The sequence below is a fragment of the Schistosoma haematobium genome, chromosome 1 (assembly GCF_000699445.3).
Source record: "Schistosoma haematobium chromosome 1, whole genome shotgun sequence".
NCBI classification, from domain to species: Eukaryota; Metazoa; Platyhelminthes; class Trematoda; order Strigeidida; family Schistosomatidae; genus Schistosoma; species Schistosoma haematobium.
The window spans coordinates 15,234,061-15,493,209 of NC_067196.1; the positions used below are offsets into that span (position 1 = coordinate 15,234,061).

At 34.9% G+C, this 259,149-nt stretch overlaps 7 protein-coding genes across 11 annotated transcripts; 3 read left to right on the plus strand and 4 right to left on the minus strand.

Annotated features, from left to right (window-relative positions):
* Positions 1-8,631: 8,631 nt before the first annotated feature.
* ABCA3_7 (ATP-binding cassette sub- A member 3) lies at positions 8,632-19,785 on the minus strand (the record flags this gene model as incomplete). The annotated part of the gene is made up of 3 exons (XM_051211238.1): positions 19,164-19,785; positions 14,135-19,129; positions 8,632-13,895 (listed from the first exon to the last, which is right to left on the minus strand). A coding segment is annotated over exon 3 (666 nt), but the record flags the coding sequence as incomplete, so codon positions are not given.
* A 26,269-nt stretch (positions 19,786-46,054) lies between these two features.
* TNK1 (tyrosine kinase, non-receptor) lies at positions 46,055-81,876 on the plus strand. Of its 4 annotated transcripts, XM_051211254.1 has the most exons (18): positions 46,069-46,229; positions 48,691-48,767; positions 48,800-48,887; positions 50,845-51,055; positions 52,034-52,321; positions 54,836-54,985; positions 56,425-56,828; positions 59,221-59,494; positions 61,041-61,236; positions 62,694-62,799; positions 65,422-65,861; positions 67,749-68,158; positions 69,525-70,083; positions 72,946-73,031; positions 73,575-73,597; positions 76,611-76,641; positions 78,409-78,482; positions 80,649-81,876. In XM_051211254.1, the coding sequence occupies exons 2-15, from the start codon at positions 48,737-48,739 to the stop codon at positions 73,581-73,583; spliced, it is 3,252 nt and encodes a 1,083-aa protein (XP_051073248.1). In that variant the 5' UTR covers positions 46,069-46,229; positions 48,691-48,736; the 3' UTR covers positions 73,584-73,597; positions 76,611-76,641; positions 78,409-78,482; positions 80,649-81,876. The 4 variants fall into 4 exon arrangements, with proteins under 4 accessions (XP_051073247.1, XP_051073248.1, XP_051073249.1 ...); XM_051211255.1 differs by lacking the exon at positions 73,575-73,597 and having other exon boundaries at positions 48,427-48,767; XM_051211257.1 differs by lacking the exon at positions 73,575-73,597 and having other exon boundaries at positions 46,055-46,229; positions 48,691-48,887.
* A 14,603-nt stretch (positions 81,877-96,479) lies between these two features.
* Positions 96,480-99,938, plus strand: TMED10 (Transmembrane emp24 domain-containing protein 10; the record flags this gene model as incomplete). The annotated part of the gene is made up of 4 exons (XM_035732694.2): positions 96,480-96,780; positions 96,817-96,887; positions 96,920-97,046; positions 99,546-99,938. The coding sequence occupies 4 exons, from the start codon at positions 96,480-96,482 to the stop codon at positions 99,665-99,667; spliced, it is 621 nt and encodes a 206-aa protein (XP_035585998.1). The 3' UTR covers positions 99,668-99,938.
* A 1,228-nt stretch (positions 99,939-101,166) lies between these two features.
* Positions 101,167-126,854, minus strand: MS3_00003471 (uncharacterized protein). The gene is made up of 12 exons (XM_051211280.1): positions 126,709-126,854; positions 118,960-119,075; positions 117,333-117,623; positions 117,110-117,300; positions 115,531-115,931; positions 113,486-113,752; positions 111,625-111,889; positions 109,310-109,458; positions 106,789-107,032; positions 105,001-105,363; positions 103,302-103,893; positions 101,167-101,627 (listed from the first exon to the last, which is right to left on the minus strand). Exons 5-12 carry the CDS (start codon positions 115,923-115,925, stop codon positions 101,329-101,331), a joined length of 2,574 nt encoding a protein of 857 aa, XP_051073251.1. The 5' UTR covers positions 115,926-115,931; positions 117,110-117,300; positions 117,333-117,623; positions 118,960-119,075; positions 126,709-126,854; the 3' UTR covers positions 101,167-101,328.
* Positions 126,855-134,202: 7,348 nt separating this feature from the next.
* MS3_00003481 (uncharacterized protein) lies at positions 134,203-176,426 on the plus strand (the record flags this gene model as incomplete). 2 transcript variants are annotated; one of them, XM_012939461.3, is made up of 9 exons in its annotated part: positions 134,256-134,375; positions 134,411-134,705; positions 134,740-135,052; positions 135,086-135,193; positions 135,234-135,260; positions 135,441-155,136; positions 155,719-155,988; positions 159,644-159,765; positions 172,703-176,426. In XM_012939461.3, the coding sequence occupies 5 exons, from the start codon at positions 134,256-134,258 to the stop codon at positions 135,253-135,255; spliced, it is 858 nt and encodes a 285-aa protein (XP_012794915.2). In that variant the 3' UTR covers positions 135,256-135,260; positions 135,441-155,136; positions 155,719-155,988; positions 159,644-159,765; positions 172,703-176,426. The 2 variants fall into 2 exon arrangements, with proteins under 2 accessions (XP_051073252.1, XP_012794915.2); XM_051211296.1 differs by lacking the exons at positions 155,719-155,988; positions 159,644-159,765; positions 172,703-176,426 and having other exon boundaries at positions 134,203-134,375; positions 134,411-135,052; positions 135,240-136,682.
* An 11,853-nt stretch (positions 176,427-188,279) lies between these two features.
* On the minus strand, positions 188,280-194,119 carry LHX9 (LIM/homeobox protein Lhx9; the record flags this gene model as incomplete). The annotated part of the gene is made up of 3 exons (XM_012939459.3): positions 192,645-194,119; positions 190,475-190,665; positions 188,280-189,083 (listed from the first exon to the last, which is right to left on the minus strand). Exons 1-3 carry the CDS (start codon positions 193,906-193,908, stop codon positions 188,280-188,282), a joined length of 2,259 nt encoding a protein of 752 aa, XP_012794913.2. The 5' UTR covers positions 193,909-194,119.
* Positions 194,120-197,376: 3,257 nt separating this feature from the next.
* On the minus strand, positions 197,377-244,701 carry MS3_00010064 (uncharacterized protein; the record flags this gene model as incomplete). Its single annotated transcript, XM_051218397.1, has 6 exons — positions 197,377-197,428; positions 201,627-201,640; positions 208,700-208,805; positions 213,736-214,428; positions 223,478-223,510; positions 244,631-244,701. 6 exons carry the CDS (start codon positions 244,699-244,701, stop codon positions 197,377-197,379), a joined length of 969 nt encoding a protein of 322 aa, XP_051073253.1.
* Between the last annotated feature and the right edge of the window lie 14,448 nt (positions 244,702-259,149).

The window sequence follows — 259,149 nt, forward strand, 5'->3', positions numbered from 1 at the left end:
GATGATGACACACTGAATTCACAAAACGGTGCATCAAGTGATTTGGAAGGGAATGTGTGTATTACGTTTTCTTCTTTAGTAGGAATACACCCAGAGGACTGTGAACATAACGATTGATCAGGATGATGTTCATGGCCTGAGACTAACTCTGAATATGATTGATTTTGTTTCGCAGGAACACCCAAACTTTGATTATGTGAATAAACATTAGTAGATTCTGAATGTGAAGGTGTATGTTTGGAAGTTCTCATGAAACTAGTATCCGGAACAGTAGATGAACGCACTCCAACAAACCAGTTGGTCGAATTATCTGAGCAAATGAATGAAGTTAAAAATTTGACAAGGATAATTCCAAGTGTTTGCTTACAGTATAACTCAATAACTGTACTAAACTTATGTATGAGCAGAAATGCTCGTAAGTGTTAAGAACTAACATAATAAAACTTTGAGTTATTCATTTATTTATTTGAACAGTTAAATACTGGTACAAGAGAGCGCCAATATATATGCGCCACACAAAACAATGAAAATTCGAGAGGAATACAAAGAAAGAAAAAAAATGCTAAGGAGCGTAAAAAAAAGAGAGAACAATAACGAAGAGATTGGTGTAAGGTAATGTGCTAGTAATCAGGGAACGGAAAGGTACACCTAGAAGAAATCTTTCAGGTAAAGGAGACAACCACTTTTTATGAAGAAAGTAAAAGAAGGTTACAGCAGGATCGCCACTGGCTTCTATTCTGAGCCATATCTGATAACGTCTCTAGCCACTGTGTTGCACCATCTCTCAGACCCCAACCAGGGAGTCGTGAAGAACCAACACAAGCCAGTCCTTTGCAGCTTTCTTTCATGCCACGACACCATGTCATGCACTGACCACCTCTCCGCTTCTTCCAACCAGTCCCAGAGTCGGCAAATAATGCACGACGTGGAATTCTCTGGGACGACATTCGGACAACATGTCCAAGCCACCAAAGTCGGTGTCTCAAGATGGTAACACCAATTGAATTATCATCTCTGTGCCCGAACACACGATGCCGAACCTCTGCATTACTGACATGGTGTTGCCACTGAATGTCAGCAATCCTTCGGAGACAGCGATGATCGAACACAGAGAGTCGTCTAACGTCCTCAACTCGGAGAGGCCAGGTTTCACAAGCATAGAGCAAAACTGCTCTCACCGACGCGTTGTAGATCCGACCTTTTACAGCCAGACTAACATCACGAAGGCGCCAAAGATGGCCCAGATTGGCATAAGCCGCTCTGGCTTTCACTATTCGTGCATTGATCTCATCACTCACACCCCCACCAGCACTTATGCAGCTACCCAGATACACGAACATCTCAACTACGTCTATCTGCTCACCATCCAGGGTGAGTACAGGATTAGAATCCTGCCAGTCTTGTAGAAGTACTTCGCACCCTGCCTAACCCCGCTGCTTGAATGGAACAATGGAGAGAGGTGGTTGTATGCCCTCACTCTGCCTGAGGTGTTTTTATATAGGGCTTTTAGGATGTTAATAAACTTCTCAGGCACACCCTTATTCAATAGACAATCCCAGAGAACAGTCCTGTCCAACGAATCGAAGGCAGCCCTGATGTCAAGAAACACTATGATTGTTGGCCTTTGATAAGTATGGCGGTGTTCTAACATTTGGCGGAGGGTGAAGATATGATCAATAAATCCTCAACCAGAACGAAACCCAGCCTGCTCCTCGCGAGTCAATCTTTCTCGGGTTTTGAACAACCTACGAAGTATGACGGAAGCCAATAGCTTGGACGCAATCGGAAGTAGACTTATCCCCCGATAGTTGTTGCAGGAACGACGTGAACCCTTTTTAAAGATAGGGACAACTATCGACTCATTCCATGACGTTGGTACACTCTCTAGTTCCCAAACCTTTGTAAACAACGTCGTCAATTCCTTAGTCAGAAAGTCACCACCATCTTTAAAAAGAGCCGGAGGTAAGTCATCTGGGCCAGGTGATTTGTAACGTTTCAAGAGTTGGAGTTCCTTGCGGACTTCCTCCTCGTTTGGTGGATCAGTCGTCACCGGCCATGGAGGGCAGGACAGTCTGACCGATGTTGCCGGAGCAGCAGGCCAGTTGAACTGCCCTTCGAAAAATTCTGCCCACCGTCCAAGACGTCGATGGATGTTAGTGATTGGCATCCCATCATCCTCGCAGATTGTTTCACTCACACCAGACTTCTTGCTGCCAGTGGCTCGGATGAGCTGGAAGAGCTTCCGGTAGTTACCAGATGCAGCTGCTGCTTCCAGCTTATTAGCACGCTTCGACCACCAGGCTTCTTGGTCCTTGAGCAAGCTTTGCCCAATTTCCTTACGTAACATCCTTCGTTTGTGGTCAAACTCACGGTCACCCGGAGTAGACCGACGGGCTTCAATGAGTTGTAAGGAACCTGAAAAACCCAGTGCTTATAAGCGGGACGTTTCGCAAACCCACAACTGACTGTTCCCGCCATTTTCATGGCGTTATGCAATTGCAACCAATGCTCATCCATACTTTTCGGTGGAGTGGTAGCTAGCCTAGAGGCTAGCTCGGTTCGATACTTATTTGCAACAGAAGTTGCAACCAGCTTGCTAATATCAATCCGTTGATGGCGGTCACTTCGTTGTCCACTGAAAAGTAAGGTAAGATTGGCGCAGACCAAGGCATGGTCAGAGTCCAGATAGGTACTCCAAAAGGAGCGGCAGTCTTTTACACAACCACGCCAGCGGTAGCTGATCGCGATGTGATCAATCTGAGTCCAGGCTTGGGATGCAGAGGGAGGACGCCAGGTGGCACATCGGCGATGACTGTGCCGAAGGTTAGTGCTAGCCAGAAACAGGTTGTGGTCTGTGCACAGTTGCAGTAGACGGTCCCCGTTATCTGACCTGCGACCAACGAGTCCCCATCGGCCACCTAAACGACTCTCTTCTGTGCCTAGACGCCCGACCTGAGCATTCAAGTCTCCGGCTAGTACTACAATATCTGTCGAACGCACTTTCTGGAGAAGAACAGATAACTGGTGGTAAAACTCATCCTTGATTGCATCCGGGCTGCAATCTGTCGGGGCATAGGCGGAGATGACGAAAAGACATCGTTTCTCACGCCGATTTCTTCTCACTTTGATGAAACTTTCTGATCTAACAGCACATAACCGACTGTTAATGGGGATCCGATCGATTAGTGCTGCCTCAGCTCTAGCGCTTAGTGCGACACCAACGCCAGCAAGACCAGACGAAGATGCCACAGGGTCCCTGGATAAGCGCACGTAAAACAAGCTTTTTGAAGTGATGGATAGAGAGCGAATTTGTAGTACTTCACCAGAGTCTTGAATACGGGTCTCGGATAGACAGCAGACATCGATAGTAAGACTTTCCAAAGACATAGCCAGCCCTATCTGTTGTCCAACCTGCATAAGCGTACGAACGTTGAAGGCAGCCAGTTTGAATGGTGCACGTAGTTTCAGAAAAACTGCTTCAGTACTCATATTCAGTGGTAACATACAATTTTCAACCGGACAGTGACTCGAGAACGTTCAGATACAGTCGAATTTCCGCCAAAGACAAGCCGCTGTATAAGTATAAAAGAGGGTGAATAATGTGGTTAATAATAATAATAATAATAATAATAATAATAATAATAATAATAATAATAATAATAATAATAATAATAATAATAATAATAATAATAATAATAATAATAATAATAATAATAATAATAATAATAATAATAATAATAATAATAATAATAATAATAATAATAATAATAATAATAATAATAATAATAATAATAATAATAATAATAATAATAATAATAATAATAATAATAATAATAATAATAATAATAATAATAATAATAATAATAATAATAATAATAATAATAATAATAATAATAATAATAATAATAATAATAATAATAATAATAATAATAATAATAATAATAATAATAATAATAATAATAATAATAATAATAATAATAATAATAATAATAATAATAATAATAATAATAATAATAATAATAATAATAATAATAATAATAATAATAATAATAATAATAATAATAATAATAATAATAATAATAATAATAATAATAATAATAATAATAATAATAATAATAATAATAATAATAATAATAATAATAATAATAATAATAATAATAATAATAATAATAATAATAATAATAATAATAATAATAATAATAATAATAATAATAATAATAATAATAATAATAATAATAATAATAATAATAATAATAATAATAATAATAATAATAATAATAATAATAATAATAATAATAATAATAATAATAATAATAATAATAATAATAATAATAATAATAATAATAATAATAATAATAATAATAATAATAATAATAATAATAATAATAATAATAATAATAATAATAATAATAATAATAATAATAATAATAATAATAATAATAATAATAATAATAATAATAATAATAATAATAATCATTTGATTGTTAGTTGAAGCAAGTAAAGTAGTTTCCATAATTATAGGCAGTTCATCATATTTGTGTGTGGGCTGTGATACTATACTGCCCGGGTGCCCAGACCGAAGCAGGTGGTTATCTTAGGGGGCCACACCCCGAGCCTTTGACCTAAAGGCAGTGAAGCATCGTAAGGAGATGCAGTCCCATGGTAGCCGGTGACCAACGATTGGTTCATACGCCATTTGTTCCCGCAGGATACTGGAACCCATGTGCACCAAACTTTGAGTACTATTGAAATGAACCAGTAGGGAATTAAACTGTCATCTAGACTACCCAAATTCCTGTTGATTCCTTTCTACAGAAGAATTTTCCGAAGTAAACCGTGTTGATCAAACCAAGAAGAGTAAGAGTAACGAATTGAGCAAAACAATGTAAATTCATTTCATCTAATCAGATTAGCATAAGCAGTTTACAACTTACAATATCCGAATATTAAATATTCAAACAATTCAAGCAGAATGTGTGTATGGTTTATTCGTGACTAAATAAAGATAGAACAATTGATGAAATACATTTAGGGAAGTCCTAATAGGTCATTTCCTTTTGAATTATGGTGCTGATATTGTTTAAAGTGAATGAGTTTCACGGCAAAATACCTCCGAAATTCTCCTCATAAGCTACAAATCTTCAACTTTTTTGGCTTATAAAATAATTTGGATAAAATGAGTCTGGATTGTCCGTTATTGTCCATCGAACTATTTGATCAAATCATGTTACATTTGTTTAATAAGCAACACAAAACATACGAGGTATCAATAGCGCTTATGATAATATAATGGAAACCACAGAGTGATTATGAATTGACTTAATTGAATAATTATATGATTTTGAGCACAACATAAAAATGATTTAGACATGCCTGACTCAATCATAACTAACTGACATAGGTTCCATAAAAAAAATACTATTTATAAACATCCAATTACTATATACATAACTAAAATATATAACCATTTGCTAATCAAGTTGATTGGATGAAAATCGATTAACCTAATAAAACGATAACTCATTAGACAATCACAGTTTGGCTGCCCTGATTACATATTACATCAAAGATGATGTCCATTGGGAAAAACTTGTATTTATTTCATTTATTTATTTGAACACATAAATATTGGTACAAGGGGGCACCGAATACATATGCGCCAAACAAGTCATTTGATTTGTCTGTTGGCTGTGATACTTCCCGGGAAAAAATGAAAGATGGTGTAATCGAAAACAAAAAAGTATAGTGATTAGTTATTGACGTGGTACATCCATAATTACTGCTTCCTTTTGAATACATGAACTCAATTTTAACTTCAGTACATTAAAGACTGAAACCCGAATTTGTATTGTAAATGAAGATATATTAACTTCTATTTATGAATAGTTTCCTTTTTTCCAACTGACCAATAATTTAAATTCACTGAAGTGTATTATGCATTCTACCATAACTGAACATACAAATACTACGAGTCTTAAACACCTGATACGAATCTGACAAAATGTAATGAAATTGTCATTTCATTAAAAGAGCAGAATTCGTTTAGAATCAAAGTTAACTCACAGTTAAAGTTGAAAAGATTATTATCAAATAGAGGAACCGTATTCCTGAATAAAAATATATGATACATTGTCTTAATTTCACAAGCTATGTATTTCGAGGAACTCAAGTACAAGCATAGTGAGGACGTACCAATCATGTACACGAGTGTTCCTATAAAAGAATAAGCCTTAGACATATAATTCTCGCGGTTGGTAGAATTTACTGTTTCAGAAATGAATGCAGAAAAATATTTTCATACTAATATACATCAAAGGATATGTTGTCTAAACCTATGAAGGAATACTTCATCAAAAAGTTATACAAAATTCACAAATAAAGAAGTTAAAAATAAGAATACGGAGAAAATTGTGATTATCATCTTATCTGTAGATGTCAAAACGTGGAAATTATTCAATACGAAAGAAATCTTACAGAATTGTGCGATAGTGATTTTTGAAAGTCGATATTTAAAGAATACAAGATTTACCTTCTGGTAAAATTACACTTGGTCTACTTTCTGCAGTTGGTGACGGTAAATGCGTAGCAAGAAGAGGTGCTATATAACTAGCTGGTTGAGAACCTGCAGGTGATATCAGGGGAAATGGTCCTGACCCAGCCATATTCAGAAATCCATGATGTGTAAGAGTTGAGAATGTTTGGTTGATCTCAGACGCCACATCTTCAGTTTTACAACCCAAACGCAATGATCCCAATAATTCATTCAATGTCGGTGGTTGTTGTCTAATCGGTGCAACTTTTACATCCATTTCCGAACTAACAACAGGAAAAGGTTGAGATAAACACAAAGAAGGAGAAATGCCAGGGTAAAGTGTAGCAAGGTGAGGACTTCCTGGGTCTATTTGAGGAACACCAACAAGATTCCCACCATTACCACCCATTATTGATGGTGAAGTACTATACGGAATCGTGAATGATGGCTGAGATATACCAGTCATGTATGGACTAGATGGTGCGAATATATCTGGATGAGATGGATATGATTCACTGGGGTGTCTAGAAGCCATTGCAGTTAAAAGTGATTGATTCGTTGGATAAATAGCTGAAAAATATAAAAATAATCATGGGTACGATTACGGATGAAAACAATTAGTTATAGCATTTTTGAATTATTAGAAAGAACTGTGTAAGATTTCTATTCATGGTTAAGAGTACAGTATCAGACAAAGTTTATTATTTTATTTATTTGGACACATGAATATTGGTACAAGAGAGCGCCAATATATATGCGCCACACAAAACAATGAAAATTCGAGAGGAATACAAAGAAAGAAAAAAAATGCTAAGGAGCGTAAAAAAAAGAGAGAACAATAACGAAGAGATTGGTGTAAGGTAATGTGCTAGTAATCAGGGAACGGAAAGGTACACCTAGAAGAAATCTTTCAGGTAAAGGAGACAACCACTTTTTATGAAGAAAGTAAAAGAAGGTTACAGCAGGATCGCCACTGGCTTCTATTCTGAGCCATATCTGATAACGTCTCTAGCCACTGTGTTGCACCATCTCTCAGACCCCAACCAGGGAGTCGTGAAGAACCAACACAAGCCAGTCCTTTGCAGCTTTCTTTCATGCCACGACACCATGTCATGCACTGACCACCTCTCCGCTTCTTCCAACCAGTCCCAGAGTCGGCAAATAATGCACGACGTGGAATTCTCTGGGACGACATTCGGACAACATGTCCAAGCCACCAAAGTCGGTGTCTCAAGATGGTAACACCAATTGAATTATCATCTCTGTGCCCGAACACACGATGCCGAACCTCTGCATTACTGACATGGTGTTGCCACTGAATGTCAGCAATCCTTCGGAGACAGCGATGATCGAACACAGAGAGTCGTCTAACGTCCTCAACTCGGAGAGGCCAGGTTTCACAAGCATAGAGCAAAACTGCTCTCACCGACGCGTTGTAGATCCGACCTTTTACAGCCAGACTAACATCACGAAGGCGCCAAAGATGGCCCAGATTGGCATAAGCCGCTCTGGCTTTCACTATTCGTGCATTGATCTCATCACTCACACCCCCACCAGCACTTATGCAGCTACCCAGATACACGAACATCTCAACTACGTCTATCTGCTCACCATCCAGGGTGAGTACAGGATTAGAATCCTGCCAGTCTTGTAGAAGTACTTCGCACCCTGCCTAACCCCGCTGCTTGAATGGAACAATGGAGAGAGGTGGTTGTATGCCCTCACTCTGCCTGAGGTGTTTTTATATAGGGCTTTTAGGATGTTAATAAACTTCTCAGGCACACCCTTATTCAATAGACAATCCCAGAGAACAGTCCTGTCCAACGAATCGAAGGCAGCCCTGATGTCAAGAAACACTATGATTGTTGGCCTTTGATAAGTATGGCGGTGTTCTAACATTTGGCGGAGGGTGAAGATATGATCAATAAATCCTCAACCAGAACGAAACCCAGCCTGCTCCTCGCGAGTCAATCTTTCTCGGGTTTTGAACAACCTACGAAGTATGACGGAAGCCAATAGCTTGGACGCAATCGGAAGTAGACTTATCCCCGATAGTTGTTGCAGGAACGACGTGAACCCTTTTTAAAGATAGGGACAACTATCGACTCATTCCATGACGTTGGTACACTCTCTAGTTCCCAAACCTTTGTAAACAACGTCGTCAATTCCTTAGTCAGAAAGTCACCACCATCTTTAAAAAGAGCCGGAGGTAAGTCATCTGGGCCAGGTGATTTGTAACGTTTCAAGAGTTGGAGTTCCTTGCGGACTTCCTCCTCGTTTGGTGGATCAGTCGTCACCGGCCATGGAGGGCAGGACAGTCTGACCGATGTTGCCGGAGCAGCAGGCCAGTTGAACTGCCCTTCGAAAAATTCTGCCCACCGTCCAAGACGTCGATGGATGTTAGTGATTGGCATCCCATCATCCTCGCAGATTGTTTCACTCACACCAGACTTCTTGCTGCCAGTGGCTCGGATGAGCTGGAAGAGCTTCCGGTAGTTACCAGATGCAGCTGCTGCTTCCAGCTTATTAGCACGCTTCGACCACCAGGCTTCTTGGTCCTTGAGCAAGCTTTGCCCAATTTCCTTACGTAACATCCTTCGTTTGTGGTCAAACTCACGGTCACCCGGAGTAGACCGACGGGCTTCAATGAGTTGTAAGGAACCTGAAAAAACCCAGTGCTTATAAGCGGGACGTTTCGCAAACCCACAACTGACTGTTCCCGCCATTTTCATGGCGTTATGCAATTGCAACCAATGCTCATCCATACTTTTCGGTGGAGTGGTAGCTAGCCTAGAGGCTAGCTCGGTTCGATACTTATTTGCAACAGAAGTTGCAACCAGCTTGCTAATATCAATCCGTTGATGGCGGTCACTTCGTTGTCCACTGAAAAGTAAGGTAAGATTGGCGCAGACCAAGGCATGGTCAGAGTCCAGATAGGTACTCCAAAAGGAGCGGCAGTCTTTTACACAACCACGCCAGCGGTAGCTGATCGCGATGTGATCAATCTGAGTCCAGGCTTGGGATGCAGAGGGAGGACGCCAGGTGGCACATCGGCGATGACTGTGCCGAAGGTTAGTGCTAGCCAGAAACAGGTTGTGGTCTGTGCACAGTTGCAGTAGACTCTATGTCTCGATGAACTCTATGTCTATGGTAACCATAAACGATGAACTCTATCAGACAAAGAGGGAAAATCCGTTGGGGTCAGAGTATTGAACTACGCTCTATGAAATTAAAAGAGCACTTTCAGTGAATCGTAGGACATTTGAGTCTGCAATATGAAGGTTAGGTGTGAGGTCACTAGGAAAAGATGGCGTATCGGCTGCTTAGGCTGAGAATTTTCAATGGCTGAGGTGGTTAGGGAATGCGTTACATATATCTGTCTACCACCCACCATGACGCGCAACGTACAAAGGAAACTAGGGGGGGTCTAACCAAAAGGTGGTATCAATTCATGAAGTCATTGGCTGCTGAACTAAGCCACGCTGGTAGTTACAGAATACATCGTTAACGTTCAAGCGATAGTTGGAGACAGAGTAACATCACCCAGAACAAAGCACAGCTTCCTAGTCGCATTCACTCGCTACTAGTCCGCTAGAGTCTTAGTATGTCATCACATCTTATTTTCGAACCACGTTTAGTTTATCTAGTTATCAATCATACTATAACTCTTTCAGTTTTATATTATTGTAGTGTTTTGATATGGGAGCTTTTACACATTTATGTCAGGCTCAACACCCATTATGGTTAACTGAATAACTTAGGTAAAATATTAATTTTTTAAGGTTTATTGTTATATTCTAAAACGGGTCGAAGATTAGACGCGCTTGCACACTTATTTCATTGAAATACCAGACCCGATAACACAAACCTTGACAGTTACCGGAAACTGGAATGTATCGATCCAGTATTTACATCATTAAGCCACAAGTATGCAAATCCAAGGATACCTGTCTTTAACAGTTTAGAAGCTTATTTTTTAGTAAATTTGAAAATACTTTACACATAGAGAGTAGCCTATATTTTAGTGTCACTTTATACTTGATCATTGAGTTGCATTAGGGATTATCATTAGGTTAATTCTGCTTATGATTAACAGGGACAATCAATTTCCCATACTAATAAAAATCTAACAGAGTCCTAGGAAAGTATGCACGTCTTACAAAGCCGACACGTTTTCGTCGCCATGTAATGATTGCTTACGGGTACTAATTCTTGGGGAAGTTTTGTGGTTAAAGCTCTCTGTTATCAACCACAATGTGGCTGGTAAGAACTACCCAGTCTACTTCGGTTTGGAAAGCCAGACAGTATTTCGTGATTGAGAAACCAAGAGCTTAATATACAAATCTACCATGTGTTTGTTGCTAGCATCACCTTAAACTACCCGGTTTGAAATTATGGTGTCCATGTTTTAGACTGGACTGACTAAACACAAGACTAAGAAACAAATGCGTTTCAAATAAAGCTGTGTATCAAAATTGCAGTTTAACGATCGCCACGTAGATCGAAGAGTACTAAGTTTATTATTATTTGAGTCTAAAACAATGGATGTCACTAAGCTGAGATCATTACATCATGAGAATTTTCTGAAGGCCCGACAGACATTTAATTAATAAAGGTCCATATGGATTACCACATTGCATTTCGAAAAGATACTTGTGAACAAAATAATTTATTTTCAGGAGAAAAACTTAGCATTTAAGTTTTTTTAACGTGAAGGACCAAAATATGTAAGATGTACATGATTAGTAAATGTTACATGTCTGATCTCAAGTGTTTAGTGAGACTACCTAGTTCCCATTCCATATAACTAGGGACAATTGCACTCAATCATGAAATGTTCACAGTACTACTAAATATTCATAAAAAAGAAGTACTCAAAAATGAAGAATATTTGAGAGAACAATTGTTTTCAATAACTTCATCAGGCTCTACAGTTATAAGTCCATAATTATAACATTTTACAAAGGACAAAAAATAAGGCATGTATTAATGAATTTGACAATGATATGTGTTAAAAATGGTGAATGTTTGCATTTGTTACGATATATATACTTCAAAGTTGTATTATTTGCAAATTAGAAAGGTCATTCAATACTTTTTCATTACCTCTATCTTTATCTTCACATCCATCATTCCCAATTCGTTTATCATAATTAACTTGATAACACTCCCCTTATTACAAATCATATTCACACAACACAATTATTATTATCTCAATTGACAAGATTAAATTCTCCTACTATGCATTTTATTCACACATTTTTTTTGCATTTTCATTTTTGCTATAATACTATCCTACTTATTGTGACTGGACACTTTACTGTAAATCATTATGACCTTTCTAATTTACAAATAATACAACTTTGAAGTATATATATCGTAACAAATGCAAACATTCACCATTTTTAACACATATCATTGTCAAATTCATTAATACATGCCTTATTTTTTGGCCTTTGTAAAATATTACAATTATAGACTTAACTGTAGAGCCTGATGAAGTTAGTGAAAACAATTGTTCGCTCAACTATTCTTCATTTTTGAATATATTGTATGGGGATTTTTAAACAAAGTACGTCAGAAAATTTATCATTAAATCCAAACCGTTGATAGGAAAACCAGGTTTTCTTGTGGATGCGTGGCTCCCAGAAATTAGTACTGTTCTGCAATTGAGCAATCGTCTAATAATTTGCTTCTTAAGGAAATTTTCCTAAACAGATACAAGGATATTCATAAACACAAAAGGCCTGGAGCATCGTTTAGTAGCACAAGTACTTATAAGTCTAAATCTGCCATGTTACCAAAAACCAAACACTGAATTTCCTTCTTAATCCGCGAAACTATGTGTTAAGATCTACTGTTGTTTTGCTTTAAATATACATAATTACGATACTAATTACCATTCTGTTAGACACATTGCATGAATAAATTATTTGTCATAGTATATTGAATCTAAAAACTTCGATAATAATGGTGTACTTATCCAACCAATACCTGTACAACATATAGGTCTTAATTGAGAAACGAAATATTATGGTGATATTGAAAACTTTTGATAATAGTTGAGATACAACATAAGAAGGAGCATACCCTAACGTTAGCGAAAAATAAATGGAATACTCCAAATTGTAAATGGAGTATTAAATGTCGGTGATCAGATAATAATGATAATATCTATATGTGAAGACCCTCTGGATGACCCGCGTGAAATATGATTGTAAATCCGGAGAGTAAAATCTACGAAAAAAAATATGTGCTAGAGATTTGAAATGAATATCGAGATAAATTACGCAGCAGTAAAATTTTCGAATTGTATAACATGTTTTAAAATAGACGTATCATATGGACTCTTTAGTCATATAAATACTAACAACGGCAGCAAATTCATCCCGATCATTACCAAATGTATGGTAAGCTCTTGTCTTGATAGAATTGCATTCCCGGTGACCTCCAGTTTTAGACAACTAACACTAATACAGAATGCTTCATAAAAGCGATTCGTGCATACAGGAATGGAGTTTTCACAAACTTAGTTACTGACAGTGAAACATAATTCTTATCAAAAGAAAAGTGGTTATAGGGCCCCAACCGATAAACTCTAATGACTGTTTCCTGTTAAATGACAAACTGATCAAAGTAGTTTAAAGAAACCAACCGAAATTTAAGGGTCCCGGATAAGCTGCATCAAAACATGTGGGTGTCTGGATTTGAGAATCACCAATGGGCCAAATACTCTCTTGCAATAAAGTGCTTCCGTGTCCGCCACTCCCTCCGCCGGTATTAGAACCGCCTCCACTTGCACCCCCTCCACTACCTAATAGAGGAACATTACCAGTAGGTGTAGCTGGACAGAATCCTTGCCCATAGTCTGGCAAAGCTGGCGGTAGTACAGTGGCATCTTCAGGTGGTACGTACCCAATATTTGTAGATAGTCCATGAGTAAACAAGGTGGGCATATTAGTTGGAGCCATATCCACAGATGGCAGAGTTGGGTAGTAACCGGTGGTATTTAAATTTGCCGCCAGAGCCGCGGCTTGGACCTGGAGTAACGCAGCATGGAAAAGAGACGATCCAAAAGGATTAGCAACGGCTGAAAAACCAACACCACTTGGTACGTTATCATCCCATCCTTCGATGTTACCACAAGAAGCACCACGACCAGGAGGTAAGCGTAAGTGTGAACCTTGGCTTGTATCGAATCGAACAGATGGCATAATTGCAAAAGGAGATCCAGTTGGATAAGCGCTCGCTACAGGACCACGTACATGTGAGTAAGAAATGGCAGGGTAGATGGCTGATTGGGGGTCCTCGGCTATTTTGGCTAAAACTAAATCTACAGCTGCACGACACTGCTCTGGTTCACCTACAATGAAATAAAATGAACAGCAACTGAAGTATGTTTGATAAAAAAGAAATGGAAATAATTTTGAACGAAGTAAATTTACTGAGGGAAAACAACTGAAATGTAGCGTACAAATGAAGTGTAGTATAAAAATTACACTGAGTAAACATAATTTTAAATCATACAACGTAGATTAAATTAAAAACCAAGATGAAAGAAGTATATGATATGAATATCTGAAACAAACAACCGCTCCTCACCTGCAATAGTTATACAGCGCTCCAATAAATTGATTTCAACAGACTTCTGTGAAATCTGTATAAAGGCCCCCGTTCTATCCTTTATCTCTCGGACATAACTACCCAATTTCCCAATTACAAGACCCGCAGTGCAGTTTGGAACCAAGATCTTAACCTTCAACCGAAAATAATTGAAAAGGGGTTAAAATTTAATTTCACAGGGGATATATATATGATGGTGTATGGATGAAAATGTGCTAATGTGAAGAAGACACATGTAAAACTAGCGAATAAATGAAGTAGTTTTGTAAATTAATCAGATGAACATGCAGCTAATCTGCGAAGTATTGATTTAGGTACACAGCCGTGAGACACTTTTTTCACGCGTTAATGATGCAAAACAATGAGACTGAAGGATGGAAAACATGAAATAACACTAAACTTAAATTCAGGAGGAAAATTAGTGTCTCTCTGTAAACTTTTTATTACAAATTACTGCAATAAAACATCTTTTAATCAAAAATTATGTGTCCACCGACATGCCACAGACTGAAAGTCAATAAATTAATGGACTACTACAGTAATCTGCCCATTATAAGCCATTTTGAAAGCTACTAGCATGCAATCCGGTGATTGAAGATAATCCACAAGAAATCCTGAGCCTAAGTTTCGTGTTGTCTGGTACTCTTCAGCGAGGTTTACCTGTAATATTGAGCGGAGTGGTGGTCCCTGGGAGGTTCGACCCCGTGTCACCCAAATTCACAGTCAGATACTGCCACTGAGCTATATAGGATACGATTGATCTCTTGTAGGACTCAGAAGTATTTAAAACTCGTTAATCACCAAGTACAGACTAATGTCATGTATGTTAAGCACTTCGTAGTGCTGATCAGATTCTATCAATCAAGTTGTGGTTGGAGGTAGTTGACGGGAAACTGTAGCTACTCGCGTGTCAACGGGCATTACGCTTCGAGGTGATGGTCAAACATACGTTACTTGTGTCTCAACCACCTTAGTCAATATACGCTTGCACCATTATTAACTGAACCCCCATTTTAAACTAGAAATTAATGCGGATCCTAAAGCAACACCTTGAGTCTACAGTTAGAGAAATGCATCTCAATTTTTTGCTGCTACTCAAAGCATTTATAAGGTTGTATTTAGACAGTCACCATCAAACAAAACTGTGTCATCTTCACACCATAAGCCAACAGACGAAAAGTTTGTCATTTCTGAAAACACAACTAAGAAAAATCAGGAAAGTGGGTAGGCCTGAGGATAATCGAATATGACTTAGAAAACACGTGGTTGCATTAGAGGATAGTCGAAGTCCAAGATCGACAGTCTCCTAACGACTGTCAATAAATATCATTGAAAGATACATGGTTTCTGTGCTTATCATTGTCCGTGGTCACCAGGTCAAACAATATTTCAGTTTATGCTTAAAATCGGTTTTGACTTTGTGAGTGGCTTATGTCGCATCATTTCCTTACTATTCAAACCTTACAGTCAGCAATACGAATTAGTCCTCCAAAAACTTAACTCGAGGCTTTTGATTTAACCACAATGTAATCAAACTGTTTGACATGTTAGGGCAAATTAAGAACAATCGTTTGAACCAAACTAACTCGACTCCTTGGCCATCGCGCCAAGGCATCCGCCACGATCGGGGAATACTACAAGTGAAAATAGAACTGTGGAAAGTATATAAGGATTTCTAAGGCACTTTCAGGTCCAATCTGAAATAACACTATGCAAATAAAATTGATATATTAGCTTCACGATACACAATTTGGAAGTCAATACTGTTTGATAGTGATACTTCCAAACAGTAACAGTAACACACTGAAGACTATGAAAAGGCAACAGTGAGTGGTAAGACTAGGATAAAGCTAAACACATTCAAAAATAAGAAGAAATGAACTTGCCTGTTTATGTCGACCCCATGGTAAACGACTGCCTGAGAGTTCTAAGCTATGAGACCAAGTAGACCCCTTCTGCAAGTGTGGCATATTGCTACTCGAGTCACCCTGAGTAGTAGAACTGATAGCAACATTTTCAGAACGCGAAGTTGAAATAGTATTAGTGGTGACACATGATGCAGCAGTACCAGAACATTCTGGTTTTTCCAGAACACGATCCATAATGTAATTGTGCATGCGGGTTACACCCTCTAAGGTCCCTTGAATCAGACAAACTCTTTCTTCAGTCCCTAAAAGTTGGATGTTAAAATATATTCTACCGCAAGCACAAATAATACTACTCAATTCAACATAAATTAAAACAAATGTTCATCTCTTTATAGTCAATCATCTAGACCAAATACGTTCCATATCATGGATTGCCTGACTAGCTAGTCGTAAAAAGTGAGCTATTTCAGCCACTTAAGTCAGTAAGCCAAACCGTTAGTCGCTTATATGTGTCCATCTGAGACTCTAAAACAAAGATACTGTAAGAATTTTTTGCTAGAGATCACTGAAACAGTATGTGTCGTTTCATCGTCTACAGCACTTACTTTTCGACAATTTGCGCTTAGCATTTCCCAAGAACTATTAAGTATACTCGTCATCAGATTTTGACTTAAAGTTTAAAAACACGATTTTTGTTAGAAAAAAATATGGATTTAAAACGTTTGCTCTAGAGGAGTTTCTAGACTTAATAATTTCGATTGTTGGTGGAAAATAGCAACACTATAATCAAGATTTCACAACCAATTAAAACTTACTTAGCACTGCATTGCTTAAGTATTTCAGTAACTATGGAAATCCGAAGCACTGGGTTTGTAATGGATGTATAAACATAAAAAGAGACTAGAATAACTCGATAGATGTTTTACTTGAAACAATTTTATCAGCCTTGGAGTTGCTATAAAACTGACAATCTTATGGTTTGTAAACTCAAACATATAGAGACATATTCATTTACAAATGCGACCTTAATCATTACACTCATACTAATAGAGTTAAGCAGAATAAGTCGACTAGAATGGTATCATGGGCTTTCCGAGATTTAACTTATTTGAGGGACGTTTCATCTAAATAATTATTACATTAAAAAACTATGGTCTAGCGAAACATATGAGTCAGACCATAAGCTGAGGGGGGGGGGCAGAATGCCATCACTAGCATTTAAAAACCCGTTTAGTAAAGGATGCGACAAGTTGAGTAAATAAAATATCTTTACGGATTATCCTTTAGTGATACATATATTACATTTAAGTAGCGAAATACTAGATCTATTCAGAAAATTATCCATACCAAGCATCTTTCTATCAACATGATTGCTTATTACAATTTCCACCGGTCTAATAAGTTATTTTAAAGTCTATCGGTAACAGTACGCTCGGAAGTTCATAAATCCACCATAATGTATAGAACTTGACGGCATGTTAGATGTTTTCTGATACTTCGTGCAATTTTTAAAAACACTACTGAATCCATCTTAAAAATATAGTACCAGTGCATTTTCGATTGAACTGACTCGGAATTAGGAAGGATTAAACTTACTTGTTTACGAAAATTGAGGAAGAATTACCCTAACTTGACGCTTACTTTAGGGAAAGTAGAAGTTGATCGACAAAAGACTCTTAGGTACCACTGTTTATCGTTTTGCACCTACTTTACAAAAATATGGCTTACCATATCCACCCCTTTCGACTAAACAATTTCCTCTTCATGCCCCCGAATTCATCTAAAGAACAGGACTTGTCTGAAAAGAGTACATTTTGAAGTATCAGCTTGGTGATTTCCCTACAAACAAGGAGAAACACTTCTCTTCAATAACCAGAGATGGTGCTTCATGTGTTACACATTCTACTTTTCCTTTGGTCATTACAATGTGGCAACCGAAGATGCATATTTGTGCCAGATTAGGGAGTAACCCGAATATTCCAATAGTGTCTAAGACAAGTAGAATGTGAGTAATGAAACTAGTATACCGAAAAACTCGAGGAAATATTACTCAAGTTTAATTAAGATGACTTTTAACCAATGATTGCGTTTTCCGAATCCGTCTACAAATGAACATGGGACACTCCACAAAGTACTAAGGAACCCCAGCCTGAAGCTTTGCTTACTTAAAATTTGTGGTTTATTTAGAAAATGAAAACAAACATTATTGAATTCAAGTGAAGTTTCTGTGTCTGTATTTTACTTTATCTGACTAAATAGGAAACAGAGGATCATTATGTACAACCAATACATGGAGCAAAACTAGAAGTAGTTTTATTGGTCATAATAATGTTTACAATAGCCAAAACCTAGACGGTAAGCACACACCAAACAGATTGTGACTCTGCACAAAATAATATTTCAAAAGGAAATATACTTTAATCGGTCAGAATAATGTGAAAACGTAAAGGATCCATATGGCCAAGATGGCTTGAAACATCTATATAGGCTCAAAATGCCCGAGAGATTTGCATATGCAGAGCCCATAATGATCCGGAAACTGTACAATTTGCCTCCTACAACTACGTTTACGCACCATTAATGAGCTGTATATAGCCCAGGAATTTATAAAACCCACTTTACTACTATGTCCACATATATCTGTACTAATTTATCAGTGATGAGATGTGGAACAGCCTGTGGACATGAAGCATACATAATACCATAAGACAGGAACTAAACTAATAAGGAATTATTGTCACACAGTGGTCGAATGACAACCCAATCTCCCTATTTCGGGGAAGCCACCATAGGAACTTTTGAGGAGATTATGGGGAAAGGGCACAAAAGCCCAGAAATTTGCCCAGATCTGGGGAAATTCTTCAACATTCCCCCAAAATAGGGAGGTTGGGAAAGTTCATCTGAAAAACCATCACAAACACAAAGACACCTGTCAAACTATACCAGTTAAAAAGTTGGAGGGACTCACCGGGATACAAATCATTTACTTTCGATAATTTAATCCTTGCGCCAGTTTCTTTCTGTATCTTTGCAATGGACTCTCCTCCTTTGCCAATAATAGCTCCGACTGCTACCGATGGCACCAAGACTTTTAAGTGGATGATTTCTATTGTATTCAAAGTACTAAAAAAATCCACTACCTTGTCTCCGCCTATTGCATTGTGGAAGTGATTTCACATCCTTATCTGACTTTTCAGGTACTTCTCCCATACTTGTTTTCAGGTGTATACGACGATAGTCAAAAACAAATACCCCAGAAGCAGAGGAAATTTGGTGAAATCATGTAGAATCGGTTGCCAAACATGGGCTAATTGCACTAGAATAATAACAAACAATACAGCTGATAAGTTACAGGTAGAGCCCCAGTCGATGGAGCACCCATTCGCAGTTGATGCATTAAAACACTCAACACTATACTGTACGAAGAATTATTTCTATTTTGTAGCCCTGAAAATATTGTTATTTTACACCACTTATCAAAACAAAATTGTTTAGTCAGAGTTTTCGACGTATACAAAGCGGAAATATGTCCTTTTCAGGGTCGGTTGGTGTAATGGTTCCCGTTGAACTAGAAGGTACTTTGAGTGTTAAATGAGTGTGAGCGAAGAGAACTGAAGTAGAGAAGAACAAGAGAAAAAGCGAGCCGATGACAAAGTATGTATTTAGAGCTCACCCAAACATAAAAATGAAAGCGATCGATAACAATTAAAAACAGGATGCGACCAACTTAATTTTACAATTTCAGCTGAGGCTACCAGCTTCATACTTAAAATTTGTCGTGGAAGTTCTGTGAAACGAAAGGCGTTACTGTGTTGTTTGTATGAACCAATTATCTCTTTGTGCTTGTTGACTGCTTGATTTCAATTCCAAATACAATTACGTCTGTTCGTGTTCATCTAATACTTCTTGGTTAAATCTCAGTATTTCTGGGGTCCCTAGATTGTACAGTAATTGTTTGGGCCAACTGAGACCGTTCCACTAAGTTAGGGAAATACAGTAAACTATCTTAATGTGACTGCATCATACTTAGTAATCCAGGTCATCCTAATGATGAATCCACAGAGAGACAATTTTCTAAATATTGGTTCGAAACACTTTTCTGGACTGTAGTGTTATTTTCCTGGTGTCAGTACATTTAGTTTGCTGATTATCTCTTAAATAATATACTTTGCTTCTAAATTCACCCCTAGTTCTCGATCACACTTCCTTCAACCAGGTCACAACTATTGAAGTGAAAAATCCCATGAAATAAATTACTTTCAAGGTATTCAACACTGATGATGACCATTTTAGTTTCACTACAGACACCCTCGAGACTTTATCAAACATCACCACCGTAAGGCTTTCAACCTTCCGTGGAATATATATAGTCTAACTGATCATTATAGGAGTCACACGTCACTATACGTATGCCGTTTATCCAAGTATAGTTTTTAAACGAAATTTTATCTTTTCGTTGACTTTGGAAACATTGTGATGAAAGAACCAAATTGCAGTATCCGAATATTCTTCACAAACAACTTTGTTGACATTCAGAAGAACATCTGACCATATGTGACTTGGCCGACAAGAAACATTTTTACTGCTGAAGTACAAACAATGGCATATTTAGTTGATACAAGTTCGGCGAAAGTGTCATGGAGCATATGTGATTCTTAAGGCTACAATATAATGTACAACATATGCTAAGCTTCTCGGCAAACTTCATGAACCTAGATGGCCAGATAAATACCTTTGAAAAAATGACAAAGGCCTATCTAAAGAGGAGCAGTATGAGCATCATTTAGATACCAACCACATCACGAACCACACTTGATGATTAACAGTAATGATTGCCTGAGATTTCGTCGGGTTTCTGCATTTCAGCTTCCAGTCAACCCATGAACTATGTTTATACGATTTAATGTCTATAGTTTGTTTCTAGTCGACGACTTACAGTCTTCCATATTCACACCCATTTTTGACTTGCCCATGTATAATTGTTATTTTTATTTCATGGAGTCATGCGCTTCGGTATATCTGTATACAATCATATATGTTTGAAATACAAATATAGTAGGAACTGGATTCTGACTTTTAGACTGGGGGCTGGCAATATGGAGGAGCTTGCGAATGGTCGAAAGATAGGAACTCGGCTGCTGGCTCAGGGTCAATAGTACTGGTCAAGCGTGTGATTGTCTAAGACACAAACACTAAACTATACATTAAGTAATAGACCAAATCAGTAGTAGGATTCTGATCGGTGATTGGGCAAGTATTAATGGTCAGTATGGAACAGGACATAACAAGTTAGGATAAAATTTACCGAAAACTGGTTATTTTACAATGTAACTACCAAGGATTTACTTTGTTGCTTGTTAAAAGTTGACTTGTAAAGGTGTTTGACTGAAATTATTCCCTTAACCACACAGGTGTTCTGTGAACTTCAACCGTAGGCTAAAAGTGAAGTCGGTAATGTTCGTACTCTTGAAATAAAAGTTCGAACGAAGATTTTTATAGCACCTCATGGTTTGATTTAATGAAATTTGGTGGTGGCCGCTTGAGCGACAGTGACGTGAACAAATTGTGTACTATATATTGGGTTCGGATGAATCAAACGTCGGGTAAGTAAGGCCAAGTTCAAGAGGTCCTCTTTAATCACTTTGCAGATGCTAGCCTTTTCCCCTGTTAAGTTGGTTCCGCATATGCTGGTGAAAACGATTCTCCCGGAAATCAAAGTGCGGTAGCATACAAGAATTAATTACATTTCGCTGGAGATCAGTCTTTGGTAACAATCAAACATACGACAGCAGTTTTCTACACTGAGATTTTCCGCCAAGTTAAGAGACGACATCCAGATCCTATTATGAGTTTCTCCAGCCAACGGAAGACTCATTGTGAATCGATAATCAGGAGTAAAACTGTTAGTTATGTACGGTTGTGTCCAATACCCATTTACCCTCTGGATATTAGTCTTTAGGATTATGGTTTAGTTCGATATTAGTACATTAATCTTCAACACTTGAATAGTAGACCTAATTACAACATTGTCGATTTGTCTCGATGTAACTTACAAATCTACAAGATCTTACGTGGAAGTCAAACCGCTGTTTAAACTGACTCGTCATATCGTGACAATCACCAAAATGGCGTCTAGCACTTCTACAGGACATGTTTGGACTAGGGATAGAATAATATACTCAACATAAAAAGGAATAAGTTGAACAGTGACCATGCCTGAATGGCCGACCAGGGCCATTTCGATTGCAGTTTTGCAAGCGTTGTTTGTGTTTTAAATTATTCGAATGTGTTTACGTGTGCTGTTTATACAGTTACTTATCGAACTTGATTAGAACATTCGTTTCCCATTATGTTGTGTTTAGTTCACTTATAACTTTTAAGCTTTTGTTAAAAGAATTAGTTTGTTTATCACTTAAAAGCGGCGCTGTTATTATTATTGGGTGTTATGCTACCATTTCTAGTAACATTAGTTAAAAGACTTGACTTTGCTAATATTGGCATGATTATTTTTCTGGTTTATTCCCACCTTATATGTATTAAAAAGGAAGTTTAGCAAACATAGAAAACACGTATGTAGTTATTTGCTCTCAGTGAGTCGGGGTGTTTGTTTCACCCAACTACATAAGACTCATTAATTTTAGTAAATATTGTGTTCTGATTTCCAGAATTCAAACTACAACAAAATATAACAACCTGGAGATATATTGCAGGACATAATTTCCATTACATACATCGGTGAGTATATGTCACTACATGGAGCAACAGTTTACTACTTATCAGTCACAGTTATGGTCTCAATTTGACATGTTGGTTTGATATCGTGAAAGCAAGTGGCTAAATGAACGGATTTATGTATGCTATGAGTGAATAATATCACTTGGTAGCTCCCTTGTCAAACGACTCAAGTCAGGTAGTCTCGCTGCTAGTTTAATTTAGACGACGTTGAATGGGACTTAATAACAGTTCGGTTGTTATATTGTTGCAAATAGAATGTTGTTGCTAGCTGGATATTTAGCAAAGCCCATTTCAGTCGCATACGTCATGGTATCTTTCTGTGATTCGCGCGACGAAATCAGGTGCTCCGGGTTAAAACCTTACACGATATCAAAGACCACGATGTTTGATGAAAAATTCCTAGTTGAGTTGCAGTCTTTGTTGATTATCGCCCGTCGACATACTTCACAAACTTTCGTCTAAACACCGAAGCCCTTAACCTTTTGTTTTCTTTTTAATCTGGATTGTTGTCAACTATTATCCTCCTCTTAAGTTTCACTCTTTTTTATTTGCATCCCATTCCAATAGTTTAGTCACAAAAAGTAAATGTCGTTCCAGTTTGTTAGACTGTTTTCAGTTTATTTAGTTATGTATCAGGAATAATAAACCTATTCCCCAAAGGACTTCTGTAAAGTGCTGGAAATGCGAAAAGCAAGAGGGTTACATAGTGGTGACCACACCAGAATGACAGAACCACACCAGACCGATCAACTTACGCGCATCCACTAATTCCGACCTACATTACTTGGTAAATCTTCAAAGTAAATATTCTCAGTTACCGCATATTTGGCTTCAAGGATTGTATGATCGAGAAATAATACTGTAGTGAACAAAAGCACGAGTGTGGACAACTGAATGTATTTGAACACTAAATTATAGAAAATCTCACTAAAACCTGACAAACATACAGGTAATCTTTTGTTTGCAAAATATCACTCAGTTGTCTCAAACTTAACTGTTCTTTTTGCAAATATCAGTCCATTGTCTCGAATTTCATTGTTCAGGCATTTAATCATAACTGTTTTTCGATCCCGTTCTTCCCCTCTCAATCTTCCGCGGAATCACATTTCGTATCTGACCATAGTTATATACTACTTATGAACGGCTACTGGGGCTACTGCCAGTCCCAGGCCCGGATAAAGGAGGAAAGTTAGGCGTGGGGTTAGCGACCCCATCCCGTAAAAAACTAAGTCACTAAAAACGCTAACCAGAAAAAATTATTCAAACCTTTTAAACTCTGCCCGGGAGTCAGAAGGTCTTCATTTAGAAGAGCTATGACGCCTCATGATCAAAGCCGAATTCCTTCGGAAGTTACGAAGCTGATGCCCCTTCTGACAACCAGAGCGACCATTTATTTAGGTACATGGAATATTCGTACAATGTGGGACACCGGGAGAGTCTTCCAAATTGCTGCACGAATGAGGAGATACAACCTAGAGGTACTTGGGATCAGTGAAACACACTGAACGCAAGTTGGACAACAACCACTAACTTCAGGAGAACTTCTGTTATACTCCGGCCGTGAAGAAAAAAATGCTCCACATACACAGGGAGTTGCATTGATGCTGTCCAAACAAGCACAAAAGGCACTTATAGGATGGGAATCTCATGGACCAAGGATCATCAAAGCCTCGTTCAAAACAAAGAAAGAGGGCATTTCAATGAACATTATCCAATGCTATGCGCCTACCAACGACTACAATGAAGACGCTAAAGATCAATTCTACAATAGGCTGCTCATCGAGAAGTGCCCAACAAAGGACCTGACCATTCTGATGGGAGATTTCAATGCCAAAGTTGGAACGGACAACACTGGATATGAAGACATCATGGGACGACGCGGACTGAGAGAAAGGAACGAAGATGGTGAGAGATTTGCAAACCTATGTGCCTTCAATAAACTGGTCATAGTCAGCACTATATTCCCACATAAGCGCATTCACAAAATCACATGGACTTCACTGGATCACCATACAAAACCAAATCGACCATATCTGCATCAACAAAAAGTTCAAGAGGACGATGGAGGACGTGAGAACCAAGAGAGGAGCTGATATAGCATCAGATCATCACTTGCTGGTCGTCAAGATGAAATTGAAACTCAAGAAGTACTGGACAATGGGGCGTACAATATTACAAAAGTTTAATGCGGCCTTTCTTCAGGATACTGACAAACTCAATAAATTCAAGATAGCCCTCAGCAATAAGTTCCAGGCCTTTCATAATCTATTCAGTGGAGAGGGAAATACTGTGGAGAACAACTGGAAAGGGATCAGGGAGGCAGTCACCTCAATATGTCATGAGGTTCTGGGCCACAAGAAGCACTATCGTAAGGAATGCATCACTGTTGATACACTGGATAAGATTCTAGAACGGAGGAACATGGAAGCAGCAATCAATACCAGCCGAACAAGAGCAGAAAAAGCTAAGGCACAAGCTGAATACACAGAAGTAAACTAGCAAGTGAAGAGGAGCATCAGAACGGACAAACGTAAATATGTGGAAGATTTAGCAATAACGGCCGAAAAGGCTGCAAGTGAAGGAAACATGAAACAACTGTATGACACGACAAAGAAACTGTCTGGAAATCACCGTAAATCAGAACGACCAATGAAAAGCAACGAAGGCAAGGTAATCACCAACATTGAAGAACAACGAAACAGGTGGATAGAATACTTCAAAGAACTCTTAAGTCAACCAGCCCCACTGAACCCACCCAACATCGAAGTAACATCCACAGACCTCCCAATCGATGTTGTCCCACCAACAATTTAAGAAATCAGTATGGCCATCAGATAAATCAAGAGTGGCAAAGCAGCAGGACCAGACGACATTCCACTTAAAGCAGACGTAGCAGTAACTGCAAGGATACTCCACATCCTGTTCAAAACGATTTGGAAAGAAGGACTTATGGTCAAAATACCGAAGGAAGGCGATCTCAGCAAGTGTGATAACTACAGGGGCATCACTCTTCTCTCAATACCGGGAAAAGTCTTCAACAGGTTATTGTTAAACAGAATGAAGGACTGCGTAGACGCCCAACTTCGTGACCAACAGGCAGGATTCCGTAAGGATAGATCGTGTACAGACCAAATCGCAACTCTACGGATCATTGTGAAACAATCAATTGAATGGAATTCATCGCTCTACATCAACTTCATTGACTACGAAAAGGCATTTGATAGCGTGGACAGAACAACACTATGGAAACTTCTTCGACACTACGGCGTGCCTCAGAAGATAGTCAATATCATACAGAACTCATATGATGGATTACACTGCAAAATCGTGCATGGAGGACAGTTGACAAACTCGTTTGAGGTAAAGACCGGTGTCAGGCAAGGTTGCTTACTCTCACCCTTTCTCTTTCTCCTGGTGATCGACTGGATCATGAAGACGTCAACATCTGAAGGGAAACACGGGATACAATGGACATCTAGGATGCAGTTGGACGATCTGGACTTCGCAGATGATCTGGCCCTCATATCCAAAACGCAACAACAAATGCAGGTGAAGACGAACAGTGTGGCAGCAGCTTCAGCAGCAGTAGGTCTCAATATACACAAAGGGAAAAGCAGGATTCTCCGATACAACACAGCATGCACCAATCCAATCACAATTGACGGAGATTTGGAAGATGTAAAAACCTTTACATATCTGGGCAGCATCATTGATGAACAGGGTAGATCTGATGCAGATGTGAAGGCGCGGATCGGAAAAGCAAGAGCAGCATATTTACAACTGAGGAACATCTGGAACTCAAAGCAACTGTCAACCAACACCAAGGTCAGGATTTTCAATACAAACGTTAAGACAGTTCTACTGTATGGGGCAGAAACCTGGAGAACTACGAAGTCCATCATCCAGAAAATACAGGTGTTTGTTAACAGTTGTCTACGCAAAATACTTCAGATCCGTTGGCCGGACACTATTAGCAACAACCTACTGTGGGAGAGAACAAACCAGATCCCAGCGGAGGAAGCGCTGGAAGTGGATAGGACACACATTGAGGAAAGCACCCAACTACGTCACAAGACAAGCCCTCACATGGAATCCTGAAGGCCGAAAGAGAAGAGGAAGACCAAAGAACACATTATGCCGAGAAATGGAGATAGACATGAGAAAAATGAACAAGAATTGTATGAAACTAGGAAAGAAGACCCAGGACAGGATGTGTTGGAGAATGCTGGTCGGCGGCCTATGCTCCATCGGGAGTAATAGGCGTAACTAAGTAAGCATACAATTGAAAACATGAGTCTGAGTGTTGAGCGTAGGACGACAATCAATATCACAGATTGGTTGATTACTTGCGCACTTCCGAAGAAATGAAGTTTGCTAAAATTGAAGGTCGGTGCGTACCACTAGACTTACCAGTGGTTAACGTTTTGAATGCAAATTGTTCACCTATAGCGAGGTAGGTACCTATTGGATACATGCTCATAAAGTAGTTCATCAAGAACAGACGTTTTTTAAAAACCGCTTCCGTGTATATCAATGGAAGTTAGTGAACTGTAAGTTGTATTTAATGTAATCGTTGCACAGTTTCGACGGAAAAATGATGATGAAAGCAATCGGCGATCTAACTACAAACATTGATACTTTGATCGCTTACATTAAAAGCTCATCCATGGGTGTAATGGACAGGCGTACCGACCAAGCAGACAATTCAACCATTGCTTTCCTATCAAGAACACATGAGGAGTTACGTTCTTCTGAAGTTGCTTTAGATGAGTTAAAGTTTCGTGATCAGTTCATAAGTTGTAACAGGTGTTACAACAAATTTTAAGTGGCCAGATTGTACGAGCTCATATGTGACGACCCTCGTAAATCAGCAAAAGCCTGTCTAAGTAGCCCGTTGTCACCGGTACTGGCGAACACGTACACTTCACACGGAACGAGAAGTAAACTTGGTATTAGTAAGTACAAATTTTACCGAACGATTCAAAGTAAGTCCACACTACAGTATTAATATATTTGTAGGTGTTATGTGTTCCAGATTCCGAATTGCAACCTTTTCGTGTCTTATAGGTAACCCTCGTGCTATTGATAGAAGAAACCAGACAAGTAGTGAATAGGTCTTTATTTCGATCTTAGCGCAGTCACAGTGGAGCGTGGGATTATCTGTTCAGACAAACAAAGGCTCTCAACATTCAATATAAGATAATAGGGAATATAACGCTTATACAAAACAAGGAAGTGAATGAATACTTGAACAATACTGTTTTGGCATACGCTTGGTTGTATGAGGTCAACTCTTAACCAACCAACCTAAGCTGTTACATTAGCTTCCCCCTAGAATCGACTTCCGTAGGAACGTCGGTTCGATTAACCTAACTATCGAAAACACCTTAGTTCTATTTCTCATCCCAAGGGAAAATTATCAACTCGCTCACTGTTTGACTTACAATCAGTGACGACTGACGCTGTCAACGATAGTCCATGGATGTCTCTTCTTTACTAGCTTGTCATCTTATTTTGTAGCACGTGATTTCTTCTACAACTATCGCCGACGGTTTGCTGCGTGCTTTCAAGAGAAAGTGTGAGAATGTGGAATAAGAATATCTGAGGAAGTGCCGCGAGCGGGCTACCCAACACCATGTTGTTGAGGTACGATTTTTCCGTGCTCAGACCGGCTATCAGGTGTTTACTCACCTGCCTCTTGAGTCGCCCTCAAGTAAAAGGTAAAGAAGAATCTACTTCAAAGGTAATGGTGAAAATCAAGCAAACCTGAAGAACTGCTCCACTGCCTGCATAAAATAATAAGATACAAAATGGAAATACATAAATGTAATTGATAATTGTTCGGTTCCATGTAAGTGCTTGACCTCCAGAACGGATTGGTATTCTGGAAGGAAATAGATATAGTGTAGATATCTTGTGCACGAAAAACCATGAAAACAAAAAAAATATACTCTTTTGTAATGCATATATGTAAAAGGGTGAACTTGCTAGAAGTTGGACTCTTTAACAAAATCGATCAAACGCATGACCTTGAGCCTGTGATGACCGCCCTTAACAACTAGGTGCGTAACCAAGGGTGCAACAGAGTATTGCACAAAACGGAAAAGAATACACGGTTAAGAAGCAAAAAAAAATTGTGTAGAGTATGCGGATCAAGTACAGTTGTGTCAAATACCCTTTTCTGGTTTGATTTAGGTATGCATGATATATTGAAGCAATATTTCGTCAGTTCATCCAAGTAACGAATTGGTTTGCACTTCAGAAGTGTGTAAGTCCTATTACTCATTAGTATTATGAGTGATTAATTGGTGTAAGGAAATATTGAAGTCACTTCCTCCGTGGTCTGATGTGGCTTAACGGCTAAGCACGCGGTCTAGCATTCAGGAGGGCAGAGGTTCGAGTGCGTGTGGGGCCTGCGTTTTTGTTCACCAGACCCACCTTCAATACGATGTTTGTTGCCCGTAAGTCGCGCACATATGAGAGAAAAATGACAAGAGGACAGATTGATATATCAAGGTGCCATATTGGAAAAGTATAAGTTCTTTGTTTACATGAATATTATTACTATAGAAAAAAAAAATACAAGTTTAGTAAATTTCCATTTTACGTTATATTTAAACCAAAGAATATATATATATGTATATATATATATCAGTTATTGACATAAAATGTCTTTTTTATAACGCTAATGTTAAGTTCCAGGACTTTGTATGGGCCACTAATAATAATTGGTTTAACGTTAGCATAGTCGTGATATTCATATTGTCAGTTCAATGTTATGATTACTAAACAGTTCCCTTATAAGTTGTTTAAAATTAGGTATGTGGAATCAATGCGGCTGACATAGTAATCTTACAGTAACGCACTGTACTATATCTTCACGGTTATTGATTCTTAAGTGTCAGAAATTTAAAAAAATCTGAATATTGCCAATAAAGATGGGTTATATGATCACACTAAAAAGCATGCTGCAGGGAAACTGGTTAAGTCATTACGTAAGTTTCCTAAACATGAAAAAAAATGATGAGAACTATAATAAGCACTTGACCATGGTTTAATCCAAAATGTTGTCTAGAAAACTACTTATTAATAGTAGTATTAATCGTATCAAGCTACTAAACATATCCTCCACCGAAAACTTTTAGAAGTAGTTCATATGGTATATATTGTATAGCCAGTCTACGTGAAAAATGTATATAAATATATAAGAAGTACAGCCAACATAGTTAATTAACCAGAAAAAGAAATTATAAAACTCGCCTGGGTTGCTTTTAGAATTCGTTGTATTTGTCAGTGTTAGTTGTATGAGTTTGATTAAAATCCTCAGCCATCGTTTCGGAATACCTAGCTTATGTGTCCAGTATTTTAAAAAAAATGTTTAACATAACACTTATATATCAAAGGTAAAAGGTCTGGGGATTTGTCGGTGAGGCGGAATGAGGAAAAAAAAATATTTTTAAGTAGATGCAGAGTGTGATTAGCTGCGTGGTTAGATTTTATCCTGCAGCCGAAACTGTCAACATCCTTGACTGACTAATTGGATGTGCCCAGCGAACCGTTTTAGTCATTTGTAAAGATTTATCATCTTTACATTTCGATTCCGTAATGGATTTGTCAGTTAAACGATCTAACAACACGTATGGTGGTTCATGATCTAGATAAGCCGGCATTAGCCTATCAATACTTACTGTGTCGGTGTTTCCATGATTTTCTATCACGAAATATTTAGATTTTCTTGAGATGACTTTGAAAGGACCTTCAAATGGGGGACTGAGTGGTGCTTTTATTTTGTCACATCTTATCCAGACGTGCGTGCAATTGCTTAGGTCTTTAGGTATATATACGGCGCGCGATTGTTCACGAGTATTAATCGGCTTAATTTTAGACATGTGGTCCCGTAGTTGATCTACATAATTTTCTAAATTAAGTTTTTGACTGTTAGTATTAGGGTTAATAAATTCACCGGGTAGTCTCAGAGTTGTTCCGAAAACCAGTTCCGCAGCTGAACACTGTGCGTCAGTTTTGACAGATGTTCGTATTCCCAACATAACTAACGTTAGGAATTCTGTCCACTGATTGGGGTTTGAGTGAGATATAAGGGCGGTTTTTAGCTGACGGTGAAAACGTTCTACCATCCCATTAGCCTGAGGATGATATGCCGTGCAGCGTATCCTATTGGAGCCTAGAAGTTTAGCCAAGTTATTAAATAGTTCGGATTCAAATTGCGCTCCTCTATCCGTCGTTATTGTTATGGGTGTACCAAAAATGGTTACCCAGTTCTGCATGAAAACTTTGGCTACTGTTTCCGCTGTGATGTCCGCTATCGGGATGGCTATAGGGAATCTGGTGAATCGATCTATGCATGTAAAAAGATAATTGAAACCGTTTGAACGTGGTAAATGGCCTACCAAGTCGATATGCACATGGGCAAAACGTGCATCTGGTTGCGAGAAAACACCTATGGGTGAATTTGTGTGACGATTAATCTTTGATTGTTGACATGCTGAACACTCTCTAACACATTTGTGTACATCCTTCTGTAAATTCGGCCATATGTATCTGGCATTGATTAGTTTTGTTGAAGCTTTTGCGCCAGGATGAGACAAAGAATGAAAGTTATTATATATCAGCTTTCGCATATTTTTGGGAACGAAAGGTCGCGGCATTGCCTTGGTCGTGTCACAATAAATTAGAATACCATCAATAGGTGATGGTAACTGTTTTAGGTTGAGACTTGAATTGTTTGTTTTGTGTAGGTTTTGTAGTTCTAGATCCTGCTCTTGTTCATGTCTCGACGTCTCGAAGTTTACTATAGACTGCTTAGAACGTTCATTTCTAGTCTAAATAAAGCATCCCCCACCTGATTGTCCTGACCTTTGACATGTCGGATATCGCTTGTGAATTGTGATACGTAGTCAAAGTGTTGTATTTCTCGAAGTGAGTATTTATCGGCTCTCGCTTTTAATGCATTCGTTAGTGGTTTGTGATCCGTAAAGACTATAAATTCCCTGCCTTCTAACATGTGTCGAATGTTTTTAATGGTCAGGTATATTGCATGAAGTTCTCGCCCGAAGGTAGAATACCTTGTTTCGGCTGGAGTGAGTCTTTTCGAGAAGAAAGCAATTGGTTTCCAGGCGTTTTTAACCGGTTGGTTAAGGGTACCGCCTGCCGCTTTATCTGAAGCATCCACCATCAAAGCGAGTGGGGAAAGGGAATTCGGATATATCAACGTAGTTGCTTGAGCCATTTCATCTTTAAGCTGTTTAATAGCTTCGACGGCGTCAGAAGACAGTTTGAATTCTTTTGGTTTTCCTTTAAGTGAATCTGTCAAAGGTTGCATTAATTGTGCACAACCTGGTATGAATCTGCGATAAAAGTTAATTAGACCTAGAAAACTTCTCAGTTGTGTTAGAGAACTAGGTATGGGGTATTGTTTGATGGTATCCACTTCTTTTTTGATAGGTTTAATCCCTTCTGGGCTTATTGTGTGACCGAGAAATTCTAAAGTTTGAACACCGAAAACACACTTACTTTGATGTATGTTTATTCGATGTTCATCCAGTCTTTTCAACACTGCTTGTACATGCTGTTCGTGTGATTGCAAATCGGGGCTGGCAATTAACAAGTCGTCTATATACCCCTGCGCAAATGGCATATCTCGAAGTAGGTTATCTATGAATCTTTGAAATGTCTGTGCCGCATTTCTCAGGCCGAATGGCATGCGTACAAACTCGAATAAGCCAAAGGGTGTTGTAATAGCTGTCGTGGGAATATCTTCATCAGCCACCGGGATATTGTGATATGCCCTGACTAAGTCAATTTTAGTGAATATGTTCATACCCTGTAAACCGTTTGTGAAATCTTGGATATGAGGTATTGGGTACCTATCTGGTACGGTTTGACGGTTTAGGGCTCTGTAATCCCCGCACGGTCGCCAGTCACCTTCATTCTTCTTTGGGACCATATGCAAAGGGGATGCCCGTTGACTATCAGAGGGATGGATAATACCCAATTGTAGCATATAATCAAACTCGGCCCTAGCGATTTTGAGCTTATCTGGTGCTAGTCTCCTGGGTTTTGCAAAAACCGGTGCACCTTCGGTTTTGATAGTTTGACTTACTTTTAGTTTGTCTTTAGAAGGCTGTGGGTTTGGTTTAGTTAAGTTTGGAAATTCTGCGAGTATATCTTGGAATTTCGCTGTTGTTACTGGGGGAGTTTGAATCAAGTTAAGAGAGCTGATGTGACTTTCTTTGCCTTTTGTGTAGTACGAAATTTCTTTTAGTGTTAATCGCCGTTTCTTGGCGTCAACTAGAAATTCGTATCTCTCTAGAAAGTCCATCTCCAGTATTGCCAGATCTAAGTTGGCTACCGTGAAAACCCAAGGGGATTGCCTCCTGAACCCCAAATCTAGTGTTAAAGTTTTCTGCCCAAATGTCGCGATTTTAGTTTTATTTGCAGCTTGAAGTGTAATTGATGATGTTTCTCGACTAATCTCAGTTTTATTTTGAGGGATGATGCTAAGAGCAGCGCCAGTATCCACCAAGAAATTCAAGCCAGAGTTTCTGTCTCTAACATAAAACAAGCGACTGTTTAGGCGCCCCTCCTCAGTCGTCGCGACCTGGGGAGGGGTTACTCGTTTCCCGCTGCCTTAGGATTATGCTTAGGCCAGGCGCATGGTTGCATGCACTTGGTTGAGTTGACACCAAACTTCCAGTGGTACCAACAAAACTGCCCAGATTGTCTAGACATTTGTGACCTGTTTTGTGACTTGGCTCGTGGTCGTTGTGGTGACCTGCTCCTGTTTCTATGACCCATTTGCATTCTGGTGACAGCCTCAGTGAGACTCTTAACACTCGCAATGAGTCCTTCTATTACGGGGTCTTTTGCTGATTCTACTTTTTGTGTGTGATTTATTGTGCCTGATCCAGTTGGAGGACCTCTTTCCATTATTCTGTCGGCTATACGCGCTAAATGAGATAATGAGGTTTCAGGATCTTGTGCATCCAAACAGTGTTGGACGTAGCATGGGAGAACTTGTATCCATCCTTGTTTTAGGACTGCTTCACCCACTGTGTTATCACCCACTAAGACTTGGAGGTGACGTAAAAACTGTGACGGCGACCGATCACCTAGTGTTTCACCTTGAAAAAGTCTTTGGATTCTTTGACTATCTGATAATGATAAACGGTTCATTATCTCTCGTCTTAAGATGGTGTATGGTTGTGGTGATGGTGGATCTAAAATCAAGTCACGGACTTCTTTGGCGACTGAAGGAGGAAGGATAGAACACAAATCTCTATAGCGAATCCCTTCAGATTTGATATTGTGTCTCGTGAAATAATGCTCTAGTTGAGCAAACCACAACTCAGGATCACTACGATCAAATTCTGGAAGTCGGGATTTCGTAGTCATAACAGTGTCTATCTCCACTGGTGACAAATCATCCAGATTATGGGTTTCTATTGAGTCTGACATGAGGTATGTGACAAATATAGCAATAAAGTTAGCACGAAAAAATGGTTTCTATAACACGAATAACTTAAGGTAATTAAAAAAAAAAACTATTTATATATCCAACTTAGTTTACGGATAATCAGGTCTACTTTTACGATTGAGTACAAAAAGTATAATATTAATAACAAAAATGAGGTTAAATTTGTGTTCAAAAGGGCTCACCAATTTCGTGTCTTATAGGTAACCCTCGTGCTATTGATAGAAGAAACCAGACAAGTAGTGAATAGGTCTTTATTTCGATCTTAGCGCAGTCACAGTGGAGCGTGGGATTATCTGTTCAGACAAACAAAGGCTCTCAACATTCAATATAAGATAATAGGGAATATAACGCTTATACAAAACAAGGAAGTGAATGAATACTTGAACAATACTGTTTTGGCATACGCTTGGTTGTATGAGGTCAACTCTTAACCAACCAACCTAAGCTGTTACAACCTGTCCTGAAAAAGTAGTACACGCCTTGGGTGTTGCAAACCAGACCTTCTTGCATGACACAAGAGATAAAGTAAATGAGCGTGTATGGCGATCCAAAGAAAGGGTGAGCTAAAAGCACTTTACATGTTTGATTGAATACATATTGCAGTTTCAATATAACTTTGTGATAAATATTTAAAGTGAAACAATTTTTTCCTGTCAGTAAAGAAATTAATTCTCGTCCATCTTATTTTCAGCTGGCTCGCAAGTTTTAAAAAACGTAAGTGTAAGTTTTTTGTTCGCATAATTAACAACATTGTTATACCGTTGGTATGTCATCGATGTTTTACATATCATGGTATTTGCTTACAAACTAAGGAATATTTTTTATATTTGTAGAAAATTGGTAATGATAGTTCATCATCTCCGTAATGTGCTTACACTACAAGGCAATGAATAAAAGATGCATTATTCAGTGATTTGTAATTTTGTAAACCGTAATAAACATTCCAATGTGTCACAAATCAGTCTTTTAATTACAGCGATAGTTTGATTAACGTTAAGTTTCTTTGGCACTGCGCTCACTGCGTAATTGACTAAAAATAGTGAAATATCGCAGCAAAAACTGTAGGTATTTATTCTCGCCTGGCTTTTCCGTGATATCTGTAGAAATTTGTTGAGAAGTATTGCGTTAAAACGAGTTTGCAAAAGCTATAATAAGATTACGGTGAAATTTTGGGAAAAAAAAACACATAATGGGTCAAATTTTCTTCAAAATCGGGAGATTGGGTCTATGTGACTCCTGGCTGGAGATTATTTGCACTATCTGTTTTCGCTGATGAGTTCTCTAAATTTGCTGTTACTAACTTCAGTGGTTTACTTTCAGTTGTATATGGCTATATCAATTCATGTGACTGTCACTTACTTTACCCATCAGATCACCATCCACTCATTTGGATGCCCACCAGTGCTCATCAATGATATGAGAATACATGTGATTCGCTAGTTCTTCATTGTCTTGTTCTGATCATTGAATAACTCGTGTTCTACCTAAGGTATATGGCATGCTTGGAAAAAGCACACACACACCAGACAAAGAAAGTCAAGTACAGGAATTACACAGAAGAAAATACCCAAAACCTGGAAAATGTTTCGTACGACTAACTATGAATTCTTTACAGATGGTTCATTGGAAAACACCATTCACGTTATAATTTATCATCTCAAATTCTGCCTTGATATTTGTTGTCCCACTGAAACCACTTTTGTAAGTTTGGGTCAGCTTACACAACAATTAAAACGATTACGATGGAATAAAAGGAAGAATGTGCACGGAGAAAAATTGCATCAAAGTTCGAAAGTCAAGTGGTCTGATAAAAACCTCGAGTTTAGACGTCTAAACTCAGTGTTTACTCAGAAAATCATATATTCCAAACACTCTCCAAAGATAGGGAAACTACTTAAAGAACTTTTAGGCACGAGACACATCAGGAGCTATAACTGGTTGAGTGTTTGTGACTCATGAAGGTGTGCCACAAGAAGCTGTTTTTTTCCTTTCTACTTTCCTGTTTCTTTTCTCATGATTTTCCATCTTCCACAGAAAACACTTTTAATGAATATGCCGACGATTTCACTGTGTGTATGCCGATTTCTACCTCTTCATGTTGTAGATCACCAACGTAGATGATCTGTGTCGAAATGACTGGACGTCTAATCGAGTTAGAACTGAATAGTGTGACAAACTAGCTAACGTCGAAGTCACACATCGTGGTCAGCGCTTTACATAAACTACCCCATCGACGCATCAAGGTACCATAGATGCTTTGAAGACTGAACAACACAGAGGACGGTAATACAAAAATATATTAGTTAAGGTAGATACCAGCGAAAGTAAGAGCACTGCCGCATGAGCCAGTCCATGGCATACGATTAACTAATGCGCGTTGGTTGTACTTGACCTTGGCAGGGAGCGATGATCTGTTCGACATTTAGTGATCCAACTGCCGGATGATTTGGCTAGGGCTCAGTGACATATCACTGGCCGCTGGTCAATAATGGATATCCCGAAACATGATTCTGATTTAAAAAGTGTACAGCTTTAGATCTTTTAAAACAAAACTTTCCATATAAACTCAGGTAGTTTATCTGTTTAACCAATGTATTTATGTATGCAGTTATCGACTTTTCCATACATTTCTTCGTTTGTGCAAGAAACATTTTGAAATACCATGTTTTGAAACTTCTATATTTCAGCAAAAATATTATGTTCAATAAAGGGCTGCTATTAAACGCAACTCAATTTCGTAAATCTGGCCTTCAGCTTAACAACCAGTCAGAATGAGGCGGGAATTATTATATCCGGCTTTCTTCGTTCTGTGCTTTTTCAGCTAGTTCTTTTGTGTAGCTACAGAATTTAATGTTTCAGTGTGCTAAAATGCAGAAGTTAATGTAATACTCTGAATGTTGGAGCAAATTTTTCCTCATTTCGCTTTATTTTCTGAGTTTTGGCTGCTACTACTGAAGTCAATATATTTCTTCAGCCAAGCTGGCTAGTCTTATCGGTTTTGTTTTGACTTGTTTTCTAGATATCCAAAGCCGAAGCTCGTTTCTTAGCTAAAATAATTGTTGCTACCGCCTGTGACTAACTGTCCGCATGTTCGTTCCTAACTGTCCTGTATGATGTTATCGGCGAAATGAAAGGAAACAATCTCCGGTTTTCAATTTTCTTCAGTACTATGGACAACATTATCACACCAACGAGTCAAACTAATACAGAGTGCCCAGCAGTAGGGGACATCAGTATTGCTTTCGAAAGAACTCAGACTTCCGATAACCATAGATGAATTCACAGATGCTATCAATCTATTGCAGAGGGTTTGTTATGAAAAATATGTCATATAGCAGTAATGGAGGGGTTGTACTCATTACGTAGTGTGTTAAAGCAAGCTTAACATTGAAAAGCCGGAAATCTGCTATCAGTGTGTAGTGTATGTTTGCTGTTTTGGCCATAAAAGGAAGTCGAAAGGTCATGATCAGGGAGCAAAAACGTAATTAACTATTATTAAGCTCACTTTTTTATAGATCGTATTTCACCACTCGTAAATTTGTGTTTTTTACGGTATGATGTCAACCGTTACCTAATATGTTCACCCTTACGATGAAAAGTACCTGCGAATTCTCACCTTCATATACGAATTATTTTTGGACAGCTGTCTTCCAGTTTGAGTGCTTCGTACGCCCTGGGAGACTAGATTCCTACACTACTCGTAGTTCCAGTATAACTTTCTCACGCAGTAAGTTCAAAGTAGACACTAGTCTTTCTAAATAAGCCTGTTAAGCTAATATCCGTATTCTCTATTTCAGTTAATCGATGAAGACATGTACCACGTGCATCTGCTGTATACTGCCATTTCACTCTAATTCTAACCGTTATATCTTAGTTCTGAAAAATAAAATTGCTATATGCAGCAAATACAGACTTATTTGTTTTCATGGAGATAGGGGGGTTCGTGGGATTTTTAGCAGGACTGTAGTAATATTCTCACTAAAGAGCCAAGCGAGTGCGTAGACCGATGTAAGGTACCATACAGAGTGGCTTTGAGTTACTAGTGTTCCATTAGTGTGGGTAGGGGCATTGCTTGCCTATCATATGGCATTTGAGTGGAGAGTTTGAGATTAGTCGCAGGTACGGTTAGGATGTATAACGCGTGTCCATCAGCTGCCGTGACAACTCATGGTGGTTAGAATAAGTTATGAGAGGACCCGAGTCTGTAGGTTTCCCGAGAAAATGACGAAGATATGTACTAAATCACTTAAATTTACTACATATGAACTAGGTGCTGCGAGGCTCGTGTATCGCAAGTTTCTTGCAACGATTAAGTAAATAAAACAAAGTAGCATTAGATTTAAAAATTTATTCAGGAACTTTAAGAATCGAATATCAAACAAAGATTTAAACGAAGTTCCCGTTTAAAAGTTGCATTGGTAATGTTAAGCTTCAGTCTTTGTTGTTTTTTCCAAACGAAAGGGTAAAAGAAGTAACTCAAAAAGTACTGGAAGTTGTTGTGAGACTAAAATGGACGTCCAGCATCCTTTTTATAATCTGCTGTTAGTTGGGTCTCCCGTAAACAGTTTCATAGGGCCATAGTTCTAAGGGCGAAACAGTTCTTAGGATCCGTGAAGACTCAGTCCTGTTGCATTCTAAACGAGAAAATGGTAATGAATTTAGTCAGAAATGTGGAATAGATAAATAACCAAATTACAAGTTTTTTAGCAAAGAATTTATGCAGTTGTGATTTACCTTAAGTTCATAAATATTAGATCAGGTCAGCTATTATTACTTGTGCAAAGCATCACATGGGTTTAGTACCGTATCGCAATGCTTTTATTATTCTGCTCCCATTTAAGTATTCCCATGCATCTGAGTCTAGTTTAACAGGAAGACATACAAGCAGAGTTAGTGTCTGACAAACTAAGAGTCCCAGTTGTCAAAAAGATTCTTAACATTTATCCACGGCCAGCTACATTTAATTGAGACACAGAACACTCATCTTCTAAGACTGTATACTCCTCTTCTGCGGGCGAATACAAGCTCAGACGCTTAGCTATCCTGCAAACCACAACTCAGGATCACTACGATCAAATTCTGGAAGTCGGGATTTCGTAGTCATAACAGTGTCTATCTCCACTGGTGACAAATCATCCAGATTATGGGTTTCTATTGAGTCTGACATGAGGTATGTGACAAATATAGCAATAAAGTTAGCACGAAAAAATGGTTTCTATAACACGAATAACTTAAGGTAATTAAAAAAAAAAAACTATTTATATATCCAACTTAGTTTACGGATAATCAGGTCTACTTTTACGATTGAGTACAAAAAATATAATATTAATAACAAAAATGAGGTTAAATTTGTGTTCAAAAGGGCTCACCAATTTCGTGTCTTATAGGTAACCCTCGTGCTATTGATAGAAGAAACCAGACAAGTAGTGAATAGGTCTTTATTTCGATCTTAGCGCAGTCACAGTGGAGCGTGGGATTATCTGTTCAGACAAACAAAGGCTCTCAACATTCAATATAAGATAATAGGGAATATAACGCTTATACAAAACAAGGAAGTGAATGAATACTTGAACAATACTGTTTTGGCATACGCTTGGTTGTATGAGGTCAACTCTTAACCAACCAACCTAAGCTGTTACAACCTGTCCTGAAAAAGTAGTACACGCCTTGGGTGTTGCAAACCAGACCTTCTTGCATGACACAAGAGATAAAGTAAATGAGCGTGTATGGCGATCCAAAGAAAGGGTGAGCTAAAAGCACTTTACATGTTTGATTGAATACATATTGCAGTTTCAATATAACTTTGTGATAAATATTTAAAGTGAAACAATTTTTTCCTGTCAGTAAAGAAATTAATTCTCGTCCATCTTATTTTCAGCTGGCTCGCAAGTTTTAAAAAACGTAAGTGTAAGTTTTTTGTTCGCATAATTAACAACATTGTTATACCGTTGGTATGTCATCGATGTTTTACATATCATGGTATTTGCTTACAAACTAAGGAATATTTTTTATATTTGTAGAAAATTGGTAATGATAGTTCATCATCTCCGTAATGTGCTTACACTACAAGGCAATGAATAAAAGATGCATTATTCAGTGATTTGTAATTTTGTAAACCGTAATAAACATTCCAATGTGTCACAAATCAGTCTTTTAATTACAGCGATAGTTTGATTAACGTTAAGTTTCTTTGGCACTGCGCTCACTGCGTAATTGACTAAAAATAGTGAAATATCGCAGCAAAAACTGTAGGTATTTATTCTCGCCTGGCTTTTCCGTGATATCTGTAGAAATTTGTTGAGAAGTATTGCGTTAAAATGAGTTTGCAAAAGCTATAATAAGATTACGGTGAAATTTTGGGAAAAAAAAACACATAATGGGTCAAATTTTCTTCAAAATCGGGAGATTGGGTCTATGTGACTCCTGGCTGGAGATTATTTGCACTATCTGTTTTCGCTGATGAGTTCTCTAAATTTGCTGTTACTAACTTCAGTGGTTTACTTTCAGTTGTATATGGCTATATCAATTCATGTGACTGTCACTTACTTTACCCATCAGATCACCATCCACTCATTTGGATGCCCACCAGTGCTCATCAATGATATGAGAATACATGTGATTCGCTAGTTCTTCATTGTCTTGTTCTGATCATTGAATAACTCGTGTTCTACCTAAGGTATATGGCATGCTTGGAAAAAGCACACACACACCAGACAAAGAAAGTCAAGTACAGGAATTACACAGAAGAAAATACCCAAAACCTGGAAAATGTTTCGTACGACTAACTATGAATTCTTTACAGATGGTTCATTGGAAAACACCATTCACGTTATAATTTATCATCTCAAATTCTGCCTTGATATTTGTTGTCCCACTGAAACCACTTTTGTAAGTTTGGGTCAGCTTACACAACAATTAAAACGATTACGATGGAATAAAAGGAAGAATGTGCACGGAGAAAAATTGCATCAAAGTTCGAAAGTCAAGTGGTCTGATAAAAACCTCGAGTTTAGACGTCTAAACTCAGTGTTTACTCAGAAAATCATATATTCCAAACACTCTCCAAAGATAGGGAAACTACTTAAAGAACTTTTAGGCACGAGACACATCAGGAGCTATAACTGGTTGAGTGTTTGTGACTCATGAAGGTGTGCCACAAGAAGCTGTTTTTTTCCTTTCTACTTTCCTGTTTCTTTTCTCATGATTTTCCATCTTCCACAGAAAACACTTTTAATGAATATGCCGACGATTTCACTGTGTGTATGCCGATTTCTACCTCTTCATGTTGTAGATCACCAACGTAGATGATCTGTGTCGAAATGACTGGACGTCTAATCGAGTTAGAACTGAATAGTGTGACAAACTAGCTAACGTCGAAGTCACACATCGTGGTCAGCGCTTTACATAAACTACCCCATCGACGCATCAAGGTACCATAGATGCCTTGAAGACTGAACAACACAGAGGACGGTAATACAAAAATATATTAGTTAAGGTAGATACCAGCGAAAGTAAGAGCACTGCCGCATGAGCCAGTCCATGGCATACGATTAACTAATGCGCGTTGGTTGTACTTGACCTTGGCAGGGAGCGATGATCTGTTCGACATTTAGTGATCCAACTGCCGGATGATTTGGCTAGGGCTCAGTGACATATCACTGGCCGCTGGTCAATAATGGATATCCCGAAACATGATTCTGATTTAAAAAAGTGTACAGCTTTAGATCTTTTAAAACAAAACTTTCCATATAAACTCAGGTAGTTTATCTGTTTAACCAATGTATTTATGTATGCAGTTATCGACTTTTCCATACATTTCTTCGTTTGTGCAAGAAACATTTTGAAATACCATGTTTTGAAACTTCTATATTTCAGCAAAAATATTATGTTCAATAAAGGGCTGCTATTAAACGCAACTCAATTTCGTAAATCTGGCCTTCAGCTTAACAACCAGTCAGAATGAGGCGGGAATTATTATATCCGGCTTTCTTCGTTCTGTGCTTTTTCAGCTAGTTCTTTTGTGTAGCTACAGAATTTAATGTTTCAGTGTGCTAAAATGCAGAAGTTAATGTAATACTCTGAATGTTGGAGCAAATTTTTCCTCATTTCGCTTTATTTTCTGAGTTTTGGCTGCTACTACTGAAGTCAATATATTTCTTCAGCCAAGCTGGCTAGTCTTATCGGTTTTGTTTTGACTTGTTTTCTAGATATCCAAAGCCGAAGCTCGTTTCTTAGCTAAAATAATTGTTGCTACCGCCTGTGACTAACTGTCCGCATGTTCGTTCCTAACTGTCCTGTATGATGTTATCGGCGAAATGAAAGGAAACAATCTCCGGTTTTCAATTTTCTTCAGTACTATGGACAACATTATCACACCAACGAGTCAAACTAATACAGAGTGCCCAGCAGTAGGGGACATCAGTATTGCTTTCGAAAGAACTCAGACTTCCGATAACCATAGATGAATTCACAGATGCTATCAATCTATTGCAGAGGGTTTGTTATGAAAAATATGTCATATAGCAGTAATGGAGGGGTTGTACTCATTACGTAGTGTGTTAAAGCAAGCTTAACATTGAAAAGCCGGAAATCTGCTATCAGTGTGTAGTGTATGTTTGCTGTTTTGGCCATAAAAGGAAGTCGAAAGGTCATGATCAGGGAGCAAAAACGTAATTAACTATTATTAAGCTCACTTTTTTATAGATCGTATTTCACCACTCGTAAATTTGTGTTTTTTACGGTATGATGTCAACCGTTACCTAATATGTTCACCCTTACGATGAAAAGTACCTGCGAATTCTCACCTTCATATACGAATTATTTTTGGACAGCTGTCTTCCAGTTTGAGTGCTTCGTACGCCCTGGGAGACTAGATTCCTACACTACTCGTAGTTCCAGTATAACTTTCTCACGCAGTAAGTTCAAAGTAGACACTAGTCTTTCTAAATAAGCCTGTTAAGCTAATATCCGTATTCTCTATTTCAGTTAATCGATGAAGACATGTACCACGTGCATCTGCTGTATACTGCCATTTCACTCTAATTCTAACCGTTATATCTTAGTTCTGAAAAATAAAATTGCTATATGCAGCAAATACAGACTTATTTGTTTTCATGGAGATAGGGGGTTCGTGGGATTTTTAGCAGGACTGTAGTAATATTCTCACTAAAGAGCCAAGCGAGTGCGTAGACCGATGTAAGGTACCATACAGAGTGGCTTTGAGTTACTAGTGTTCCATTAGTGTGGGTAGGGGCATTGCTTGCCTATCATATGGCATTTGAGTGGAGAGTTTGAGATTAGTCGCAGGTACGGTTAGGATGTATAACGCGTGTCCATCAGCTGCCGTGACAACTCATGGTGGTTAGAATAAGTTATGAGAGGACCCGAGTCTGTAGGTTTCCCGAGAAAATGACGAAGATATGTACTAAATCACTTAAATTTACTACATATGAACTAGGTGCTGCGAGGCTCGTGTATCGCAAGTTTCTTGCAACGATTAAGTAAATAAAACAAAGTAGCATTAGATTTAAAAATTTATTCAGGAACTTTCATTAAGAATCGAATATCAAACAAAGATTTAAACGAAGTTCCCGTTTAAAAGTTGCATTGGTAATGTTAAGCTTCAGTCTTTGTTGTTTTTTCCAAACGAAAGGGTAAAAGAAGTAACTCAAAAGTACTGGAAGTTGTTGTGAGACTAAAATGGACGTCCAGCATCCTTTTTATAATCTGCTGTTAGTTGGGTCTCCCGTAAACAGTTTCATAGGGCCATAGTTCTAAGGGCGAAACAGTTCTTAGGATCCGTGAAGACTCAGTCCTGTTGCATTCTAAACGAGAAAATGGTAATGAATTTAGTCAGAAATGTGGAATAGATAAATAACCAAATTACAAGTTTTTTAGCAAAGAATTTATGCAGTTGTGATTTACCTTAAGTTCATAAATATTAGATCAGGTCAGCTATTATTACTTGTGCAAAGCATCACATGGGTTTAGTACCGTATCGCAATGCTTTTATTATTCTGCTCCCATTTAAGTATTCCCATGCATCTGAGTCTAGTTTAACAGGAAGACATACAAGCAGAGTTAGTGTCTGACAAACTAAGAGTCCCAGTTGTCAAAAAGATTCTTAACATTTATCCACGGCCAGCTACATTTAATTGAGACACAGAACACTCATCTTCTAAGACTGTATACTCCTCTTCTGCGGGCGAATACAAGCTCAGACGCTTAGCTATCCTGCTACCGATGTTATTGCTGGGGAAATTGTTTAATGACAGTGGTCTTGAAATATGGTCAGTGATAGATGTACAGACTAGAAATAAACACCAAACATACTTAAAGCTATCTTATAATGTATGACAGCAACAGTACCAAAGGCATTTTTTCCCTATTTTTATTCAGACTGATTTCAATCAGTATACTCACTAGGAACAGGCAGCTCTATTTGCTAAACTGATCTGTTTCGTTACAGGCTTCAAGCACCATACTTAAGTGTACCGTAATTCTTCCGACTAGACTGAACTATACGACAACCAAGAATACTAAACTAAGCAAGTGTCATAATTATTGTTTCATTTGCACAGACATGTTGCTCAAAGTAGTTAAATGGATATAATTAAGCCGATAAAACCAAAACACGAAATATAGGCCAGTCGAACTTACCTAACAGAAGACAAAGGATATATATATATTGCTTTCAGGCTGAAGACATCAGTCAGTTGTTCATAAAAGGATAGTATACAGTACAACAAACCTTTCTCCAGTAACATCATGCACTGACGGTCTATCTGGAAACAATAAACTATGTGATTAAACTATGACCTGGGATATCATCCCAGCGTGCAATGAACGTACGGTGTAACGCAGTCAGACGTGGCGAATAAAAATCAAAAACAGAGCAAAATTAACAACATAATCTGGTTATTTAATTAAGAACCTTATGAAACGACAAAATCTGTGGTTACTTGAACGCACAGATGACCGTTATTACACTTGGCGATACATTAAGTTTACATGGTTGCGTTGCGGATAAATTCGCCCGAATAATAATAATAATATTACTTTCTGTTTGTCTTTTACACTCTCTTTGAAAGATTAGTTTGCAAACTTTCCCCTCAAAATTAGTCATGACAATCATTGTAATTTGATATACAATATATAAATAACATTGAACTTTTTTATTCTTTAAATTTAGGTTTCTTGGTTATTTATTTGATGGTTGTTAATCTACCAAATATTCGTGTTTCAAATGATCCAAATCTAAAAATTTGGATATTACAATGAATTCAGCATAAAGTTATATATATAAAACAGTCACATCATGCACAGTCTTTATACTAGACTGATAATAATAACCCAGTTAAATAAGTAGGTTCAATAATAGCTATTGTGATCCTACGTTCTACAGATACATATCACGGTAATTCGAAATGTGATTCCGTTCCGATGTTTGACAGATCCTCTTCACCTATTAGTGTAGAACTAACATGATTAGCATTCATATCGAATGCTTACAAATCTTTTTAATTAGTGGCATTATATGTCTCCTCACTAGCCTAGCACTAGTATGGATTTTTTACAGAAAGACTTACATTATGATGAGGTTTGGAATGGTTGAATGATGTCAGTAGAACATAAATTACCCTTACTATGGAAGATGCACTAGTTGCTCTCCAAGATTTATTTTGCTGTTTAGAATGCTTTGTCCTCTCAGATTCCTACATAAGCGAATTATTCATATTATGTTCTCGTAACTGAGGCGAAACTTCTAAAAATATATTCAGTTCACAAAGTTTGTGGTTTGCTTTTGAATTGCGTCAGGCGGTATTCTTGAAGTGGTTTGTTACTAAGGTTGGAACTGTTGATAGCAATCATATATGCACAGTCCTGGTTACTTCTTTGGTAGATCATTTTTTTGCCCTCACTGAAAAATATTGCCATAGTGTCAAAACCAGCTCCTAATATATAAACACCTCAAAAGGTATGCCGAAGAGTACATATTTTTTCTTTATGGACTGTATGTTGCCTGTGAAATATGCATATCCAAACAACCATGCCTTTAAGCCTAAATAAAAACTTCATAGCCGACACCTAAGATAAATCAGTTGGAGTTTGAGCAACCCGGTGAGAGTAAGTGTAGCGTTGTAGGTGTTGAATCAGATTGTGTATTTCAGGACAGGCTTTTTAGCAATTTTCTCAGACAAGTGTAACCAGAAACACCGCAACTAACGTCTTCTTTGGATCACACTTACTTAGCTCATACAAAGACTTTCTATATGGGGATTTTCGACATTCTCACTACAACTCCTCACTAGCTGCGGCACAAGTGAAATAAAAAAGTAACTCTTATTGAAAGTGTGTCGAAGGGATTCATGAACTTTGGAAAACCTCCTTATCCGAACTCGGTTGATTGAGTCAGCGCTTGTGACTGTGTCATAAAATTTGGGAACATATAATAGTGTTAATCAGACTACACATTATTCTCATTTTTTCTGTTTCGTTGAGATTCTTTGAAGATAATGCCTTCCTTTCGGGGATTTATTTCCTATCAGACTTAATTTTCAACTAGGAGGGTATAAGTGTTATAGTACTGTTTGCTAAAGACTCGAATAACATCTCTGGTTTTCCGACGCACCAATCTTTAGCATTCATTTAAATACTAAATACTCCTTCAGAACATATCGACGCCATCATCTAGACATGCTAAGTGAAGCAATTTGCCTCATGAACCACGTCACTTATTGTGGGAGTTCAGTCAGCCTCGATGGGTTCCTGGCTAACAATATCCCAGTACGGATTCAGTAGTCCGGTTGACTTAAAACCAACGTGCATTACTTACCACCAAAGTATGCTACACACCGGTCGAGTTTGTATTGTCCTGTCTGTGAAATAGCCCATAAATTTAAAAGACATAGGTAGGCTACAGGGTTTTAGTCGAGTATTTATGTGAAGGATTATTCACGCATCGTAGAGGTTACACGTATGATACTAGACAGACACGGGAAACCGGCTGGTAATATCAATAAACCTCATTAAACGATGTGGATATGTTTTATGCCCCTATCATTTAGTCTGACACATAATGTTTGCTGGAGTAAAAATATTTTGGAAGAAAACTGAGGGGCAAAACCAAACGAGCTATATGCCCATAAATTTATTGGCTTTTGAAGCAAGTCGTTCACCTAGATTTAGACTATCTGATTAGGGTCCGTATGGTTCTCTTGACTAATGGTTGGAGACGGGTGACATAATTCAGAATCCGTTATAGTGGTGTAGTTATTTCCATTTATATCCCTTAAATCATGTTTCAAAATTATCTTATGCATTTTAACTTGTGAATTAATTCATTGTTGAGTCACATCCTAGTTTCTTAGTCTTCTTTTACTACCACTGATCCTATGACTTTGGTATTGAATTCGGTAATTCTATTTTGCCGTGCTGTGATGTGCTGACTTGAGTTGATACATATATGTGCCAGGTTCCATGTTGATGATGACCCATTAACCTAAATTTTAATATAGTATACGATTTCATTAAAAACTTCTAAACCAATGTTTCATTAGTAGTAATTGTAGTTTAGATGAATTCAGTATGTGTACTGAACATGCCGAAGAAGTTTAAACATATGCCGTGGAAATACCTTATTCTTAACATACTTTGCTATCGATCGGTTCTCCGGATCAATAATACAAATGACGATGCATAATTAGTCGGTTTAGCTTTTCGTTAAAACCCACCTCCGAAGATATACCACCAACCGAATAATTTTTTATGCGGTCTGTTAGCAGATTATATATTTAATTAGATTGGACTCTAGAAACTCATGTAAAAACCATAAATATACTAACGTTTTTGTTATTGTGCTTCTTACAACTATCTACCCTTGTTATTGGGAATATAATTTCGTTCCTGATCAACCGTGTTCTGATCTGGAGACATTTCGAGTGAATTAGTGTCCAAGAATACTAAGCAATAGCAATACCTGAGTCATAATATGAGAAATTATAACAAGGTCCTGAATTTTAATAATGTTTTCAAACTAGTTTCCAGTCGAACTACTAATAATTGAGTGCTTGTTGATACACCACTTGGACTGATAGTTGTTTATGTGACATATTAATGCTCCTAAACTTACGCCAAATTGGTAATATTTGACTACTGGCTTTCATTTGTTTCAGAAAAGCAGATTTTCGAAAATGATTAGAGAGATTTCGTTAGCCAATATTGGACTCAACATCAGTTTAGTTTTTAACATCTTACAAAGTTATTCGCATTATTAACTTGTTGCTCTGAGAAGTAATATCAATAGTTATTCCCAACGTAAAGTTCTGTTGGTGAAAATAAATTAAAAACCAGTGCTAGAAACACACTTCGATTTTCATCTGTATCTGTTTTTCATTTTTCTATCCTGTGTTTGAATTTTTCCAAACATCAACGAACAGTGTTTTAAATCACGTTCAAACAACTCATTTTACCAGCTTCTTGGTAATGACTGAGAGGGTTTACTATCCCTGGGCAGGTATGCACTTTTTTCTCCTATAACTTCTTAAGATCGATGTGAGAAGTTGTCTGTATTTCTTGAACGTGCTCACCTTCGGAACTTCCTCAATGCCATTAAGAAGAAATTAAAAATAAATGAGTGAGTCCCACTACATCAGTTTTGTAAATATCATTTTTAATTTGACATCATCACATTGTTGAATTTCCTTTCGAACACATTTTCAGTTATGTAAATGATTTAGAGTTCGTAGTAACTACCATCTTTTTCAGTCATAGTTTAGATTTCATTACTTATTACTGAATTACCGTTTAAACTTCACTTGTCATTTTGTTTGATGATTCGTATTGTTTCGTTCCACTCCATCGTTCAGACAGCCTTATCTGAATTTCACAGCAGGTATGTAGTCCGAAGTTGTGAAGCACTCCACCAAGGGTCCTCTGTTTTAATGTGCAAACCATAGCTCTCACTATAGAAATCATAACTGTTGCTGGGGTTAATTATTCGATACCACCGGAAAGCACCTTCAAGAATGTTGAATAGATTTCTGGAGAAACATTAGCCCAACACAAATAACTTCTAGACCTTTAAGTTCTACCAACTTGATCTAATTAATGAAAATAGGATTATTCTTATTGGGCTCGGTAAGCTATATATACTAAATCCAAAGTCGAAAAGACTTGTAAAAAATCATTTTTCACAATCGTAGTAAAGTACGCTTATGTAGAGTTCGAGTCTGCGAACAAACAAAACAGTTTATTCGTCTGGTTGAGTTCATTCAGATTTCTACCCCTCTTAAGCTGTCTCAGCTGTACCCCTCTGACGGCTTTTGAAATGTAGAAATAGTTGTTAAAAGCTTACTGTCCAAGCAACTAATTCAAAGCTCCACCACCAAAACATTATGATGACTATTAAGATGACAATTACATAATAATATGATGATCAGCATCCAACATTATGACTGCAGTAGCTAAATGCAAAATACCCCTGGATTATTATAATGTCGGTGTATTATTAGTTTTGGTATTAAGCTGGGGCTTTGTGTAAATGAAAGTTCTTTTTTTGGTTGCATCCCTCCCCCAAATAGGGCAGTTGAAGTGTATCATATATCTCGACCGTCTTCCTTAAGGCACAGTACGACTTAAGACATACGTAATGCTTCTAAAAGTTTCAGCACAGTTCACTACTAATTGTTCACTTGCAACTCATTTACAAAATACAAGTTTATGTATTAGGGGTTGAACCAGATTGTTTGTGATGGCTAGTGGTACAACTTAACTACCCAAATCAAAGTAGCTAAACTGGGGTTCAAGCTTGTAACATACAGGTTGGAAGCTAGTTTCTTTAATAAACGGACACCACTTCACATAAACTCTCTGCTATTTCATATTTATTCATTTTTTCTAGGTTACTTTGTTATGATTTTTATTTTTAAAATCACTATTTCTCTTATCTTGTTGCTAACACTTCTTAAGTGGAGTATTGTAACTTGTACAGTTATTTACCAATTTGTTCATCATGCTTGTGTATCTGTGTTATGAATACTAGCAAAAGATCGCAAACTGAAAATTCGCACTTCCTTTAATATATATCGTTGGCAAATACAAAGCCATGTAAAGTAAAAATGTGCAATTCACATATCTTGTTCAAATTTAGTTTAGCGTAGATTAGGTTTACACCTAAGCATCCTGTAAAATTAAAAATGACAAGGATTCCCGTCATATATTTTGTATAGTTATCTATCTTCTGTAAGCTGACTAAGTCATTATTCTCTTTCTATGTAGTTAATTCCTTTTGAGATTTTCTTCGCTATGCTTTTTATAAAAGAGAACAAACGATATGTCTATGTAAATAACCCAGAAGTGATCGTTAGGAGTTTGGTGATATAAGTTTGTTTTTATAAAAGAGAACAAACGATATGTCTATGTAAATAACCCAGAAGTGATCGTTAGGAGTTTGGTGATATAAGTTTGTTTATGTTTCCTGGTAAAAAGTTGTGCAATTGTTTAATTTAGAAAGTGGTATATGAAGCCTAATTTTAGTATATTGTAGAGACTTACTGTTGACTATTACAGGCTTTTCCTTTCAAACCCCTTAGCCCTGACGATTTTGACCGGGTTAAACCTACTGACTTAGCTTGTCTTGGAATGACAGAAAACGAAATCAATCGACTTGTTAATCAGCTAATAGAGGATGGGTTTTCAGTAAAGAATTTGCTATCGGATGGATATACAGACTATTCCTATTCATGGCCAGATCCGAAACCACATTCTGCTGCTGATTTTCACCGATCGAAACTGCTACGTAAAGTGAGTAGCTGTTCATCAGAACTCTTTGAATTTTAGGTTGTATTGCTTGTTATGATTTCCACTAGATAGCTTGCCATAAACGTGTGATGCCACTTGTGTTTAATTTTCTGTCAAATAGTCTGATTTTCACTGTTGTTGAAAAATTATGTTCTACTTTAGGTTATTTAAGGTAAATAGAAAGGTAGCCCACTAACTTGTCAATAAATCAGAAATGAACTGACGACTATGAGAGCTCCATTAGTTTTACAACGAATACTAAGTATCTAATTTAAGTTCTTAAAGTTTAGTTTTTATTTCACGAAAGGTTTAAAAACACAGAATATGGATTGTAACTTGTTTTTACTGTTTATTCACTTTAAAAATCTTCAGATACAGTAAATAGTACTTCAAAAATATCTAAACAACTGTGATATTATTTTTCAGGATTGATCTTAGATTCGTTGAATGGAGTCTTCGTTGTTGTAAATTGTGTTTGTGAAATGTGATGAAATGTTCAATACTGAACACAATAAGAGGAGAAAGTAATCTGTAAGACTCTAAGTTAGAGCCTGTAAGAAGTTGTACGTATGTTTAATTAGGTGATAAACGTTTTGAAATTGACCTTTGGTCAATAAAATTACAGGTCAGAATATGCTGCTCACTGAATGGTTGGAAAATTCCTAGGTTGTCCCTAATGCACCGATTGAAAATCCAATCACTGCGGTCGTTCAGGAAGTCGGTTGCAACTTTTGAGTCACTGAGTGATGCTGGTTAAATTTTTTAAGGTGGAGTAATTCCTCCCTACATTCTGGTTACGATTTGCTGACGAATGATAGCCAGAGTAAAACTTATATTCAACGGTCCCTCCGATATCTTCTAAACACCTATTTTCCAATACATACTTTGAATTTGTAGACATCAAATTCTACTATTGAATGAATAGAGGTAACCATGTAAGCTGGGTTCTCTAAATACCATATGGTTTCGTTTTTGTTCTAGCTGTTTGGAGGAAAACAGTCCCATACTAGTGCTCCAGTATCACCAGCTCATAGACTGGAACATCAGTGTAAAGAAGAGTTCCCGATACAACCTTCTTATTGGAGCCAGCATCAAGTATCTGGCCGTTCCACCAGTTTTTCTCAAAATAGTCGTCAGAATGTTGTTACTAACTCCGCTGCATTCACATGTCTTATTCCTGAGAAGGATATCAAACTCCATTCAAGAATTGGAGTTGGTTCGTTTGGCATAGTACGGCGTGGTGACTGGACTGTGCCGACGGGCGAAACTGTAAGTTTTTCACCATTTAGTTTTGCAATAGTTTGTAACCTCATGGTGACGTGTCAGTACATACAATGGGAATTCATGATTATCCAGTTCAAACCCTAAAATACGTAATCCCAGTATAGAAGTTCAAATAATCCGAGTGTTTCACCCACTCATTCATTCGTTTAAGTGTGTTGTCTTTTCTGGGACGTGTGCTGCCAATCAGGACTTCCACGCAACTTTCCCTGGGCTCTCCATTTGTTGCCAGGTGTTTTTCATGGTCTTGACGTCTATGTTCAGTTCTCGACGTCATGTGTTCTTTGGTCTACCATTTTTCCTTTTGTCTTGAGGATTCCAAATTCGGTCTTGCCTTGTGATGCGGTCCATTGGGGCCCGTAAAGTGTCCTATTCACCCTTAGTGTCTTTCTTATTTCGCCCTCAGTTGATAGCTGATTTTTGCTCTATCAGGGTAGGTTATTGTTTATGGTCTCTGGTCAATGGATCTGGAGTATCTTGGAGAGACAACTGTTTATAAATACCCCTACATTCTTAATGGCTTTGGTAGTTCTCTAAGTTTTTGCTTGATACAATAAAACGGTTTGAATGTTGGTGTTGAAAATTCTGACTTTTGTCTTGGCTGGTAGTTCTCTTAAATTTTGGGAATGGTATCCCTGCTTTGCCAACTCATCCCTTTACATCTGACTCAAATCATCTATATCTGACAACAATACTCCCCATATACATAAAAGCTTTCACCTCTTCCAGAGTTTCTCCATCAAGTTTGGTTTATTCGGTGTTCACTGTTGTACTTCAGGATCTTGCGTTTTCCTCGGTGAATGTTAACGCCTCTTTCTGAAGAGGCCGCTGCTACACTGGTAGCTTTCATATGCTTTTGTTACTGTGTATGGGATAGAGCAGCTGTCATCTGAAAAGTCCAAATCATCCATCTATGCTTCTCTTGACATATGGATATCTTCATAATCCAGTCAACAACCAGTTGTGTCATACATTTGTAGTCCTCATACTTACTATGATCTCATTTACTCGGTATTTTGAAGAGATACACTTCTTTCCAATCTGTTGGTATTTGTTTTACCTCTCAGCTATTCCTTCAGAGGACGTCGGACATCTATTCAGTTTTCTCTATTTGACTGGTATGGTGTCTAGTCATGATGGTTTGCCATTGTTAGTTTATTTGATGGGCCTTGGTAATCTCTGTTGTTGGTGTTGTATCGTCTATAGGAAGCTCTGTGTGTGCTCCATAAATGTCCGATGTGTTCAGTAGTGGTGGTCTATTGAAGAGCTCTTCAAAGTACTCTACCCGCCTGTTATTACTACCTTGAGACCACAGTGATTGGTTTACCTTCCTTCTTCCCGAGTGGTCGATATGTTATGCCCTGTCTCTCTGAAAGCTTCCTGGTTGTGTCATACTGTTCTCTCACATTTACTTTTCTTTTAGCTTTTCCGTATTTTCCGAGTCTTTTACATATTTCCACTTGTCACCTCCGATGTTATTCTTCACTCGTTTGTTTACTTCTGTATATTCTACCTGTGTCTTGGCTTTCTGTACCTTTGTTCAGCTGTTATTAACTACTGTCTTCTGGTGTTTCATTTCTTGAATATTATCTAGCCTGTTTACAGAGATCCATTTTTTGTGTTGGTGCCTCTTGGGGGCTCAGTACTTCGTGGCATGTTGAAGTTATTTCTTTAATCTCTTTCAATTTGCCTTCTATAATTTCGTCTTCTTGTAGTAGATCTTGCAAGGCTTTGAACTTGTTTCTGAGATATGTACTGAACTCAGTGAGCTTGTCAGCAAGTCGAATAAAGGTTGTATTAAACTTTCACGGTGCTGCCTATCCAGTTGTTCAGTGCTTCTCTAGCTTTAGTTTTAGTCTTACCATCACCAGATGATGGTCTGAATATGTATCAGCTCATCTCTGTTTTTACGCTATGAAGATGTGACCAATTTGGTTCTCCATAGTGTGAAGCGCATATGGCCTGGCGAAAGGGTTTTTGGGGAAGAACAGATCTCCCTATGACAATGTCGAAAGCACGTAGGTTTACCATTCCCTCACCATGGTCGTTTCTTTACCACAGTCTAGGTCTCTCCATGATACGTTCATACTTGCTGTTGTCCATCCCGACCTTGGCGTTAAGATCATCCATCAAGATGAGGTATCGTCCTCCTAGCTTCCAAAGAATCTCGGCTTGCACTATAAGGGACATGATAACTCTTATATATGAAGATCCTTTAACTCCCAGACCAGAATTTAAATGTTTCTTTCGGGCTAAAGTTGTTTTAGTCAGATTTTATTTACGAGGTTTATTTTCTAACCCCATGTCCAATCCTTCACCTTTGCCCGGGCTCGAGACAAGCAGCAACCCTAGAAGGGTTCCAAGTATATTTTTGTGTCATGTAGCTATCCAGATTATCAATATTTTCGATAGGTAAGGTGATTTTTTCTTCAACTTTTCTTAAAAAGCTAATGATTGTGTCTTCAGCTTAATTGTTTTTAATAAAAACCTTTGTTCCTACAGATTCCTGTGGCTGTGAAATTATTAAAACCAGAAGCAATGAAAAGCGATTTATTCACAGGATTCTTGTATGAAATTCGTGCGATGCAATGTCTTTCACATCCTAGTTTAATCCGTCTTTATGGAATTGTACTATCTAATCCAATTATGATGGTAATTTATTCTACGGTATTATATTTTAGAAAATTTTCTCTTTTGTTTTCCCGAATCCATTAAGTTTCGAACCTTGCACAGAGATGTAACTCTAAGCCAAATATACAAATTTGGGATCGGCAAATTATTTATTTTCTGATTGTGAACTTATCTTATAACACAGTGGTTAGGCTTACTTAACGTGGATACAAAACTGGTCGGAATGTAAAGTTATTTGTTACTCATTATAAAAGAGATCTGTATTTTGATATAAAAAGGCTATCAAACTGAACACAGTCTTTACATAAGAGTTCATTACAATTTGATGTCGTTAGGAGAAGTATTTAAATGAAAATAAACCTAGAAGATAAGAGATCTAATAATATTATCAATGACATTCGAGTTAGATTAATTTTACATGCCTTCTACTCCAAGATATAGAATATATATGTAAAGGAGTTATCATACAATAAACAAAGAGATGGAATGGAGGGAAGGAATGGAAGAATGAAAAAGTTTTTTTTATTCCTTAAAAGTGTATTGGCTTTTGATTGGCTTCGTTCATCGAATAGGATCTTATGCTTTAATTAATGAATTCTCAACTGTTAAAAAATGAAAGAAAAGAACCTCCATTAATAGATGATATGAAGTCATACTTATAAGCCAAATGACTGTTACTCGCAAAACAGAATCAAGACGCAAATTGAACTGATATTTTCAGGTTAAGAGAGCTACCAAATGGTGTGGTGTGTGCTACTTATATTGATATAAGTAGTATATGTCGCGAGTTAAAACGTGATATCTGGCTGCAGAAGATGAGGTGAAGATCAAGAAAGGAAGAGCGAGAGCACAATGGAATTTGTAAGAAAACGCATGTTTAATCGAATGGGAGACAATGGATTAGTGTTTGCAACGGAAACAGTCCAGTTTGATATGATGCATTGATATTTTGCAAATTGACGATTGACTTTATGGTATTCAGATTTTATTGAGATAGTCTGTAATTTTGTGCTAAATACATTCGACTGTCCCCACCCGTGTTCTTGTTCACTACAATGGGACAAAATTTCCTTTCCGTTAAACAACATGCTTATATATAAAACATTAACATAAGAATAAGAATAAATGTTATAAGCGATTAGAGGAAATAAATTTTTTTAGGTCACTCACACTTCAGTCAACTATGACTTTGGTCATCATATCGCATCATAGCTATTATGATTCATGTATCACTTATTTTGATCATTATATAGCTAAGAATTACAATCTATGTGGCCGTATTAAGAAAATGTTTTGAGAGCAGTTAGTTTATGCATTGTTCTTAACATCTCATACATATTGAATGTCATCTATACCACCATTTTTGTTTATATATATATATATATATATATATATATATATATATATATATATATATATATATATATAATGAAATTTCATTCGTGATACTTTTATTTCAGGTAACTGAATTAGCACCATTAGGCAGTTTATTATTACATTTAAGAGCTCAATCTATATGTGCCAATAATAATAATAATTCTTATAATAAAACAAATGAAGTAAGAGCACATTTCCCATCTGTACCTCGTGCTCTTCAAATTGATTCATTATGGGATATGGCTATTCAAATTGTTCATGGTATGGCTTATTTAACATCTCAAGGACTAGTTCATCGCGATTTAGCAGCTAGAAATATTTTACTTTCATCAATTTCAAAAAATGAATATCCTCAAATTAAAATAGCTGATTTTGGTTTAGTTCGATCGTTAGAATCATGTACAGTAAATAAGAAAATATTAAATGAAAATGAATCAAATGAACCAATTTATACTGGATGTTCAGAACAGAAAATTCCATTTGCCTGGTAAGTAATTAACTCATAATCGTGATCACTATTATAATGTGCTATCCAAATATATTAAGTTCTTCCCGACTATACATTAAAAATCACATCATTAACAAGGAAAATTTTATTCAATAAGATTAAGTGGATAGACAGATAGGCAGACACCATACAATTAAACATAGCTCTAAGCACTTTTTGAAGTATAATTCAATAACAAACCAAAGCCGAGACCAATAATAGTAAATGAAGGTCAAAGTAATATTTATTTGTATATCGAATCCCAAGCTAATATTTGTCTAAACTTCATCTTGTTAGGACTGAAATCACATGTTTATAATTCATTTTTGTTCCCTAATGCCCTGGTAAGGCTGACAGTAGGGAGAGCCAGCTCTCCCTTTGGAAATGCTCTTACACGGCCACGTGCATACCAACCACTGCCAGGGAAGTCCTACTCACTGCCTTCTCGCTGCATTATTGTTGTTTACGAAATTGAGATGACGAAAAGCGAACATCCGGCACTTTAACCGGGTTGATGGTCACGGAGGATCCACCTAGAGGAGTTGGAAAACCCCGATTCCAAACCAATGGTGTACATGGGCCCCACTATCCTGAGGGAACAAATGGCGTGTGAACCGATCATTGGTGATCGGCTACCATGGGACTGCATCTCCTGACGTTGATCCACTGCCTTGTGGATCAGACCTTTAAGTCGAAGGCTGTTGGTGTGGTCTCCTAAAAAAACCACCTACTTCGTTTTTGGCACCCGGACAGTATCCCAGCCCTCACACAAATTGAATGATTTATGTGGCACATATCTATTTGGTGCCTCCTTTTACCAATGTTTATGTGTTTAAATGAGTAAATAAAATAAATAATTCTCTTCACATTGTTAACTACCTATTTTTAAGCAAGAAATCGTTTTCGTCATACTTTTTAATTTAGACTCTGTGATGGAAACAGACATCATACGATGTGTTATGTGGTTGGAGCTAATCAGTAGGAAATGCTATAAGACGTAGTTTTCGCGTTAGTTGTCACTCGTCAACAAGGCATACCTACAATATTGAAAGAATTAATGTTCACAATTAAATCCAAACCCACGTAGCCCAACTTCACAGTCTGAAACGTTACCACTGAATTGCCTGTGCAACGAAAGAGATATTTACAACATAAATATATAAATATTATATCTTATGGTTGGCAATGCATTTGTTGTAACTTACTGTGATTCACAAACATTTATGGAAAACCTAGTAAAATAGATAATGCTAATAAAAACAGTAGCTAAGTGAATCGACTGATATTATTAAAAATTATTTTATGCTAATCTCAAACTTTTTGACCACTTTGATCACAAGTAATCTGTCTTAGAATGCACTAGAAATAAACGTAAGTAGGAGGACAATAGCATGATTTGATTTATAACAGTGATAACTGTAGGATAGAAGTTATTTGTGTTAGCATACTGTAACTACGACATTCTCAATGATCCAGCTGACTTTATAAATTTTTTTAATAATCTCCCAACACTAAACAGAGTGTTAGCTGTCTTCCGATTTAACCTAATCTATCCAAAGGCTAATATAGTCTATGTTCATTGATAGAAACCAACTGTTTCAATTAAAACACACTGAAACTGTAGTTATATTAAGCAATCTCAAGGCTACGTTTGGCGTCTTGGTACTTCGTACTCAATTGTTATCATATTTAAAGTTTCAGAATTTAGGATTATATAAACATTTATTAGATCACATCGAACTAAATGATGATTTTAGTACGATAGATTCCTGACTACTGCATGCCTAGCTTGGTCGCAAATAGGCAGAAGTTGATTCGTCCATTTTTCAATTAACCAGAGTCAGAGGATGAGTCGAGATGTAAGAAGATCCCCATGTAAATTTCAGTCCTTATACTACTTTTTTTGTTCCGGTTTACTAAAATATATATTGCTACCTCTTAATTTTTGTTCTCACTTGAGATGAGTCAAGTGACGTGTCCAAACAACATTAAATTGGAGAATGTAACAACTGTGATTATCACAACAAGAGCTATGAGTTGTAATCGATCTGCGTGAAGTAGCTGATAAACTGTAGGGTCCTCTGTTATTATTATTATTATTTATTATTATTATTATTGGTAGTAGCCTTCTTGTTATTGTTGCGCTTTTTAAATGTTTAGGAAGTCAGTAATTTCCCTTGACGAGAACACGAAAAACACCTTATTAGTAACTATGCACTTCAGATCAATGTGATTTCTGTCTTACAGCGTTTCTATTGTACATCTGAATGACGTGCACATTTTATCCTAAGAGGAACTACGGCAAAAAGCTCTTATCGCCCTTAATTCACTGCAAGGTATTTAAATTTTACATAGCTATAAGTAGATTTTTTGTGTTTTGTTGTATCTCTAGGTCCGCTCCAGAATCTTTGCATAAACGAACCTTTTCTGAAGCAAGTGATGTTTGGAGTCTAGGTGTTACATTCTGGGAAATGTGGACCGGTGGTGCAGATCCTTGGTCGGGTCTTACTCCTGTGCGTTTGTTAGAGCTCTTAGATTCTGGTCGTAGGTTGGCATGGCCCCGATTTACCTGTCCACGTCGTTTATACCAGATAATGTTAGCTTGTTGGAGAGCTGAACCGTATCGTCGACCGACCTTTTCCTACCTCGCCGAAAGATTAGATCAGGTAAAATTTATCCTGCAATGTACTGCAAAACTTATGAGTCTTTATTGATTGCTGTTTCAATTGGCAATATATACTGTGGTAAAAAAAATACAACAAATAATCTACATTTTTGATGCTACTCATAACTTTGAAAGGTCTTTAATGCCCCCATATCTACTTATCGTGTAACAATATTGAAACCTCAACTTCTAACTTGTTAACTATTATCTCCATGATCTGGAAATCGGTTACCAATCAGTTCTCCATTCAACAATAGTTCAACAAAGCATTAAAGCTAAACCTACAATCTAATTATCATTATTCAAGTTGACAGTAGTTGCAGGTTTGTAGTAGGATTGTATGGTGATCCACAAATTAACTGAAGTACAATGTTTATATGTTTGTATCTTTAATTTATCACTTGGAATAGCATACAGCAGTTACTACTCCGTTAGTTAGTTAGTTAGTTGGTTAGTTGATACGACCACTCTACTATTACTGGTTAGCCTCAACAATGTAATGGTCAATTCAATTCAGAATGGTTTCTACCAAAGTAATATACCTTGTTTAGTAACAGTGCCAAAATAACAGTTCTTATAAATCGGTCTAAATTTTTAATCAGGATTCAAAATGCTCCATTTTCATTGAAATCATGGACTAATCCAAGTTATACCGCCATTGAAAACCTGGGAGCTTTGTATAGCCGTTTCGCCCTAGTATGGGACTTCTCAACTGTACACATCTACGGTCCCTCATGCAGGAATCTGACCTATGATCTCCTGTCTCTAGTGAGGAACCATTACCAGTGAAGTTAATCCGTATCGGGTGTGAGGCACTTACCAAACGAAGACGATGGAAGATGGTCGTGTAATCTCGTTGGTTAGTTGAGATTAGACATTAACACTGTTGGATGCCGGCTCAGTGGTCTAGATATTTAGCGAGACCGAATTTCCTGTGTTCGATTCCCACGTATAAGATCATGGGTGCGAGCTGTCGAGGAGTCCCATACTATATCAAAACGGCTGTCTAAGTTTTCAGTGATGGTCTAGCATTGATCGGTTCATGATTTTAATGAAATTCAATAATCTCTACAAGCTCATACTGAGAATATTTTATTTTATCGTAACAATTATTTTATGTGTTAGCCGATTCGTTCCCCCAAACGTCAGTAAAATCATTACCGTTTTATAAACAACTGTTTAATGGTGTATTGATTGAGAGAAACTGAGAGCTTTCAGTCTTCACACATTTTAATTTAGTAGTGTGCTTTTTGTCAATAATTGTTCACACTAAGCATTTATATATTACGATGAAATAAACTTCCGTATAATTGACCTTGTATTTCAATCTATTCTGAGTACTGCTTGTAATCTGCTAATGTTCAGTTTGTGAGTTTCCTCTTACCTTGCATTGTTCGAATCCAGGAAAATTAAAAATATAAGAATACTCACTTCGCTATTTCGAATTCTTTCATTATGAAATGTAAGTAAGATTCGTTGTTTGGATATGATTTTGTGTTTTTTAACCATTTGTTTGTAATTCTTTATATTTGTGACAAAAATGATAGATTCGTCCAACTATCGTCATGGCAACTCAAAATCTTGATGAAGCTGATCGTTTAGGCTTAGAAGCAGGTGATATTGTTATTATTATTGACGGAAAACCCCGTGAATTTTGGTGGCGTGGTCAAAATAGACGGACTGGTGAAATAGGCTCATTTCCACATGGTATTGTTCAACTTTGTCAAAACACTACACAGACATGTAAGTTATGCTTGTCTATGTCCACATAGAACATTCACTTGAATAATCAATATGCTGGATGCATTTTATTCTGCTTTTCTTAATATTTCTTTAACTGATGTCTGGAATTTTGATTCTTTATACAAATCATATTCGTTTATGCTATTATAAGGTAAACTTAACAGGAGAATATAGCTGATACTGTCAGAAATGAATATCTTTTAACTGTATATTTTAATGATTAGTTTTGTTCGTTTAGTATTTAAACTGTAAAATGAAATTCATTGTTTATACGAAGATTTGTCAATATTTAAACGAATCGTTTAATAGAAACTGTATTAAAATTCTATTTGAAATAATCTCAGTAATTAACATTTAAATAATTCCAACGTTTCATCAGGCAAACTTGTCTGGACTTCTTCTGTGTAATAATCAAAATGATCGAAGAATGTTCCAGACAAGTTTGCTAGATGAAACATTGGAACTATTTAAATTTTAGTCACTGAGATTATTTTAAATAAAATTTTCACAAAAGTAAATATTACCGTGAAAATATCATCAAGCTAAATGCTTGATATAGTTTGTCAGAATTGATAAACATTCATATTATCAAGAACTTTCAATAAGACTACAAATTGCTTTATTTTTGTTTTCACCTAAAGTTTACAGTGTTACTTTTCACTGTGTACATTAGTTCATCTTCTACTGTTAAGTATCTTAAATAGGAAAGTGAAAGAAAATTTTCACGTTGAACACATTACATATAACATTCTTTATACTAGCTATGACAATTCTGTAGAAGAATATATATCATTTTATGGCTGTTTTTTTTGTTTCACGATAACGTCATCGCGGGCATCAGAATATAACTAATTTAAAGCTAATGAACAATGTTTATTTTCATGATAATCATTCTGAACTAGTATTATACCCCAGTGCCCTATTCAATTAAGTTATACACTTCTTATGGTACACCAAACCAACTACACGAATGAAGATATTTTAATAATCACTAGTTTGATTGCCAATTCGAATAGTAATGTACAGAAATAACAAATATGTCTTTAGACTTAAACAAGTTTATGTAAACTGAGACCTTCTATGAATGCAACGCTAACTTCCTCTAATAGTATGCCTCGCTTACAATCTCTAACCTGTTGTTTGATTTTGAAATGGTTTATGAGCACAAACACATGATGTGTATACTCACCTATATCGTGTCAACTGGAGAAATTTAAGTTTGAATCTTGCTGCACAAAACCATATCCAAATGTATTCTACATACATTTTACATGTACTTGCTACATAAGATAAACATTAAATAAGTTCGACAGGTATTTTTTTTGTCACGCAAGTTAATCAACTAGGTAGTCCTAATGGTGGGACACATTACAATATTTCGCGCTAAATTTAACTTTAAATAAAGATGATTTTCTCGCCTAACTGAATTCATTTTTTGTTCTTTTCTCTCAATGTAGTTGATGATATAAATCAATCGTCGCGTCGTGATTCTTTGTCACATAATGAACATATTAATAAAAATCAAACAGAATCGAGTTTATTACAGTACAACATATCGCATACGTAAGTATACTAAGCTGAATTAATTATCTAAGGATTAATAATGCCAAAGATTGTCTGTTAGTCTCAAATATTTTTTTTCAATTGCATTTTTAAAAATCCATCATCCCTACACTTTAAATTCTCATTACCATGTCAAATCTCAACATATTTTGTTCTTTGTTCTCGTTACTAAAATTCTCAACTAGTTCAATTTGGATAAAAAAGTATTGAGTTGACTTTAACCACATTTCATCACGATAAAAGTCACTTTTAGCGCTGATTTCATTCATATTACTTCCTCACACTGATAGGATTTTTGTATCTGTTCCAGTAAGTGTGTTTATGATAGGTTCAGTTCCTGGAATGATTGACAAATATCCAAACTAATACAGTAATTTGCACCTAAATTGAAATAATAGAATGGAGTCAAAGTGAATTGCTAATACTTCATTATGAAGTATATCAACTAGCTATTTCATAATTGAGTAATAAATTATATGAACATAATAAAAACAGCATACATTTCATTTAAACTATATTGGTCGTTGAATTGAAATAAAGAGAATTCAGGGAAGAAAATTCTCTTTTCGACGAAATCATTTACTTTGATCATGTATTAAGAAGACGATTATCAGAACTATGTGATATATTGCCGTAATACATTTCGAACAACCTGATCACACATATAGTTTTTAAAAACATTTATATATGAAAAGAAAAGGTCAACTAGGCAAATAGTGAGTAAGAAGAAACAAAGATGATAAAGAAAATAATATGAAAAAACGATGTGAATCCTCATCACACTGGACAATAAGCTAATATTACCAATTGAATACTCGAGTCAATCTAAACTAAACCACCATTAAAAACCTGGAAGCACTGGAATACTGTTTCGTCCTAATATAGGACAACTAAGCAGTGCACATCCACAATCCCGCACGCGGGACTCGAGTTCAGAACCTTCAGTCCCACGCACGAATATTTAACTTCTAGACCACTGAGTCGGGATCCAATGGTGCTAATTTCTAATTTCAATATTATCAGGTTAGGTTTAAAGAGAGAACAAACTGTTTTTGAATACATAAAATAGCGTTGAATTTCCATATAGCTATGGCTTCCATCAACCTTAGTATACGCACTCCAACACTTCTGTATAACATTACAAAAGTCATGTTAAGATCAATCAATATTTACCATAAATATGTATCAAATAGTTATAAATATATAAACCGTTGTGACTTTATGTCAGGCTTTTTATCACGTGATTTATCTACCAATCAAAATACGACTTATACAATCTTAGCACTGTGCCAAACCAATGACGTTCGACCGGTATGGGCAGTCTAGCGTCCTTTTTGGCCCTATGTCCGCCTAACCCGTCCACCTGAGTCCAGAACACCAATCCCAGCTTCCAATATGCGGATCGAATCATTTATTTCAAACATACTGGGTTTATATATCAACCAAACAGGCCGCAACGCACCGTAAAATAGGAAATAACATTTGTACACAATAAAGCCAAAAAGTGACTGTGAACGTGAGAGGCAGTAGTCAATAAACTGAACATAGCTTAAGAACAGTAAATCGTATGGTAATAAATTACAGGTCAAAATGAAGCTTATAACAATAGGAATATAAATATACATGATCTAATTATTGAATAGTTATACCATAAGTATGTATAGATTATATTAGTCAATTAATATGTTTCAGAAGTTACTCGTGATTTAATCTTCGCTCGGATATAACACAAACATACGACTTACGTAAATGATTTCCTCGAGAAGAAAATTTTCTTCACTGAATTCTCCTTTTTTTCATTCATTTACACAGTGGTTTATATTGTAATTATATATATAAATTCTTTGTAATAATGTATTTTGTAATGTAATTTATTAGAATACTTATGGTTTTTGTAATTAATTTTTAAATTATTATTTGTTGATTACTGTGATCGAAATTTTAAAGAATCTATAATTTAATTGAATGTCGTTATAACTTGTGGCCTGTGCTCCCTGCTAATGTATAACTCAACGATGCCTCCAATTAGAGAGCAGTGACTTATCGATCGGACCAGTGACGCGTATAACCCGTACAAACAGTCTAGAATACTTATCGGTCCTGCTTCCTGCCTAGCCCAGCTAGTGAAGTCCATAACACCAATCTCAACCTTTGAGATATGAATCATTTATTTCAAACATACGGGGTTTATATACCAGTCAAACAGACCACATCGTACTATAAAATAGGAAACAATATTTGTACAAGATTTGGCCAAATGTGGCTGTGAATGTGGGAGGTAGTGATTAATAGACAGGGCATTATTCAAGAATGGTAAATCGTCTAATAATAGTTCATAAGTCAAGGCTCATAGTAAGAGGAACATGAATATGAGTAGTTTATTTATTTAACAATTATTCGATAAAAATATACGCATAGTACTGGTCCATAACTGGATTCCAAAAGTTGATCAAATTTTGACTGTAATAGAGTTTTTTTTCTTTTTAAGTAGTGTAGATTACTTTCGGAAAAAATAAGTATTATTTTTATGATCATTTTCTTTCAAGTTTGTATTGTTATTTAATAATCTCTCTTTGTATGAGTTTACGTGTCTAAAATGTTTCATTCTTCTAATTCGTCTAGTTATTGTGACCGGTCTCCTACTCCTATTGATGAAAAATGTAATGAAATAAAAACTAAAAACTTATTCAATTGTTCAAATCACAATCTCTTACCATTTGATGATAATTCACTATTGATTGGAACTTCTACATTTAATGATGTAGAAAATGAATCAATATGCCGTACTATGGATTCGTATTCTTCGTCTTATGGATGTCTGTTCACTAACTTATCACTTTCAGATGCACCAGATTTGGATAAATATGACGATGATAATAATAATAATAATAATAATGAAGGAGAGGAAGATGAGCGAAGAATTCTTGATAAGACACCTAATTCAACTGTAGGATTAAATGCTTATAATGTGGAATTACGAAAATGTCCCAAATCTGAGTTAATAAACAGTCATAGAAAGTCAGTTGCCAACTATGTTGCAAATGGCTACAATGACCATGAAGGTAAATTTCACTAATGTTTTGAATATTTTTGTCGTCAGTGTAAGTTAATTCTGTTTAATATCATTTCATTTTTCTTAGCTTTATGTTTCGAATTATCTTCATATTTCATTTACTTTCATTCATAAACGTAATGTCCTGACGTTCTGTAAGTGATATATCTGGTTGACACTGATCTTCTAACAGCTTCTTAGTCATCCAAATAAGTTCTTCACTTGAGTTCTGAATAGAAAACAAACTGTTGTTAACTTAAAGGCTTCTAAAATTATAATAAAATTAATAATTATATCGGTAATTATGCAATCAGGATGTGGAAAAGTCTATTCTTCTAGAATTCCAGGGATTTTATATTGGACACTGATTGACGTATGTATTTTTAGCCATTTCCCAGTTTCAGAAGAGTCGTGAGAAATTCTCAAGGGATCTCAGTAATTAGAACTCATAGTCAGTATTTGCATATAAGCTACATTTTTGAAATCTGTCAGTAATCCACTGACGATAAAAAATAAATTTTTAATGATAATTGAAAGGATATTATCAAAGTTGTATGCTTAATTTGTCTACTTCTAGAATTTTAGCATCCGTAAAAGTTTGTTCATAATAAAATAATTGTAATGGGTTAAAAGCACTCAATCTTTTTAGATATCAATCATTTTGAGAAACTAGATAACAGTATCATACATTTAACATATTATTTTAACCAGTTAATACCTAAACCCAACTAGGAAAAAGATACACAAGTTTTGAATTATTTTAAGATTTGCAATGGAAGATAGTCGCGCAATGTCGTTGATTAGTTGAGATTAGACAACAACACCGTTGAATTCCGGCTTAGTAGTCTGTAGTTTAAGCGTTCGCACACGAGACCTTAGGTCTTGTATTCGAGTCTTGACTGCAGGATTGTGAATGTACACTGCTGAGGAGTCCCATACTAGAATGAAACGGTGTAGACTACCTGGTTGGGGACCGCGAGATGATAGCAACCGGTGGTTAGAGACCCTGAATGACATGGCTCAAAATCGTTTGCAATAGCGCAGGTGCATACACTCTTTGTGTTCTCCCAAATTTTGATATCCTTATTCCTCCTTGTCTCTTTTTTTCTCTTCCCAAATTTATTTCACTGTATTATACTCTTTAAATAACATCTCCAAACACTAATTTTCCTGATTACTGCTTATACTCTTATTACCTCTACTACTACGGGATTTGAATCGACCACTATATCTGTGTGCTAATATGGTGTGGCAACTCGAACTGATGTACGTACGTACGAAGTTCTACGTTGTTACTGACTGACTGACTGTATAATGCTTCCAGGTTTTCAATGATGGTCTAACATTGATCGGTCAATGATCTCAATAAATGAAAATAGTATTTATTAGACAATCGGCAGATAAGTAACAAAGATGGAACTTTTATAACTATACTACTTTGAGCTATTATTATTTTAATTGTCTATGTATAAAATATTTTGTTTTATGGTGTTTTCAGATTGCTCTTATCGTAATTTTTGATTTAAATCATCAAATATTCATAGATCTTTCCGCGTTCACAAATTATGATTCATTAATCATACACCTATTACTCAGTTTTACACTGTAAATGATCTATTTATGAACAGTTTGTGTTTCTCTACTAACGGTATATCTTGTAACTAATTCATACCACCATATATCTTTTCGAGTTCTAATAATTGGGCATTGGAGCATAGGAGAATCGGCATGTACCAATAAGTGTTAGGATAACAGGTCTTTTGTGTTATTGTCTATGTGTAGGGCATTATTATTATCATTAGTTCAGTGATCCCGTTTACTGTGGGGGTATATAGTAGTTGAATTCACGACCGTATTCCTTCTGGTCATTATGTTATTCTCTTTTCATTTTCTGTAGTTTGTATTTATAATCCCATAACAATGTTGCCACCACCTCCTGGACCGGAAGAAAACGAGACTGTCATCTTTGCAGATGACGTTAACAACAAAAAGTCTTCTGATGCTTCTGTACAATCTACAAAATTTAAAGATAATGTTAAACATTTGTCTGATAAAGATAATAATCCTAATAAATCTGACATTAGTACAATGAGTAATAGTCATCAAGTTGAAAAACACAATATATCATCAATTTCTGAAAGTATAACTCCTTCGAAAAAACATTCATTTTCGCTTGACAATTTATTAGATGAAGTTTCTTCTATCAGTGCCAAAGATTTTGATTGCCAACCATCAGCACCACCTTTAATTGATCTTTACAGTCCTGTACCAGATCCGTCAGCATTTATCCCCAGATATCGTATTACGGTAAGTTTTCTTGTTCTTTTTCAATTGTTATTGACAAAGTAATCATTTGGAAGTCTGTTCCTTAGTTTATTTTGATTATCTCTAGTCTAACCTTGGTTAATTGGTCGGTGTTGTTAGATAGAAATAAATAGAAAAGCGGACTGAAAATTCTCATCGTAATTCAAACTATTTTGTTTTCAGTTGATTAGTTGTGTCACTGTTTGTAACACAGTTGTTAATCACATTTCAATGTCAATTCAGTTTCCGACTGTTAAATATGAAAAATATCTTTTGAACCAGGGATATGAAATCGATGTTTGATCCTCTCATGTGATGAATGGATTTTCAATTGTTAGAATCTCAATTGGTAGATGATGTACAGTGATGGTTGGTCACATGACGGAACAATTGACTTAAACCACTAATGAAGCGGATTTCAAAAGGAAATACAGCTGCCCAGTAGGATAGACTTCATCCATTTGATAATGTAAAGTGCTTACATTTGACTTATTTATCCACATCAACGCCGTCTTCTGATTGTTCCATCGAAATTTATAAAGGGGACTAATCGCTATAACTTCATTACAGAGAAATATACATGTTTGGATGTCATAAGCGATTAAATGTAACCAATTTTGTAGGTCACTCTCACTTTAGTTAATTAATACCTTACTTACACATCATATTAGAGTCATAATACTATCAGTATTGATTTTATTTCAATTAATACACTGTATGGGATTATTTATTAAGTATCCAGAATTACTAAAACAACCCTCAACCAAAATGCATAATAAGGTTTTAACTTATTACATCTTGGTCAATTGAATAATAATTCCCTCTGCTGTTACTCACAAATCTTTATGTGTTTACTTCGTTGTATTCGTTAATTTGAAACTGTGAAGTATTGAAACAGTTCTTCATTATTTTTAGTGATATTTAAATTTCTGTATGGTCGGTATTCGACTGCTATAGATTTTATCCTATATCATAGATATTAAAATCTGAAACTCATAAATTACAAACTGTAAGTTGAAAAAAAATCTGTAGCTCTATTACATTCCATCTCACCGAGGCCTTTAAGTGGTTCTCATTACTTTCTTTGTAACAATGATGATAAAACCAGTTTATAACGTTGGTATTAATTATACAAATTTGATGGAAACGCGATCTTAGTTTTCTTTGTTTCTATTTATTGAAATATATGTTGCATTTGTACATCAATCTCTATAGACATATAGGTTAACAGGTAATCAGTCTCCAGTTTGAAAGTAACTAAAAAAACATTGCCGATACTTTAACATGTGTAATATTGTGTTAATTTTTCGTACTTCCATTTTACTTGCACTTAACTCTGTTAATTACCTATTTTTGTTTTATTGTTTAGGTTCCTACCGCCCCAATTTACATTCCATCGATCATTAAGCCTACTCCTTATTCTTCTGTATTTATACCTAGAACTGTATCCCCGTCTACAATCAATTATTCATCAAATCCATTTTTACAAATGAATTATAATGTTTCTTCACAGCTCAATTATAACACTCAAAATCGATATTGTTATGATCCTTTTCATCCTCAAGTTAACATGCAAAGATCATACTGTACATCTTTTCCTTTTCCTTCTTCTTTGAATTTCAGTGTTAATCAATCAGCAAAACAAACAAATTCAGTTAATTTTTCTGATAATCCTTTTGATTTTAATAAGTTAAATATTAAACAACATTCCCAGTGCGTCGATAAGATTGATACCACTGTTAATAATCTAAACCATAAAACCGAATTAGACGTTTTAGATATGGTGTTCGATAACAACAATAATAATAATTATGATAATAATATTATCTCACATCAAACACCAACTGTTAGTAGTCCAGTATTTTCAACTAAACAAAATGTTGATCATTGCACTACTAGATTAGAAAATGAATTACTTGTTAGATCATGTGAGTTTATTCGTATTTTCTGTTATTTCGTGAGCATTTTATCATCATGCGAAAGAGTACCATTTTCTTTTGGATTTCCGTAAAATCACGTAATATACTTCTAAGCTTAAACAATTAGCTAAGCTTCGAGTTTACTTATTCGTTACATTTGTATGCGATTAACGGAAATCACTTTTATTGTCGGAAATTGTTCTTTTTCCATTTGATCAGTTTCTTTCTGTATATTTAAAAATACTCCAGGTATACTCAGATTTTATCGATAGTACACTATATATATAATTTTAATCGTTAGTATTTATTGTCTGTTCTGATAATATCAAGTTTTTGCTTATTTACTTACACCTGTTACCCCTCATGGAGGAGCATAGGACGCCCACCAGCATTCCCCATCGAACTCTCTCGCGGAGAATCCTTTCCAGTTGCTATTCATCCTTCTTATATTTGCCTTCAATTCTCGACGCAGTGTGTTCTTTGGTCTTCCTCTTTTCTGTTTCCCATCAGGATTCCAAGTTAGTGCTTACCTCGTGATACAGTTAGGTGATTTCCTCAATGTTTATCCTATCCACCTGAAGCAAATTTTCCTAATTTCCTCTTCATTTTCAAGCTGGTTTGTTCTTTCCCACAGTAGGTTGTTGCCGATGGTGTCCGATCAACAGACATTGAGTATCCTTCGTAGACAATTGTTTATAAATACTTTTGCTTTTTTATTATGGTTGTGGTAGTTCTTCACGTGTCAGCTCCGTACAATAGAACTGTTTCGACGTTCATATTGAAGTTTTTGATTTTGGTGTTGGTTGACAGTTGTTTTGCATTTCATATGTTCTTCAACTGTAGGAATGCGGCCTTTACTTTGCCTATCCATGCTCTTACGTCTTCATCAGATTCTCCTTGTTCATCGATGATGCTTTCCAGGTACGTGAAAGTTTCCATCTGTTTCAGAGTTTCTTCATCAAGTGTGATGGAGTTAGTTTTCTACTCGTTGTATTTGCGAATCTTGGTTGATTCCTACTGATTCCGAGGCTTCTGCTATAGTAGGTCTTTGCTCGGCTTAATTTTATTTATAGTAATGTTGGCAGAATTGAATGTGCAATAGGTGTGCGAAAATACAATGATGACTAAAGAATCCTTCTTTGAATTGTCTAATAATTGATAAAAGACTTATAAATACTGATAAAAAATATATGTAAATTAACATTTTAAGTAACTCCGCCTGGAGTCTCTCCGAAAGGCTACTGTCGGTCCCAAGCCCGAATAAAGGAGGAGGGTTCGGCATGAGGTTAGCGACTCCATCCTGTAGAAAACTAACTCGCTAAAAAAACGCTAACCAGAAAAATGCTGGTCAGCGGCCTATGCTTCATTAGGAGTAACAGGCGTAAAAAAACATTTTAAGTAGTAACTGTGGTATATTTTTCTTTTCTACTCATATTAATTTTGATCTGGCAAATAGAATTTAAAAACACGTGGATTATTTTATTTAATTATATTAAATTAAATATACCCATTTGGTCATAAAAAATATTTTATTCGGTAAAGGAATATTTTTCAATGAATTCATTTTCAATGCTGTACAATTGTATATATAGATTTCATTAGTTCCTTTATGAAATTCGACTGAATAATTTTAAATAAACAATTAACTATTAAAGGAGAAAATTCATAAACCATAAGGAATATATTATCACTGAAGACAATGGTGTACGGTGGCGCAACTTCGTGGATTGGTTGAAGTTAGACATTAACACCGTTGGATGCCGGCTCAGTGGTCTAGTGGTTAAGTGCTCGCGCGCGAAGCCAGTAGGTCCTGGGTTCGAACCCCGCTGGGTGCGGGGTCGTGGATGGGCACTGCTGAGGAGTCCCATACTAGGACGAAACGGCCGTCTAGTGCTTCCAGGTTTTCCATGGTGGTCTAGCTCCGATTGACTCATGGTTTCAACCTGTGAAATTTCTAAAACTCTCCACAAAACCCATTCTGAGAATAACAGTGATTATCGTTAAGTTGAGATGAAAATATATAGTTCATCATCTAAATAACATCCAAAATGTCCCGGTAAGGCCGACGGTGGGAGAGCCAGCTCTCCCTTTCGAAATACTCTCACATAGCCACGTGCATACTGCTCACTGCCTTCTCGCGGTGGGGGGGTGTTGTTTATGAAACTGAGAGGACGAAAAGCGAATGTCCGGCACTTTAACCGGGTTGATGGTCACGGAGGGTTCACCTAGGGGAGTTGGAGAACCCCAATTCCAAACCAATGGTGCAGATGGGCCCCACTATCCTGAGGGAACAAATGGCGTATGAACCAATCACTGGTGATCGGCTACCATGGGACTGCATCTCCTGACGTTGATCCACTGCTTTGTGGATCAGACCCTTAAGTCGAAGGCTGTTGGTGTGGTCTCCTAACCAAACCATCTTCTTCGTTTTGGGTACCTGGGCAGTATCAGGTCATAGTATTCCAAAGAAGCTGATTGATAATAATAACCATCTGTTACGTATATACTTTGACAAATCTTCCTATCCAACTGGAGGCATATAGATGGAGGCATGTTTTACTGACTTGACAACCTCCGAGATCAGCTCAACGATCGACATATAATGCATTATATTACAAACTACTATCGTTGCAGAAACTCAAAAGAGAGTTTCAGTCTTGTGAATTATTGGGTTTGCAAGTAAATTCTGTATGCAATAATCGATCTTTTCTGTTTGTTCATTTTTCAACTATTATGGAATAATCGTTAATATCCAATTTTTGTATTCGTAATTAGACTAATTAAATATTATAAAAAATGTGTTTCATATGCAAATATAACCACTTTACTTTATTTCCATCTTTAGTTATTGTTATTTTTGTGTCTTCTTAGGTCTTCTTACTAACTCATCAGAAGCTCTGAATTCAAATCCTAGCTTTTTTAATTCGACAAATGATAAATTCACTAATTCTGTTACGGTAAGCTTAATATATTGTAAGATAATATTGTTGATCACTGTTGTAAGAAAATATCACAATTTGACAAGTATATGTATATTTAAACTTTACATTATGGTTGTGAGTAAATGATTTAACTTTTTAGGATTATCCATTCTATGACGAGTGCTAGCTAGTTTTGATTAGACCAAAGTTAGGAGCGTCCCAACGAGTAGGAGTTATCTGTTTATGAACTAATCAACTTTTGAACTGAGTCATGTCGGCAAGTTCAGATTACCTGAATTGTGGTCCGCGTGATTATCATAATCAATAGTTAGAAGAGATGTTGCGTAACCATTTGGTAATTTATATTTCTAACTTTGATCGACTAGTCATATTGAATAAACATCATTCATTCCTATTAGTGTGATAAATATCAGTTCGTAATGTAAACTATAAATATCTTTATTGCTGGGCTATCATTTTGCTACTATTTTATTTACATCGCTTTATTTACTTATATTTCATTGTGCTGTACCTATATATACTTGTATTTATTTTGCTTAAATAACATTTCAAAATCAGATTCGTTAAATATCTGTAGTCGTGTAAGTTATTTACTGTTTATTAACATACATATACAAGTGTATAATTAATGATTATTTTATCATATTTTCTTTGCTTTTAACCGGTGCTCTTTTTTCTTTGCTTGCCAACCTTCATAAGTATTTCTCATCAATAATATTTTCAAATATTTATAAGAAAAATAATAATCACTTAATTCTGTATTATTAAGCAGCTAACTATCCAATGATTTTTAACTAATAATGATTATTGTAGTTGCTTAGTTAACTTTACTATTTCAGTTTGTATAAATACTGTTTAATAATTGTATTGTCTTTGATTTTTATCTTGTATCAATTTTTATGAAATTATTCACTTAGCTTTTTTGTATCATCAGTTCTTGTTTTTTTTTAAATGTCAGGATGAAGATTAAAGGGATGATAACTTCCAGGACTAATTTATGGACTATCAATATTTATATATAATTATTCAGAAACTAGATTACCACATATTCATATCCCTTTTATCATACGTTTTCGCTATATGATTTACTATTCTTAATCTGCTGCCAGTTTATTATTCACAGTCTTCTGCACTCGCAGCCACTTTGTTGGCTTGATCATATGTAGTTGTTATTTTCCATCTTATAGTATGATATGTCTGTAAACTACGTATGTATGAAATATAATATTTGTAAAGTGAAGACTGATTACTGTGTTCTGGATTCAATGACAAGGGCAGGACGAGAAGCCACTGAATAGAGCATTGATAAGAACCTAGCGTCGACAGATTTCAACTGTTTTTCCCACATGATATTAGACAGCGGTCATAAGTTAACAGTTTTCATTTTTATTCAAAATACATCTGTTTAAAAAGTTTTTTTTTTCAATTGTATTGCTGTTGTAATTTTCAAGTGAAATTTGTATATTCGTATCATACTCAGCTTTATTCATCTCATAAAAACACAGTCGAATGTTAATCTCATAATGTGAATATCATGACACAACTGAATATCAATGTCTTAACATTTTATTAAAAATTACTTGTTATACTTAAGTAAGGTTTGAACAGTTAAATCAAGTGTTAACCCTTAATTATTTTATGTTACTTAGTATATTAAATTCAAATATAAACTATTAAATATTATGGCATAATATTTATTTCGATGTTATTACTATATTATTATTATGCAAAACTAAAATACGATCATTTATATCATTATAAATGTTTCCAAAGTCTTTATTCCATACAGGACTCCTTTAAAATATAATTCGATGACTATTTAGACTACTAGATAGTTCAGAAAACACTTCAATTACTTTTCATGTGTACTGACAGTCTGGTTACCTATTTTCTAGCTATTCAGACCATATATATATATATATATATATATATATATATATATATATATATATATATATATATATAAAACATAATTTGCCAAACTGGTTCTTGTTCTCATTGCTAGTATGGTGTTTTTTTTACTTTATATCATCAATATCTATTTAGTGTCACTTGCTTTCAGTTTTCAAACGAAAACTATCACATTGAACTGCCTGTATTGTTTGTCATCTTTTTTTAATTTCATAACAATGAGTTGAATTTTAGACTGGGTGAGTATTGTTGGGACTTTCGAATCTACATTGCACTTTTATTCTTGCCTTTTTTCTATTCGTTACGGTTTTTGATCCAGATCATTATTTCGTTCCCTAAGTATGATTTTTTTTTGGTTTCTACTAATATATAAAAAACTTGTGTTTGTATAACATTGATTTGATTGGAAAATTTTACTTTTTCGCCACTTTATTGTTTGTGTACATGTGTGTTTAATAATTGTCTGATATGTTGTACTTAAATGCCTGAACACTGGCTTCCTAGAAGCGTTCTAGTCCACAAAAGTCTCCTACTTTTAAAACTCAATGGAATAACAGGCGGAAAACATAAAACAAACCTTACTTCATAGGTCTCAATATGTACAGAAAAACTGCAGTATTTATAATATCCTGGGTGACCTTGATATTTTAGGCAAAGTTGCTAAAATTCTTGATATATTCAATAATTTTCCGATCAGGATCAAGAAAAACATTACCACTCATTCCCTTGATTCCTTATGTGAACTTCTAAAATGTCCTTATTGGCCGAATTATTTTCTGGATTTTCCCTGACTTTTTAGTGCTATTCAACCAGAAATGTACGTATTTTTTAACCACTTTATTGGTTGAATTCTTGATAGATGGGGCGCTAATTAATTCATGTAACAAGACATTATGACGTGTCGTTTAAGTCACAACTCTTTATGGAAATCGACTTAGTGTGTTTCTTCATAGTTCACAAATTAAAATGCTATCAAAACTAATATGTACTCGTGTTGTTAATTATTTACTTATGTATCAAAGTAATTAGTAACTAAACAATAAATTATATAAGTGAATCAATATGTGAACCATTGAATATCTAAATGAAATAAAGGATTTGGAAAATGAGGCAAATTTATGTTCACTACTGTTCACTATTTGATGGGCCATAGGACATAACACACTATGCATTGGAAATAATTAGTTACATCTAGCCCCGACATTACCGATTTCAGTCATTCGTTTACGATTCAGTGATTTTTTCTACTATTTTCTAGTTTTGTTTAAAATTAATGTCACGTACGGTTTTTCCATGGTAAAAGTTAAGCTTTTTTAGCTGTAATTCATAGCATATATTAGTACAGTGGAGTAAAATAAACATAGACAGGCAAAAATTGTAATGTAAGCGTGAATAACGGTGAATTATGATCTAATTATGAAACGAAGATTATAATCTTTCCAAACTGATTATAATTGCTGCTACTGAATGCATCCTTCTTATTAGTATTGTGTGTTACTACTGGGATTGTGAATTATTACAGAGATAACTATTCATTAAAAACAAACTGTGAGTTATAATATGCAGACAAATTATTTTCTCCATTTATCAAATCAATTTCAGATTGTACTCATTTTCAGAATGTTGTTTATTGTGAGATAATCATCTAATTTGATTTGTTTTTCTTGTTTTATTTCTGTCTAGGTTTCTCTCTCAGAAAATAATATTACTTCAGGTAGTCTGTTTTTCTAAGAAATAAAAATTAAGTCATACATATAATTATATTTTACATAATCTGTTTACGTACTTATCAATATAAACTTTTGAAATGTATACATCATACCTATACATACTAATTGCATGTTGGTTCCATTTTTGTTAATTTTGATTAACTAGATATTTATTAGAAGAGGGTTTTATGGAGATTTTAGTAGTTTAGTGGTTGGATTCATGAAGCAATTAAAGCATACACGATCCCGCCCGCGGGATTCGAACTAGAGATCTTCGGTTTCGCGCGCGAACGCTTAGCCTTTAGATCACTAAGCAGTCATCCAACATTGTTAATGTCTTACTTCAACCAATCCACGAAATTGTACCATCGTCTTCAGTGAGTTACTATCTCACAACGGACCCGGTTGATCCCCACTGGTCATAGCTTCTCACTAGAACTCCAGCAAATGCCTCTTGATGCCAATCACTAGTGAGATGATTATTATCAGAAGGGTTTGTAAAGATTTTGGTAATTTAATACTTGTTTTTAATATTAATTAATAAGTGGAATGACTTCAAATTTATACACATAGTTCTCTTTATTATTTTAAAGAGAGCAAGAACAAAGGTTGATGCAGAATAATATGAATTCATTTTATTTCGTTAGGTTCTCATCAGCTGCTTACAACCTAAATTATTTGAAATTCAAATTATTACAGATATTGACATCTTTATACATAAGAGTGTGATTAAGGATCAATACATGTGTATGATGATGTAGCAAGCAAAGATTCAGATAGAGTTAATGAGCTCATAAAATGTTTGATTCGAATAAATAAATAAAGTTAGAGAGGGGAAATAGTGAGATTTACACTGATTGCTAACAGAATATACCTGAAGAAAAGATAACTTATCAGAAAAACCTATACGTCTCAACTTTTACAGTTTTTTCTTTCACAACATATGGACTATCAACTTACAGATTTTATGGTGACTTAAATTTAATGATCATCATCGAAAAATATGATATCAATCTTATGAATTATGTTTAATCTAAATTCAACCAGATTTTTCTCTCAACTCAGTTAATCTTTTTACGGTTTACAAATATAATAGTTTTTTTAATATTTTAAATATACAATAATATTCGGATCTATGAGACTATGATTTATTGACAACGTTTGAGCGACTCTAAAGTGACCCTGAGAATGTCCACCTACCAGCTAAGACTAAATGACGGTTAGGATTTAAGATTTTCATCACGAATTGAGATCAGCTAAAATTCCAAAACGCTACCTAGCTAAATAGATGAATGAACTTCGCACCAAAATCCAACCACGTAGTCGTAAAGACAGTTCTGTACAGCTTTCTTTCGTACCGCGACACCATGTCCTACACTGACCACCTCTCTGCTTTTTCTAACCAGTACCAGCGTCGGCAAATAATGCACGATGTAGAATTCTCTGGAACGATATTCGTAGAACATGTCCAAGCCACTGAAGTCGATGTTTCAAGATAGTGACACTAATTGAATTATCGTCGCTGTGCCTGAACACACGGTGACAAACCTCTGCATTACTAAAATGATGTTGCCACTGGATGTCAGCAATCCTTCGGAGACCACGATGTTATAGTCACTTGATACGACAATATTATAGAGATGATAGTTTATTTCTCAGTTATATCATAAATTTTATGTTCTATAAGGAAATCTGAGTAGTTTAGTCTACATTGTACTTTCCTTTATCAAGTATAACTTAGTCATTTGTTTCCTTATACGATTTTTTTAAAGGTGTAAATCCTCAGCATCAAGTGAATGAAAAACTAAATGACGTTTTTGAGTCTTCAGATAATTTTAATGATGAAGTAAGTTTTTTTAGAAACTATTTATTTTGAGAAATTCATTTAGATATAATTCATCAATTTTAAAATTTCTTACTCTTACTGGCTGTAATATTTACCCTTCAATTCGTTTCATCTTATTAAAACAGTCCGTCAGTTTTTCTTTTTTTTATGTGTGTATGTATATGCAATGATTAATATACTTAGGATAAACAACTTACGTCACCTATGGCGAAGGCGAGATATCCTTCTATCAATTAAACGACGAGTTTACTGCTCAGCAGTTTGTTCTGTTTTACTTTACGGCTGCGAAACGTGGCCATTAAGAGTAGAAGATATTCGCTAGCTACTAGTATTTGACCACAGATGTCTTCGAAATATTACTCGCATCTTCTGGGATCACCGGACAAGTAATAGTGAGGTTAAAAGTAGGGTATTAGGGAATGATGGCAAATCAGTTGATGAGATTGTGAATCTTCATTGACCGAGATGGTTGGGCCATGTGTTTCTCGTGCCTGAACACCGATAACCACAACGCGCAATTCTGACTACTGTAGGGGATGGTTGGAAGAAAGTTAGAGGTGGCTGAATCAAAACGTGTCATCAGTGCTTGAAGTCATCGACTTCTGGTGTGAGCCATGTTGGTAGATGCAAAGTACTTGGGTGTGGTTCGCGTGACTCGTAACCAATGGTTGTAGACTGTGGGTGATATGGCTCAGAATCGATAGTGTAGGTGTATACACTCTCTGTCTTCCTTTAAACTATGAGATTAAAATTGTTTTATATCTTTCTTTCTACAAACGGACTCTTTCTTCCTGTACTATATCCTTATATGCAATCTTTGTCTATATATATATATATATATATATATATATATATATATATATATATATATATATATATATATATATATAAACTACTTTTATGAATCCCGTGTTCATCTTTTTTGTGCTAATGCGGTATGATAACTTGGACCGATGCATATATGTGCCTGGTTCTACGTTTTAGCCGACTTAGAATGAACAAAACATCATCTACTATCATCAAATTATTCTTTGTAATAAGAATTACTTTAGTAAATCATTAATGACTTCTTAAAGTTATATATTCAATATTACTTAGTCTGTTTGTTTCTATATACATATATCAATGTTTTATGAATTATTTGTTGTTTGTATATGCAAACATGAAATTACCTTGTTTTTGATAAATTAATTTTTCTATTCTATTCATGAACTATTCTCAAAACTTTTTCTCAATGTATCATCAATGATAAAAAGTTCAGAAGAAGGTTTTTTTTTATTTTAGTCAACCATTTAAAAGGAATGGTTTTTAATGATTTTGTCTAAGGTATTTGTTTATTTACTTGGCTTTCCATATGTTATTAAGGTTTTTTGCTGCATAAGAATTTTTTCACAGTGTTCATGTCTTGTTTAGTGTTTTTTTTTTAAAAAAAACGAATCCAAACTAACATTAATTAACTTCAAACCTTGATAACATTTACATTCCTCATGATAATTACTTAATTGTAGTTTGATACTGTGGTGCGTGCTACTTATATTGATGTAAGTAGTATATTATGCGAGTCAGGAATGTAATGTCTGGCAGCAGATGATGGAAGATCAAGAAAGCAAAAGCGGGAATAGAATGCAATTTGTATGAAAATGTAAGAACAATGAAGTCTGAGGCATTTTGAGACAATCAGTGGACATTTTGCAAATTAACGATTTAATATATAGTTCTCAGATTTTATTGAGATGCTCTGTAATTTTGTGTCGAACACATTTGATTGTCCGCACCAGTGTTCTTGTTCACTACGATACAACACTTGTGTTCTTCTTTATGTTTCTTAATAGCTCAGATTATCTATTTATTTATTTGAACACAAACGTTGGTGCTAGGAGGCAACAAATATACGTGTTCCACACTTCGTCATTCAATTTCTATGATGGCTAGAATATTCGGATAGGTGTCAAGCCTTGTTTTTTCTTTCATTTTCGGAAATTATGAGATTTTTCATGAAGTTCTGTCACTTTTAGTCCTTCAAAAACTAATTATTTGAACTGAGTTATATGAACTGTTGATATACGTAGAACACTTTTAGGCCTAATAAACTAACATGTATACATATATCATTCTTATTAGTTATTGCGAATTCGTTCACATTCGGTGTTACTCTTTACATTTCAGATTTCACTTGTTCGTTCTCATGTTCCTGGATGCACTTTATCTGAAGCTCATTGGGCGTTATTACATGTAATGAATCCATTTTCTCCACTTATATCTCAATTAGTTGTACCTCCAATTCCATGCACTGCACCTATAGAAACTTGGCGGACCAAACTAGATAGAACTAGTGCTTGGCGTGTACAATTAGCCATTCGCCTTTTATCTGTTTGTCGTCTTTATCAATTAGGTCTAATCAATTGGGATTCATGTTGTCAAATTATTAGTGCATTCAATTGGAAATTGGAACCTTCAGCTGATTGGATTCTTGATCATATGACCCCTAATTGTTTTATTTAATTCATTGCTAGAGTTGTTATTGTTATTATTATTTTTAATTATTGACCTTTGCAAAAACAGTTGTCTTGTTGATTTTTAATTTGAAATTCTCTTTATCAGTTGCATAATTCTTAGATTTCATTCATCTTTATTTGTTAAAGTGTATCTTACTCATTTGTACTTTAATACGTGTTAATCTTTTTGTTGGAAATTATTGACATTGGTCGTGGAATCCATCTCATCGTTTCTTATGATTTTGTTGCTTTATAGCATGAACTACTTAATTGTCTAGCGAATAGTATATAATTGTTTTGTCAATATTTCTTATTCATAGTTGGAATGTGTGAAATGATTGTACGGCATATCGTTTAATCCTATTAAGATCATTTTAATTTAATTAATTTTCGAGGTTGATAAAATGTTATTGTTCAGGGAAACTTCAAGGATTATTATCTTATCGAATTGGTTGGATTTGTCTTTTTTCCACAAATGATCGGTATATGTGTTTACATAGTGCCTCAATTTACAAAACAGATAGAAAATCAGTTTCAAGTTGCATATAATTGTGATAGATATTATGTGTAGTCAGTGGCTTTTGCTATCACGCGACTCGTTTCCACTTCTTATTTGTTATTACAAACCTGTTTGTGAGTTTTTCATGAGTATTATCGATAATTATCGAACTGTCCTTATTCTTGTTACTATCTAATTTTCATGAACTCGTTTTTCACGTACATAAATACCATTACTTAATTATCTTCATTTAAATATACCCCTGACTGTCGTGCGTAATTCTAGTCACTTCGTGTGTGTGATTTTTTATTAAACGGTTGTATAATTGCTACTAACTGTCAATTCATTTAATTTTTGTGGTAAGCATTTAAAGAAATATAATGGGGACATTATTCATCAGTCACTTTCTTTTTGTATTACTACATTTATTCCATATTTTAGGCTTGAACATTTACTTCTGTAAACTTTGATCATAAGCAAGCTAGACAAGAAAGTAGGCGTAGTTTTAATAAACAAATGAAATTATATTAAAATGAGTTCGATGCGTAGTTATCTTACGAAATTTTAAAGACACAATAAATAGAAAGATACCAGTTCATAAGCAGGAAGACAGTTAACAATTTTCTTAGAGAATCTAAACATTACATTTGTAATTCTTTTAAACCTACTGTATCAAAAGCACTATTCTATAGACAATCGAAATTCACACGTAATATCTCTACCTGGTTCTAGGTATGTTCAATTCTCCAGACCACATAATTGTAAAGTTACTAGTTATTGTCTTAGGACCGTACAACTGAGTCGTAAATAAAAATGTTAGTAATGTTTTCAACTTCATTTCCAAACTGGAGGATGTGATTATTAGGATGAAACATGATTTCTCTAGATTTCGTCTCTTTTTCACCAATTTAACACTAGTTGAGATAGTCGAGTTCACATATACATAAATATCAGAAAAACAAATCAATATTGTAATTGCTGGAGTAGTCTGAAAGAATTCTAAGATGTATACTATTTATTCGTCTTATCGTCAATACTGTTTATTATTGACAAATTGATAGAACAGTTATTGGTTAACCTCAAGCTTTTCATGATTTCTTTACAGAAATTATTGGTAATTAGTGTAAATTATGTATAAGTCCATATCGAACTGAAGTAACGGTATATTCATTGTTTCTTTGTTTATCTATTGAATCCAGGAAAATGTAAAAGTTGGTGACTAGTTATTGATTAGTCTTTTAGTCTGTATTACTTTTAGTAGTATTCATCAAATAGTCGTTCTACAGTCTATTTTTAATACTTATCTTCTCTATTGTGAGCTTTATTTGAATTGAATCCATGTCTTTTATCGATTGGTAATGAACAGTCAATAACTTATATATAGGTTACTCAATGTTGAACCCAAAATGTCTTAGTTATATATCTATTGAGATTTATAAATTGTGACACACTGTGGTTTTGTATAATCATGTAAATTATGAATCAGATTAATGTGAGCTCTCATGACTACTCATCTAACGTTTTCTATCCCAACTGATGGTTTGAGAAAATGGGAATTCCTGTATTATATATATGGTGTAAACAATGCATATAGAGTTCAAAGGATGGTTGTTAGTAGCATGAAAGACAACATAAATCACTTAAATAAGCTTTATAGTTAATAAAACACATTGAACGTTATTCTATATATTTGCTAGAAATATGATCTGCATAGTTAATTTTTCTAAATCTCTATTTGTACAATAAACCCTTATTATTTTAAGTACTATGAACTTCTTGTATTTTACCTGTTTTATATGAAACGTATCATACATGATATGGTTTGTGATTTTAGAATTCAGTTTAACCAAATTACTTGTATTTGAATTAAGAAATTTACTAACGCTTATTCAACACTTATGAAAGAATCCATTCATAATTAGAATTGAAAACTATTATCGTTTTGTTTCATATGAGGAGTAGAATAGTAGGATTGAGAAAGCATAGATTGGTTTTATATTAAAATTTCTGCCCCTATGTAAATTACAATTTTCAATAAATATATACATTTTCAAATAACATATATGCTTCGCTCGGTATTGTTTAGCCAATAACAGACTGATCAATTGCAGTCTTAAACCTCAATAGGAAGATATAAGCCAAACAATACCAAGTGAATTTAAATTCGCCCCATTGCACAAGGAAGTGGCTATCAGGACTCAGCAGCTGAGTAGATAACGCGATGGCGTTTGAAGCGAATGGTGCTGGGTTCGAGTCCCAGAGTGAACATCAACTCTGAGATGCAGGTACATCCAGCTGACGGGTCCCAAATAGGACGAAACGCGCGTCTTGGTTTCCACTGCTAGCCACTATCCATCATTGCTTACAACATATATGTTTTCCCACATTTTGTCGGATATGAACAAGTATGAAATAACATTATAGAACCTCTTACTTTCGGATTGACTAGCCTTTTGTTATAAGGCGTCCAACTGAATATACCAGAAAGCAGTGGATTGACTCATTTATTTGGGTTTAACCCTGTCACACTATGGTTGCATACTCCTCAAGAATATCAAATTGTAAAGAGACAGTTTCTTTTTTAAATTTATGTTTATATATGAATGTATTAATAGAGATTACTTGTAACCCTGACTTTGTTGTAGTTCTCAAGCTACATTATTCTATTCTAAAAGGATAGCTAGTATTTCCTTAGTGAAACTATTATCAGATTCATACATGAACGTCTACTTTAGATGTTCTATCACCCTATCAATAAGATATAATTTGAACTAATAAGCACATTTCCATGTGGGTTTTCAATTGCACTCTAATTTGTGAGAACTACTGTGATCAGGTAAGTTGCAGCTAACTGGTGGAAGGACAAAGTAGGCTAGAATATACCTCTGAAAGAATGAACCTGAACTTTCCAAGAAAATAATTAAATTATCACCATCGTATCCAGTTTGAGACTGTAACGTGATTTCCCCCCTTTCAAACGGAATATCTGATAGTGCTACATGTCATCAGCACTATAGAGGTGAAGAGTTGGCGTTCTTCAACAAGAAAGCTTTTACTGTCTCTTGAAGACCTCAAAAGTTGAACCAACTATATCATGTTGATATCTTTGAAGAGCATACTACAGTTTAACAAATTAAGACAGATAATAACTTAACGAATAACTAAATTCAACTCAGCATTTCTGAAATTTCGGTCATTGTTGACTCGTCTAAACGTCAGAACTACAATTACTGAACAAAACAGGAGCATACTTTCAAGTTTTCCTAGGAAAAATCTTGATCAATGTTGATTTGAAATTTGATGGTTTCATTAAAATTGATTTCAGCGAAATCTGTAGATTTTACTATACCAATTATTGTAATTTCAGTTCATTGTTATTTTTCATGACTGGTTTAAAAAAAATTGCATTATATTTTAAATAGAATAGTTCTTTTTATAGATTATTTTTGTTTAATTGAATATCAGTTTATGTTTTGGTTACATACTAGACCATAAATACTCCTATAAATGTTTCCTACTTGGTGTATGACTGAGCGGATTTCATACAACAACAGTTAGTGGAATTCTAGTGGTAATACACCGATAAGCAAGAGACTTTATTGTTGTAAGTAGAACTGTATACTTCACTGAGTGGTGAAATATCAGATGTCTAACCCTGGTCTGTGACCGCAAAGAATTAATATTGATAAAAAATAACACTATATATATACTTTTTGAGTTATTTGTTTATTTAGATCACTTTACAAGCTTTATACCAAAAATACAGTCACATCATTTATTTAAACGTGCTTCCTAACTAACTGGTAATACAGCATTTGGACATTCCTTGTAATTTTCGTGACTTTTTTTCTATGATTGCGGAATGAACTTTATCTTATCGACCCTTCACGACTGAAACCGTAAATAAAGGTCCTTTCTACATTCATGTTCTTAAGGCAAAAGCTAGCTGGTGTTGTAAGATATGTTCAGTGTGGTTAATATTTATTCGACCAGAAACTGAAGTGAATGATCCAAAGCAAACAGTCTACATTGAAGAAAACAGAACTAATACAGCATGAGCCAAAGCCTAAGAAGATGATTGACAATCATATACGTTCAAAATTCATATTAGCGTTCGGGCAATTGAACAACTTTTTCATCATTACGTTATGAATTTCGCGAAAAAAAGTGGGAAGTCGCTAATTTGATCTTGATTTTCAAGGCTTTCAATGAAGGTCTACCAACAAATGTTCACTCCACATAATATAAGCTTACAGTAAGTCATGGGCATTAATGTTTTGTATCTCTTTACTTTGATCATTGAATGTAATATACAAATTTATTTTAAAGATAAGGATCATGTGTATGATATATAATCAAAATTCAAGTCTACTTGGTGATGAATAGTAGATTTGAAATATCTTAATGTGACTTACCATTTGTCTAAATGTACATAGTGACATCCTTTTTAATATACAAATATATATCCACAAGACAATCAATATTTTTTTTGATCTCATTCTTTTGTCATATTACAGATCATTTTTTGAACCATAGGAAAGAGATAATTGAAAAGTCGTTAATTTCTCATTTTACTAAAGACTATTAATTTAGGTAACAGCTTGAAGACTAAAAAAAGAAACAATAAAGCTAATTAATATTGTATTAAATAGTATTTGATGGTACGTCAAAAACATACTGAATTTCAATCCAATTTTCTAGAGTACGTCATAACATTCATACGTGATAGTTTAATACAACCTATTTCATCATCATTAGTAAAATAATTCCTTTCCCGAATGAATCCACATTTCTTTTTAAGTCCAACTGTCCATCTTCTTATTCGATGTTTTAATGCATAATTACATCCTAGCTGATGTGCATTTCTTCCCTGTGGGTAAATGAAGTATCCTTTACATTCTGGACTACCAGAACAAGGCCAATGCATAGTTGTGTATGAACTTTTCAATGAAATCATTTTCATGCCCTATAAGAATTTATACTATTTTCTTGAAGTATCTATAATTAGTTAGTTAATGACGAATTTAGCCTTAAAACGCACTTAATAACAATACACTTAACAACTTATTCCATAGGTGGACTTTTGAAAACTATTTTTTGCACTTTATTCAATATATATAATAAGAATATTTTGTTGCTGTTTCCTTAAGAACATTGGTTGGATTACGGTGTAATTTATATTTATGAATTATTTTATATTTTACAATTAGACAATTACATACAATGATATACTTTTGTGCTCATATGATGTATTATTATGTGTCAGTTGGAAAGCTTGTGTGATCTAACTTCGTAAGTTGATGCGATGACTGGTCAAAGTATTAATTGAATGAATAAGGGATTAAGTAGTATAGTTTAGACATTTTGTCATTTGAAATTTCGCTAATTATATCTTTGTTAAATAATAGTTTCATAAATAAAAGTTTCTTTAAACAGTTCATATCTCTGCATCTTAATTCATTGTGTATGTGTGCTTCTTCGAAAAGATTTACGTGTAGTTTACTTCAGTCAGTGTATTGTTCATGAACTCCAACTTTTTCCACTGAACAGATGTTATTCCCTTTCTTTCTATGACCTGTCATCAGATTTTTTTAAAACAAATGGATGTTGAATAAAATAACCTCGCCCTGTTGGAGGTCAATCTATCGACTAGTCTAGCTTCATACTTGTACCTGTCTTCCCTTAAAGGCTTTGTCCAAATGTTATAATCATGTAAAAGCTATTTGTATGTAAGATTTCTACTATTTGGTTTGTGTCCTTCCCAATAATACCTTCTCAGTTTTTTCGCAATCTAATGGTATGATCGGCTATAATCTCGAGTTGCTTGAAGGTTTTGTGACCGTTTTTTGAAACACACCGATTGATAACACATCAAATGATATTTTGCAAGTAATTCCAAACGGAGAACATGTTTTCCAGTCTACTCGTTCAATATTATCTTTTAATGTTATCAAACGACAACTGAAGGAATATTTTCTTCACAAAAATTCTTAGAACCTTTCCTGGAATCATTTTAAATCACTGTAATCCTTCTAAAATTATTTTCCTTGTGAATACGTTCGCTCATACTTTATTGTTCAGTCCAGATGATTTATGCTACGACAATATGCCCTCAAGAAACTTTTAAATTATTTGTATTTACATTTTAGATTAAATTTCACAGAATCCTATTGTTTACCAAATTTAATCATGGAAATACTTCTTTCAGCTACAGAACACAATTTTTAATAAAGGTTGAATCAGTATCATAATCAAGAAAACTAATTAGTTCCTACATAATTTACCGAAATCCATTTTATTACTAAAACGTAAAATAATTCGGTAAACAGTATCTAAAATAACAGTTGACTGATTCAATGTACAATCGCTTTTTATCTTAAAGCTGAAAGTTCACTGAAAGAAAATAGCCTTACTTTTGATCATCCTCTTTTTGTGTCAACAAATGGTTGATCTTCACATCAACAGACAGTTTATTTTGAATTCGTATTTCGAGTGCATTCGTTGGGAAGCTTTGATGTACAATGATGATTAGCCCAAAATACTGAAAGTTTGTAATTTAAAAGTAATAATATTAATCTGATGCAAATAAAATTAGCTTTAACATGTAAACAGTGTTTATACTTGAAGTTTTGTTTCAATGCCTACGATATGGTTACGCGTGGTCCATATCACACAGACAGCTTTATTTTTATGTTTGTGGCTGTTTTGATGAACCAACATATGGTTATGATAAAAAAACATACCTGTTGGCCATACAGAATCCAAAACACATAATGTTTAACGTTACAGATGGATTTTTTGAACCATGAAGTTAAAATAGGATTAAGGCTATGATAAAACGAGTGGTTTTGCATGTTGTATTTGTACATAGAGATTGAGCTGAAATCGTTGGATTGGTAAAGTTTCTTCAGTACACGAATTCCTGACTCGTAAACACTTCAAACCGCTTTGTTTGATTTCATATATGACTCCGAGAGAATCTTCTTGGCAGGGCTATGAGAACTCCATGAACCGAAATGTTAACTTATGACAGCTTAAGTTGGGTGTTTGATAGTAAACCGAAAATCCTCTATCAGGACCAATATATTATGGTCAAGATATTCTTTTAATTCCTTATTTTATGTAGGCTTACATCCTTTATTATTCTTTGTATCATTCCTCTGAATAAGACTGAGTTTAGCCAACAAATGTCTTCAGTCACATGGTGAACTGACAGTAAAGTCGAGGTCGTGCCTTTCTCGGAAAAGACGTTGAAACCAGAGAAATCCCCTGACTGTTCATTAGACCGAACTACGTTCTGGCAAAATTGAGAATGGACGTTTTGGGGAAGTTCCCAGTAAACACTAAAGAACGCCATTTGATACCTAAGGTAACATCGAGTTACACAAAATACTAAATTTGTCATACAACGTCTCTGATATTAGCCTAGACTCTTCCATTATCAACTGCAAAGTTCCAAGTTAGATTTGAGGTATTTTCGAGCCCAATCAAATAAATCACTCAACCTTTAGAAAATAAGATAAAAGAAGCTCATGTGATCAAACAAAGCACACGCCCGGGTTTTCCAGGCTCTAGAGACCAGCATCTAATAAGCTTAAATTCGCTAAAGTGGATTTCGACATTATGCTGCAGCTGGAAGTTATTCATTCCTTTAGTAGTCAATCGATTGGAAGTTATGTATTCCGCACACGGATATATCGATGATTTGTTGATCCTTTGTCTTGATATAAACAAAACTTAGTTGTTGAAGTCAGGAGGCTAGATGTGAATGGAATGAACATATATCAATGTGTGATTTCCGAATTTATACTTTGGAATTTCTCTAGCATGCAATAATCGTAATATGGATTAAATTGATCAAAAAACAGGTGGACAATAATAGGCAGTATCTCATAACAAGTACTCTAACACAACTAGGGTGTTTTCTAGGTTTAGCTATTTATTATTGCGGATTCATACACGGTTGTGCGCAACGAATACAAATATCGACAGACTTCCTTGACAGTTAATCAGAAGATCTCAAGTCGACTTCTAAGACCGTTGACGATGCTTATTTCCATAAACAATAGACTTGCTTAATAATCCACAGTGATGTATCCTCAATCCGATTCCCCTTTCATTTTTGAGGGTAGATGCTTCAGACAAAGCAGTGGGTGATGTCATAGACCGACTGACAAACGAATGCATTCTCAAAAAACTCGTCTCAGTAGGGTCGAGATACTCTACATTGTGACAAGAACGTCTCCTGCATTAACTTTAAACTCCCTATCAGTGCTAGCTTTTATAACCAGTTAGTAACACAATAGAGCCTAATACAAACATCAATTCGCTCAAAAGTCCACGCCTTGTCTGGGGTGTCACCCGTTAATACAAACCGAAATAGCATACTGAGTCAAGATTCAAATGGTTATGTGCGCTACATGTTTTTACCAACTTGGTTAACTAAGAATTGCATTCGGGTTGACGAAGGTTTAATAGGCGGAATAGTTATTTACTTAGTTTCTTAAAAAATAGTGTTGTGTATTTCATTCACTTACCTTGTCAATATCCGAGTTCTAGATTGATAGTCTGTTGATACATACCTAACCAAGCCCGTAACTTAATCATACTATAGGATGTGTACACTCCTTGTCTCCCCTTAAACCGTGAGATTAAATTGCTTTATACCTTTCTTTCTTCCTGTATTATATCCTTATACACAACTTTCCTTTTATGCATTACTGCCATTGAAGTAATTACGATGAATTTGGTGTTCACCCTGTTGTGCTAATGAGGTGTGGAAATTTGTGCCTGGTCCTACGTTGTGGCTGACCGACTGGCGTTCTATGGGGTCTAGAAACACTAAGATGCTGATGGGACAAACTTCATAACGGCTTCCCATAATACCAAACGGAAAACTATCGCTATATCTTAAAGCGCAACTACAAAACCTTACATCTATCGAGAACCTCAACTCATTAAGTCTATGTACGTTAAGATTTTTTCTCTATACTGTGCAATTCAATGAAAAACAGATTTACTACCGCAAATACACAACTAGTTCAGGTTCAGTTGATAAAATAAGCAAAATATAAATCATTGATATCTCTGTACAAATTAATTTGAGAACGACATATCAGATAAAAGATATAGAAAAACAAACGAAAGGAAGGTAGTAAGTTTGTCTTACAGCATCCATCAGAAAACAACTCTCGACAAATATCATGCAAAATCAGGGCAGCAGCTAACGTCTACACAACTCTGATGTTCTCAAGTCAGAATATTGTTTACGGTAGCAAACAAACGGCCACTTCACGATTATCTTAACCTTATACTAATCTGAAGAAACTCAGTAGCAATAAGCACCCTTATGAAAAACCTGAACTCATCTTTTGACCTCTACTGTTTATCCAACCACTCGTAGCGCACGAGCACTAACCAGCATAGCAACTATATACTCAAGCGAAGCCGACAGCTTTAATACGCCTTTTTCTTTGACTGTGATAGTGAGTGTGGCTCCAAGTCCCGGTTGGAAACTTTCAACCAAGCCGTTGAGTGTGAAATCATAATACTGATGTCTTTTAGAATTCACCGTTGGCATAGCTAAGTGTTTGCTGATATTCTCGATAAGGCATATGTGATATAGTCTTAGTTTTATTCAGCGTACTGTATATCAGGTTAGAACTGGATAGCAATCTCAGCTGTCAAGTCTTACGTGAGATGTTGGCCTTGAGTTGTCATAAATGATTTCGTTAGTTCCTAACACTCGGTGAGAACTATGAATATTGAACTTTTGATCTCATATCATCGATACTTGGTAAAAATATGTTTGTCTAATTGATTTTCTTACTCCAATAGAGCTCTTCACCGGCTACGCTAACGCCATAGTACATACGCGTCCTCTGAATCACTTAAAAATCCCTGAATACGAAACAATAGTTAATGCTACACTCGCTGATATCTAAGCGGTGTCTGGCAAAATAACACAGGAATATGGTTACGGCAATGGATGCATTGCTGCTTAAAATTAGAAACGCTATGTGTTTATTATCCCGCCACCAATTTTGCAAGGAAATAGCTTCGCGTCTCCTGATGCACTGAAATCGGGGAATAAGAATACCAAAAAATGGATGAGCACTTACTTGGCTTACTTGTCGTCCATATGAGAGCCGGGTCAAGTAGGGAAATTGACCGTGAAGCGAACAAGATAATTATCAATAATTGTATTTCCTTACATTCGTCGATAGGACCTAAACAGAACGACCATGTATTCAAATAGCCCCGGAAGTGCAAAAGAAAATTCGCTTTATGAATACCAAGTTTAAAGGAAAAACAGGTGTCAAATTCATCAATAAACGTACTTTAGAATCCCGAGTAAAACTTTCTGTTTAGCTAAGCATTTAATTGCCATCTCGAGTCGATCTACCATTCATGAATATGTCAAAATAATTTTATCAAATGGCGGTCAAATCAAAAACTTGTGCACTGTTGAGGCTTTCGTGACTCACCAATTCACGTTCAAACAGTATAAAGAAACAACACATCCAACCTTTCATTCCCTTTGCCACTGATTCGTTTCTTCTATATGTTTCGCCTTTGTTTTGTTTTTATTATTATTACTGTATATTTTCTAAACCGTGATCTGTAGTTAATATCCCCAAAAAACGTTTTACAACCCTTATTCAGTTGTAATTATGAAATTTAGATTTTCCATCATTCTGTCAGGTGGGAAGTTTTTTGTCAAATTTCATCCTTCTGTTGTTATCTAACCTCATGATCATTATACAAACTTCTTTGGTTACCTAAAACTTTGAATTACTTTATGACGCAATGTCTTCTGTCTTTCTGTAAACCAATATGTCTATCAAACAACTCTAAATACGAATGGGTATTTTAAGTAAATGATCTCGTCGGGAAAAAATTTTCGTGGATTCTTTTTTTATTCGGTCACAACATCCGTTAATTTAATTATCGGTGGAGGGAAATATCTGAGGAAGTGTAGCTAGAAAATATCCTTACATCACATTAGTAAGACAACTTTTCCCCATGTCCCGTTCGGCCATCAAGCTTTTATTAGAAGCATTGGAATTATTCTGCTAAGAATTCCTGAAATAGTGTAATTTAGAGCAGATAGAGTTAGATGGGCATATTTTACCCGGAATTCGTAACCAGTGGACAATCAAGTACAAAACAATCATTATTTCGCATAGATGCCACATCGATCAAACCTAAACCCACATCTACTGCTCTCATAAACGGATTATAATTCTCACAATTAGATACACTAATTATTCGGTTTTCACATAGTGACACTAGGCTCTACAAGTAGTACGAGGAAAATTATTTTCTGCTGTACATTCTAGCGTTAACCAAGAATTAGTGGAAACAATGATTGAACGACTCCCGTCACCACTTCTATGTTCGAGACATTATGATATCACCATGAACCACCAAACGGAATGAAAACTAGCAATAACAGAACAAGGTGAGCTATTCCTCTGCCCTCAACCCTGTTAAGTGGGGGAGGAAGATTGGAGTCAGTCAAGAAAATATATAGTTCCACAGGCAGCTCAAAAAAACGATTGGCAAGCACACAACTCATGTGTGATGCATACAATACAAAAGATAATCAACCATTGGTGTTTATGGTCCCTTCAGGAGAAAAAATATGAACTCAAAACAATAATGAGCGCCTCAAACACAAAAATGAGATATTCAAACCTTCACAGTTAAATTGCAAAGATAGGAATTTATGAAGTGATTTACGGGGATCTACAATTTCTAATAAGCAGTACCTTATAAATCACGTTCATTGGCCCTGTACACAATTATGTGACTTGTTATGTCATACACGTAAAATCGAAACGCAATATACGATACTAATCAGTACGATAAAAGACATAGTCTATACAAAAAACGTGCTTGGATAAGGCCATTATTCCATACGTCCACTGAGTTAATCAAACACGTTTGAACGGTGAAACCAAGAAATCATTACCAAGACAAGTGGACAAACCATACAAAACAGATTTGATCACACCACTGATATGAAGTTTGTGGAAGTATTGAGGTCTGGCTTCTACTACTTCGAACTAGATGGAAACTTAGTACTAAAAAGATAGTCCAATAAGTAAAACTAGTCATAAAGTATGTCAAATCACGATAATGTAGTATCATGACTTGAGTACAATCAAATTGGTCACTTGTCCACAACCTCCCAATGGGGTGAGAAAGCGGGGTTACCTGATGAGTACAAACGTTCGTAGCTAACCCCCTACCCTGCTTAACCTTAATGCGCTCGAAATCGTCCCACAAAAATTCTTCATAGGGATGACATCATGCACAGACTGCGCTTACCCATCCCCATATCTAATTCCAAATATTTGTGAAGGGCTGTGGTTTCATGCCAGTTTCAAAAAATTGGGCGAAAATTGAAAGGATTCGAAGCCTTTGGTTCAGCAATGCTGTGGTTTTATGGTCTCGTTCGATACTAGCACCTTTATTCTTGCTTAATTCCTTACGCCTGTTGCCCCATATAGAGAGGGCATAGGACGTCCACGAACATTCTCCATCGGACTGTATTTTGAGCTATCCTTCCCAATTGCTATGTATTCTTTCGATGTCTGCTCCCGACTTTCGACACAGTGTGTCCCTTGGTCTTCCACTTCTCTGTTTCCCTTCAGGATTCCAAGTTAGTGCTTGCCTCGTGATGCAGTTCGTTAAATTTCCTCAATGTTTGTCCTATCCACCTGAAGCAAATTTTCCTAATTTCCTCTTCATTTTCAAGCTGGTTTGTTCTTTCCCACAGTGGGCTGTTGGCGATGGTATCAGATCAATAAACATTGAATATCCTTCGTAGACAATTGTTTATAAATACTTTTGCTTTTTTATTATGGTTGTGGTAGTTCTTCACGTGTCAGCTCCGTACAATAGAATTGTTTCGACGTTCATATTGAAGTTTCTGATTTGGTGTTGGTTGACAGTTGTTTTGAATTCCATATGTTCTTCAACTGTAGGAATGCAGCCTTTACGTAGTAAGACTTTGGGTTAAAAATAAGAGTTAGTCATTTCGCCACTAACTGACATAAACTGTATTGTCGAATTGCAATTTATCTGTATAAATCAGTGAATACTGGGCCAAAATCCAAGGGTTGCTGTCTTAAATCTTATTAGTTCACTCATAAGATAAATTCTCGCTCCTCGAACTTATCAGTGGCATTCTAAAAAGTTTTAGTTTGCTGGTTGTAACTTATCTGCAAATACATAACTATGAACAGCCACCTAATACAAAGAGACTTAGAGAAAGGTTCAGAAGGTAAAGTACTTTATTTGAATGGTTGGCAGAGAATGGTGTGGAAGTTAGCTCGCTCGAATCTTATCAAATGTTTGTCCGTAGCTTAAAACATCAATGGACAGCTTATGCTCTTTACAATCATCTCAACAAAACATAAACTGCGTCTGCTTATGAAGTAGATACTAGATAAAAACAGTATGAATTTAACTGATGAAACTAAACCACCTCTAATAATGCATCAACGAAGATAGCTAAGGGATCTCATCATCAAACAGTCCATAAAATCGTTAATATTGTATATAAACCCGCATACTGAAGATTATAACAATATTTCACCTTCAAGGAGACTTCAGGAAGATTGAAGTAACCTAAAGAACTCTAGGAATTCAGCCCGAAAAAGTACGGTTACTGTTATGACCTTGGATGTCTTGTTTTGCTACCACGCGACCTATCGACCAATCCGGATACGACTTATACGGATCTTTACACTAGGCCAACCAATAACGTTCAACCGGTGCGGGCAGCCTAGCGTCCTTACTGGTCCTATGTCCTCCGAGCCCTTCCACTTGAGTCCAGAACACAATACCAGCTTCGAATCAGAGCAGATCGTTTATTTCAGGCATACTTGGTTTATATATCAATCACACAGACCGCAACATACCATAAAATAGGAAATAATATTTGTACACAAATAAGCTCAAAAAGTGGCCGTGAATGTGGGAGGCGGTAGTTAATAAACTGAACATAACTTAAGAACCGTAAATAGTACAATAATAAATTATGGGCCAAAATAAAGCTTGTCATAAGAGGGGTATAAATATACATAATGTGATTGTTGAATAGTTATACAATAAGAATATTTATAGAATATTAGTCCATGAATAGTCCTCGGAAGTTACCTGTAATTTAATCTTCACCGGATATAACAGTTACCGCCTTAAATGTTGATGTTTTTCTTGGTTAGAAATGAAATAAACTGTCCATAAACATCGTACGATACACTTTGCGATATAATCATTTCAGAAAACTCACTCGGAAGGTTATCACAATGATCCAAGATGAAATAATCGTGGAATTATCCACTATTATTCAAGCACAGAAATCAGATCCTTAATTTTACACAACGAATGAGTCCTAAATAAAATGCTATATCGACCGAATTTACCATAGTTTCGGCAGTCGTATATTTGGTCATAAAATTGAGCGATCGCATGAAAATTTACTATTTCAGCTTTTTCGTCTGAAGCTAAAAGTAATTATACTTTCTACCTACCTTGAGCACGAATACCACTTCCACTGTTTTTATTCTTTCGCTTTACCTACTTCCGTATGCCCTTGTCGTATTGATTCCACTATTCTACTATTAGAAGCATTTTACTTTTGCTTTAATTGACTCGTACTTCTCCCTATTTTACTCTACAAATTCCGTTCTTCCGATTTCAAGTGAGTGACCAAAGTGTCGTAGCGGCTATTGGTTTCGGTGACCTCATTCTCATGTAAAATTAAAAAAAGCAAACATTCAGAAACAAATAGAAAAAGGATGATAAAAATTTTTGAACCCCAAAATGTTTCACAAATCCTCCTGTCGACCGATATATTAGCTGTAAGAAATCATTTCATATATAATGCCTGACAAGGTATATATTGAATATTGGATACATTGTGCCTTCTACTGTGCTACTGAACAGGTTTCGTGAACTTGGCGTTCAGACGTGTACGCAACGTATTAGATGAGGTTTATTTGTAGTGTCTCAGCAATATGCTTGTTGTTTTGTTATTTATCAACAATTAAAGGGCTGAGGTTTAAGCTTAAAAACGGTGTTACAAAGTGTATTCAAGATGAGGCACACAAAGACGTTATTGTACATGGTGAGTATGAGATTACTGCTCCCCATGAACACACAACCCATATCAAAGTCCGTGATGTGAAAAAACATATACTATATCAGAGAGATAATATAAAAAGCGGGAAATTTGCATTCACAACAGAAGACTTTGATCTATTTGAGGTGTGCTTCGAAAGTCAGCCAGGTAGTTGAATATCTCCATGTCATCTATGTTTGCTAGATAATACTGACACGGAACAAGAAGTCTTTCTTAATATAAAACACGGTACCGAGGCCAAGGATTTTGATAAGGTTCGTTGCTCACTTTTTGCTTATGTATGTAGATGGCGAAAGCAGAGAAATTACAACCCATCGAAGTGCTACTGAAAAAACTAGAAAGTCTAGCCGATGAAATCGTGCAGGATTTTGTTGTCATGCATTCGAAAAGTAGCAAAATGCGAAACATCAACGGTAAGTAAGGTTGATATCACATTCTTGGTGCTTCATATGTGATATAACAATCTTCCGAGTTCGTATAAATTGATGATCAGTCCCATTATCGTGATAGTGATCACTGTTTACACACTAAACTGGCAAAGCGTTGATAACTGGGGTTTCCGTCATTATTTTCCGCAACTTATTACGACAATAGTCATCCACTTAGCACATTTCTAGAATCTTAGGGTGAAAAAGATTTGACTGTCATCGATAAGTAGCTATTCTGCTGCCCGTACTATGCCAAAATATTCCAAAGTCGTTACGTTTCTCATTCTTTTCGCCAGCGATGATGTACGGCTCTGTAAAGTGGCGGAATGTGATACCCTTTGTTTTTTGTTTGTTTGTATATGAAAACTAGTGTCCGTTCAGCACATTTTTGGTTGACAATAAACCATGTCTCTTTGTTTCTTCTGAGCCTACGCGTAGTTAGTGGATATTTGTTTTTCATTTCCTAAAACTTGTATTCTGCTTCGGTTTGGGAACCCGGGCAGTATCACAGCCCTCACACATATCTAATGAGATCTGTGTGGCGCATATGTATTTGGTGCCTTCTTGTACCAATATCTATGTGTTAAAATTAATAAATAAAAACTTTTATATACCCTCGATAAGCCAGTCCACTGGGAATCATCAATAGCAAACGGAGTAGAACTTGTCACAAATTTGCGTTGTCTCAAATTCATGCTACATGTTATTTTTCGAACTTAGAATTGTTGAACATTATATCGACAATTTTATAGCTTTAGGAGCATCTCTCTTATGCTATAAATGATACATTGTGCCGAAAAACAGGTGAGGTTGTTCAATCCCTGCCGAAAGTTCATCAGACACTAACCTGCTAGGGCTGAAAAAAACCTCAATATTAATTGCAGTAATCAATACACTCAACTGATTTGCTCGCTATTATCATGTCCTACCGATATCGTCCCAGAGAATCCCACGTCGTGTATTAATTGAGAACGCTGGAACTGGTTGGAAAATGCAAAGAGATGGTCAATGTGTGACGTTGTGTCGTGGTATGAGAGTTGATGTCTGATGAAATCTCAGCACGAATTCGAAAAGCTCGTTTGGTTTTTGCCAATTTACGTCACCTATGGCGAAGGCGAGATATCCTTCTATCAATTAAATGACAAGTATACTGCGCGGCAGTTTTTCTGTTTTAATTTACGTCTGCGAAACGTGGTCACTAAGGACAGAAGATATTCGTAAGCTAATAGGATTTGGCCACAGATGTCTAGGAAATAATGCTCGCATCTGCTGGGACCACCGGATAAGTAATAGTGAGATTAGACGCAGGGTATTAGGGAATGATGGTAAATCAGTTGATGAAGTTGTGAATCTTCATTGACCGAGATGATTGGGCCACGTGTTACGTATGCCTGAACACCGATAACCACGACGCGCAATTCTGACTACTGTAGGGGATGGTTGGAAGAAAGTTAGAGGTGGCTGAATCAAAACGTGTCATCAGTGTTTGAAATCATTGACTTCTGGTGTGAGCCACGCTGGTAGATGCAGAGTACTTGGTAGGGGTTCGCGTGACTCGTAATCGATAGTTTAAGACTAAGTGACATGGCTCAGAATCGATCACAATGGCTTAGGTGTATACACTCTTTGTCTTCCTTTAAACTATGAGATTAAAATCACTTCATATCTTTTTTCCTGTACTATGTCCTTATATGCAATCTTTCTTATATATATTGCCGCCACTGAATTAACTACTACTATGAATTTGCTATGTCTTGTTGAGTTAATGGGGTATGACAACTTGGACCGGTCCACATATGTGCCTGGTCCTACGTTGTAGCTGACTGGCTGGTGAAATTTGCACAGGACTGGCTTGACTGAATTCTTTCTGGTTGTATTTTTACTAACCGAACTGCTTTTCGCCATAATGATGTTTTTACTTCACTTCTATACTTTAATTTCTGTTCATTGTTGTTCTTCCTTTTATTATACGCATTTTACGCCTTTTATCTCTTCACAACCTCATTGTCATTGTGTGGTATTTGTTACTTATTTATTTTCGTAAACAACACCCCCGCTACAATAAGGCAGTGAGTAGAACTTCCCTGAGAGGCTATATACGCGTGGCCACGTGAGAGCATTTCGAGAGGGAGAGCGGACTCTCGGCCGTACCAGGGCATTTGGGGGCCACTGTGTGGTGCATATGTATATGGTGTTCCCCTTGTACCAATGTTTGTATTCAAATAAATAAACAGCTTACGGCATCGTCAGAATTATATTCTTTCCGAAAGGGTAGAAGTTTCTATTTGATTCCTATGTTTTAATAAACAAATTTTTGATTGCTTGCTAATCACTTACTAAACCAATACTGATGAGTACTTAAAAGACCATATTGTCAGTTATGTCACGTGGGTTACAGTATCACTTCCGTAAAAATACTAATTTTTTTACTTCATTTGAATTTTCGTAAAAGTCAACCCACTTTCATTACTTCTTATTTTCCAGAATCTACTCATACAAGGGTTCTCTACTTCTCAATCCTTTCAATGGTAATCCTCATCGGCTTCGCATGTTGGCAGGTACTTTATTTAAGACGTTATTTCAAGTCGAAGAAGCTGATTGAGTAATGTAAATTGATTTTTCATCTTTTAATATCTGCGAAAAAATCCGTTTTATTGTACATGCCTTGCGTATGTTTCATTTCTGAAATAATAAACTCGTGTGGGAAAACTGTACAAATCTAGTCTCACATTGCTCATCCTTTTTTATTCGAAGTTGCTTGTCTGAACTGTCGTTTCATATGTGTAAGATGTATTTCCCTTTAGATAATATAGCGATATGTGGCTTGATATGTATTATCTTTTTTTCGGTCATTTTCTAATAAATGCTATTAAAGTCCGTTTTGGTGTTCTGTGCTCTGCGGAACTGGTGATTGATGAGAACAGAATAGAGCAATCATAACACTCAGGATCTAGTTAGAGAACTGACTGAACATTCGTGATAATGCTTATTCTTAATAAATGACTTTAAAGATGGACTCAGTATCCATGTAAGGATACAAGAGAAAACTGAAAGAGCGAAAGCAGCATGTTGAAGCCAGCTTTAATAAGCCTCAATCAGTGGCCAAAGTAGTAGGGTCTGTGCACATTCCTTGCGAACGTAGTAGTACTACTACTACTACCGCGTAATACCATTGCTTATTTGGTATTATTTATATTACTTCCATAAAGCGCACATGCTGGTGCAGTCGCGATGCGAATTTTCTATACTGTCTTCGCACACTACATATATATTTGACATGCCGATCCACCTACCATCGAAATGCGAGGAAAACCTGACATTTTTGGTCTATAATATCATATCAACTAGAATCGATTGCTTGATTTGTCAAACAAGGTGTTGTTTAGGACCAACACCTCCCAAGTGGATATTAAACGTCCGAGCAATAAACTTTGAACACACTATCAGTGCCAGCTTTTATAACCAGTTAGTAACACAATAGAGCCTAATACAAACCGAAATAGCATACTGAGTCTAGATTCAAATGGTTATGTGCGCTACATGTTTTTACCAACTTGGTTAACTAAGAATTGCATTCGGGTTGACGAAGGTTTAATAGGCGGAATAGTTATTTACTTAGTTTCTTAAAAAAATAGTGTTGTGTATTTCATTCACTTACCTTGTCAATATCCGAGTTCTAGATTGATAGTCTGTTGATACATACCTAACCAAGCCCGTAACTTAATCATACTATAGGATGTGTACACTCCTTGTCTCCCCTTAAACCGTGAGATTAAATTGCTTTATACCTTTCTTTCTTCCTGTATTATATCCTTATACACAACTTTCCTTTTATGCATTACTGCCATTGAAGTAATTACGATGAATTTGGTGTTCACCCTGTTGTGCTAATGAGGTGTGGAAATTTGTGCCTGGTCCTACGTTGTGGCTGACCGACTGGCGTTCTATGGGGTCTAGAAACACTAAGATGCTGATGGGACAAACTTCATAACGGCTTCCCATAATACCAAACGGAAAACTATCGCTATATCTTAAAGCGCAACTACAAAACCTTACATCTATCGAGAACCTCAACTCATTAAGTCTATGTACGTTAAGATTTTTTCTCTATACTGTGCAATTCAATGAAAAACAGATTTACTACCGCAAATACACAACTAGTTCAGGTTCAGTTGATAAAATAAGCAAAATATAAATCATTGATATCTCTGTACAAATTAATTTGAGAACGACATATCAGAAAAAAGATATAGAAAAAGTGACTAATCTACAGATTTCGTGATACTTCACAAATATCTACATTCAAATCAAAAAATGACAAAAGTGCATAATCAACTTGACGTGGATCATTCCCTGAAACTGAGTGTGAACATGAAGCTTTCGCATGCCACTTAAGCAAGCGTTCTAGACATTCAATTTCAGTGAGTAGTGATTTAATATTGGACGCTCCACAAATCATTGCACAGATGTCGACTAGCCACTTCATGCTTCGGCTAGGGTCAGAACAATGTAAACATACAGGTTCCTCAGCTTCTAAGATCTGAGAAGCATTGAGATTGTTGGATTCTAATAAACCCGTAGGAATTCAAATAAAAAATACGGATAATAAATTATTCAGATAACTCGTCAACAACAGTAAAATGAATCACGTAATTAAATAGGTCTTATAACAATGCAATGTGCTGAAATCCTAAAAACAGTAAATTTTGCATACTCTAAACTGAGTGACAGCGATTAGTTGTTTTTGTACTTCTCGTTTCTGAGATACAACCAGATCCAATAAACTTGACGTTAAATATCTTTACACATAGTCTACGCTAGAATTAGAAGAATGGGCTACTTTGAGAGTCGAGTGGTAACATTGTGTGTTAGAATAGTCAACTGAAATATCAAAGTTTATAATGAGAAAAACAACCCAGACGAACCCTTCCTAGTTATATAGCTTAGTGCTTTTGAGGAATGAGATATTGGATGACTATCGATCCTAAGAGACAAACTAATTAATATATAGATTGAAATTCGACATTGGTTAAGGACTTCTTAACCATGAATACAGCTAATCGACTGGACACGACTACACATATAGAGAAGTGGAAACAATATGAATCCATGTAGAAAAGCTCGGTAGCGCGTAAATGAAGCAACTAATGTGCTTGAGAAGAGATGTAACCATTTGAGTTATGTGCTTCGGAAATGTGACTGTATGCACATGTAGCGACGTTCATACATTGTTTCCCTAACAATTGATGCAACTAAATCGCTTCTATAAAACTTAGTGCTCAGATAAGTTTCCACAGGAGAAAATAAGTATCCTTGGTGTTGCACGTCTGGCAACATGGACTTACTTACACCTGTTACTCTTTGTGGAGGAGCATAGGTCGTAAGTATCGATCATGCACAGACCGAATTGAGACACTACGGATCATCGCCGAACAATCAGTTGAATGGGACATGTCACTACATCAACTTCTTTGATTATGAAAAGGCGTTTGACAATGTAGATAGGAGAACATTATGGAAACTTCTTCGACACAAATGCACAACAGACACATTAACATACTACATCAACACAAAGAGACTAAACAAACAAGAGGAATGGTTAAAGATCTGAAATAATTTCTGCATGAGATTAGGAAAGACTAAACATTAAATAATGCAGTGAGAAAAGAAAGGGCGAATTTAAGCGATAAAAATACGAAATAGTTATGAAGCTCAAGACTTAGACGGTGATAAAGAGTAAATGCACCTAATCCACTAAGGGTAATGTCACTCGATGTCTCCAATTACAGATAGCTCGAACACCAAATAGTTGGCCTGACTCTACCAACACTAAATAACAACATGAACTAATGCTTATCCTAACAACGATGAGAGCCACTTTTCAGCCACATAGTAACAACCTAATGACTCTTGGACTTGTAGAATAAAGTGTAATGAAGGGAGTGTAAGATAATACAACCTATTTCTGGATGATTTCTATATATAGAGTTGTTGTTGTTGTTTTGCTCAACGATGAAATGACTTGTCAGTAAAAAAACGATTCTGATGAGATAAATTAATATTACCTATAGTTAACATTATTGGTAAGAGATATACATGCTAAGAATTATTATTCCTTCTGAACCTGTTCATTGGATAACACTTTTGAAATCTAATAATAATAATGAGAAAGCCAAAACGAAAAAGAAAGTTGTCAAATTAACAATAAAATGATGGAAACTGTTAATCAATATACATTACCTTCCGTTAGAGAATTATCCTTGTCTTTCTGTTTGGCATGAACTAATTCATCATGACCAAGCGCTCTGGATAAACTTTCATCGTGTTTAGCAATGAATTCTTCTACTGGTTTTGGTAAAATAAGTGGCTGTTTGCTACGATTACGATTTTTCCACTGAGATTTGCTGGAAGAATTTGAAGACCATTCTCCGATACAAATCGAGTAGTAATCAGATCGTTGCTTTATCAAATCTGACCACCACTCTCTTATAGTGCATTCATTAAATCCGCATGAATCGGTCAATGTTTGATGGTCATTGAAAGAATTTGAAATATAATCATCGACATTAATATCTTCGTTATACAAAAAGTTTAACTGTGTATTGAGAAATGGGCTTAGTAAACCATCTTGTTCGCAATCTGAAAGTAGTAAACTTTTGTAAGTTGTGGTTTTTTTACTGTTAGTACTGGAATCAGATGTAAAATTACCGACCACCATTTGATGATGCGTACATTGATTTTGAGTAGTTAAAGTTGAATCAGTCAAATCAACCACTTGACATGGTTCGAATAGATTACGCAATGGCTGAGATAGTAACAATTTTACTGAAGCCTAAGTGAAGAAAACGACGATTAATAATATGAAATGAGTTTATGCATAAGAAAAGCATGTAATCATTAGGTATCCATTCTATTGTAATAATGTTGAAATGTAATCGAATTTAAAAAGTTTATGCTCATAATGAAAAGTAAACTATTCGACAAAAATCATTATACGTAATATTAATAATAAGAAATAAATATTAATGGAGTTGTAAATACTTATTTTTGAAATTCTTCCATATATATTCATTACCATTTCTAGTCAAAGTGATATAATTTCATATCTTTAAATTCAAGACTTTGCCAGAATAAATAGTCACTAGGTTTCTATACGATAAAAATAAATTCCATTTCAGTCAAATCACAGGATCTTCCAATGAGTCACACATAATTTATTTTTCCTCTTAAGAATATGTTTGGAAAAGGGGAACTTCGTTCAAGAACAAAATATAATATTTGATTCATGATAGCGATATATATATATATATATATATATATATGCTGATGTTGTTCGGAAGAACAGTGAAAGCTCAACGACTAATCTATCCAGCTCAGAGGACGAAATTCCACCAAAACCAATCACCTCAGCTACAAATATTCTTCACCATCTCAATAATATTATATTCCTCTAATTGCAATTCCTCGTTTGGGGCATAAATTATTGTTGTATGTTTTACCTTTCTTGATTGACTGCGAATCAATTACTTAGTTCTCTTTCACTTATGGCGTGGTTATGCCCACATTGTAATATTTTATAGGTGTTGATGTTTGGTCAAAAAACTACTCCATATTATTGTATAGATTGAGTCATATAACGAACTACTGCTCACCGTGTTCGCTTATGAGATTGAATATTGGAAGTAGAATGTTCCATTTGGACAAATAGGTGTTTACATTATTTTTGTCACAGCTCAAGATTACTCGTTACCAGAAAATGTGTAGGACGTTAGTTTATAGAGAAATATAACCACTAAATCTAACACAATGAAAAAAACCCACCTACAAATAGGTTTACAGAAATGCCAGATATTTGAATTAATTTAAAATAAAGTATTCTCTTACCTTATTTATGAGATACACAAACATAAGAATTTAATAGCAATATAGTAGAACTCACATCAGCTATTTTAATTTTTTTCATACTCTTCTCATTCCAACCAATATCACGACCAATTTTGAATTCAGTTGAACCTAAGAAATCAGAAGCTTTATCTAAGTTGAGTAGCTCAGATCCTTGATTAGCAGTCATGACTAATGGTTGATTAGATTCATGAACTCGAGCATTACTATATGGATTTTGATCACTTTTCAACAAATGTAAATTAAGTTTGTGAGATGGATGAAATCGTGAGTCGATATATTGCACCCATGAAATCCAGACAAAAGGTCGATCGTATAATGAGATGTCCGACGTTTGACCACTTTTAACTGGACGATTGGGAAATAACTCCAGAGCTTTAGCGACAGAACTAAGTCGATGCTAAGTAATTAGTAAAACAAAAAAGCAATGAATTTGTAAAGATGATACCTGAAAATCCATTCACGTAAATGTTCACAGTCGTCAAATATCTCATGGTACAAAAAGAGAACGAAAATTGTGTGAGGAAAGTGTAGATTTCACAGGAAACCACAGATAACTTTATTTTATAAATTAGTTCACAAGTTTTAGACAACATTCTTGAAAAATTGTAATAAAATGTTCGAAATGTTTAGAACAGAAAGTAGAAGAAAATTGGATAATTTACGGTTGATTACGAATTATGATAGAGTACATGATAACCGTCACTTTTTATAAATGTAGAGTTGTTGACAGCTTTTGGATCGTTGTATTGTTAGTCTAGTCATTAAAAGTAGGATATACAGTTTGTTAACAAGAGCGATTCTGCTTCATGTTTATGAAACCAGGATACACTCAGTTGGTGATATTCTACAACTATGTATTTTATGATTATCACATTTAACATCCAACGACAACACTGTTAGTGATACTGATGTCCGGCAATGTGCATTCGGCCATAGTGTCAATAAATCTCACCAACTTGAAGTGCTGGTTTTGGTGGCTTGAACAAGTAGATCGCAAACCACTCATTATTTCCCGAAGCTGAGACTAGCTAGAAGAAAACGGAGACATGGTCAGTTTATGACATGACGCTGCGGCACGAGAGATAGTTGTATAGGACTATCATCTGTCAGTTCATAATATCTTCTCAGCTGAGATCCTAAAGATCGTGCAACTCAATGCTTTAAGGAAGTACTAGATAAAACTGATAAGAAAGATAGTTGACGATACGGAAACCTCTTAATTGTTAATCGTTCTCAGCTTTATCTTCTACTGAACTATACATTTTGCCAAATATTTTTTATTTTTATTCATTTTTCATAGTACGGCCTTTATTATAATTCTTCACAGCATATAACACTTCAGTGCATTTTGGCCTTAGAATGAGCTAAATTTTGTGTTCAAAACCAGCAGTGAGATTAAACAAGGTTTATTTAACCTAGTCATTGATACGACTGTCTAAACAGCTCTGAAAGAAGTAATTATTCATGATATAAACATTTTCGAGAAAGACTTTTTGACCTTGATTATGCTGATAACAAGCAACCTACTCAATCAGTTGTCAGCTAGTGTACGTATGTATGGCATGTAATGTACACCAATGGAACACAAATTACTTCTATGGTCTGGCATGAGTCTAACTGTTATGTCTATGTCCCGCTAACACTAACTGAACACTCAGTTTTTGCGATAACCAGTGGAAAATTGTCGAGTAACTTGGCAGTTTTGTTGATATTATCATCTGACTATAAATGACAAAGTGGAAGACAATGAATGAAATCGGAACATGAAATGAATATTACTGATCTACGATCAATTTACCAATGATATTCAAGGTTAACTTACTTCAAAGGTATCATCGAATTTGAATACGAGACGTAACAGTATAACAACTAATGCCATTGCAAACACTTCAGGTCGAACGACCCTGGGCCAGGGGATTGAACTTAACAAAGAGCGGTATATATATTTACCAACAGGAATACATTCCTGCTGTAGTTTCTCTAACAAAGGTCGTACAAATTCATGCATTACCACCGGAAGACCTAGAGCGGTTATATGTCGATGCACCAACCAGCTCAATGGATATCTATACGTAAATAATAGAAAAGGCAAACTTTACGACATCGTGAATTGATACGGTATAAAGACATCAATTTTGATCCAGTTTAAGATTAACTAAATGAGTGAACAGCTGAATCAATCTATTTTAATATTATAACTTTCTCCGGACAATAACATATAGCTGTTTCATCAGAGTGAACACCTCGAAACTGTTCAGAAGTAAACATTTACCAAGAACCAGTTTTGTAACAAAAATTACTGAGGTGAAAAATTATTGCTTAGCTAGCATGTTTTTTTAATTGTCTGCTCATGTACATTTAATATGTCATTACTACTCTATGAATGACTGAACCCAGGCGGAGTTACTTACCAACTAGAAATTCAGTTTGAATAATCATATTAACGTTTTGCATTATAGATGTGGACAGTAAATGAAATAGGTGACATTTTGAAACAGAACTAGCAAGTACCAAGTGCAGTTGATAATAAACTTAATTTTGCGGTTTAATGTAGGTCAATAGGAACCTAAACTTAACAAGATCTATGTACTTTTTTGGACACAACAACACTTGTAACAAAGAAATGATCCATATAAATAAATAAACTACGAAACTGACATAAATGCTTCTCGATGTCCAGAAATTCAAGAGGGTTACCCTTACCCATCCACAATAGCATAAGGATAGTCGTCTACAAATGTCGATTTTCCCAAACGACAATCAAAAGTCAAACATAAAAGCAAGCTAATGTTTATTTCGTACAATTTCGTATTTAGTGTTTCATTATTGAATCTCCTAAAGTTTCTTTCATTGTTTATAAAAACGCTTTTAAGCTACTATTTTGTTGATGCTTGAATACGTTAATTTTTCGTTCTGTTAATAAGGGCGTTGCAAAACAAATTTACGTGGATTATTTTTGGGGAGAGCAAGAACAAAGATTGGTGCAGAATAATATGAATTCATTTTATTTCGTTAGGTTCTCATTAGCTGCATACAACCTAAATTATTTGAAAATCAGAGTTATTACAGATATTGACATACTTATACATAATAGGGTGAATATGTTTCATGATGTAGCGAAGATTCCGATAGAGTCAATGGGGTCATAAAATTTTGTTTCGAATAAATAAAGTTTGGGAGGGAAGGTTCCAGAACATTGAAATAGTGATTAGAACTCATGGAATTAGAAAAAGCAGTCGCTGAGAACCTAACGAAATAAAATGAATTCATATTATTCTGCACCAACCTTTGTTCTTGCTCTCTTTAAGATAATAAAGGGAACTCTGTGTATGGGAATAACTTTGGGCTTAATTAATCTTATTTGGTAGATCTAACAAATCATTTAAGTAGTATTTAGATGTTCATGTTTTGAACTAGCCAGAACTGGATGAGAAAATTGGATACTGCTTTTTTTATTGTGTCACTACTTGGTTTGGGTCCGCGTGACTATTGTAACCAATGGTTGGAGACTCTTGGTGACATGGCCCAGAATCGATCACAACGGCGTAGGTGTGTACACTCTTGGTCTTCCCTTAAACTATGAGATTAAAATCGCTTCATATCTTTCTTTGTACGAACTAATTCGTTCTTCCAGTGTTATATCCTTATATGCAATCTTTCTTTTATATGTTACCACCATTGAATTAACTACTTCTATGAATCCGGTGTTCATCTTGCTGTGCTATGCGGTATGACAACTTGGACCGATGTATATATGTGCCTGGTCCTACGTTGTAGCTGATTGACTATTGTATCACGGTAGCTAGTATTTAGAATATTCAGGCGATTCATCCAGGCATCACCCAAATATAACGACTAAAACACAGAGTTTTGAAATGCTCTCTAGATCTATTACCATGAAGATAAGACAACAATAATAGTCATTGCAAATTCATTATTATTGATAGGGGATCAGATGTCATCTATAATAGCACCGAAAAGTCCGTTTGAAGTAAAAGTGAAGATAAATGGACAACACACAGGGTTGTAGAAAGTAAAAGACTTCTAAACAAGTATCATCGAAACACTCAAAAACGATTTAAAAAAACAATCACTCCGCCTAAAGGTATTAAATCCTACATTAAAAACGATAATATTTTGAGGTTCGACTTATATCAAGCTATAAAAATAACTTATTTAATCCCAAAGTTGTGTAGAAAGAAAGTTCAACATCAACTGAAAGTCATCTACACCTGAATGGTAAAAGATACTCCCGGAGTAAGATGCAGATATAAAAGTTATTGTAATCATGAAGTCCATAGTAAAACCATAAAATACTATTGAGACAAAACAAATATTTTTACTTTGGGAAATGATTCAACCCAATAAATTCACGCATCCGAGCAGTTGCATACGCTAAATGATTGATTTCCGGAGGTCTATGACGTCGGATTAAACTTAGTAGACTCTGATCACGAATGCAAAAGGCCCCTGGAGGAAATAAACTTTGAACCTAAAAATATATAAAATGGTTGATCAAGTGTCAGTTTTCAAAATAACAAAGCTCATCGAGATGATGTAAACCATGCTTATCTTAGAAGTCGTTAAAGCTACTTATATACTTACATAAGAAGCTTACTAGACATCTATAAATTAGATCCAGTACTAGGAAAATTTGTGAGTCGTCAGATTAGGATGTATTGTAGTGCCGATGTTTGATTTACTAAATCTGAACCTAAATGTTGGCTTCATTTCAATCATCGTATTTTGCTACTTGTTTAACAAAACCACTAGGTCATTAATTACTCTTAACCTAACTTATGATAGTCATTCAAACAAAAAATGCGATAACAGTTATACACGCTTAACATACCTAAACATAAATGGAAATGATCAAATAACCAGTTTCATCTGCTTTCGTATATTTTATATTTAAATAAGATTAGTTCAGCGAAGAGTTCTCTTTTGGGCGAATTCATTTTCAAAGCTGTACAATCTCAAATATATATATTATTATTTTACAGGATGATAATAATTATAATAATACTGATCATAAACTTCTGTTAGACATGGCGACAGTTTACTATCAGTATTATTATAATTATTATCATCCTGTAAAATAATAATATATATATTTGAGATTGTACAGCTTTGAAAATGAATTCACCCAAAAGAGGACTCTTCGCTGAACTACTCTTTCTTATTTTATATTTGACAAGTAAATGATGTTAGGCTGTGAAATTTGAACATAGAAATTAGGTAACTAGTAATAAACATGTTTTCCCTACGTCGTAAAATCCACATAAAAGAATAGAATAAATGCACTGAAATAAAATAGAAATCTTATTGGTGGTTTGAAGTGATTTCAATTTGTTCTGAAAATTATATGGTTACTGGAGTAGGAACGAAAGAAAACGCCGAACAAATCACGCAAAAAGGGAATGTCGTAAGAGTAGGTGAATGAATAATTCTAGTTAGATACTGTTTTACTCAAGTAATTTTAGCTGTAAAACACATTACTGACAAAGCATGATCTGGGTTAAAGCTATAATACTAACCAGTTTAATCGCTTGTAGAAAAAAAAACACGCTAGAGTAATTTAAAATGAATCGTCATCCAGTAAATGCACTTTTACTAAACGCTATTAGCATAACGTACGAAATGAGTGTGTTATGAGTAATATTGTCAAACGTAAAAGTTGGATAATAGTGACGTATTTGCTGATAGTTCATTGAATAAAACATACTGAGTTTGCGAAACTTTAAACGTTTGAAGCTGATAATATAGTTTAAACAATGGAAAACAACAAAATTTACATAATTAAGCGCATTCATACAATTTCGTGGCCTCTGACTTTAAAATGACTAAAATAACAAGGAATAATAAAATTATAAACAAAGATTGGATATACTTTAGTCAGTGAAGTTTAGATTAATGTTCAAAACGGTACCGAAAATCAGAAGAGAAACAATAGGACGTATTGTTTAGATTTATTAAGGTAACTGATTGTACGATAGATAGTTGATTGTATTGTTCTGTTCTGAAACTTAACCAACAAATTTTCTCTAAATGATCAAATCTGACATAATCATTTTTACTCAGTAATATCTGTTTACCCAATAACAGTAGTGCAGCTATTTCTACTTGGCTACCTTAACCGCGATAAATGAAATGATGTTGAATGTTAAAATCAAATATTTAAAAGGTGAGATTCTAGATCTGTTGAGTACCGAACAAACAAGGAGTATTGTACTACCAAACTTATATCAAGAAATACAACACTAAAGTTACAGCTCATTGATTAATGTCAAGAATCATAAAGCAGGATATTTGCGACTACTTGGTCAATGCATAATCTGTCACGAATTTTCGCTTAAATCTCTTTTCGTCTTATGAAAATGGAAACAATGAATTTCATAGATAATTAATAAGAGAATATTAATGATATTCTTTAAGAGACTTATCTAAACATGAAGTCTCATACTAAGACGAAACGACCGTCCAGTGCTTCCAGGTTGTCATTGGCGGTCTGACATTGATCCATTCATGATAACAATCTTAATTCAACTATCTCCACAACCCTATACTGGAAAATATTTTGTAAATTCATTAATTTAATAACGTATTTTGTCAAATTACACAATGCACATGAAGATTATGAAAACATAGTGAAACTTACAGATATGAAAGGTAAACGATTATTAATGCATAGGTCTTGTAAATCTTTTAAAGTAATCATTGTAGTAAGTGCACATGGATTATTTGGGAAATCTGGATTTATAAAATGTGAAGAAAATAATGGATTGACTGCATTTCGTACAGGACAAGTAGTTAAACAAGCTATAAACAAAATAGCCACATTATACTCCATTAACACACGACAGTGAAAACCACCCTCGATTTGACCACGCCAAAGTAAATGACCTATCGGTCGTGACTGAGATCTGATTAAATAAGGAAATAAATTATAAACAAGTAGGTTTAAACGTTGGTTATTAATCTACAATACAAATGTTCGAAAAATTCAATCAAGTAACTGCATACATAGCAGTATCTATAACTACACTGGAATATATCAAAATAAGTCATAGATGACTTCAACAAGTGACTTAATTGGTAGTGCCAAATCTATAGCACAGCCATATTCTAGAAATTAACAATGATATAATGATAGTGTTACACAATGAACACGGTCTCATATAAAAAAAGAACCAAATATTATAAAATAAAATTTCCTCTCAGCTGATTAGCAAAATATCGTCAACTAGCCAAAAAAAATGGAGGATAGCTTATTTGAATACTTAGCAGTGTGTGGTCTCGTATAGTACAATACTGTTCAGGCAAGAATTCACTGACATACAAAGGGGAGAAAATGTATACGACAAAATATAAATAGCCACTGATATTTGGATTATCAGATGTGTGTTTGAACGTCCTGAACAATCACAGATCACTTTGGTTGGACATATCGGTTATATTGACTTATATCATTAATCCACTAAATAATTCATTCAAGACTAATAAGATAGCAATCACCTCTTGAAATAAAACATCTTGTCAATCAACGAAAATTGACTTCACCCAGAGTACACCACCATTAAAGCCCATTGCCAAGTGATGCGAGAACAGTTGTTTTAAGTATAATAAAAGATTAACGGCTTTCAGGAGAAACTTAGGATCCAGAGGTAACTCATACAATTATAGAATGAATAATCATATCTTCCGAGTTGGTAGAGTTCAAAAGTTAATTATGATAAGGTATAAATAGTTGATATATCAACTGACATGACATTAACTTGCTCAGACCTGTTTTTGATTGATCAAATATTATTCTTATTGTTCCGTTGTACTATTTAAACTTAGATTAATTTTAATTTGGTTATTTATTTTCTGAAGAAGTGACTTACACTAAGTCACGAAACGTCAGAAAATCTAATTTTCTACTCATTGGGATATTACAAATATATTATTTATTTGTAACAATCTACCCAATGCTCAATTTAGTCGAAATTATCAAATCAAACCTTGGTAATGATACATAATTATGATAAGGTATGAACAGCTGATATATCAACGTAACTTTTAATAAACTCAGTGCCACTAGGTATGATTTTAATAAAATTTATTGATATATACAGCTGAGAAATGTCAAAATATACAAAATACCTTAGTTCAGAAGGCAGAGACTCGATTGACGCGTGCATGAATTACAATCAGGTCGGAGCACGATGATTAGCCTATTTTCAATCAATTATTCCCAGAGGCTGGATTGAGAAGACTAGATTTCTGTGTAAATTTTCAACAAACCCTTATGTTTTAACAGTATTAACTTTTGCTATTCGGACATTTAGAATATATTTTTGTATGCTCTCGATTCATGTTCTGATTTAGGATCAGTCAAGTGAAGTATCGTGTCCAAGGAGTATATAGTAAAGCAAACTTAAATTTACTTTCTGATTTAAAACGGTTAACAAATAACATCAAATTTTCAGCGGAAACTCCCATTTGAACGTTTAAATCATGACTAAAATAAAACTCACAGTTGTTTGGCGAAATGCTGTGGTGGTATTTCTTGTGTCCAATCATTATTAGGGAATAATTCCGATTCCACAGCTTTAGGTTGATAGGACAGGTCCGAATCGTGAACATCCGGATTTCTCAAATCAGATGAATGGACGGATTGAGCGTCGTCATCAGGATTTCTATCAGAAAAAACGGATTCTGATGAGTCAGACTCACTACAGTCTTTCCGTTTACGTCCACGTCGTTTAGATTTTTTACTTTTGTCGACTTTTTTCGATGTCTTTCTGAAGTAAAGAAGTAAACCACGAAAAGTTTGTAGTTTTATTAAAGAATAGCTTTGTAACGAAAGTTGTTCACTATGGTACCACACTATCGAGAAATTACTACTATTTAAAAATATATCTTTTGTTTTGATCTTATTTTAAATATCCCAAGAATTACTTAAAAACGTGTTTGCTTTGTGAATATTGCGAGGAATATAGATAAAGCAAGAGATAATCGAATACGTCTTCAGATCAACCCAACTATTTAAATGAAAATAAACCAAGTTCATTGAGTCCACAGTGTTTGCTAGATCTTGCTGATCAAAGGAATCAGAATATTGGCAATGATGTGATTGAACTTAAATTCCAGTCAACTGATCCGCGAATTGTGAGCGTTGCTACAACTTGATTACAAATAATAATGATCAGTCTTCAAACGGCTTTACCTTCGGTTCTGTGGTCACAGTCCTAGGTTGTCAAAATATCTACCAACTTTGTCATTTACAAGTAATTCATAAAGAAATATCCTTCCATAGTGTGAGGGAACTGGAAATGAAAAGTCTTCAAACAGAACTGACAGTACTCGAGTTCATCTTATTCATAAGTAATATGCTTCTTCATTCATTAATATTCCCTCTATTTTAACTATCAGACCCCCTTGGCTTTGACTAAGAAGCCCATAAACCATGTAAAGGTTGTCTTCTCGAATACTAACGCCCAAACCAAAGCTTATGACGGACTTTCATCAAAAATGTCAACCTCAGGTGGCGTTTGTCAGTGTTTCCCATTTTACTTAGTTTTATCGAATTTCATCAGAGATGTCCTTATAAAAATTACAATTTCATCCAACGTTTCAAGAATTGATTTACGCCCTGGAAACTCACTCTTTGATCTGGTGTACGCAAATAATATAGTCCTGTTTGGAATCCGTTTCTCTCCATGCAACTGCAAAATTTTGTCTCAGGACTAGTTCGTGTCAACGCCTCGATCGGTCATCCTATTGTATTAGTAGCTGATCAAACTCCAAATAGGAATTCACAAAGTTAATTTAGCTTATGTTAATTTGGACCACTTATGGTGTATGATGTGTCATTTGTCAATCAAGGGGCGAGTATACTACTGTTTATTTAAGCAAACTCATATATTGGTACAAATGAGACCAAAATAAATATCCACTGAGATTGCGAATAGACAGAGAAAGGAGGGTGAGTATGGTCAAAAACGATATACAAATAAGAATAAGTGGATGAGGGCAGTGAATAATACGAGCAGTTCCGTTAAGAAAATTCCAATCAGAAAGAATATTTTTAATTACAGAAGTTTCTCTCGGTTTTAAAAGAGAGCAAAAAAAACTACATGATCACTATCGGCTTCTATTCTGAGCCATGTTTGATAACGTCTTAAGTCACTGAGTTGTGATATTTGTTGAACCCCAACCAGAGAGTCTCGAGAAGCACCGACATGTCAGTCCTGTACAGTTTTCTTCCATATCCCGGCACCAAGTTATAAACTGACCACCTCTCTGATTTTCCCAACCACCGTATTTCACTATGACTGTAAAACATGTCTATGAACATAAAAGACATGTGTAGGTCACAGGTGCATTTTCAACACTGTTCGCATATTTTAGAGCAACTGTGTAAGCGATTCTGGGGTCAGATGTACAGTAAGCATGCGTAATATTACTAAGCAATTAACTGTTGAAAGTAGATGTTTTTAAAATAGCTGGGTAAAATGAAACTTAACTATTTTCAGCTTTAGTGACATAACACTGAACTAGGTCTAAATTCAAAACTCACTTTTTTCGAGACAAATGTAGGATATTAGTTATTTCCCGACCTTCCCCTGGTTCATACAATAGACCCCAACCAACCCACTGAAATTGACTTAGACGAGTTTTTATGAGCTCCCATTCGTGTTCACGCTGGGTAATCCTATAGCAGTGATCCGATGTTTTGTGTTTCCGTAATATTTTATTAGTAGGCTTCTCTTCCTCTGGAATCATCTTGCTTTCAAGTACTTCACTAAGCGACTTTGCCAATAAAAGAGCTGCATTTACCCAAGCATCAGAGCCAAGTTCGCCAGTGATAGACAAATAGTGGAGCCATATGTTCCAAACAGTATCACAAAATGATACTTTTTGTTCCACAGAAAGATTTAATTCTTTAGCCAAACAATTTGCTTGACGTCTCATTATGAACTGTAAAGTGATAACAATAACTTTGTATATACAACAACCTATGATGCAGAAATGAGACTTAACAATGACTCAGATAACAATAACTAACTAAAGTTTAGTTCACTTGTTTCTCAAAGTCTAGCGTACCAAACGGAAATATAATTATTTTACAATGAAGAAATGTACAGCTTGATCATGAAACTGAAACCCAACAGAGTCTTAAACTTGGATTGTATTGGTTAAAAGTCAAGTACTTTAGCTAATTTGTAACTCTAGAGCTAGTGAACGAGAGTAATTCAGTTGAATAAACACAGAGAATCATTAGATACGTTTTGGAATCAGACACTTTTACATTCGCTATATTTTTTAATGTTATTAAATATAAATAGACAGGGTCAACTTAAATAAGTATAAAAAGATTCCAAAATGGGAATTTAAATTCATTGTAGACAATTAATAGGCCACTTTTAGAAACGACAAAATGTACACATACATATTACTTTTGTTTATTTTCACTGACTACCATGGTTAATATAATACGTCTCATGATTGGTGGCTAAAATGAAGTGAATGAGTTATTTCTTGCTTTTGAATCTCATTCAAGAGATATCTTTAGAAACAACGTGCTTGAAAAAGAAACATTATTATGAAGTTGTCAAAATGATATTATCTTAATAACTTAATTAAATAATGTATGGCTTCACTACTTAATAAGAAAAAATATTACACTAAATTAGATATAATGACTGAAATTAATAAGGTTAGCAGGATTAGACTGTATAATCCTTTGTTTTGTTTAAGTAAATAATCTGTTTAAAATGGTTAATTATTATTCGACACTCTTTTTTAGTAGTAATTAGCCCTTTAAAAAAATTAAGATTGATGAACATTTTTGTGAACAATTTCATTTCTGCCTTTATTGAATTTAAAGCTTATTTATAAGATATAATATGAATACAGAACTGAACAACACATAATTTAATTTTTCACAAGTTTTAACACTTTTAGAGTAGAATCCTAGTATTCTACACTTACATAATCTTAGCTAACAATTAATGACTTCATAGCGTTTTGTTTTTAATCACAGTACATTGAGTATTGTATCTAAGATCGAATATTCTGTCAAATGAATAAAAAATTTAGTTATGAACATATTATATTAGGGGTTCAAAGATTATATAACATATCTTTACACCTACTATCAATGTTCAGATCGTCGGGAGATTTAGGAGAAAAAATAAATTATCTCCAATTGTACACTACTCTGACACATCTCATTGTGATCCAAAACTCCAGATCCATGAAAAATGACCACAATTAACTTTACGGTCAATAATATAATTGTGACAATGAAACGCTGTTACTTCAACAAACAACACGTTTGCATGGGCTAAAGATAGATAAATATAAGAATAAACTCACAGTGAAAGGTTCAGATAACCGCCAAGGACGATGGCTTTCAAAGCACTTTTCTTTCTGCATAGGATTAGTGAAGCTCACCTCATTCGCGCTGAAGAGATCATCATCTAATGTGTTCAACAGGTCTTCACGACAAACAAAATTCATATTTTGGTCATGTGTGCTATCCGACTCAACTTTTACAAATCTCGATGTGTCCGCTATGTTATCTGTAGCTGCCTGGTTGGATTGACTACCTATAAGTTCAGTCTTTTGAATCACTCGTAATCCGCGGGTTTCAGAGAAATCCTGGGACTAAAAATATGGATTTAAAAGTACAGTAAAGCTTAATACATATAACTAAATGATAAGTTTAAAAGTAAGTATGAACTATTTAACGCGCAGAAAACTCTTTACTACTAAAGTACGTGACCATTCATTGGTATTTTTTCTGACTTGAAATTTTCCCTAGTGAGTTGCTTTTAAAAACTTGTTGATTTAAAACCTAAACCACGAGTCTATTTAACAAACAGTGAGTACGTCTGCATATGCTTATTATCTGAATTTCGTCAGATAGAAATATGTCAGCCCGCTTAATTATTTCATGACAACACAAAGATCTTGACGAACAGACTAAAAATGAATGATGAACTTTTATCAATAACTCATCAATATTAAGCATACAAAAGATTAGATAAAGAACCAATGGATTACAATTTGGGAGAATGATCAATTCGACCCTTGAAGGAACAACTCGTGGTAAAAGAACGTTCATTGGTATGAAACATCTAGGGAATATCGAAACAGCATTTTTAAAAATATATCGATCCCTAAACATTAAACAACACCAACTTTATTTTTAGGTACTAACGGAAGTTTAATGATTAGAAATCCATTATGGTCACTGTGTTACGTTGACTTACGGTCAGTACGCATTACATCTGACACAATGATTAGAAAAGATTGATAAGACCTAGCGTTTTACCACGATAGGTTATGAAGGTGAGTATGTAACCCAGATGAAACTTATGTAGGGACGCAAAGGCTAGGGACAATCAAACTGAGAAGTGACATCAATCCATAAAGTCAACGACTACTGATTTGCGTTGTGTAGGCAGGGATACAGACTTCCTAGTTGAAAGCCATAATCAACTGGACCGAATTAGATGCGTTTAAACTTTACTTCCTAGTTAATGAACTATAAAATCATTGCACTTTATTATTCCCCAATCTAATGAGTTCATGTTAAACTATATTCTCCAAGCCTAGTTGTTCTTTTATTGATGCAATCATTATTTCGACTCACGCTGTATTTATTTCGTTAATTTTCAATAGCTATGTTGGTGTGAAATGTGACAACATGCATCTATTCATATTTCTTCCAAGTTTTACGTTGTTTACAAATCACTGACTGTGGAAAGGATATCAGTAACTCTCTCAATCCTGATACAGAACAATATTAATACTAGTTAGTAAAGTACAGTAATTCGCATACTTGACGAAATCTAATAAGCTTGTAAGAACTTTCAGTACACCTTCACTAACTAAATAAAGCGTGTAAAGATATAAAACATTCTGTAATCTCTAAATAGGCTAAGATAAACGATTAAATGGTCTGGGAACAAACAGATTTCTCTAGAAAATAACATACTTGGGTAACCCCTCTATAAACACCTGTTGCAGTTCCACATTCTGAACAAATCAACTGTCCAGTGTTTTCATCTTCTATAAGTTGACGATTTTCACAAATCGGACAACTCATTATAGCTAAGGAAATGATAAAAAGTAATATGTTTCTAAGCTTCGTAATTTACCTAGTATTATGCAATCTAATGTAATAAAAACTGCTAATGCAATCAAATACATATTTTGGAGTCACGTTCCGTCATGGGGTGTCAAAAAAAGTTTTAGTTGGCATAGCACCACCCATTCATAATGTGCTTATAAGGTTAACTTAGTTTTACCTTCACAAATCACTTACCATGTACAACAAGTAATCACTATCATGTTCTTAGGGTTTCGAAATTCGGTAGTACCTATACCATTTGAAGTATCTAGTATCCTATATTTATTGGCCTTATATTGGTTACTAGACTATTAATACCAGAAACCCAGAAGTAATTAATTATTACATATCATATTATCGGCTGGTTGCACCTGACTTCACAAACTCATTGTAAGTAGATCACATTTGGGTTTAATGGTAGCATCAAGGCACTCTATTTGATTGACTATTTGGCTATTTAATTTCTTACGGCTACGATTGATCACAATCATCATCACAGGTTAACCATAGACTTCAATAGCTGAATTATGCAACGTTAAGAAAGCGAGCAGATCTGCCAATCGTTTACTCCCACCTTGTCTTGTTATATTTTGACTAATAAAGCAAACATGTAATTCAAAATGAAGTGACCCACACGGTGCACGTAGTCAACAACTGCAAGTCTCCGAATAAGATGATAAGGCAATTTGTATTTAGGACGTCATTTCTAATTAGAAAGATTTGGGGCCCCGGATATTTGTTTTGACAAATACCAATCACCCGACATATACTGATAAGTTCCAACGTTCTGTACAATACAGTACAAGTTACCACAAATGACCTTGTCATAAAAAGCAGAAGTCAGAAACTGACATATTTAGGAAAGAAAGATCAATGATTTATTGGTGAAATTCTAAATCCCAGTTCAATTAGCTAAGTGAGAAGTTATGGGGTATGGTACAAGGTTTTCTATGTTTCTTCTCAACAATTTGTAATAACATACTCCCAAACGCTTATGTTTTGATATCGAGATGAAACCCATTGTTTTTCAAACAGGTTTGTATGATTATTACAATAAGGATTAATTTGTGAAAGATTATTAGTCGTGTAATTACAGAATAACAAACTACAATATATGAGATTAACTATAACAAAGGTCACGATTTCCTTTATAATGACTGGCAAAAGAATGTTTAGGAAGAACCCCAAATATAACTGAACAGTTGGATGTCATTTGAAACAACACACTTTATCAGAATACCACAAAAATGTTTCGGGCACAGTAAAACATGAAAATAAAGGCGAACTTTGGGGGAATATAGGAAATTAATTGTCAATTAAGGTGGTATTGGATCTTTAGGTGGATATCATATTCGCTAGATGAAGCAATTAATTCCTTAGTTGCATAAAAATCATCTAAAGGAAATTAATTTTCGTGTATAACACCCAATTAATGCAGGACTGTACATTTGATGACAGACTAGTTATTCACAATGACTCAGTTTGCAACGTCTATATCGAGAATGCTGTCACAATACATGCAGAAAGCCTCATGCACTATCCTTTTGCTTATATCCAGAACGACCAACTTCTTGACAGAGGCATTGGTCACAGCAAATTTCTTGTTTACGACCAAAAAACCGGTAGGAGGTTTTGAGGTTGTAAAATACAAATTCTTCTTACATCGATTTATTAGTTTATCTGAACACAAACATTGGTACAAAGAGGACACCAAATACATATGCATCACATAATAATAATGAGGTTGTGAAGAGATAAAAGGCTTAAAATGCGTATAATAAAAGGAAGAACAACAATGAACAGAAATTAAAGGATAGAAGTGAAGTAAAAACATCATTATGGGGAAAAGCAGTTCGGTTAGTAAAAATACAACCAGAAAGAATTCAGTCAAAGAAGTTACATTTAGTTTTATGAAATAAAAGAAAGCTACAGCAGGATCGCCACTGGTTTCTATTCTGAGTCATGTCTGATAACGCCTCTAGTCACTGTGTTGCACCGTCTCTAGGACCACAGCCGGGTAGTCATGAAGGACCAACAAAAGCCAGTCCTGTGCAACTTTCTTCCATACTACGACACCATGTGATACATCGACCATCTATTCGCTTTTTCCAACCAGTCCCAATGTCGGCAATTAATGCACGACGTGGGATTCTCTGGGACGATCTTCGTAGAGCATGTCCGGACCACAGAAATCGACGTTTCAAGATAATGACACTAATAGGATTATCATCGCTGCCAATGCCAAACCTCTGCGTTATTAACATGGCATTGCCACTGGATGTCAGCATTCTTTCAGAGACAACTGTGACCAAACACAGAGTGTCGTCTAACATCTTCGACTCGGAGAGGCCAGGTCTCACAAGCATAGAGCAAAAAACTCCTCTCACCAACGCGTTGTAGATCCGATCTTTTACAGCCAAACTAACAACACGAAGACGCCAAAGATGATCCAGATTGGAATAAGACGCTCCGGCTTTCACTATATTTGAACTGATTTTATCACTCACGCCACCACCAGCACTTATGCAGCTACCCAGATACACGGACTTCTCGATTACTTCCTTCTGCTCACTACCGAGGGTGAGTGTAGGATTAGAGTCCTGCCAGTCTTGTAGAAGTACTTTGCACTTGGACGGTGCAATGTACATGTCATACTTACGGACACTGGCTGCCAACTGATGAAATGCTGATTGCATGGCTTGAGTATCATCGAACGGTGAGACAATATCATCCGCATACTCAAGGTCGTTCTCCAGACAGCAGATTCACACCACTATTACCTAAATCCACCAGAGCTGTTTCTGGAACATCATCGATAGCAAATTCGAAGAAAAATGGTGAGATTGGGCGACCGTGCTTAGCCTCATTGATTTAATGTACCAGTGGAGTGAGGCGGTTGTGTGCGTTCACTCTGAGGTGTTAGTATATAGGATTTCAAGATGTTAATAGACTCAAGCACATCCTTCCTCTATAGACAATCCCAGAGAACAGTTCACTCCAACAAACCGAAGGCGCTCCTAATGTCAAGAAACACGATTGCTGACCTGTGATAAGTATGACGGTGTTCTAACATTTAGTGGAGGGTTAAGATATTATCAATACATCCTTAACCAAAACAAAAACCAGCATGCTCTTCATTAGTCAATATTTCTCAGGTTTTGAACAATCTACGAAGTATGGCGTAAGTCAATAGTTTGGACGCAATCGGAAGTAAACTTATCCGCCAATAGCTGTTGCATAAAAGACGTGAACCCTCTTTAAAGATAACACAACTATCCACTCATTCCGTGATGTTGGAACACTCTCTAATTACCCGACCTTTGTAAATAACTTAGTCAGTACCATAACCAGTAAGTCGCCACCATCTTTGAAAATGACCGGAGGTAAGTCATCTGGGCCTGGTGACTCGTGGCGCTTCAAGAGTTGGAGCTATTGAAAACGTCACATCGTTAGATGGATCAGTCGTCACGGGCCATGGAGTGTGGGACAATTTGGTCGATGTCCCGGGGCATCAGACCAGCTAAACTGCCCCTCGTCCAAGATGTCGGTACATGTCACTGATTGATGTCCCGTTAGCTTCACAGATTGTTTCACTCACACCAGACTCCTTGCTACCAGTGACTCGGATGAGTTGAAAAAGCCTCCAGAGGTTACCAGAATCAGCCGCTTTTCCCAACTCGTTAGCAAGCTCCGACCACCAGGCTTCTCGGTCCTTACGCAAGCTCCGCACTATTTTATTAGGTAACAATCTTTGTTTATGGTCAAACTCGCGGTCACCCGCAATAGACCGACGTGATACAATGAGATGTAAGGAGCTTATAGACACCCAGTTAATGGAGATCCAATAGATCAGTGCTGCTTCATCGCTGGTGCTTAGTGCGACACCAACACCAGCAAAACGAGACGAAGTTGCCACAGGGTTCCCGGATAAACGCAAGTAAAACAAGGTTTGCGAAGTGGTAGGTGGAGTGCCAATTCGTAGTACTCTACTAGAGTCTTGAATACAGGTATCGGATGGACAGCAGACATCGCTGTTGAAGCTTTCTAAACACAGTCAACCCTGTCTGCTCTCTGATCTGCTTTAGTATGCGAACGTTGAAAGAGGTCAGTTTGAATGGCATACCTGGTTCTAGAAAGACTGTTTTAGTATTCGTAATCAGTGGTAGCATTCCACTCTCGAACAGTCAGTGACTTGAGATCGTTTAGATAGGACAGGGTTTCCACCATAGGCGAAATTCTGTATAAGTTGGAGAATAAAATACGCAAAGTGAGAATAAGGAGTACATAAGTAATGAAGTACAAAAGAAACAAAAACGAATGTTACCAAATGATTGTGAATATGACTTTTCTGAATGAGCGTTGAAACAAAAGAAATTTTTCCAGCATTAATTATCATTGATTTGTGTGTGAGCTGGGATAATACCCAAGTGCCCAAACCAAAGTAGGTGGTGTTCTTAGGGGGTCACTTCCCGAGCCTTTGACCTATAGATCTAATTCAAAAAGTAGTGGAGAAACGTTAGAAGATGCCGTCTCATGGTAGTCGATGACCAACAATAGGTTCATATGCTATTCGCCCCCTCAGGATCCCGGAGCCCATTTGCACCATTGGTTTGGAATCAGGGTTTCCCAACTCCCCTGGGTGGATCCTCCATACCCATTGACCCGGTTAAAGCGCCAGACATTTGCTTTTCGTTCTCTCAATTTCGTAACCAACCTCCCCACCGTGGGATTCAGTGAGAAATACTTCCCTGTCAGTGGCTGTGTATGCGAGGCGATGTGAGAACATTTCGAGAGGAAGAGCGGGCTCTCTCTATTATCGACCGTACCGGGGCATTTTGGGTACATAGCATTTGAATTACGACTTCATAGTTGACGTGTTTCACTAGTATACACTTACACACTATCACTTATGGAAACTCGCATGTGCTCATGACTAACCACTGAGCACATAAAAATGCTTATGTGATTAGGTAGGAAAGGTTCTGTGAAGAATTCCAAGGGGTAGGGCATGAGGTCTGCACTTCAACATTTGTAGTCAGTTTATGTCTACCTTGGACAACAACCACATCAAACCTCATTGATGTGAATCTAGTATTATTGCAAGTGATCATGTTTCTTAGAGTAGTATGTAAACAAAGCTTTAGTCTAGCGCAGATACTAGGTTCACACTAATGAGGTTTAGGTTGATGGAAACATCCTTATTTCCAGTAGCTAAGCAAGCCTATTATTGCTGTATATTTATGTAAATAAGTTCGACTGAGACAGACTTCCAACCTTCAATTTTAATATTAATCCCGAGTGGCAGTCAAGAGGCCAAGTGAATTGTACATGCAATTGTCTTCTCTTATAAATTACCAAAAGTGGATACAATCTTAAAAAATCATGTACCAGACGTCTCGCAACTGACTGCTAGTACGTGGCAAATGATAGGCATTTTATATAATGCATCATTCAATACTGCGTCCAACAATGTCGTCGATTTAACGCAGTTCCACTTCCGTCTGTCAAATAAGGACAGATCGGAAACAATGGACATACGTTCAACACAAAGGTGTAAAGGATAGATTTGTAAGGTAATGGATTTCTTTGATTATTCATTTGGATGACGGATGAATAAGGCGACCAAGTTAATGGACAACAAGACAGAGACGTCATTGAAGCATGATCTGGCGTACATACAGCTCGGGGCGTGGTGAGTTCAATTTGCTTGGAACTCCAAATAAGTCAGTCAGTCAGCTACAAAATACATCGGTCCAAGTTGTTATACCTCATTAGCAAAACAAGACAAACACCGAATTCATAGTAGTAGTTACTTCAATGATAGTAATATATAAAAGGCAGATTGTATATAAGGATAAATGCAGGAAGAAAGAATTAGGAAGAAATGTATAAAGTAATTTTAATCTCACGGTTTAAGGGAAGACAAAGAGTGCATACACCGACGCTATTGTGACCGATTCTAAGCCATGTCATCCAGTCTCCAACCATTGGTTACGATAGTCACGCAGACACCAACCAAGTAGTCTGCATCTACCAACATGGCTTACACTAGAAGTTAGTGACTTCAATGACTGATGCCAAGTTTTGGTTTGGCCGCCCCTAACTTTCTTCCAGTCATCTCGAACACTAGTCAGAATTGTGCATCGTGGTAATCGGTGTTCAGGCATACGTAACACGTGGCCCAATCATCTCAGTCGATGAAGAGTTTATTTTTGCGTTTCCTAGGCTCAGTGATCATTTTTATTGAATATTATTGTAAGTCTAGCCTCATATGGACTATCCATGAAAACATATGTTTGACCAGTGTATGATGAGTTAATCTTTTCTTTTGTGATCACTTTTTGATCAAATCATTTTTTTGGAAAACTTCAACATTCTCGCTTTTATCAGCTACACTGAACCGAATGAGACGTAGGTGTTAAAAGCCTTTATGATTCAAACTATCTTCTAAAAAAGCATATATTTTAGTGTAAACTTCTATTTAATGAATCCATCATAAGCTGTTATATTTGTTTTTCAGGTTGATGACAATCATACTTGTTACTTACAACCAAGAGGCATCAGTGGCACTCTAATGTTGATATTCACGTAAACTGTGAATGAGAATCCTATAAACAAATTCATTTAGGTGCATGAATCATTCTTCTTACTGAGGTCAATTGTTTAGAGATATTTGCTCTGGGGAAATGATGGTGATCGTATAAGACATTAAGGCGAAAAGAGGCATATTTAGCATAAATTTAGATGAGACAGACTATTCGGTGTACATTTAGGCGAAAAGTGGATTATCTGGCTACCCTTGAGGTATGAATCTCAAGACTTCACCTCATGGTAGATATTTAGGTAAAATGTTACTTTTCATGATAGGCGAAAAAGGCGACTTAAAAATGCAATTGACTACAAATTTTTGTAATAGATGTTGCCCAAATATTCCACAAGTTCGTCCATGCCCTAACGTCTTTGGTTTAATTGGATTTTCGTGGAAACTGTTCTGAGGAATTCGGATATATGGTTGATTTTGATAGTTAACAGCATGACCATAAAGGGCACTACAAACGTAGTAAGTTGATGGCTGTGAAAAATAATGACCTACAGTAGAATATATGCACAATGACTTAGATTTTACAAAATCCAGGACACCAGGTTTGTTATGGTTCGTAGGTTATCATCCAATCTCACTACTTTGAGGGAATTTCGGGTAGATTTTGGGGTTTTCCACAAAGTTCGGGGGAATTTTAAAGAAATCTCCAAATTTCTGGAGAAATATTGAGGAATTTCCATAGATCTTTGGAAAATTTTGGGTCTTTGTGCCATTTCACCAAAATTTTATATAGCGGCTTCCCCCAAACGGATAAAATTCCCCCTAAAATAGGGAGATTGAGCATCAGCAACTGGCGTAAGAGATCTTGTGGCCGAATGTGAATATAAGACGACGCAGAGAATAGGACAAAACCGGCTTAAACGGACTTCTATATTATGTTCTTTAAGAAATACTTAATTTTTAGTGATAGACGTCTAAAATGAACGTACGTTCAGAGTACGTACTCTGAAAATTAGGGAAGAATACAGAAAACATGAGGAAAGCTACAAAAAAAGAACACAAAATATGCTGACCTTTAATAAGGAGAGTGGTCGATAACAGTCAACAAAAATACAAGAATAAAATGAACACAGTTTAATAATCGAAACTTGACGTTGGTAGGGTTGGTAAGGTTCGATGCCGAAGTTGGCGCTTGACAGTAGTGAGCAAGGTCTACAGATGGTAGTCTAGGTCAAGTATTGCATCTACTTCTTAGTGTTCAATCTATGTAAAAATTACATTATTATGCAACAATGACTCACAGAATGAAAGGCAAAGTGTTCACAAATACTGGAACTTTCGTCTTAGTGAATAATAAATTAATATGATTATAGTCACAAGAATATAAGAACCTTTTGCTTAATAAGCTTCCGTGTTCAGTAACAATAAATCACCGCTTCATTCAGGTAGGGACCTAGGTATATTGATCGAACAAAAGACCAATATTTGTAAAGTAGGATAAAACGCTCTCCTCGGTTCTTAAGAATACATCAAGTTTGCTCCGAATGACTCTATGGGAGTTGCCATAGTCACATCAGCCAGTAGCTAATTCCGAGACTTCATTACTCTATAGAAGTGGGTGTGCCAGTGATCCAATCTGCTGCGTTGTATCTATTGGGCACCAGCCTAAAAGTCCGTGTTGAACGTGAACTTAATTAAGTCTTTTAGAGTATACTCAAGTGTGTTTGGGATCCTAGGACTTATTAGAAAATTGTTTTCTCTATCCTTTCAGTCTAAGAAAAGACTCGCTAGACACAGAATGACATTACGGAACTGTGTTATCCTCTGACCCGTTACCTTCAATTTCGTAATGACCGTAAACTGTCACATACCCCGCGAAGAAGTACTTCACATAGGAGGGGTCTTACTACAATGGGTATGTAGTGGCATTGGGCCCCAACACGAGACAGTTTGGGAAATAGGCACTCAACATTTAACACGGAGAAAGACCCAACAATGAAGACAGCGGGAAGCTGGAATAGAATTAATTCGAGTTGACCGGGTGGCATGGCTCAACCTTGCAGGCGTGGTCCCTGCTGAATTTTATCTTATATTTTTTATTCATAATAAATATATTGTTCTATCTCTAGCCTAAGCTTGTTCTTCATCATGTATAGGCAATTGTTGCGATGCAATTAGTTGGTGTAGACGATGATGTAACTTCCACGTAAAATCTTATAGACTAGGCAGTTATATCATGACAAATCGACAATTTTAGGATTAGGTCTATTATTAGAGCAGTACTAATATCATAGTAGACCATAATTCTACAGGTCAACCGCACCTGGCAACCTTCGGCATTCTTCTCGAAACGATTACTAAATACTGAATCCAGGTATAGGGCTTTCGGTAGGGAACTCCCAGTTATGTATTGTGCTGATGATGACACAGGTATTCAGTGTTTGACAACGCTTTTACCAGTAACACCCAATATAATTTGTACCCACCAAGAGAAATGAAAAGACAGAGTCGAGGAGATCGGAAGAGTGTATTTGGCGATAACCAATATATCGGAATTCTCTGATCTAATCTGGCTAGCGATTGCGGTAGATGTTGAGCACAGCGTTACCACACGTGATCTGGTGCGGATGCATGACCGAACGCCTTCAGCTAGATGAGTCCACTAAAACATATGGTCAACATCCAATGTCGAAAACTTACAGAGCTATTTATTTTGGAAATTTATTTACCGCTACAGTGTTTTACGTCATTTTCAACTCTCTGTAGAAGGCTGAGAATTCACTTTTTCACTGATCACAAACCCCTTACCTTCTCTTTAAGCTCATCTTCAGACAAGTACTCACCTCGAGAGTCTCGACAACTGGACTACATTTCTCAGTTTACTTCACATATTCAACACATTTCTGGAGCAAACAATGTAGTCGCAGACACCTTGTCTCGTACATCTTCCTTGAACAGTTTCCAAGGAATCGACTTTATTAAATCGCTCAGCTCCAAAAAGAAGACATTGATCTACAGCACGAGTTATCGTCAACAACCCTTAAACTGCGCATCAAACAGATGGGAACAGGTAAGGAAACCTTACTATGTGACACAAACAGAGGTAAGGATCTTGAAATCGTGCCGAAATATTATCGGCGCCACGTTTTCAATAGGCTGCACAAATTTTCTCATCCAGGTGTTTGTGCAACCATCAAGCTTATAGCAGAACGGTTTTGCTGGCCTGGTATGAATAAAGACATGATGGAGTGGGCACGCTCCAGTGTAAGCTACTTGAAATCTGAGGGTTTGGACACAACAAATGTCCCTTAGGCTCACTCTTAACTCTCGATTATCGTTTCGACGATGTTCATCTGGATTTGGAAGTATGTTGACCAGATTCAAATGGATACTCTTACCTCTTAACCTGCGTAGACCGTTTCACTCGATGGCTAGGAACAGTACCTATCAAGAACATCACTGCTGAAACAGTAGCCAGCGACTTCGTCGAACGATGGGTAGCAAACTTTGTCTGCCCTTCAACTATCACTACAGACCGCGGCCGTCTGTTTGATACCGAACCTTTCCGTCATCTGAGCGCACTTTTAGGAATCACTCGCTTACGAACGACTGCCTATCACTCACAAGCAAACGGGTTGGTAGAACGCTTTCACCGACAACTGAAAGCTTCACTATCAGCTGCAAACTTTTCACAGTGGCCTGACACTCTTCCACTCGTCTTACTAGGTATTCGCAATGCAGTGAAAGCTGACATTGGATACACTGCAGCTCAACTCGTTTATGGGACGACACTTCGACTTCCAGGAGAATCCGTGGATCCTTCATTCTCTTCAATGAGCATGGATTTAACCTCCTACACGAACAAGCTTACAAACGCAATGCGTTCAGTTAAATCTGTTTCCACTCGACCTCAATCAACTGATGTTTTCGTTCAACCTGACTTACGATATAGTACACACGTTTTTGTTCGTCGAGACTCGCATCGACGATCCTTCGAATCAGCATACGATGGACCTTTCAAAGTTCCTCAGCACGAATTTAAGTACTATATAATCGATAAGAATGGAACCAACGATAGCATCAGCATCGATTGAATCAAAGCAGTGCATTCAGAAGGAACATCCTATTCACGTCGATTTTCCTTCAGTACAATCGCCCGACAGGTCTCCTACACTTACAATACCTCAACCGACAGCCAACCCACACGATGATACTTCAACAGTATCAGAAAATAAACTTAAAACAACGCGTTCTGGAAGAAAAATAAGATTTCCAGAACATTTGAATAACTATTGCACGTAAGACACCAGTTAACATCTTGCTTCATCTCGATTTTCCATGGCATTTTATATGATACAAAAAAGTCAATTTTTATATGCTTATATTTATATATAGTCATTATTTCGCTAATACGTGTATTAGATTTTTTTTTAAAATCAAAAAGCCATTTCGTAACAGTCGCTTTTACGCTATCGCATGCACATGAGTTTATTTTGCTTTTTTCGCCCACTTTGTGTCTTAACGCGCTCACGCGTTCATTTCTACATGCACTTACATATTCTTTTTTCTCCTTTCCAGGACTGCTGGAAAAGAATGATGCAGTTTACGAGGAACCGAAATTTTCATCGTACTTTTTCTCTTTCTACTATATTGTAATTCATGGTTCCTTATAGTAAGGAAAGACGACTAGAGGCTGCCAAACCTAGCAAGCAATCAGAAGAGTGTTTAACAACGACAAACTCGTTGGGTTCAAACTTCTGACTAGTCACATCTTGGGGTCATTACTGCCCCGCTAGAGGGGGAGTGATTTGTAGCGGTAAATAAATCCACAAAATAATAGCTCTGTAGGTCTTTGACATTGGATGCTGACCACATTAGTTTTGATGGACTCACCTAGCTGATGGTGCTTGGTCATGCATCCGCACCAGGTCACGAGTGGGAACGCCGTGCTCAACATCCCCTGTAATCGCTAGCCAGATCAGATCAGACGATCCTCGATATATTAGTAGCCTATCAAATATAAATTCGAACCTCCTCGCCTCTGTCTTTTGATTTCACTGGGTGGGTACGCTTCATATTTGAAGGTGTTACTGGTTAAAACGTTGTTAAACTCCAAATGCCTGTAGCATCTTCACTATAATCGTCCTCCACTAATGATGCAGTACTAAGCTACCCTCTAACTCCAGAATATTTCCTCTTCTCCTAGTCCTTTGGTTTATGTACGAATATGAGTGTTTGGGGTGTTCTATAGATTCCTTAATAAATATTTCTTCATACGACCTTCTAGACTTGCGGAGGGTCGAGGCATAAATATTTCGAACTTCTCGATACTGAGATTTCGTTCCGTCAGTATCCCATGACCGAATTCTCTTAAAGAGAGGGGTGTGAACTTAATTATTAGTGCACAGTGGGGAGTTTCTCGGACCCCTCAGTGTAGTCTAAAAGACGTGGGGTGCAGTGACGTTTGTGTACGAATTTCTAAATATATTTCAGGACGTTACAACTGGGGACGCTGGCTCCATTGACTAATCTGCTGCGGATGCTGAGTGTATGGTACCTTGTATATTTGCCCTCCAGACGTTAGGTTATTATTATTATTATTATTATTTAATGGCTTTATTCACCATTATAGTTTTGGTACAATATAAAATTCTCAGCACAGGTTATTTCAACAAGTTACTTACGCAACAAAAAAGACATAGTAACGAATACAAAAAGAATGAAAAAGGTTTTTTTTAAAAAATGGAAGAAAAAACCGAAAAATTGTACAACTTTTAAAATTAAGGATATGTTAATAATGCAAGTTATTTACTAGGTTAATCCCAACAACCTGTTCGTCACAGAGTATATTTGCTAGGTAAGGTATTATAAGACTTTTATACTTTTGCTTGCATGCGTGGATTTTAATGTAATTACGTCTCGTTCTACCAGAAGATATACAAGGAGAAAGATAAGAGTGAAGGCGATGGCTAGTATCTGATAAAATGACACCTGCCAGGAGTTTGCATGATTTTAAATGTCTATCCACAACCATATTAATTATAACCTCGAAAGATTCACCACACATCTTGCTAACTGCCTTCAGCACTCTCCGCAAATCAGCAAAGTCTTTTCTCAAAAGCCCCGAAAAGAATAATGGAGAACAGTAAAGAATAATGGGTAATATGGAAGAATTGAAAAATTATAATGGTAAATGACGAGTAATCCCAAGAGAATGCAATCTCTTTATGTAGTAAGTCAAACGGAAAACCTTCTTTGACAACAATAAAACGTGGGTAGACCAAGACAGATCAGAGAAAAAGGTGACACCAACATAATTGACCTTCGACACTGAGTTTATCAAAGAGTCTCCGATGGTACAAGCATTACGGGATCTCGAAATGGTGTTTAGATTCCGTTCATGTCTCATGCTAAAGTTAACAGCTTGATATTTAGACGGATTAAGTATAAGACCATTACCAACAGACCAACAATCAATACGAGACAAAAACTCATTCATTTCTATGGGATGTAAAGAGGAAGAGATAAGCATACATACAGTGAGATCATCCGCATATTTCACAAAAGTGTTTTCTGTGGAAGATGGCAGATCATGGAGAAAAAAGAGAAAAGAAGAGGTGAAAGAACAGCTCCTTGTGGTACACCTTCATGAGATAGTAGAGAATCTGAGCACTTTCCTCCAAACACAGTGTACTGTTCCCTTCCAGAGAGGTAGGAACGTAGCTACTTGGTTATCCAGCTGTCAGTGTTGACGCTGATTAACTTGTTAATTAAACGTTGTCGTGGTATAGAATCAAAAGCTGAAGTATAGTCCAGAAAAGCACATCGAACATACTTCTGACCCTTTTCTAAGTTGAACACTATGTTGTGATGCAGAACAACAACAGCATCTAAAGTGCTTCTTTTGCGTCTGTAAGCAAACTGATATGGATCAATATGCTCTTTTATTGCAGGCTGAAATGGAAGTATTAATAATTTTTCCATTGTTTTGAGGAAGGGTGAAGTTATTGCAATAGGTCTAAATTTCACATTCTTATCACCAGATACTTTCTTGGGTACAGAGATTATTTCCATCTTTCTCCACATTTTTGGTATGAGATTAGATGAGAAGGATCTGTTAAAGATAGCTGTGAACGGATAACATAGGACGTCAGCACACTTTTTAAAAAGGATGTTTGGGATACCATCAGATCGAAATGAATTAAGCAACTGGTGACATCTTCGTACATCATTCTCAGTGAAAGTAGGAACACAGCTATTATTTAAACCCGTGGATAGAGGGAGCATCACATCAGATGACTGGCGTACAAAAGTCTTATTTAAGTCATAAACATTCAGCTGGTTATCGCTACTAAACTGTCTGTCACCTGTAAGTTCATTAAAGAGTTTCCACATACTTGGAGAGTTTTTGCAAGACAAGAGTTTGTGACAACTATATGGAAACCAAAGATTAGAACTGAATGCTTAGGGGTAGCATATTTTGAAGGTTTGTGTCATCAACATCACAGCAGGTCAATATAAGATCTGGTAAGGACTATTCGGAGTCCCGGTAGTATTTAATTGTTTCACAATTTACACTAGAGGGCATGTGATAACAGTGTCAGCTGTTTTGTGTTCGGGATGTTTTTCTGGCTACCCGATCCTCGGGTTTTTCCAGTCTGACGTGAATAAGATAAAGTCTCATAAGATTAAACATCGGCCACTTGATGACCAAGTATCAAAACCGACTAGCAAGACCTCACTCACCTCAGTTTGAACTGCGGCGGGCCAAACCAGTCAGCAGCTCTTGTCGTTTTCATTTCAAGTGGTAACTAACTAATTTCCACGTTCGAGGTTCATTATCGATAACTGTAGATGGGAAAGTATTTCTACTGAATAGAGCTACTACTACTCCTCTACACTTATGGATTATTTGGATCTTTTTAATAGTAAAATTTCAAGATGAGGTTCCCCATAAAGCATGCATAATGATCCCTATGAAGTCTTCAAAACATAGTTATGTCACATATACTTTTAGTATGTGTTATATTTGCACTCTGTGGTCATCATATTGATAATGAAGCGGAAAATATATGGATGACATATAGTCGTGTGGGTTGTCATATGCTCGAGATTCGGAAACCTTTCAGGGTATCATGAGGCACGAATTTGCCTTGTAGCCTTCAGATTTATTAATTCAGAGTCCATCGAAAACTAGTGAGGTACATGCCATTTGCCGATTATCTTCAGCAGCATCCTGGCTTTGCAGATGAGAGAAAAGTATCCTGAGAGCTGTTACAATATTTGAAACCGCTTTTCTCATCAAAGCAGGGTAGAGCACGTCTGAGAAAAATGTGTACTCATATATGTGCCGAAATGTCTGGTAAACCAGTTCAAAGCTTAAATTTACACTCGAGACACCTGTTAAAGCACTCGTATATGTCAGTTGTATGTGACGGCTGAGTATAAACTGCCCCTTAAAAAATGCTTAGAAAAAAGATGAGATAAAGACCACAAACGGCGTTCCTTACTATTAAATTAACAAGATGCATGTTTCGGAAGATTGTTTTACTTTTCCAGTTATTGTTAAAACCGTCGTTGTTTCGCCAACCATTAGACCTTGGTTTCATTTTTCGCTGTCATGGTGAAGATATTCGTTGGGAACCTGAATCCAGAATCCAAAGCTTCTGATCTCCGCAAAAAATTTGAAGCCTTTGGGAAGGTTACGGAATGTGATGTTGTTAATAATTATGGCTTCGTGGTAGGTTGTGATAGTATTCCAATCAATTTTCTAAGCATATGGAAAAAGAGTCTGAGGCTGAAGCTGCAATAGAAGGACTTCAAAATGCCATTCTTGATGGGGTGAAAATTAATGTTGAACGCAGCCACGGGAAACGAGGTGGTGGTCCCGGGCCTACTAGACGTAGAAATGAAGGGCGTTATCGGGATTATCCACCGGAAAGGGGACCACGTGCACCGCCACGTTACATGAATTCCGGCCCACCTCCCCCGCGAATGGGACGCTATGGTCCGGCTTGGGATGATGGGTATGGAGGGCCCTACGGACCACCACCACGTAACAGCTCTAGAGGTAATATATGCACTATGAATCTATAATCATTTAGGTTACGATTATCCCCCAAACGGTGCCAATGGAAGGTATCCGCCAATTGACCGTGGAGAACAACACAGACCACTCCCACGTGGTCCAGCCCGTGACCCACTGCCGCTACCACCTAATGTGGGATATCGTGGGCCTCCAGTCCCTGAACCTATACCATCGTCTCGAGATTATCCTCCAAAACCTCCCCCAATCAGACAAAGTTACGATGTGTATGGTGAATTTGACCGGTACCGGGAGCCAATAACACCATCAGGTCCTCCACGTGCGAACGATTATTATGATACATACGGCAGCTATAGCAGCGGAAACTACGAGTAGGCTCCTTTCTAAAACACTAACCACTTCAGAGACTATAGAGATAACGATAGATCAATGTCTAATTACGATTCGGGATACGATTACAGTTACTATGACTATGGGATGGATAGCAGATCACCGGTTCCACCAAGATCAGGGTAGGCAGTTATAATTACTTAATAACAACTAATTATCAAGGTACAGCTACGGTCGCCCCTAACTAAAGTAAGTGGTTTATGATAAGCTACTCAGAACGTATTACTCCAAGTGTTGAGAGTTTGTGCGTGCGTGGTCGTCTAAGTTGCTTAGTAAACGTGCTTCTCGTTTGCCCGCAGCCTAGATCTGTGCGTTGACATTACGTCCAATTTTTCGTTCCCCATAACCCAAGTTTACCTAACATTTCAGAGTCGTCCCGTGAAGTCAAACGCGAAGCAACCTCGAATCACGTAGGCAAGAGACGTTTGCATTTATTACTCGTTTCCTGTTCATCGTTCGCATCAACGTTATTTGGCTAGTGTCAGCAGTCGTACCCACGATCTTCTGGCTTTTGCGTTTTTAGACATCAATTCACTTTCAGTCGTAAATGTGACTTCTCGTTTTTATGCGTCATAAGAGACCGTCCAAATTTCCCATTTATCTTTTTTGAAATATAAATTGTGTTAGAAATCGTTGCTTTTGCGTTAGTTGTAGTCTAGCTCGTCTGGTCTCTACGCGTTGCTTCACGTTTCATACAACTTTTTATTTAGGCTAGCAAATCTCCTCTTGTTGATTATAGGTAGTATGTGTCTATTTGTCAACGTCCGCAGCTGATTCCCAGAGATGGTCTTCATGTAAGAACATCGTAGTCTGTCAAAATGCCACGTCAGTTTCTCGTGCTGATTACTGCTCCTGCCACGTTTGTCAACAACAACTTGTGGGTTTTTAAAATACTTGCTTGAATAAACCGTCAAGACCCTTTATATCTCATAGGGCGTTTTCACACTGACATTCGACAATGACACTAGCCTTCACTGCGTGTCTACTTACAAAAATTTCATCCTACATTACATGGGGTGCTGTACTCTACGAAGTCGTAAGATTATTCCGTGCATATATGCAAGCTTTTTTACACAAACGAAGTCGGAACTATGTGGCGTCGCAAGTATTCATCGGACTAGAGAGCCATTTTTTGTTCTAGTCGTAAAAATGAGTACCTTCAGGTGTGTTTAGAATTTTTTCTTCATAAGTAGATCTTTCATCACTTGATGGAAGTGTCAATTAATCAAACGTTTTTCTGAAGAGAATTGAGTTTTCATGTGCAAGGTGTGAATCTATCTTAACCGATCACTAGGTCTTGACGGGTGCCTCAAAAGTTTAACCACCATGTTATAGTCAAACATTTAATTGAACCCTCATAAGTTCCATCTGGATAGGCTAAGTAATACTATCTATATTTATGGGGAAACCTGTTGTTCGTCTACTTCAACAACCGAATTCATGTATAGTTTGATGCCGTCCGAATCTTACATCGACTCAGGGTGTGTGATCGAGTCTATAAACACCCACACATTTGTATCATGTATTCCTCAACCTACGTTTAAGTTCGATTCACAATAAATCGGCTAGATGTTGATTATTCATCATCTTATATTTGTTGTATCGTTACAGTTTCTGATAATCTAAAGACATTTCGCAATAAAGTGGTTAATTAGCAATACTGAGGTTCTGCCCGCTATATGTCTAACATTCAAGTATGTATTGCCGAGAAAGAACAGATTTTTTCCAGTAATCTCTTTGTATGTATGTGAGTCCGGAATAGTCTGATGGTGATGCTGAGCGACCATAAAATCGATTCTTAGCATCGGGTCTCAATTCTAAGGCGTCCAATGGTTCCACACTTTCCCAAACTGGATTACTGTTCATTTTGCCACGTTATATTAACGGGTTATGAAGGACAATAGTTTTCGTCAGAATGATAAGACGCATCTCATCATCGATAGTTGTCGATTTCCTATATATTAGTTTCGAAATAATATTTCATTTATTGTATTAATTATTTATTTGGACTTCAAATAAACAAATTTATCCATAACTCCTTGTTCTCTGGACAAACTTAGTAAATGTATTATATTAAATACTGCAATCTGAAGGTGAAAAGATAGTCCATCACATCCCTAGTTGTCTTTAGAATCCTAAAGCGGCCGAGAATATAGGTCAAATAATATTAATTACGATGGTAATGACGTTCCCTTTGTTCAGTTGGTTTGTCACTGATGTCATCCTCATGTACTCCTAGGCGCGGTGGAGTTCTGTCGATCGAGTTGCCATGTGTCTGTTTAGTGGAATTGGCATGGCGCTAACCGCTTGACATGCAAGTGTGTCTCGAAAAGTTTGGTGCAGTTTCGTCCAACCAATTTTAATTATCTAGTTTGTCGTATGGTTCTTTTCTGCAGTGATGCAGCATTTAAATTCTAAACTTAGATGAGTGTTTAATAACAAACTTGCTAGAAAGTTCCGAGTTGTTTAGCTTGTGTCACGACTGTAGATTTGGGTGATCAAATTAGAAGTCATGGGTCACACCTTGTAAAGCCGCTGAAGGATCAAATGATTTATTGATGCGATCTTTTTAAACACACCCTCAAACAAGGGGATGCTCACTGTTCTTGTCACCCGTCAAACTGAAACTGTGGAAGCACCATCCTCTGCAACAGTAGTGTGAGGCGTCATATCACTCGTACTCAACATGGGACTAGACACAGTTCCGTATCGGTTTTAGTTAGCACTATGGAATTCGTTATCGAAGACTGTGCATGACAGTGTTTTTTAGGTTATGTAGAACCGAGGAATGAGTTACTATCGAGCTTTTGACTTTCAATTTTCGACCGTAGTTCACCATAATCCCACAGATTTTCATCTAATAGTCTATCCCAAACAGTACGCCAACATACAGTTACCAGTTTAATACATTGGTGCAAGTTATCCATCTCCTCGGTTTCCCGTTTCTTCCTAAAACTCTGTTCCCAAATACACACTTTACTTGGCGACTCCACCATTTTAGGGTGATGCTTCAAAAATGTGTTATCGAACATGCCTGACGAGGTATATCTCTTTTCGGTCTATTAGCACATGTTCTTCCAAACATTTTTGAATAGGACGTGGAGCGTGTTTACACTTATCTCTATATATTCAGCGATCTTTGAGTAGATCTTGCAGGGCTTGGAACCTGTTGTTAAGAGCTGTCTTGGATTCGTCGTTTGTCAGTTTCTCGGCGGAAGGCTATACTGAACCTTTGTAATGCTGTCACTCCAGTGGTCTAGTGGTTCTTTAGCTTCACTTTTATCTTGGCCACAACCAAGTGGTGGTCTGAAGGTATGTCAGTTCTCTTGATTCTCATGTCTTCCATTGACCTTCTGAATTGTTTATTGATGCAAATATGACCTATCTGATTCCCTGTAGTGTGATCCGGTGAGACCCATTTTGATTTGTGTAAATAATCAAAATACTAAGAAGCACCAAGTTAATTCGAACTGTCCTATGGCGGCGAAATTGTAATGACTACATTTATCTCTTAGTCCAATGGAGAATGTATTCACGTTTTGGTTTGTTCATCTCTAGCTTTCTCCCGGCTACATCAGCCTTGCGTTACATGGCTCTATATTTGGGTCTTTAAACAAAGCCCAACTTCGTGTGTTCTACTAAACAACCGTTTCAGTATATCGCATGCTCTACGATAACCCGATGATGGTGGTAGCATTATGAATCATTTTATGGCCTCTCGAGCCTTTACAATAATGTAACAAGATAAAGAGCCGTTGACCATCGTCTTCTTATTTTTTTTATTATTAATGGCTTGGATACCACATATAACTCGAGCTGTGATAAATTTCCTGTATTTGGCTGGTTGCCCATCAGAATTACTTAGTTCTACCTTTGGGAGCTCAAGACCCACACCTAGAGATGTCAAGGTCACTTCCCTATTCTTCGTTCGTGGATAGTCTAACAGATTTGGCTTTTCTGGGAACTTGATTCTAATGTCATGTGAACGACTCGCGGAACTTTGAACATACCCCCGTCTTCTGTCGACATAGCTGGAGGCAGAAGATACTTTACTACATATATTCTCTTTTAGCCATAACGACCCCAACCCTCTCTGAAGGCGCAACAGCTGGTTATCTTTAAAATCTCTAATAGTTGTTTTTTCCTCAACTGCTTTTCTTTTAAATCTGCTAAGGTGATGCTAGAGCTAATTTTGATGTGCCTACTTACTAATCTAGTATTAGAGCTATGACATGAAGATATATCAAAAGAAACTTGCCGTATATCAGGAGGCGCATCCGACTGCATTTCTTCATGGCCCAATACCAGGTCTTTGTTGATCTTATTGCGCTTGCCAGGCATTGCAGTGTTCGTTTGAGAACCATCTCATTCGGAGTTGCATGCTAGGTGTTATAAAAATACGTAAGCAATCGTTCGATGACATCTATTATCAAATACTAGTAGCCTGCGAATATCTACCTTTTTAGACACTAGGTTTCACTTTCCTGAGGAAGAACAACCGGACGAACACTAACATGGTATACTAACCCTTTAGTTAACGGACAGGCACCTCGCCTACTCCACACGTTGCCAGAAGCTAATCGAAATTCTAAATTGTGCTAAGATTTCCTCAGTCAGCAATATCAAGTTGCATATCTCAATAGTTTAGTGAATAGATAAACCGGTATTTGTATATAGTATGCAAAGTCAGTAACTCCGCCCGGAGTCCCTCCCGGGGGTTACTGCAGGTCCCAAGCCCGAATAAAGGGGGAGGGTTGGGCATAGGGTTAGCGTCCCCATCTCGTAGAAAACTAACTCACTAAAAAAACGCTAACCAGGAAAATTATGCAAAATCAGTACACTAACTAATTTGACTAAGAGATAAAGTTTGTCACTATTATATACTTGTTTCCTCGACACTTCCTAAATTTGTCAGCGTTTTTTAACCAAGGTCTTGATACGTCTTAAGTGTTCTGTTGTTACTTCAGTGAAATCGAAGACCACTTATTGACTAATGATTTTTAGAGGACTTCCGGGTTTGGAGACATAATGTTCAAATGTTTACATGGATTCGCGTCGAAATAAACAAAGTATAGCTATAGTATCCGAATTGTTTTTAAAGTCCTGACATTCGAATTTCTATACATTTCCGGTTCCACATCCAGAGCTTTACGCCAGTGTGATGTTTAGACATAACCTTCTGGTTAGTCAGTGACGTTATGTAAAACTATCTTTGATATTTTAGAAGAGAATGAATCTACTATCATAACGTTACTTAAAGTTGCTACCAGTATACTTGGTCATCATTGTTGCTATTACATTCTATCGCGTAACTTAATATTTTCTGGTTAAATTAAATGGTATTTTACCACACTCATATTATTTCGCGATATTTAGTGCACGAGTGTTAAGACGGTCGACATTATTAAGATGCTTTTCCTCCAAGAACCACTTGTTTTATGCATATACTTGCTCTTCCCACATAAAGTACCTGACGAGGTGTTTCTAGTTACTGTGCATAAGTCTATTGACTTGAAACGATATATAATCCTGAGATTAACAGTTTACTAATCTCAACCTGTCATAGCCCCAAGTTGTCACTACAACGACATGAAATTATATAGATACTGAAGTAGTACCAACAATCCTAGACATAGGTGGTGTTCGAGAAGGGTAAATCCGAGCGATAAATTTTCATGTGATTTAGACACAGGATCTGGAGGTCAGCATGTAGTAAGTCTGCTTTACTTTTACTGACTAGGCTGTGTTATTCATCGTTCCTAACCAATCAACTCACGGACCACGACCTCCCAAATGGCTATGTCTAGCGGTGGATAATTTCCGTCGGAATCACACATCTACCTACGTTAGGTGGTCTCGCAATATCGTGGGTCAGTCGAAGTAAGACGCTTTTGCGCAGCAGACCCAATGTCCTGAGTTAGATTCCTGGTCATAAATGGGTACTGCTGAAAAGTCCCATTCTTGGACGGACCAATCGTTCAGTGTTTCTGGGTTTGGAATGTTTGTCTAAGTTAGATCAGTTTATGATCCCAATGCAAGTCGATGGTCTACTGATGGTAAATGATTTGGTGAAGGAGCATCATGTGTTCACTTTGCCGCCCTTCGTTTCCTTTCAGGCAACACTGCGCGTCGAGAAAGATGGTGGCTGGATGCACGTAACACTTGGCCGGAACAAGGAAGATTCACAACCTATTTGCGTAGTATTCTACTCCCAACTTCAAAGTTAATTGGTCCACAAACTTTCTTATTTCGGTTGATACTGCGATTATCCTTTGATGTAGGATCTCATCTTACTTGTCTACTATTTGGTACATGTAGAAATGTTTAAAGTGGTTTTCAGTAGTTTCACTATGAGTCGGAAAAAAGGCATTAAATTTATGTCGTTAGATTGTCTAATGCTCACAGTTCCGGTTATAAGAGATTTATTTAGCCCATACAATTTTGGTCTTTGGAGAATGAACGTTCGTTATCTCTTTCTCAATGTTTTTCACGGGTATCGACTCATGGTGAGAAGTTATCTCTGAAAGTCCGAGGTTCATCGTTCATCAAACAATCAACGTTATTCGTTACTTCAGCTAAGATCAAACATAATCCCTCGGCGTGTAGATGTACCTTTTGTCTGATAAAATTTTATCGAAGGACTTATCTCATGGTTGTCCGTTATTTCATATAATTTATTTTTTTTCAGGACACGGCCTCTGAATAGATAGTACACTGGTGTAAATATTTTGACTAGGTGCAGAAAAATGTACCGTGGTAATTACCATACAATGACTGTGTGGCCTTTTTTGTAAAGTCTGTTTTATCTCCATTAGTAGCTGTGCATCTCCAGATGGTCCTAGTATTGGATGCATTTAGTGATATTGAGGTCCCCTTATCTGTCTAAAACACTAATTAGAAATGTATCAGTGCTTGAAGAGTGGGAAAGACTATGGACATAAGTAAACATATTATATCAAAGTTGTAGATTAATTTCATAATTTTTTGCAAAACATTTTTGTTACTACGTGCAAAATATGACTACTGTTATTATTCCACATAATTAAGAAACCATTTAGCTTATAGTTAGTGTTAAAAAATGAAAATATTTGTTCTCGGAATAGTCCTATCGTAGTTCATTGGGTAATCTTCACTCATATAAATAAAACCAGATTGTCTAGTCTACATACCTGAAAGTGCGTAAGTGTGAAGACCAGCTTTCATATGAAAACAATTTCGAAAATATTCACACTACTCATTAGTAAGGTAAGTCTAATCGAATCGGAAATAGTGGTCTGTTCTCAGGGTTGTTTGTTTTTCATGGACGTACTGTCCCAATTACTATACACGGATATTCTGAACAAGTTTATCAACAGACTTCTTATATTCCGGACTCACATAATTAACAACTTTCCTGTCTCTAGAGATTAGTGATAATCATGACCAGTGACTAACATCCTTTCTCGCATCTAATAAACAAGAAGCTTATACTCAAAACAGTATTGCGTAATTTCTATGAAAAAACTAAGGAGTGATAGGAACTGCACAGACCAAATAACACATCTAGTTGAGATAGGAAAAAACATTGGACCGAGATCGTTGATTTGGGTTGTGGATTCGATCCCATTTTTCTGTCTGTATTCAGAAATAAAAGTCAGTCGGATGATTCTGCACAAAAAGTAATTCTTTTCTCAACACAATACATTTGTCTGTGAGTATTGTGAAGATTCTTGAATGTTACTGAAATCAATGGAAACCCGGAAGCTCTTTAAACTCCTCTTTAGCCGCCTCAGTGTTCCAGGAGTCAGGCGTTCACGTGTCGGACTGAAGCTCCGAGTTTAGGTTCATCTTGGTGGGGTTGTGGTTTCGCACTACCGTGGAGCGATACTGCTGCTTAGCGTTTCCCAGTTTCCAATGATTATCTAACTTTGTTCGGTTCGTAATCTCAATAACACTACATTTCTTTTGAACTGCCACTTTGTCTTTTTATTTACTCTTTGTAGAGGATTCATCGAATCAAACTTCGAATATTTCACTTACTCAGTGATCTAATCCTTAAATCATCAAAAATACCCCATAAGTTTATTGAAAAGCCTAGTTATCAGCTATTTTGAGAACGACAGAAAAATATAATAGAAAATATGAGGAAACATGGGATACTTAAGTGAATTTTGACTCCATGGTTCCTCCTGTTTACCCCTAGGACCTTGCGTATTTCAAGTAAATTGCCCGACTTTTTGATTTTCAGTTAGTCAGTAACAACGTAGAACTTCGTACGTACGTACATCAGTTCGAGTTGCCACACCACATTAGCACAGAGATGCAGTGGTCGATTCAAATCCCGTAGTGGTAGAGGTAATAAGAGTATCAGCAGTAATCGGGAAAATTAGTGTTTGGAGATGTTACTTAAAGAGTATAATACAGTGAAATAAATTTGGGGAGAGAAAAAAGTGACAAGGAGGAATAAGGAGATCAAAATTTGGGAGAACACAGAGAGTGTATGCACCTGCACCATTGCAAACGATTTTGAGCCATGTCATTCAGGGTCTCTAACCATCGGTTGCTATCATCTCGCGGTCCCCAACCAGGTAGTCTACACCTACCAACATGACTCAGTCCACTTGTCAGTGACTTCATGGACTTGTGCCATGTTTTGGTCTGGCCGCCCCTAGCTTTCTTCCAACCTACTCCTATACCACTGAACATCGCACGTCGAGGCAGTCGGTGGTTCGACATACGTAACACGTGTTCCAGCCATCTCAACTGATGAAGTTTCACTACTTCATCAATTGATTTGCCATCCTTACCTAGTACCTGTTTCTTAAAAACTGCATTACTTACTCGATGGCCCCAGGATATACGAGCAATATTTCGAAGACACATATGATCAAATACTAGTAACCTACGAATATCCTCTACTCTTACCGGCCATGTTTCACTGCCATAAAGTAGGACGGAACGAACTGCTGCGCAGTAAACACGTCCTTTGGTTGATAGACGGATATCTCGCCTACGCCATAAATGACGCAAGTTGGTAAAAGCTAGTCGAGCCTTCTGTATCCGTGCTGAGATTTCGTCACACACCAGACCACAAGAGCTGATGAGACTTCCACGATAAGTGAAGCGATCGACACGCTCAATTACTTCACTCCCTATCATTAGTTCGGGTGTCAATGCAACCCAATCCTGAAGCAACATTTTGCATTTCGAGGGAGAGAATCGCATGCCGAACATGCTTGTATTGTTTCGTATAGCGGTCAGAAGACTGTGTATTTTGTCGGCGTCTTCACCAAATAGAACTATGTCATTGGCATATTCTAGGTCAAAAAGTGAATTACCCGGTAGAAGTTCAAGCCCTAGAAATTTAGATAAGGAAAGTGTCATCTCTAAAAGCACCTCAACGACAAAGCTAAACAAGAATGGACAGCCCTGACGAACACCACTTGAGGCAATCAATTCTGATGACAGTTCGCCATAAACTCTCACTCGACCAAATGTGCTCGAGTAGAGAGCCTTTACACGGTTAATGTACTTCCTTAGTACTCCTTTCAGTGACAAACACTGCCATAGAACCTCACGATCATTAGAGTCAAATGCCTCTTTAAGGTCGAGAAATACTACGATTGTGGGGCGTCCGAATGTGTGTCTGTGTTCTAGAACCTGACGTAGTGTGAATATCTGGTCTATACAATCATGTCCAGGTCGAAAACCAGCCTGATTTTCTCTAGTCTGCTCTTCACGAGCTTTAGTTAGGCGTCGAAGTATTATTGAAGCTAATATTTTAGATACTATATTTGTCAAACTGACTCCTCTGTGATTGTCACAAAAGGACTTTTGTCCTTTCTTATGGACTGGCACAATCAGTGATTGAGACCAGTCAGATGGGATTAATCGAAGCGTTTAAACCAACACAATTATTCACTAAGATCATGAGTCGATCTAATACAGTCGTTAAAAATCTGAGGGCGGCGAATGGCTGTTTTACCCTAGTTTAGGAATCTTTAAGAGTGCTTATCTACATCCCTCAACCCGGGAATCGGACCCAGAACCACCGGTCGTCTTCCTAAACGCTTAATTTTTAAACATCTAAAGCGATACCCAATGATGCACAGATCTAATCACAGCCAATTTACGGTATTGCGCGACCATCCGTTTTCTTTAGCGGGTACCTTCCCCACTTTCGAGACTGCTGAACTCTAGAAATTTCCTCTCGAATCTATTCACTAGTGCGCACATTATAATTGTCAATATGGGGTTGTGGATCTTGTTTAATTACACTGAACTCAAGAACTGGTCTAAGTAACATTTATTTTATTGTTAAATAATGAGGATGATCAGTCTGGTTTTTAATTGTTTTTTTTTCTGGAATACTTTCCCTTTTGTAACACATAGAAACACTAAAAGAAATCGAAATTACTTGAGTGAGATATCGATCAACATAAATTTAAAGCAAGGGTGATCTGTTGTTCTGTGAGAGAATTAAGTGACTTTTGTAGAGATATATTGCAAAGTTGTGTCAGCGTTATACCTACAGTAGTATACACAGTGATATAGTTCGACCAACCAGTCAACAATTTAAAAAATTGAATCTTTTAATAAAAGCCTGGAGCAGTTAAGTACTAACAAATATTCCTTGTGAGAACTTTTCTGACTGAATTACATTCAGTTTTGTATACGGATATTTTATCGTTACATCTTAGACTTCTGATCTTATTCTTGCCCTTGTTCGTTTGTTTCTAGACTATTGATGACTATAATTCTGAAGATTTGTAGTGGATGTTTCTGTTATTAGTTGTAAGTAGTACATTCTGACAGGTTTACAACTACATATTATATACACAAACTATTATTATTTGAAGTTCTTTTGGTTTTGAGATTGTAAATCCGTTGAACTATTTTTTTGATACTCAGTGTCCAAATATTTTGAATTTACCAATCTTTTTTGCAATAAATTCGAATGCTAAGGATTAACCAGTTGGGAAGTCAAAAGATTAAGCACGTTTTTACTGGTTGTATAACTAAGATCAGTTCTTATTGTGGAATTGCGAATTCTACTAATTGGTCTCTGATAATTTTGCTCACGGAACTGAGTGAGACCTAACTGCTAACTGAATGGTTATCAGAGGACACAATCACCTATCAAGTGAATAAGTACATGAAGACATATTATGTGAGTGATTATATTTATGTAAAAATATTTAATCAAGGTGATGATACTCAATTACTCAATGAGTAACAGGTGATTACTCTAAAGGAAAATTGGGGGTCGCAGGACGACATATAGTCGAAATAAATCTGACAAATTAAACAACATTTTCAGTTACGTTGATAACCAACTTTATGCCTTGAGATTTCCTTTAGTCCACTGATTATACATTACTGATTAGCTTTCTTTCGCTTGATGAATGTCATTTCGAAACCAGATTGGATTTTCGCAGCTCAAACATGTAATGACAGTATTCAATTCATTTCAAACACAAAGACCCATCCTGATTTCACTTTAGTTTAGTTTCTGGAAACAGTAAGAAATAAAGTGACAAATCCACAAAGCGAATACATTTTTTGTTATATACCAGCAGGTTTTCAAAATCCAGTATACAGCCAATGGGTTTTTCTACGTGCAATTTTGACCGTATTGTATGTACTAAATGAAATGTAAAACGGAATCCCCGACCTTTTGATTTGTGCTAAGACTGTCGAAACACTTAGGAAGTGCTATGAAGTTGGTGCTTATTTTTAAATACATGGTATTTTGTTAACAACTGTGAAAGAAAACAAATAAAAGCTCTTTAGAATACGTAAAACATGCATTGTATCTTATAAATACTGTTGACTTCAAGCACTCTAACTATTTACTTGAATTAATAGAAGTAAAACCAAGTAATCTTACGCCTGTTACCCCCAATCAAGCATAGTCTGCCGACCGGCATTCTCCAACCCACTCTGCCCTGGGCCTTCCCTTCTAGTTCTATCCAACTGTTTTTCATCCTCAGGTTCGTCTCCATTTCTCGGCGTTGTGCTCTTTGTTCTTCCTCTTCTCCTTTGGCTTTGAGGATTCTGAGTGAGGGTTTGCCTTGTGACAGAGGTGTGTGTGTGTCCTATCTGCTTCCAGCGTTTCTTCCTCCGCTGGAATCTGGTTTGTTCTCTCCCACAGTAGGTTTTTGCTGATAGTGTCTGGTCAAAGATCCGAAGTACTTTGCGTAGACAGCTGTTAGTAAATACTTGTATCTCCTGGATGATGCCTTTCGTAGTTCTTCAAGTTCCTGCCCCATACAGTAGGACCGTCTTGACATTTGTATTGGAAATTCTGATCTTGGTGTTGGTTGACAGTTGTTTTGAGTTCCAGATGTTCTTCAATTGTGTATATGCTGCTCTTGTTTTGCCGATCCGCGCCTTCACATCTGCATCAGATCCACCGTGTTCATCAGTGATGCTACCCAGATATGTAGAAGCTTTTACATCCTCCAAAGCTTCTCCGTCAAGTGTAATTCGATTGGTGCATGTTATGTTGTATCAGAGAATCTTACTTTTCCGTTTGTGTATGTTGATACCTACTGCTGCTACACCGGTCATCTGCATTTCTTTTTACGTGTGCGTTAAAAGAACCAGATCATCTGCGATGTCTAGATCGTCCAGCTGCATCCTAGATGTCCACTGTATCCCGTGCTACCCTTCAGACGTTGACGTCTTCATGGTTCAGTCGGTCACCAGGAGAAAGAGAAAGGTTGAGAGTAAACAAGCTTGCCTGACACCGGCCTTTACTTCGAACGAGTCTGTGAGATGTCCTCTATGTACGATTTTGCAGTCTAATCCATCATAAGAATTCCGTGTGATGTTAACTATCTTCTCAGGCATACCGTAGTGTCGAAGAAGCCTCTATAGTGTTGTCCTGTTCATTCTATCAAATGCTTTCTCGTAGTCAATGTTGATGTAGAGTGATGAATTCCATTTAATTCATTGTTCCACAATAATCCGTAGTGTTGCGATTTGATCGGTTCACGATCGATCCTTACGGAATCCAGCCTGTTAGTCTCGAAGTTGGGCGTCGACGGAGTCCTTCATTTAACAACACTCTGTTGGAGACTTTTCCTGGTATTGAGAGAAGCGCGATGCCTCTGTAGTTCCCACACTTGCTGAGATCGCCTTTCTTTGGTATCTTGATCAGGTATCCCTCTTACAATTTGTTTGTATCCGTTCTTCATCCCAAATCTTGCTGAAGAGAATGTTGAATGTCTTCGCAATTACTGCTACATCTGCTTTCAGTGCCTCTGCTGGGATGTTGTCTGGTCGTGGTGCTTTGCCGCTATTGATTTGTCTGGTGTCCATGCCGATCTCTTCAATTGTTGGTGGTGGTTGAGATGTCTGTGGGTGCTGCTTCGATGTTAGGTGGGTTCAGTGGGGCTGGTGGATTCAAGAGTTCCTCACCTATTTCGCTGTTATTAAATGTTGGTGATTACTTTGCCGTTTTTGCTTTTCACTGGTCGTTCTGGTTTACGATAATTTCCAGAGAGCTTCTTTGTTGTATCATACAATTATCTCATGTTTCCTTATCTTGCAGCCTTTTCCGCCGTCATTCCTAGATCTCTCACATATTTACGCTTTTCAGCTCTGATGCTCATCTTCACTTGTTTGTTTGCTTCTGTTTATTCAGCTTATGACGACTTTTTCCGCTCGTGTTCGGTTGGTATTGATTGCTGACTTCTTGTTCCTCATTTCTTGGATCTTATCCAGTGTATCAACAGTGATGCATTCCTTACGATAGTGCTTCTTGTGGCCCGGAACCTCATGACATGTTGAAGTGACTGCCTCCCTGATCCCTTTCCAATTGTTCTCCACAGTAGTTCCCTCTTCACTGAATAGATTATGAAAGGCCTGGAACCTATTACTGACGGCTATCTTGAGTTCGTTGAGTCTGTCAGTATCCCGAATAAAGGCCATATTAAAATTTTGTGGTGTTGTCCGCCCCATTGTCCGGTGCTTCTTGAGTTTCAATTTCATCTTGACGACCAGCAAGTGAGAATCTGAAGCTACATCAACTCTCTCGGTTTTCACGTCCTCTATCTGAACTTGTTATTGATGCAGATATGGTCGATATGGTTTTGGGTAGTGTGATCCGGTGAAATCCATGTGGCTTTGTGTATGTGTTTATGTGGGAATATAGTGCCGTCTATGACCAGTTTATTGAAGGCACGTAGGTTTTCAAATCTCTCACCATCTTCGTTCCATTCTCCCAGTCCATATCGTCTCATGATGCGTTCATATCCGTGTTGCCCATTCCGACATTAGCATTTAGGCCTCCCATTACAATGGTCAAATCCTTTGTTGGGTATTTCTCAACGATTGATCGCAGCCTATCGTAGAATTGATCATCAACGTTTTCATTTTAGTTTTTGCTAGGCGCATAGCATTGGATGACGTTCATTGTGATACCCTCTTTCTTTGTTTTGAAGGAGGCTTTGATGATCCTTGGCCCATGAGATTCCCATCCTATAAGTGCATTTTGTGCTTGTTTGGACAGCATCAATGCAACTCCTTGTGTATATGGGGCATTTTCTTCATGGCTAGAGTACAACAGCAGCTGCCCTGAAGCTAGTTTTTGTTGTCCAACCTGCGTCCAATGTGTTTCACCGATTTCAAATACATCCAGGTTGTATCTTTTCATTTCTGCAGCAACTTTGATGACTCTCCCCGTCTCCCACATTGTACGAACATTCTATGTACCTAAACTAATGGTTGACCTAGTTGTCGGAAGGGGCATCAGCCTCGTGACTTCCAAAGGAACTCGGCTTTCATCATGAGACCTCACAACTCTTCTAAATGAAAACCTAACTCTCAGGTCAGAGTTAAATTGATTCGAGTTATTTCTTTTGGTTAGGGTTTTTTAGCGAGTTAGTTTTCTACAGGATTTTGGTAAGATAACATGCAGGGATTATCATGAGTCAAGAAATACCAGGGTGCAAAATATTTTTATGATACTTTACGGCAATGGGAAAAACAGTATGAACTTTCTTAACAGATTCTTAGTAAAAGAATTGATGTAACATGTTAGTGTAGGATTTTCTTGCAGAAATACAGAAAGCAAAAGATGTACAAGCAGGTTACTAGAAGAAGAATTTACAAACAACAGGATATTGGTAGGAACAGCAATTCAGTGACACTAGTGATTCAAACAACCAGTCATATGAATAAGTACTAAGTAACCAATGGGACCGGAATGACTCATATTTTTTATACGATTACTTAGTATCATCACTTTCAGTGTAAAAAAAGTGTAATGTACCGATATTTGTTCTATGATGAGGAATATGCATCAGGTTACACGTAAAAGGAACAAGAGCGTCGCTGATTTCTTCAGTCTTTGGAATGAAGAGCTCACCGAACGACCTTGACGGTTAGGGGAAAGACTGCCCATTAAAACATACTATACGGTCTTTGAAACGCGCCTGCGTAGTTTTTAGTAGCATTTGAAATGAACTTCGTTCTGCTTGACCTTCAACTTTGGAGTTTCTGTGAATCTCTTACATTTGCACTTTGCATCCCCAAACGCTCCTAACAATTTGAGAAGTATCTTTTACAAAATGATCTACTTAAACTGGAATATCTGGTAGAACTTAAGTGGGTTATTATCACTTATTGATAAGGAACGTATTTACCTCATATTGTCTAGGTTGGTTATTAAGTAATGAGTTTCTAAAAATAATTTGTGGTAGTTTAATGTAGACGAACAATGCATGTATGAGTATAGAGATGTTGGGAAACTGTAGTGTGGTTTATGGGGAATATTGTTACGCACAATAAAAATTGAAAATCGTAATGTCCTTGGACTTAAATCTAAAGTGTTAAACTAATTTTTGAAAAAGTGTCCTCTCATTGACTACACAAGCATCATTTGATGACTAAAATCCGCCTGGAACTCAATGTGAACTGTCTTTAGCTATCTCGGTCTAATTTTATCGATATTGTATACGTGGTCCAACACATCGTATGAAATGTAAAAGAATACAATCATTACATTAGCACTGTTCAATACGTTCGCTAATATCCAGGTCACCAGAAGATACTCTCTGGAATTCCGAACACAGACATAATAGTTTGATACTTATTCCAAAAAAAAAATCGTGGACGTAGTACGTTCTAGGGCTAAATATGTTCCTTGAAGTGTAGTGTTTTCTAATCTACATATTTCCTCTATAGTCTCAATCATTTGGTTACATATATATTCCAAAGGTTATATAAATGCAGTCAAACGGAGTTGCCAACCTTGAATTATAGCAGTGGCTATTAAGAAAATTTTTCGAATGCGAGCGATTCATGATGATCCAGAGATTCCCACAAGGGCGGATTAAGAGACAGTGAATAAAACGAAATGAACTAACACAACAAGATAAAGAGCTATTTACTGTCTGAATACAAAAGACTGAATATTTGTGATCGGACCTCATTTTTATCTCGAATATTTTTAGGAACTGACAGCGACGAATTATAGTACACATTAAATAAAAGAGAATATATATGATTTCGAATCACTTTCAGTGAATTGTAACAATAGAGGGACATATTAACTATAAAAGGATGATATGTCTGGCAATCTAATAGAAAACAGTGGTTCTAAAATTACAATACATACATACAAAAATTAGGTAAACTAATAAAAAGACATCATATTCAACAAGCACAAAATGGTTACTCAGTACGAACACAATCATATTTAAGTTATAAATTCTTTGGTTATTTACTTACGCTTGTTATCCCTTGTGGAGGAGCATAGGCCACCCATCAGCATTCTCCATCGAACTCTGTTCCTGGTGATCCTTTCCAGTTGCTGTTGATCTTTTAGTTATCTTTCTCCAATTATCGGCTCAGTGTGTTCTTTGGTCTTCTTCATTTCCGTTCCCACTAGGGATTCAAGTTAGGACTTGTCTCGTGATGCAGTCTGATGGTTTCCGCAACGTATGTCCTATCCACCTGAAGCGTCTTTTCCTAATTTCCTCTTCAGCTGAAAGCTGGTTTGTTCTCTTTGATATTAGGCTGTTACTGATGGTATTGGACAAACGGACATTGACTATCTTACATAGACAAGTGTTTAGAAATTCCTGCTTTTTTAATCATGGTTTTAGTTGTTCTCTACGTATCAACTCTGTACGATAGGACTATATTGAAAATTCTGACTTCGATACTGGTTGACAATTTTTTCGAGTTCCATGTTTTTCAACCGTAGGAATGCTGTCTTTATTTTGCCAATCTTTGCATCTATGTCTGCATCAGATCCTCCCCGTTCATCGATGATGCTACCCAAGTAAGTGAAAGTTTCCATCTGTTCCAGAGGTTCTCCATCAAGTGTGATTGGGTTGGTGTTTCCCGTGTTGTATTTGTGGATGTCGCTTTTCTTCTTGCATCCTTATGTAATACGGTCTGTTGATCTTTCATCCAGTTCAACAATACTCTGTTGAAAGCTATTCCCGATTCTTGTAGTAATATGACGTCTCTGTAGTTCTCACAATTGCTGAGGTCTTTTTTAATATTCTGGTGAGGTATATCTCTTTTCAGTCCATTAGCACATGTTCTTCCAAACATTTTTGAATAGGACGTGGAGCGTGTTTACACTTATCTCTATATATTCAGCGATCTTTGAGTAGATCTTGCAGGGCTTGGAACCTGTTGTTAAGAGCTGTCTTGGATTCGTCGTTTGTCAGTTTCTCGGCGGAAGGCTATACTGAACCTTTGTAATGCTGTCACTCCAGTGGTCTAGTGGTTCTTTAGCTTCACTTTTATCTTGGCCACAACCAAGTGGTGGTCTGAAGGTATGTCAGTTCTCTTGATTCTCATGTCTTCCATTGACCTTCTGAATTGTTTATTGATGCAAATATGATCTATCTGATTCCCTGTAGTGTGATCCGGTGAATGCCATGTAAGTTTGTGGGGCAATGCAGTGTCACCTATAACCATTTTTAATGCGCATAAATTTGCAAAATTGTCACTTGTCCCTTTCCCACAGTTCATGTCATCCCATGATATCATCATACTTTGGCGTTTAGGTCTCCGACAGGTCGTTTCCTGAGCACTTCTCTATGACTCACTGAAGCCTCTCATAAAGCTGATATTTACCGTCTTCATTTACACCATTTTTGTGGGCATAGCACTGGATAACATTCATTGTAATTCCCTCTTTCTTTGTTATGAAGGATGCTTTGATGATTCTGGATCCATAAGATTCCCATCCTATAAGTGTTTTTCGTGCTTCTTTGTACAGCATCAGCACAACTCCTTGTGTGTATGAGTCATTTTCTTCTTCATGACCAAAGTACAACAGCATCTCTCCCGAATCTAATATTTTCTGTCCAGTTTGTGTTCAATGAGTTTCACTGAATCTGAGAACCGCCAAGTTGTATCCTCATTTCCGTAGCTGTTTGACTGGTCCTCCCGGTCTCCCACATTGTTCGAACATCTCGTGTACCTATAATAATTGTTACCCTGTTAATTAGAAGGGTTATCGGCCTCGTGACGTCCAAAGTGTTTCGGCTTCCACCATGAAACCTCATAACTCTTCTAAATGAAGATCCTTCAATCTTTAGGACTGAGTTTAAGCAGTTGAAATATTTTTTGTGATCAGATTTTTTTTACAAAGATTGTTTTCTACGAGATCAGGTTGCTGATCCAATGCCCAACCCCGCTCTTTTATCTGGGCTTGGGACCGGCAGTGATCCTAGAAGGAATACAAGCGGAGTTCTAAAAATGTCTGTATGAGCGAATAGTAAAATGAGTGTTTTCAAACTAAATGTTATTCCTCTTTTATTTGAGAATCAGATACGGACCAATATAATTGTGTTTTCCTGCATTAATAAATAAAATTTCAATAATATAGCTAATCTAGACAAATAAGAAATTTTTAATCAGAGATAAATAGTGACAAGCAATGAGTTTCAGGACGCGCGTTTCGTCATACTCACGACTCGTCCGAGTTAGTATACATTCTGGGACCCGAACATACTGCCGTTCGTTTCAAACAACGTCGCGTTATCCACTTAGTTACTGAATCCAGAAAACCACTGGTTTGTGCAACGGGGTGAATTTTAATGCATATATATTAGCTGTTTGAATCGTCCCATCGATAATGAAGGCTGCAATCGCTTAGTCTTTTTTGGCATCCTGTGTGGATTGCCTCGATATTGCCATTAAGCCACTAACATTTTAAGCGAATATGGATCAAAAGATAAATATTAAAATCAATTCTAGGAAATTCTGTTGTTTCCAATTTCTGGGTCACTTTAACTCACTGTTATTATCTTCAGTAACTTGAATTTAAATTTATAAAACAATCAGTTTTCCAGTGTATTTTTGAGAAATATGTTTCCGAATTTTGAAATAAAACGCCTAAACAGATGATACAATTTTACATTATTTTATCAGGGACTACTGAGTACGTCTAACGTAGAAATGGGGAAGCTACAGCTTTCAAATCAAATTCCATAGAGCCCGAGTGATCACATAGAAATAAGCATGGAAGCAGCCAGAAGTGAGATAATTTTGGATTAAGACAGAAAGTCACTTTATATCAGAGTTTAAGAGTATAGTACTTGAAAAAAAATCAATCTGTTGTATAAGCAATATGAGGAATGTAACTACGTTCAGTTCCCAGCTTTAAGCAAGGGGCACAGTGTCTCGAGGATCCCCTTAGGTATAAGGTTAACAAATTTCAGAGTTGAAGATTTACTTTCATGACGTTTTGATAATTAAGATACGTTCAGATAACAATTTAATTTGTTGACTGCTCTACTTTCTTTTGTTGTGTCGCCAGCTATTCATGAACTTCAGATGCAACAATTAAATCAACACGCTGATAACACTGAATTCTCTCCATCATTGACGAAGGATGAGTTTGCACTTGTAATGTCCGATTTGAGGGGGAGGATAAATTACATTTGTCAACAAGCGCTTCATATAATAACTTCGACAACTCAATATTTTTGGGTCCGGAGTCAGAATTACAACAAGTAAAATAAATTTTAATTAAGACAAACTCGTGAGAAACTGTTTCCAGTTGCACTCATATTATTGTGATAGTGACGTTGTTGACGATGGTGTTTGCGTAAGTAAAATTATTTTCATTAAAACATGATCTATCACAGTATCTTAATTAAAAAAATGTTGATATTTTATATATACGGCTTAGCTGATGTTCATGTGGCCATGTATAAAGAAATGTTTACCCACCACAGCTTTGAATTCAAGACTTGATTAACTTTCTAGAAAATATATATATAGAATCAAATGTTCAAATCTTGTATTTTGTGCGTAACATATCATATTCTTACTAAAATATGTTATTTTCATTTTGGTAAGTGTTAAACACATAATTTCGAACATTTTGCCATCAGTTAATCTCTATGGTATGAAAATCATCGGTTATTTTATGCATTTATATCTCAACTTGTTTTTATCTCAACATTAAGACTTGTGAATTCTACCTCTCATATATGGGTAAATTACTGTCCAAGTTAGATGTTATGCAACATAATTTTAATTACTATTTTCTTATTCCATTTTAAGCATTAATCATGGGCGGATCCTCTCAATATTTGAGAGGCAAATCTATCTAAAAGCTATCGGTTGAGTCAATTCATACAACAAATAAACAAATACTTATTTTTCCAAAATTTTACCTTTACAGTTTGAATAATCTTATATTATTCCATCTAATGTACTGTCTACATTCATGTGGCCCTTTGATAAGAAAGTTTGTCCACTTAAAATTCTCTGCCATACAACTGGACCAGTCAAGATGTACACTAGCAATTTGGTTGACCTTGGTTTGACCAATCAGAAGGCAAACCATCCGCCTCCGTAATTATATAAACCAAAATACTAGAAGAAATTGAGAATTTAAACGTGCTCTTCGCTGAGTTTTCGTGCTGATCTGGGAGCTATGCCTTTCACCCCAGTAAGTTTCTACCTGTATATATATTTAAATTATTCATCTTTGGTACATAATGCTTTTTCTTATTTCAATGTACTAGCAAATCTATTTCTACCTAAAACAAAAAGCTACAATAAGGTCGCATATTTTAGGGAAATTCTCAGACGTTTCATTTTATTCATTAGTGAGACTATTACTTATGGACGACCTTTGAGCGACACAAAAGTGACCTTGAGAGTGTCTACCTAATTATTAGGGCTAAATGAAGGTTATAAAGCAGTTTGAGGAATAAAAATAATGATTTACACTTGATGGCAAGGGTTAGGATTTAGATTTATGGTTTTCATCACGAACTGACATCAACTAAAATGCCAAGACGCCGTTTGGACGAATGGGTGAGTGAATTTCGTGCCAAAATCCAAGACTTGTTATCCTAAATCTAATTGGTTCGTCCATAAATTATAGTCTCGCCTATTCATTTGTTAATACCTGATGTGACAAATTTTGAGAATTTTGACTAGATGTTATTCAATTATCCAGGTCCAAATTGTTGTCCTTGAATTTGCTACCTAGCAGTGGTGTATATATGTAGAGTTAGAATGTACTGTTCAGTTACTCCCTTTCATGATCGAAATAAGGATCCCTGTTCACATGGAATTATTGTTAGTTTATTGCCTCGTAATAGAACCAAGCAGTTGCTGAGTCCTTCCCAGTTTCCAGTAATTGAATTATGTCAGTTCCCGGAGCATCTAACTTTTGGGAGATTAAGGCCTCTGTCTGGCAGAATTTAACATTTCTTCAAAACAACCACCATCATTGAAGAGAAGTAGACATATCTACAATGTTGTTTGCTCGGGGTTATGATAAATAGTTGATCGAGATGAAGACAATTTCGAACTTCTATTTTCCCTCGTTTATTGCGTTTATTTATTTTGGAAGCTGCCGTAGTTTAAAAACGGTACGGCTGCTTGCATGCATTGTTTAGGGTCAAAAAATCACAGTATCAAAATAACTGAAAGATTTTCAACCCTAAAAATTAAGATGTGAATCAATTGTATAATACATTCTTTTCATAGAATACTAGCCACCCCTATTCAGCTTGTTCATTTATGCCATTTCCTACACGCTTATATGAATTTTTCTTAGATGAAAATTAGATTTATAACAGTTGTTTATAAGTACAAACTTTAATCCTGTCATCACATGCTTCCTCTCTTTCGTAACTCAGCCTTTTCCCGTCAATTCCCCAATACATGTGAATTTCCAAAAACGAAGAATATTTGAGCGAACAATTGTTTTCAATAACTTCATCATCAGGCTCTACAGTTATAAGTCCATAATTATAATATTTTACAAAGGCCAAAATTAAGGCATGTATTAATGAGTTTGACAATGTTATGTGTTAAAAAAAATGGTGAGCGTTTGCATCCAGAATTGTTTTGACACAATAGAGGCAATTGTGACATTGCGCTTCGATCGATCGGATCTTTGTCTATCACATTGATATAAAAAATGACCTTGATAACCTTTCTTCCAATCAAATCAGGAATACAACACTAATTTATTGTGTTAAGGTCGAAAATGGTCGATTAGTCTTGGGCTAAAAGAAAGTACATATAGAAATTAGGACACTGTCATGCAGAGTATTATTTCATTAGTTAGACAACTACATTTTTTGTTGGGTCAAGATAACTTAAATGACTAGAATAGCCTAGTGGTTAGTCATAATTAATATTCATTTGTCTAGGTTTCAATTCGTCAATTTAAGGGTGTGACAAAAATATTTTGATGAGATAGCGTTCTGCTTGCAGATATCGCAATGGGTGTGGATAGGTTAGGGCATTTGTTACCAATCCTTTCAACTGAGTGTCTGGATTCCAGTTTAAGTTAATTCCGTCTTTATTTCAAAGCCCCGTCAAATATCACATGACAAGATCGCCAATCAGAACACTAGCCTATACGACCTTGACGCTGTTCCAAACCAATAACGCGTTAACTAGTACGAGCAGCCTAGGGTTAACTCTGAGTGCTTATTGGTCCTTCTCGCCTAACTCTATTCATTTGAGTCCAGAACACAATCTCAGCTTCCACTGTATGAATCATTTATGTCACACATACGCAGTTTTTATACAAGCAAATCAGACCGTATCTTACCATAAAATAGAAGATAGGAATTATGTGAGATCGAACCGAAAGTGGCTGAGTGTGAGAATGTAACTAATAGGTTGCTAATGACAAGAATGGTAAATCGTATAATAGTGGTCAATAGGTCAAATGGAAGCTTATAATAAAAGGAATGTGAATATACATATAATATAGTTACTTAATAGTTACCCAATAGGAATACTCCATAAATAATTCCTAGCGGTTACCATTCATTTACTCTTCGTTTGGATATAACAAATCCAAGCCAAAGAAACGTATTTTACTTTTTGTGCGAAATTTAGGAAGTTATCTATTATGTAAAGAACTTTGCGGGAAATACCTCTGCATGGTATTCAATGTTTATTTAACAACAGGGATTCGTTTTTATCACTGTTAAATGAGGACGACTTGGTGTAAAAGTAAAATCAAAATAATCGTCTATTGTCTGATGCACCTTGCTTCCAAAACATTGTTACAATTGCAGTTTATCCCTTTGTGGAGATTAAACTCGCAAACAATTCATCTTGTTATCGATTCACCAAGTATAGATACTGAAATCGATCACGACGTTTATGGGTTAGAATATAATATCGTTGTCCCAACTCGATTTTAACAAATTTTCGATGGATTTGTAGCAAAGATAAGATTGTGAAGGAAATTAAGAGTTGTTTATAAGACCTTTATAACCTTAGAATTGATTCAGAAAGAAAACTCCATGCCCAAATAAATGAGTTTATATCACTTATAACTTATAAAATCTGTATTATTTAGGTTTGATTATTGCTGTTGTGAAATATTCTTTCATTATTACTGACTATTATTTATTTCAATAGTTGAGATCATGAGTCAATTGAAGCTAGACCACTCATGATCTCAACTATTGAAATTACTATAATATCCGCAGAAACCCCTTCTGATATTATTTATTTGAACACAAATATTGGTACAAAGGGGCACCGGCTACATATGCGCTACACAAGTCACTTGGTTTGTGAATGGGCTGTGATACTGCCTGGGTGCCTAGATTGACTGTTCATCCCGTATGTAGTGGTTTAAAACTAAAAGTCATTTATAATACATCTAAATGTCGTCGCTGTAATATGGTTTTACGTTTTCTCCTTGCATCGATAGGTAAAAACTGTCCCCTTATGTGATATTTCACCAACGCCCCATAATTTTGTTCTTACTGACTAACTGTACTAATATTGGTGAAATTTGGCGTTGCCAACTTCAGTAGTTATAAACAGGACATAAATATTTACAAAAGCTACGGACAAGGATGTAAGCTTACGGCATCTTGCAAGACGTTGATTGCACACGATATGAATTTAAAATAAATGGCGCTACACTTTTAGATGACTTCATAGTTTACAATGATCAGTATACGTTAAAAGATTTTATAAACCATGATTGATCTACAGGATACATGAAGATTATGGCGAATACACTTTATTGTTGTATGGATAATATTAATATTTAAAATAACAATAAGTTGCTTCCCAATAATTAAGTCACTAACAATATTTTTATTTAGGCAAAAGTAGAGAAGTGTGTACGTTGTGACAAATCGGTTTACGCTGCCGAAAGGATGGAAGCCGGTGGGAATATCTGGCACAAGCGTTGTTTTTGTTGTTCAAAATGTGATATGTTATTGAAGTAAGTACTTGTCTGTTAATTCACACTTAGTAAATTTTTTTCCTTCACTTTGATAACTATTTTTCTTGGGAATTTTATGAATTGTTACGCATTCTGTTAAGTATTTTCACTACGTTTTACTATTCAGTTCAGTCACTATGCGCACTTCATAACACGTGCTCAAACAGATATTCAAAATGTAAAGACTGAAAGTGTGTAAGAAGCTTTATTATCAATGGCCTAGCAAGTATTTACATAATTCATGCGTGTATATTTGTACTCACACACTATGTGACCTCACTGTGATTTGTAAGCTTTCCGGGACTCCCCAGCATATCATTTTTCAATTAAAGTGGATATCTTACTCGTCACTAAGATTATACTCTGGTTTTTAAGTCTACGAATGCCGTAGAATTTATCAACTTCCTACATGTCATTTAAGCAAAGCCATTTCAGATTGCGGTCTATTTTGCTTATATTCGGTTGGTTTGTTTGTTAATAGGAAGTCAGTTGTGATCACCTGTAATTAAATTATTTCATTTTTCAAATTTTGGACTGGATGTGGAATACTCGTTTACTTTTCAGACTGATGTATGTTGTGCTGTCTAATAGACAGCAGTGCTATGAATCAGGATTAAAGATCTTCCGTTTTTTCTCTAAATTTGTCATCATTCCATGAATATTATCCATCCCCCTTTCACTTTTGTACGTGACAAGTTTATCAGCTAAACTAGCCTTTAGTAGTTCAGGTGAAAATATCAGTTTCCGAAATTTTTTGTGAATATTAAAAATATTAGTTAGTATAAGCCGTTCTGCTTGTCTTTCGATGTAAACAAAAACTCAGTACCATTCCTGTTATCATGTTTCCACAACTCTTAAAATATCATTTATATAGCACAACATTCTAAATATTAAATATTATTTTTTAAGAAAGTTGGAAATTGGCTATCAATGGAATCTTTTTTTGAACTTGTAATCGAGTTCATCCACATCTCATTCTTGATTTTCACACCTGGACACTGACTTGGTACTTTTTACTCCGAACTCCTAATATATTACTAACCGAGTTTACATAGCCACTAGTTTTTCCAATAGGGGTTCAATTTCATTATATAATAGTTTGAATATTATTTGAACGAATAATCAATCTTCTTGACATCTGTCTATATCATTAGTTGAAATCATGAGTCAATTGAAGTTAGACCACCATGAAAAACCTGGAAGCACCGGACGGCCGTTTCGTCCTAGTATGGAACCCCTCAACAACCCCTTCCGATACTAATCAACATATGCTCACTAGTGACTGACTTCAAGAGGAATTTCCTAGAGTTCTAGTGAGAAGCCGTTACCAGTGGGGTTCAACCAGGTTTATTGTTAGATATCAGCTCATTGAAGACAATGGTGTACGGTGGATTACTTGGAGTTAGACATTAACATCGTTGGATTCCGACCGGTCTAATGGTTAAGCGCTCGCGCGCGAGACTGATAGGTCCTGGGTTCGGATCTCTCGGGAGGCGGGATCGTGGATGCGCACTACTGAGGAGTTCTATACTAGAACGAAACGGCCGTTCAGTGCTTCCAAATTTTCCATGATGGTCTAACTTCAATTGACTCATGATTTCAACTATTGAAATGACTAAAATCTCCACAAAACCCTTTCTGATAATCTATCTATATGTTATCAGTTCATACCTGAAATAGATGTGATAATGTGTATTACTACTGCACAAATACGTGTAATTATTAAATTAAGTTCTCAATTGATTAATCTCTATTATATTTGTGTTTATATTGAACTTGTATGATAGTAGTAAACCGTGTTTAATTATATCACATAGATTAGTTAAGTTAATATGTTAATGAACATATATACCTAAAATCAATTAATTCTATTCATATAAAAAAAATAGTTTTCTAAACTATTATGTATAAGTAAACAATAAAAAGTGTAATTTTACTTCTATTTTTTTTATTTTGTTTTTAATTTATACTGAAATCACTTTTGATTTCTTTAAATAATCAGTATCATAGAATATATGAATTATAGATCATATAAGTGTTGATATATGGTGAGCAAAGAATTAATTGATTGAAGTACAAGTTACCATACAAAATTGATTTTTTTTTCCAATCGCCTATCATATGAAGTCACATCTGAAGAGACAGTAATAATCATATTGTCGACTTAATTAATTACATCTATTGGTTATAGACAATTAGTTTATTTTTAATAGTTAAATTCATAAGTCGATTTAAGCTAGACCACTATGGAAAACTTGGAAGCATTGGATGGTCGTTTTGTCCTATTGTGAAACTCCTCAACAGTGCGGGATCGTGGATGCTCAGTACACAGTGTTATTTATTTATTTATTTAAACACATAAACATTAGTGCAAAAGGACACCAAAATAAATATACGTCACACACTAAAAATGAGACTGTAAAGAGATAGAAAAAGAAAGATGAGTATAGAAGAAAAAGTATAGAGCAAAACTGAATTAGTGTATGGGAGTGAAAAGTAGTAATAATAATAATGGGAGAAGCAGTTCAGTTAAGAAAAATACAACCAGAACGAAATATTTCAGTTACAGAAGTTACTCTCACTTATATGAAGAAAGTAAACGAAATTTATAGCAGGATCACCACTTGCTTCTATACCAAGCTGTGTCTGATAACGTCTCTAGCCAATGTGTTTCACTATCTTCTAGGACCCCAACCAGGGAATTGTTAAGGTCTGACAATCACCATGTCATACACTCGCCACCCCTCCGCCTTTTCTGACCAGTTCCAGAAAAATCTGTAGACACAACTTTGTGCATAACTAAGAGGACCTCAAGTTTGTGCTGATGATGTCGTTTAGAAGAACGATGAAAGCTCCACGACCAAACTATCCAGCTCAAAGAACAAAACTCCATCAAGAACAGGACCTTTCTCTTCATTCAAACTAATTTATTTTAAAGTGTTTTAACACTTCGCAGCTCTTTTGGGACTATTATATGTTACCCCTGATGTGTAAAAGAAGTGAACAGAAGATAATGCAGAAGTTGGAGTTTTATTATTATTATTATTTGATGAATTATTTTGTATATTTCTAAACAGTATTTCCAAATGGGTCATACTATTTCCTTTTTTACATAACTTTAATTGTGAACTTCAGTTAATTTGTTGATTATCAGTTGTTTAACCATTTAGTATTTTATTGTTATATTCATGTAAATAATGAATCAGAATAATAAGGATACTTATAACCTATTATCTGACCTGTGGTTACTATAATTAGAGATTTGAGTAAGTGGGAAATTCCATGGCTCAACGAAGCAGTAATACCTACTGAACTGGTTATGGTTAGTCTCGTAGACAATGATATTTCGGACTAGTATTTATTGTATACATATCGTAACAGTATATGAACAATTTAAAGGTACGGTATTTATTTAACTGACAACTATATTGTTTACTTTCGACATCATTTGAATTGGACGTTTTTTCTTAACTGAGTAAAACAAGAGTAAAATAGTTTTTATTTTCTTAATCAATTATTTTGACACATGTCACTTGGTCACATACACCAATATATTCTAAAACGTACACGTTAGTTAATATACAGTGGTAATGTTTTAATCAAAAGAAGTATATAGAATTTATAAAAAAAAGGAAATTATCTACTTCAGTAACTGTAGTATTTAATACAAACAAGGTAAATTACTACTTCATCTATGTATATACATGTATTTCAATTATTTAGTTTCTTTTCCAATACAAGTGTTTCTTACATTCATATTAGTTAAATAGAATAGGATGGGTTTATGCATTCCATGTGTTTTATATGACTTTTTATTTCATGTGATTCTAAGTCATATGACTATAGATTATACAATGAATTAAATAACTATTCCACTTTGAAACTGTTTTACACTACAATATTATCAGCTGGTGAAAATTGAAAATTAGGTTAAACACTACATTTCTTATCAATGTTTGATACCCAATTAAATATCAATTCGAACCTGGAACTTTTGATCATTATGCACTGTTAACTTCTGTAAAAGTGTGATCGATAAACGAACTCACTAATGATAAAGTGAAACGCCCACCACCACCACATTAACTTTCTTTGACCTTGTATGACTATGTCTTGTTTATTCACCAATCACAATTTTATGTTCATTATAAAACAATATTGGCCTTGTTGACTCATTATATGAAGTAAACGAAATTTATAGCAGGATCACCACTTGCTTCTATACTAAGCTGTGTCTGATAACGTCTCTAGCCAATGTGTTTCACTATCTTCTAGGACCCCAACCAGGGAATTGTTAAGGTCTGACAATCATCATGTCATACACTCACCACCCCTGCGACTGAGATATCTGCTCACTGAAGACAATGGTATACGGTAGCGCAACTTCGTGGATTGATTGAAGTTAGACATTAACACCATTGGATGCCGGCTCAGTGGTCTAGTTTATTAAGCGCTTGGCGCGAGACCGATAGGCCCTGGGTCCGAACCTCGCGGGGTTCGGGATCGTGGGTGCGCACTGCTGAGGAGTCCCACACTAGGACGAAACCGCCATCCAGGGCTTCCAGGTTTTCCATGGTGGTCTAGCTTCGATTGACTCACGATTTCAATCTGAAATTTCTAAAATCTCCACAAATCGCTTCTGATCATTTTTCATATCCTCTAGTTACTGTTCGGTATGTTATTTATGTCTTTGTTTTTCCCTGTGTTAATGGACTGTACTGTTTGTTTTGTACATTAACGGTGTTAATTTATGTTTTAAAAACAGATAGAGTTTATCAAGCCAAATAGCTTACTTGTTCTGACTTTGGCTAAACCAAGACTCTGTGCTCGACAATCTAGAGAATAACTTAGTTACACCTGTAGGAAATTGCTTCCTACACTTCCTCTCAAATTAAGTTAAAGAAATTTATACTATATATAGTTCCTTTTTACTAAATTAAAGAGAGGAAAATAAAAATTTGAGCAGAATAACATGAATTCATATTTCGTTAGATTCTCATCAACTCCCTACAACTTGTAATGTTGTAAATTAAACTTATAAAATAATTTGAGTACACTTACAGAAATGAGTTTTGTTAAAAGTTAATGTGAATATGTATTAACACAGTGTTGCAAATATTCTTTTTTAAAAAATTATTGTTATAACGGTTGGTTTTCCAAGTTTACACATATGGGACGTTAATTTACCTTAGATGAATATCTACCCTAGATTCCATCCCAGTGTCTATTCTACAGGACATCAAAACAACTCAAATCAAGAACACGTGATTAGTCTGACCAAAACCCGACACAATCCAACAACAATGAACAATCAATAATAATAATTACAAGGATAGGGGAATCTATAACACATCTGATATCTATCAGACTATCTACATGTCTGACTAAGCAGACAACCAATCATTATCTTTCTCGCCCACATATCAATTATTTTGTACTATATGCCTAATTGTCACACCATAATCCGTCATTCTAATGTTACGATTTATTGATTTTCGGATAAGTAATAATAGATTAAACGTAAAGTTAGAAGTAACATACATTTAAAGAGTAAAGTAATTTTGAAGTGCAATTTAATTAACATTCTCAAAATGTCTATGACTGTAACGAGTTGCATCATAAAGTTTTGTGTATAGTTCAATGTATGGAAATTGGTGACAGTTTATTCATAACTTTCTCAGTGTTATGAATAATATTTGCCATACTGGAAATATATATTTGTAGTTATCAACATGAAAATAATTCACTTCATTAAATGATTAATGTCATATGAAATAAAGGATATATATTTTAAGGTCTGAGTTTTCCTATTGTTGATAATAATGACTGCATTTGATCAGTCTTCAGTAGCATCTGTGCTTCCTAAGCAGGTTCACTCTATATTATCCGTGAACAAATGTTACAGGAAAATTAAATTGTGATTAATAGTGAAATACAGGATGTGCGTTTTGTCCTATGTTAAGAGAGATTGATCAAATACAGTACTTAATAATGAGAATTCAAAACCCTTACATGTATAACTTCATATTCGTTAGACAAGCTAGTTGTTGCATGGACTCAGTAGCTCAGTAAAGGACACGTTAGCGTTTGAAGTGAAACGTATGGGGTCCAGTCAAGGAAATTTCTTCTCTCTGTTTGTTCTGTTTATTAACTAAATATTTAACATCGATTTTAATTCAACTTAGTTACCTTCATTATTAATGTAGTTATTAGGGGTAAACCACTTATTTATACAGTCTATCAATTTATCGTAAACCAACATTTGCTTTAAAATTTTGTTTCCTAAAGGATAGATGCAAAAATCTGTTATCTATAAACTTATTTATGAATGTATGTCAATCACAACTGCAAAAAAAGGAAATGAGAGGGAAAATCAAAGCTAAATCTTTTTTATCAAAATGTTTTTTAACTTTACGTATCCTTCAATAAATGTCCTTTAATACATTTCATAAATTGTACTATTTACTGGAAAGAATAATTATATTTATCAAATGATGGTAGACTGACAAGCATAACACCATGGACACATTATTACTGTTTATCTTTGCGAGGATATCGAAACATCAATATATACATATATTTCAAACAAATAATGGTGAGAGAGAAGACAAGACTTTGCAAGATAGCCTTAGTGTTCGAAGAAAGAATAATCGACGTCACAGTATATATATATTAGGTGCTATATTGTAGGTGAATTATAACCCATCACTGAGTTGCTAAGATCACACTGATACTGAGATGTGAAAGGTCACGATAAAAATAATTTGGGTCAACCCTACCAATATGTCATGACTTTCTCCCTATTATTTGACAACTTGAACACTAATCTGTATTATGGTCAGTATTGATTCCTATTTTGATGTTGAACTTATGGAGACACTGAATAATAGACCTTCTAACTAATTATGGGATTTATATCATTTAGGTACATGATAAAGTTATTGGATTTTGAATAACCCCTTGAAGTGATAAACAAATTTTGTAAATTTGTTACTAGTTAGTGAAAGTACTATGCTCTTTATATATCTGTCTTCAAATCAAATCGATACCTTGACACACTAGTTAGTCTTCCCTAGTGTGATAACCCGATCAAGTTATATTGGCTGAAACATTTTTTCTCTGAGGCTCTAATATATCAGACTGATGTCATCAAAAGTGACTGGTTTCCAATTTGTGGGATCAGTTTTATTGATGAATGAAAATTACAGGAGATTTGGGTTAGTTTTTGTACTACTACAACTTTACTGTGGAACGCAGTTACTAAGACCTTTAGTTGATAAGATAGGAAACTCATTGGTTTACAGTAAAAACATTCATGAATGATACTCATTACTTATTTCCAAAATTATCATAAAGTTACAATTTAATGAACAGAATTCATCACAGTAAAAATAGTCAACCTTCCTACGAACTCTGATAGTCTAAAATTCGTAATTGAAATCTCATCCGATTTTTTACAAAAATGTGGGAAACATCTTCTGAAATTCAGTATTAATTTTTTTTTGAAATCAGATCTTTTACACAGTCAGTCAGTCAGCTACAACGTAGGAACGTAGGATATCAAATAAAATCCTACGTGCCTTCAACTTTTCTGCTATCTCATTTTACATCTTTCATCTCAACAATTTTGTTTACATAAAATTAAATCATGAATACCAAAGATGTAAATAACCTGAAGTTTCCCTATTGATGCTAAAAATATTTTAGGTTCAGTCAGTCAGCTACAACATAGGACTAGGCACATATATGCATCGGTCCAAGTTGCCATACCTCATTAACACAACAAGATGAACACCGGATTCATAAAAGTAGTTAATTCAGAGGTGGTAATATATAAAAGAAAGATTGCAATAAGGATATAGTACAGGAAGAAAGAATTAGTTCGTATCATTGTACGGATCTTTTACACAATAAAGTTTAATTTACATAATTCTGATGACGTTTTTACCCATGACTTGATAATATAAACTAATAATTTACACTAAACGATATCTGATTCATTTTATCAAGGCATCTCATATTGGTTGATTACTAATTATTCACATGTTATGAACGTTTTCTTTATTTTACTCCAGAGATTCTAATAGATTTTCATTTTTTTCCAGTGCAGTACTCTCGATGAATATTTTCTATTTAGTTTACATTTGAAAAAAATATTAGTTTGAATATTATTAGTTTTCTAATCTGTTTCACAAAATAAGAATGATTAAATGAATTCAATCTCTGCTTGAGATAGTTTATGAATGGTAGTAGGTAACGATGAGAAAACTAGAAATTAAGAATATGAACCATCTCTATTTCAACTTCACTTTAGAAGTTGTCGATATACACACTATTGAAATTTTTGGTCGAGTTAGTGAGTGTTCTGACTTTCTAATCCGTTAAAATTTTCCTTTTGTATGCATACTAGTGATGATCCCGTTTTATACTAATGATACAATTACCTACAACGTTGATTGTCTCACACTGATCATTCAGTCCCCAACCTGCTCAATCAGAACACGAAGAAAGTTAGCCCGATTTAGCTTATACATACTGTGACTGACAAACAATTCTATCTATTATATATATGACCATTTTGCATCAATTACAATCTGTACATAACTAGGTCATCCGTAGTACAAACTGAGTGACAGTAATACACTGTAATTTACGAATAGTAAATTATTTATCAATAGTTAATAAGATAAATGAAAGCTTACGATATATTTACCTACGTACCGACAGTCTTCATCTGAATTTGTTACTGTGTATAGCGTTAGAAACTCTATGATTTGAAAAGCTTTGTCCCAAGTGTTCTCTGTATTCTGTGCTTCTTCTGATATGTGGAGGTCTCCATAATCGAGTTAACAATTGAAAGAAAAGGTAAAGATGACAGTAGACAGCCTTGTCTGACATCAGTCCTCACTTAGAATCCATCTATGAGCTTGCTTATATATACAACTTTGAAGTCCAATCGTTTGTAGGAGTTTTGTATGATGGTAACCATCACCTCAAGTATCCTATAGTATCGAGGAAGATTCCATGAGGCTCTCCGTTCCAAACTGTCGTATGGTTTCTCATTAAGAAAGTTGATATATGGTGATGAGTTCCATTCAGTTGATTGTTTAACAATGGTCTATAGTGTCACTATTCGTTTAGTGCATAATCGATCCTTACGAAAGCCGGCTGGTCGACCTCGGGGGTGGGCATCTACTTAGTCCTTCATTGGGTTTGACAATCTTTTGAAAACTTTTTGTACTGATATTAGTGTGATGTCCCCGTAGTTCTCACACCTCCTTTTTTGTATACCTATGAGGCGTTCACCTTACCAATCTGTTGGTACTTGTTATCCCTCATAAATCTCTCTGAAAAGAACGCGGAGTATCTTTATAGTTGGTTTAATATATAACTTTAGTGTTTCAGCTAGTATGCTGTTTGATCCTGCTAGTTTTATATTCCTAATTCGTCTAATAGCCTTGCTAACTTCTATTTTTTGTGGGGTATTATCTGCAGAGAGATCTCTGTGTGCTGTTTCGATGTCCGGTGTGTTCATTGGTACTGGTCTACGTAAGATTTCTTCAAATTATTTTACTCCCCGTTTTGCTGTTCGCAATTGTCAGTGATTGATTCGCCTCCTGTGTTCGTGACTGATTGCTTTAGTATACTATATCTCCTACTATATCTCCCTAATTGCATCATATTTGAAGTTGTATTACTTTTCATATAATTTTTATCAGACCGTGCTAATACTATTTTTCAAGTTAGCTTGATTGACGGATTTCTAAACTGATTAATTAGTGTTGTTATTGGGTAACCTCTTCAGATGTTTATAAACAAGTGTGTTCACTCCAGGCTTTTGGTGTTACACAAAGAAATATTTACATCATTGGCAATAACAAGTAATTGTTCAAAAACAATTATATCCATTTTAATATTAACTATACTGTGATAAACATTGAACTATGCAGCAGATTTATTGTTTTTATATACCAGAATTACCTTTTGTAAGCTACATTCACGAACTGTATAATAAAGCCCAAGATATTTCGACAATTTTTGAAATCTCTTTATTGAATTTTATAGTTTTGATAAATCAGAAAATAATCCGCCGCGTGTAAAGATCAAGGGGCATCATGTATGTATTTTGTCACGTTCTAGAACATTCAAGTTTAATGAGCATCTATCCAGTGTTATAACGAAGAAATACGTTTTAGAGCAACTGTTTTTTTGGGATAGATGTATTTAAGAGGACAATAAAATGTGATCCACGATATCCCATGAATTAAACGAAGTTGAACATTCCAACTATTGAATTACAGCTAAGTGATATATAATCGTAAGATAGCTTTCACGAAAAACAAAGATATTATTGATCTTAATTCTCGAAACAGATGGCTGATCAAAAAGTTCCAGATTACTATGAAACTACTTTTCCATTTTCCTTAGTGAACGATAAGTGTTTAAAATATCGGAAATTATTGTTCACTGTTAGATCGTTGGAGGATCTGTTGACGTGTTTGAGTGAATTTTTTTTGTTTTATTTCGTTTCTTAACATTTAAGTATTACACACTGATTTCGTTTCGGAATTTAACTAGAATTCAGCTCAGTGAAATTTTATCGATATTAAATCGGATTTCTTAGGTGGTTTAGACATAGTGCTTCACTAAAGATGGTCTACCCAACAAGATATCACTTATAAATCTCAGTTTCAGAAAGTTGTTACGTTTCTTCTCATCCTTCTTTTAAACTATGTGGCTTCTAAAAATCCCACCTTACTAGCATCAGCAACAATTTTTTCTTTATAGTTTGTTATAACCATCTCATAATTTACACATGGCAAACTAGACAAACAAGAACGCGTCATGTAAATGATGGTCCAGATCTATTTGATACCACATCAATTTAGAATAGGATACTAGAAAGCTATACAATTTACAAGACAAGTCCCTACACATCATATAAATGTATGTTAATTCAACAAAATATGTAAAGTCATTAGGATTATAATCATCCTGCATGATAATATATCACCCAATGAGATTCAAGTTGATCCATTACACAGCACCTAACTAACAATAATCGATAGATTAGAAAATTATAAACTGTTTTATGTCCACTTTTTTCTAATGACATTTAGACAGTAAAGATATATTTGATTAAATTGGAAAAATAGTCAGAAATTTTCGATTTTTTACCTGTCCAATTGTACCCATGATTTCCATCAAATTATAACCATTCAAAAATGGTTAAGAATTAATTCTAAAGTTGGTTTTTAATACCAAATAATCTTTTAATTTTTTAGTTAGAGGTGTTATGTCATTGAATATGGCAAATAACAATCCTTCGTTTCAGAGACGCTAAGATTATAAAGGATTGGGACAGGCTTGAGCGATTCTTAAAATGATCGACATTTCCTAGCCCACTGTTAACCAATTAGAAAACATCATAGTAAGAGATAGATGATGGCTAACAGTGTAGTCCAGGACGTATCTTTTGTCCTAGATAGGACTCGTCAGGTGGTTGTAATCAGGAAAGTTATTGTAGGTGAATAGTTTATCTAAGAGAACAATATTTGTAAGGATATAAATATTTTGCATGGTTAATGAATCTACTGAGGTTTTCTATTAATCTTTGTGTCTATGATTTGAGAAAACCACAATATACGTATTCATCAATATAACTACATAACACGCGACCTCTGGGACTCTTGTACAGACACAAATAGTTTATTAAGCGTGTCCACATTACCTTAGAGTTCTTATGTACAATGTGATGGTTGTATCCTGATCTAGAAAGAGATCAATCTACACTCTAGTTATCCGTGTACGCAGTCGTCTCTACCTGAACTTTGTTCCTAATATTTGATATAAATTTGAATTAATGTATTGCTATAGCTTCGACTGTGCACAGATTCCTCGTCCAAAGTATTTTGAGCCAGTTCTTTTTACTTTTGTGGGAGATTTTGAATGGAGATTCACATGATTGGTTGTAACATGATTAAATCTTATGTTCAAGGACTGAGTTGTTAATCGATTTGCAGTCCATTTTTAGATAGTCGATCAGGGTAGTGTTTAGATATATTCGTTTACCAAGTGCACGCTTTGTATGGCCGAAATAATCTGCTCCATGAGAGCAGGTAAACTGGTAAATGCACATCGAGGTGGCACAACACGGCAGTTTATCCTTGACATTTTCTTGAGTGAGTTTCTTACTGGAGAAAATAATTCATGGCTCTGTTGAATAAAGCATCTTTCTCATGGATCTAAGTAATCTGTTACTTATTACTTCTCTTGAATTCAGTGGTCAAGAATAAAACTTATCGGAACTGTGGAAATATCTTTATATTGACGTTTGGGTTTTAGATTACTAATAATGAACCTACCTCGGCGGGAAGTCATTCTCCAGGAATGTTCGTCGGTTTGTATTTAGCTCATTTCCAAGTGTGTCTGCAGTTCATATTAATTTGGCAGGTCTTTTCTTTGTACATATTTGCTCCTCATATTATAACAGGTCATAATAAGATTGATGTACGGGTCGTGGGTAAATACTGCTAAGGATTCATATCGTAGGACGAAATATATCCAGTACTCTCTGGTTTTCAGTAACGCCACTAACTGAAGTTATTTAGTAACAATTAAATAGGTCCTTTTTTCCACTGTGCATAGTATATAAATACCTTTTTTCGACCAGTTTCTGCAAATCATCGGATAAACGTAGTCCCAGATTTTGCTCTTCGTGACATTCGTTAATTACATTAAAACAAAACTTCAAGAAAATCATATATATTATCAATAAATGTTTATTTTATTTTGTACTACATACACTGATAGAAAGTTCTCTATCAAAATGAAATTGGTACGTGAATTCTTTCTCTAGAAATCTTTTTATGAATTTCTAATCCATTCAGTTCAAATCGTTACTTTTCTATCATTCTTTTTCTCTCTTAATTTTCAGTTTAAACAATTATAATCAAAGTGATCGAATTCTGTATTGTAAAAAACATTTCCAAGAAGAGGTTCTGGCTAAAAATACCCAAACTCCAATCTAACTTCTAAAGTTAAAAGAAAATGAGCAGATATATACCTATCTATATTCTACCCTTCTCATTATAGCTAACAATGATAATTGAATCATGAAATAGTTTTGACAAGATTTGCTTCTTTATTATTATTATTATTATTGCTGGTAGTAGTAGTAGTAAGTTGTAACCGATTGTATACCTAAATGTATATCTATTAGATTTATAACTTTTAGTCATTTATCTTAAAGTACGAAAACTTTTTTTCTTTATGAATGTGTACTACTCCACTTTTTCTGTTTCACTGTTTCATAAATATAACCTTTTCATTGATATTTTCGTGTCTTACGAATCTTTTGTTCTCTTCTCTTCAAACCCAGTTCTCTTTGATATTTCTTCATCATTAGTATAATAATCTGTTGGCAAAAGTTTATCATTTCTCTGTTTTATATAATTTTTCATGGTAACGTAATCGCTTTTATTGAACAAAATAAAGCTTTCCGTATACTGGGTTTGTTTTCATAGTATGAAGAATCTATCTAGAATAATAATCCACATGTATGTGAGTGTTTATGAGAGAGGAGTTTGAATCAAGAAAATAAAAGATCACTTATCCACTAAGATCGAACTTAGGACTTTTATATTGAATATTATATTGTAGCTTACAAATTAGTTTTTCTAATGAGAATTCCTATACTTTACATTATTTCTACGCATAAGAAAAATATCAAAAGTATGAAAACTGGATGCTATTCTAAGACTATTTTAAACTGTCAAGTTAAGGTATTGAACATCTATGTTGTTATCGTACCAATCTCTGTTGAATAAGTCACCTTTTATGTAAAACCATTAGGAAAAACGAGTGAATATCTGTAAAAATGTGAATAAACAGTTTGACTGAAATTGTACACTGAGTATGTAGGAGGCATCCTATGTACAGGTAAACATGAAATAATCTATTTGATTAACATTTAAATAATGTCACCTTTTTGACCGACGGTTTGGCTCGAGCTCTAAGAAAATCAGAATTGGAATTATCAAGAATAAATACGAAGTCGACACTAGGATCTTGCCCATTCACGTTCTAACGCTGATTTTGTATATAGTAAGGATGTGACTCATCTAATATGAAATGTGTTCAAAATGCGATGTATAAGTGTCATGGTTGCTACAAATTCAGTGAACAAATACAGTCCTTGGCTACGACTAGTAACATATTGATCTTTTTTAGATTATCAAACTAGGGGTACATTTTAGTACCGATTGTCCGATTCCACTGTAAATGACCGAGATCGATGCTTATCATATACATATCAAAACTTAACTATAGGTATGTTCTGTCGACTTGACGTGTTTAGAACAACTGTATGTCGAAAGTCGAATATGAATTATATTTAAGGTACACATATTTTGGAATTGCTAAAGTTAAACGATAGATAAACAAATAAGAGACGCGGCAATTGTATGAAGCATCTGAGTTCGGTAATCCACTGATTCAGATGATAACAAAGCAACTCGGTCATGTAAGAACTGCAAGAAATGGGTAGACACATACACCATCATACACATGTATAAAGCATATCCTAGACTGCATGTCGATAACTAACAGGCTCAAATATATGAATGACTGAGTAAAGATTAGAATAAATCATCTATCTAAAGGTTATGGTAAGTCAGATAGACGTGTAACTATACTAAGTGCTGCAAGATATTAGTAAATTAAAACGGTCGATGTATCTGTTGATTGAGAATAGTCGGATATTTGTATTGTGATGTTAATTGAAAGTACCTGGCGCTCAATGCAACCATAATAGTTGAATAAATAATTAAACGTTCTTTGTCGTTGAGATCGTATCACAAGTCGTATTCCTCTTACTTCGAGATCATATTTTTAAGTCTCATTAATACCGACTAAATGGTATCAATAGCACGAAAATAAATTTTTCTACCGTGTTTGTTTACTAACCTTATGGTTTTATGCTTTTTTTATGGTAAGGGACGATTAGTTCTTTTCCAATCTTCATGAATATTGCTTTTATTTTCCATTTTTCATAGTCTTTTTCAAAAACTTGAGGGCAATTAGTTATTCTAGATGAACATAAGATTGGGCATAATTATATCTGTTTGTTTCCTATCCCCATAACTAGATAATTACTCCTGGTTATCAAATTCCTAACAACAGTTACCTGAATTCTTCTGTTAGCTATCATCCATCTTCGCTTTTATTATGCTTGTAATTTAGCAGCAAATGTCAAAAAAGAGACTGACCAACTGCATTTCTAAACACCAATCGGGAAATTCAAAAAACCAGTACAAATGAATAGAACTTCACCCCATTGCAGAAGCCGCTGGTTACATAGACTCAGTAGTTAAGTGGATAACGTGGTGAAGTTTGTAGCGAGTGGTATTGGGTTCGAGTTCCGGAATGGACATCAACTTGGATGCATGTACATCTGGCTGAAGAGTCCCAAATATGACGAAATGCGCGTCCTGGAATCCACTGCTAGCCACCATCTATCTCTGATTATAAAAGTGACCTTTGTTGAGAGACCATGTCCCAACTTGAAATTCAGATATCACTCAGAATCTGTTCATTTTGGGGAAAAAACTAACTTTGATATTGTTGTTTTGTCTTCGTCCGATCAAACAATTGAAAAATGTTAGTTTATGATTTAAAAAATCGATCTCTTTGACAAAATTAATGGACTCTGATATATTGTTTACTTGTTCAAATAGTTCTAAACCATTTTGTCTCAGCAAACATTTCATCTACATACCGTAACCAGATTTTTGGTAGATTGTTGGTTATACTGGTTTCTAAAGAATCTATGAATAAATTCTCTACAATCGGTGAAACTAAATGTCTACAGCTATTACTTCTTCCTACCGATATAGATTTTGCCGTAGAACGAATAAGGTGCAGTATAAACATAATTTCGAGCTCCTAATAACCTTGAGGTACTTTAATATGATTTGCTTTGATCCTATCACTGAATTGAGTCCTACGCTTTTACTGTGCTGTCATATAGTCTGAGGATCCTAGCTGGATATTTCATGACATTATATGTTGGTGGGTTTGTAGAGCCTGCCTCTGACCTTAATCCTATCTTATTTTTGTGGGTCATTACTAGTCCATAGAATCTATAAGGATTGCTGCTTTTGGTCATAAATTGAGCCATAATAAAGGTCCCAGTTTCATTCCTATCGATTGTAAAAGCTTGATCGTTCGCGGCTTTAGTTTGTTGAATGTAGCATGTTGTTCGGATTCTGTAATTTCCTCGTTCTGGTCATTTTTGAGATGTTCTTCAGCTTTTTTATCATAGTATGTTTCATTAACAATAACTATGATATTTCTTTTGTCCTAATGCAATGGCAATTGTTTCATCTGTATGAAACTGTCTTAAGTAGTATACTTCATTTTTAATTAAGTTAGAAATGTAATGTAATAATGTAGCTGAAATTTTGTTCCTTACATTATTCGATTCTTCATTGAAAGGTACTTCACACCAGGTTCAGCTAGAGATATAATTTTGAAAGAAGACAAAAGTAGTTTATTATTATTAAAATTAAGACCATTTGAAAACAAAAACATTTCATGGTCGTTTAGACTTTTGCCTAACAAATTTGCTGCCACTTTGTTAATGCCAGGATTACTAGAAGAGGTTTTGATGGAGTTTTGTTCTCTGAGCTGGATGGTTTGGTCGTGGAGCTTTCATCGTTCTTCTGAACGACATCATAAGCACATACTTCAGATACTTCAGATAGATTTCTATCCGAAGTATGTGCTGATGATGTCGTTCAGAAGAACGATGAAAGCTCCACGACCAAACCATCCAGCTCAGAGAACAAAACTCCATCAAAATATAAAGTATGTTAATTTAATCAGTTGATAAATAATAATTGTCTGCTAATAATAATCATCCACTTATTGCATTCAAACTTTCACATGTTTATCCGATTTCATCGAGACTATGAGCATAATTAAGACTTGGCAATTATAGATCTTCTGAGTAAAAGATATGCATACTTTAAATGAATGGCGACAAACAAGATTTATTGGGTGAAAGTTGCTTGAAAAAGAATAATATAATAATAATGATAATACCCTAAGCATCCATTGATTCAATCTGTTCTGTTGGTTTGATATGAAAGTAGCCTTCATCATTCTTATTAAAAGTTGTGCCTAATCACTGTCAACTAAACCTCAAAATATTTTTTTTAAAAATTATTTCTCAATTGACATTAATGTCTACAATCGAAATGAAATCAAACTAAGTTTGCAAAATGTAGTTGAAACAGAGGTATGTTTATGTATTTTCTTTAGATCCCTACCGTAATTTAATGAAATTAAAGTGAAAATTCTTTTCTTTAAATTCTTAAAATTATCACTACATCTATAAAATATTCTTTGATGTAGTATATAACTAATTCTAATTACTGAAGTGTGTTTTTTATCATACTATCCAATATTAGCATATCACTTTATAATGAGGTATGAGTTGAGATACACTGAGATTAGATGGTGGTTGGAGGTAGTCGACAGGAAACCCTGGACCTGGGTTTCGTGCTACTTGGCACTCGTCAGCAAGGTGTACCTGTAATCTTGAGGGAACTAGTGCTCCCTGGCGGATTCGATCCCGTGTCACCCAGCTTCACAGTCAGAGACGTTACCTGTCCTGTCGACTACCTCCAACCACCATATAATCTCAATATATAGTGCACGCAGTGTCGAGTCACCTAGACTGGTGGCCACATTGCAACATGGTCGATAGCATTCGATCTGCACTAAATAAGGACTTGACACACATGACATTGATCACCACCCAGTGATCAATCAATTGTGAGATACACTGCATTTGATTCAGTATATATTGTCAAAATGTTCATAAAGTATAAAGTCCATATTAATAGGGTCAAAGTTATGAGTCACGTTTTCATGGTTAAAGTTGTGTATTATATTCAGGATTTCTAGTCTTTTTTCTCTTTCATTTAATGAGTGAGTCCTGTATATTAAAGTTTAGTTTTCACTATATATTTTATTCCATGCCCTGACTTTGACTATGTTTGTGTTTTTCTTCTGAAATTTTTAGTTGCCATATGCTAAAACGCTTGTAGTTAGTAGTTGCGGATAACTTTGTATATTGCAATATACATCATTTACCTATTGAACGAACGAAAAAGTGTGCGAAAGTCCTTTTTATATTATGTATACATTAATTGAACACTGAAAACATAACGAAGAACCACAGCCAATGAACAGATAATATTTTATTTTGTTACGAGATAAGAATTCTCCAAACTTTTGTTCTGTAGAATTACTATCCAATGTTTATGAATTTCAGTCACTCAGTCAATCACAACGTAGAACTTCGTACGTTCGTATATCAGTTCAAGTTGCCATACCACATTAGCGCAGAGATACAATTGTCGATCCAAATCCCATGGTGGTAATGGTAGTAAAAGTATAAGCAGTGATCGGAAAGATTAGGTATTCACTTAAATCTAAGCATGCTATAGCCAAACTAAAACTGTTCTCTATAGGTCTACTTATATTTAGCTTATACTTTAAAAATTAAAATCCCTATAACAGGTTTTATATGACCTTTGAAATGATTCAGGACATTGTGTTATTCTAAAAACTTAGTATTCAATCAAGCTAATGATCAAAATCCCGAATTCACCATTATCATATGATTTCATAAGACTGTAGAAATTTAATATCAAGGCTGATTGAGCTGGTCAAGTATTGTTTTTTCAGAGATTTCATCAATTCCTTTGTATATATGTTTATATAGTTAGCTATGTGTTCACTAAATGTACTTCGTACTTTCAAAAATAACTTGAGTATGTTATTAAATTCTGATTATAATGTCCTTCGTTAAATTTAGTGGTTTGGTGCCCATTTATAAAAGTTTTACAACTATCACTCTTAAACTATTAGGACGTCTGGTAATCGGAATAATTTATGGTTACATACCCAAACTATTTGTGAGCAGTTTCAGAAATATCCTGCGAAATAAAGATGATAATATTTGGCACGCGAAAAACGTCAGACCCTTGCAAAGCTGACCTCCGTTCCGTTTTGACGACCTTGAACAGCCTCTCAAGAGGCGGTCATTCCGTCTTTCAAATACTGTGGGTTTGTTGGGTTGCACGAATATCAGGTGTTCTCATATTTAAGTGGTCTTTTGTTGCAGAAAAACTACAAAATCATTGCGAAAAACATTGATTTATCTCCCTCTGTTTTGTAGTGCACACGTTGGATCGGTTTTTGCTTCGTAACTTCCCAGTTTCCCCATTTTGGGGAAGGTTTTATCCGATTTAGGTAAATTACGGAGATAATTTTGGTCGAGGGCGTCCTGTTCTGTTTGCCTAGAAGCAATCACACGACAAATTTACCGTTTTCGTGGATTAGGTCTTTTATCAAACTAGTATTAATACCGAACTAGACTATAATTGTACATACTAAAAGGTTTTCTAATGTAAAAGACTGAGTATAGTTTTTATATTTATATTTAAATAATTCATTGGGTGAATGAACATTGTAGTAGTTAATATGAAACACAGTTATCGTCAACTTCGTTATCAGTATCAAATTCAATAAGTAAACGAAATAGCAGCTAACAGAATGTACCTGTAAGTGTCTTACTTGTTGTAAACAGTGCTTTTCATTTTCTAACCCTTCTAGAATATCACCTAGTCATTTAGTATTAACAAAGAAACTGGTAAGCACCATTTAGATATTACTCGTCAACATGCATTAGGACCTTGTTTATAGTTTGGTGAGTGATTGCGGATTCCGTTTACAGAAATTCATTCGTAAACCCTATAAGAGACACATCATAAATTAGTGCTAACTACGACATGATTTAGTTGTTATGCTCAAAACAAACATGCATCGCTTTACTTAAGAAGAATATAAACAACTACCAACATCCATGTTCATCACCATCATAATTAGGGAAATGAATCGAATGTAAAATGTCTTAGAGCTCATTTTTGCATAAAACTCTGATTTCGGTCTATTTTTGACTTGTTAAGTGGTAAATTTCAGGTTGTAAGCAACAAATACATCAAACTACTAATAAACTGGAATAAAAGCGATATAACAAGCACAAACATTGCGAAAATTGACGTGTGCTTAACGTTCTGATCGTGCCTAATATTTTCAATGATCATTTATCGTAATTTCAATTTATTACTTGTTAATCTATTCAGTAGACAATTCATTAAACATCAAATTTTCTGGGCATACATTTATATTACGTTAGATTAACGGTCAATATAACATTGTATCTATTTATTTTAGTAATATGTCATTTTCTCACATATTTTCCAAATACGACCTACATTTATTTCTATAATCATTCTGTTATGATTAACGTCTGGTATAAAATTAAAACAACCCTTAGACTATCGAAAAATTTTTCTTATAAAAATAGATTGAATTGTGATGTTTTACAGCTTTATTTGATGGGTTTTTTCTGTATGACTGAATAGAAAACGGAAAATATACTGCGGTCGTATAAAATATACCAATTCCTTACTTTATTCCTCATGATTATGTATATATACATATATGCTACACGTGCTCCAATATAAATCTGTTACACTCAACCACATCTTTTTTTTCATTTACTATTTGCCTGTTTACCTACCTACCTACCTACTTATGCATTTCTAATCTGGTCAACACCAGCTGGATCCAACTGTTATTATTATTATTGTTCGTGTTGTTATTAAACATCAGTTGTTGAATAATTCTCTTCTTCCTTTTTGTTCTATGATTTGTATATAACTCTATTTTGTTTTTCTTAATAATAAAGTTAATTATTTATTAATATTAATATGTCCTACTTATAACCCGAATATAGAAATGATCAGTAGAATAGAAATGTAAATTTGCTTACATATATATATACAACATAATTATCAATAGTTGTACCTTTCCATTGTATACAAATAGATTTCTTATGTATATGTCTACTATACAAAATGTAAATGAAGTTTTATATATACATATACTTGTATATTCATTGAAAATGTTCTAAAACTGTTACAATTTCATAATATTCAAATAAATTGAGAGTTTACTTCTGGTTTCATATTAATTTATTTTTTTCCTTTGCAAACAGAAAAAAAAGAATTTGCAATTTTGTGATTTAAGCATCAGCCCCTGTGGTCTGATGTGTGACGAAATCTCAGCACGGATACAGAAGGCTCGACTAGCTTTCGCTAAATTGCGTCATTTATGGCGTAGGCGAGATATCTGTCTATCAACCAAAAGACGAGTTTAATATGCAGCAGTTCGTTCCATCCTACTTTATGGCAGTGAAACATGGCCGGTAAGAGTAGAGGATATTCGTAGGTTACTAGTATTTGATCATATGTGTCTTCGAAATATTGCTCGTATATCCTGGGGCCATCGAGTAAGTAATGCAGTTTTTAAGAAACAGGTACTAGGTAAGGATGGCAAATCAATTGATGAAGTAGTGAAACTTCATCAGTTGAAATGGTTGGGACACATGTTACGTATGTCGAACCACCGACTGCCTCGACTTGCGATGTTTTATGGTGTAGGAGTAGGTTGGCAGAAAACTAGGGGCGGCCAATCCAAACCGTGGCAAAAATCCATGAAATGACTAACAAGTGGACTGAGTCATGTCGGTAGGTGTAGACTATCTGGTTGGGATCCGTGAGACGATGGCAACTAATGGTTAGAGACCTTGAATGACATGGCTCAAAATCGTTTGCAATGGCGCAGGTGTATACACTCTTTGTGTTCTCCCAAATTTTGATCTTTTGAATTATTCATGTCCTTTTTTTACTTACTTACTTACTTACACCTGTTACTCCTCGTGAAGGAGCATAGGTCGCTCACCAGCATTCTCCATCCAACCCTGTCCTGGGCAATCCTTTCCAACTCCTTCCAGTTGTAATTCATCCTTTTCATATCTGCTTCTATTATCCGACGTAATGTGTTCTTTGGCCTTCCTCTTTTCCGCTTCCCTTCAGGATTCCAAGTTAGAGCTTGCCTCGTGATGCAGTTTGACGATTTGCGTAATGTATGTCCTATCCATTTCCATCGTCTTTTCCTAATTTCTTCTTCAGCTGGTAGTTGGTTTGTTCTCTCCCACAGAAGGCTATTGCTGATGGTATCCGGCCAATGGATGTTGAGTATCTTGCGTAGACAGCTATTTATAAATACTTGTACTTTCTTGATTGTGGTTGTTGTAGTTCTCCAAGTTTCAGCTCCATACAGTAGAACTGCCTTGACGTTCGTATTGAAGATTCTTACTTTGATATTGGTTGAAAGTTGTCTTGAGTTCCATATGTTCTTCAATTGTAGGAATGCGACCCTTGCTTTGCCAATCCTCGCCTTTACGTCTGCATCTGAACCTCCATGTCTATCGACGATGCTTCCCAGATATGTGAAGGATTCTACATCTTCCAGAGTTTCGCCATCAAGGGTGATTGGATTGCTGTTCTCCGCTTTGAATTTGAGGACCTTGGTTTTCCCTTTGTGTATGCTGAGGCCTACTGATGCAGAGACTCCTGCTACATTGGCTGTCTTTATCTGAATCTGTTCACGTGTACGTGATAGGAGGGCTAGGTCATCTGCGAAGTCCAGATCGTCTAATTGGTTCTGAGCTGTCCATTGTATTCCATGTTTTCCTTCAGATGTCGAGGTCTTCATAATCCAGTCGACCACCAGAAGAAAGAGGAATGGAGAGAGTAAACAGCCTTGTCTGACTCCGGTCCTTACTTGGAATGCATCTGTCAGCTGTCCTCCATGCACTACTTTGCACTGTAGTCCGTCGTATGAGTTCCGGATAATATTGACAATCTTCTCAGGAACTCCGTAGTGTCGAAGAAGTTTCCATAATGTCCTCCTATCTACACTGTCGAATGCCTTTTCATAATCAATGAAGTTGATGTATAGTGACGAGTTCCACTCAACTGATTGTTCGACGATGATCCGTAGTGTTGCAATTTGGTCTGTGCACGACCGATCCTTTCGGAATCCAGCTTGTTGATCTCGAAGTTGGGCATCTACTGCATCCTTCATCCGGTTCAGCAACACCCTGTTGAAGACTTTCCCTGGTATTGACAGTAGTGTAATGCCTCTGTAGTTTTCACATTTGCTCAGATCTCCTTTCTTTGGAATCTTGATGAGGTGTCCTTCTTTCCAGTCCATTGGCACTTGTTCCTCCTCCCAAATCTTTTTGAATAGAGGGTAAAGCATGCTTGTGGTTACTTCGACGTCTGATTTCAGTGCTTCAGCTGGTATGTTGTCGGGTCCTGCTGCTTTCCCGTTCTTGATTTGTCTGACGGCCATTCTAATTTCTTCCGTCGTTGGTGGGTTGACATCTATAGGAAGATCTGTGTGTGCTGCTTCGATGTTCGGTGGATTCAATGTCCTTTTTTTGCACTTTCCAAATTTATTTCACTGGATTATACTGCTTGAATAACATATTCAAGCCCTAATGTTTCCGATTACTGCTTATACTCTTACTGCCCCTATCAATATGGAATTTGAATCGGCAACTGCATCTCTTTGCTAATATGGTATGGCAACTTGAACTGATGTACGTACGTACGAAGTTCTACATTGTTACTGACTGACTAACTCTGAATTTAAGCATCAAATAATAATAATAAATTACTGGTAAAGAGTATTATAATAGTTTAATAATATGATGTCTTGAATATATATTCTCAAATTCTTTTATAGCTGTACATTGTCGAGTTTTTATCTTCATGCATAAGGATTAATTGAAAACTTTCTGAATACTTCTTTCAAATTTTGTTCTGGACACATTTTTTGTTGTTTTTGGTAAATTTAATCTTCTCTTAGATTGTAACTGAAATAAATTCTCCTACAAAACTGTTGTATTTTAATCTTTTGATGTTATGCTTCTAAACATAAGTGTTTGAACAAACTTATTCTTGAACTCACTGAACAATCCATTCAAGTATATAAAAGTTATAACTATTTTATACATATGATTCTCTTGATAAATTTGAACGAAGCAAAAATAAAATGATTCACTTCTAAATACTTTGAAAGCGTATGCTCATGAAAACTTTAATGAAAATGAGAATATATATAAAAAGGAATTTTCCGGATATGAGAAATAAATATAATCTGTCAACCATAAAGTTGAACGAGATGGAAACTGAAATGAATTCCTTGGAGATAGGAATTCATTATTCGATAAACAATACTGATATAGGGAACCAATCACAAATAGCTGAATGCGAAGGTTAATCAATGGCAATCAGAAGTGATTTAAAGGGCAAGCGGATTTCGTTATCTAAGAAATGTATCAATTTTCTAAGGACTAGAGTGGTATATATATGAATGAGTATTTGTACATTTCATTCAGTTGCTCAATATACTTTCTCACTCAAGTAGTCAGTTGGTGTGGTGTTAGCACGTAGCACACCGTGTATCAGTATCAGCTTTTGGATACCGCCCGTTACAACAACTATCAGTAATACTGATACATAAGTTCAGTTCAATCACCTTCATCACCCATTCACTGATGTTTGTTTATTATTTACAAGCATACTAATAAAGGAAACTGTAAATACAACTCACCAACAATATGAATTACTTTCACTGATTAACGACAAATATCATGTCTCACTAATCTTTTAGTGCTAATCGAACTCCATCGATTACTTTTTAGTAATTCTCACTTTGGTGTTCCTTACTCAGATAGAGAGAGTTTTTTTTTTAAGAAGTCCATTTGGGTTTTTCCCAATTACGGATTGAATGTCAAATGCTTAAAACCAAAAAATCCCGACGATTTACTCACTGATCCCCGTTTCATAAATATTATTTTATTTTTAATGATCTCTCTCTAAAGAAAATGAAAGGTTTACTCTATATTTAGTACTTGAGACAGATGGCGACTCAACTCACTTGGTAACAGCTTTGAGAATGAAGTGATGCCTAGATAAATTTTAGTAATGTTATACTTTTCCGGCAATGACTTGTGATAGAGCAGCGCTACATATCAGATAATACATTTCCCTAAAATGATCCACGCGTTTGGGATAATTCTCATTGGCTTCTTGAGGTTTCTCCCAATCATCCTTTTTATTTACCCAAATGTGGTTATTTCGGTTATCGCAATCTGAATAGTCGTTTGTCAAACAGTTTGTAATTACCAGTAGCTAAAACTCAAGTATATAAGTTGAATAGAGAATATTTCATGAGTTGAATTGTCAAACATTTCAACTTTTCTAAAATGTTACGTTCTTATTTTCTAAATGCTCATATTTTGACACACCTATATTATGTAATTTATCCTAAATAATTTGGAGACTAAAATACTTGGCTTATGTGACCTAAATTGTAATTGTTTTGTTCCTCTTGTACCACCTATATAGAGTCTTCATAGTCAAATAGATCAACATTATGTTCAAAGATGAAATTTCACTTTTTTGAGTAATAATTTCCATATTAACCTTCATCTAATAAATGAAAAAAATATGAGATGACATTCAAAAATCTGCTTGTTTCTATAGTTTCGGATATACATCTATGCTCTCAAGTGAAATTCAAGGATAATGAACTGAGTAACATGCTCCTTTAATAATGTTCTTGATAATATGGACATAAAACAATAGGTGCTGTGAATAGGCATAGACTATTAGTGATCTTTATGTTATTGATACTGAATCAACATCTACCTATTTGAAGAAAAACAGAAATTCTTTTACCGTTCACACTATCTGGATCGGTCAAGGTCATTTGATTCAAAGTTGCAAAGAACAATTAGAACAAGCTTTTGTCTTCACCCGGTTGATAATCGTATGCTTCTCCAAACGAAATTGTGACTACTTAGATAATAATAATAATCATTTCACTTTTCAGATCAGTTATATTGTTGGAAAAGACATATTTAATAAAATGTTTTTATTAATGACGTAGAGGACGTGAATATTTGGAAAAAAATATTTTATTTTCAGAATGAACTTCAGTAATGGAGACAATCAATTCAAGAACGAATAATTAGAGTTTTAACTAGAGAATAAACAGGATCACCATATTCCGGCTCTAGTTTTTATAAAATATCATGCACATTTAAAGTAAACTTTGTACGAAAGCATTTGTAAGACAGTATGATTAAGTTAGTATTATGAATCAACCACTAAGTGTTCTACGTTATGTTACATTAATAGTTTCCTTTGAAAAACGACCAACGTTTCGGTCAGTGAAATAACTAGCATAAAATTCCATAGAACTAGTTTTATATAAAACTGGATTGTTTTATCGAGTCACACGTGGTTATCCCCTTTTTCTCAAGAATACATAATTATCACTTACTCTTAGATGTAACTCTGATATCAGAAACACTGGTAGTTGGGTGAAACATATTACTAAACACCTTCTGAATTCATATTTCAAACTATCTATGAAATTAACTCATAAACACGTAAGTGCAACTTAACAAAGTAAGGATAATAGGTCACCATCGCGGAACATCGGTCAGAGTTGTTTAGTTTAGCATTAAGTACTTACATAAGGTTGTAGGGCTAGGGAAATATCACTAATGCCTAATCAAATCATATGACAGGCAGATCACCGAATGTCGGATTATTCACCGAGTCTTGTTTGGACCAAGGACAACCGACGCGCACCAACTAATTGCACGCTATGGACTGGCCAATGCAGCAATAGTCGCACTCTGTTCCTTCAACCTATTATTACTAATATGTCTCTTAAAAAACGTCCCATTTGTTTGATTAAATCACCAAAGTAGCCACCATACGTGGACACCAGGAAAGGGTCGTTCAGTTTTGGTGTTAAATGGGAGGTTAGACTTCGATGTAAGCTAGGAGGTCACATAATCCCTGTCTAACTCGAGTAACCAGCAACCATCCACACAGATCACATACTTTGGTGTTCTATAGGGTTTTAGATCGCAGATGACTGATTATAATAAATAAACTACCGAGAGCACGTTACACTCGAATGATCATTGATGAATGTATATCACTATTGTCTAGTTTATGTTCACTTTCCTACACGAACTCTCATCCATTAGTTATAAATTATTAAAGATATAACGATCTGTTCAAACTCCATAAGAAAATTACTTTAGCCATAGAAAAATTACAATACCTTTGCCCTCACAAAATCCTGTATTTTTTGAATTATTTAAGTCTTTAAATAAACTAATTTGGTAGATAAGCATTATTATCCACTTAAATATTAACAAGTTGCAACTATTGATTGTTCAGTTGCACATAGACACATATTTGTTTGTTATATTCATTCATTTATTCCCTTCGTGGTATGCTTGTTGGTCATATATATAATTGAAGCTATTTTGTCGAAACAGTGTTTTACTTTCTGAGAATGATACACCGTCGAGAATTATGATATCATTTGTCCGATAAATCAATATACGAAGTATGAAAATAATCACAAAGATATCCTCATCTTAATCATTTTCATTAAGTCATTTACTAATCCAACACTGTGGCTGAAATCTAGATGAAGACGTCAACTTGAATTTATCGCCAACTTACAACTATTTCATTAATTTAATCATTATTAATGTATGATTGGTTGATGATATGAGATTTGAATTTTTTTTTAAAAGAAATCTCTGATCATAAGTAAACATAGATAGTAGCTAGCTGTAAAATTCACGACATACGTTTCATCCTATTTGGGACTCGTCAGTCTGATGTACCTGCATCTTAGAGTTGACATTCACTCCCGTAACTCAAACCTAATATCATTCGTTTCAAACACCATCTCATTATCCAATATAAACAAACCCTGATCAATTACAGTTCTAAACATCCATACGAAAATGTAAGTAAACAATATCAAATGAATTGAAAAATCAATAATCATTGATGCATTTATTATTTTGTTTTAATATTTAATTTATCTATACAATGTAAATACAGTATTCATTTGAAAAACAAAAACTAAAACAAATAATAATCAGATCATTCAATAGTCACCTTATTCAAACAATTAATTACAATCAAATAATTAATAAACAACACTATTGAATATGATCTATTTAAAGTTTAATTATTAATCAATTTTTATTATTCTCTTTCATTAATTTTTTTCTTTTTTTTGAAAAATAATATTTAATTAAATAAATAATTTAAATAAATTAATCTTAAAATAGTAATAAAATCAATAATTATTTTTTATTGATTATTGATTAAATTAATTAATGAATTATTATATAAGATATACATGTTAGTTTATTGATTTATTGTTTATCATTTAGGCACATATACGAATGTAAAAAGTAAATAAGATTTATTATACAATAAATATAACAAATAAAACAGTGGAGACTTTTTGTTTAAAAAAAAACAAAAAAAAAATGAAATCGATTTATCGATCTTTATTTTTCTATTACTAATAAACAGGATTATTATTATTGGTATTAGTATAATTATTGATTTATTTATTAATTTCAGTGATTTTATTTATCAATCAATATAGAATACTTTGTATTCTTAATGAATTCTAGTTAATGTAAAACAATTTAAAGGACGACATTTATTTGGTAAAACAAGATTATTCAATTTATCTGTATAATTAATCATATTTGTAGTTAATTGATGTTCATTATCAAGATATATTTTATTTGTATGTAATAAATTATTATTATTATTTTGTGATAACAACGTATTATCTGTATTATAGGCAGAATGTAATGTAAATGAGTTCATTGAAGTGATACATGGAATGAAATTGATTGATGATTGTTGTTGTTGTTCTTGTTCACTGTGTGAAGTTAATTTGTGCAGTTCATTTGTAAAATGACGATCATGATATTGGGAACAGTTAAGATTATCTTCAAAGTCAATTAAATCAGAGTTTTCACACTGTTTTACTTGTATGTTTTGATTTGTTTGACAATCATTTTTATTTAAAACACGCATTATTTGTTTATGTTCTAATTTATTGTCAATATTATTAGTGTCATTTACTCTTTCTTCTTCTTCTTCTTCTTCATCATTATAATCCACATTATCGTTTTCGTCATCATCATCATCTTGTATTAGATCGTTTTTATGTGGTGATGTTGAAGATGGTGTCGTTTGACTTATAGTAAATTCATCTGGATTGATTTGACTAGATTGACTGTCACATTCTGAAATCGAATTGACCAGCATTTCTGAAGAACCACAGTTAGAAGATGGAATTAAACCACTTGTTAAATTGTTATTGATATTATTATTATTTACAGATGTTGAAGTATTCTCTTGACGGACTAAATTACGTCGATATTTTGCTCGAGCATTTTGGAACCAAACCTAAATTCAATTTTTTTAAAAGATTTGAACCCGTTTAATGAATATATATATGGATAGAAGCCTTTAAAAAATAAATATCGTAAAATTTTCATTACATTTAATGTATGATGGGAATCAGGAAGAAAACTTGTATATATGGTTTATATTCCTTAGCAAATTAATGAAATACTTTGCCTCAGAAGTTTCAAATAAACTTTAGTTGATAAGTCCAATTAAATACATAAAATCTAACTGTATATAACATTCTTTTTAATGTCAAGTAATTTAAGAGTGTTTCTTCATTACAACATTGATAATAACATATCATGAATTGTAATCAGAGAGGGGTTTTTGTGGACATTATAATAATTTAATAGTTGAATTAATGAATTACTTGAAGCTCAGTGGTCTAGAGGTTAAGCGTTCGCGCGCGAGACTGATAGGTCTTGTGTTCGAATCCCGCCAGGCGGGATAATGGATGTGCACTACTGAGGAGTCCCACACTAAGACGAAACGGCCGTCCAGTGCTTCTAGATTTTACAACGTGGTCTACCTTCGATTGACTCATAATCTCAATTATCCTTTCTGAAATAGTATATTGTTATGTTATTTAAATGCCTAATAATGAATATTTCCTATTTGAATCGTTTAACAGTAGGCTATTTATTTTAAATTCATAAGTAAATAAACATCAGATAAACAAACCAATATAAACTTTCGTGGGAGAAATTGTAGTGAATTAATTTTATAGTGTACAGTAAATGTTCGTTTTGTCTTTATGCACAAATTGGTCAAGTAGCTATGAGCTTACTTTTAAGCTTAGTTTTTGTTAAGTTCTTTCTAACTGAATCAAAGAACAAACTCCTCAGAAAATATTGAGGAACAAGATTTATGCTGTTGTTATTATTATTGACCAGAATATCAATGTTGAAAAATGTTTGTGTTTTTTTTACAGTGTTCATTTGGTAATCACTTTCACTTGTTAGAAAGAGTGTAATAATAAATTAATTTAAACTTGTTTAATTTCAAATCTGATTGGTTTATTCATAAATAATTGTACCGCTGCCTTTAGACATAAAACAATTAAATTTTGAGAAGTCAAGATTATCAGTAAGGGAATTTATGGAGATTGTAGTATTTTCAAAGTTGAATTCACGAGTCGATCTAAGCTCGATCACCATTGAAAACCTGGCCGTTTCGTCCTAGTATGGGTTTCTTTAGAAGTGCGCATACACGATCCCGTACACGAGATTCAAAACCAAAACCTTCGGTTTCGCCCGCGAACGCCTGACCATCAGATCACTCAGCCTTTGACATACATAATTATATATAACTCCCTTCAACGTATCCAATTTAAAAAGCTGTCAAATCTAATACAATTAATACCCATTTGTATAAAAAATATGACCTACCTGTAGAACACGTTTTGACAATCCTGTCTTCTCTGTCAATACCTTTAAATCTTTAACATCAGGATTATGGTTTATATTGAAATAAGCTTTCATTGTCCTCAACTGATGATGTTTAAAAGATGTACGCATACGTTTTTGTCTGGTGGTAATGCCTAGATAAAAATTTGTCCCACTGTTGAAACAGTCGTTTTCTATGTTCAAAATAATAATCATAAAAATATTGACTAATAAAATAAAATGTAGAAATATGTTGATGATTTAAAATGCAATTAAGATATCAACTTTATTTAAGTTCACTTGATGTTCTTTACTTGAAACTTCCCATTGATGTTTAGGACTGCAATTGATCAATCTCTTATTGACATATGTGCATACCGTGCGTATTACCTCGATACAGACTTAATTCACATGCATTCTAAGCAAAGGTGGATAGTGACTGGCAGTGGAATCCAGAACGCGCGTTCCGTCGTATTTGGGACTCATCAGCTGGAGTGACCATCAACTCTGAGATGCAGGTACATCCAGCTGACGAGCCCCAACTAGGACGAAACGTGTATCCTGGATTCCACTATCCATCTTTGTTTATAAATTTTATTTATTTTTGTAAAAATACTGTCTGAATAATCGAAGTGATAATAATTTGATAAGCAGGATTAAGTTCAACTACTGATTAGTTATGATTAAGTCGTGGTAACAGCCAAGACATTTTTACAGAATTCTGTTGACCAGTGAAAATAGCTTGTTCTACCTTTTTAGATAATCATGTGTATTTTTATTTTAACTTGATAAAATGTCGATACTGCTACTGCGGAACAAGTGCTCTTTTCTATTTGCTACAACGGAACAAAACTGATATGGTTCGATGTAGGGAATAGTGCAAAACTAAAGATGAGGATTTATCAATGCATTAAATACTATCGTAAAAGTGACCAAATTTTCATCAAAAATCACGATAAGATATGTATCATTTTTAGAGATCCGGTCAAAAGTTAAATTTGATTATGTTGAACTGGATGTAGTTGACATAGATTAATCAATGATTCAATGTATGTATGTACTTGATAACCTAACTGTTTTAACTAACGAATGTAAATAAATTATTGTGTTACATTTTCGCTTCTTCCCGGAAATTTTGTTTAATGTAAAATATCTAAAGGTCATCAGAAGGTTACTCTACATTTTCTGATCACTAAACGTAAACCAGAACTGAGAAGTAGATTAATACATCGATTACCGTTTGGAAACAGATTTGGATATGCAACACACTCTAGAAGAGAACTGACTAAGAGTAGACTATTTCAATTCCTACATCTATACCCAATGAAGCAAACGAATGAAACTCAAATGTCACACCTTGATAACGAATCCTTATAAACTTTGAACTGGTCTCATAGACTCCTATTAACATATCCTGTTAATTTTTGTCGACTGTCTCCTAAATAACTGGTATAGAGATCAGATAGTAATTTCGACCTTATAATGAATTTATAAACATTTATCTGAGATAATTAAAATTCCGTAAAGTGAATATATGTTAGGTGAATTACTTGATTGATCAACCAAAACGGTCTTTAATCACTAAAAAGTAATTTTCACTTAACACTTTAGACGAACAATTTATTTGATCACTCAAATAAACAGACTTTATGGCTTCAAGGAGATTGGTTTATTATGGGATAGTTCCTGTCAGAAAACCCCACCACTTGTGGGGTATTCTTAAACATTTCGAGTTCACCGTTCAGGATCAATACCAATCACTTCGAGTTTTTTTTTAAAGTTTACCCTACAAATCATAATCACATGGATATTTATTAACAACCGATGTAGCGTTCCAAACTCATACATTAGTCAGTCACAGATGGATTATTATTAGTTCATCAGTTGACTATTAATAACACTTATTAATTATATGTCATACTAAATAAATTCTCGTTAATGAACTATCATAATCTTTGTTTATTGAATATGTTTGTCCAATTTCATGGTAGAAGTAGGGTATATTCAAAATCACCTATGTTTTTATATTGAATTTACAATTAGCTCATACATATGTCATATTATTAAAACACCATCCATTGCTCTGAAAAAGTCAATCATAAATATCAAGACAGTTTACCATTATTTATTTCAAAATGAATCAATTAATAAATGAGTCAATGGTTAAACTAACCAAAAACTTGATGTATACCACTTCGACGTTTACGATTTCTTTTTTGTTGTTGTACTTGTTGAATTAAAGTGTTTGAATCTATTGATTTATTAAGTTCTAACGGGTTTTTTGAATCTACAAAATCAACTAGTGTTGAAGGATTATTACTAGATAATAGTGATGAATAATTCAACGGAGAAACATCCAAGTGTTTATGCATAAATCTGGTTCCTGATGAAGGTGGAGATGATGATGATAATGATGATGAATTATGTGGTGGGAGTGATAAAAGGGGTGTTGAAGTGTTCGAGAAAGTAGGTGTGCTGGCTGAAGTAAATGATATGCTGCAGCATGCAGGAGAGAGATATGAAGATACTGTTTTCAAAGATGTACAGATTGGAAGGACAGAAGGTGAATAAGACGAAGACGATAAAGGACAAGAAGAGCATGAAGTTTCGTGTAAAGAAGATAGCCTTTCATTTGAAGAAGCATTTTCTACTTTACGTAACGACTGATTGAAAAGATTACATGGTAAATATGATGAGTTATCTTGTAATAAATGATGGGATAATGGTGGCAAATAATGAATTGGTTTATGGGATAAATAATTGGGAAGTAATTCGATTGTTGAACTGCCTTTACCAATCAGGGGAATAAAATATGAGTTAAATCGACTGTATTTTTCATCTTTATGTAATTGCTTATCGATAAGACTGTTGATTGGTGATTTTGGTTGGTGTTGCTTTACCCCATAATCAGTGAGATTCAGTCTGTTACCAGGTTCTAGGATGTCTGTTCGAGATGAGGATTCTGTTGGTAAGTCTTCTATGTCAGGGTCGGTATCACGAACTGAAAGAACATCACTATCATGAATATAGTTCAAATTTGTATTTTCATCAGCTGAATAAGTCTGACTACTCAGTTCTTTTAATTTTCCCAGATCTCTATGATCACTCTCTCTTAAACATTTTATGCTTTCACATCGATCCGTACAACTTAAGGATGAGTCTGGTTGATGATAAGATTGTTGATAATGTTCCCAACATATCGGTTGATGACTGACATTATCCAACTCATACCGATCACCACATTTCATTATACGATGACAAATACTGCAGCAAAAGCAATCAGAATGGAATATTAATTGATTTATTGATCGTACTATTAATTCATTTGAACTGATTAATTGCTTACAATATGTGCAGACTGGTCTTGATTTAAATGATCCGAAAATTCTATAGAAATAATTTCGAAAAAAATACGTGTTAAAGGTTCTAAAGAACATGAAAATACTTTAAAATGGAAAAAAATTCTGTGAACATCAACAAAACATTATTTTTAGTTTAAGAGATTTGTGGAGGATGTTGAATTCTATTGCTTATATTATGAGCTGACCTTAGCTAGACAACCATAGAAAATCGAGAAGGACTAAGCAACTGTTTCGTCTTAATATGAGACTTCTTGATAGTACGCATTCACTATCCTACTGGGAATTGAACACAGGACCATCAGGTCTTGCAGTGAGCACTTAAACTTCAAACTACTGAGGTGGAATTAAATGAATTATACTTCTAACTTTCTCTAGATAATTTTCATTTGGATAGTTGAATTCGCGAGTCAATTGAAGCTAGACCACCATGGAAAACCTGGAAGCACTGGACGGCAGTTTCGTCTTAGTATGGGACTCCTAAACAGTTCACATTCACGATCTCGCCTCGCGAGATTCGAACCCAGGATTTTTGTTTATAACAATTTAATCAATATGATTTATAGTAAAAATGAATGAATAGATCTGAAATACTCAGTTCTATTAAAATTATTTTATAATTTTTGATGGATACTTTAGAGATATCATTTTATTAGGGAAATTAACTGGACGGCCGTTTCGTCCTAGTATGGGACTCCTCAGCAGTGCGCACCCACGATCCCGCACCCCGCAGGACTCGAACCCGGGACCTATCAGTCTCGCGCCAAGCACTCAACCAACTAGACCGTTGAGCCGGCATCCAATTTATTGAATAAAAAGCTGTGGTGATAAATGAGTCAATGATTATGAGTATCACATAAGTAATTGACAGTTAAGATAAATATTATCATAAGTTGACCTAACCAATATTTAATATTATCCCTTAATAACTTGGCTAAGCTTTCATTTATTGTTAATTGGCAACGTTTAACTGAATAAATTATTATAACTAACTTTAAATTGTCACAATCATGTTCTATAGTTGACTTCATGTTAAACTACGTACACAGAATAAAAGTTGTCAAAAATCACAAAGATAAAATAAGAATGAAAATGAAAAAGGGAAACAGGATGAATAAATTTAAGGAAGAAAACAATTAACGGTTACATTATGCTAGTCATTATGTTTGTTTACGAAAACAGCTAAATTGTATATGTACTATTTTGTTGTCTGAATACTCAGTTTTGTCAATCGGTTGTTTACTTATTATCTTATCAAATTATAATAATTGTATTCGTGAGTTGATCTAAGCTAGACCGCCATTAAAAATCTGGAAGTATTGGATGGCCGTTTCAACTTAGTGTGGGACTCCGACAGTGCGCATCCACGATTTCATAAGCGGGATTCGAAATCAAAACCTTCAATTTCGCGCGAATACTTAATCTATAGATCACTGAGCCTAAATCCAAAGGTGTTAATGTTTAACTTCAGTCGATCATGATCTTACACAACCCTTCATCCACTGTCTAAGGTACATACATGTCTCTACGGAATACGGATTGGACTCTACTGGTCACAGGTAGAGATTGTTTTATGTTTATTCCGGTGGATTTTTAAAACACTAGAATTAAAATAACTTTAGTATACATTATTTAACTTTAAAATGAACCCTCATATTACGAAAAAAATAGTTGTCCAGTGCTTTCTGATTATCTAACTAAGATCAATTCGTGATTTATATAACAGAATTCAACAGTCTCCATAAACTTTTTAAGGCTGGTCATAAACTCCACATTTTCAAGTCAACTAAGTGTATCATAGTCAGTAACTGGGGTTATGTTTTCTTTTTTTTAAGTCACTCAATTGTGAATATTTCGAAATAATTTATATTCTGAAATTAAATGGAGATATGACTTTTGCTATTTTGTAATTTTTCTTCTATCATGGCTGACTGTCTCACATTTGACATATCCGTGGCATGATGGAGTGGTGTTTTCGTCGTAGAAAACTTTACATTTTCCACGTAAGCCAGCAAGAACGATGGATAATAAAATATGCCTTCCAGCATGGATCACGATAGTGTAGATAATAATTTCCTCTTCATTCTGGTTGGTTACCAGGTGCAAGGTGACATTACAAACGAGAGTGGAGTTTATCCTCACCTACTCCTTACATTAACAAAAATTTTGATGTCAGAATTTCGTGCTAGCCCAAAAAATCTGGTATTACGGATAAATGTTATTTCAGGCCAAATTTTAATTGACTGACTCCAGAATTACAGGAACATAATTTCTGTTAGTTAAATATTATATACTAATTAATTCGATTGCATAAGCCAGTAGAACAGTCAACAAAAGTTGACCTTTTAAATCCCATCATATTTATTGTCTTGAGTTCACTGTTCTACAATAATTCATTATGGATATCTATACTACGTTACTGATATTTCTCTGAAATAAGGTTTTTTGCTCTTTGAATTATCTACTTGATAAACATATGTACATATTTATATCATATGTACTACAACATCAGTGAAGATATATCTCAGTAAAATCGACAACTGTAATACTAACAAAATAAATATAATAATAATTACTTCAATCCCCTTTGATTGGTAAATTCAATCTTATTTTTTGCCACTCCCACTTTCAAATCCATCCTATACAACAACATCTTAATTGTCATCTTCAATTCTGTTAGTTGTCGCTAGAAAACACTTTTGTAACACCATTTCAACTTAAATATTGAACTATATATATATATATATATATATATATATATATATATATATATAAAGAGAGAGAGAGGGAATAATGCCTCTAGGGTAAATCACATGAGAAATGTTTTGATATTTTATATGTAAACTTTAATTATTGTTCTTCTTCTGTACATAATAAAAGAAAACATCTATTTCCGATCCCCGCAATTACAAAAAGAAAAAAAAGAAGAAACAACGATGACCAAAGTTGTATGGATGGATGAATGTTGAAAAAGGCAACAAACAAAGAAAGTTTATTCATTCTATGAAATAAAACATAAGAGAAGGAAAATAATTTACGAAAAAAGAAACTCCATTGTTGTTTTTTATCAAATCATGTTTATATTATTGACATGTGCACATATTATCAACATCATCAACATCATCATCAATATAGACTCCCCATGGTGAGTTGAATAAGATCCACTAATGAGGGATTAGTTTTTGAAAATAAAAACACAATAAATAATGAATGTATATTCGAATAGACAAACATTTTAAAGTAAATTATTAAGCATAGAATACAATAAGTAGATTTTCTTTGTTGACTATTTTAATGATGAAAATATTCAAAAAGAGAAGAAAAAAAAAAGAAGATACATCATTAGTCATGTGAATTGATCATTCACTAAAGTAAAAGAAGACTTTTGTGTCCAATTGAATTTTTTTTCTTTTTAAAGAGAAAATAAGGGATTTATTACGTAATAAGAAGAAAAAGAACTTTTTTTTCAGATCATGATTAGGTATATTAGATTGTAGTTAATCTAGAAATATAGAAACAAACTATATTCTCATATATATAATTTTTTTAATTTTTTTTTAAAGATCCATTTAAATCATTTAACCGATAGTCACTTTTTCTTTAAAAAAACTAAAAAAAAAACTTTTTCTTTTTGAATTGAACTAAAAAGTTATCGAAATTAAATCAAGTGTAAACATTAAAAAATGTAACACACAATGACAAATTATGATTACCATATTAATGGACATTTAACTATGCAACATATATAACCGCTTACAGTATTTATAAAGATCTACACATATATATATATATATATATATATATATATATGTTTGTGTGTATGTGTTCATGCATCAGTGTGTATGTAAGTAAACACATGAGATTATTATTGAATTAAGAATATTTTTTTAATGGTTAAGATCATGAGTCATTTGAAGCTAGAACATCATGGAAAACTTAGAAGCACTGGACGGCCGTTTCGTCTTATTATGGAACTCCTCAGCAGTGCGCATCTATGACCTGGCCCCCTGCGAGATTCGAACCCAGGACCTATCATTGTGGATGTGTACTGCTGAGGAGTCTCATACTAGGACGAAACGGCCATCTAGTGCTTCCAGGTTTTTCATGGTGGTCTAGCCTCAATTGACTCATGATCTTAACCATTGAAATTACTATAATATCCACATAACCCATCTAATATGTATATATGTATCTGTTTGTGTGTATGTGTTCATGCATCAGTGTGTATGTAAGTAAACACATGGGTTTATTATTGAATTAAGAATATTTTTTTTTGTTTTTAAAAAAAGAAGTTTCACTACTTATTTGTCATATAATAAATAGTTAAAACAATAAATAATTTAATAGTTGACATTCTAAGTCAATTGAAGCTAGACCTTCATGGAAAAAACCTGAAAACATTGGTGGTCTAGCTTCAATTGACTCATAATTTCAACTATTCAAATGTCTAAAATCTTCACAAAACCCCTTCTGAATATAATTTAATGTTCAATGATATATATATATATATACATATTGTGTTTGTTTTAATAAATGATTCTATGTTATGAAAACATTGGTACTTTTAAATAGATTTGTCTGTTTTTGGTTGTTGTTGTTGTTGTCGTTCTTTTCTTTCATTGACTTTATTTAACATTTTCATTAGTTTTATTTATAATAATAAAACGAAAAAAATATTCATGTAAATAAAACTACTGAAAACTATAATGATTGATGATAGATGATTTGTCTTTGAAGAAGAAGAAGAAGAAGAAGAAGAGGAAAAACAATTTTGCTTTGTTTTTGTTTTGGATTTACTCATCCATTCTATTGCTTTTTTTATTATTCTGACTAACTGAGTGATGAAAACCGATAGAAAATACAAAAAAAAACATATATGTTTAATAGTTTTTTTTTGACAATTTCTTATAATGTAATTGAACAATGAAAGTACACTTAATGACATTACGGTTATTAATTACTTAAAACATAATGAAGTTTTTATTTCATATACAGAAATATATGAAGAATATGTTAATTAATTCATCATACTTTGTCATGTAAGTTTCTTTTATTTATTTTTATTTGTTGTTCTTTTAAAAATTGAATCAAGGATTGGTTGAAGTTAGACATTAACACCGTTGGATGTCGGCTACCTCAATGGTCTGGAGATCGATAAATCCCGGGTTCGAATCCCGTGAGGCGGGATCGTGTATGCGCACTATTGAGGAATCCCACAATAGCAGTCCAGTGCTTCCAGATTTTCCATGATGGTTTAGCTTTAATTGACTCATGATCTCAACTATTGAAATTACTTTAATCTCTATGAAACCCCTTCTGATACTAAAAAATGTATATGTTTAATAGTTTGATTTTACTGTTTCAATCTTGTGAATTCTACTAAGAAGTCATGATTTATGAAGTTGACAAAAGTTATAATAAACCACTATTTTTCATAATGAATTCAATCCTTAATAAATAAATTATATTCTGCCAATATAACCCCTTTATCACATCAAATGTTAGTCACTATACTTATTCAAATGACCCAGAATGAACTTGAAACTTAAAACCAAACTTAAGCTTTAACCAAACCGTCAAACTATTGATTCATTATCATGTAGCTGACGATAACAGGGATTCGATTACCGTCATAAATATCATAGCAGAAAATTAAGACTAGCATTCACAAACTTATTCAAAAAAGTTTATCAGTCACATGTATATTAATGAAATATTTTTTCGGTCAATTTTAACTTAAACTTTCTCGAATATTCTGATTATTAAAGAAGAACTCTGTGATACAATTATTTTTCCAAGAATGAGAATGTTAACAAAATAGTGATCATATAACTCAGTAGATTAATTACATTTATTGGTTACTGTTGTTTTTATTCTGAAACTATAAACTAATATCTAGTACTACCCAGCTCAGTTTATTCAAATATCACTATTGATCAATGTAAGTAAACTACATAAAACTCATTATATGCGAAGATAAATAGTAGCTAGCAGTGGAACCCAGGACGAGCGTTTCGTCCCATTTGGGACTCGTCAGCTGAATGTACCTGCATCTCAGAGTAGATGTTCACTATGGGACTCGAACCCAGTACCGTTCGCTTCAAACGCCAGCGCGTTATCCACTTAGCTACTGGCTCCTGATGGCCACTTGCTTGTGTAACCGGGTGAAGTTTAAATCCACTTGGTATTGTTTGTTAGAATCTTCCCATTGATGTTTAAGACTGCAATTAATAATTCTCTTATTAGCATACACGCATCCTGTACGGATTGCCTCGATATTTCCTAAAGTTATGGAGTAAACATCAACTCTAGGATGCACGTGCATTCAACTAAAGAGTTCCAAATAGGACCAAATGCCTGTTCTGTATTTCACTACTAGCCACTATCCATCGTTTCTTAGAAAGTTTTAGAATAACAGAATTATATTTCTTTGTACAAGTGATTAATTAGTAAGTACTTTGATGAAAAAATTTTGAAAGAAATTATTTAAAGATTATGACTTCACGAAATACTTTTTTTGTAATCCTTGAAGTAAAGCTTAAAATTTATTATAATGAAACGAATGATTGAATGTAAAATATTCAGATAACCATTTGTGATATTCAAATGAATAACTTGACGGCTTGAACTGATTGTGAATTTCCAAATATAAATAAATGCCAAAATACAAAACTATTGATCTTATAAAGATTTACTCACGGTTTATAGTTACTACGTTGACACGGTTATTATGTGATGTTCTTTTGGAGGTTAATATGTTCTAAAATCACCTGTTTCTTAGTTATAACATTGTCGATGGTGATTTTTTTTATCAACTTCTATGATTCACCAAGTACTAGAAATCGAATGAAGTTGACAGTAGAAGGCTATTCTGTTAAATTAACTAGATTAGATAAAGTAAATACATTTTTTAAAAAATTTTCTGACCCAAATTGTTTCCTATCATCTTCAAATGCTTTCTAACTTATGTTTATTCATTCGAACAGATATTAGATAATAAAAATGTTTTTTCATATTATAGCAATATGGCACTTCGTTTAGTAATCAAACTATGTTTTTGAAAATAATCATTTAAATCAGAAACCAATTTATTGAGTAAGTAAAACTCTGAAAGTAACTATGTGCGGACATGTCAACTTACAGGTCATACTTTCTCCACTTTGTTGACTATATCTCTTATTTGATTGACTTTTGATAATATAGTTCATTTTGTTTAAATAACTTTGTTAGTAGTGGCTTAAAAATAGTGTGGAGTAGTAAAATTTCTATATCAAGAAACAAAATTGTGATAATTTCATCGTTATAAACTTAATCAAGCTATTTATACTTTAGTTTATTACTTATGAGTAGTTTGACAGCAAATAATGAATTTCTAAACATAATTTATTATCTATCCTAAGTGATGTCAGTAAATTTGTGCCTCGTGTCGAATTTGAAGGCATTGGCAAACTATACGAAAGGGTAAACTTAAATTTGGTCAGATTGCTACATACAACTATTATTGATAAAAAGAAACAACGTTATAAACCTATGGGTTTTGAATATCCTCATAAGAACAAACATTCCTTTACGTCCAATTTTATGAATGTATCGACAATCTCTGTATAATTGCTGAATCCTATCCAAAGGCTTTTATGTAAACAGTCTCTGAAGAATTCTTTTGAGTTGGTCGATTATTTAAATGATATTCTTTTATAGTTATACACTTCAACAGTTAAGATATTCATTTCCAAATTATTATTTATATTGAAGTTTTTCACATTCATCTTATGTTATTTCATACTAATGTAAACTACTTATTTCGTTCATTCTATTAGTATAATTATTTAATTTATAAAGAAAATGTTGTATAATGGAATGTAATTTAACTAAAAAGATTGTAGATAATTTGGTACAGTTGAGTGTCCGATTATTTATTCCATCATAATGTATCAGAAGAATATATCCCTGGTAGGATTTATTTAACCCTTAATAAACATTATAACCAAGTATATTTATTCTCAAGTGATTCAATAACACGAATTGTAAAGCTATCAACACTTATGTGACAGTTGTTTTTTACAAACTTATCTAAATACCAATCTTTATTAGTTTATTAACTGTAATTCCTATTTTAACCGTCCTCTAGTAAAAATGATTGCTGCTAATAAATAAAGCATTTCATTCAAACGGGATTAATGGTTAGAAACGGGTTATTTAGAAAGGAACAGAATAGAGGAATGACCTTATGCTCGTCTAGTAGGAAATATGATCAATATATATGATTAACATAATTAGAAAACCCAGAACCTATCAGTCTCGCGCGCGAGCGCTTAACCTCTAGACCAATGAGCCGGCATCCAATGGTGTTAATTACTATAATATCCACAAAAACCCTTCTGATATTAATCAGCATATGCTCACTAGTGAATGGCTTCAAAAGGTATTTCATGGAGTTCTAGTGAGAAGCAGTGACCAGTGGAGTTCAACCGGGTCAGTTGTGAAATAGTAACTCACTGATGACAATGGTGGATGTGTCGCTCAGTTTCGTGGATTAGTTGAAGTAAGATATTAACACCGTTAGATACCGGCCAGCTCAGTGGTCTAGAGGTTAGGCGCTCGCATGCGAGATTGATAGATCCTGAGTTTGAATCCTGCGAGACGAGACCGTGTATGCGCACTACTGAGGAATCCCACATTAGGACGACACGGCCATCCAGTGCTTCTAAGTTTTCCATGGTGGTTTAGTTTCAACTGACTCATGATCTCAACCATTGAAATCATTAGAAAAATAAGTATTCATAATCTGTTAGTCGATGTTTGTCATTTCAATGTTTTTCTGTAAAGTGTATAAGAATTTTGTTATGAGGTATGGTTGAATATCCATGGAATAGAACAAAATTGATCTCAATATCTAGTAACTATACACGTGACAATGATATTCGATGTTTTAAAAATTTAATGAATTCTACTACAATCCATAAATGAAAATAATTGAATGACAAATCATTTATTATTGTAAGAATATGTGTGTATACTGATTTATATAAATAACTAATATGAATTCAGATATTAAGGGTTAAATTAGTCATCGAGTTCAATAGTTATCCATTGTACATTTTGATACAGTACATTAATCTTTAAGTGTATATTCAAAGTTTAGTTAGATTGCATAAAAGCCATTTAAGTAAGTACCGTGTATAAAATAGCCTATATGAGAATCAAGAAAGAATTTTTATGTATCATGATAATTTCTTCAATTTCATTTGTTTCATATGTTTCTTTGAATAATTCCACTTTTTAATGAATAGATGATTGATTCAATTAAGAATACAAACTATTTAAATGATATCTCTAAGCTTTATTAGGAAACCTTTCATCAATCCTACAGTTTATATGAGATATTCAACCATATTACTAAACAAAAGAACACATGATGATGATGATAATAATTTCTTTGATTGAGATCATGAACCGATTGATGTTAGATCACCACTGAAAACCTGGAAGCACTGGACGGCCGTTTCGTCCTACTGTGGGACTCCTCAGCAGTGCGCATCCACGATCTCGCTCTTGGGATTCGGACCCAGGGCCTTCAGTCTTGCTCGTGAACGTTTAACCCACTGAACCACTGAGCCGGTTGGCATCCAATGGTGTTAATGTCTAACCTCAACCAATCCACGAAATTGTGCGACCACCTTTCATTGTACTGAGGTAGACATCTGTTTCTACCCGACACGGATTAGCTCCACTGATGAAGGCTTCCCACCAGAACTCCGAGAATAATAATAATAATAGTAATAATTCATTCAGTAGATCTAAGTTTAGTTACCATACGTACATTAAAAAAAATCATGAAGAGTAAAGAGATGGAGTGAAGAAAAGGCAATAAGTATATACACAGATTAATTCAATAAAAGGATTATGATGGAATCCCATTGTTTTTCTTTTTATTTATTTCATTTTCACTTATCTTGTCACAATTTTTTTCGGGGAAAAAATTTAATTATCTATAAAGTGTATTTTTTTTAACACTTTAGTGTCTTGTATCGGAAGAGAAGAAGAGGAAATACATTTCTTGATGACATGTTTGCCTGTTGCTATGATTTATATTTATACACAATTTATAGTTTCACAATGATACATTAAATTTCATTAATAGTTTGATTGAGTTAGATATTCTATATAATCTTTTTGGTATTTTAAGTAACTAAGAAAAAGTTTTGATGAGATGATTATTTGAAGTGTTTTATTTTCTGTTCTTCTTCCTCTTCTTCTTCTTCTCTTTCTCCATAGTTTCGATAACAACTGGTATAGTAGTGAGTATGAAATATTCATTTTTATTGAATTGTAAAAGTTCTCAATAATTTAATGGGTTACTGATTAGTGTATTATAGTATATAATTTAATCTGTAATCCTTAGTTTAGTTTTATCCACGAGTTGCTCAGTGTTACTATTAGTTAGATCCGAATTTAAGTATGACAAGAACAACGAGAGTAAGAGAATGAGGTGGATTCATTTATTCTGTTACGTTTGTTGTTCTTGCTTTAGTTAAACTTGTTAATGAGAAAAATTGTATGAATTATCAAGATATTCAATAATTGAATGTAGTGAGCAGAAAATTGTAGGTGATCAAGATTTGACTCTATTGAAAAACAGTAATTTTTCGAATTTACAACGATATCTTGCAAATGATTATTAACAAACAGGATGCCTACTACATAAGAAGTTTTTGGTGAATTACAAATTTTATGATTTACATCACGAAGTGATTTCACTAAAGATTATCATGTTGTAGATTATCATGTTTAATTGAAGTTTAAACAGTAGTCACCGTAATATAACAAATGTACTTTAATTATCGTATTTAGTGTTCAAAGACATCTACTATTGACTAAAAATATTCTATTGGCTTTATTAATTAATTAATTTATTTATTTAAATACACAAACGTTGGTACAAGGAGGCACCAAACAGATATGTACCACATAAATCATTCGGTTTTTGTGAGAGATACTGCCCGGGTGCCCGAACCGAAGCAGATGGGTTTATTAGGGGGCAACACCTGGAGCCTTTGACCTAAAGGTCTAATCCACAAGGCAGTGGAGCAATGTAAAGAGATGCAGTCCCATGGTAGCCGGTCACCAACAATCGGTTCATATGCCATTTGTTTTCTTAGGATCCTGGAGCCCATGTACACCATCGGTTTGGAATCAGGGTTTTCCAGTTCCCCTAGGTGAACTCTCCATGTTCACTAACCCGGTTAACGCGCTGGACATTCGCTTTTCGTACTCTCAATTTTGTAAACAACAATAATGCCGCGAGAAGGCAGTGAATAGGACTTTTCTGGCAGTGGTTGTATGCACGTGGTCATGTGAGAGCATTTGAAGAGGGAGAGCGGACTCTCCCCACCCTCTGTCATACCAGGGTATTCGAAAGTTAAATAATCAACTTAATTGCTTATAAGTTACTTTAGAATAGTATCAATAATATAATTTCATGCTACATTGATGAACAATATTAAGTTTTTTTTATTTAAAAGAAGTCCAGTGAACGTTTTAACTAACCGAAAACTTGGACCGATTATGCTGTTCTGATGATTTTTCTTATCTATTAAGAGTATTCTTTCCATAAACAGTTTAATTTATTATTTATTTGCTTAGAGAACAAGAAAATAATTAACTAATTATTTCCATTTATAATATTCATCTTATAATAATAAAATATTGTGGAAATACCTAACTATTATTATTAATGATTGTTATTACAATTCTATGTAGGGTTTAATATATACATTTATCTAACATAATAGTGGAAACTTGAGTTATCTTACTTCTTGTCAGAGGACCAATTTTAGTGTGGAGGATTTATGATGACTATTGAATTTTACAGTTTATATCACAGATCGACCTTAATTAGATAACCATTAAGAACCAAGAATAAAGGCACACCTATCTAAGCCTAATCTGGATTTTCTCAGAAGTGTAACTATAACAGTAAGCAAATCCATGATCTTCAGGTCTCGTTGAGCATTTAACATTCAGACCACTGAGTTGGGATCGAATGGTTTACATTTATAGCTTAAATCAATGTGTAATACTGAGAGATCATCTGCCAGTACCACTGACAGATAATTATTTCATAGCCAATCTGAAAATACTGAATTTGATCGTCAATTATATCGTGAAGACGCAATTCTGAGGGGTCCCAAACTGAAACGAAGCAGTTATTCAGTCAAACCTGGTTTCCGACTATACTTTATCTGTGATTAATACATGACGAACACAACCCATCTATTTTAGTTGTATAAGAATGTTCATCTCGTTTTGAAAATAGTTTTGTAATAGTTCAGCATCTAGTTTTTAACCTTATTTATCTTCGACGATTTCGCTTTTAATTATTCCCTTGACGATCTTCAATTCAGACTCTGTAACGGAAAGTTGGAATTCTGATTAATTCCAATATCTAAAATATTTACAAATACAGTGTTTTCTAATGCATTTAAGTTTTAGTTGAAGTATTTCTTCATGTATTCGTTTAGGTTACCAGTGTGTGGGATCGTTAACTGGGCAATCCACTCGTAAAGAACATTTTATAAATACTGTAAATGATTAAGTTTACTTATATATATGTTTTTGAATGTATAGTTTCACAGTATTTCATATGAACAGTTTTAATTGATAAGTGATTGCTTGAAAAAATATTTGATTTCCCAAATGTGAGAATAATAATAAGGAATAAGAATAGTTATTTGCAAAGATCAAATGGAAGAAACAAGGACCTCATAATTCTTCAAAATCCCCGCAAAAATGCTCCATTTCTCTATGGATAGCACCAACATGAACCTCTTTGTTAGACAATGAAAAATTTCAGTGGCTTATTCATTGAATGATGAGGTCAGTCACTCCTTGAATACCTCAGTAGTGATATCTCAGGGGATAAGACTGGGTAATCAGGGTTTGAATACTATAAGAAGTATTAGTTCCACTAGGATTTTAGGTAAGTCTTGCTGACGAATCCTGATTAACACGAAACACAGGTTCTACAGTGTTTTTTGTCGATTACCTTCAACTACCTAATAGTGAATTCTTATTTTTGCTTATCTATCTCTTTTATTCAGCTAATCCCCACCATCATTAGTTTGTCGTTTAAATGTGCACAATCATAATTGACACTTACTACAACAAAAATTGGGAAGACCGCATTATGTATATATAGTTCATGTGATATTCAGAAACTGATAGTCTCTAGAACAATGAAAGTGATGTGCTGCCGTGATGTCTTTCCAATATTTGTTCAATTTGTTTCTTTTTTTTAAAAATTTCTTATATGTTTTCTTAAAAATTAAAACAAAATAAACTGATTGCATAACTACTTATCAATGTGAAATGATGCAAAGTTAAAATCTCTAACAGATAAATCAATAAGAGAAAAGCAAGGGTATTTAACTATAAATAGTGGTAATCTAAATAATATGAGTAGTATAACAATAACGATAAGGATTATTTATGCTTAAGTAAATCTTACTAATATATATATATATATATATATATATATATATATATATATATATCCTTAGCGTACTTCAAAATGATTTCATATTATTATTATTATTATTCGTCACTATAAAAATGTCAACATGAAAATGTGCATGTCTAAAAGTATGAATGATACAATGAAGAATTTAGTTGATTAAGAAAGCAGGAATTGTACTTACATGATTATTTCACAAGTTTTAACTAAAACTATTCATAAGAAGCTTATAACTAAACATGGATACTTAACTTGTATATGAATATATAGATAATCTCATTTAAGAATTCAATATGAAATTTTTCTTTTCCTCTTCAACATTTTAAATAGACACAATGACAGAATAGATTTTGCATGTTACAAATAATCATAACAATGATGATAATGTTGACATGAAAGAATGAAAAAAATGGGGGGGGGAATAAAGATAATCATTACATAATATAAAAGAGGAGAAAACATTTATCACGCTATCTAATATGAGAGGAAAAAGTTTTTAAAAACAAACAACAACAAAAAAAGCAAGAAAATGTGCTTATTCAAGATTTGGAAAAGGGTCAAAATTTTCACTTTATTATTCAAGTGTTCTATTGAAATCAGTAATGTTGAAGTAGAATAATGTGAATGAGATAGAGAGGAAAAGAGATAGGGAATTATTTATTCTCTTGTTGATCGATTGATTGATCAAGCTTGATTCTTTTATTAAAAAAAAGTAGAATATGAAGTGCTCGCGTGCGAGACCAGTAGGTCCTGGGTTCGAATCCCGCGAGGCAGGATCGTGGATGCATACTGCTAAGGAGTCCCTTAGTAGGACGAAACGGCCGTCCAGTGCTCCCAAGTTTTCCATGATGGTCTAGCTTCAATTGACCCACTCTCTCAACAATTAGAATATGAAGTAGTTGGTTTAAAATAATCGAAATGATAAACGTGAACAGTAATGTCGACTTCTAATAATCAAAGGACACTTACCTTTTTAAGTAATTATATATTAAAGAAGAGTTTGCCCGAAGTGTGCTTTTTCATAAATGGCTTTAGTGGTTAATTAACGATGACTTCTTTCATCTGATAAGGATTTGCAATATTATATATATATATATATCACTAATTGATTTCAAACTACAAATCAGGAATCAATAGACACTTGTTTTGTTCTAGTGCGGGACTCCTTAGCACTCATATTGATAACTGCATTTGGCACTAAACCTTCAGGTCTAGCAGTGGATGTCTAACAATTGGACCACTAAAATAATGTTCAGTAATTTTTACTATGAATTTCAACAATCTTTACGACCCCCAGTTATCATTTGATAACTTTGAATATTAGTCACTTGTCATGTCATATCACCTTTCAATTACCTTGACAACCATTTGTGAGTGCATAAATGTATACGTTTTAATCAGTAATATAATTAGTGAACAAAATGCCTCTTGATTAGTATTGACTTTATTATTATTATGATTGCTGAACGTATATGATAAAAAAACTAGTTAAAGAGAAATAATTCATCACTCTTTTTTCCCCATTCTTTTTCAAAAGTCATGTCAGCAATTAGTAATTGTAAGAATATAAGTCTATTCTTTTCAACTATATTTCTAATGATTTTTTCGTAAGTAATGATGGATAGCGGCTAGCAGTGGAATCCAGTTTGACGCGCGTTTTGTCCTATTTGGGACTCGTCAGCTGGATGTACCTGCATCTTAAACCTCAATGGGAAGATACAAGCCAAACAATACCAAGTGAATTTATATTTCTAATAATTTTTTTATTATGCTTTCTCAATTTCCTTAGTTATTAATTAGAAATATCTACGGTTACAAAAGAAATTCATCCAATGAAATCGAAGATTTATCATAATGACATTGATTACTTACTTACATCTAGTTCAATTATGAATTTTTAAGAAAAATATGCCTTCGATAGCATTTCTAAATGCAGAATTGAGCAATGTATGATCAAAATGTAATTATTGTTAGATCAGTCACTTGTATTAACTTAAACAGTCGTGAAATATACTTTGAAGTCTTCTGATCGACTGTACTTGTAAACATTTAACCTCATACATAATATTATATTTCTTGAAGTGATCATACTCTACTCAATAATATGATCTATGATATAATGGCAGTTATCATTTAATGATCAATTAATAAATAAGTCCATAAATAAATTTTATAAACGCCGGCTCAGTGGTCTAGTGGTTAAGCGCTCGCGCGTGAGACTGATAGGTCCTGGGTCCGAGTCCTGCGAGTCGGGATCGTGGATTCGCACTACCGAGGAGTCCCACAATAGGGAGAAATGGCCGTCCAGTGCTTCCAGGTTTTCAATGGTGGTTTAGCTTCAATTGAAATTACTACAATCTCCACAAAACCCCTTCTGATAAATGTAATTGTTATATTATTTTTTATTTATATACCATTCTTAATTCATTTTTCTCTATGCTTGTATGATATTCATGTTTTTAAAAAACAAACAGCAAAATAATAAACAGTTTGAGAATAATTAAAGTGAAAGAACGTGTTTTTAAAATTTCAGCGAATGAATTTGAATACAAATACATTCTTCCTTTTTAATGTGTCATATCAACTCGGTGCCAAAATACTGTGAAACTATCCAGTCAAATTTAGACAAAAGTTCTTATTGGTTTGAGAATAATATCGACAACATCATACGATATCTAGAATAAAAAGAATCTTATTCTTCCTTACTTTTCTAATAAAAATCAAATGTAAGTGAAACGAAAAATTAAAACGTTTTCATAATGATAATATAGTGCTAATTTATTTTTGTAGTGTTTGTTTGAATCTTCCCATTAGTGTTTAGAACTGCAATTGCTCAGTCTCTTATTGGTACATATGCATCCTGTGTGGATTGCCTCGATATTGCTTTAAGTTACAAGTATTAGAAGTAGAGATGGATGGTGGCTAACCGTGGGATACAGTACGTATGTTTCGTCCTATTTGAGACTCGTCCCGAATTCAATATCAACTCTGAGATGCAGGTACATCCAGCTGACGAATGGTAAAGTAGGACGAAACCAGCGTCCTGAACTCCACTACTAGTTGCCATCCATCTTTTTTGATAATATAATACATTCGAGAGCATAAAATTTCACTTAATTTCTTTTCTCGCTACTTCTTAATTGACATCATTTATTGCATGTATATTTACATTTTCTATTTTTGTATTTTGTTATTTCACACTGATACATACATATTCTTGTTAGCTGGGGCTACTTTGTAAGCATACATCAATATAAACGTACACATAAACTGAGAGAGAGAGAGGGAGAAAGAGAAAAGTAAAGAGTTAGTGTCTATTTTTTTATTATTACTAACGGGACTTTATTTGTTGTTTCCCTGATTTAAGAATTTTTGATCCTGGTTTAAACGTTTGTAGTCACTTTATCATTATTGCTTTTGTTGATGCATGAAGTTTGACTTAATTAGTGTTTCTATCTACATAATCAGTTTATTTATCATGTATTAAATTTAGCCATTGGGTATATTTTTTTCAAAATAATTCTCTCTAGAGATCATAATCCAACTTAAACTATGTTTATGTATATATAATATATGAAAACAGGGAATAAATGAAATGGAGGAATTTGTAATATATGTTCACGTGTATCATTATTGTATACATATATCTCTTCAAAGTAAACGTTTAAAACAACATGGTACATTTTTAATGAATATCAACTCAACTGTAGACTAAAATGTTTCGTCACTTACACCAAAGGTCATCAATATTGCAATTCGACCTAAAACTATCTGATTTCAATGACACGTGGCTAATAAATAAGTTGTGTGAGCTAGTAGCCATATCCAACATTTGTTAGTTTATATCTCTTAATAGAAAAGGCAATTTTCGTAAATATTTGTTAATATTTAAAGAAAATTTGGCGGTTTCATATATATTTTTTGAATGACTCTCAAGTGTTTCTTCTTTTCTGCCATTATATATACTAATATAAGTTAGTGACATAAAAGCATCTGATGACTAATGTTGCGTAACGATGCAACTCATAGTTCTTTATTGAAACTTGTGACTTAATTAACTAAATAAAGAAATCTGATTATAATAATTACATTTGATAATGAATGTCCGTTTGTTTAATAAAATTAACGATTCATCTTGAGCAATTGGAAAGTAACAGTCTTGTTCATTATATAAGAGACTGAGTGGTGTGAATTACCTGTTACTTGATAGAATGATATTGTTACAAAGCATGACTGAAACGTGTAATGATTAATTCACGTATTATCTCAATAGTTGAGATTATGAGTCAATTGAAGTTAAACCATCATGAAAAACCTGGAAGCACTGGATGGCCGTTTCGTCCTATCGTGGGACTCCTCAGTAGTGTGCATACACGGTCCCGCACCCCTCCGCGAGATTCGAACCCGGGACCTATCAGTCTCGCGCACGAGCACTTAATCACTAGAACACAGCCGGTCGGCATCCAACGGTGTTAATGTCTAACTTCAATTAATCCACGAAATTGAGCGACACATCCACCATTGTCATCAGTGAGTTATTATCTCACAACTGACCCGGTTGAACTCCACTGGTCACTGCTTCTCACTAGAACTCCATGAAATACCTTTTGAAGCCATTCACTAGTGAGCATATGTTGATTAATATCAGAGGGGGTTTTGTGGACGGCCGTCCAGTTCTTTCTGGTTTTCCATGGTGGTCTAGCTTCAATTGACTCATGATCTCAACTATTAGACTTACTACAATCTCCACAAAACCCCTTCTAGCACGTATTATCATTATGTTGAAATGTTAATTATAGCAACTTATCTATTTGTAAACAATATGTCATACACTCATTAAATCAACTGTCAGTTTGAGTAGTATCGTCTCTTTTCTGTACGAATTAACAAAATATTTGAGAAGAGTTAAAGATTAAAAGTAAAAAAATAAACTAATTAGAACAGCAATAACAATAACAACGAATATGACAAAAACTATATTACTAGAAATAATTTAAACGCTAATTCTTATCAAAGTCAATATGTAACAGTACTATACTACTTATAAGTATGTTTTGTGCTGTGTTTTTTTTGTAGTCTCGTTCTTAAAAAGCACATTATGTATTTATGAAATAAAAACTGTAAATGTTATGAAAGTTTGGTATATCAGTTTAAAGTTTATTTCTTCTATAGAATAGTTTAATGTTATTAACTACCAATAATTATGAAGTCCTTAGAAGGGGTTTTGTGGAGATTTTAGTAATTTCACTGGTTGAACTCATGAGTCATTTGAAGCTGGACTACCAAAATCTCCACAAAACCCCTTCTGATAATAATCTTCTGCTCACTAGTGACTGACTTCAAGAGATACTCCTGGAATTCTATAGTTGGTTAAGCACCTGGCGTGAGACTGACAGGTCCTGGGTTCGAATGAATGAGCACTGCTAAGAAATTCCATACTAGGACGAAACGACCTTCCAGTGCTTCCAGGTTTTCCATGGTGGTCTATGTTTAATTGACTCATGATTTCAATCAGTGAAATTATGAAATCATTATGTTGAATATCAATTCATTCATTTGCAATCATTATAATTATTTATTGAAAGTTCATTCAATTCATTATTTTTCAGATATTACTCCATATGGTCTTAGAAATCTCGTTTTAGAGTTAGATTTAAAGATCAATGGAATTCATTACTTTCATTAAAAATCCAAAGTTTCCATAGTCTTCTTGTTTGAAATTTATTAATCAGGTCTAACTGTATCCAAGATGATGAGAATGTTTCGATTAGAATTGTAATTTATATCTTCAAATATGGAAACATAATATATATTAGAAGGTGAAGTTTTTTTTATATTTAACTTACTAGAATAGTGGTTAAGACTATAGAATTCATAGTATTGGGTCCAATGAGTCAAATATTAGGAACTTGAGATATTAGTAGATACATCTTGTGAAAATAATTTTATTGTTTCTTGATTTTATATCTTCTATTGACTACTTATGATTAATTTCAAATAATAAACTTCAAATTGGTATTAAATATATATAGTTCTTGTGTTAAAATTATATAAACCCTACATATCTTAATTACAAATGTTAAGCGTTTAAGCGTGAGACCGAAGTTCCTGGATTCGAATCCCGAGTACAGGATCATGGATACGCACTGCTTAGGAGTCCCATATTAGGACGAAACAGATATCCCACGCTTCCACATTGTCAGTGGTGGTCTAACATTGATCCATTCATGATCTCAATCAAATACAAATGTTTATTTTGAATTTGTTGATATCACATTTATATGGTTTGTTTAAAGTACAAAAACTTGGGTTACCCCTTATCAAATTATCACTCTACAATGAATTGGTCTACAGATAATCAAATAAATAAAATTTGATCATGAATAACTTACTGTTCATAATCTTTACGACAATAAATTTGTCCATATCTATTGAAACAACTAGTCTCTTTATCTAAACACTTTCCACATGTATTACAATTTAAACAATTCATATGCCATGATTGTCCATCAGATAATCCAAGGTAAGTTTTTTCAAAGATTGGTTGATTACATCCATTACAATCTTTAGTTGATTTCTGATATATATTTTGATATGCTTTTGTTCTTTTTATTATTGATCTATTAGACTCATTTGATTGTGTTTTATTTAAGGAATTTATTAATGTGATAGAAGTTGATGGAATATTTGTCTCGGTTGTTGATATTGACTGTATATGATTATCTGTTAGTTGATGAGTAGATAATAATGGTAATTTATATTTACTAGGGTTTAATTGAAGGTTAACATTATGTATGTCATTTTCTTGAATTATTTCCATATTTGATAATTTTCTGACTGTTATTGATGATAATGGGAATGATGATAATGGATTAGGGGAGATGGAGGGTAAAGGTGATCCTGTTGATGGAAAATTTTTCATAGAAAATGGGAATTGTTCAAATAATGAAGATGAATATATATCAGATATGAAATTATTCATCAAATTACTTTGATTATCATTTATAAACTGTTTATTAGATGAATAACGTTGAGAAGAAATTGAAGAGTCTAAGACTGTATATTCCATTGACATTCTAATGAAGCTTTAATTATTCACTTGATGAAATAAAAATAAATAAGGAAATGAAATGAAATATGAAATAGATTTTTCTTGTTGATTTTTTTAAACACTTATTAAATTAGATTGAGATCATGAATGAATCAATGTTAGACCACCATTGAAAACCTGGAAGCACTGGGCGATCATCTCGTCTTATTATGGAACTCTTCAGCAGTGCGCATCCACGATATCGCATGCTTCAACGCTTAGCCTCTTGACCACTAAGCCCGCATCCAACGATTATAATGTCTAACTTCAACCAGTCCATGATATTGCACGAGCGTCCACCATTGTCTCCAGTGAGTTACTATCTCACAACAGACATAGTTGATCTCCGCTAGTCACTGCTTATCACTAGAACTCCAGGAAATTCATCTTGAAGCTGGTCACTAGTGAGAATGTGATGATTATCAGTATATGATTATGGAGATTGTTGAGTAATAATAATAATAATAATAATAATAATAATAATAATAAGACTCATTAAAGGGTTTTTTCTTTTGTTTTTTTACAGACTGAAATATTTAAACAAAACTAATTTCTTTGTTTATTTATTGTTATTTCAATAGTTGAAACCATGAGTCAATCGAAGCTAGACCACCATGGAAAACCTGGAAGCACAAAACGGCCGTTTCGTCTTAGTACGGGACCCCTCAGTAGTGCGCACCCACGATCCCGCCCATCGCGAGATTCGAACCCAGGACCTATCAGTCCAGGTTTTCCATGGTGGTCTAGCTTCAATTCACTCATGATGTCAACTATTGAAATTACTACAATCTCCACAAAACCTCTTCTCATTATTGTTATTTGTTTAGTTTGAATAATTTGAACTTTTATAGTAACAAAAATAATTGAATTGAATAATGTACAAAGTTAGAGAATTCGTCTTCTGTCTAATTTGTTTTGATTAGATGGGAGGAGGAAAGTTAGTTGATACTATACAGAATAATAAGAAAAGTGAATTTATTAAAATGTAATCCACTTACCTATACTGGTACTATCTAACTGTTTAAATGAAATTAGTTGAGGTGTAAAATTCAAACCTGTAACTTGAAGGTTAAAGGCTAAGTGTTGTAATCATTCGACTACCAACGATGAGGTTATTTATTCCGTTTCCGTTGAATAAATGTATTGTATTAAGTACTCTTAGTGATTTTTGTTGTTGTTAATTTAATGGCTAAATGTTACATATTATAGTGTAATATTCGTTAGGGATTTTATTTCTTAACATTAACTTACACTGTCTTTATATTTTTCATCTACCACATTGGGTTGTATCACTCTAAGAAATTCATAGTAGACAATTGTAAGTAACTCTAGATACTTCAGTACGCATACTCGCTCATTAAATGAACGGATAATGATTAAAAGTATTGAATACAACACAATTACTAAACATTGAAAATGTTTCAGATGACCTTAGCCAACTACCTCTCTACAGACAATTTAAATAACTGTTGGATGTTTATATAATAATAAACTTATATAACCTGGCGTTTTACTGTTTACATTCTTTGAAAATACAGTTTGACTGAAAAAATTTACCAAGGAAGACATTTTAATTAACTTTATCGCTTTTTTAAGTAGTACTATTCATATTAGTGTCCAGTTTTATTTGTCTCCGAGTCTATTTTTCACAATTGTACTAGTATAATACATTATAGGGAATTGAAAAACCATAAACTTATCACATATAATTATCTCAACAGTACTTATGTAATTTGATTGATATTTCACATGAAATTCTCAATGATATATTTCGAAATTTTACTTGAAATGATCAGAGTAATTTACAATAGGATACATATTCACTCTTACTTTAATCATTGAACAAACTGTCACATCAATATGATTCTTCATTCATCGACTTATTTAGATAAACTTTTGTGTTGTTGATAAGTGCAGTACACGGTTAAGAGTGACATATTAACTATATAGTGAATTGTCATGCTCTACAATCTTTCTCAATAATACATTCATTAAGTTCAATCTATGATGTAAGTATCATTGAACAATTAAGCCAAACTCCACAATACCATTATTTGTCAGGATTTAATTCAACAACTCAGAATTAACTAAATATAGTTAGGGAGCTAAAAATAAATTATCTAAATTCATCACGATTAATCTATTTGTTGAAATTGACAATTAAAATGTATTTGTAATAAATGAGCCGCCAAATGCCCTGATAAGGCCGAGGGTGGGGAGAGTCAGCTCTCCCTCTCCAAAAGCTGTCATATGACCACGTGCATACAACCACTGCCAGGGAAGTCCTATTCACTGCCTTCTCGCGGCATTATTGTTGTTTACGAAATTGAAAGGACGAAAAGCAAATATTCGGAGCTTTAACCGGGTTGGTAGACGTAGAGAGTCCGCCTTGGGGAGTTGGAAAACCCTGATTCCAAATCAATGGTGTACACAGGATCCAGAATCCTGAGGGAACAAATGGCATATGAACCAATTATTTGTAACCGGCTACCATGGAACTGCATCTCTTTACGTTGTGCCACTGCCTTGTGAACCATACCTTTAGGCCAAAGGCTCCGGGCATGGTCCCCTAAGAAAACCACCCGTTTCGGTCTGAGCATCCGTCAACTATCACAGCCCACACACAAATCAAGTGCCTTGTATGGCGCATATGTATTTGGTGCCCTTTTGTACCAATATGTATATGTTCAAATAAATAAATAAATGTAATAAATATAATAACTTACCAATATTTGTATACAACAATATAGTTTTTCATTATGTCAACTTCTTATAATCTATTCCAGTGAATAAATTCATCAAAAGAACTAATTATTTAATTTTCATTCTAATTTTTATGTGAAAGGAGTGAATTTTGTTTTCATCTCATTTCCTTTTTGTGTGATAATATATTTCTATCTATCTATTATAACCAATCACAAACTAGCTAAGATAAAGTATCATTACATTTACACATGATAAATAGGATAGTAGACAGAACACTTTATGGAAATTATAAGAGAATTGGTTGTGATATGAACCCTAACTCTAAGAAGAAGTATGAATTATTAAATGGTAACTTATTTCATATGGAAATTCATTCTAATCTTAATGTTTGAAAAGTTAACCAATCGGAAATCAGATAGATAGAATTCTAGGATGATAGAGCGAATATCTAATGTATATAAGATTTTTTTTTTATTGGATCTTCCCTAGAAGAGATGTATTATTTTATTTGGATATTCTTTATAAGCAAAATTATATCACTTATAATTAGTTCTATTTAAAATGGATCATATAATTATAGCTAAAATCTTAGTTCATTCAGTGCTTCATTATGATACTTATGATTCCATTTACAAGTTTATCCTGATAAGCATTAGTAAAATGAGTAAATTTGCTTCAGATTAGAAATAAAGCTTTAATTGACTCATGATTTGAATCAGTGAAATTTCTAAAAATCTCCACAAAACCCCCTTTGATAATAATCATCTGCTCACTAGTGACTGACTTCAAGAGATACTCCTGGAGTTCTAGTGAGAAGCTGTTACCATTGGATTTCAACCAGGTCTGTTGTGAGATATCAACTCACTGAAGGCAATGGTGTACGGTGGCGCAACTTCGTGGATTAGTTGAAGTAAGACATTAACACCGTTGGATGTCGGCTCAGTTGTCTAGTTGGTTAAGCGCCTGGCGCGAGACTGATGGGTCCTAGGTTCGGATCTCGCGGGGGGTGGGTGGAGGATCGTGGATGTGCACTATTGAGGAGTCCCATACTAGGGCGAAACGGCCGTCCAGTGCTTCCAGGTTTTCCATGATGGTCTAGCTTCAATTCGCTCATGATTTCAATCAGTGAGATTTCTACAATCTTCACAAAACCCCTTCTAAAAATATAGAAAGGATTATTACTAATCGATCATCTATTTTGTTTATGAGCTGAGAATTCACTGTAAATTAAGTGAGAGTTTTATGCGTATAATTATAGAAATTTTATTACCAAGTATATGAGAATTACTCATAAATGATGCGATAGAAAGTTACCATTTTGACAATCAGATATTGATACTCTTAGGTGCAGGTACATCTAGCTGACGAGTCCCAAATAGAACGCTCGTCCTGTATTCCACTACTAGCCACTATCCATCATTGTGATCCTGCTTCTACTGCATACCTTCTGAGTAACCCTCGAGACTGTACTTTATCACTCTATTTTAAGACTGGATTTACTAGATTACTATAATCTTCACTACCAATATATAGTTGCTAAATCGAAAAAACAATTTATAATTTTAAAGATCAATGTAGAACGTGTATCAAACTATTGGAGAGATTATATTGTATCATATATAGAATACAATTAACGTCTCTGCTGACTCGAGTTTACTAAAGTAATTTGAGACCTTGGGTTCCAGTGGTAGTCTATAGATAAATGTTACTTAGATACCTTGGTTTTCAATGATTGTTCAACTTATACGATAAAAATATTATAACCATTTTATGCCTAACCGTTAGTGCCTCTATAATAACTATATAATATGTTTTTTATCTGTAGTTTTTAAAAAAATAAACCCTTAAAATTTATTCTGTTCATTAACCATAACCATCCATTATGACTTAATCACTGAGACTTATTACTCAGCTGATCGTATTCAACAGTAAATTTCTTTTTTAATATGTAAACAACAAAATGATAATCAATTAACAGGTTACACCATTAAAATACTAGATTTTCCCTAAGTTATTTTAGTAAATTTGATTATTTTAACATTTTCTTATTATCAATGGGTACTCGGTAAACTTTGTAACTAAGTTGTATGTTGTGTAAAATACCCGTTTTAGATATGAATAACTCAACCTATCATACTATAGCAAAATGATTGGTGCAAATTCTCAAACCATTGCACCAAGAAATTGTTAAGTATAGTGTCAAGGATTCCTTCGAATTTGTTGAGAATATAAAAAATCTATCGGTCAAGAATAACTTCATGATATCATTAGATGTATCGTCATTATTCACTAACATTCCCCTACTTGAGACAGTGGATTTTATTTGCAATGAATTAACAGAGAGGCGCATAGAAACCGTAATTCCCGCATCCGCGATAAAACAGTTAATTCCTAGATGTACGATGAATGTCCAATTCCAATTTGGCAACGAATACTATAGACAACTAGATGGAGTTACCATGGGGTCACCATTGGGGCCTCTACTGGAGGGCATTTTCCTTACAAAACTGAGAAATAGACCACTGAAAACACAATGATCTATTTAACGTCATATGATCGCTATATAAATGATACGTTCATAGTATTAGAAAAAGAACATGACAAGCAGAATTCGCTTAATATATTTAATACCGTTCATCCATCAATTAATTCACACTAGATGAAGAACAGAACGATAGCATATCGTTTCTAGATGTCCAACTAACTAGACGAGCAGATGGAACTTTAAAATGTAGGCTACACAGAAAGTCTGCAGTTGGACAATACACTCATTTCTATAGTGCAGTACCAATCAGATACAAAAGGAACTTGATAAAGATCTTGACTCATCGTGCTAGAATGACTTGTTCGGATGGTACTATTGTGGATGAATTGGTTAATATTCGTGAATTGCTTAATAGAAACGGGTACCCAATGAAATTCATCGACAAACACATGAAGGAGATGAAAGGAAAGATAAGGGTACCTACCGTTCCGAAGAAGGTGTTGTTCTTAAGATTACAATTCCTAAATGATACTATTGAAGAAATTGTGACCCAGAGGTTAAGAAAGGCGGTATAAAAAACATTCAATGCAGCCAGAATTTGTGTTATCTTCTATAACCGCCGTAAAATAAGAACGGCCAATAAAGACAGAATGCCCGAACTCGCCAAATCCATGTGTAGTTATCGCTTCGACTGCTCCTGTGGAGCCAGGGCGTACAATTCGTCAAGTTCGTCATCGTGTAACAGAGCACCATCCGTCGTGGTTGAGCGAAGGACAAGTAAAAGTAATTAAAAGTTCTCTACTCGTTCACTTGGTTGATACAGGTTAACAAGTTGAACTGAATAAAGCTTTTAAGGTTATCTACCATATTCTATCAAATTTGCCACATAGTTTACGAGTACGTCTTTTGCACATTACTGAAGCCATCGCAATCAATGTTCACAAACCTAACCTTTGCATTCGAAAGAAGTTTGTACAATCACTATCGCTGCCTTGGCCATCGGTATAGGGGCGTTTTTAGCAGAACATTGCTAAACTATTTCTGTACTTCTTCCATTTTTGTTTTTGAACTTTGTATTTTACTTTTTCTCAACATTCATCTCTTGATTCTTACATAACTACTATTCTACTGACCATACATCAAAATATTCTGCTCCTTCTCTTTTTTATAAATTATGCAACGTAGCAACCGCTTGTTTTTTGAATAATTACTTTTATTATTATTAATCCTTTCTTTCAATTACTCAATGTTAATTTATAATAGAAATGTCATTATGTAATTATTTCGTAACGTATCCACTCGATGAGTATTATTTCATTATTGTAAATCATATATATTTATATTAGTGTAGGGCTATGATGAAAAACCAATTGAAAAGAAATTTCTTCGCTCGATTCGTTCCTTCTTTAGTTACCAAAAAAGAACCGTTTATGTTGTTTATACCATCTTGATAGTACAATCGTAATAAAAATAAAAGTGATACTAATGTAGTTAAGATAATATCAAACATTAAAACTGTTTCAATACACGTTGATATGCTCAGAAAACTTAATACACTTGAATCAAATCGCTAACAACATTCCATGTTACATTTTCTACGACATTTTTCATAGTAATTGATATAATTCATATGGTTAATTGACTTGCCCTAAATGTCAACTTAATGATTATATTCTTTAATGAATCAAGTTAACACTACGATATAAGATTAAACACTATATTCTTTATAATAATAATTTAGTGTCCTTCATACATCATATTCATTATTGAATAGTAATATGACTTTAAGTCAATCTAATATTTGGATATTATATTCGTCCCAGACTGATCTTAGTTAAGGTACCATTGAGAGCTAGTGAGCATTGGACAGTTGTTTTATCCTACTGTGAGATTTGTTACCAGAGAGCATCAACGATACTATCGGGGAACAAACTTAAGAACTTCAGGTCTAATGGAATCACGAGGATTTTCATAAAAAGAAATAACAATTGTTTAATTGTTCCTGGTTTTCAGTGTTACCCTAGTTGACATCATTCTGTGACGGAAAAAACCCCAAAAATAAAGTATTAGTTTGAACAGTTTATTTAATTTTCGAGCATTTGGATTTATACTGAAATACTGAAATAACTCCATTTCATAGATAACCTTGTTATCATTTTACACTTTATCATCTTTATCAAAATATGAATTATTTACAATAATTTAATTACTAAAGAGCATATAAAAATTATGGTTTATAATGTAGACCTATTAAGTTTCATCTCCATGACCTATTACTTCTATCTTCTATTTAAAAAGACAATATGACAAGTTATTCATCTTTTCCATACTGCATAAACACTAGTTGGAGTTGAAATGAAATGAAATTTCGAAACAGAGCTGACATTTGATGGGAAAGTATTAAAGAACAAATTAACATATTTTTGCAGTTAAAAGTACATGTGAAGCAGAAAGTGTTTAGTAGAATGAAAATTATTGTATACATATATATACCAGATGAGAATCTCAACAGTTAATCTGGGAAGTTTTAAAATACCATAAAAATATTATTGAAATAAACTCTATCTTTCGGTGATTATTATTAACTGTTAATGATGAACATCACCTCTAAGTTTTATCACTTCTTTATCTATTAGACAGTCCAAATTTACCATTACAACTATGTCATTATTATAAATAAATAATATATATTTGTAATATTCCATTGAATAGAAAATTTAGATTTTCTGAGGTTTTGTGACTTAGTGTAAGCCACTTCTTCAGAGAATAAAAAACCAAATCAAAATTAATCCAAGTTTAATCACAATTGATGATAAATGTCATATGTGTCAAGTCCCTAATAGTGCCGATCGAATGCTATCGACCAAGTTGCAATGTGACCGCTAGTCTAGGTGACTCGATATTGCGTGCACTATGTTGAGATTAGATGGTGATTGCAGGTAGTCAACAGGAAACCCTGGATCCGGGTACACCTTGCTGACGTGTGCCAAGTAGCACGAAACCCGCGTCCAGGGTTTACTGTTGACTACTTTCAACCACCATCTAATCCAAGTTTAACTAGTACAACGGAACAACAAAAATATTATGTCATTATTAGTAGTATCGCTATAACCATTATTATTATTATGATTGTGAAATATGTACGGACTTATTGAAAATATTTTCTAAGACAATATTCAACAGAATTTACGATTAAACACCACTCTTCTCGCAAGGCTAAGATATCTTGATTTCAGAAAAAAGCTACGATGCAATAAAATGTATTAAAATAAAGAATTATCTAACGAGTCACCATGATATTGTTTTCTTTTTTTCCATAAAACAATAATCTATCACTTATGTTTCTTATTTTTTATTTGTAAAATAAAGGAATAAGAAATAACTCACGTAGATCTACTCTACGTTTGTCTGTACTGTATGTCTGTATGTTTGTGTATTTATGCTTATATACATACATCTTAGCTTGTCCTTTGACTTACAACTGTTGTAGAGATTTTATAAACACCATTTGGCGCGTGCCTTAAACAAGGTATTTTTTTGTTTCGTTATATATGTTAGTGTTTATACAATGGGTATACATATATATATGTATGTATCGGTGGGATGAATGGTTAAATTTTGACTAAACACCAAAAGTAAGTTAACTAAGTTAAGAACACGAATCAGATATACTTATATACAAATATCAAAGCGTGTAAATATATGTACACAGACACATATTCTACTTCTGTACAGATAAACAGTATGCATGAATGAATGGAGAAAAAAAAGATGAGTGAGAAAATGAAATCACAGTAGCAACCATGTTGGTGATAACAACCTCCATGTAACCAGCTGCTTTGTTAATTCTTACTTTCTTCTTTTTAATTCAATAAAATATTCTATCCTGTATTTTTTTTTAATAAATAAAAGTTTATATTGTCTATTTCTTTTACTGAGTCAAAATAGAAATATCAAGTCTTAATTTCTTGACCCGTGAATACAATCGAATTAAGAGAAAGGGAGGGAGCCATAAAAACTGAGGGCTGTAAACCGTTTTAATGTTTTTCGATTGTATTTATTAACATTGTAGGCCTAAGTTAATGCAGACTAATGTTTTGAATTCATGGATTTAAGATTCATAATGCATTGTCGCAGTCTTGACTACAGAATGAAGATAAACATTTGCACAAATATTCTCTTCACATTTTATCATAAGTTAGAAACTGTTCGTTATTTACTGGTGAATGAAGTACTGTTTTTCAATGTTTTTAAAAAAATATATCTGCTTAAAATAGAAGTGAAGAGTATAGGATACGTATTATAGTCCTGAATAATAGTGAAGTTATATCATAATAAGCATTGTACCTCAGTATCATATTTAGCTTTTTCTCTACTCTACTTTCAACGAATCCCGTTATTTTAAATTCATTCTGTAAATAGTTGCACTCATTATCCATCAGAAAAGGCAATCAGAGATCAGTTTTCAGCTTCTGGTGAATATTTTTCACATGAAAACTATACTACTTAATAACAATCAGTGATATAGTTTTAATAATATCAGCGTAAGAATTTCCTTTCATGTTACCGCCATCTGTGTTTATAAATTTACATGTACCTGTCAATGCAGGTACATTGACCGAACAGAAAGGATGGCATGTCTTAGATTTTCTTGAACGTGTTTCAAAAAGCCTTAGAACAAGAGGAAGAACAACTTTAAATAGTGCAATTACCAACACATCTCTTGGATACAAGATATCATTTCGATACTTTACAATCTTTCAAGGTGATTAACAACTATCCAAACTTCAGTTATCTGAATTCTGTTGAAACTCTTGCTATCGGAAGTCAAAAATCTAATTTATGTGTTTAAAAGGTAATGGTTATTAATCTTTCCTTGCCTTGGTGACAAATATTCCTTCATTGTATCTTTAACAAAAGTTTTTTTACCCCTTTCTTTAATTTAATATATTTCGACTGTCTTCTAGATTAGTAATCTTATTTTATTAACTGAGATTTACTCATCTTATTCTTACTTATTACCAATGTTCACTCATTACGTAACTACTTGTTTCTAGCTCTTTGAACTCCTGTTATAATAAATGTTGTAGAATGTTCGTTTATATAAAGTATATATTTACATTATTTTACTCAATCTATTAAATTTATTCATACCCTTGCTATACTATATTTATTTATTTATTTTAACACATAGACATTGGTACAAGGAGGCACCAAATACATATGTGCCACACAAATCTCATTCGATATGTGTGAGGGCTGTGATACTGCCCGGGTGCCCAGACCGAAACAGGTGGTTTTCTTAGGGGGCCACACCCCGAGCCTTCGACCTGAAGGTCTGATCCACAAGGCAGTGGAGTATCGTAAGGAGATGCAGTCCCATGGAAGCCGGTGACCAACAATTGGTTCATACGCCATTTGTTCCCTCAGGGTACTGGAGCCCATGTGCACCATTGGTTTGGAATTCGGTTAAAGCGCCGGACATTCGCTTTTCGTCCTCTCATTTTCGTAAACAACACCCCCGCCACGAGAAGGCAGTGAGTAGGACTTGTCATTAAAATAGCTTTCAACTAAACTCTTTCATGTAAGCGACTTAAACCCATTTTGTACTTATGATTCTTAAATATCACAGGTTGTAAGCAGCTGACAAGAATCAAACGAAATAACATGAATTCGTACTATTCAGATAAAAATCTCTGTTCTTGTTCTCTTCAAGATTTTGTTATTTTTCACTTGGCTGTTCGTTATGAAATCTTTAGTTTTCAATGTAATTCATTTACTTAATCAGTGATTTTGTTTTATAATATTCAATGGATTAGGAATTGTGACTGAATTCAATCTAATTTATCCATCATTGCTTACAAATAGCTTGTGAATTAAGGTAATATCGAGGCATACGCACAGTATGCACATATGCCAATAACAGACTGATCAATTGCAGTCTTAAACCTGAATGGGAAGATACAAGCTAAACAGTACCAAGTGAATCTAATTTATGTGTTGAAAACTTCTTTGAATCAAATGCTCATCAACCATTAATTCTATTAATCGTTTGTTACAGATTAGGTATGGAAAAATCTCGGATATTTTTAAAAATCAACCAAGAACCTTTAAGTCCCCTAAAAAAAATTACCCACTTTGTAAATACGGATCTTTGAGTCTAATAACTGAAAAGGTTCGATTTTGATCATTTTGTGATATTTGCAATATCTCATTATCTTTTTTTTAAATTTTCATTCTTGGTTGATACATTGAAGTAGTTAATTGTACCAAACTACTTGGTTTTATAGTGTAATATTTCCATTCTGAAACGATGGTAAATGTTTGATGCATAAGATCAAATCGCTCACATCTGAACTTTTTTACGTCGCAATATTGTCCCTGGTTATTTCAAAGATACTCTACTAATGTTGATACTAAATCTTCAATTATTGTATAAGTATCCTACAACGTAAGTAAGGAATGAGAATGAGAAGAATCTTTTAGATTATGTTAAGCTCAAACCGTTCTCAAATCTATTCCGAGTTTCATTCACAACATCTGTATATTGTGTATTAACGCTGTAAACAATCGCATTTTCTTTCTCTTTTAAATACTTTTTGTACTGTTTCTGTCAGATATAAGTCAATTTTATTTGACTAGACAAACCAAAAGGTGATCTTAAACAATACATAAACTAGAAAAAATGGGGGTGATTGTCCTTTAATTCTATTATAATGACTTGAAACGTTGTTGATACTTATCTTACTCTTTCGTCAAACAATTCGCACCACCTCAACTACATCTATTTACTACATGATAAAATTATCATATTTTTAAAATCCAATCAGCAGCACTCAAATTAGTTGGAGAAACAAAAGTTATTATTTACAATACGTACTGTAAATCAATGGTTCATAAAAATTCGATAGGACAAGTCAACGTTGAAACTTAACTTTGACAATTTAGATTAAAATCTAAGAATTCCGTTATGTGAACTGTTTTACGTCAAGCAGAAGTAATGCTTGTATGTTATCTAATCCATTTGTTAATAAAGTAAAATATATATATAGTGAACAATAAGAAAGAGTATACATATAAATTAATGGCTGTTGTTACAGCTTTCTTGACTGAGAATTGTACCACGTAGTCAAGACAACATAAAAATAGTTACATAAGTCTGTGAATAGTGAATGTCGTTATCAAGCCATTATACTTAGACATCACTTAGATCATCTGAATATTTGATAGCTTGACAAAACCAAATCTTATTTATCACAAACAAGTGTCCATGTCAGTGTGATTCGATCATGTGTTTATCTTTATATACTCTTGGCATTGCCTAGGAATTGCAAGTAAATGGAATGACTGTCGATAAGTGGATTGCTTGAAAATTTTCTGCATAAAGTTAGAATTCATTTTTACACACAGATCTGATAGATGATGAGTTAGTGAAGACAACCGTTAGTGATTGCGGTGGTCTAGTGGTTAAGTGCTCGCGCGCGAAGCTAGTAGGTCCTGGGTTCGAGCCCCGCGTGGTGGGGGATCGTGGATGTGCACTGCTGAGGAGTTCCATACTAGGACGAGACGGCCGTCCAGTGCTTCCAGGTTTTCAATGGTGGTCTAGCTTCAACTGACTCATGATTTCAATCTGTGAAATTTCTAAAATCTCCACAAAACCCATTCTGATAAATTATATTTGCCTGCGTTTATCACTAGATAATAGTGTTGCATTAGACACGTACTAATGATGCCTATTTTTATGTAAGTTATGATGACTCTACAGAACGAACTTCAAGTTTATTGATCATGATGAAGAAAATTTCTAGTGTACGAGATTATTGGCAGTCAGTTGTAAGAGGTAACTGTAACTGTGGATGAAATTAAGTCGGATCCTGTTCGTGACACAGAAGTTTATCAGAGTACGAGATAAACAAGATGACCCTCATATATAATAGTTTTAAATAACTACTGGCTTACGTGTTATTAGACTACTTATTTGGAAGATGTGGAACTTTGTACATTTGTGGCGTTGATATCACACTCTCTGTTGTACCCAAAAACCCCAAACTAGTAGCTTCGTGAACAAAATCTTTTGCTGTTTGATTGAGAAACATACATAGATCACAATCGTGTATCTCTATACATTTTTAAGCTTGTTTTTCTATTGAGTAGAGCTCTTAATAAATTTTGATCATATTCATTATCAAGTCTAAGTTGAATTTATTATAGTAGATATGAAACGGATGTTGTCTCCTACTTCAGAATGGTACGAATAGGAAACTTCTTCTTGAGTTTCTAATCTGAAGTTTCATAGCTTCTAAAGCCCTATAGACTATTTCAACCTATCTTAACAAAATAGTAGTGATGCAAACCACCAAAGATACGTTACAAAGATTGTGTGAGAAGTTGTAACTTTGACAATTTGACTAGTCAATTTCTTAAACTAAAAATGAAGTTGTTTCATTGTGCTTAACATTTGGATTCATTTACAATCGCTGTGTTTATTAATCCGCCATGATTCTTCAAACTTTCATTTCCCTTTTGATGAAACATATGTGTCTGTCTTTAGATACTAGCTGGGTTTTGATAATTGACGGTCCAGTATGCTAGAAAATTCTTCGATTGCAGTTTCTAGAAAATCAACTATAATAAAGTTCATTCTCAAATGATAAATCCCATAAAACCATTAACTTGTGCTCATGTGATACATTCTAAGCACGTTTACATAAGTTACTTTTCCCGAAATAGTTGACATATTTTATAAACAGAAATATCTAACTATTTGCAGAGTTTAGAACGTATTTGTGGCCAAAATATAACTAATCTGTTTAAAAAATGCCTTATAGTGTTCAAATATATACAGGGAAAGGGTAATTGATACTAAATTATACATAGGTGCATAGTCAATGAGTGCAAACCTTGATTGAATTGACCTAGTCAATTATTAAATTCATATTTTCCAAAAGAATATTATTTATGTTTCCTGAAATTGAATTAAAACTACATAAAACAGATGAGTTTGTACATCAGATATCAATCAATTCATTCCTGTTTGAAGAAACATTAAACTTCAGTTATTGATTCATTCATTCAGGCAGTCAATCAGCTACAACGTAGGATCAGGTATATATATGCATCGCTTCAAGTTGCCACACCTCATTAGCACAACAAGATGGACATCAAATTCATAGAAATAGTAACTTCACTGGTAGTAATATATAGAAGAAAGATTGTATATAAGCATATAATACAGGAAGAAAGATTTAGTTGGTATTCATGATAATCTTCTTGAGAGTTATCTATACTTTATCGTTTTCAAATTTATGTTCTATTCAGGGTTTAATTCTTCTTCAATTAAAATACATTGACATAATTTAAGTGTATTTGCGGATGTTTTCTTTTTTTAATTTTCTTCTTATTTCTACTTTTCTCTTATTATATTATAATGCCTCTTTTTTCTTTAAAGGATTTTAGTAGAATTGGTCGTTTTATAACTATCTGAGGTACTTCAATATTCTAGCACTCCGAATGAGATCATTGCGATATCACCTATATCTTGACACATGATGTTTGCTAATGAAGAGGTAAGATAGAAGGAAACTAAAACAGGTCAAACTAAATGATATCAACATTAGTTCATGAAATCATTCACTGTTAGATTAAGCTGTGTTTGTCGATGCAAAATACCAGATTGGGGTTCTTATAATTATTTTAACTAATGGTTGGAGATGTTGAATGACATTGTAATGTGTGCTACTGATGTTAACGGACATCAGTAGTATGTATCATCAATCGAAATTGAAATGCCTGGTGGCAGGAGGTTAAGAAGATAGAAAAAAAGAGAATGAGAACAGAGAATGATTGGTGTGCGAACAAAAGAACAATCAAGTTTGAGACGATTGACTGACATTTTACAAATGAAGTATTTATTGTATGATTCTCAGATTTTACGAAGTAATTATGTCATTTTGTGTTCAAATACATTTGGTTGACCTCGCTTGTGTTCTCGTTCACTACAATATAAATCGAACATGAACCGGTTACAGTGATATAGATTCATTCGCCCGTTTTTTCTCATATCTTCAGTTTAAAAATTATTCCATACTATTCATCTCATTAGACCATTCTTTCTTCTCAAATCATATTTGCCTGTATCTAGTGTTTTCTACCACCACTGATACAATTAATATCTCTACTACTACTCTGGTTTTCCTCTTGATAATTTCATTTAACATTTTTGATATAGTGTAACGACTTGAATCGATTTATATATGTGTCGATTACTGTTTTACCTATAGATAAATATCAGAAGGGGTTTTATGGAGATTTTAGTAATCTCAATAGTTGGGATCGTTAGTCAATTGAAGCTAGATCATCATGGGAAACCTGGAAGCACTGGATGGCCGTTTCGTCCTAGTATAGGACTCCTCAGTAGTGCACACCCACGACTCCGCCCCACGGGACTCGAACACAGGACCTGCCAGTCCCGCGCGCGAGTGCTTAACCACTAGACCACTGAACCGGTTGGCGTCCAATGGTGTTAATGTCTAACTTCAACTAATCCACGAAATTGAATGACAAATCCACCACTGTCATCAGTGAGATACTATTTCACAGCTAACCCGGTTGAAATCCACTGGTCACTGCTTCTCACTAGAACTCCAGGATATACCTCTTGAATACTACATTGAGTACTCATTACATTGAATCAAAATGGAAGTAACCTTGAACAAAACTCATAATGAGTAAATCAATCGAAAATTGACTTTTCTTTCCATCATATCAATATGGACATTATTTAAAGGTAAATATGGTAACATTTTATTACTATCATCCTTGACGATATTACTGAGTAACCTTGGCATTTGAATTCTTAGATTTATGATTGAACTCCTAAACTTCTTATTATATTAGTCTAGAACTGATATTAATATGTAAACAGTGTTTATTATATCGTTGAATATATTTTGCTAGTTATTTCGATAAGATTTCTATTGAATGTTTATGAATATTTATGAAAATGGTTAGGAGGATTTTTAGCTTATGTGGGTTATTTTGATGAAGTTTCATTCTCTGAACTGAATGGTTTATTTATGAATTTTCCATTGCTCTTTTGAACATCACCATCACTATAAAAGTTAAGTTAGAAATCAAAATTGATTCATTTGGTATTGTTTTATTTGAATCTGCCCATTGATGTTTAGGACTGTGATTGATCAGTCTCTTATGGGCATATATTCGTACCATGCGTATTGCCTCGATATAGCCTTAATTCACAGGCATTCTAAACAAAGATGGATAGTGGTTAGCAGGGAAATTAAGTAAAACAATACCAAGTGAATTAAGCCTCATCCGATTGCACAAGCAAGTGGCCATCAAAACTCAGTAGCTAAGTGAATAACGCGGTGGCGTTTGGAGCGAACGGTACTGGGTTCGAGTCCCAGAGTGGGCGTCAACTCAGATGCAGGTACATCCGGCTGACGAGTCCCAGATAGGACGAAACGCTCGTCCTAGATTCCACTGCTAGCCACTATCCATCTTTGCTTATAGTCGAAATAGATGTTTTTACTTATGTTTGGAAGAATGATGAGAGCTTCACGATTAAATTATCTAGTTCAGAGCACAAAATCTACTAAATATAAATATTTATAATTGTAAGAAAATCTCTCATTTGTATTTAGAATAATGTAATTTACAATCCCGATGTCCAGTAAAAGTATAAAACCATTCCACTTGTACTTACGTAATATTAATTGATTTGTATTGACTAATAACTTGTAATAAAATCAAATGAGTGCTTAGCTGAACTGTTTTATAACGAACCTCAAATGGACTTTTTTTTATATAGTCCATTTAACAGGTACAGATTCTCGTATGACGGATATTTATACCACCCCGTTGCCCAGATCAAAGTAGGTAGAGAGAGAATTCGACCTGCGACTTTGTACTACTCAGTATCGAATAGGGACTATGTGGTAATACTTCTGCATATTCATCTTCAGTTTTACTTGATTTATTTTTGCCAATCTAATTCTGTTATAATCTTTATTTCCTTGGTGAAAAATGTATACTATTTAACTAATTTTAGGAACTTCACAAAGATCAGTTCTAGGATAAAGTTTGATTCAATATGTAAAAATGATGAAATTAGGGAATACAAAACCTCGTGTTCTATCGCATCAATACGATACGACAAGTTGATCTTTTAGTTGGTAAATTTCAATTAAGGATATTTCATGATGAGATTTTCTTGGTGGATTTATATCATATGACTACTTCATTTCAAGTTCTAATTCTGATCAGTTGAAATTTCATCATTTTCTACGTCTTTGATAACTGAGTAAATTAATATTAGTGAAAACAATTGGAATTACAATACTCCTATCAAAGAAAACTTTGTAAAAGTATCATCCATGTATATTACTACTTTAAATATATTTCAAATAGATATCTCACATCTATATTCAATTAATTGGCAGTTGACTATAAAAGTAAACTTTGCAGATGTTTCGATATCGATGAGAAAACAACATTCCATGAATAACTCTGAATTATCTGTATTCATTTTTGGAGAAACGACAACAGTATTTTAGTAATTATTCCCCTTGGTTAAAATATAAATAAATGACTCTAACTTTTACATTAAGTAGTATTTCACTCACTAAAACTTTACAGGTTATGTAAAATCGATGAGATCAATGATCCAAGATCCGTTGATAAAATTTATGGATGTAGTATTTTGTGATTACAATCTTTTTTTTAAATTACCGACCTGTCAAGCAGTCAATCCATAAATGAATAGAACTACTGTAACTCAATGTGTTGTTTGCAGTAAATGTTGTGTAAATGATGAAAGGAAAGTTGGTTAAGAAATTTCGTTTTATTATTAAACTTCATATTCTCTAAATGTTATCATTTTCTACACAGACTATAGATTATAACATCTGTACTTTATGTATATTTTAAAACTTATTAAGTTTAAAATCAGAGCTGTTATTGACCTGATACGGCCGAGAGTGGGAAGAGTCAGCTCTCCCTCTCCAAAAGCTGTCATATGACCACGTGCATACAACCACTGCCAGGGAAGTCCTATTCACTGCCTTCTCGCGGCATTATTGTTGTTTACGAAATTGAGAGGACGAAAGGCGAATGTCCGGCATTTTAATCGGGTTGGTGGATGTGGAGGATCCACCTAGGAGATTTGGAAAACCCTGATTCCAAATCAATGGTGTACATAGGCTCCAGAATCATGAAGGAGCAAATGGCATGGAACTGCATCTCTTTATGTTGTGCCACTGCCTTGTGAATCATACCTTTAGGTCGAAGGCTCCGGGTGTGGCCCCCTAATAAAGCCATTTGCTTCGGTTCGGGCCTCCGGGCAATATCACAGCGCTCACACAAATCGAATGATTTATATGGTGGATATCTGTTTGGTGCCTCGTTGTACCAATATATATGTGTTCGAATAGATAAAAATAAATGTTATCGTTGTTAAATTATTGAAAAGTGAATTCAACAATATAGTAATATGTTTTTTAAAATGGAAATAAAACCTTAAGGCATAATCTATTTCAATGGTTAAGATCATGAATCAGTTAAAGCTAGACCACCATAGAAAACCTGCAAGCACTGGACGACTGTTTTTTCCTGTTGTGGGACTCCTCAGCAGTGCTTATCCACGACCCCGCCCCCTGCGAGATTCGAACCCAGGACCTACTGGTTTCGCGCGCGATCACACAACCACTAGACCACTGAGCCGACATCCAACGGCCGTCCAGTGCTTCCAGGTTTTTCATGGTGGCCTAGCTTCAACTGACTCATGATCTTAACTGTTGAAATTACTATAATATCCACAAAACCCATCTGATAATAATCTATTTCAGTAAATCTTTATATGAAATAACATCCATCTATACTATTTCTTTTTAATGGTCAGCATCAGAATATATTAACATTCAATTGTACTGACTTAACTCTTCAGTTTAACAACTCACGAAAAAATAAATAAAAGGTGTAATTTCATTTATTTTAATATTTTGGTTACACTTTTTTTTATAAAAAAAATCTTAACTGATTGCATAAACGAGGAAATGAAGAAGAAGGAAAAAGATAAGTGAATACAATGCCACACTGAGTTTACATATCTGTTGTAATAGTTAAGTAGATTTATTCATCACTTTTCATTCATAGATCTCTTAACATTTGATATTGTACATGTGTGTATATCAAATTTTCTTTACAAGGTAATCATTCAAATATATATAAATTTCATAATACTAATATCTAGCACTTAACAAACACACTTTGCTTTACAATAAATCCATCTATCAAATAATAGAAAGTTAAAAGGAGAAAGAGGCAAATAGTATGTGTCGATGTCCGTGTCCGTGTGTGTGTGTGTATGAAGGAAGATTACACTTTATATATAATTTAAAAACCTCGACGGGAGCCATAAATTTCTGGTATATTCATTAAATGAAATAAAATAGAAGATATGTGCTCTTTATATTTCATGTTGGTTTTTGGCGAATTTTACTGACATTCTCAGATCAACACTAACACAATCTCTTTTATTATTATTATTTTCTTTTTTCAGTTTGACAAAATCTAAAGTATACAATATGTAATCTTGATGAAACTGAATCATACCACTTAAATTACTCTACTGAAATATAGTCAATAGAAAGGTAAGTGTATACAGTCATTTATTGTGCCACTCAACCTCCATATATATACAAGTCAGTGTGTAGACATTGTTGTGCTTCTCATGTGTGAATACATTTTCATACTGTTTTCTGTTATAACGATCATTGTTGTTTTGTTATTCCATTTCTATAAGGAACAAGAAATGACACGTGATTTTTTCTTTATTTTACAATATTTTTACATTTCTAGTTTTAAGTCATGAAACATATTCATAATACCTGATTTTGTATATCAATAATGGTAGAAAAAGAAAATAAAAGAAAAAAAGGTATCAATGTTGTTTTTCTTTTTGTGGTTGTTGTTCAATTATTGAAATGATACACCTGTCTTAAGAATCTGTTTCCTCTCTTCTCCCATTTGTCATATATATATATATATATATATATATATATATATATATATATATATATATATATATATACAACAGACAAAATAGACGTGAACTTGCTTACATCAGCATGATAATTTCATTTTCAGAACAGCAAGGAGGTTTTTAAAAATATTTACAATTTTTGGCATAGTCACATTTGTGTTGATTTTTATGATGATGATGACGGTGATGCTGATGATGACGGCGTGTGTATGTGTTCATATGCGTTTGTATATGGAATATTTGTAACTGATTTGACTTTGTTAATGTCTTATAACAATAGTGGATTTATTCCAGATTTATATTTCATCCATCACTTATTTAATAGAATGCCATTGATATATAGATACTAAATGAACCAAATTGTTGCTGAATATTTGATAATAATAATAATAATAATAATAATAATAATAATAATTTATGTACAAATACTAAATAATAAGTGATACTGATTTAAAAATCCATTGTCATTTATTATGATTTTTTTCAACAGTTGAGATCATGTATCAATTGAAGCTAGACCACCATGGAAAACATGGAAGCACTGAACGGCCATTTCATCTTATTGTGGGACTCCTCAGCAATGCGCACCCATGATTCCGCCTCGCGAGATTCGAACCCAGGACTTATCGATCTCACGTGCGAACGCATCCAGTGATGTTAATGTCTGTGGAGTCCCATACTAGAACAAAACGGCCGTCCATTGCTTCCATGTTTTCCATGGTGGTCTAGCTTCAATCGACTTATGATCTCAACTACTGAAATTACTATAATATCCACAAAAAACCCCTTCTGATTTTGTTGTTGTTGTTAAAAATCCTTTATGAAATTTCTGCTTATTAAAACAATAAAAGTGATATTAATGTATTACATCACAATTTTTCATTATTCAATAAACTGAATATTAAAAAAGAAAATATCATTTAAAAGTTCCTACTATTTTAGATACTTTTCATATTCCACAATTAGATATTCATATCAATTATCCCATAGAATGATCAAATTTAAGGCAAATTACATAAATTATGAATTTCGAAGTGTTTTGTAACATTAAATAATATTCACTTGATATTGTTTGGCTTGTATCTTCCTATTGAGGTTTAAGACTGCAACTGATCAGGACTCAGTAGCTGAGTGGATAACACGATGGCGTTTGAAGCGAATGGTACTGGGTTCGAGTCCCGGAGTGAATATCAACTCTGAGATGCAGGTACATCCAGTTGACGAGTCCCAGATAGGACGGAACGCGCGTCCTAGATTCCACTGCTAGCCACTATCCATTAAATAATATTGTTAATCTTAAAATAACTACTATGCAATGTTCACTTGAGTAAGTTTATGTTAAATAAAATTATAATATGAATAATCAGAATAAACAATGGATAATAAAGAGTAAGATAAAGATCATAACTACAAATCCGATCAAATGTTTGTTAGAAGGTTATACAGTGATCGGGTTTTAGATCATTAACTTGAATATATGACTTTAGAACCTGAAGAGAATTTATTCAGAAGAGTATTCTTCGTTTATATATCTGTTATTTAAAAAAAGGTTATCTAAACATCCAAGAATGTAAATCATAGTCTGTAATAATAGTATTACTAAGAAAACTAATTTGTCTTGAAAGTTACATGGATATAACTCAGAATACTTAGTAACATTGAAATAGAATATAATTTCAGTATTCACAATGGTGATATATTTTACAGATAACAAAGATTAAATGTCATTTTTTTCATCTTCTGAAACATTTGTATTAATCTGTTCAGTGAACCATTTTAAATTGTGTTAAATGTTAAGCATGGGTTTACAGAAACTGATTGTTTTTTCAGACTTTCTTCTATAATCAGATAACATCCATCCAAAGTCTTTTAGTATGAAACCATTGTGTGGTCATAGTTTAGATATTTCTGTGATACACACTCTATTTTTTGGTATGCAAACCAAACTGACATCTGTTACATATTCGAGGTGATGATTACAGTAAATAATAGCTGGGTAATATTCTAATCTTTCGAAACTTGAAAATTTTAGATAGGAGGATTAGTATGAAACTACCAATTCACCTGTTATATAACCTATAAGAAACCCTTTTTTTTAATTCAAGGATTGCATTTCTGAACATACTCAACTTATGCTTTCTAATTTGTAGTTATTCTGTAGTTGACAACGATTTATAATAAAGGCTGTACTTTTCAAATAAACGCCTTAATAGCATGAGGAAGTATAAAATAGGCAGGATTAACAGATTTTATTATTGATTCATCCATAACAGGTTACTTTTCATTCTTTTTTTAACTCGTTGATTGTAATCTTTAACTCAATGAACTGAACTCATCTATTAATTCATACAATGTTATTTCTATTAAGAAATCTTAATAAAGTAATTCTAATGTGAGACATTAAAGAAGAAGAATGTATTTGTAAAATCTCAGCGAAAGAATTAGAAGTAAATCTAACGTTTCGTCTAACAATCTGATCCAAGATTTTTCAAGAAAATGTAACTGTCAAAATCGGGGTAATATTTAACTACAAACCACATCATTTAGTAGTAGTATACTACTGAACGTATGATCTTTAAAGTCAAATGTAAAACGGTATAATGGTCGAATATATATATATATATTCGGTTACCTTTGATTTTTCTACCAACAGTAATCAAATTTCTGCCAGTTTAATATAAATGGTAATTATATTTATATCACTATGGTCACAGTGAATATAAATTCATTTGTATCTTGACTATTGTTTGTATGTAGATGTTGAATTATCTGTACGTGATACCGTTACTTCCTGCTGTGATAGAGTGAAATATCTGGAATATACATTGCTTTTTTTTGAGTGGTTATCAGTGTACTGAATATTCATATACAAATAGATACAGGTACACATCCGTAAATAATATCCATTTTTGTGTATTGACTTGTGTATCTTGTCAATGAACATTTATAGTTTAAATTTACAAGCTTCTGTCTAATGGAAAATCTCTTTTTACTTCTTACCAGAATTAAGATTAGTTAAATCAGTGCATTAAGTGTAGTAAAAGAGAGAAAGTGAGGAATTGATATGGTGCAATACAAAAAAAAAGTTACGGAAATTAATTTAATTTCTATGTGAAGAAGCAAACAGGCAAATTCTTGTTGAAAGAGATAAACAAACTCTAAGTAGAGAAATAATAGGCATTACTAGTAGCTACAATATGAATATATAAATTAATAAACCGTCATGTTCAATTTATGTATATACATAGTAATAATATAGGTGATTGACACGTAGTGATGAAACGTTATCAGTCAAAAAAATTGTTTGGCATATATGAAAAGATCATGTCTATCATTTATCATTGTGTTATCATTACCGTTAATTTATGTATTTCCACCAACCCCAAAGTCCATCGATAAGTTGCACAAATTATTACTTTTTTTTCATTTTGCCTTGTTTATTCATTTGTTTTTGTGTTACTACACAAAAGGAAATATCACACACACTCACATAGAATTCAAATGGATATCTACATATTTAGTGGGAAATTTTTGTGTGAAATTAATAGAATATTCTTATGCCCAGATCACTTATATAACTTGAAGTTCTTATTCATTTTGCAATCAAAAATTAGATTTCACAAAAGCATTGTGTTATCTTTTGATCATTTTCATTAAATAAAGATGAACATTTATTTCAATAAAGTCATAAGCATAAAGTAATAAGCTGTTTATAATATTTTCAAGTAGTGACATAAACAAAATATGAAGTTAGACATTAACACTGTTGGCTGCCGGCCGGCTCAGTGGTCTAGTTGGTTAAGTGCCTGGCGCGAGACTGACAGGTCCTGGGTTCGAATATCGCGGGGTGCGGGACCGTGGATGCGCACTGCTGAGAAGTCCCACACTAGGACGAAACGGCCGTCCAGTGCTTCCAGGTTTTCCACGGTGGTCTAGTTTCAATTGATTCATGATTTCAATCTGTGAAAATATGATACCTTTATTGACAACAGTGAGATAGCTGTTAACAGTCAGAGAGAGAGAGAGAGAGAGGACATTAATAAAACCAATAGTAGTATTAGTAATGATAATAAATTTCATACACTATAAGATACATATAGAACAGTTATGTTGAAAATATAACAAAAAGTGAACCACTGTATTTACATTTAAAAATTTCTGGACTCTTTTCTTTGTACAATCATGAATACTGAAGTCTTATCCTACTGAAATCAATTATTCAGTTCTCATCAGTTTTACAATAAATCTTTGACTAACAATAGTTTCTAATGAAAATGACCATAAAAACACTTTTTTGGTTCTGTCAATTCAAGGATTCTTTAAAACTGCAAGCCAATATCATCTGAGGATAGAAGTAACCATGACTGACATGTAGTTGTTAATATATCTTTACTATCATATTATTATTTAAACAATTTATACCATTTATAAAAAGTAATTAGTCAGTAACGAATAAAATCATGTCTATCAATTATCTTTTCATTTCTATATATTTTAATGATTAAACAGATTGTGTTAGTTTTTCACTGTTAACTATTGGCTTTTGTATTCCGATTCATATTCATTGTGTTATCTATATGCATCGATAATTAGATAGACTAGAAGAAAATGTCATATATATATATATATATATATATATATATATATATATATATATATATAATTCAATGACTTAAAGTGATACAACCTACATCAATCATTATCGTTCATATAAAAATTCAACATATATATATATACATCAACAAATAAATGAATGAATGATTTACCAAATAAAAATGAAATATATTTGTCAGTCAATTCTTTAGAAATATGTAACCGATAAAACCTTGGATACTAAAATAAACTATAGAAACAATACAAATATACATAGTGAACTATTATAGTAATTTTATATATATATATTTATTACAATAAAGAAATTGCTTCTCTTCTCTCTTAAATAAGGAATTGAAAAGTAACGCATTAAAGAGGAAACTAAAGAGAGGAAAGAGAAGCTCAAAGATATAAAGTATATCTTTAAACAACTAACAATTGGTTGAATGATTCAATACAATTCGTTTCTTTTTCACTAGATTTCAATCAATTCATAATAATCAATGAAGCATATTGAAGTATGAGTTCAGTATATGTCATGTATGTTTTGTTTTTTTGTTTAACCGCTTAAGATCTTTATATTTTATTACATAATGAATTAAAATGACAAAGGCTATCTATGTAATTGTCTATAAAGAAAAATGAGGTTATTTCAATATGTATTCCAGATAATATAAAAAGAGATAACATAGAGATTATCCAAGAAGTGAAAACTTGAATAAGTTTCTATTTATGTTTAGGACATTAAAAAAAAAAAAAGATTTTTCACAAACGTTAAGAAGTAAGTAAGTAAAAACCATGCAGTAAGTGTGTTTTATTTTCTTAAAAGTAAATAAGGTAATAAATACTATGTAAACATGGAGCAATATAAATAAGGACGGGGGTGTATTTAAAACCATATTATATCATAGCAATAAGTCTTATAGTATGTACATAACAAACACATGAAATCCAAATTATTCATATTGTGATCTTTTGCACTGATTGAAGTCCAATATTGAAGGTGTACTAATGCATTACATAATATTATTATCTTCTGTATTGGCTTTTTTCTAGATGGAATAAACAGAAAATTATTAACTTTCATAGATATTTATTTTGCATTAAAGGAGATCATAATAAGTACTTTTAATCAATTATTTATGAAATATAAGCCAAATAAATTAGTCACAATTGACTGATCACTGGGTGGTGATCAATGTCATGCTTGTCTAGTCCTTATTAGTGCAGATCGAATCCTATCGATCATGTTGCAATGTGGCCACCAGTCTAGGTGACTCGACACTGCGGGCATTATGTATTGAGATTTAGATGGTAGTTGGAGATAGTCAACAGGAAACCCTGGACCCAGGTTTCGTGCTACTTGGCACTCGTCAGCAAGGTGTACCTGTAATCTTGAGGGAACTGGTGCTCCCTGGCGGATTCGATCTCGTGTCACCCAGCTTCACAGTCAGAGACGTTACCACTGAGCTATCCGAGCCGTGGCTAACCTCCTGTAGGACTGAAATGTAGTCACAATTGATTGATCACTGGGTGGTGATCAATGTCATGCTTGTCTAGTTCCTGACTGTGAAGCTGGGTGACACGAGATCGAATTCGTCAGGGAGCACCAGTTCCCTCAAGATTACAGGTACACCTTGCTGACGAGTGCCAAGTAGCACGAAACCTGGGTCCAGGGTTTCCTGTTGACTACCTCCAACTACCATCTAAAATCTCAAATAAATTAGTGTTTTACAGTAGACTGTTGCCAATCTACTCTATAATTGTAATGCTTGGATACATTTGATAATGTTTATCAACAACACCGACAACAAAGAAAAATACTGTTTCTCTATTAGAAATCCTGTATCTAACTTTGTTTAGGTTCTAAAAAAAACAACCCAGTAATAAGTAACTTTGAACTAGTATGAAATAAAATAGCCATTAGTTCATTATTTATTCACTATCAAATAATTATGAAAACTATATTGAAATAAGTTAATTCATTCTAATATGTCTTAGGGAAACACTGTATTTCTGTTAGGACTCGAGTTATACCCAGTAGATTCATTATTGCTTGATATGATAGAAAGAAAAGTCCATTTTCGATTGATTTACTCATTATGAGTTTTATTCAACATTAATTCCGTTCTGATTCAACATGAGGATCATTCAGTGTAGCGTTTGATTATTTTCCCCGTATGATATTTTCTTCTGTATAATATACAACATTCTTGTATTCACTTGACATGAACTATACTCAGTAAGTGCTTTGTTATAACTGAGTATATGATTCAATCCTAATTATTAATCAAAATGGGTGTACAATCAATATATAAACCAGTGTATTTTAGACTAGATTCGATTCGTCGTCGTCATAGTGTTTGGGGCTAATAAATCTTTACTTTTACCAGTTTTGTGTTCTTACTTTCGCATAGTGGGAATTGCCGAGGTCCCTCGTTCCGAGTATAAGTGATCAGCGTTTTTCCGGCACAACAATCAGCGACGACCGAATACAACAATTTCATTAATTAATTATTATTTTTTAACTTTTCTATAAAAAATATTGTTTTATTCTAATTCAATATGGTGAAAATTCCCATTTTGCATTTGGTAAATAAAGAAGGAAAGAATTGAGCGAAGAAATTTCTTTACAATTAGTTTTTCATCATGGCTCTACACTAATATAAATCACTTCATATCTTTCTTTCTACTAACTAATTCTTTCTTCCTGTACTGTATCCTTATATGCAATCTTTCTCCTATATATTACCACCTTTGACCTAACCACTCCTATGAATCCGGTGTTCATCTTGCTGTGCTAATGAGGTATGGCAACCTGGACCGATGCATATATGTGCCTGGTCCTACGTTGTAGCTGACTGACTGACTGACTAATATAAATATATATGATTTACAATAATGAAATAATACTCATCGAGTTGATACGTTACGTAATAATTACATAATGACATTTATATTAACATTGAGTAGTTGGAAGAAACAGGATTATTAATATTCAAAATAATTATTAAATCAAGAAGTTGCTACGTTGCGTAATATAAGAACCAGAGAAGGAACAGAATTTTAACGGATGGTCAATAGGATAGTAGTTACGTAAAAAACAAGAGATGAATGTTGAGAAGTTATAAAGTTCAAAAGCAATAGAAACAAAATTACAAAATTTTTTAAAAAAAGTGGAAGAAGTATGAAAAATCGTTCTTATGACGGAAATCTTATACTGCCCTAGCCTTTAAATGTATTAAATAAAATCCGCAATTATCTTAAAAGAACTTTGTTTAATTCATTGTTTTAACATTGGTAAGAATATATATATATCATACAATTTTCCCGATGTATTTTTTTCTAATAATCCCCATAAATTTTCATATTGACAAAGCAAGGGCCATATTCCTTCAAATGAAGAACATATGGAACTCAAAACAACTGTCAACCAATATCAAAGTCACAATCTTCAATACGAACTTGAAGACAGTTCTGCTGTATGGAGCTGAAATGTTGAGAACTACTACAACCATCATTAAGAAGATGCAAGTATTTATAAATAGTTGTCTACACAGGATACTCAATATCCGTTTGCAGGATACCATCAGCAACAGCCTTCTGTGGAAGAGAACAAACCATTTTCTAGCTGAGGAAATTAGAAAAACACATCGGAACTGGATAGGACATACATTGAGGAAATCACTAAAATGCATCACGAGGCAAGCCCTAACTTGGAATCCTGATGAGAAGCGGAAAAGAGGAAAGCCAAGGAACACATCACGTCGAGAAATAGGAGATATGAAAAGAATGAATAACAATTGGAAAGGATTGTCTAGGACAGGGTTGGATGGAGCGCTGATGGGCCGCCTATGCTCCTCCATGAGGAGTAACAGGCGTAGGTCAGTAAGTTAAATTTTCATTTTTACGATCAAATCCTGAATTTCTGTGAAATTTTTAAACTTAAATTTTGTTTAACAAAAAAAACAATATCTGAGTGAAATTATGGTGATGTGTAAAGTTAATCTGCAATGTAATTATTATGTCATTAGTATAATTTACGGGACCACGTGTCCGTTGTGTCTAGCCATTTAATAATAACATATCAATGATACGATGTACACTTTTCAATCTTCAGCTGGTGGTCTGTTTGAATATCTGAGCTATCTGTTCCTATCATCTAGATATTTCAACAAGTTATCTGGGTGCTCTTGTTTGTTTTAACACATCATTATGTCTATTAATCGCATAATCTATTCCAGAGCACTTATGAAAAGCTTACGACTTTTCACTGTACAAGTTACAAAAAAGTACAATCAGCGACATTATGGTGCCTGGCAATATACATTGAAAAGAATGAACACTATTCAGATGTCGATTCTTGAACTGCTAACATCTAAGTGAAGATCAATCAATATTTATCACAAGGATCGATCAACAAATAAGAAAAGGAAACTTGTTGTAATGCTTTGTGCTGATAATTCTATGTTGTACCAAAAATATAACACTGAATAAAGCTATTTGTAACAATAACAATAATAAAAATTAAAATACAAATTGAGTATGAGGGTTTACAATATACAAATAATTATATGTTCAATCAATGATTAGTCGATTAATGAGGAATTGATAACATAAATTGACCTGAACGAAATGTTTATCCAGTGCTTCCAGGTTTTCAATCATGTTCTAACACTGACCAGTTCATGATTTAAATGAGATTCCTTTGACTTATTCCAACATTGAAATAGACATAAGTAGAACACTAGAGTAGAATTCTAGTAAAAACAATTTTCACTTAATCAGCAAAATGTAATAAAGTAATTTGTAGTTTATGTCACGGACTAACCTTAATGAAACAAATACTGAAAACTACGAAGCATCAGAAACCCTTTTTGTCCTGGTATGAGTTTCCTCCTTAGTAACTACCCATAAAATCATTTGGGACCCAACCTTAAACTTTTAGGTCTAACAGCAAGCACTTAACCTTTATACCACTAGATTTACATTTCAAACCCCTTATATTAAAGTACTTGGAAAGCACCATGGAAAACCTGGTGGTCTAGCTTCAATTGACTCATGATCTCAACCAGTGAAATTTCTAAAAAATCTCCACAAACCCATTCTGATAATTATTATTTTAATGTTCTATGAACTCAATTAGATAAAAGATAGACAAATCAATTATAAATTTCATTGATTAACTTTATACCAGGTCAGTTAAACATAGATTTGTGATTTTGTCTCACTTTTAAAACTAATTTGAAAGAGTTATGCAATTTCTTTCTTTGTTTTCTTACCATATTTTATTCGAAACATATACAACATTTTTATCTTGTTCATTAATTTAGTTGTTATGTCTACACCTACCTTATATGTATATGTGAATTTTCAGGTATTGAACCAACACTCCTGTTTATTGCCCCACTCCCTCCAGCCATTTATTATTACCCAGCTGTTATACTAGAATAAAATCATAAGTAGTAGTAATTCTTGCAGTTAGTTGCTAAGCTTTAAAAGATGATTTCTGTACAACATAATGACTAGAAGAAAACTTAATGTAGGGATATATATATATGAACAATCATTGGTATACACTAGGATGTGGTTAAAACAAGTAAAACTGATCACAACAGCTGCCTCATTAAGTTTACAACGTTAGTAATTAAGCTTTTACAACTGATGCATATTATTTAAATATTGACAAATTGTGTAAAATGTAAAGGAAAAAAAGTGTAATCCGAAAAAATTTTTCCTTATTAAACTATAAATAATACGGAGTATCTTGTTGAATATAACTTTCTTTTTTCATGGACCAAATTATATCTTTATTTTTTTTCTATAGTGTTTGACTATGTGTTGTGTAAAAAGAGGTGGGGGGGATGATTGAAATGTGAAAGTGTGTTGGTTTTGTTTTCTCTAAAATGAATACATATTGGTTACCGTATAAATAACAGAATTAGTAATAACAATATTTATTATATTAGTAGTAACAGTAATTGATAGTATCAAAAAAAGGATTTTTTTTCATACAGATATTATTTGTAGACTTCAAACTTTATTTAACTATCTATCAGTGTAGAGATAATTGACGAAGTATTTTTACACATACAAACCCGTTTTTTCTAAATAGGGATTTTAGTTGAGGTGGGAACTTGCTATTTTCTGTAATATTTTGTTGGAAAGTATCACTTTTTTTTATTTAACACACACCTTTTTTTAGAATTTAAATGTAGTTGCACAATTTCGTAGAGAAATACAATTACAAATAATTCACTTAGTCAGCAGCCGATACAGAAACAAATAAATTGCAATTTGATATCGTAAAGAACAGTTACTAGAACGGCAACCTTAATCGGTCGTCATATTTATTTGTGTGTGAAATAAGTTGATTCTGTATTTTATAGTTAGAGTGATAAAACGTACGATAACAACATAACTCGGTTAGGATTCCGAGGTACAGTTTTCCTTAAACAATCTAAATTGATCCATCGAACCAGAGGATAGTAAATGTCATCAAAAATGAGTGGGGAGAAAATAGGTTAGTATCTTCACCGCTTTACGAATTGGAATATAATCATAATTGCACAAATTATTCGTCATTTAAATACAATACGTTCAAGGATTTTTCTTATCTTCATGTATTGATTCATTAGTATCTACTAGAGTACGCTTGAATAGATCTGAGAATTAACTTATCCCCCAACACACCCATTACTATTATTTTACCAGTATTACAGTGACAAAATTATGATAGATATTGTGTTCCACCGAATACTCTTTGTGTTGTAAATGATAGTCATCGACGTTCAAAAATAAGATTTTGTTGAAAAAATTATACTACTGATAAGTAGTTAAGTCCAGAACTATACTTTTAACAGGAATCTTCAGAAACAGCACCAGTACAGTGAAATCAATGGTGATTATGATATTATTCAAATTACTATTGTTATTACCAAAAATATTTCTATTTTTGTAGCAGGAAGTTTTAGCTAAGTTCAGTTAACTGAAACTATGGATATGGTTAATTCAGATGTGAAGTTAACATTGGTTTCTAAAGAGGAAGAGAGCATTTTCACATATGACAACAGATACTTAGCTAAGGTCAAAATGGTTTCCAATGATAATTAGAAGAATTCGAACTAATGTGCTAACTAAGAATTCCCGAAATAGTGCAATTTAAGACAGGCCGGACTAGATGAGCACGAATGAACGTGTTACATTTGAAATTCGTAATCAGCTGGCAATCAAGTACAAAATAAACATTAGTCCGTACAAATACCATATTTTCCCATTCATTGCTTACAGTTATCACATACTAAGCACAGTGCTGACTCATTTGTAAAACGACCACACTGAAAGTATCAGTAATCGATGTGCACATGTTTAGGTGAGTTGGAATATTGTATTTACTAGTTATTTTGAATATCTGAGTTTTTGAAACAAACTGGATAATCACTAGAATATTGATCAACTCGAAATTAAAAAAAGGACTATTGAATTGTTCATTACGAACTAGTTAGTCAAAATCATCCACCAAGTAGTACTCTTTGGAGGGTATGCACCACTTTTAAATAAGATATTCAAATTATTGATAAATTCCTCCGGACATTCCCTCTGCAACAAACAACTCTAAAGATCTGTCCTGCTCAACAAATAGAATACGGATCTAACGTCAGCGATTCGAGCAGCTGTCACTGGGAGAATTTGCGTTGAATTGAGCAACATGCTGCTTACATCTCCCACTAATATAGAAGCAATAACAGTGTCTTCATTTTCAAGCTTGTGATTGCTCATTAAGCGCGGTAATGCGTCAGCATGACCAAAGTCAGAGGTAGATTTGTATCTGATAGTGAAATCATAACCCAACAGCATTGTAGCCCATCGTTGGGGGCGGTTTGCAGTATAAACTGGTATACCTTTCTTAGATCCAGGAATTGATAATAGAGGTTTATGATCAGTGAATAAAGTAAATTTTCTACCATGCAGCATTTTGTGGAACCTTTTAACTGCAATACTTAATCCCAATCCTTTTTCAATTTGACTGTACTTGCACCCCGCCGAAGTCAACGTTCTGGAAGCATGTGCAATAGCTTTCTCTTTGCCATCTGGAAACCTATGGGATATAACAGCACCGATACCATAATCAGAAGCATCTGCGGCAACAACAATTCCCAGTGAGAGGGATCAAAATATATAAGAAGTAGGTCCAACATTAATGAACTATTCAAGATATCAATCTTCTCAATCCAGTCTAATTCTAATAGATCTAAATCATGCCGATTCGTGAGATAACAAACATCAGTGAACTTGTGTTCCTTGGATTGTACGTTACACATGACTTCTGTTAGCTTCACAATATATCTTGAGGCGTTTCGGGCAACAAGCTCTGTTGGTCGGATGCGTGGGCACCCTGGCTTACGCCACATGATATTGGAAACCGTGTTCAACTGAAGACGTGTAGGTTTTCCATTCACTAATAGGTTTACATACTTCCATTTACTTTGAAAGTCGCGAACGTGCTTTTGATTTGACTCTGTGGCTGTCGCTTTGCATTTCCGCTACGACATTTAGACTGGCATTTATTTGATGAGCAGTAGCCTTCTCTATAACGAATGCGATGACATTGGCGGCACTTGTGATTCTTGAACGGACACAATTTCACAAAATGCCATGCTCCACAAAACCAACATGGTGATGGAGGTTTGATAGAAGGTTGCTGTGGGCTTGCGGCTCTTTGTTCGGACGATCTAGAGAATCTGAGCGCATTTATTGAACCGAAATCGGCAGATTTAACCTTCTGTTGCACCATGGCGGTATCATGTTTGAGATTTAACAACCGCTGACACTCGGTTGTGACCATTTGTAGTCATATTCGGTTCCTGCTCAATACATGCTCAAACCCTGGTACGAATATCGGCATCTTCTGGATTATTTAAACCACAGATAATAATCAAACATTTAAATTGGTCTGCTGTAATTTCGCGAACAATACTCATTATTCAACACTCGCTGTCAATGTTTTCAAATATCGAAATCCCCAGCCGATGATTATCTTACATATAATGTGTTATGGATGCTGAGGAATAATGTGGCAATCATTATCATGTTAACTCTAATGATATCCTTGGACGTTAAATGAACATTTCCTATTGGCCGTTATTTATTTCACTCGTTAAATATTGTACAGATGTTGTTTTCTATTTTTATGGTACGAGGTGGTCTGTTTGGTTAGTATATAAATAGAGTATGTCTGAAATATAATGATTCATAACTCAGAGGCTGTGACTTGCGTTCTAGACTCAACTGGCTGGGCTAGACAGGGGAGCGGGACCAATCGGGACTCTAGGTCGTTCCTTGTGTGTTCTTCCGTGTCACTGAATCGATCGATAATATACGCTGCTTATCATAACCTGCAGTCCACCCGTTACAACATAATGGAAAAGTGAATCGAGAATGCGGACGATTCAAAATAAATGAAATTACAGCAGACCAATTTAAATGTTTGATTATTATCTGTGGTTTAAATAATCCAGAAGATGCCGATATTCGTACCAGGGTTTGAGCATGTATTGAGCAGGAACCGAATATGACTACAAATGGTCACAACCGAGTGTCAGCGGTTGTTAAATCTCAAACATGATACCGCCATGGTGCAACAGAAGGTTAAATCTGCCGATTTCGGTTCAATAAATGCGCTCAGATTCTCTAGATCGTCCGAACAAAGAGCCGCAAGCCCACAGCAACCTTCTATCAAACCTCCATCACCATGTTGGTTTTGTGGAGCATGGCATTTTGTGAAATTGTGTCCGTTCAAGAATCACAAGTGCCGCCAATGTCATCGCATTCGTTATAGAGAAGGCTACTGCTCATCAAATAAATGCCAGTCTAAATGTCGTAGCGGAAATGCAAAGCGACAGCCACAGAGTCAAATCAAAAGCACGTTCGCGACTTTCAAAGTAAATGGAAGTATGTAAACCTATTAGTGAATGGAAAACCTACACGTCTTCAGTTGAACACGGTTTCCAATATCATGTGGCGTAAGCCAGGGTGCCCACGCATCCGACCAACAGAGCTTGTTGCCCGAAACGCCTCAAGATATATTGTGAAGCTAACAGAAGTCATGTGTAACGTACAATCCAAGGAACACAAGTTCACTGATGTTTGTTATCTCACGAATCGGCATGATTTAGATCTATTAGAATTAGACTGGATTGAGAAGATTGATATCTTGAATAGTTCATTAATGTTGGACCTACTTCTTATATATTTTGATCCCTCTCACTGGGAATTGTTGTTGCCGCAGATGCTTCTGATTATGGTATCGGTGCTGTTATATCCCATAGGTTTCCAGATGGCAAAGAGAAAGCTATTGCACATGCTTCCAGAACGTTGACTTCGGCGGGGTGCAAGTACAGTCAAATTGAAAAAGGATTGGGATTAAGTATTGCAGTTAAAAGGTTCCACAAAATGCTGCATGGTAGAAAATTTACTTTATTCACTGATCATAAACCTCTATTATCAATTCCTGGATCTAAGAAAGGTATACCAGTTTATACTGCAAACCGCCCCCAACGATGGGCTACAATGCTGTTGGGTTATGATTTCACTATCAGATACAAATCTACCTCTGACTTTGGTCATGCTGACGCATTACCGCGCTTAATGAGCAATCACAAGCTTGAAAATGAAGACACTGTTATTGCTTCTATATTAGTGGGAGATGTAAGCAGCATGTTGCTCAATTCAACGCAAATTCTCCCAGTGACAGCTGCTCAAATCGCTGACGACACTCGCCGTGAATCTATCTTAAGGCAACTAGCTATATTTATCCTACCTCGGTGGATAAATGTAGAATTCGCGTTAAATTTAGCAACATGCCGCTCGCACTTATTTCTACAAATAGGTGGCAACTTCTGTTCGTTGGTTGTATAAGGATTTGACAAACTATTTAAATTTCGAATGGCGACTGGTAATTCGATTTTAGTTGTAGTGTTTTCGCATTTTTGTAGATGTACTCAAACCCGTATACATTAAGTACTTGTGCAGGTATACTAGACGGATAGGGTTTTGTACTTACGTGTAATAGGTAACTTGTCTCCAGAAGTTTCAACAGTTAGACTTGCACTATATGAGTTGCGAAATCTCGGACGATGCAGCACTTTATTTTTCATCACAGAAATATATTGGCAACTTATGGTATACATTATTATCAAACATTTAGTTTGAAGGTAGCTTTCACTAGGAACTAACATCCGTTCAAGAAACAGTTTATATTTTATTTCCATTACATAATGTTATTTTAAGGAACTGTATAATTGCTACTTTAAATCATGATAAACTTTTAGTTCTTTGACTTATATGACTCTTATGTTTTGCGACAAACAACCTTGGTGAACACAAAACGCTTTAGTTTTATATTGTCACTTACTGCAAAACCAGTTCAACTATTTTAAATTTTATGCTAATGGAGAGATAGTTGTAGAGAAAATACGATGTGCATGTCTGCGAATAGTAGGATCGTGTAAGAAAACTCGTCAGGTCAAAACGTACATCAATTTGCATGCTTTATAATAAATTGGAGTATCATACGTGTACAAATATGAGCTGATCACTAATCACACGTAGTCTGATAACGGATATCGAGAAAATAAATTCATGATTAGAATGCACTCTGAAGTAGGAAGATCTCGTTTCTGACCAGGTAAAATAAAAACATGAGGACGAGGTGTGTCACGTTGTTTTGTTTTACAACTAATCCATTACGTAACCGCAAAAACGATCCCCAAACTGTCATAACTTGTGGCTTTATGCCCCTATGATACTGCTAATTAGAGAACGGTGACTTATCGACCGGACCGATGACGTATAACCCATACGAGTACTCTAAATTCCTTATCGGTTCTTCTTCCTGCCTACCCTGCTTGTTCAGTCCAGAACACCAATCACAGCCTATACGATATTAATCATGTATTTCAAACATACTGGGTTTATGTACAAACCAAACAGACCACATCGAACTATGAAATAGAAAATAACATTTGTACAAGATGTAGCCAAAAGTGACTGTGAATGTGGGAAACTTTAAATAATAGACTGGACATAAATACGGTAAATGGTATAATAATAGTCTATGGGTCAAAATAAAGCTTTTAATAAAGGGAAGATGAATACCCTTAGTTCAGCTACTTGATAATTATACAACAAAAATATATGTATCGCAATGTTCCATAAGTAGTTCTCAGAAGTTACCATTCATGATCCTCGCCGGGTTATCGGAATAAGGAATGGAAGTCGGTTTTTGAATTGCAGATAACTTATGCTGCATAAATAATGAGTAGTTGAGCAACAGAGAGTAGCGCATCAGCAAATAGTAATGCCCTGTTGTGATTTTCATAATCGGAATCTAATATTTTTGTAGAGTATGCATTTACTCAACAACTAATCGCTTGACTGACTTGTGAATAGCATCGTTGCCAGACACAAATTTCACAGCACTACATAAAGGACTAAAACTCCAATTAAAATACCTATCGTCTTATGGTAGAATCTTTGGTTATCATATCTTAAATAATGGTTTGCGTGTTAACACGATTTATCTTCTCGACCTAGGATCAATTATCTTCAAGGCCATCCTAAAAATGTTCAAAAAGTGATTAGATAAACTCGGTGGGACAACACTTTTCTCTTTGGATAATGAATGACTGGGACGGCCTATCTGAACAAGTAGTAGCTATCCAATCAGTAAGCCCCTTGATAAACTGGATTTCGACTCGAGGACAAACTGCAAAGATCAACATCGGTCGACCGACCTACTATTCTTATTGACCACCGAAGACTAATTATTACAAGAACCGACCGAACTTTGAGATTAGTAGACCCCTTACACAATTCACGTCATTAAATTTTTAGTCAATCTCGGCTTTTTTGAGGTAATTCAATTCACCCTTAATAAGTCAGAAGTGCGAGCACTTCGGGAGCATCATTATAGTCTGACGAGTATTCGAAATATCTGTAATCGATTGGATAACTCCGGACTGAAGTCAAAGGTAAATATAACTGTGGAACCTGGACCATGTTTTGTATGTACTCGGCCGAACTATTCCAGCGGACTTATCTATTTCCTGTTATCTCATTGTAATAGATATAAATATACGGTTGATCAAAGTCAGTCGATTTACTGTGCTTGAGAATCAGCTAGATTAGACAGGACTTGCATTCATGTGCTTACTGACATGAAGCCAAGGTTTATATCAGACCCTAAGTTACCATCTATATAGAGCAACTTACATATGCTGAAATGTTTAATTTCAATCACAATATTTTTGCTGTACTGCTGTTGGACGTTGTCAACTAATTGCAGCACAATAAGCTTGATCTAGTAAATCAAATCACTGTATCAGAACAACCGAAAACTACTGAGCGGTCATTTAGTTTAATTCTCAACTAGAGTGGTCAAGAGTATGTGATACATGGATTTTGACCAGTCATACAGATAAATACCCTAAAATTCATTGATAGGACAAACAGCCGAGTCACCAGAGTACATATATGTATTAGAGTATACTATCCTGAGGCACATAGAAACAGAGAATAATAAACTCTATAGCATTTACCAAGAGGCTTCATGGATTATGGTTCAACCTACTTATCCGTAAACAGAATGGAAACAAACGATATAGATCACAACTGGCTAATTAAATTAGAGCCAAATCACCAAGTCTCAGGTTCAAACATAATACTACGTTGGCGGGTGCAGATATATAAGTTATTTGTAGAGTATTTATCTCGACTTCATAAGTGACTAAATATTACACCCAACATACCGGATAATGATTCAAGCAGCTAAGAAGTATGAATTGAATGATTTCCATAAAATCCCACTTTGTTCTAGTTACTACCTAGTAAAACTACTTAACGTGTGTGCTTTGCATGACTACTTGCTTAAACGAAAACATATCACTCAGGGTAGCTTTTTTATGAAAAGGTTGAACAAACACAACACCCAAAACCACTTGCACTAGAATCTATTGTCCTGGGAGGAAGCATTCAACAATGTAATATATTACTTAATACACGATTATTAGTCGGCTAGTAAGTTGCGTTTTACCCCTTAGGGCTTACTTAGTATAAATATATTTTTGCTTGATTCCATATACACTAAAAAGGGAGCAACAGTTTAATTCCTTACAAAGCTATAACTTGTAGCAACTGTAAAAGTTCTTGAAGAACGCTTAAATGCGTTTCACAAAAATCACTACTAATATTCGGATACTGCTATTCATATACAAAGCAAGATTGGAGAGGAATATGCATTAGTCTAAGTTGCCACAGAGAAACAAAAAACGAACAAGATGAAAAATGGGAGTGGAGACCGCAATATCAATAACAATGAAGAACTATACATTAGGAATAGATCTTAACACAAACGGGTTGGACCAGAGAATGAACAGTATGGGATATCGCCAAGTTAAAGATCTAGAGGAAGATGAGTAAGTTCGACTTATAACACCTAATATTACGTTTAATTCTCGGAAACGAGTCAAGATTTTGGAAGTTTAAAACAGAGCTTAGACTACTAGTCGTCAACTGAAGTCTTTTTTAACTGACATGTGTTAGATAACGTATCACATAGAAGGTTGAGTGTAATAATTGCTAACCGTCGTAACTGGTGTTACAAGTCGATTCCAGTCATCATTAAAGCAGAGCGTCGCACAGATGTGTACTGGAGCAAATTGAAGTAGCATGGAAGGAAATTAACGAGCTATTCAACAACCGATCAAAGCAATGCAGGGGGAAAGAGAAAAAAACAGAATAGAATCCAAGAAGACTAAATGGAAAACTAAAATACGAACTGGGATCCGAAATCCAGAACGTATCTGTGCCACATTAGTCGGCTTGTCAACCTAATCACACTGCACTCCACCCTATACGATTAGTCATTCAGCGGTTCCTTTACACACGACCGATCTATCGAAGACCTCTTTATCCAAATGTTAAGAACCTTCACATCTACTCTCGAAATTAAGAGGTAATGGTAAAGTGTTGCGGAGTACATTTAGCATTTGATGAGTAGCCGGACATAGTGTTCTGATCACAAGTGTCCGACATTAGCAAACATTAATCGAGTTTTTGGATCGTTATTGAGATTCCGTTGTTGACGAAAGTACCAGAAGCGATGAGACTCTTTAAAAGAATGAGCATCGCACTTGACTAATTCACTCTCTCTGTTCAGAAAAAGTAGTAACGCATATCAGTCTTGAAATGTCCACTTAGAGAGACTCTAACTTAAGCACTTTTGCCGAGGAGTTCAGGATGCTATGAGATCTCTTACAATACCCAAGAAGTCACATACGTAATGCCAATCTACGGAAAGACAGATAGTGAGAGGGGAGTATTGACTTAGTGATAAGGGCAGCTATTTCTCAATTGGCAGATCGCACGTTCGAATCTGGGTTAGGTTTGAGTATTACCTCTCTGACCTGTTCTGCAATCCTACAAGTTAGCATCCAGTCAAAACAGTCGAGTTTAGCAATGTAGCTCGTAATTCACTGGTGTGGAAAAAACTGATCGTGCAAGCCATGATGCGTAACTAAGTTGGGCTTTTCAATTTTTTGTTGCTTGTACCTCCATTCAAAACTTGTTATATCACTTTATGGTGTGCACGATTAGAGAACTTTCCTTTACAAACTGATTTCCCAAAGCCGGCTATGTTAACTAATGAAATTGCAGAGCAGGTCCGAGGTGTAACACCCAAATCCCAGCCAGACACATGATATATGACACCCTGAAGAATCGTTAAGTTTGCCTATTTTCGGACTAACCGACCAATTAATAGCCAATGCGCTACCCAGTGATAAAACTAACCCAACGTGGATGGAAGTCTGTTTTACCAGTTATGGCTTCAAAGTCTGACACAAAGTACCCAACATACCACTGATACATGAGCGCAGACACACACACAGTATGACAAAACAGCCGATAGCACCAAAATAATTGATACGTTATGTTTCACACTTATTCAGAGCAAGATAGATAGGCGCGGAACAAATACAGCTACAGAATGACTGGCCCTCCCACGCAAAGCGTAGCTCGAAGCTAGGTACAAGAGGTCCGCAACCGGCTAGTCATTTGACGAAGTCACACAACGTACGGTCGTAGTGTAACTCGAAAATAATTATGACGTCTGGGAGCCCCAGGGCTCACTTAACAAAGCCCACTCCGATAGCCAGGAATATGACGTGGCCTCAAATGCACCATCTACGTCGAGACACATCTTAACTGTGATTTGCAACAGTGGCAACCTCAACCGATGCAGGTTCCCTGTTGTTTATGGCTAGTTTTAGTGTCACACTACCATAAATATTGCAAGACGCCAACTTCGAGCCAAGATGTACCCGTAGTGATGGGCCCCGGTATGCCTGTAAAGCTCCTTTTTGTGAGCTAGTCAGGCGTAGAACCGGTGTCACAGACACTCCGCACTTACTAAGGGAAGTATCCCGTCGTATGCACGGCTATCAGTGGGAGCAATCAATGAAACATGGAGAGACCCACCTCTCAGTACTACATGACGCCTTATCCAACTTCTAACAAATTTAAGCCGCTAGCATCCTCGACACTTCGGTAGTTGTAGGAGCGATATTAACACCCTGTTCAGTCTGGAAGTAATTCGAGCCATTTCATTAATATTCCCAAATGGATACTTTCAGTTATCACCACTAACACATTTTTGACGATGTCATCATCGATATTTACCCTCATGAGCTGTAAAATCGGACCACCTATGGCGACTTTGTTATTACTGTCAACCAGGGAGTTCACACCCAGGTTGCTTTCCGAACTCTTCAAGATCTGTATAATTTCTTACCAGCCTATCACAATAACAGGTCACTAACTGAAGTTCATTGGAGCATCCGGTTAATGGCGATCACGTTACGCTACCATAGGGCGGATGCTAACTAAATGTTTCCCCAAGTGAGAATTTATGGGACTTACCAAGGAAGTGTGAACTTACATTCACCGTCTCAGACGAGCGACTACACAAACATTACTGCTCCCAACTACCTGATTGAAATAAACCCTTGTTTGGTACCCAAAGACATCCGAAATGAATTACCAAGCGGATGTCAGACCAAAGCATCCCTTCACCCCTAACGCATGTAGCCGCTAAACATAGGAGATCATCACGCTATGGTCAACTGTCCATTGTAATAGTGCCAACAGTCACGTCCAAACACTCAGTTAACCTTACCACGACAAGTGACCAAATCTTGCTCGGCATCTTCGTTTAGGAGCCTGCGTCGTAAGGTCAACAAACTTGCGCCCTTGCTCTAAGTCAATTCTATAGACTAAGACAACAATGATCGTTTTCAAGCACAACGGCATTGCTGCAAATAAGATCGGAATAGGCAGTCAAGGGGATATTTTTTCCCATGAATTAGTTAAACTCGGATGACCAGCATTTCAGTCCCGAAGACGAGCCCACCGATGGTGCAACAACACAACCCTAGAAACTCAAACGTGACAGCTCAGCTTATTATGACAAGTAGAAACTACTACTACAAACTACCAACCATACAGAGGTCGTCTTTGAGGAGAATAAATTACGATGCTCACACCCCATAAAATTAAGTCGATACAACGGGGTCTTCAAACCTGCGACCACAGGGTTGGTCGAGCTCAGTTTTAATGTAGAAATGGAGTGACTACGACACTAGCCCCGGACAATGGAAAACTGACCATCTGGAGCAACAGTATCGCCCGAGCACAAACGCACAACCAAGCTAATCGGTGTAAAATCACCGTCACAAGGCTGCCTACTCGACTATTAAACAAAGCTGCTCGGCGGAACACACATTTTATAAAGTAGCCCCTAAGAACACCGAATATCAGTAATGCACAATGAACACAAAAGCCAATGTTATGCGACAAACTCGTCTTTTTTAATTATAAACGAAAACTAGGCTTATTGACGAGCACATCACGCATAGAACTGAATCATCTGAGCTAGAGGTCATAGGCCGATGTGGATCCTATACATTTAGAACGTTTCAACACAGCAGCTAATAAGCCGACATAAAGTTCAACGCATTGTCTGACACATACTAAGCTAGCCCACCACTAACCATAAGAGAACACATGATGCTAAGTCCTTAAGTTTTAAAAGTAATACTATAAATACAAGATACAATGACAATAGTAAGCAAATGAAAAGTAACAGTATATACATCAAAATATTGGCCCTTAACAGGGCAGTGGTGCTCAACCAAGGATTCACATGTCGAATTTAACCACCAAAACCGTACAATGTACGACCCTGGCGTTTCAAAGCATATACTACGTCCATGGCGGTTACTGTCTTCCGCTTGGCATGCTCCGTGTATGTGACAGCGTCACGAATAACATTTTCCAGAAATACTTTCAACACACCACGAGTTTCCTCGTAGATCAAACCAGAAATGCGTTTTACACCTCCACGGCGAGCAAGGCGACGAATAGCAGGTTTCGTAATACCTTGGATGTTATCGCGCAGCACTTTCCTATGTCGTTTGGCTCCTCCCTTCCCAAGACCTTTGCCACCTTTGCCTCTGCCAGACATGACTCACCTGACGACAAACTAGCGAGCTAACCGGATTAGCGATTGAAACGAGCGTATTACGTGAAATCCCTTAGAAAAGAAAGCCATTTATAAGCCAATAATATTAATACAAATGACTGATTTAAACAAATTCCAAATTAGAACGTCCATAAAATAGAAATTTGGTCCTGTCATTTCTGACTCATTATTTAACGTAATTTTTGATTTAGTCTGATATTTCTGAAGGTCCAACAAAATGTTTTGTTATTTTTAACTTTCTTAAATCCAACAACGATCTACGTCACTTTCTACGTCAAATTTCTTCAAGTCATTAGGAAAATCAGTTATGTATTAGTTTCTTGAAACAAACAACATTAATTTTTCGCCTTTTTGGTTTATTGAAATCATATATATGTGTCTGACTATAGGGAAGCATAGAAACTTGATATACTACTGCAAATGCCAAATAATCATTAAACGCTGCGATAATTATCTGTGCATAAAGTTAAGCTATGCTATAATAAGTTGACAGCGTGACTAAGTACATGTGAGAACGTAAAGTAACTGCTATCAGGTTTAAGTAACTTATTAGTTTTAACTGCTTGGATCCAATGGCTTCAACTCTAAACGTTGTTGGTTATTACTCATAGATTTCAACGATTTACTAACAGCGTAATATATATATATATATATATATATATATATATATATATATATATATATATAATTTGTTCGCATCACTTCATCTTCAAATTTTCAGCACTATCAAAAGCTTTCAAAAGTATGTGTGTTCTTGCTAGTCCTCATTGGAGAGCTGAATGATGAGTTTTCTAGAATATATGCAAATGCTTTCCCTCCGATCAAATGGTATGATGTCTTATCATCAAATTCCAAGTTTGATTTTCCGATATGGCCATTCGATCTACCTGCAGCTACTAAGAGACAGTGCTTATCGTAATAGGCGTTTTGTCATATATTTAACTGGGAATATAATTTGTGACAGTGTACAGAGTTATACTTAGTGAAATAGTCAACCAATGGTGTGCCGGGTTTCTAAAAAATCTTCTATATGTCTCCTCAGCTTAGGTAGCATCCTATCTTTAAATTCTACATTACTAAGGAGTTGGTAGATTGCTTATTGGTCAGACAGAGCTGCCACTTCCATTCCTGCTTACTTTAAAGTAATGTAACGTGTTTTCGAATCAGACTTTAACAGCCTGCATTAATGCTTTATCTGGTGAGATAGAGCTATTATATCCAAATTTAGTATTATCAGGAATGACGTGATATATGTAACTGTAAGGTTAGTAGC

Coding starts and splice junctions, on each gene's coding strand:
- TNK1 (XM_051211255.1), top strand. CDS start 48,737: ATGACTGAGAGGGTTTACTATCCCTGGGCAG. Junction 65,862..67,748: donor TGGCTACAATGACCATGAAG/GTAAATTTCACT, acceptor CATTTTCTGTAG/TTTGTATTTATAATCCCATA. Junction 70,084..72,945: donor TGAATTACTTGTTAGATCAT/GTGAGTTTATTC, acceptor GTGTCTTCTTAG/GTCTTCTTACTAACTCATCA.
- MS3_00003471 (XM_051211280.1), bottom strand. CDS start 115,925: ATGAGACGTCAAGCAAATTGTTTGGCTAAAGAATTAAATCTTTCTGTG. Junction 105,364..106,788: donor AATTCGATGATACCTTTGAA/GTAAGTTAACCT, acceptor CTAATTACTTAG/CATCGACTTAGTTCTGTCGC. Junction 103,894..105,000: donor AAAAAATTAAAATAGCTGAT/GTGAGTTCTACT, acceptor TTCTTCACTTAG/GCTTCAGTAAAATTGTTACT.